Raw genomic sequence first — 288358 nt, forward strand, 5'->3', positions numbered from 1 at the left:
GTTAATCTCATCTGTTACATTTCCGACCAGTTTTAAGTTTCTTTCTTTCATTGTGTTTCTTGATAGAGGAATATATTTGATGCGCTGAATTATTTTACCTGTATTATCAAAATCCTCAAAAAGTGTGGAAGCGCAGGCTAACCAGGCTTCCGTCAAAAATCCGACCTCTTGAAAAGGCTTACTATTCCGATCAATGACATTTGCAGCGGAGTAACTTGCCACCCTCATATGACAATTTTTGCTAACATGTTTCATCATAAACGTTGATTGTTTATTTCTGTCTTTTATTGCACTTGCAGGGAATGGGAATATACACGCCGCGCATCGCGAGCGATCACTCGCTTTTGCTATCAGTTTTCCCCGTGTGCCAGACTATCAGTTTGCCCCCGTCCAGGTTTTGATTCTAGGCTAGCAAGGATAGGCTTCTAGTGCGAAATCATTATGAAAAGGGAATGATGGATTTATCTGAATTCACTGATTTTTATTTTTGATAACACAGGGTTTTTCTTGTCATTATTTTTTTAACTTCATGTTTTAATCTCAGTTTGTTTTATCTTTTAATAAGTAATGCAAATCGGTATGTAATATTTCTGAATCTTAGATCTTTCCTTTTCTTTTTAATATTTTTATTGCGCATCGTTAATGATGCGTAGCAAATGGCAACAATAATCAAAATTGGCATACCAAATTCAGTGAAGTATGTAAAAGATTATCGTTTAATCAATATTTATCGAATAAAGCATGTAATGAAATTGTAGTGAAAAGGGAGAATATTGCTTTCTGATTGAACAGAATATTAAATAAGAAAAGAAATAATAAATGTTTCTAAAAATTATCTTTATGGGGAATATATATATATATATATATATATATATATATATATATATATATATATATATATATATATATCATGTCACGGTGTTTGTGTTCGTACTCCTCCGAAACGGCTCGACCGATTTTTATGAAATTTTTTATGTGTTTTTGTTAGGTATGTGAATAGGTCGTAAAGTATATTTCATAACGCTAGGTAATTTGGGTGTCCCTATCCACGTTCAACGTACACTGATGAGATCAACGCTTGCTTGAAATCATCGCCACTGTGGCGTAATGTTGAAAAAGTCCAGCTAAAAATAAACATGCGCTTCCAACTGCTACAAGATCCATCTGCTGACACATTCTCGGACCAATTGTTAGATATCGGTGATGAAAAAGTTGCTGTCTATGAAAATACTGGATGCATAAAATTGCCCACTCATTTCTGCACTGTCGTTGATTCGCAAAATGCTCTCATTGACCGCATATTTCCTGATGTAAGCACACAATACATAAATTATGCGTGACTGACAGAAGAGCCATTTTGGCAGTTAAAAAATCTGGACGTCGACGATTTAAACTTCAAGATACAATAGTTGTTGCAAGACGATTTGGTATTATACAAATGGATCGATACAGTTTGCGATGCTAACGAAGCTGTAAATTATCCAACAGTTTTTGAACTCACTGGATTTGTCAGGCATGTCAACCACACACTCTATAACTGAAAGTTGGAAAGTTGGATCTTATTTTACTTCGGAATTTGAACCCACCACGGCTGTGCAATGGCACGCGATTGGTCATTAAACAATTGATGAAAAACGTTATCGAAGGCACCATTTTGAATGGCAAATTCCGAGTCGAAAATGTTTTTCTGCCACGAATTCCAATGATTCTCACAGACGTGCCAATTGATTTCAAACGCGTTCAATTTCCTATTAGATTGGCATTCGCAATTACAATCAATAAGTCGCAAGGCCAAACGATGTCTATTTGCGGCTTAGATTTGGGCACACCATGTTTTTCACACGGACAATTATACGTGGCATGTTCTTGTGTGGGCAAACCATCGAGCTTATTTGTATTGCCTAAAGACGGACTGACAAAAAATATCGTACACTCAATTGCTGTTCGAAATGAATATTGATTTTCTTTATTTCATTTTTATACTTTAGAATAAGAAATATATTACTTTTTTCACTTTACGCATAACTTTTAAGAGATCAAACAATGCATATGATCGTTACGTTATGAAATACATTGTATTGAGAAAATGAATGGTTGGTGTTTTTTTTTGTTTTTATCGGCGATCATCGACCACAGCGCTCCATTCCTCTTACTGTCATAGATACCATCTCCACACACTTACAATACATTCGTTATTTTTTAATTCGTTATTTCGTTATTTATTAATAATATATATATATATATATATATATATATATATATATATATATATATATATATATATATATATATATATATATATATATATATATATATATATATATATATATATATATATATATATATATATATATATTTGTTACAGCAACTAGATGCTATTCATTATTTTTTTCGAATTATTATTAATTTTGAAGGATATCAGTAACATTTTCCGTTGAAGGATTATTACGAATTCTAAAATAATAATAATAAAAAAAACTGGCCGTTTGACGACAGCCTGTTTTCGCTCAGACTATTGACTTTTTATCTGTTAAACTATTCATACGAGATGCGTCATTTTTAAATTTCACCTTGCCATTTGTTACTACTGAAAAACGTGAATTCAATTGAATCACTACACTATAAATGACTTTGAGTGCAAATTTAAAGGTGTACATGCAACGAAATAAAAGTCCTTCTTCGGAGTTTAGGTCCAAAGAAAGCAATTTTTTAACTTTTAATTTTAACACTGGCAAAAGCACGAGATGAAGTGTTTTGTTGGATAAGTTTGAACTTCATCATAACATTAAAAAAAGGACTGTGCACCAAATATTATCTAAGAGAAATAACACAGAAATGAAATTAATAAGATAAATTTTTGAACATTAAGATAATTAAAAAACCCATTTTTGTGAGATGATAATGTTTTTTTTTTTGGACTTACAAATATCCGCAGGCAAATCATGGCGATCGCTCATTTAGCGATGTTCAAGTCTGTTTCAGCGCTCGATTCAACTTTATTCGACTCCCATTTCTAAAATTTCAATTTCTTTGGCGTCTCATCACTTCTGACTGGATGGAATTTCTAGTGACATGGCGAGTCCTTCCCGGAGAATTTCTAATAGTATTTTGAAGTCCCAGTAAATGGCTAAGTGAAACTTTATTTAGATGCAGCTGCGGAAAATTTTCAGCGAAGAGTTGACTCACAGATGACGGTGTGTTTACATTTGACAGTTGTCATTCGATAATAAATAATAACAGCAATTTCTGTGCCACGTACATTAGCGTTTTATGTATGTAGATGAAGCTAAACGGAACACTGCGGAGATAAGTATTAGAATTATTGACCATATGAGATTCATATACAGTTTTTGGATTAAAAAAAAACTGGTATAATAAAGAAATAAAATGTAAAAAAAAAACTCTTAATGGGTCAAAACACTCAAGTAATAAGGAACGCATTCTTTCATTTATTAATTTCTCCTATCACAGAGAAAACACTGCAACAAACGAGAAAAAAAAATTATCTCGGAATTTTCTAATACTCCTAGTGTTCAATTAATAACATACTTTTTCAGACATATTTCTGTGGTATGTCTGTCCATGTGTATGTGAACATAATAATTCATAAAATCTATTAGACAGGCTAATTAAATTAGGCCTATTTCAAAACTGTACAGCTTTATATACCAAATCAGTCAACGTGAGATGTACATAATAAATCTTAAATTGCTCTGTATCTCCCAAGAATGAGATGATAGTTCAAATGCCGCTCTTATCTTCTATCTGCACAAAATCCATCTGAAAATAAATCTTGTATATTTTCAAAACAGGATATTAATCTAATGATGCTTAAACTAAACCACCATGGATATGAGATATTATATACTTCAGGAAAGTATATCAGAGGAAACGAAAATCTAGGATGAACCCACTTCTTTCGTTTGTTTCATTAGGATAACTGCAAATTTCAAAACTTTATGACAGCTATTGTATTTTCAGCATTGCTAAGGACGACATCAAAGTAAGCACCTCATTCTTCAACTTTCTATCCTGCACCAGAGAGAACTCCATGAAAACGATTTTAATAGTTATCAAGTCCATTTGCTTTTCCACGGGACCGGATATCGAAACCATGGTCTCTCGACATCAAAGATAAAGCATTTTAAATTTAATTTAGTTATATTAATGTTTCGTTTTAAAGTAACACTAGGGCTATTTTGCGACAGACCTCTTCATTTTGAACCTTGATCAAATGATGAGAACGACACCTGAGCTGGCCTCCCCCCCTCGCTCCAAGCCTCCACACCACCCTGTGCCAGTGGGGGGCCCCCGCCAGATTTGGCGTGCCCCAGACCCACTTCCACAGCGGTACTTTGGATCTCGAGTTTGAGGCTCCCCGGTTCCAAAGCCCTTATCACAAGACCCCTTAAAACCCTTTAAGAATGTTTATACGAAATCCAAAATGCTGGAAAGAGTGATGCAGATTGAAATTCTTCTATTTTTATTTAAAGATAATTAAGATATAAGAAGTTCTTTTTTAATTAAGTAGCTATAATTATATTTCATTTAATTTTAAAAGTAATTAACCCCTTGACATACAAATTTACTTAACTTTCTAATTAGATGACACATCCTATTTGGAACATTTATTATAATTTTAATTTTTATAATATCATAATAACATTTGAAGTATTGAAGCGTCCTTAAGTGATTTTTGCATTTTAAATTACTTAATTTAATTGCAAATTTAAAATTAAAAATTCAATCATTTGATGCGCGAGTCATTGTATGTGAATCAGCGATATGATTCAGAATTTAATATAAATATAAGTGGCATGTTGACAATGATAAATCTAATCAGTGAAGAAAGTAATAGAAAAATACGAGAGAAGAAAGATTTTGTTACTAAACCGTGAAGAAACAATTGCTTTCATATTTCATACGCATTTAATAAATTAAAATATGGATCTTTTATTAGCCAATAAGAGAATCTAAATTCACTTTTTGTCAATAGATGGCAACCTTAAGGCTCTTTTAAAAGCTGACAACTCGATTGCGGAATAAAATTCAAAAATTATTAATACTACATCGCAAAACAAAAATATTGAGTTATAGCATTATCATGATAACTGTCATTTGGACAATTATTAAACAAGAATAATATTTGGACTGTTATTAAGCAAGAATTTAAACATAAGTTTCTATTTGTTGGAAAATGATTTTTGGTTGACATCTTTGAATTTCTTTACCTTCAATTTTATTCCATTTTATGTGTTTTTGCTTTAAAGGTTCTTTAATAATAAAATTCTAGTTCCTAATTAAAATATATCTTTTTCTTTCTTACTTGTCCATACTTTTGATAATTTCGAATCGTTAAGAGAAATTTGGAAAATGCTTTTGTTCGAAATCACGTTAATTTCTTTCATCTATTGACGGAAGCAATCGATTTCTCCGTCATGGCACTATTGTCGTTAGGCATATTTTAAGGAAACTTCACTACTGATGACTTCATGTCGATGCGAAGTAAATAGTGGCGAATTTTGGAACAATTAATCATTTCTCTAGAGTATCGATGGTATTTTCTCGTGCACTACCATTGATAAGAACATTTCAAGTCCAAGTTGGGATAGTTCTCGAATTGAACTGTTGGTCATTTTCTTTTTGCAGCAGTACCAAGGACTGTTCAATGCATTAGAGGGATGGATCCTCTATTGTGACACTGTACTAAAACTGTAATTAAAATTCTACTGTAACTAAAATTCCACAGAGCCCTTTCATGTCGAGTTAAATATTATCCTTTTATTTTAAATAATTTCAATAGTTTAATAATAATTGGATTTCTGATCCGATATAACTAAATTTAAAGAAATAAAGAAGTTTTAATTTCACTCGATAGTTTCGGGCAGCAAGTGGACAAAATGCTGGCATTAAGTGGAGGAGAGAATATTGTAACGGCGAAGGGTGACAGTCGATGCCCATTCAAGCACACACATAATAGTATTATTAGTAGTAGAGATAGAAATGATCTGTTACATCGACGATTTTATAACCCAGCTATTGCGTACACGCATTTGTAACTAAAGTTTTAATTGCTTAATACTTATAAATGTACCCGCATACGTGTACACTTATATAAATAAGTAAATAGCGCCTAAAAACATGCATGAATATACAGGGTGTCCCATAAATATTGAGACACACTTTAAGGGAAGGTAGGGGACATCACAAGTATTCAGATTTGCATAGCAACCGGTGGTCTGAAACGCCTTCATTCAGCGCTACGTGGCGTTTAAGGAAGCAGACCTGCAATCCCTCAGTCATTTGAGCAGCCATCGCCCGCAGAGGAGTATAGAACGTTTTATGTACACGGAGCTAGCATATATGCACCTGATTTATGGATTGGCAGAAGGAAATGCAAGAGCGGCTGAAAGGTTGTGTCGGGAAAGGTACCCACAGAGAGATGCACCATACCGCCAGATGTTCAGTAATTTGCATCACAATTTGTGTGAATATAGATCGTTACGAGGTAATAGACATAGTGAGGGCAGGCCACGAGTGACTTTAACTCCCAGGATGGAAGAAAATGTGTTGGATACCGTTAGAAGGAATCCGAGTGCCAGCGTACGAGCCGTCGCTACTGCCGTTGGAGGATCTCGAATAGTTTCCATCGTGTTTTGCAACGCGAATGCTTACACCCATACCATCTGCAAAGCATACAGTTACTGCTCCCCGCAGATTATCCTCCTCGCGAACGTTTTGCACTGTGGTATCTCGATCAATGTTGCCAAGATGCGAATTTCCCATCCTACGTTTTAATGACAGATGAAGCGTGCTTAATGCGAGATGGGATATTGAACTATCACAATACGCATTTATGGGCTGGCGAGAATCCTCATGGCATAAGACCATATACTGCCCAACATCGCGTTTCAGTGAATGTTTGGGCTGATGTGGTTGGTGACGTCTTAGTCGGACCTTATTTGTTGCCATCGCCACTAACATCTGCACAATATCTCATCTTTTTGAAAGAGGTTCTACCACCATTACTTAACCCTGTGCCACAACATATCAGACGCCATATGTGGTTGTGGGGCATCTCCCCATTATGGCAGATGTGTTCGTGAACATTTAAATCAGGTGTTTGGTCACCGATGGATTGGTCGTGGTGGATCGGTTCCCTGGCCACCACGCTCTCCTGATTTACACAGCATCGATTTCTTTCTTTGGGGAGCACGGAAAAGTGCTGTGTACGCAACACCTATGGATTCAGAAATGGATCTGGTTGCAAGAATCGTCTGTGCTGCTGCTAACATCCAACAAGATCCGGGTGTATTTAAGAAAGTTCGCCAGTCTATGGTCCAACGGTGTAACGCATACATCGCTAACAATGGTGGAAACTTTGAGCATCTTTTGTGACATTTTCAAATATCATGTATCACAGCACTGTAATATCTTTGACCAATAAACATTTCAGATGAACTCAATCTTGTGTCTCTTCATTTCTTGTACCTGTCATACTACTTTCCCGGCACGGGTTGCTATGCAAATCTGAATCTTGTGATGTACCCTACCTCCCCTTAAATTTTGTCCCGATATTTATGGGACACCCTGTATATATAATTCATATGAACAAATACAATAATATTTATAAGCAACTCACATACTGATATAATGCTATTATATATGTAACGCTCATATGTGTATAAACAAAAGTAAGTGTGTAATGTTATATCATGTGCATATATTATACTTGTTCCTAACGGACTGTATACTAAAGTACATATCCATAACTGAGGTCACGAACTTATTTTCTAAATAATTCTAAATTGCTAACAGTAAGATTGATAGAATTTGTATTTTGTATATTTTGAAGAACGAGTAACACTATTTTAACCTTCATTTAGAAAAATAAATTATTTAGCGTTAATTTCTTCAGAACCATTATTAAACCATTTAAAACTGGGACTTGTGACTGCAGTTTTGTGACTATTGCATCAAACAATATAATGATAAGCATAGTGTTTGCAGTGAGAATGAGCTCTCATAATCGTTGGATGATTCTCTGCGAATGAGAGCTGTTGGCAGGCCTGAAGTTGGTCAATCTCAAGCAGCTGGATGGTATCCAGACTTTGGGATCAATTCCAAATAAGAAGTACTGTCACCACAGATCGATAATGTCTGAACGCGCAATCTGACAATGTCGGAATTAAGCGCACGATGACATAGGCTGGCAATGGTTCTTTAGCTGCACCTGTAATAAGAATTTGCAGACAAATAGTATATAAAAGTGTAGCAGAGAGGACCATTTACACTTGACATCCAGTCGTGTGTGTCTCTTTGATTACATCTAATAGGAAAGGTCGGTCGTTGTGGACACATAAAAGAATAGGGATGCATTCTTTTCAGTGATGAGTCACCACAGAGAAGGAGCTCACTACCTGCGTAAAAGAAATCGTCAGATTTGATGGCAAATGAGCATCTGTCCAATTCTTGTTGACTGGCATAATGTTAGGCAGTCGTCTTCGGCGAGGGTGCACAATGGTATAAAGATCAGGTCCTCGAACAGGTTGTTCTTGGGCACTCTTGGCGCATTTTTTATGGACGCGGCCACACTAAGCTCGAATTGTTGGCAATTTCCTTGGAAAAGAATATACGCCGTATGGATTGGGAGTATAGAGGTCTCAGTCCTATTGAACATGTATGGAACGGTTTAGAAAGAGCCACTGCACAAGTATAACCCCTTCCCGAGACCCTCCAGGAGTTAAAAGCCGCGTTTTTAGAAGAATGGGATTTGCTGCCACAAACATTTAACAACACCTTCATAAACTGTAAGAGAGCTCATTGTGCGCAATGGTCACGCTCCTTATTAGATAGACTTTACATTCATATTAGATTAGATACCCATATTATGTGCTTTATCTCTGACTCATGATTTAACACTTTTTGATGTACCCTGTTTCTTAATTCACAATTAAAATCTTTTCCATATTGTTATGTTGTCATATTCAATCAGCACCAAATTTCGTGGCAACACAGTGAATAATTCATCAGTTTTCAAAGATTTTATGTTTGTTACCTTAACTTTGGACATGAAAGAACTATTTATTTATGTATGTAGCATTTCAAATACATAGTGATATATGCTTGCCTTTTTATGTTACTCTCCTGTGAATTCTCATGTATACATGCGCGCTAAGTGTATGCGTGGCTAATGTGTTAAGTAAGCGCATATACTTATGCCGGCACGCAGCCCACTTGTGTCGCATTAGCTAAGTATATAAGAATATAGCAGCTAAGAAGTTACATACATAATTATATAAGCGTACACATACAAGCATATATACGTGTATGTAAATACGTTTGCAGTACATATTACATCTATATATTCGTATACACAAATATTCACACATTAATACATAATATTTTATATATTCATATACACCTAAATACAGAGATGAATTGATTATGTATATATACATCCATAACTATAATTACTTACATCAATGAGTATAAATATATAAGTAATAAATTATCTTTGCAATTCTACCGACAATATTGCTCGAGGAAAAACAATCGACTTTAGAGGACATATAAATAGAATTGAGAGAAAATTATTGATAGTTTGGGAATCTTCCCATTGCACTCTCGATTGATGACGTTTAAGCAAGCAATTTTTCATTCATTAATATAAATAATTATTGTTAGCATATTAAAAACACTTGTAAAATATACAAAAGATAATCCGCAAATATATCAATAGTATTTTCTTATATTATTGATATTTTAATACATCATTTTATAATTTTTCTTCTTCAGAAAATATTATTAACTTAAATAATATTTTCTGAACATTATCATCTGCAAAATATTTGAGTTTTATTTTTGATAAAATTATCATTTGTAAATCGCTTACGTTTGTTTCATTTCAAACAAAATTTCAAGACTTATGACCTGTAAAATTATTGCCTGAATTATATTCATTTTTTTATGTTAGATAATTCAATGCCTGCAAAAAAACTCAAAAATATGTTTTAGGTTCAATGAAGGCTTATAAAGTAGTGAAAAACCGATACTTTGAAATAATATGATCATAAAGGTATTTAGGTTGCCGTTAATAACACATATTGCCATTTGTAAAATATTCTACTATTATTACAACAAATAAAATAGTAATAACTATTCCCATGTCACAAAAAAATATCCATTTTATAAGAACGCTCGCATAAGCTCAATTTATATATTTTTTATCATCAAAAATAAGAAATTTTTTTCTTTCGAAATTTAGTTGTGTATTTGAAAGTGGTATTAAAATCTGGAATTTTCTGTAAATCTTTTGAAACGGTTTAGCAATTATTTTGCTGCACTAAGATTTTTAAATCTGCTATTCTCTGCTATTGAGATGTATGTTCAATTGGCAGCATTTTGCTCTACAAAATCAAGTAAGAAATGGATGGAAATCTTTTTTTTTCTTTTAACTGAAGAAATCATGGATTATTAAATGGGTTGTTTCTTGAATTATGTAAAATCACATCATCTTGGGGATACAAGAGTTGAAATTCAAAACGTCATCAAAATTCACATATTTGCCATTTCCTAAAGAAATGACCCATAAGGCACTTTATTCTGGAAACTGATGTGTGCATATCTACATTTATTCTGGCTGGTAAAGTAAATGACTAAATTATTTCGTACTTTTTTGTTTCTTAAAACACAATGAAGAAAATAAATACATCGAGACAAATCTGGCAGATGTGACTATGTTTGTCTGAGGGTAAATCCGTAAATGAAAGTAATTCGTAAATGTAATAGCTCAGGTTCATTTGGAATTGATTTAGTAATAAAAAATATCGAATGTGCTGTAGAATTAAGTATAACCTTTGATATTTCATGTTTATGAGGAGGATCTTCATTTGAAGCTACGTACTTGAAAGCGATGGAAGAAATAGCAATTTCTCGAAATTTTAAACTGCGGTCAACTGATGATAGTGAAATTTAAGTTGTCCAAAATTTCGTGCCGACCAGATGCTCAAATTTCATTCTTCAAGCGTTATATGGATGGGAGAATGCAGTGGGTTGCCGACTCATCATGATTAAACTCATCTTGCAGCATGATTAAACCAGCGCTAGTGGTCTCCCCGAAAGTGACTCTTGGAAAAATCCCAGAGAATGACTCGCACGACATTCAAAATTTATGAAATATTAACCTTCGGTGCGAGTTGAGCACTTTTACTGAATCCGTCAAGTCATCATTGAAGAATTTTTTGGTACTGAACACTATTCGAAGCTAGAATCTGAACTCGAGACGCGTTTTTTCCAACCGATTGAAACAAAATTTTGAACACAGTACTACATTTTCAGTCACAAAATGACATATTAAATTTGATATATTGAAGTCATTGTGTTTTTGAATGATTGTAATGTTTCGTTATGTTTCTGAAAGCGCGTTGGATTTGACTCAAAATTTGATATTTGATTGAAAATTTGATCCTTCTAGCTAGCTCTCTTTGTTTTGTATAGTTGTCGTGCTAACTTATATTCGAATAACCGGACAAATAGACATTCCTCGGCATTGCTCAAAATTTGATAGAAATCTACACATTTGATGTAAAGAGCATATACAGATTTCATCCATCTAGCTCAAAGAATGTTTGAGTTATCTTTGTCGTAGACATAATGCGAAAAATGTGTTTTTCGTACTCAGGGAGATATAGAGATTCATCAAAATCTCGAGTTCGAATTTTTCGTTCATGACAATACTCTTTCTTTACATCGAATACGAGAAAGTAAAAATGAATAGTTCCTTCTGCATTGAAAAAAGATGCCAATCAAGCCAAATCGCATTGAAAAGCTGAATATTTCAATATTTGTTTGAAAAGTATTCTGAAACTCTCAACGATCATTCTTCAAGTAGCTACCCTCATCTTTTTGTTCTGTAAAAACTTATATGCATCATTTTTTGACGCATGTAAAGCAAACTTAATTTAAAACTATTTGTGGGAGTTCGTGCAGTGGAATGCAGGATGTTATGGACGCTTCCTCTTGACTCGGAATTTCAATTCTTGTACAAGCCATATAATATTAAAATGAATGTTAAAGAAACAAAGAGAATAGAGATGTGGTTTTGTTTGAAATATTTAGAGTGTTTTACGATTTGTGGTCCCGAAATTTAAAATTCATCAGATGAATAACTTCAAATGAATAGATGCTTAAGTACTTGTTAAAAATATTTAATTTTGAGTGTGTATTTCTGGATAGATATTCATCAGATAAATCGGTTTCATCAACATCTATTACAGAGCAACGCTGATATTTGCCAAGAGCATAGATTTTCTCGGCAAGTATTGAAGTTTTTTAATTAGTTCCAATAATAATAAATGGATGGCAAGTATTGAAGTTTTTTAATTAGTTCCAATAATAATAAATGGATGGCAAGTATTGAAATATCTACCGATATTAATAAATGGATTAACAATACTGAAATTTTTGAGATTTTTTTTTTTTGAATTGGTACCAATAATAAAGAACTGATTGGCAAGTACTGAAATATCTGACGTTTTTATAATTGCATCAATAATAATGAACCTATTGCCAAATATTGAAATATCATCTTATATTTTGAATTAGAACCAATAGATGACAAATTGATTGACAAATTTTGAAATATCTGGGTATTTTTTTTTGAATTAGTACTAATAGTATTAAAAACATTTATATTTTTTCAGTGATCTACAATTTTTTTCTTCTAATCTCTATAGTCGGTTATTTAGAATAAAACTTAAACCTCTTACTTCTCGGGAGGGGGGGGGTATCAATCTCTATCTAAACAACTGCCAAGGAGTCCATTTTCATTACAAGAACGCCATTCATGAGTCCCATCTTACAAACGCACGAACGAAAATCGGCTCATGGATGCCTCCGCACAAAGACAGCATTGCTGGTACACAAAAGAGCAAAATGACATCCCACTGAAGAGCTAAAAAGTGAACGGATCTGAAAAACTCAATTGACCCTGATTCCCAGCGTGCCTCGGAAGAATTGACCCACAATCATATGAAGACACCAGACCTTGGCCTTCATATAATCCATAAAGATATCTTGAGTATCGCTTACACTCTATTATACTATCCGTTCCTTTCCAAGGCGTTCCATTCCCATTGTGTGCGGGTGAGATACTAATACCTCCTTTTACAAAGAACATTTAGGGAATGGGGACGCTGAAAGCATCCATCCGGTTGGCGACACAAGAATCGTGAGTTTCGTTTGGAAGAAATTTAGAGACTGAAATGTCGGCAAATGGTGGAATGTATTTTGTTTATTGAGTAGAAGAGGAACGATAATTTATTGTAATGCTCAAGGATTTTTTTGTTTGTTTGTTTTTTGGAAAGAGATTTTTAACTGTGATGATGAGATACATGCGCAAAAGATGATACTAGTGGGAGTGTTTTCCTTTAGAATGTGTCGCATATTCACAGAATACGGCTTTGTTTCGTGTTACAAGTTGGTCATAAAATCTCTGTCTAAATACTGAAAACTATTGAGAAATAATAATCGACCTCTGTAAATAATAACAATATTGTAAAATTGTCTTATTTCCACCAAATATTGCGATTAATGTTGAAATAATTATTTTACATTCATTTTATATCAAAATGGCGTCAACGTAGGGAAAAGTTCATTGTGTCCTATAGTTCCATGAAATAAAATTGGTCAATACTGTTCAGTTTCCGGATTAATTAAATGACAACGCCAGTTGAAAATATTGATTCATTCTAGGTTCACAAATGCTGACAGCCAAAAAGTTGGATAAGAAGTCGGTGGTATTTTTCGGGTCATCGGGGATACTCACATTACTGACATTAATGGTTTTATTAACAACTTTCTTTATAATATTTCGAAATAATTACATGCTAAATTATAATATTTTAAAAAATATAACATTAATTGAGAAAGCCCTTGAATTCTCGCTGCATTTTCGCAATGGGGGTGGGAATCGAGGATGCCTTCTCTGTGATCAGTTTTATTCACATCCCGATGCAATTTAATTTTAATACCAAAAATATTTATCAAATTTAATTTTTCTTGCGTTTTGAACTACCAAATTCACACAAACAGGTAGATTGATAACGAAATAATTGACGAATTCAATCCAAAATACTACACAAATATATAATACAGTAGCCAAATAATATCTATTTTATTAACTTGTTCCAGTTTTTGAGTGACCATGTTTTATTGAACACAAATAGGCTAAATTTGTTTGATGAATTTCGTCTAAAATTGAAAGATAGCCTAAATTCGGACACGATCAAAACTGACTTATTTAATTCATCCAGGTTAATATACCCTGTAGACAGGAAAACAAATGTATCGTTCTTCATCTTAATTATCTTTATCTATCTTTCTTTTTCCTATTATCTTCATTATCTTATATTATCTTTAAAATATTTTTTCCAAGTTTGGAAGATGTAAATATGTAAAAGTTTCTCATAATCGTTGGGTTGTATATTTTACATAGTTTAGATGTTTTGCTTATTCATCATAGCTAGATGTTTTGCTTATTCATAAACTAAAATAAACAACACAAAATTTATTTACAATTTTTTTTGGAAGAAATTGAAAGTGTCGGGAATTTTTTTTTCCTTGGGACCAAATCTTTTGAAAGATCCAATCGATAACAGCAATTCAGCAATTTGGATATCTACCCTCATTGACATAATTATTATGGAAAACACCAAACATTTAAGATTTCTGTAGCGATCATAAAAATTTAGTTATTTTATTATTTCATTTATTTACTATTCCGATTTCCCTACTTAACGCCTTGAAGGTGGCCTACCCATTTTTTTGCTTTACTTCAAAGTAAATGTTTAAAATTGGAAACTCAATTATTTTTGCCCTTCTAACAGCATTAAATGAACAAAGCAGGCTCATATCGCCCCAATCTCTAAAAGATTTCTTTTGTAACAGGTTTCCATGTAATATGAATGCGAACGAAGAAATTGCAGCTCTTATTGAAAGCAATGAACAGTTCCATACAAAATGTGAGATAAATTTAACAAACACTTGTATAGTTGATTTTTTGTTTTGTTTTTGTTTTTGCTTGGAAAAAAATGCATGCACTTATTTGTGCGAAAGAGGATAGCAGTTATAAGAAGAACAACATTTCAAATATTTTAAGGCCTTGTTACAGATTAGAGACATTTTAGATCATGTATTATATTCGTCCAGTGACGCTTACGCCTTATATGGCAATTTCCTGTTAAGTGGAGCTATGTTTTCATGACATTTTATTAGAAATTTCTTGAAAAAACTTCAACATACAAGCAAAAAAAGAGTGTCGATCCAGAATGGAATTCTCTCTGAAACTTCATTTGTATGAATGAATTCAGCTCTTTTTATTTACTTTGTTTTGAATCCCCATGATCAAGTGGCATATTTGAATCTTCGGAACTGTCATCTGCCAAGGATCTATCGTGTCAATGAAATGTATTATCATTGATAAGATCCTCAGATTGTCTGGTCTGGAAATTTGTTGATGGAAAGACACGACTGTCGTCTGACTTCGTTTCGTAATGACGAGATTTATTTTCTATCTGTTAGTATAATTTCAGAGAAACGCTGTGGATTCCCATGACATGATTTACTATCTTTTATACTTCGTAAAATACGAGAGAGGAAAAAATAGTAGAATAGTTAAAATTAAATAAAAAAAAAGTATCAAGCCGTCAAAAAATTTCTCATTTTTTAGAATTTCTGCTTTTTAGACATCTTTACCCCCCCCCCCCTCCCCCCAAAAAACCTTTACATTTTAAAAAAAAATTATGCCTGTCAGTCCGATACGATGAATACGATAACTCAAAAAGACTTTTGAGCTAAATTCATGAAATGCAATCTGTGACCTTAATATGAAATTTTCAGTTTTCTGTTAAATTTGAAGTATAAATATTCGCCGAAAGTCTGTTCTGCTAGAATCTAGGTGAACACGGTAGCTACGAAACGTAAAAGCTAGATGAATAAAGTTTGGTACATAAATTTAGCATCAAGTCTGACTAAAAGTTTACTGTCTGTCTATGTACTTCCGCAAGCAAATAAAAGTGTTAACTCAAAAAGATAATGATTTAAACATATTTGAATCTGGCCGGTGATCTTTATCATAAAATTGCAAATCGAGTGCGTCAAATTTCGGTTTAATTCAGTCATAAAAAACGGCCCTTGTTCAAAATGCATACTTGTTTTTCTCCTCTATACTAAGAAGCACAGAATGTTTATATGTGGGACTCTGAAAATAAAAATCTGAGTACTCTTGGTGCTAGCGACTTTGCTCAAGATTCATGATTTTATGCGAGGTGGTTACATTTTTATTAGGCCACGTGCGAGAAAGGAGGCACTAACCTGACAATATTGCGCAAACATATCGAATACACTAAGAACAATATCTCTAGGTATATTTGAAATTGTTGCCATCTGCAGCTTTTGTTAAATGGCTTTTAAAATCATTGTTCATCACTTATCACTTATCACCATTGTTCATCATTTATCACCAAAGCATAACCCAACAGTGATAATTAGGATATCTCTACCAAATATTTGAATTATTTTATTAATGTAAGGAATAGTAAAACTAGATTGTTGATTTAATTTTAAAAAAGATAATTATCTGCCTGAATAATTATTGCTATTTGTCAATTACCCAGATATTTATTCAGCAATGTCTTTTGCACTAACACTTACCAACATAAAATAATTTTTTTTTTAACATCACCTTTCAAAGTAGAATTGCTCTAATTAATATTTACTACATTTTATCAGTCACATCGAGCTTTGCGAGACTTTTCAAAATGTTAATTTTGAATCACTTCTTGTCCATTACAACAAGAATCGAGTCGCTTCCATTCTTCGGAGTACGAAAAAAATCTCCTTGTTAACTTCGCGATTCTTTCTGCGGTTTGACATTAACGGGTGGTATGTTCAGCCTCAGCAAAAATGCTCATAAGCTAAAAACTCTAAATATTTTATTATTTAAAAAATTAATCCTTTATTCTTTTGATCTTTAAATGCTAGAAATAAACCTAATAAAAGACATTTAAATGAGCGAACGAATGACTCTTCTCAAAAATCGATAAAGCTAATTTAATTACATTTGATATGCGCATCATTTTTGAACCGATATCAAAAAATTAGTTTATCTCAGAATTATCGAACAAATTTACTTCCATTTCAATTACTCTCCTCTGTGCAACGATGATTATTGCACAAGTTTAATGGCCTTCTCTGAAATGCGACAAATCGCATACGGATGGCAGTGAAAGCAAACACGATTTTTTATGCAAAATCAAGAAAAATAAAAAATGCTGGGTTATGAAATATTGCATTTGTCTTTGGAACTCTATTCATTTTAATGCAGAAAAGAATACTAAAAAAATGTGTTTAGAAACAAAGGGAATTTTCTTCATCCAACTTTTTCTTGTATTTGAACGCTAATGCATGTTGTTTCTAACTCTTGTTGTTGTTTCTTATGGCACTTGCCATGGACAAGCCCGCTGTTCTAAGACAGCCGATTTAAGCCTAAGGAGGAGCGCCTATTGTTTTTATCGTAGAGCCAGCTTGGGCCAAAAGTACGACTTGACTACTCACGCATCACTCATTCACTTCCACAACCCCTTTTTACAGGAGGGCACATTCACACATCTCACAGATAGAACAACCATGCCCAAGCCGGGACTCGAACCCGGGACGCACAGATCACGGGGAAGATGCGCTACCCCTATGCCAAGACGCCGGAGTTTTTAAATCTACCTTCTTTTTGATCCAAAATTTAATCTACAATTCGAACAAACTTTAATCTAGTTGAGTTCAAAATTTAATCTATTGATCATTTCAATCCAAAAATCAGTCACTCTGGAGCTTCATCTATTTAATGCGTTGCGCTTTTGAGACGGTGCATTTACAAATGGACGAATAGACAGGCAGTCAGTTTTTGAGTTTTGGAGCAAAATTTGAAACACATCAACATTTCTTGGGATAAGACTACATTCCAAATCTCGTCTTGCACCCATGCGTTCGGTTCACATAGAAACGAACTGAAATGTGGATGAAGTTCCCCTGAACGCAGTGAGTTCAAAATGTGAGGCAAAGAAATACGAAACAATGCATTAACAATGGATACTTTCTACTCAATGAACTGGAATTGCATAGAGAGAGTTAAAATTTCGCTCATAAATTTCCTAAGAAAATAAGAAAGGATGAAAATTCAACTTCCTATGAAAATGAAGTCTTAAATAAATTTCGACATTTTCAAGAAAGCGTTCATTCCACATGAACAGACAAATACTTAAAATGTTTTTGCCTTCTAATGGAAAAAGAAAGAAAAAAAAGTGCAGGATATGCACCATGGAATGGGGTTTGGTTCTTTTTCCATTGAAACCATGGCAAAAGAATTCCACATTCATTTAGGTACCATCATCACGTAGCATTTGTTTGCAGATCCAGATTGTACGGCTAATTACTTTTAGAAATTAAATACCAAAAATAGATTCTTTATGGACGTTTGAAACGGATATCTTGTCGTTCTCAATTCCTATATAACTTGCGCGAGCAATGGAGCGTGGCACTGACATTTCTTTGAAGCAGCCATTGTGTCCAATCCCAACAATGCACAGAATTAAAATCGCATGGATGGCGTGAGTCTGAGACGATGATAACCAATGGATTGGCGGAACTTTCCAATGACAGTAGAGCAGGAGGTTTCATCGATGGTGGTCAAGAGGTTAAGGAGGACAATTCAATGTCTGCCAGAGATTCGATGGGACAAACAGGAGACAAAAAAATTTGAAAGGAGGAAAAACAATTTTAGAAAACAGAGTCCTTCCTATTAAAATGGAAGCATTTTTAAAAACACGTTTTTATTAGTGTGTTGAAATGCGGCAAATAATTTATTTTTATCAAACATCTGGAGTACAAAAACAAAAAGTGTAAAGTCATAGGGCGTTCATAAAAATACTCTAAGCAAGTTTCAATTTTTGTAATATCACCAATATATTATAATTTTCAATGAATATTTAAGAATTGAATTTAGTTGTTGTGATTTTATTATTTGTGTTTTAAGTATCACACTTTTGCGGTTTTTCTTTTGAAATCTGGATGAGGTGATTAAAAAAACATTTTATAATTCTTAATTTGCTAGAAAAATCATTATTTAAAATTTTTTATTCTTACTTTTTTTTCAATATTATTTGCAGAATATTTCATAGATCATTATTTAATTATCATGAAATTTCAGAACCCTTTTTTTTTCTATCGATTGATTTCTTTCATTTCATTTAAAAACTTAACTAAACGTAACTTATTGATGAATTATTAAACTCCTAAAAAATGTTGCTAAAAATGATCAAATAAATGCACAACATTTCAAAGCCAGAGAACATCAAAATAGGAATAAAAAATCCACCTTTTACTCTGAATGAATGCGAAAGACATTTGCAAATAAGGAAGAATAAGTGTGTGAAACGAAAACTTTAACATGTTGTTAAAAGTGTTTAGCAATTTATATTCATAAATAGTTCTACTTTTTCAGAAGCATTTTGAAAATCTGTTTCTATTGAATTTACATAACATTTTTAAATGCTCATTCCTAGTATATGCCATGGTCATTTTTAACTCAGATATGTGTTGGAAAAGAATGAATGGTGATGCATATATGACTATTTCATAAATGAAATTGACCTTTCTTTTGGCACGAACCTGACTAATGATCGCTTAACAAAGGAAAATGGTGCCGGATATAAAGTCGAGCCACGCTAAAGCTTCCTATAGAGAGTATTTGTTTTCACTTTCTAACATACGAGAAAGAAATGTCGAAAAATTCCAACTCGACGGATCTCCTTGTTTCCATTTGAAAAACACATTTTTTTGGCATCGTGTCTGTCCGTCGACTCAAAAACGCCACGAGACAGGCGGATGAAATGAGTCTATGTTCCATTCACCCCATTTGCAAATTTCTATCGAGCAAAATTTATTCAGAGGAAATCTGTCTGTCCAGTGACTCGAATGTCAGCTGACACAATGAAAAGAGCAAGATGGATAAAATTCGGCACATCTACAGTGCAGATGTTGAACTAAATAGAAATGTCAGTCGGTCTATACTTTCAGTAATAGGTAAAAGCGATAGCTTAAAAATTTAAAAATATCAAATTTGTTATGTGATTGCAGTTATAATTCTGTATCCAATGTGTGGTTTCAATCGGTTGGGAATGAACGCGTCTCACTTTTATTGGAGAGTATATGTGAAGAAGACCATTCACGCCGGCGTTTGCGGCCATTCGATTCATGAATCTGAAATCTATTCGTTAATGAAGTGAAAGCCATTTGTCAGAGTGTTAAGCCATTGATGTCTCCGAAATGAGGCTCTTATTGGATTTTAACCGCAATAGAGAGAATCTGTTCTTTAACGGAGAGGCAGGAAAATTCGAACGAGATTTCTTTTATGTTTAAAATGAGCACCATCATTTCATTTTTCAATGACTTAATCATCAACACTCCATTTGAATGGGTTCATTAGCATTTAAGGTTACTTTTTCGGTTGTCGAATAGGGATGATTATGTTTTCACAATTTTGAATATTTTTCTAAAATATCAACTGTTTCATGAATGGCCTGCCATTATTACTTTATTATAGTTCCCTCTGGAGACATGTAAGCCTGAGAAAAAATTTATTTAACATATTTCACATACTTTTATTAAATGACTTCAAATAATTTTGAATTCGTGTTGTGGAATATATATTTAATTATTAAAAGAAGCCAATGGAAAAGAAAATAATACATTGCTAAAGAATTCGATACTTTTTGTACAAAAGTTAGAGCTCATTCGATTGCAGCTCTGGAGATGTCATGTAAATATATCTGACGCTAATTTAAACAGAAACAGAGGGCTAAGCGGGTTGTAGAGCTTGTATGGTGAGCCGTTTATGATTAAACTAGGAAGCTCTTTCATTTTTTTTAGTTGCAGTTTATTGCATCTATTTTGAAATTTTTTCGACTTTGAGTGTATGAAAGAGATTGGAATTTAATCATACAGTAGATCAACCATTTAAAAGACTTTAAAAGAACGAATTTTGGATATCCAGAGGAATATTTAAAATATGTTTCAGTAGCTTTTATACGCAGAGCTTTGTTCCAAGTGGTATTATATCCGCTTCTCTGAAGCACAAATGGAATTAAAAAAAATGAGTGAAGGAGTTGCTTTAAATGGAGACTTTACAAAGCAGAATGTAGTATTAGTTACTTTATTGTCATTAAAATAACATTTGCTATTGTATGTATATTATCCGGAGGCTAACAGCTTGTGTACTCATTAGTTTTTTAAATAGAAGCGGGTGCTTGTTCCACTTTACATGGTCTGATGCACACCTGTTCACTTGAACCAGCGCATTCATTCTGCTTCGCATAAATCCGGCAAAACCTTTCTACTTCATTAAGTCTCCCAAGACAAAGGATCTGATCGGAACCTCTTTTAGAAAACACGAAATGAAACTTGCACAGTTATACACAAACAAAAAGATACGAAAAAAAGTTGTTTTTATGGGGTTTTACATTTTATTCAGGATATCAGTTGTCCGATATTTTATGTGAATTAAATGGAAACATATATGAATAGAAATACAATGTTTTTATTAAAAGGCAGAACTTTCATGAGAGACAATACAATGAAGCCACAAAATAGCAAATCTACCGTTGATGGCTTTGTGGCAGATTCTATTCTATGAAAATCCACCTCGCTTGCGTGTCATCTCGCGACGGTCAATCGCCCTCCAAACAGTGGAGGTTTAGTTGAAGTCATCTGAACATGAATCAAAACCCGAACTGAATGACTTAATATGTATTATTTAATTAACACACTCATTAATTCATTCATATATTAGACTTATCCTATTAATCATATGTGAATCGAACGTCTTAACCAGTGGCACCTGTCAGTGGTGGATTTCCAATTAGGCAACTTCCTAGGGTCGCTTGGTTGATGGAAAATCGCAAACAGATTCATTTTTAAAAAATGATATTAATCTAGTAGCTTCGTAAAAAAATTTGCAAAAATAACAAATAGAAAAATCTAAATACAAATTCTATTGATTAATAGTATTGAAACTTATTCAAGTAGAATGAATCAGTTAACAATTCTATTTCATTCCAATCGCCTAGTTCTGCATTTAATATGATACTGTACTACTGCGCTCACAAATGGATGCCACTCAGCCGTGAGTCAGAATAAATAAATAAAATCGTATGCATTTTTGAGAAGTAAAAGAAATAATAAAAAATAATATTTAGCAGCGAGTATTTTAATTAAGTTGAAACTGCGTTGAAATATGGAGCTCATTTAACCAATGTCTTAAGTAAATGAAATTAATAATAATTCAATTTTAATCATTATGCCAGAAAAAACAATTGAACTCATCATGCGCCTCAAAAGTATCTAAATCCGCGTCTGCGGACCGTGCAGTCAAATTGTAATCCTTCATTATGAGGTATGTTTGAATTACTTACATTTTTAGTCTTTTTACATTAAATTTGAGCTGTTTAATCTTTATTTAATACTAATTTTTGCGAGTATTTTAGTTAATAAGCTTGTCGGCGCTGCCGAGCATTTTTAATTCTTATTTCTCATCAGAAAAATTAATAAGGCAAAGACTGCCCTTTTAGTAAATAAATGTAAACGAAAATAATTGGCATGACACCATATTTAAATTTTTTTGACAACATTTAATTGACGTAGGACGAAATATAACACACAAGAACACTATTACAAAATTTAGTACGTTAACATCATAGAACTTTCGAACATCCAACAACCTTCTCTCGGCCCCGTCTCTCCCACCATCCTCCTTCTCGACACTCTTCCCTTCAGTTCGTTTTCTGGTTCTAATCATCCGCAGCGCCCTCACAAAGCTTTAATACAAAATTTAAGCTCAAAAGTTGTTTTATAATTAATTTTCCTATTTTTCTTTTAGTACATCTATAAACATTCACTCAGCCACTTCTCAACAATAAAATTTCGCTTCACAGCAAGATTGGAATGGCATTAGAAAGAAGAACGCTTCATAATACAAGTTTGAAAAATAAGCATTACTAAACGCTATTTATTAGTATTATGGAAGATAGAGGTGATAGATAAATAGCAATATGTAGTGTGTTGGCAGAGATTTTTAAAATTTTATATTAGACTTTTCGCTCAACATGATTGTTAAGATAGGTTCTATTCCGTCAGCACAGTCAATGCCCCACCGAAAAGAATAGTGAAAATTTGTAAGTGCTCAGTTTTAATTTATAAATGAAAAAAAAAATAGTAAGTTTTGATTTAAGGCAAATTAACTGATTGCTTGAAAATTGTTTCCCCACCCATTTAATTTTATCTGTGCATTAAATTTTAAAATGCTGCTTTAAAGAAGGCACCGACAGACGTCATAGTACGGCCATTTAATTACTTTTTTCGCTGCGTACAGATGCATAATCTTCTGAAAGTGATAAAAAATGAAACTTTGTCTTCTATTTCTGTATTTTCTTGCATTTCACAAGAAAACAGAATAGAACGATTCTCATTACTGTAAGACTGTTGATTGAATTTAAACATTAAACGTTAAATGAAACAAATTAATGATTAAATTTACACAAGCTGCGGTATCGCAGCTCTCGTGCTCGAGCCTTCTCTGAATTTCAGTGTTGCTGTTAAAAATTGAAGAATGATTATGCCATGTCATATACCGTTGTAATTATTTAATCACAATTCCAAATTAATTTTTAAAAAAACTGGCAGTTTAAATGTGCATTTATAAAAAAAAAAATGTTCTTAAATCTATAGTTCAGTGCGCATTTAAAATGGAAAATTGACTATGACGTTTGGACAAAGAAGGGCCCCTAGTTCGGTCCCTGAAGGGAGTCAAGGGGACAAAGCATTTATGCTTTCATGTCATTATTTTTAAAGCCAAATGTGACAATCGTGTAAAAAATACCTTTGGTACTATTTTCCTCTAACACCAGACTGTGAGATAAATAAGTCCCATGGATGTCCCGTTCGCACGTTATGCCACTGGATGTTTACAAATGAATAATTGAATCAAATGAAAAAAATTTCATTTTATTATTGATTAAATAAAATTAGTCTCTGAGGATTCTTTGTTTCTTTTGGATTTCGTAAATGTCTAAATTTTTCGTATGAGAAATTATATATCTGGCTGTAAGACCTCATAAAATCGTTAACCATGGGATAATAAAGTACTATATCAAGACAAAGGTCTCATGATTTTCATCAAATTATAAACGTGTTTTAAAGAATCATTTTAGCATATCGTTGTGCCTTTTGTTCATTGTATATGCAAAACTCAAAAGTATTTTCTTAAATATAATTTTTGGAATATCGCATGCACACCTTAAGAACGCAGTAGAAATTATGAGAAGTTTTAATGATATATTTTCCTCGATTGCATTTCTTCGATATTGTTCCATAAAAAGAAAAAAGAGAAATGTGTTCTGAAACAGATCGAGATTTTTCTTCATTCAGAATTCACAGCGCGCTAGCTTTGAAAATCTAAATATATAATACTATCTGTCATAAAAAAGCAATTCTATAATAATTTTATATTAAAATGTTTGCTTAACAAGATAGTTTTGCTTAAACAGAATTTTTTTCACATATGCATTGACATAAATTAAATTAATGCAAGACATAAATTATTTCTGTATAGTTAGTTTAAATATCACACATTATTTAATATATCCATACACATTTTTAATTTGATTTTACTTTATTAAACTTTAAAAATAAAGAAAATTTGGTCAAGTATTTTTAAATATTTTGAATTCTATATATTTAAATATTTAAAATAAAATTCTTCCTCTCCAGCAACTTTTAGTAAATTGTCGTTTCCAATGATTTAATGCATAATATATTCAAACCTTTTCAATGAAGTTTGCATATTCTATTCAAGAAGCTGCTTCTGTTTTTTTCTAATCTATCAATCTTTCTTTAAATAAATATAAAAAAACAAGATAAATTAAAGCAAACAGCGCCCTGAAAGTGCTTCCATGTGACTTAATAAATCGATTCTGTTTTCTTAGAAACCGAGTGAAGGCTTTTATTCATAAAAATAGGGGCATCAAATCATTCATTATTGATTCTTCAAAAGTGGACGTGAAATTTTCTGCCCTTCACATTTTTAAAGTTACGCATTCTAAAGAAAAATTATTTCATCCCTCTTTCAATTATTTTTCACCGATTCATTCCAGATCAAAGTTGTTCAAAATAGAACAAATTTCAAACACCATTTTCTCTGAAATTATATAAAAAAATTGAAGTAAAAGGCAATTTTTTATAGATTTCAATTATCTACTAATTACAAAATTAAATAAAATAGTTCAGTTTATCAAATTAACTGCAAATTTTGAAAATTGTCATTTTCCCACCGAATACAGAATGGTTTATTCATTATTTCTCTAGAATTATTTGTTTTGAACTGTCCTGCTGTTTAATTTTGCGATCTTAAATATGTATAAATATATGTGAGTCTTCATCAAAAACTGCATAGTGCATACGTAAATTTTAAAAAAAAGTAGACAATTAAGCAAATTAATTATAAAAAAAAAGAAATTCTTTAAAAAAATTTCAATCAAATATGATGCCTCATTTGTAAAAATATTTGTATAATTATGATTCCCTGTCACAAATATCTAACAAATGAATACAGTTATTGCTAGTTTACCATCATTAACTAATACTGCGTAGGAATACAGCTACAATCACAGATAGTTAAACACTTAAAATAAAACTGTTTGTAGCTCATTTTCCTTAACAAAGTGAGGATTGAACATATTTTATTTTGTTTCACTTTACTTCATTTTTGATTTCCGTCACATTTTTTTCCTTTCATTTCAGAAACATTCTTGTAAAATCTTTTTCTGCAACACTGCGTGTTTCCATGAATTGTCTTTCAATTCATTCTTTTCCTGAACTCTTATTTTATTTTTTCCTGTCATTTAGCATAATTTTTTTTTAATTTTTTCCTGTCATTTAGCATAATTTTTTTTTTATTTTTTCCTGTCATTTAGCATAATTTATATTTTTCTAATATTGTATTTAATTTTAACATTTGCTAATATTTAGAATGAAATTACATTTTTCGAACACTCTTATCATTTGTTTATTATAAAATCGAAAAAAAGAAAAAGAATTATATTATTTATAATATAATTCTTTTTCTTTATAATAATAATTAATTATAATAATAATTCTTTATAATTTTAACTCCGAATAAATATTTCTAAAACTAACTGCAATTTTATTCACTAATCTTTAATTAATTTTAAGATTAATTTTATTAATTCATCTTTGCTCAGCGAATTAACCTTTAAAAGTTCGATTTAAAATGTGCGCTCATAATAAAACCAAATTACATTCATCTCATGGTCTTTAGAGAATCATTTATTCATTAATCATCACTCTGATGTAATAATAACTGCCCGCTTTTAAATCATCACCAAGAAAAAAATATTTTTAAGTTCACATCGATAAGTTTGTAATTTGTTCAATTACGCGATTCATTATAAAAATAAGGGAAACGAATGTCATGGTCTTCGTGCTTAAACCAAAAGAGTCCAGACAACATCGGCTGGTTATTCTCCAGGAACGTGACATAGAATTTGCTTTAGAGAGCTTTCAATTATTCGGCTTCCTTATCCGATCCGAATTATCTGCCGAAGCCGGTTTATTGTTTTGCACTTGTGCATGGACACAGCCATGAGTGGGCAGTTCTAACAGACCGTCCGGTTGGGAAGGCGATAAAATCGAACAAACGATGAGTCTTCTAAACCGTATCTATTGAATGATGGCCAAACAATTGGAGTGTTTTAATGGTGATCGGAGCAAACGGCGATTTTGAACTTCTTTTTCAATGTCCTCCCCTCCCGGTGATCAGAGATTTAGCTTTCTGTTTCAAAAGTCAAATCTTTTCTTTTGTTCCAAGATTTCGGGAAGTGGAACTAGCTGAAATGACCTCCAAGTGTCTTTCGCGTAACGAAAAATGTCAAGAAAAACAAAACAAAAATATTTTGTAATAATTTGATGAATGTCTGAAATGTGTACTGGAAACTTGAATGAAATGGGACCAAAGAAATTTTATTTATGGTAACAAAGGAATTTTGTTTTTCTAAAAAAATGCAGTGTCTCAGTTATTTGATTGAATAGTTAACTGTGTGTTTTTATCTAAACATGACGAAAATTCTGTTATTTTATTTTTTTAAATTAACTCCATTCATTTGGATGAACACAGAAATAGGTATTTTATCTGACTGTGAAAATTCTTTTCCTTTATTTTAAAGAAATTAATCAAATTTAGTTTTCGACATTCAATCCAGAAGTTAGTTCAAAGGTCGGTACATTTGATCAATGTTTGATTAACACCTTTATTATCACACTTCAAAGAAGTCAAACATCTCTAAGGTCCGGAAACATTTTGAAGAATTAATTTTAAAAACTTTATGCAAATTCACAAAATAATTCAACTGTGCGAACATACGCATAAAATAAAAAAAAATAACAATTACATATTTAATGCAACAGAGTTAACAATAATTTAACAACAAAATATCTTTCCTTTGTGTGATCATTTTAAAAACAGGCCATAAAATAATAATTGCCAAAAACATTGTTGTTGTTGTTACTTATGGCATTTACCATAGACATGCCTGCGGACGAAGGCAGTGATTGAAGCCGAGTTTCTGCAGTAGCTTCTGAGGGCAAAAGCCTCTAAGCAAACGAGGGCAGAAGCCTGACTTCTAGCTGATATGAAGATTACACTCACCCGCACAACCACTCTTTACATGGGGGGGGGGGGGGGCTCTTTCACACACCTCACAGATAAAACACAGGGTAAAGAACAACCATGCCCAAATGAGGACTAATTATTAGCATCTGTGAAAATCTGTAGGAGATGTTAACTGAATTCAAATTTAATTTTCTTTTAGATGTACTATTTATTAAATCATAACCCAAATCTACTGCTGAAAAATAAGTCAGAATTAAAAAAATGATTTTTACATTAATATATGTATTACATATTCTTCAGATTTTTTTTAAAGATCGTTCTTATATGTAAAATAGAACATAAAAGATAGTGATGAAGGCAGTTCTGGTAATGCACTCTTCAACATCTGTACTTTTATTGTAAATTTTTATTGATCAACCATGCTTTTTTCCATATTTCAAACATTGTAATTATTTCCAAATTCAGAAGAGTTCAGAGCCGTTTTAAACCTTCCAGAGTAACTCTGATAATACAAATCTCGAAGCCGCTTTTCCCACCAAATTTTTAAATCGATTTTAATTAAAATTTTATTCAGCAGTTTTAAGAGCAAATTTTGAAAAAAAATTGCAGTCAATTTCTAAAAAGTCCATTTCAATGTTTCACATATAAAAAAGTGCACAGTTAAAATATAAAATTACTTTAAGAAAAATATTAAAAACAAAAGACAACATTTTTTAACACACTCTAAATAATATTGTAAAAGGAGTGACATTTTTTTGAAACTGAAAAGATCTAAATTTTTTAGAATTATAAAATAGCATAAGGAATAACTTAATATGGTAATATGGTAAATGGTAATTGGGAAATCTTAATGGTAATTAGGTACAAGTGCCGAAATTAATTTAATCAGTACTCGATTTTGACAAATTTGATTGCACGATCCTCTGTCACTAAATGAAAGTATAAAACTAAATAACTTTCTAAAACTGCTAAACATTTTCAAGAGCTGAGGGGCTCCTTGGCAATTGCAAACTTTGCCTATTTAATAATCCTGCCCTCCCCCGATTAGAATTATTTAAATAATCTCTTTGGACTGTTGACTCTCGTACTGTAGATTCAAATCTCTTGGGAATTTAATTAGAAATGGCTTTAAGGGCACGTTTCGATGTACCCGTTGATTCGGACGTTCTTAAACAATTTTTTCCCCCGCGAATAAAATATGAATGTTGCAGACATGGAAAAAGTCTGGTGATCTCATAATGAAATTTCAGCTTGCCCAAGTCCAGTCGAGATCAATATAAGATTTCAAGAGCAAATGAATTTAGAACATTAGTTTCTTTATTAAAAGAAGTAAAGTCAGACTTCTGTTATTACATTACAGGAGAAACTCTTGCTATAACATTAAAGAAGTTTTTGAAGAAATGTTTTATTTCCTCAAAATTATATGAGTGAACATTCCCTTTCAACCATAATACATGAAACCTTGATTACATTTTCAATATATTTCCTTTATAGAAATTCCCAATCGTGTTATTAAAATGAAATAAATCATTTCCTATTAATATATTGTTAATGGTTAATGAAAATTTCAATTGTTTTCACAACAAATCGTTCTTTCAAAAGCCTTACATTGTTTTTATCTTCATTGTGCTTCGCACTTGCCCAATTTTCTATCTTTCTATCTATATTTTATGCACAAAATATTTATTTTTTCAATTATATCTCAGGTAAAAACAGCAATATTTTAAAATGCAGGCATTTAAAAAAAATTTCAACATTGTTTCATTTTGAAGATAAATCTTATTCGTAAATACAAAAATTGTAAAACAATTTATTACAAGCATACCTAATGTTGACACCTACTCAACATGGAAAAATAAGCCTAATCTTCATATTCTGGTTACAATGATAGGAAAAAAGAAATGAAATATTCGTAAAAACAAGACAAAAGACAAGATGAAATACTCATGCGATCGGTTTTGAGTTTCTTTTCAACAATGAAATATATTGTTGCAAAATAAGTTTAAAATATTTCAAAAAATTTATTAAATATAGAAAGAAAAATTATATGTTAAAAATTGGGTATAATTAAAAAGATAATTTTTTGGATTTTAAGATGCTGTAAAAGCTATTTTGCTACTGTAAAATTTTAGGAAGTTATCTCGGAAAAAAGTCAATATTTCACTTAATTTTTAATTAAGTAAAATTCTAATTAAAAATTTTAAAAAATCGCTCTGAAAATCACTTTTTTACCCTCCAAAGTATATATTTGCCTAATTTGATAGGCATAAGTCAGATGGTTTGGTTTCTACAAAGCCAACATATACACACAGAGACAAACAGGTAGAAGCTTTGTACTTATGTTTAAGAACCAAAATTTAGTTAAAATGCCAATATATTTTCTCGCCAAATACTCTTGCCAACCGAAAGATGTGTTTTATCAAACCTAGACTAATCACTCCCTTTTTTCAAAGAGCTAGGTATAATTTATTGGACAGGTACGGAAATGTTCGTACGGATGAGTTCCACTACTCATCACACCGCGAGTATGGTACTAGACAATAATCTTCGGCTGTAGAATGACACACATGTTGTGTAAGCGGACAAGAACTATTGTACTGTTGTTGTGTGAGCGGCCATTAAAATGTTTCAATTACTTATAGAAACCATATGATTGAAAAGAATCCCTCCTAGAAGGCACCATGTCTTATTAGGATCACCGAATATCTGTACGATGATCGTTTGACGGTGAAGTATCAAAAGTTACTTTTTTAAAAGATAGATCGGTCTATTTTTTAAAAATTTAATACGAATAATTTATTCATAAATACAAAATGGTATAGTTTGAGAACATTTTCTGAAGTCTCACTCTCCCATTCAGGTGTATGAAAAACTGGAACGCTTTCTAAGACACTTGGTGACATCAAAACTAATGATATAATGGGGGAAATAATGAAAGAATGTGGTTGAATAGTTAAAAAAATTTAAGATAAATATCAAATTTTTAGATTTAAAATAATGAAATTTTAAATATTTTTATTACATAAGTGCTTTGAATAAAGAAAAAAAAAATCAACTCATTATAGACTAGAAAAAAGTTTTTCATAATATAATCCACAAGAATTTAAAAATAGTAAATTAAAACATTAAAACGTGCAAGAAAGTAAAAACTGATTTGACCATTAGAAATAGTTTGAGAAATAAGATTCAGTTTCTTTAAATCACTGATACTTTTTCCCTGATAGTTGCATCTTATGAATTTTTCGGGTTGTGCCTAATGATATTGGATCCAGATATGCAATTCGAGGATGAAAGCCACATGCTGAATTTTATTCATCCAGCTGTTTGTTTTTTCGAATGATGGCGTTCACATAATTATACGGACGCAGAGGGATCGTTTATTCGTTGAATGCATTTCATACCCTATTTCACATAGGTTTACAATCTGGATTCGAAGATCGCGTACCAGATTCTTGGATTGCATTTAAGAACAATTATTTTCACATATACATACGCGGGAATACGGACACACGCGCTGTTCAAAAATGCATTTTTAGGAGAGTCAGGGAGGGGTGTTTGGTAAACTTTGAAATATCATTGACCGAATGCTTTGAATATTTTGTATTCATGCACAACAAAGCAAAGAATATTTCAGATTACTATAAAGAGCATTTACTTACATTCGAAATTTGCTTTCGTTCATTACTCACATTCATAAAATTTAGATAGAATTGCTCAGAATACTTTCATGTTGTGTTATGACTTATAGCACTTTACAAGCCTGCTGCGAGCTTGGTTGTCAGCTTTTTAAGCCGAGTGAGCGTCTCTTGTTTTTTCAGTACCGCCCAATTGAGCCAAGAGTACGACTTAGGTACTTCATGCGTCATATTTGCTTGCACAACCCCTTTTTGAAAGAGGCACAAACACACACCTCACAGAAGAAGAACCATGCCCGAACCGGGACTCGAATCATGGGGAGGACGTGCTACTCCAATGGCAGGACGCCGACTCGGACAGGAATAACTGTATACGAAATATTATCCGAGCAGTTCGGGGGTGGGGGTGGGAATGGTCTACCCGAAACTATCCCGCATGCTTTGGAATAAAGGCCCACAACCATCGCAAAAAAAAATGACGGACCTTGTATGGCATTGATTCATAGTACTTTCGAAATATTAATCTTTATAAAGAATGGAGCATTTTTGTAGCATGCTATTCTTGACAAGATTTTCAGCAAGGAATCCTTGGCATGCGGTGAACAGTATTCGAAAATCGAATGTGTGCTTCAGAAGCCTTTTTCCCGGCAGAAATTGGACTCAGAACTGCACTTGTAAGACAAGAACCGGATCGGATGCAATGACATCTTTTGAGTGAGCGTTTCTGAAAATGCAGACAGACCCCTCGTGGGGTTAGATCCGAGGTGGCCATACCAAAGACGTTGATTCTGTGAGCAAAATTTTATTCATTTGCTCTCTCGTTTTGTAATGTTCGCATGAGGTTATATTCATGCAGCCGGACAGACAGACTTCCTCCGAACGGATTTTGCTCAACATTGGATAGAAGCCTATCACTTGGGTGCAAAGACCGAATGTCATCCATCGAACTCAAAACATCACATTTTCAGAAAGCAAGATTTCGAACTCACGGGAGAGGTGGGGGGAATATAAAATATGGATATTCGTCAAAATCTCGAGTTAGAACTTTTTAACGGTTACAATACTCTATCGATACTTCACATGCGAGGAGGTATGAATGAGACACATTTCATTAGAGAAAAGATGAAAAGCTGTGCAACGCAATCAATAACATTTTATTTCCTTTTTCTTACTGAAAAATCTTCCTTCGTTCATTACTTCTAACCAGACATATGCTTTGTTTTTGCTACTTTTATATATTTCAATAGATTTCTGACTAGGCAAACTAGTTACAGTACAATAGACATCCTTATAGTGAACAGTTGTAAGTGAATGCTAAAATTAAAAAGAGATGCATTGTTCTATTTTTGATGGAAAGCGCAATCGGTACCCTTTTTTATTTGTCTAAATGTTTCATAATGGCAGTCTCTAGTGAGAATATTTAAAAAGAAAGGGGTTTGGGGAAACACGAGTTGAAAAGGATGTGGTGACCTTCTATTATAATAAGTACATTAACGTAAAGTGTATTTTTTCACATCAGCATAAATAACGTTAGAAAACGCTATGCATACCCTTTGTGATTTATGAAGAAAATTTGGTTTTTAGATACTTGAAACGGTACAGTGTCTAGAAAATGAGATTTGACAAATGTTTGTCACGTTATTAATATGAATGATAATACAAACAGTTTCTTTCACTTTTTCTCAGTAGCACACTATTATTCATTTTCAAAAAATTTTTAGATCCATAAAATATTTGCATATTTTGTAAAAAAATATTACAATTGTTTAATAATTGTTGTCATTGAATACAAATTCTTTATACTGATCCATTTTCAATAACACATCTTTTCTCAGTAAGATTTTAAATTCTATCTCAAAAATTCGAATGGCGAATATAAGCTTTGGACCGTCAGGTATACAATCTGCTTTAAAGATAAGAATGTATTGAAAACATTTTATTGCTTTAAAGGATTCAAAAGTTAGCATTGCCTAAGAGTTGCCCTCGAAATGATGCAGAGTCGGGAATTTTATTCATGAATTCAGTTTTAAAAAGTAATATTGAAATGCTAGTGTAGTGATTGGATTTTGAAGCGTTAGGAAATAAACGTTCATAGATGGCGCTAGACAACTAGCGCGAGTGTAATTAAAAGAGTGATGTCATTCGAGTGTTGGCTCTTGGAGGAGAAGGAGTTACTGAGCAGAGTAACTCGAACGAATCTGAAATAAATCTGTTAAGTTTTCTATTTGCCTATTTATTGAAAGCACTCACGAACCAGCCACGACATTTGGCGCAGTCGAAAAGATTGAAAATCGAGTGCTATTTTTGACGAACTTTATTTGATAAAGGTGTGCTTTCGGTATCGATATGGCCTTCCTAGGCAGTGCGAAAAAGGAAGATTTGAAGTTGTTGGCGGAAGAGCTGGGTGAAACTGTTTCATTAGAGATGAAAATTGTGGACTTAAAAAAATTAATCACTGGAAGTGAAAATAACGAGGAAGAGTTTGTGAAGAAACAAATGATAGTTATCATAGAGGATAGAAAAGAGAGAGAAGATCAAAAACGAAAGCAAGAAGAACGAGAATTTGAAGAAAGAAAAATTAAAGAAGAGTGGGAATTGCAGGAGAAAAAGGCGCAAGAAGAACGAGAATTCGAACTTGAGAAACTGAAGCTGCAATATTCCAGTGTACCCGTGGATGTCGAATTACCAACTCCCAAGATAGAACTCAGGCATGTGATGCAAAAATTCGATGAAAAGAACAGTGATATCAGTTTATATTTGCTGTTGTTCGAGAGGCAAGCCGAGTGGGCTCAAATAAAACGAGAAGATTACGTGTCGCATCTATTAGGATTATTGCCAACGGATATAACCCAACTCATCGCTCGAGAGCCAATCGAGAAAGTTAAGGACTATGACCACGTCAAGAGTTTATTAGTGAAACGATTTAAACTCAGCCCGGAAAAATTCAGGCAAAAGTTTATGACTCAATTTAAAAGACCGGAGACTACCTGGTGCGATTTTACTTACGAACTTAAAAATTATTTCGAGCAATGGATTCAAGGATTGGAAATAACTACTTTTGAAAGTTTGTCGGATTTAATCATAACAGAACAGATAAAGCGAAAAGTACCTACGGATATTAAAGAACATTTTATTGATGTTTGGTCACAATTCACGAATCCAAACGAAACTGCAAGCAAATTAGATGATTATGAAAATGTGCGATCAAACAGTGTGAGGAAAACGAAAGAACTATATCAAGAGAATAACTGTTCTAAACATCAAACCTACGACGAAAGAGAAGATAGACATTTTTCGGAACGGAAATATGTACCCCCGAATCAACGAGAATTCAGAAACAAAAACTTTCATAAAAACGAAACTACAAATTCAAGAAAAGTAACAAGTGACTGTTACGTTTGTGGATTGTCACATTTTGCTAGAGACTGCCCAAATAGACATAAAAAATCGCAGTTGAGAGAATCTGCGGCAGAAAAGAAACGGGAAGACGTTTTAACTGCGGAAATTCAGTCGGAATTAATTAATGGTGAAAAAAGCTTAAATATCAACCCTTTACAATACGTTGATATTTGTGTGGACAATAGAGAACTGAAAACCCTAGTTGACTCAGGTGCTATGATACCAGTTTTAAATTCTAAATATGTGTCAAGTGAACAAAAAGAAAAAGGAAAGATCATTTTAAAAAGTGCATTTGGAGAAAGGATTAACGCTATTCTTTCGAGTTTTCAAATATCATTAAAAGATAAAAACAACGAAGGATTTTCCAGGCCTATTGAGATAGTTGCAGCTGTCACGGATAGAATTCAAGAGCAATTCATCCTCCCCCCCCTCTGTATTAAACTTATTGGGAGAAAGCATAAACCACAGATGCACCCAAAACTTGTCTGGATTAGAGGCGCCGATGGAAGAGAGCTTTGATGAATTTATGATTTGTTGTGGAATTAGTCAGAGCGAAGAAAAACCGAGCGGAAATGAAAGCGATTCTTTGGATAAGAAAAACAAAATTAATGCGTTGAAAGAAGAACAAAGAAAATGTGATACTTTGCAGTCAGTAAGAAAAAATGTATCGCTTGGAAAAGGAAACTTTTTTATGAATGATGAATTAATATTCCACCGGGATAAAATATTAGGCGAAAAAGTGAATCAGTTGGTTTTGCCCAAAAATAAGAGACAGCAAGTTCTTAAATTAGCACATGAATCAATTTTCGGATGTCATATGGGATTAAAAAAAACTAGTGAAAGAATTAAATACAGTTTTTATTGGCCAAATATGACAGATGATATCAAAAACTTTTGTAAATCCTGTAAAGAATGCCAGTTGAGGAGTCCGGAAAAATTGATTGATAAAATTCTAATTACTCCTGTTCTCCGTCCGGAATTGCCATTTGAGATAGTAAATATAGACCTAATAGGACCCATTGAACCCCCTTCTGCTCGTCGGCATAAGTATGTATTATGTCTAATGGACCAGCATTCTCGATGGCCGGAGGCTATCCCTCTACGTTCGTTAACGGCTAAAGCTACGTGTGATGCTTTATTGGAGATATTCATGCGGACTGGAATACCCAATGTTATTGCAAGTGATAAAGTGGAACGAACTTTATTTCTAAGTTAACCCAGGAATTCATGAAAAGATTAGGTTGTGCTCCCAGATTTACGACGCCTAACCATCCAGCTGGGAATGGCCTTATAGAAAGATATAATAGGGTGTTCAAAAATTCACTCCATCACATTATCAGAACTGATCCGAGTAATTGGGATAAATACATTCCATATATGCTTTTTGCGTACAGGGAAGTTCCTAACTGTACGACGGGTGTTTCGCCATTCAAGTTGATGTATGGACGTGAAGCACGAGGACCTCTCGGTGTTCTAAAATCGAGCTGGTGTGGTGATATTGCCATTCCGTTAAACATGGAGAAATCAGTTGTGGATTATTTACAGGAGCAAAAAATAAACTTAGAAAGAGCTGCAGAGGAAGCATCTCTCATCGCTTCTGGTAAACAGCAGGCATATGCAGAATATTTTAACCGCCGAACCGCTTCTAAGGAATTTAAGCCAGGTGACCAAGTTTATTTATTAATACCTGATTCATCGAACAAATTGTATGCCCGTTGGACTGGTCCTGGAGAAGTTATCGAGCATTGCCCTCCACATTCATGTAAAGTAAAACTTAGCGATGGAAAAATTCGGCATTGTCATGCGAATAAAATTCGGAAATACTATCCAAGAATTAATGCTGTAGGCATGATCTTTGAAGATGATGCAGACTTTGGAGAAGTTTATTCATCCCCCAGTTATAAAAATGTATGTTACTGGAAAGAGATATTTGATCAAGTGGATTTGCGACATCTTTCTGAGGAAGTGAAATGTCAAATCCTGAACTTATTGGGGAATCATCGTTCAATATTTACCGGACAAGTTAGAGTTGCAAAGGTTGGTCATCACAAGATAAAATTAGAGGACGATAAAGAAAGGAAAAACCTTACGTGTACAGGATTCCCGAAGCGTTGAAACCTCAAATAGACTCCCAAATCGAAGAACTCCTAAAACTAGATCTAATCGAAGAGAGCTCAGCTGACATTGCTTATCCTATAGTCTGTGTAAACAAGAAGGATGGATCTATAAGGATGTGCGTGGATTATCGAGCTTTGAATGCAGCGGCTAAAACCGACGATTTCCCCATGGAAGACGCAACGGAATTAATATATTCCATAGGACAGGCAAATGTGATTAGTGTGTTAGATCTTTTGAAGGGGTACTATTCGCTTCCCATGGAAGAAGATTCGCGGGATTATACATCTTTTAAGATCCATAGATCACAATATCGTTTTAAGGTAATGCCTTTTGGGCTGAAAAATGCAGCTGCAACTTTTCAAAGGGAAATGAACAAAGCATTGTCGCCATACAGAGAATTTTGCCGTGCTTATATTGATGACATTGCTATATTCTCCAATGATATTCCCTCTCACTTGAAACATCTTCATTTGGTGCTGGATAGATTGGAAGAGCTGCAATTCACTGTTAATCTTTCAAAGTGTGCTTTCGCGAAATCTGAAATTTCATACCTGGGACATATAATTGGCTCAGGAAAGCATCAAGCTGATCCAGCTAAGTTGGAAACGATCTCTCGTTTGCCCGTACCTGAAACCAAGAAACAACTACGTAGTGCTCTTGGTCTGTTCAACTATTATCGTGATTATATTGCGAATTTCGCCGAGATTGCCTTTCCATTAACGGAACTAACAAAGAAAAGAAACCCTGATGTGTTGCCGTGGTGTGAAATGCATAGTGTTGCTTTTGAAAAATTAAAATCAGCATTGTTACACGCTCCTACTCTACACACCCCGAATATGAGCAAACCATTTGTGATTCATTGTGATGCCTCGTCAATCGTGATTGGCTCGTGTTTATCACAGACTGTTGATGGAAAAATGTGCCCTATCGCTTATGCAAGTCAAAAATTAAACAAAAGCCAACAATCTTGGTCGACAATCGGACGGGAAGCATTTGCTATAGTTTGGAGCTTGAAAAAGTTTGAAACCCTTGTGTTTGGATCCGAGATCCACATTTTTACCGATCATAACCCCCTTCCTTATCTGACCAAGTGCGCTCCTCAGTCATCTCGACTACAAAGGTGGGTATTTGCCTTGCAGAGATTCAACATAACATTAAAACATTGCCCTGGTTCTAAAATGCCGCATGCTGATGCTTTGTCACGTTTATTACCAAAATAGACTGAAAAACATTTTTTTAGAACTAATATCATTTTTCTGTTTTATATATCAATATGGGATTAGTGACTATAAAATAATAATAATTTATGCTTGATATTATGTATATTTGTTTTAATGTTTTTTTTTGTTTATCATTTTCTTAATATGTTGAATAATTGGTATTTGCAAGTTTGGTTAAGAGTATAATGTGCAAAACTATTTGAAATAGGATTAGTTACAGGAATATAACTTTTTCTAGTGTTTGTTATAAATTTTCATTCAGCAGTTTTGGTTATATTTGAAATATTATTTGAGTAATGTTTATCAAGTGAAATCCATTCTTAATTATGTATTAATTTTACTAAGTGATTATATTCATTATAAATTTGTGTTTATTAGTTGATAAGTGATTATATAGTTATTAAGTATATGTTAATGTATATTAACTGATAAGTGAGTTTCTGATTATCAAGATGGTATTCATATTCAATTGTGCATTTCTTATTTTACCTCATTGCTTTTTTAAATGTTTGTTAGTAATTAGTTATTCATTTGAGTTAACTTTGCATTTGTGTTTATTTTTATTTGGATAATTTGATGTTATTAGATACGTTTTAAAATCCAATTCATAATTTTAATTCAGAGGTATGTTTATGTTTTCATATAAACACTACTCTTACGTTGGGGGTGTAGTGATTGGATTTGGAAGCGTTAGGAAATAAACGTTCATAGATGGCGCTAGACAACTAGCGCGAGTATAATTAAAAGAGTGATGTCATTCGAGTGTTGGCTCTTGGAGGAGAAGGAGTTACTGAGCAGAGTAACTCGAATGAATCTGAAATAAATCTGTTAAGTTTTCTATTTGCCTATTTATTGAAAGCACTCACGAACCAGCCACGACAGCTAGACTATTTGATAAGTATCATTTCTGTTGATTGTTGTATTGGTATTAACTTAACAATTCCATGGCCATTTGAATTTGAGAAGGGCGTATCTGCTATATTCATTTGACTGATAATAAAACTACTACTGATTTTCCAATACAACAAAGCATTTGGAAGCATTTTTTATATAAATTAATATCCATTTATTTGGCCTTAAAAATCTCAGTGAGTGAAATTTATTTTTGTACCGAATTAGAAAAACTCTTTAATATCAAAGCTGAAGAAGTTGCTGCATTTGCATTTGAACGATGTCATGTACGAGAACGAAAGAGAAACATTTATGAAATGAAATAATTAGATAGTGTTCCAACACGCAACAAAAAATCGATAGTATCATCATAACTATGCGCAGATAAGAAAATTCGTAAATAATTTGAACACTCTTGAGATCCAGACTCCTGGATAGATTTTGTTCACAAAGCGAATGAAGAAAATCAATTCAGTAGTTAACTATTTATGTTTGAAAAGCTTTCTAAGAAACATTATTTCATCATTTATAATGTTGCCATTCCTATTCAGTTAAAATATTGCAGATGCGTTCTATAAAATGAATCCTGTGTCATTCTCAAAAATTGTTAATGATGGTGGAAAAAAATTTGTTTGCATTATATTTAAAAATTGTTTAGTTGAATACTGCCATTTTATGAAATTTTGCCTTTGGAAACTGTTACGGCTTGTAATTGTGCACACACATGCGCACACGCGCACGTACGCACACCAGAATTTGATCATAATGTGATAGAGTCTATCTATAGAATCCACGAATGCTATTGGGTGTCAGTAACTGAGTTAAAGTATCCTCTATAGAACTGTTTGGTTATCTTGAGTTCGGATTTTGAACTCAAGATAACTACTGAAAGCTGAACTACTGAAATGCAAACAAGTCACTTCATTCAATCTTTTGATATTCCTCTACATCTCTTAGATGTTTCTCAAATTTCGATAGAATGAATATTTGTATTGAAATTCTAAGTACTTCATCTAAATTTGGGATAAACTCCTTTAAATTTTAAAATAAGCGTATCTCGGCAAATTTCGTAGATTGAAGCGTGAAACTTGTATGTGGATATATGAATGTAAGAAAAAGTTTTACTAATTTAAAATTGATACATTTTCACAACGTGGGTTGTATAAAAATTTATTATTATAATTATTATTTTACTTTTCAATTTCAATCTTCACAGAAGCCAAGGTAACATGGCTTTTATAATTGCCTGTCTTATTTATTGAAATTTTGTGCATTATTTAGGGGGAAAAGAACCCGCTTGTTACACCTTTTTTGGACATTCGTATGAATAAGAGAATGTATTTCTTTTCGCGCATATTGAATATTTCACTTGATGTTAATACTAAATATATTTTTGCATGTAACTTTACACCATATTACCATCAACAGATGGCTAGCTATACAATAACTAAAAAGAATTTATATTATGAATATTACAAATCTTTTTCCAGAGTACTGCATAAAAAATCGATTTTCGGTGAAATTTTGGAAATGTTTTTTATTGTTTTATTTTAAAGCCTATTCTTTTAAGTCTCCACAATGGTTTTTACTTTGTTTCTATGACACCTAAAAAGAAAATTAGTGTCGAAAGCTTAAAACAAAACCAGAAGTTCCTTTACATTCGATGGAAGTGAAACGATTGGGAAGATATTTTCAATCATATAAATGAACATTCATTTAAAAATTTTTGTTTGTTGTTATTATTTATGTCTGTTAATTATTTTTAAATTTTCTTCATCTGCTTTAAAAACTTTAAATATTAAAGTTTGGGAGGAAAGAGAAATCTCACAAACAATTTTGTAGAAACATGTCAAAATTACTATGGGTGAGTCAAAATAAACAATAAGAGTAACACTAGCTTAAATTCAATGGAAAATTTTGAATAGGCAGCTTTCTTTTATACGTTTGCTCATATAAATTGCCAATGCGTGGACTAAAGGCATTGACAGTAGTGCAAGTAACAATATGTACTTGCAAAAGGGCTTATTGATGCTTGCAATAATCATAAAATTCCCATACTCATGACATGATTTTTCAAATTCTTTCTTTACTATCTTTTCCAAAGCAGGTTGGTAGATTTTCCATATCATTCTATAGCGAATGTCTATAGGGAAAATTGCAATTGCATCGCAATTTTGAATCTTATAGTCCGTTATTGTGTTGACAGATACTAAAAAAATTATATATTCTTCATTTAAAGAAATTATTAAAAAAAATAGTTATTATTTCTTAGTAGAAGGTGGTTATTAACAAAAAATCATGAAAATATTTTTATTCACATATCAAAAAAATTATTAGTACTAGTATATTGCATAATCATCTAGGTAGCAATATTTTTTTCTTTTTCAATAACATCCATGTCCTAAATAAGTGCTGCGGTTGATAAGTCTGCTCATTATATGATCATTTGTAATGAGCCCATTTGGAAAAACAAATATCGTAAACTTATAAGTCCTTTTTAAGTTATTATTTTCTGTAGAATTGATATTTAAGTAAATATCTGAAGGATTTACGGTTAAGTTTAAATCCATACAAGATGTCGTGGAAATAAAAGATTAAACAGACCACTTTTTCCTGAACAATTTCTGTCTAAAGGTTCGTATTTAGTAATGAGCATATTTACAAGGTCCAAATTTTTAAAAATATCCATTGGAACGTACATTCTTAGAATACGCAGAAGTCTTGCTTTCAGACGCTCACTTCATTTAGAAAATTTTTCATCGTTTTAATATGGCAAATCAGAAAAACAAAAATCTTGCGGATTCTCACTGAATCGTGGCCGAGACTTATTTCGATCAGCTTGTTCTGAGCGTTTGAAAAAACATTCTCTTCGAAAGAGCGTGGACGTTCCATTTCATCAGTAATCGGTTTTGGAAAAGATATAAATTGTATTAGATACATTGTATTGGAAAAGGGCTTAGGATTATATATGGAAAGTTATTGTGGGAAAACAACTTTCTTTTGTTAATGGTTGTTGAACTAAATAACTATTTCCCCTTGGTCAAAGATTGCTAAACTTAAAAGTTTTAACAAATGAATCAACTGCTTCGTTTATTATTAAGTATTTTATATCGAAGTCTAAAAAAATAAGGATAGTTGTTTCTGAGAAGTTTATATTTCTTTGCAATACAGTAAATATTGATAAATGATAACAAATTGCAACACCCTTTGAATAGAATTTTCTTTTAATAATTTAAATTGCGTTTAATCTTTTCTCAAAATTTATTTCCTATTTTAAAAGTCTTTATTTTTTTTTAAATCAAAACTCAAACAATTTCAAATAACAGTGGACACATGGTTGGTGTTCAATGTAAATGGTTCCTGTGCAATCATTTACGTTTTGCATTTCTTAAAAATGGAAATTATAAATTTTTAGTGTTTCAAAATATTGAAGCTTTTAATATTTTAGTAGAAATTTAATCATTTATTTTGATTAAATTTATAATTTTATTTTCCTACAAGGCTCTAGTATACATATGTTTCTTATAGTAATAAATACAAAAAATCCCCCCCCCCCCGCCGATAACTAAGCAATTGTAACTGCTTTCGCATTTTTTTTTATATCAGATATATTGTTCTCTATATTTTATGAATTCCTTTTTTGTTTGCGTCTATGAATTTTTTCAAAGTCATTGGAGTTTTATTTTTCCTGTCATATCTAGCACAATTCCTGAAATCTTCATAAACTAGGATTTAAATTTCTTTGGATGTCATATTTCATATTCAAATTAATTTCTAGAAGAGTTTATACTCAAAAGAAAATATTTAAACCCTAAAATTAATCAGTGCAAAAAAATATACTTCTTTAATTTCTTTTTTTTTTTTTCCTTTTTTATTTCCTATTAAATTTTTTATTTTTGAAATTTAGAAAATAAAGAGTTTGTAAAAGTAAACAAGTATTATTTTTTAAAGTAAATACTTAGATAGATATACAGATTTACACACTGCATTTTTCCTTATTACTTTAAATATAATCTTAGAGTATTTGAAGAAAGTTGAGTTAGAACAATAATAAAGGATATTTTGTAAGATGAAAAAATTTATATTTCAGAATAACATTGCTTCATTAAAGAAAGCATAGAAACTTGAAATAAAACATTTACCTATGATAAGATCGCCGATGATTTTTTTATATACAAACATGAATTGTTACTGGACACAATTATAATTGAATTTACTTAAGGTCGATGGCTCTGTTAGAAAATTAAGTTTTAGCGGAAATACGAATTTTTTAAAAAATGTAATACTAAAACACCTCAAGTTTTTTTTATAAAACATCTTGAATTTTGCATCTAAATACATTTTTCAAAAGTTGTATTGATTTTTATATTTGTATTTATATTTACCTTAATGTTATTTTATAACTTTAAATGCTATTTTCAATTTTAATCTTTGGAAAAATGTTCTTACGATAACCTGTTAAATTAAAATCTAATGCTTATTTTGTTTTTGAAATATGCTATAATAGTTTCCCAATATGTTCGTGGTCTAGAAAATAAATAATCTAATATTCATTTAGAAATATTTTATGATTGTTTTAAAGCTTCACAATGACAAAAAAAAATCACGTTATTCATGAGCCGAGCCCAATATTTAAAGAGTGGCAGAGGTAATATCTTTCTTAAGCCATCTGCCGAATTTTCAACAAATCATTGGACAAATCTCCAAATTAAATGATTTTTTGTTTTGTTTTATATTTTGTTTCAGCCAAAAAAAGTCCCAATTTTTAAAAAAGCTCTATATATTTATATATTTTGGTTTCATAAATGTTTTTTCGATCTTTTTTTTTCGTAGAAATTCAAAACTGCAACTGTCGTTACAAATCTTTTGTCACATATTTTAATTTTTTGTATATTCATTTACAATTTCTTGGAACTTTTTCCCATATGGAAATTTGTTTAATATAATATGATAACTAAGTTTACATTAGATATTTCAATTGTAATTATATTATCGCGGGCATTCTGGAAAATCCCTCTGATTCAGCACACTGCTATGTTATAGCTGAACTTACTAATAAAGATTTGCTTCCTGGTTCTTTTCGCCTTTGGGTTTTAATCGGTGTTACACTTTTCCCGGTATGCTGGGGGCTCTCTTTTACAAAACTTTTGGCATGAAACAAAATTAAGGAGCAGGATGTGATAGAAAATATTAAATCACATAGAATGCTTCGCTAATTATCGGTACATTGTACGTTCCATAAACATTTCATTTGACAGATTGGCGTTCCATCTTTGAAGCAGGGTCAAAAATATAATTTAACGAGAATCCTTAAAAACTGTCTGCATTTTACACTGTCATTTTTATATTTCAGCATGCAAATGTAATGAATGAAAAAAGTGTGAGTTATTCTACTTTAGAGAATTGCATATAGTGTGCAACCTTGCGACAGGAATGTTGCTAATTAAAGAAGAAACTACTTTGTTTAAAAGAAATTACTTTTTTTTTCTTTTAATTTCCTGAATGTCAGTTTCTCTTAAATCAAAGTATTTGCTCTTTGCTAAATTGTCATTCAGTCCAAATAGTGTCTCATCGGGACTTTAAATGACGTGAAACAAGCGTTTCGTAAAGAAGCATTCCGGTTGCGAAATCGCTGATGTTTGGTTAATTAGACAAGTTATTGTGTTGTGGGTAGAAATCCTGAGTGCGCTCCGCCAGTTTAAATTTCGCATCTCGTTAAGGATGTATTGTCAAAGCTCGGATTTTTCGCAATACGCGATCGAGTGCTGAACGTCCATACGTCTATGACGAGACAATGATGTGCGAATTGATACCGTTCTCAGTTTTTATTAGAATATTGGGCACTGTAGCAAAGGATGTGATTTTCTTTCGATACTAAAAAAGAAATGTGTGTGTGTGTTTTTTGTCTCAAAACATTTTAAAGCGTGTAATGGATTATTTCGAAACGATTTACTTATATTTTAATGCAAAATTTAAGACAGGGCGATATTTAAACATAGATCATCTTGAACAAGTGGCGAAATAAAATCCGAATATGCAGTTTTCGTTTCGAAATAAAATCTGAATGCAGTCACAGTTCTCGTGCGAATGTTTTACATTACTAATCACTTCTTCTGATTATTAAAAGTATTAAAATATATCAACTAAGAGTATTAAAGTATATCAACTACGAGCTCAAGTGAATACCAAAAACGTCATGAATAATAATAAAAAAATCTATTTAACTTAACGTGAAAAGAGTGAGATGGAGGGGAGCTATAGTGTAACGGACATAACAAAAAAGTTTGATTTTGTGTCAATGAAGAACTTCTTGAAGCATCGTATAATCGCATTGCAGTGCGCGAATCATTATGGGTACCACTCGAAAAACGCTACGGTAAAAGAAAGCCTCTTTGCAAACCGATTTATTTGCAGTTGAGGCAACCCGACGGCAACCTAGGATGGTTCGTATAGATGACGGCTTTGTTTGCGTTTCGGAAGCTGCAAAATATTATTGCCCGCTTGTGCAGGCGACAATACTGTTAGAGCAAAGAATGGAGACGGAGTAAGCACATAAGGGTACTTTTAGTACGTCTTATAATTCCGAACATCGATTGTTATAAAACATAGTGAGAACCAGATTTCATTGTGTTAACACTTGAGAAAGATATTGGTTCGTTGTCCTAAAGTTTTGGTATCAATTGGCATCGATTCAGAACTCAGCATTTTTAATAGAGTACTTGCGAAATCTTTTTTACTTTCTCGTACATAAAATACAGAGAAAATAATGTATTCATCAAACATTACGAACTTGATAAATTTCCTCGATTTAGATCTTCCTGAATTCGAAGAAAACGTTTATGGCGTTATGCCCATCTGTCTGTGACCGCTGTGAGATGGATGGATGACATTTGGTACACTCAAAATGTGTTGATTTCTATGCAATTTCATTCAGAGAAAGTATTTTTATGGCTCAAATATAAACTAGCACAATATCTAGAAAATGAAGAAAATTCGGTGCACTGATTTAACATTTATATTGTATAAACCTTATATTGTATAAAAAAACGCATTTTGAGCCAAATCTAACAGAAGATTGAACGACTGTATCTTGAGAACGCGGTCACTTCGTAAATTTGGTAAGTGATTTTGTGACTACTATTTTAGTTCCCTGTCAAATTTTGATTTCGTTGGAAAAAGCGCACATTCCATTTTCGGATTTCATTTATCGCATGCAAGGATGGATCGTTGAGAAACTTGCCAAAAATCACACGCCATATGCATTAAAAATGCTGAATTCATGCCAAGGGTGAATGTTTCGCAATGCCAATGCCATGGAAGGCATTTTCTACCTTACCCAAGAGTCACCATTTTTTGCTGGGTGTCGGGGGATAACACCTTTATTAGAGAGTATGCGAGAAATTTCGGGCAGACCTCTTCGGCTGCTTTGACCTATTTGCTTTTCGATTTTTTATAGGCAAAAATGCCAGGCGACACTTTGGATGACTACTGGAAAATGAGCTCTCGAAAAGACTAGCAATTAGATTCTCCTGAAATGAAAGTCGTCGATCATTCGATGTGGGGATGATTTTAAAAGAAGCGTTTCTTCAAATTTTTAGATATCATAGTAGTTTCTTAAACAAAGGATTATTGAGGAATTTGTATGTCTAACCCAAACGACTCAATAAATTTATATTTAATAAACAGAATCGATGTCTTGCAGTCACTATAGTTAGGGCAAACAGATTCCATTGAAAGTATTTTTATTTATTTAATTGTTTACTTATTTATTTGTTGTTCTGCAATTTTACCGGATTGTGTGTGTGTGTGTGTATCTGTGAATCCTTTTAGTGTGCACTTCTTTTAATATCATCGTTTTTTGCTTGAATCCTTACAATATATTTGCCTCTATTTTCATCAATATCACATTTTTCTGTAACCATTGTGCTTATAATTAGGTTGCTAAAATGTGATTTTCATTCTTAATAGATGACCTTCTGCGAAATAAAGAATCAAAAACGAATCGGCCCAACTTTGCATGTTAGAATAATAACTTGAATTTGAAAGTGAATAGAATTTTAAAGGTTCTTTGAACATCATTTGTAATCTTGACATTTTTAATTTTCGATTCACTTTTCCATTCAAGAACAGTAAAAAATGAAGCAAAATAAATTCTTCTTAAAAAAGTTTTCTTACTGATGTTCGTTGTAAAATTCGTTTATAGACATTCGTTTTATGTAAAGACAACACAATTTATAAAACAAATTATTCCTAAATATATCCCTTACACGAGTATGTACATGAATTTCTATATTATTTAATATTATTTTTTAAATTCGTTTATAGACATTCATTATTCGCTTTAGACATTCATATTTAGGCAACACAATTTATAAAACAAATTATACCTAAATACATCCCTTACACAAGTATATATATATATATATATATATATATATATATATATATATATATGAATTTCTATCTTATTTAAAACTATTTCTAAAATTCTTTATGCTTTCATAATTTTGAAATTTTATTTCCTAATCTCTAAAAATGTAATTCGAAGAAAAGCGATTTTTTAAAAAAATTTTTGAAACCTAGTTTTTAAAAATTTATTGCTATAAAGATGCCCAAGATGATTGCGTGTCCAACGATTAATTCATTTTCTCCTTTTACAGTTTCTATATAATCTCGGGCATCGAACTTGTATCATAATGAATATGCTCTTTTATCACGAATATATATATAAAACGAAATATGTTTAGATATAAATGGAAAATAAATACATAAATAACTGATGCATAAATCATCATAATTATTTTTGATTTTTTTTTTTTTGAAATTGTAATCGTATACGGTTGGATGGTCAATTTGAATGTTTTGTTTTGAGAAACTTGCGCTGCTTATTTTATCAATTAAAATTATAAATTAATATTTTACCGTTTTATAAATTTTCAAAATGACACGCAATAAAATAAAACAAAAGTGCTGATAAATTATTATGCAGAAGTTAAAATGTTGAATTTTGATGCTATCGTTGTTTTTAATTTTTTTTTTGTTAATCTCACAATTCCTATGCATAAAATTGAACATCAATTTGTTTGTTTGTTTCAGCCTGATACAATTCCACTCGCCTTGATACAATCGAACAAAATTTAGCACTTATGTTCCTTAGCACCTAAAAGGATTAAGTGCTCCGTAAAAAAAATTTCTAAGTCTCACTGAAGATGGTGAAACGGGAGAAGAGAGATTTTATAATTTGCCGGTTCTACTTCAAATGCTTCACTTTGTGCTTCTACAGCAAATGACCCATTTTATTATAGAATGTATTGACAATTTTGTTGTAGAAATGTATCCAAATCTTTTAATTGTGCTATTCATTGGTTTTCGATAAACACTTAAACCAGTCTTCTGGCCGAGTATTTTCCAGTAGATCCAAATCAGCAAACTCGTTTTTTTTTAACGAGGACAAAGCTTCGGGCCTTCCCCTGACATTCCTTTTACTAACCAGATAAAAGAAATATTGACTACAGTTTATGATTCTCCTATTTTAATTGCTCTATTCATTCCTGTTGTAGAAAAAGCTTCAATCCGATCTTTTTCGCGAGCAGATAACTTCTTACTTTTCACAAAAAAAAAAACTCGAAAGAAATGCATGACAAATTGAAGAGTTATACCAGAATCCCGGCGATTGCAATGATACTCAAGTAAATTTTCATTTTAAGAAATTACGGTTTTTACTCGGGCTGAACATACTAATTTTGTATTTCTTGATATTTACAAATCCTATTTCTTGTGTTATTTCTTAGAAACGAACAACAATTAATAATACAATAATACTTACTAAATTTCTTGTGTTTTTTTCCCCAATTTCTCAAATTATTGTACTGGCCTTAAAGATTTTACTCTGGCTAAATTCTTTTACATTTATGTGTTTAAAACTGCCTTGAAATCGCTTATTATGCACTTTTGTTGTTAAAACTTCTTTCCCTTTGACCCCACAAGGAATTTTTAAGCAAATCAAACCGAGATAATTCTTAGTCATTCCTTTTTGACGCTTTGACAGAATCACAAATGATTATTGGTGAAACATTTTCAAAAAAACCTGAATAAAATCCATAATTATTTTTTATTTGACATGCAGATTTGAAGAAATACGGCCACAACTGGGTGAAAGAAAAACTGTTTTACTCTTGAGACTTCCGTATGGAAATCAAGATGTGTTCCCGTTTTAAATAGAATAATTTTAACTTCCTTTTCACTTCAAATATTCCACTTAAAAGATAACTTAATATATTTTAGAGTAAATGATAATTGCAAAGCTTGAATATTGAAACACATATTTATAATTTTTAATCCCTTAAAAAATAAAAGAACAAGATATACTTCTTGATGGAAATATTTGATGAAAGAAAACAGTTTTTAAGTTCCATGCATATATTGGGTTTTATATCACAAGAGGTTAATTTTATTTAACTATAACGAAAACACTTCATCATAGCATTTATACGAGGTTTGTATTATTTTATTTATGCCGATGCTAATAAACTCAATAATAAAACATCTATTATCTAAAAAAAAATCATTTGTCTCAGCGAATAAAAAACAATGTAATAATAAATTATAATTACTGTTCATTTTAAATTACCAACAAGCTTCAATTATTTCCTTTAGCTATTGAATGAAATAAAAAACCACCAGCTGAACTCATGATTCATATCGCAGTCATCGGAAAGCTCGAATCTAGCGTTTAAATAATATCTAAAAACAATTTTTTCATCCCCACTGAAACCGAACTGTACTTTTTCTCGGAAAAAATAACAATTTCACTGGCTCAAGTTGTTGGTTTTCGAAAACTGGCCTCTAAGTTTGTATTCGGAGGTAGGGGAAGAGGACAGAAGTTTTAACGTTGGCTGTGAAAAATTTAAATTGGCTGTGTTGAAAAATTTGAATTTAAAAAAATAGATATTATTCAGACTTATAAAAATTAGTTGTGAAATGTAGTGACAACTTAATTAGTTTCGGAGTAGATTTAAAATGAATAAAAATTTGGATACAGGATTTTCATTTTTATTTTCAGAATGTGAGGGTAATTTTTCAAATTTAACGCATCATAAAACGTAATTATAAAAGAAAATTCAGATGAATGTCAGCATTATTTTTTCGAAAATTCAACTTTATCGTAAAACAGGATCATAGTTAATGCCCATAACTACTTCTTTTTTATTAATCAAAATTTGAGGAAATTGAAAAAAAAAAAAAAAAGAGTTTCGTTTTTAAAATTTATTGATTTTTGTGTATTTTTAGATAATTCGATTAGAATATTAGGTAGACAAAATTGAGCCTTTTTGACATTATTTGCTTCACATGCGTTTTATGCTGTGTTTGAAAAATGAGCGATGCCCCGAAATACCACCCTTCTTAATTATCGGGATTTAAAAATGAAGATGCCGGCGTCCTGGCTAGGGGTAGCGCGTCTTCTCCGTGAGCTGGGCTTCCCGGGTACGAGTGCCGGTTCGGGCATGGTTGTTCTGCGTTCTGTCTGCGAGGTGTGTGAATGTGTCCCCCTGCAAAAAGGGGTTATGCAAGAAGATGTGATGCATGAAGTAGCTAAGTCGTACTCTTGGCCCTAGTTGGCGCTACTGAAAAAACAAGAAACGCTCACTCGGCTGAAATAGCTGACAGATAATTGTCAGCGGGCTTGTAAAGTGCCATAAATCACAACAACAAAAATAAAAACCAACCAACTTGATGAAGTGCGATTCAATTAACTGAATTCGCGATAATAGACTGATTCGATAATTTGAAAAGTTAATAGAAATTTTAAAAAAGAACCATCACATATTAGAATGCTTTATATTCTCTTAGTACATCTTCTCGTGAATCCTACAAAAATTTATTAATCATATAAAATTACAACTCAAGAGGTGAAGCTGACGTAAAATAATAACAGCTACTTAATTGCCTTGAATTTGTGTTTTCAACAAAGTGGTTTGCAATAAAATCAAAATGATTGTAAAGAATTCTAAGTGCTACTTGAAACTGGTTATTTGGTAATTATAAATAGGTGATTTGTGCTCATTTTCCGTGGTTATAACAAAATGCTCATTCAATTTTCTTCACGGGTATTTCAAATACTTCAATAATAATTTCCTATTAAATGTCATCGCATGAAGCCGGTAAATTTCACTCTTTCAGAAGTTAGTGATGCGCCTTTAAAAACCACTGGGAAGGCTTATGCGAGGCATTTGGGAATTGATTATCGCGGCTCCTGCGTTATTGGACTACAAAGAATTGATCTGATGATGAGAATATAATAGTAGAGGAAACAAGTTCCAATTTGGTTGGAGAAACGATGCTATGACGTGGAATTTCTCTGTTAAAGACACTTTATCAAAAATGTTTTTTAAGAACGCCCGCAGGTGCTCCCTTAAAAGCAAATTAACTTTTTCGAACAATTTAAGCAGAGCAATGCGGTTGAGATAAGTAATGGCCGCTATAATTCAGTGTTGCCGCTATTGAAAGTGTTGCCATTCTCCTGGTACAAGAAGTCACGTTTTTTCTTTTTGCTATTTTACTTCGTCAAATTCTATTTTTCCCTATTAGCTTTTATTTCCTTTCCACTGTTTATAAATTATTGCTTATACTGGCACGTTTTTTTATACATTGATCTATTCATTGAAGTAAGATTTTTTATTATTATTTGCCCTTTGAATGGAATTTCGGTTATGCTTCAGTAACTTTTATGAACCATTTGTAGACTAATGAAATAGATTTCTTTCAACTTCGAAACACAACGGACTAAAGGAATAATAGATATGAGGAGCGCATTTCAATGCTGCGAACATAGTTCGTTGATGTTGAAACGTTGTAAAAAAATGAAGAGAAACAATCAGCTTCAACGTGGCCACTTCAAAGTTGTCAGCTTCTTATGAAACTTTATTTTTGAGAAAACAGTTCTTTTCGATGTATTGATGTCGGAAAGCTATTCTGTACATATCATTCCAGAATACGCTTTAGTGAGTTTTTGTAACAGAAATCTAACCCTTAATTGCAGATATTTTTTCTAAAAGCATTTTTAAATAATATCTTTCATTTTTCAAAAATAAAGAAGATACATTTTTAATTCACTGATACACTAATAAAATGACATGAATTTGCAAAGCAGAGGAGACTAAAAACTTGAATTCTCCTCACTATTATTACTGTTGTTTGATAAAAGGACTCAGAAAAAAAGTTAATAAGTTGAAGAAAGGGATTTATCTTAAATAACTGTTTCATAAATATTTCAATGACTTAGCGGTATAGTTAAATGAATTGGTCACGAACTTTGAGAATTGTACTGTAAGTGTTGAAGCACTTGGCTTTGTTTCAAACGCTTTATGCTTTGCCCTGAAAATTAAGGTTCATTTCATTTGCACAAAAATATGATAAAGAAACGATTTGGATCTTATGAAAATTAGACAATTTTTGTTTTAGAAAGGCAGATTGTTTAATGAATGATCATTGATGCATATAAAGATACAAAAGATCGAATTATAAATTGCAGATGAATAGAGTAATACGATTTTAAGTTCGTTTTGGGCTTTGATGAAAGAGTTTAATGTAATTAAGAAACTTTCATATAAATTTTCTTTGTTATCAATTCTGGAGCATAAAATAGCAATGAATGGTATTTAAAAATAAATTTGCACAAATAATTTACTTTATTTTTGATTTCATTAGGACATTCTTTAAGATTACTTTAGTGATACAATTTGTAGATTTCACCGTAGTGTCAGCTTAAACTGTCATGGACTATGCTGCCCTTTTCAAAAAACGCGTTTTTCACTTTTGGTGATCATAGTGGAAGGATATGAGATATTCATTGATATTCATTTGTTGATATTCATTTTCATTTCGTACACTTTCAACTTATTGCACCATAAAAAGCAAACATATTCGTCCTTCAATTTTTATATCCCCCCTATATTGGTGGTAGATGCACAAAATCATGGCGAATTTCTATATCTAAAAATAGAAATTTTCAGCTTCAGCTTCTTTTTACATACTGTATAGAAAAGTGTTGTAATCGTCAAAAAATTCAAACTTCAGAATGGAAAATATGTTAATTGTTACTATTACGTTTGAGGAGTCAAAAGACAAATCGGGGCTGACTGGCGAATTTCGGTGTACGGCTTTCTCTTCAAAATGACAGATCTAATAACTGAATTTAGACTTAAACTGTGAAGGGATACCGCTTACCGTGATGCATACGCAAACACTACAATTCAAAAACACAAAAAGAAAGACAAAAAAATGGACTGTGCGCTCTTGATAACCCAACTGCAGATCAGAATTAAATTGTGAACCCAATGTACGAAGATATTAGAAATGGTTCTCCATCACTCTCGCATACGAAGTGCAGAGAAATTATTTTAATCGTCAAACAATTCGAGTTTTTGACGAATCTCAATGCTTCAAATCTCCCCATCTGTTAATGGGTGACAGAGATGACTCAGAAATGGCTGGAGCTAAATCGGTGAAATTTAGTATATAGTTTTAAGTTAAATTTGTAGATTTCTTTCAAATTTTGAGCAAAATCTATGCAAAAGAAATGTGTTTGTCTGACTATTCGAATATGTTAACAAGACAAATACAAATCGGAGGAAGCTAGATGGATAAAATTCGGTACCAAGAGTTGCCATCTGTAGTGTCGATACCAGTCAAACTTTGAGCCAAATATCCAACAGGGATTTGACTGTCTGTCGATCTGTACTTTCAGAAGCGTATAAACGTGATAATTCTAAAACGTAATGATTTAAGTGTATCAGATTTGGTGGCGTGACTTCAACTGAGTGAATCGATCGAGATCTGAAACAGAAATTGGACTTTTGGATAATATTTACCAAATGCCAGGGATCCATCGCCAAAAAGGACACGATAGAGTCAGCAAATAGGCTGCATTCACATCAAAGGCGAATATCTCATAGCTATTGTAAGTCAATGCCGTTCCCTGCCTTACTCTAGATCCACAACTTTTTTGAGAGAGAGGTAGGGATTATTACAGAATAAGCGAGAAAGTTTTACGGGGATCTCTCTTCCTGGTTTTGAATATAAGTACAAAAGCCCTGTACTGTGCAAATATATATGAAAATATCCAGAAAAGAGCCCTCCAGCTAGTTATATTTTACAAAATGATTAACGAAAGGAAGTAATCGTCTATTTTCTGCGGCAGAAAACTGAAAAATATTTAGGTTTCAGTTTTCAAAAATATGAATGTTATTCTAATAAATCATCGCTGTCAGGTCATGTACTGCATTAGCTATTATTTTTCTACACTTTTATTGTAATAAAAGTACTTGTAAGTTACATTTAGACAGGCAATATTTGGCATACATGTTTTCATAACCGTAAACAAAACTCCGCTTTGTGGGTATCCATTGTAATTCATAATTAGTTACACAAACTTCCGACAAAAGACCCATACAATCGCTTATAACCCTTACCATAAAACCCAGATCAACTTATTCCAAAATAATTAAAAAAAAAAACCTTAAAATATTTCTTTGGTAACATTTGTCATCATTCTCTCATTACGTATCAATTCCTATGCCGACGACACAGCCCGTATATTTGCGCAGTTTGTGACTGAATACGTGTAGCCATCCAAAACAGACCTAATTATTAAAGGTGCAATTAGCAGTCCTATGCGACCTACTTATAGAAAGATGAGTTCCTGTGAGACACGCAGGGAAAGGAAGCTGCGTTTCGATTGGGGCCTCTTCTGCCGGCCTTGATCTTGAAATGGGACCACATTCCGGTTCAGTGAACGCCGAGTTTTGCAATTATTTCTCAGGTTATGCTCACAACCGACGGGAGAGAAGCAAATCAGCGTCTTTTGATCCGACCCTTTCAGTGAATGCGGACCTGAAGAGGGAATATTGATTTCGGGGATTCAACTGAAATACCGAAAGACAGGAAATGTCATCGAAAATGCACTTGAGTGGCAAAAAAAAAAAAAAAAAAATGGTTTCATCATCAAGTTATGATTTTAACAAATTTTTAAAATTTAATTTTGAATAACAAAAGAGATATTTTACGTAATAAAAAATTATAGTGGTTTCCATAGCATATTTCATTTCACTGCCAACAAGATCTTCATTTACTATCGCATTCATTTGTCATTGAATTTGAATTCATTTCGTAGTTCTTCGAGACAAGTGTATGAGATTCAAAGCACCGTTTCCACAGTCCAAATAAGTTAATTATTTAACTGACCCTGTCATTCCATAACAAAAAACTGCGAGCAAAGAGGACAGCATGAGAGGTACATGAAGCATATAATAAATTCAAACCAATACAAACTCTGACCCCCAACTCACTCTTTCTTGAGCCTAAATTTATTTGCTTTCTGAAATCTTGAGAAGGAATTAAGTTTAATTTCAAAATGTACATTTTATAAGATGTTGCTAAAAATAGTCATTTCACAAGTAATATAAAATATGCCCCCCATGCACAACCACGCTATACAGGAGGGCATTCGCAGTCAATTGATATTTATAACTGTCATTTCATTTTTGCAATAAATAAATAATGTGAATGAAATAGTTAAAAGATGCGTAGTAAAAAACACAAAGATTTGAAAAGCATTTAAAAAAAATCATAGCCATGATTCACACACACACACACAAAGAACGTCATTCATTTTAGTAACACGAATTCATTTTATTATTACATTCATTTTATTAATTTAATCATTTAATTTAAAAAAGCATTTTCTTAGTTCTACAAGAGACAAAAATTAAAAAAAAAATTGTTATTATTTTTTATTTTTTTACTCTTCATTTGGTCTCCTCTACAGAAGCATCTAAAATATATTTAAGTAAATTTAAAGGGGTTAAATACTATTAATTAAATTTATTAATTTTATAATATACTAGTTTAATAATAAAGAAAATGAATTTTAAAATAATAATTTGCATTTTAATTATAAATTTTTAAAAATAAATTTGTTCGCTGAAAATATTATTTTTCATTATTTTATATGCAAAAAGCATTATAAATAATGTTATATCGATTTGTTTATTAATGTGTTATAAAATTTTCATATTCGGTTAAAAAAAACCAAAGTGCGAATTTTTTTTTTCTTTTTCTTTTTTTCTTTTATAAAACCCTAAGTACCCTTAGATAAATTTTGAGATCCTTATAAACGACCTTTGTATGTCAAATACTGAAAACTGCATTGTTTTAAAAATTAAAATCAACCAAGTTTAAAGTTTATCTTTAGATTCACTAGATATATCAAAGAAAATAAGGTTTATTCCTTGTTAAAACAGCGATCAAAAAGTGGCTAGTTTTTTATTTAGAAAACAATAAAACTTTCCGCCCGGCAATTATGAAACTCCTTTTCCGATTTCGCTTCTAATGGAACAGCTGCGAACAATTATCGTCATTTGATGAATGGAAACATCTAACGTCGAAGAAGTTGGACACGTGGTTAGCATTGTTAAGGAAATGGGAGCAAATTAATGTCTTATGATGGTTACGTTAGTTCAGAAAGATTTTAGAGACACTTTCTAATCTGACAGATATAAGTCGACAACTTACATTACATAATTCGACATCATTTGAAAATATATTCGAGTTTGATCAAAGGTTTCAGCATAATGACACACTATCTGTCAAGAGCATCATGCCATGTGTATAATGTAATTTTATCGTTTGAAACATTCTACGTAACTTGAACTTCCAAATTTAGCATATAATTTCTCGGTAAAAAATAGATACTCATTAGAAAAGAGTTTATAAAATTTTTGATTCAGTTATTAATCAAAAAATATTCGAAATTTCTATATTTTTTTCAATAACTCCAAAGCATATCATTAAACACAAAATTTATTTATACGCTACTTCAAAAAGTAAGATTTTTAAGAATATCAACGAACTAGAGGCTGGCATCATTTTTAATTAGTTAAACTGATTTCGTTATTTATAATTATAAGTCTCTATTATTGCATTCGAAATATAAATAGTGAAATACAGGGTGATCAAGAAATAACAAGAGGTGTTCGGAGCCCTCTAGCGTGTTATGTATTCGACGATAAATAACAAAATTTGGCCACCATATACAAGAAAATATGCGGTTTCGATTCATAGAGAAAAAAAAGTAGCACTAAAAAACGCCGATAGGGAAAATCCTGGCGCTGCGATTGAAAACTTTATTATGTAATTTGCTTATACGGGTACTTTGTGACACAACATCTAAGATAAAAGGAAGGGTTGCGGGAATTTATATCATTCTGAAAGAACTCGCCCGTAGATGGCGTTGTTACTATGTGAATGAGCCTTATTAGCCAAGCTGTTTTCTCAGCGGGATGAAAATGCCAGAGCTGCTCTTCGTGAATGCCGGCGTTTAAAACAGTTACATAGAGGACCGATGACCATAACTAACTTCTGAAAAATGGTTGAAAGATTTGAAACAGCAGGAATTCTTGATGTGCAACCAGGCTCCGGACGTAGAGTTGTCAAGCAGGAACAAGTTGAAGAAGTTGCAACTTATGTTATGGATCAGGCGATAACTAATAAGCAGTTTATCAGCAGTGCAGTTCAAAATCACGACAAAAAAGATAACCCGTTTTCGATGATGCAGAAGATATTGCGTGAGATCCTGAAATTTTATCTGTATAAGCCTGAATAAGCCCTCTGTGTACCCTTATAAGATAACATAATTTTATCCTTATAAGATTTTTGTCACTAACTGATGACACTGATCTGAGTTTTGGCAATTTCTGGGTATGAGAAATTGCCAAGATTCACTTTAAAGTCGTTGTGTATCAAGGACTTCCTGACATTCCTAATTTAAAAGATCAAATAACGTTACATGTCAGACGAATAAATGCCGATATGCTGTGAGCCACCGTCTGAAACCTCGTGTATCGCATGCAATCATTGGAACATTAGGCTGGTGGTCACCTTGAGTCAAATCTGAGTAGCTACAATAAACGTTTTTCATTGCTATTTGGTATGTTGCTATTTACTGTTTCCATTCGCAATTATGTGTTCTTTCCCCACATATTATGCGCTTGCAGTGCCAGAATTCCTCCTATCGGCATCTTTTGGTACTAATTTTTTTTCTCGATAAATCGAAACCGCATACTTTAATGTGTATGGTGGCCAAATTGTGTTATATTTCGTCGAGTACTTAACATGCTACAGGGCTCCGAACACCTCCTGTTATTTCTTGATCACCCTGTAGAAGGAGCGGAAATATAAGGGCAAAGTGTAATGAGATTGAAAAATGTATTTATACGATAAAAATAAAAGATATTGCAATGGTCAAAAATTCGATTTTGTCTTGATTAATAGTTAGACTTTAGAACATCCACGAGAAAAAACATTTGCAATTGTGTTTATGTACATATGAAAAAAATCGGTAAATAAGAAAGGCTAGAATCTAGATGTATAAAATTTGGTATGTTATCTTAACATCAAAAGTGAATATTTCTCTTAAATTCTGCTTATATTTTTCTTTGTATGCATTAGAAGGTGTCAGTCTCGTCTATTGCGATTTTGAGGTGACTAGATTCATGACATTTAGTTTATAGTTTTTTCGCCAAATCTACAGCAATTATTGAAGTAAATCCGTCAATAAGTTCATTTTCTGTCGGCCTGAATATTCGTTTGACTGTGAATGCTGCATTTAAAAAAGAAACAACCTAGTAAAAGGAAATATGGTAAGTTGTACTATTACAAAAATGAAAATTCAAAATTGCATTAGTATTCAAAAAAGTGGGTCGATTGGTTTTCTCTATCATACTTGGAAGAAGAATTGTTTTTATTCTAATCACGCTGTAAGTATTTTTGAATTCCAAAGATCAGTCGTTAAAAAACCATATTTTATTAAATAGCTTTCTTTAATGCACATCCACAGTAAATAGAGTACAATGCATTAGAGAAATATCTATAGAGAAAAACAGCACAGCATAGAAGGACAATGTTTATGATTGCTTTACAAACAGTCAAAGAGGAAAAATAAATTGTTCTTTGACGGACCGAAGCGGCCTTCTTGAAGTGGCTTGATCGAGAGCAATAGATAGAGATCGCGGAGTTTAATAAATTTAATAACAGTAACATAAAATAAAAGAAAATGTTCATTTGTATTTTGAATTGAAGTCCGAGGAAATGAGTTCGCGGCGTTCGAAAATAACAGCGCAGAAAATGCAGAATGAAAGGAAATGCTCGTTGTCATTATACTGCTCTCATTTTTACCTGCCGCTTCCTGTCTAAAATTTCCTTTTTTAGTCCCATTCGTTGAGAATCTGTGCGAACAGACACGTGCGGATATCATTCACTTCATTAGTGCTTAATTGTTCTCTGGCTGGAGATCAGATATCATCTGAATTAGTGCAGGATGCAGATTCCGATGAAGTAGATAAATTCCATGTTGCCGTCATTTGTGAGGTCATTAATAGTGAATTGCTATTGTTATGTGAGCATTAAAAATACATTTCAGACTTGTTTTCATTCAATGACTTTCAAGAAAAATGATGCAGCAACAGGATAAGTCGCGGCTGAAACAACGGCCTCATTTACACCGTCGCTTTCTAATCGCGAGATTTTTTATTTCACTCCGATGCGGCGCTTTTCATCTATCACTGAAAGAAAGGAATAACGAAGAGGGAAATTTTTGGTTGCACTCCCCAGAGTCCCAAGTGAATGAAGTCGGACAGATGTGCGGTGTTTCTTAATAATGTTTTTTTTAGGGTTCTTTTCTAACGATTCTAAATATTTCGTCTTAAGGCATTTCAGAAATGTTGCAATCCATAGACTTGATGGTGCAAATTCATTGACAGCAATTAATGACAGAAATTTGTTACATTATATGCAGTAATTTAGTTTTACATGAATAACATTTCATTTTGAAGCAATGCAACCATTATTTAGAGAGGATCTTAAAATTATTACATAGTTTAGTTGCTCCCCACAATTTCTACTCCACTCCGTATAGAAATCATCTGGCAATGCTGGAATTTACTAAAGTAACATTTTCTGAATTGTAATACTGTTCTCTCCGGAACTGAAGCATATTATTCAAGAAGTTGGCTTGAGAATAGTGGGTTTGGAGAAACTGCTATAAATAAATAATCAGATGCAATTAATTAAAAAAATTAGAAGAAAAAGCAAAGAAAGTGCAAACAACATTCTTTCTCATTACTTTTTATTTTTTCTTGCAGTATGACTCATTGGTCATATTAAAAAGTCTTTATTTCATGAATCAAAAATAATAAAAAAAAGATAATTCCTAGGGAGCTAATTTTATAAAAAAAGTTAAGCTTTACTAATTATTTCCTAGTGCGAATACATACTTACAAGTGTAAAACACGACAATCCAAATTATTTAATTCGAAACGGCACTCTTGCAAATTGGAAGTTTTATGGTTTTACAAAAAGTCCCTTTTCACTTGAGGTATCTGGTCACCTTATATGAACAGCAAAAGGAAAATTTGTTTTCATTTATTTTTTTTATTTTAAACTAACTACTTAATTAAAATTAATTAAATTATTTTTATATTAATTATTTGCATAAAGAAATGTCATAAAAATAGTATCTAATCCAAAAATTTCATCTCATCTCTTTTCAAGATATATCAGTAAAAATGAGATTTGTGATTTATGTGGTTAGAATAGGAATTTTTATTGAACACGCGCAGTAGATTTTGGTATTCCTCATGCAGATTTATTTAAGAGGACTTGAAAGCCATCAGTCAAATTATGATTAAAAATAAACGTCAAAAAAAGTCATGTAAAAAATTATATTTTATGCTATTAATATTTCAATAATCTATACTACTATTATAAATGCGAAAGTTTGGATGGATGGATGTTTGTTAGTCAATCACGCCTGAACGGCTGAACGGATTTGGATGAAATTTGGCACAGAGATAGATTATAGTATGGAATAGGACATTGGTTACTATTTATTCCGATTAATTGAGCAGTTAGTTTCTTTATTAATTAAAAACTAACTTTCCCGCCAAAAATCTTTTCATTTCCTCACCGCCAAATGAGTAAGATTTCAGGTTTTTTTCCCTACGCTATTGAGGTTAGACTAAACATGTTTTCGACCGATTATTTCAAAGGATTTTGTTTATTTTCTTAGTTTTTAATGCATTTAAAATTAAATATTGTTAATTAATCGACCGTTGGAAATCATTCTGAAGTACTTTTGAATTAAAATAAAACAGAATAAAGGAAATTAAAAATTTCTAATCTGTATTGCGTTGCCTTATTGGAGCCGAAAATTCACGCATGCGCAGTGTGTTCTGATTGTCGACAATTGTATTTTCAACAGATACGGTCTTGCTTTTGTTTTCGCCAAACTAATCAGCAAAACTATAATTCATGTTTTCATATGACATCTTTTGGTGCTGACAGAGTGATTGCAATGCCAGGATTTTCAACGACTTTTACCATTCAAGGTCAAGTGTATCATAGAATTGGGTCTCTACAGCCTACTTCGAATATGCAACCAGAGTTCTTACAAGTCTATTTCATGGGTAACAAAGAAGGCCGAAATTGAGCGACGGTCAAGGCTTATTATAAAAGCTACCATTATTACAGGAGCTGCTAAAGCACAGCGTTTTAATTAACCGCATACCTGTTATTCCAAACATCTTGTCATTTTGTTTCAAAGACGTTGCAATTTCCTTTAAAATTGGTTTTTACAATGACGATCAATAAATCCCAGGGCCAAACCTTAAAAGTGGCAGGCATTCATTTGAGCCTTCCATGTTTCTCACACGGCCAATTATATGTTGGTTGTTCACGTGTTTCAAATGCCCAAAACTTGCATGTGCTGACGTAAAATAATAAGCCATTTAATGTTGCATACAAAACGGTATTGGAATAAAAATAAATTTTGAAATTTTCCCGAACACCTTTCAATGATTTACATGTTTCTTGATTATATCATATCAGACTCTGTTTTCAACAGCACCGTAATGATAAGGTTTGATATCATTTTACATTCTGATCAGACCGTCTGTTCTCACACATAAACATCAAAATTTCCAAGCGTACGAAGTCGCGGGTAAAAGCTAGTTAATAATATTTTATGCTAAAATAAATATTCTGTAGAAAAAATTATGAATTATTTATTCATCAGTCAAATTTAGAAAAAATTCTTGATTCACGAGCAGCAATTTCGCAGAAAAGTTCCATTCACTAAAAATTTATTAGCAATTAGGCTCCGAATATCATTATTACACGAGGAGGGCATTTTCTGTCTTACCCTCATCACAAAACCTTTCTACTAATCCTAAAATATCCTGGCTATGAAACCTTCATATAGGAAGAAGATTTATTAAGCCTCTTATAGAAAAAAACTTTTTTTATATCCAATGGGCAGTTGTCTAAATCATTGGTGAAACATAATTCTGAAAAGAGTACGACAGATGATGTGCCGTATCGCGGTTAGTTCCATTAATGTCCCAGAATTTTTTTTAACCTTTCTTCTTTCTTTTTATGTCTATAGTTAATCCATTTTGCAATTACTATTTTTATAACTTCTAATGTACATATAATTATCTACAAGTAGATCATTTTTATCCTTTACAATAAAATTTTAGGTATTTCTTTATATCTTTTTTAAAGGAATTGTTTCTGTTTCTTTAAACTGACATTACTAAAACTCTGTTGATTATATATAGAAGAACTATCCGTATAAGCAGTTCATATTTACTTTTCTTTATAAATATATATATTTTTTTTATTTTATTCCTCTTTTATAACTGAATATTGAAATTTGATTCTACTTCTTGAAAATTACAATATTCTAAAAAAAAAAATAGTATATGAAATTTTCGCATTCGTGTATATTTATGTGTATTTGGATTTTGTTTCCTCTGTGGCTAAATTTTGAATTTGATGCTTCATTTATAATATTTCAACTAATAACTTTATGATTGCTCTTATACATTTACTAAGTGAGAATCTATTGAATGTGTAAAGATGATTATTAACTGATGTCCAACAACTTAATCAATCAGTATAGCTTACAATATCAGCTGAATTTTATGAACAAGTAATAGTTACCATATTAACGGAGGCGTACTAATTTCTGAATTAGCCTTATTTCTAATTATTACTTCTTATTTTTCGAAGATGAAAAATTGAGAATAGCAGAAAGTAAAAAAAAATATCTACCATTTGATTTGATTGGTGATATTAAAACACCAGAAGTTCAGAAGTTTTTTTGTATAAAATTTCGCTAACGGTAACGACAGAACCATTTTCTGATCCCTTGCAGCAAAATGAATGAATTTTTCATAGAAATTATGAACTTTCTATTAGAAGTATACTTATAGACATAAGCTTTATAACCAGAAGCGTTTCTTCTGAAATAAACCATTAGCTCTAAAAAAAATGATATTTTGTAGAAAATATAGGTTATTGACTTGAAGTCCTTCATATTATTTTCAACATATAATGGCCTTATACATGAAGAGTCTTTTTAAAATTACCTAATGGAAAAAAAAAATTATGCTTCCATGTATTTTGCATTTTTAACAATTTTTTTTTTTAGAATTATGTTTACCTCAATAAAAAAAATTTAATTGAAGTAACAAAAATAGGTCAGGCCTGTGTTTTATCAACCATAAAGAATCCTTCAAGATTTCAAAATATGTTCTTTTTGATTTTCTTAGTCAATAAATTTCACATATATTCACTGAATATTTTACACTAAACATTTTCCAGATTTTTGCATGACCTAATCTCTCACGTCTTCTCATGACCTAATCTCTCTTAAAGTCATATGCACACACATCTGCCAACCTGGTTAATCAGACACTGCAATTCTATTTACGAAAAAAAAATCATGTTGAAAACTTATTATAGCCGGAGAATGTCAGTTTCTCGGGCAAGAATGCACCCGAGATGGGAAACGGAGTAATGACGTACTGGAAACGAACCGAACCTTCGGCATAACTTCCCACAGAGAAGTGGAGGCTGCGAGATTTCTTTTGCTAGCTTCAGTCCTGCTCGAGTGATTCTGGTGTCAGCAACCCTTTCAATCTTTTCTGATAGAGCAATCATTTGCATAACACACATTGGCATTCAGAAACTAATTTATAATCGAATGTATCGATAATCAACCTTTTTTGGATGATAATTGCCAAGGTGCATTACATTGTATGTTTCAATCGTGATGAAACGTATGTTATTATGAAGATAAATGATCTCATCACTGTTGAAAGTGACATATAAAATGTTGATGTCTCTATCTTGATAAAACAAACACTTTTATGGATATTGTATTTATTAGTATAAATTTCTTCTAAATTCGTTAATTGCGATGTAAAATGTATTGAAATCAAAATTGACTCATCATTATGGATAAGCGACCTTTATTTTCGGAAGATAACTGCAAACGTTCATCACATTACATGTTTCAATCTTAATGAAACATATGTTATTATGAAGATAAATTTATCACTATGCAGAGTAGCATATAAAATGTGGATGACTCTATCTTGATAAAACAATCACACATTTATTGATAGTTAATTTCTTCATGCCTCATTAATTGTGATGAAAATGCCTTATAATCAAAATAAAATTTTGTTTTTGATAATGATCCACCAACTAAAAATTCATACTTTAATGGAAAATTTACATAGAAGTATGGTTTATCAACAATCAAGACAAATAAACTAGTTAACATTTATTTATATCAAAACACATATTTTACATTCTAGTTAGACTTGACTTTCTCGAAAGCAAAACAAATCCAGAGGAACTATTGGACTCGAAATATTGATGCGCTTCAATTTTTTTTATATATATTTTGAGTCTCTAACCCCCATTTCAAAATAAGGCTGGGTCTATCTGTCCATTTATATGAATATAATTATATCAGCCTAAATGAACAAGGAGCTTGAAAGGAAATTTGCTGTTCAGTCTTTTTGTCGAAAATGTAAATATCAAAGAAGTCTATATCGAATGTTGCCCTAATCCTTAAATTAAAACACTTTTTTTCAAAGGTTAAATTCATTGAGGGCATTTTTTTTCAAAATACAATTTTAATTCTCTTCATTATTTTATTAAGTTAAATAAAAACAAATAAAGATTCATAAGTGCAAGGAGTTTTTAAAATATTATAATACCAATCGAGGCGAATAAAAATTTTACATATGGCTTTCAATTACTACATTTAACTCTGAGTTACCACTACATGCATTTTTACTTATTCAGTTTATTTACTGTTAGTCATTAAATATCACTTTTTCTGTGTCTATGTACAAACAACTGTACCCATTTATCGAGATTTCTTGGAATTTAGAGAAAAATTAAGTACAACAATCTAAAAATCAACATCTTGGAATAGATAACTGAATTTTAATATATTTTGTAATCTGTTTCTTTTGTATAATTTTCAGTTAATAAGCCGGAATATATCAAAGCTTCAAAATTGTAAAAAAAAAAAAAAAAAAAAAAAAAAAAAAAAAACCTATCACTATGATAAACTATGATAATGGGAAAATATGGTTACTTTTGTAATATTTGTAGTGATGCCAATCGAAAATTTTAAATACAAAATACATAAATCTACTCATTTTTTCCAAGATTATAAGTAATTAATAAACGAATAAAAAGATGAATGATGGCAGAACACTCGTTTTGAAGACTACATATGCAAATATTTTTCTGTAAAATATCAACCGAAAGTCATTAGTTTTTATCATAGTATGATGCTTTTAAATCACAATTTAAATTCACGTAGATTAAAGATCATATCAAGAAACTATAATGCCGCATTTATTTGATGAACAAGGGCAACGAATATGCTCAGCACCTTCTATAAGAAAGGATTAAAAGATGACAGTGTTATAGCAATATTTTTGAAAAAAATAATTTGATGTGACCCATTATTTTAATAAAGAGAGCATTTAAAATTCAAATTAGACGACTCACAAATAAATTCAACTTTCGACCACTCTTTTTACAGTCCACACACATACATGATTTTTAAAAGACAGCATTAGCTATCTCTCCATATACATACTGTTGGAATAAGATTAAAAAAACGAAAACCAGAAGCATTTTCTCATGTTGCATTATATTTCATAGTTTGATTTCATAAAGATTCGGAGCAATGCATCTTAACTAAGGAGAAACTGACATCACTATGAGAGCAATTAAATTTGAAATGGAACTTGACGCATTCTTTAAACAAAATTTACCGGATGTAGCGGCGATAAAAAATGTAACTTATGCGACAGAATGTTTTTCCTGATTACAATTTTGCTTCTAAACCAATAGCCACTGGATAATATCTTTCATTAATAGCAGAGTATTCTGACAATGTTCTCCATAAAGATAATAAGTTCAATCCAGCATTCGATTCCATTGTTTATTTTTAAGTGAACAAACTAGATTAACTGCGATAGACAGTCGAGTTATTCTCATTCAGCATCTAATTGTTGTTCGATTATAATGCCGATTCAAAACCCCATTGTATTGACCTCTAGTCGAATTTCGAGATGACGAATGCAACTTCCTTTTACATTTGAAAATTGGTCCAGAGGCCAATTATGGAAGCAATTTGAGGTTGTTGCTGTGAAACTGAGATCTAGAAAGAATGATGTCAAACAGTTTTGTGATTTAGATCTTGATTCAAGTTTGCGGCTAGGTTTTCTAATGGCAAATATTTCGGTTCGATCTTTTAAACAAAAATTGAAAGATAATTATAACTTATCATTAGCATAATAAAGTATAAAACTTTTAAGTTAAAACGAAGTATAATTTTAAGGAAAGTCAAAACTTTTAATTGAAATCCTTGCCCAAATTTCTTGGTATGTGACAACAGTTGGGATGAGTTTTTTGAAAAACGTTCAAAAATAGTTATATTTCTGTATATATGCATAAAAAAAGATTGAAAAATATCTTTTTTCTGGCTATAAAGAGGTATAAAGCAAAAAATATTTTAGTTTCAAGGTTTTTCAAATTATTTGATGAAATTTTGTTAAATAATTAAAAAAATATATATAATTACATAAATATATTATCTAGTTCCTGAACTAAAAAATAAGTTGTATTTCTATTGTATTCTTTAAATATTGGGTTTCGACTGATAAATAATATCAAAGATTATGATTTGAGAAAATAGCATCTAAAGATGTAAAATAGCATTCAAACGTATGCAAAGGCAAATATAAACTTCTCAAAAATAGACTTAGAAACAAAATTCTAATGACTTCATAAAGAACACTTTAATTTCATAGAAAATAATAATTAAATTCATACCATAATTTTATTTCATATTCTTAATGTTTGTATTCAAACATTAAGAATATGAAATTTAAAAAAAAAATCATAATTTCGCAAAAAATCGACTTTTTAAATTTAGACACCTACCTTAACTAACAATTAAGCAAAAATCTTCTAAGAGATAAAAGAAAATTGAGAAGATTCTTAAACTGTAGGTTTTTCTTTCAGATTCTTCTGCATTTGCAGGTAATAATTTGAGAAAAAGTAAATCCTTACGAAATAGGTATTTTAAATTGAACTTCCTTTGAATTAACCTCATTTGTTACTTTATTTTTTTACAGAAATGGCATTTTGAAAAATAATTTTATTCATAGTCAAGCATCACATCACGGGTTAAAAGTGTTTCAAAAATTTGCTTTATGCAACAGTCTTTACGAGAAGGAATTTAAAGAAATAACATTCAAATACTATTCCCTTTAACTTTGCAATATAATGAATTTTAAGAAGTTAATAGACTGAAATAATTTTTATATCATTGTATTTTTCCTTGGAGATTCTTTTCAATAGGAAATTATATTAATGTTTATTGATTCTGTTTTATAAGTAAAGAGAGGAAGAAGAAACATGATTCTCTTTCTTTTCGAATTTAATTTAGCCCGGGATTTTTTAACATTCCTTTTCCGAATGATGAAATTCATTCATTTCGAAATCTTAACATTGAGATTGACACTAAATTACAATAGAACATTTTATATAAGTTCGGATTAAGTTTTCTCCATTTTGGGAAAGATGGATCCTTTCATCAAATGGGATACATTTTCTATACTTATTTTCTTTATCAAAAATACATCAGGGGTAGAATCTAAAGGAGAAGCATAGCATGTAATAAAAGCAGCAGATATTCAAATTTTGAATTCCAAACTTCGCAAACATTAAGATATTTAACGCTCCTCAGACTTTCTAATTAGCTATTCATAATAAGTTTAGAGTTAATTTATTGCATTTTTTAGGGATTATCAGAATATCAAAACCGAAATCATGGAGCTCATAATGTGAAAGCGGAAAGTCCATGCTTTCATTAATACTGATTGAGCGCACTGTTTTAAAAATGATCCTATTCATGAAAAAACTTGGTTGTTTTGGACAAAACTTTCTCACGATTTGGAATTGAGATATTCGGATTTGGTTACTGGAATGCAACGAACTGCATTTCGTTGCCATTCGTTCCTGAATTTGGTTATTTCAATTGGAAAAAGGGTCACTCTGCTGTAACCAATTCGTGTCATGATCATGAAATCCATTCACTTTCCAAAGTAAAATGTTATTGCCAATAAAATTCAATGATTCGATTTAATAAATTCTTCATTACCAGAAGCACGCATGTTAAGCCTCAGTTTATGTGAATCGATTTCTCTATGATTCAGTTAACACAACGAAAAAAATGCTACGAGTGTTGGGAAAATGTGGCATTGGATGTTTCTTGAAAAGAACATTAAAATTTCCGTTAGGCATTCAAACTCATTTTCATAATGGAGGTCCGAAAAACGGATTTTATCCTTTTTAGTACAGCTTAACAATTAAAGTCCGTACAAACCATTTTCTAATACATATAAATCCTGCGACATTTCTGTTATTTTTTAAACCAAATAATTATAGACTTCAATTGTCTTTTGGAAACTCCTATTGAATTATATTTATTCGTTCCTATGATCGCAAGTCAATAGGAGGTCATTAAGAATCTTATCGAAAATGTATTAACATGGGAATACAATAAAAGAATAAATTTGTCAGTAAGGTAGCAGAAGCAGTTTTTATATACATTCTTTAAATAAAATGATGATCATTTATGTAATTTAGAAAGCAACTATCTAAGTCATGAAACTTACCTCTATAAAGTGATGGTAAACATTTGAATGTAATAAAAAAACAATTCATCCGAAAAGTAAATGATGATTTACTTATTTGATTTTTATTTATATAAATAATTTTAGAATGTGTATTTTGCATCATTCACAGATAAAATTAGAAAGGAACGCTGAAAATTTGCGATGATTCTCGAATGTAACGAAAAAACTGTTTCGCAAATAAATTTGTAGACGATGAAAGCATTCACTTGAAATTAATACTTTTATAGTTATTTCACTCATTTCTATTTTTCTGCTCAGTGAAAAAACAGTCATTGTGACTGAAAAAAAACGAAACCTTTTCGAGCGCATTCACAAATAATTTCAATTTCAATTTGTTTTTATGTTGAAAAATATATAATTTATTTGCATATTGCTTCACAAGTTAAGATATAAATATTCATGTCTTGAAGGCTGGATTGTGTACACACACACACACAAGGCTGGATTGTGTACACACACACACACACATCTATATATTTAAAATAATGAAATCCAATAGCAAAACTTTTGGGGGAAACGGGGAAACTTTGCTTGTAATAAACAAACAATTTCGCAAACGAAATCATATATTAACAAGCGTTTATGTGAGTTTACCTTTGACTTTGACTTCTTGATGAATACTACAGGTTTGGTTTCCAAAATATTTCATTTCACAAACTAGAAACCGGTATGTTTATGAGATGAGATGAGGTCAAGGTAGTCCAGAATTTTCTTTTCTATTTTTTCGCAAAAAAGGAAAACTTGATAACAGGTACACTACATTTCGAATATTTTTTAACAAGATTTAATTTAGATGCCTTTTGATCCAGAAGATAATTTAAAGATCATTCACCGTCTAGAATCCACAATTTTCTTTAATAAATCTTATTATTCCTTAAAAGTAGAACGCAAACAACAAAGAAGTGCAATTATTGCGATTTGTACGCGACAATTTGTTTAATGGGGCTTGACAACTGGGGATAAAAATAGATAGAAAAATCTAAATGATCTTATTTTTTCGTATATTCTTTGCAGAAAAGAGAAACATATATCATGTCATCAGAGATGCTCGATGAACATTTTGCACATTCTCGATCCAAACAGATGGAGGCGAACGGAGGAACAGCGGAAAGGTGGAAATAATTGAGAAACAACGAGAGTGTTCAGCTTTCAAATGTCTGTTATAATTTCCACATAAGGATCCCATTTAATAAGCATATTCTAAAGTAATTTTATCTCATTGTCATAGAGTCAGAGTTTTCTCAATTGGCATTAACGAAGTTTCCTTAAAGCTATTTCTAACTGCATTTTTCAGCGAAAACTTTTGCCTCTGATTTCTGGTTTTGTAATTTAAGCTTTTTTTTGTTTGTTTGTCTAAATTCCAGAAGATGATTATTTTAAAAAATTGGCAATGATTTCCAACTGATTTTTCTGCACACTTCTATTGAACCGAGCGAATCTTTGACAATTCTTAGCGATTCATTTCATCCGAAAATCGAATCTGTGTTTTAAACGCATCGCTTTTTCTAAAGTGAATGTAGCAAAAATCTGAGACGTTGTCACAAAATCACTTTGATACATTTAAACAATTGTGTCTTTAAATTTTCGCGTTCAGGTGATTCTGGAAGCACAGACGGTTAATTCCTTGTTTTATTGGGCGCGAAATTTGATAGGTGTCTACACTATAAATGTTAAATCTGTACACCGAATTTCATCCATATAGCTCTCTTCGTTTTGTATAGTTGTCGTGCCAACTTATATTAGAAGAGCTGGACAGAAAAACTTCCTCTGAATGGACTCAAAATTTGACAAAATCTTCAAATTTGGCATAAAAATTATATACCAATTTTCATCCAGCTAAAGCTCAAATCGTTTTTGATTTATATTTGTCACAAACGGGAAACACAATGCTATTTAATACTATAGCGTGAAAGTGTGAGTGTGAAAAACTAATTTTCTTAAACGTAAGAAGAAAATTTTTAACAAATGAATAAAGCAGTTGTAAACGTACATAAAATTTTGATTAATTGTGAAATCTTAATAGCAAAGCTCACGAAAAAATATTTTTAAGAATTTTTTTCCCTCGTATAATTTATTAAAAATGAAGATAAGAAAGTCATTTCATTTTTTTTTTTTTGAAAATTTTTCTGCAGCTGGGCCTATTTAGTCTCGAATTCAACACATATCTAAAATTTCGGTATATGGACTAAATATCTTATTTCCTTAATGTGGATTATTGCCTTTTTTGATCTTATTTGCGAGCAGATAGACAGACTTAATTCGAAAAGAGAGTTCAGGGTATCTATAGATTCTTCTGTTTTCTTCGAACTCAGTGAGAGTTTAAATTCCCCATAATTTCCAGGACTTACTTTCTTTCTCTCTGTAGATTTGGTACACGAAAAAATTAGAAAAAATCCATTTCTCAACAGGGGAATTTCTCATTTTTGAGAAACATACTTATTCTCAACTGCTAGTGTATATTTTAATAATGAATCGTGAATTTTTTAATTTGTGAGCAATTCTTTCATTGAAAAATGCAATTTTAATTAGGAAATTATAATTTTTGTTCCTTTAAAACTTTTGCAATCTCGTTTACAAATATACAAAGAAAAAGTATTGCAATTCAGAAAATGAATTTCGAGATTTTGAGAAGCTTCTACTCATATATATTTTGAAATTTTTTATACATATGTGAGATTGAAAGACATATTTTTGGAATTATACAACTGCGAAAAAGATAACTAAAAACGCTCTGAGCTAAACAGATAAAATTTTGTATACTATCTTTATACCAAATTTGTAGAATTTTAGCAAAGCTTTAATGAGAACTATTCAGGAGCTGTTCAAACCATTTGTTTGACTGTTCGAATATGAGTTAACATGATATCCACAAAACGAGGAGAGCTAGATTGATAAATTTGGTACACAGATTTAACATCTAAAATACAGGCATGTGTCAAATTCGTAACAAAATCCGGGAAAGGGTTCACCATCTGCCGGTTTGTACTTTCTCAAACATGTAAATACGAAAATAAAAGAATTCAAAAACACTATGAATAAAATATTTGATATTTAGTATTGATTTTGTAACTGCAATTGATCTTGAGTCAAATTTTGGTTTCAAACGGTTAGGGAAAAAACGAACAAATTACACATTCTAATTTCTGGTGCTTGTATATTACTCATATCTCAAGAATTAATTGCCAAAGATCACACGTTCTTTTGCAACAATATTTTTGCCGAGGGTCTGGGTCAGATGTTTACATTTCTTTGAAAATGCGCCGCCAGTTAATCAGTTATTGTCATCTGTTTGTGAACATTGGTTAAATCGGTTGTCGAGCCATTAGCGTCTCTTTAAGTGACAGATACATGTGGCGGGAATTTAGCAGCCTGTGTGCAGTGAAATGGGTTCATCAGACCGCTTCTTTTTCTCGGTTCCGTTATGCACCCATAACATTTGCAGAATGTCAGAAAACGACGAGCAGTCGCTAGTTGCATCTTTCTCAAAAGATGACTCGAAACATCTGGGGACACTATCTGAACTTCACGATTACTATTTTTTTAAATAAATCAATTATGAATAAGTCCTTTATTTTTTTTTTACCAGAGAATATACTCGTATAAGTTTGTTAAGTGTGTATGCTATTTCGTTGTGTTAATCTACGTTTAGTCTCCTACAGAAGAAGTACAACTTTACTATGATTTCGAAGTAATTTTTAAAAAGTGAATAAAATCATTTTTATTTGTTTTATTTGTTCCAATTTTTATTTGTTTTAATATATTTTTAATCGAATACCGAAGTCATATTCTTCGTTTTATTTCAATTTCATCGAACTTTAAATGAAATAGAATATTAATTTCATTTACATGAAAAGCAGAAAAAGCCAAAGATAAAGAGACTACTGATTTTCAGTTTGGCAGTTTTATTAGATCCGACAAATGTATTATCACTCACATTACCTTCATTGTTCACTTACCAGATTCTCATTTCGCCTCTCTCCCCTCACACGCACTGACCACTTCCAAGCTGTTCATTAGCCCTGATCTGAGACTCACATTAATTTGTAATGTAATTTTAAAAAAGTAATTATGAAACATTAAAATTATTTACTTCTAATTTTTTTTATTTGTCGAAATGAGCTTCTGGCAAAAATTGAATTTTTAATCTTCGTCGAACTATAAATAAGGTAGCAGGTCGATATTTTTATCATGAGTGGTAGAGTAAGCCAAAGGTGAACAGACTGTTGATTTTTTTCGAAACACTAAGCTTGCAATTTTATTTGATCCGATTACCTTATAAGTACTCTCTTTCCTCCATAGTCCACTTTTAGATCTTAAAGGAGCAACAATTAGCAAGAACCTTGGTCTTAACTATGTTTATTTTTGGAAAGAATGGACTTGAGTAAGTGCATCAAAGCTGCATCAACGTCCTTTACTTATTGAACAAGAACACCACCACCAAAAAAAAAAAAAAAATGCATCCCAACAGCATAAGCTTTAACCTCCCTTTGGACTTTCCAATGAGCGAGCGTGGAAAGGATGTAAACAAAAACACACAAGGTCCGGAACGCTATTCACCTAGAGGATTAAAAAGAATGTCCATGAGCGAAAGAAGGATGCAACAAGCAGACGGGAAGTAAGTCAAGCAGGTAAAAAGGTGGGTAAAAGAAAGAAAGAAAGAAAACACCGTTATTCCATGCGCTCACTTCGATCTTTATAAAAAGAAACCTGTTGTGCTAATATGACCACAGGGCACCGTTTGTTGAAGAAGGGAGGAAAGCATTGAAAGAAGGGGATTCTACGTCATGGAACTCTTCACCAATCGTTGAAGCCAAGAACTAGAAACGGAGTCACTCACCTGTCCCGCCGAAAACTCATGCAAGTGATCAGAAGTGGTTGAGATTGCGAAGTGCACCCCACGCATTTTGCCATGAGACAGTGGGTTGGCCAGTTTTGATGACATTTTGCGGAGAAAAAAAATAAAGAAGACTGTTTTTTATTTTTATTTTGCGTGTGTCCACTAGACCTTGCTCTGATGGGTGTGTGAAATTTATTAGTGACTATTGCAGACGTTGGACGCACTGTTGTGTTCTTGTAAATATGGGCTATTGGGCTCAATCGAACGTATGGTTGCTTCTGGTCATTGGATTACAGATTGGATTATTGTCGCAGGCAAAGTCTGGTAAGTACTTCAAAGACTGCAAAATGAAGCGTTCATTCTTATGGCATAAATTGATTTAAAATTAACCGGATGCTTATGAGGGGAAACGATGGTAAAATGATGGCAATAAAAACAAAATATTGTTAAGCTAGAAGCCGCTGAATTTTTAAAATATAAATTTATTATTTTGTCTTCCTTGAGGTTAAGAATGAAATAAACAATTTCTCATCCATTTATTAAAATGAATGAAATAGGATAGATGACATTAAATGACAATGAATGATGTTTGACGTTAAATGGTAAAGACAATTTTAACGTCATTGTCAAACAATGTTGATCTCGATATTAAAGAAGAATTTATAAAAGTGCATATACAGTCAAGCTTTTAAAAACTGGTTAGAAGTTTCATTTGTGAGATAATATTTAGTTTTGTCAGAAAAATGAAATTAAAAAAAAAAACTGAATATCGAGGTTTTCGTTTTATTTCTCATGGACAATGTCATTTCAAAAATGAATATCCTTCAAAGTTTCGGTTCAAGCAAACGACGAAACTTGCTTATTCACTGACAGATTTATGTTTGATGGGCCCAATTTAATTTGAATGCAAACTATTTATCAACTCTTAAATTCAGTATGTTATTAAAGTAACTCAAATGAGAAAATATGAAATCTCGATAGAAAAAATGACAGCTTTTTCTGTGATGACGGATGACTTGAAACTTAAAACTTTTATGCTGCTACTTTAGAGACGAACATTAATAATAATTTCACGACTTAAATATCAGCTTCGTGACACATTGTACTTTCAATGCTCCAGTCATCATGTTTCCATATAAATGACATTTCTTAGCAACACGCGACATTTTTGAAATGGATCGTGATAAATTATTTCTAAATAGTGGTTTTTAATATAATGGCCAATATTACATTTTGTGCTGAAAATTAAAATTTTTCTTTACAGAATGATTCTGATGACATCGAGATTTTAATAAAATTTCACTGCGCACGGTTCTTCGATGCGCTTTTATTTCATTTCAAATCTCTACTCATAAAATTTCAATACGGATATCTTTGAGCTGTGCAAGAAAAAAATTTGTTATACATTTTTTTAAATGTTAAAGTATTAAAAGCTAAAAGTAAATGTTAAAGGATTAAATATCCGATATTGGATTCATCTTTTATTATCCCCTTATTTTAATATTTTTAAGAATCCCTGTTAAAAAGATGAGAGGAATTTAAAATAGAGGTTTCACTTATAAGTTAAAAGAAACATCGCTTTGAACAAAAAATTTAGCAATCATAAATTTAACAACAAAAATCAAAAATTAAGTTAAGTAAAGAAATGTTTTTTTTTTCTGTTCTTTTGTCCAATTGGATACCGTATATTGCAATGTTACTTTAGTAAAATGCATTGTTAAAGTACTTTTAAACTCTAAACATACGCATCATTTCTTCACTACCTCTGATGACACGCCTTTCAAAGTTGCAGAATTTTTCTCAAGTCTACACCTTCAGTTGTTATATTTGATAAGCATTATGAATAGGAAAAACTCCATTTATCTATATAACCGATAATAGGTTACATTTTTAAATGTATATTTGTTTGATATGTGTAATAGTTTTATAAAAATAAAACTGATATTATTTTACTGTGTTAATTGCATTATCTTATAAAATATAGTATGAATACAAAACTCGAATGGTTGGAGTTTTTTTTTAAATTTTATTCATAATACTGCTTAAATTACTTTGTTATTCCGATCATTAATTAATTAAAATAATTATTGTTTTTTACAGTTTCCCTTTTTAAACGATGTGACAATAAAATAAAATAATATTTTGCTAGCAGAACAAAAATTTACCAGAATGACTTGAAATTTATTTCATCGCAACAACAACGAATTAAATGTAGCAACATTATGAGATTCGAATTTAAAAAAAAGATTTATTATTTATTAAAATTTTACTAACTGCTCAGAATTTACTTTTAAGAGCATAGCTCCTGACACGCTCTTGTTATCAAGAATTCATTTTTGACAAATGATATGAAAATGATTCTCACGAGTCTGGATCCAATGTATATCTTTATTCGGAACTGGGCTTTAGTTTAATGGTTGACAAGCCACATGGAAACCGTCACGGTTGCGGAGAATAACGGGAGATCCGGCTATATTAAATTCAGAAGATTCTCCCGGCGTGACTTTTGTTGTCAGCAAATTGTGCTATTTCCAGATTATTCACTTAAAGAAGATATAATACTTTTGTTCTATTTTTCAAGAACTTAAAGAGGTTGTGACACGATTTTAATCTAAAGAATCGAAGCAAATATCTGGAAGAAATTTAACTTTTAGTACTTTATAAATATTTTAAGAGTTTCCGGAAATGGAATAAAAACATTTAATATTATATAAAGATGTAATCCTTTTTTTAATTTTCAAGTACGTTAACTTTAAATGGAATCTAATCTCAATCTCAATAAATTATTATTATTATTATTTTTGTTCCTTAACTTTTTTTAAGAATTTAACAAAAATTATTTAGTTTTTAAGAATTAAAAAAAATCTTTTTGATAAACTTAAAATTCAACAAAAAATTTCTGTGAGTTTTCATAAAAGCCTCATGTGCAGACGAATGATCAGTTTTCTTCGTAAATCAAATAGATATTTTCAATATCTAATAGAAATTTCAAATCAGTCAATCACGAAAATTCACGAAAATAGATCAGTTTTCTTCGTAAATTTGCTGACACAAGAAAGAAAGTTGTAAATTCGTTTCTTGATTCCATGGTTCAATGCAAAATTTTTATTGTATTAGTTACATTTTGTTCGGCCTTCAATTCATTAATTATTCTGATAAATAAAATAAGTATTATTTTAGAACTTTATGACGTTGAAAAAAATTGTAAATCTCAAAAATCTGAACGAATTTTTTGTAGGTAAGTCTATAAAGAATATTATATATTAAAATTTTTAAGTATAGGAAATAAAATTGACATTTGGTAAAAAAAATAGTTACATTTTCATTTTGTAAAACTTATGAATTAACTTTTAAAATATTTTTCTGAACGTAACAAAATTTAATTTTTCTGTTAAAATTAAAAATTACAATATATTTGGTCTCGAATTATAATATATACTTGTATATTTGCGAACTGCCTATCGAAGATTTCTAATACATCAGAGTTATCAATTAATCGCCTAAATATTTATGATTATTTCATAAATTTAGATTAAAAACTATTCCGATGAGAAAGTTAACATTTTTATGGGGATTAAATTTAGGTACTTTTAGATATTTAGAGTTTTCTATCGATGCACGTGTTAAGCACAGTTCTTACTCAAATCATTATATTTCAAAAAATTCTAGATTGAGTTCTACTCTGGATTTGCGTTTTGAATTAAAATTTGAGAAACAAAACATAACTATTTGAAGTGAGTATTTCTGATGTGGTCAGGCTATAAATGAAGGCATATAGGTGAGTTGTCTTGAAAATGTTAACTCTAAACTCTCTAAAGTTCCTTTGCAAAAAAGAAAAAAAGAATTTGGTTGCCTAAGTCAGCATTTAAATGATATGCCGATATAAGAGAATAAAATTCTTAAGAATTTATTTTCCATTTTTTTCGGTGTTAGATTTTTAAAAATTCGAGTTGAAAAATTTTTTTATTGCATTTTAAAAATAGTTAAGCTAGAATTAGAATTTTCAAACGTGGAACGATAAAAAAATCAAATAAATCATATTTCTGGAAACAATTTCTTCAGGGAAACCAGACTGTTCGCAAGAATGTCTATAAAAAGGAAACTCGAAAGTTTTTATCTTCAGGTGGAAGCAGGGAACGATTCATGGCCTTTGTCGCTAATAAATTTAGATTTACTGCTTTTTTTTTCATAACAAAATTTAAAGAATGAACTCCTTGAAGTTTTCGTGTTTCATTGTATTCCAGAATTTTAGGTTCAATTGAAATGTTTGTAAAAAAAGAACAATTATTTACCAAATGCTAGAGAGAAAAAAAATACCTCTCGCACAACAACGATACGAGTAATAACCATTGTTTCAACTGAGAAGAAACAAAAAGTTTCCATTGAATCTCTTTTTTTTTCTTCTTTCTTTTATACATACCATTAACATTAAACCTATGTTTTAAGCAGAGAATAACTAAAATAGTAAAAAGGTCGAGATTGAAAAATTCATGCTAAAATTATAACAACTGTTTTAAGCATTTAAATTTGATTTATTTATTTTGATAAATGTATTCGGAAAGACATTTTATTCGGCTGTTAAATATGAAACTCGACTTCCTAGAATTGTTGTTTTATTTCGGTACTAGCTGACTTTGGCGATCACTAATATTAATGATTGCTAAAATTTTCAATTCTATATCTTATGTAACTTGGTCTCTTAATAGCTTTTTCTGCAAAGTATTCTTAAGCTTCATTTTTTGATAGTTGTATAATTCAATCATACGATTATATAGGCCTTAAACAGTTCTATTTATTGTACTACTTTAATTTCCTGTCAGCACCCATAAAGTTTCAACTTTAAATTAGAGTGGAAATGTTAAACTGCAATTAATATAAAAATATTTTTTTTACTGTTCCAACCTTTCCTTAAGAAAAAAAAAAATATTTGAAAATTGAAAGTAGATAGTTTGGCATAGAAGTTGTAAGTGCACTGCAGAATAATTTTCTTAATTTATATAATATCTTAAAGAATTATTCAATAAAAATTGCTCTGATTTATCGTAAAATTCAGTTTTTAGTTTTACTTTCAAAATATTTGAATGATGTAAATAAAAATATTATTTTATTTCAATCAATAAATGTACTTATGAAAAAATTAAGTTTAAATTTTACACAGTCCTTTTATTCTAAGGAATAATATTCTGCAAAATATTCTTGACACTACAACTTTTGAATAAATAAATAAACGTTTCTTTCTTCTGCTATCAAATCTAATCGATTTATGAAGTTTTTATATATCAATTTTAGAACAACCAACATTTTTCAGAATCAATGACTGTCGAGAAACCCTGGCAAAAGATTTGCCGTATCTTCTTTGAGGTGGTCGATAAAGTGATCTAAAATCGCCAGTTTTTACAGAAGAGCGATATTCAAATTTCATAAATTAGTCAGTTTCAGTTAATGATCTAATTGATTGGAGTTCAACAATTTTTTTTGAAAATATTGATGTCTCAAGAATATTTTGTTAAATAGGATTCGAAGGGCAAAGGACCTATGTAAAAATTTAAAATTCATAATTCATTAATAGATTAATTTATAGTTCAAAACATTTGTATCATTGAAACAATTATTTTTTTATCTTCAATATGGAAAAATCAATTTTGTGCTGTAATATTTCCGGAAGTTATCACGAGGAAATTTCGCTTAATTTTTAATTAATTGAAATTCTAATTAGAAATTAAAAAAAAATCTCTCCGAGGTGCTCGGCCTCCAAGGTATACACGTGCCAAATTTGGTAGCTGTAGATCAAACTATAGAGCGCCAACACACACACACGCGCGCGCGGGCACACACACGCACACACATTGAGCTTTATTAATACAGATCATATATATTCAGTATAGAGCAGCAGTAGTTACATTACTCTTGCCTTCTCTCTTGGATACTAGCTGGCGATTCCCATGGGGTATTGCCGTTGTAATTAGAATGAGATGCAGTGCTGTTCTGTTAAGCTGCGCGCGTGAATGTCTTGCCTTTGTGTTTGTGAGTGGAATGTGATCATGAAAGAAATGTTCATACGTCCTGTTGCTTCCTGCATGGATCATAATAATCTACATTCCACCACAATAGTAAATTCTTACAAGAACCTCATAATTTTATTTTTAAAGCCTCTTTCCACATTTTTTCTGTATGATAATGCACCTGCAAGACGTGAAAGCTATTTTCATATGGCATAGTTTTTAATAGGATAGTAATGAATTTATTATAACTTATCCTGATGTTTTTTAAAACACAACTATCAAGAGATATGAAATGTAAAAAATGAAGGCTGGAATTCGTATAAACTAATAAGAAGCATATTTTGCAATAAGGAAAATTATGATTTATTTAACAAATAAATCTAAAACTAAAATAATCTTTATTAGGAAATACCCGAATGGCCATATGAGGATGTTAGGTTTTAAAATTCCAATCGATTTGAACACTTCATATTATTTATATAAATTTTTGCTTCAATTTCGTCACATGCCTTGAAAACTTTCTTTATTAATATTTTCTTTTTTGATTAGAGAACTAAAGCCTGAATATTATTAATTTTTTTATATAAATTTATTTAATATTCAATTTTTAAAAATTTTTAAAGCATAAAAATTAATATTTTTTAATTTAAAATTTTTATATTTCATTTCAATTTAAAAATAAAAATTTAATTTGAAAATATCTATTTTTTCAAATTATTATATGAGAAATCATGAGCACAATTCTGTAAAAATTTTTACATCATTTACCTGAAGTATGTGAAATTTTGACTTTTAATTTTGAACAATTGCCATATAATTTTAAAACATTTTGACTTATACAAAATAACATAACAAAAATATTTTCATTGAATTATTTTCTTCTCTCTAATTTACAAAATGTTCCTTTAAACTACTGAAGTTCCAATGTTTCTTATCGATGTTTTTCTATAAACTTTTCCAAAATGTAATGATTTGATCACAAAATTCAAATAACGAAGCTAGTTTTACACTGACATATTTTCCCTTTGAAATAGAAACTGTTATTCCATATAAATAAGAATGATGAAATAAATAATAAAAAAATAAATTTGAAAACTTACTTAGTGGAAATTATTTAGAAAACTTTATCTATTCAATTAAAAGTTCTTTGTTAAAAAGTTTTCTTGCATCGGAAGAAATAGATGATAACAAAATCATTCTCTTTAATAATTTAGCTATCATGTATTTTTTAAATAATTTATTCTTCACTAATGATTCTTAAATTCACGAAAATGAGTCATTGAGCAGTGAATGTATGCAACGCTGTTGCAGAATTTGCTTCCCTTTAAAGCAATTGCTAAACAATTCCTTGCCATTCTTGTGGGGTACTGAACATACGGAATCGTTTTATAACAAACGGAAACTTCCTTTCAAATATGCCTACTTTTTCTGAGTATCCAAGTTCTTGCTGAAACTTTTTAACAAAATAATTGTGAGGTTCTTATCTTAATTCTCCAATTTGAACTCATCATGTTACTTCTGGCAGCATTATTAGAGAAAATCCGGCTTAAGTAACAAATAATAGGGGGAAAGTAATACGAATCTTAACCCAAGTTATGTTAAAAATAACTAAGTATTTTCTAATTTCAATGTCAAACAAGATTTCTTCTTACTTGAGTTTAAAATATTGAGTTTTTATAATGAATTCAGAAAAAAAGTGCTGTAAAGGTATGAAATGTATTCTTTAACTCTGAACTCAAATATAGAAAGCCTTGATGAAACTTTATTTCAATAATTAACAAAAATAATGAATAAGCATTAATTATATTATAAATCGTACTTAAAAAACCAAGGCCACAAGTGTCTCTCAATAAATGTAAATATTGCTTTATGTTTTCGTATTGTGCAAAATTACTTATTTTGCAATTATTTGCTCGACTTTAATACTTTGTGCAATTTTCTAAACAATTGTTTTCGAATTGTTTTTCTATTTTGAATTCGTTTGAACAAAGTTTCAATAAATATAACATTTTTAATTATTTTACCAAATCAAATATCATCGTCACTATAAATTGAAAATGCATCTCCATTTAAACCGTCCACAAAATATCTTCGAACAACATCAACGTGTTAACTTATGAAGTCGTTGTATTTGCATAAATACACCAAACGAAAGATTTCAGCAAAAGGATAGTCGATGGTTTAATTAGACAAGTTGATTCTTAATTTGCTAGTTTTCTCTAATGTGTGAGATCAGATAGCAGCTTTTTTTTTTATCTAATTCCAAAAGAATTGATGATAAAATTCATAAAAAAATGTAACAGTGGATGATGGGAAAAATATCTTTACATATGAATAAATATATGCTTTAATTCATATCGTATTATTAAATATTTGGCAATAAACGTATAATATTTCATAATAATCAAGAAATTACTTTATTTCCTTTACAAGAGTAAGGCTATTTCAAGAACCATTAGCAAATTGACACATCAGTTTATATCTTTAAATTTAACAAACAAAGAAAGCGATTCAATTTTTCTGACGAACTTGTATTAGAGCTCAATATCTTATTTTGATTTATATATTAAATTTATACATTTAAATTTCTGAGTCTGTAAAATTAATTAACTGTCATGGATAATTTTTTATTAAATTAAGTCAAATGAATCATTTTTTAATATTTTTTCCGGAATTCCAAAGTACCCAAATATGAGCCCTAATTTGCCGTTTGGTGACCTATCATTTTCTTTTGTGCTTTCCAAATGGATGGGATGATTCGCGACGACCCATCTTTTCTGTTTAAGTTTCAGCCTGGTCGGTATTTGGGTCTTGTATATAAACAATTAAATTACGAAATTTTGCACATACGAACTTTCGTCCCAATTAGGAAATATACACTACCTAAATGGGACGAAAATAAATTTTACAATGAATCTTCCGGATATGTTTATTTTTCTGTATTATCCTCCACATTTTTTTTAAATTATCAAGATTTTATGTTAAACTGAACATTCCGAGCGATTAGAAAATAGAAAAGATTGGGTATTCGTTATTGAAGTTTTCATTTCGTGTTAAACTTTCGGGTGTAACTTAAGCTGCTATTTTCATTGGATATTTGCGGAACATCACCTGGAAATTTTATAGCAAGCTCAGAGACTTTCTTAGTAGACTTTTCAAATATTTTACAATTTCCTTCGCAGCCTTTTCCTGAATTTCTTATTTTCTTTCGCGGCCTCTCATTTTCTTCGTGTCTTCAGGCGATAAAGGCCGAGTCGAAAGAGCGAATATAAGCGAAAACTTGCGAATATAAGTGTCTTCCCTGAATGGGAGAGAAAACGGCCGAATTGCAACGGTGTAAAAGAAGATAATTCATTTCGGTCATTACCTTTGCTTATTACTTTGTCATCACTGCTTTAAAACTGCTCCGGCAGTTTTAAACTGTTTCACTGGAACCATAAGGACAAAATCTCCTCCTTTTCCCAGGCCTTCAGTGAAAACAAAAGTCCACTAAGTCGTAGTAAACAAAACAAATCTAACCTTTCTGTACTGGAGCATTGTATGTTAATGGCAAATTCCAATGAGTGCTTAATTGTATCCAACTTTCAATCACTACGAGAATGCGTATACTTAGTGATCGAAAGGAATTTTAATTAATTGAATTAACAATCAACCCTTTATTGTGAGAAGCACAAAGGTCTCAGCCCAACAATCCGGAAAAAGTGTCTGATTTTGCCGATAGCGACCGGTTTGCAGATGGCACGGTTCAACCAGTGAACTGAAGCAGTGTGACCCGCGCCTAAGTGGGTCAGAACAACAGGTTGGGAGCTTTCTTGCCAACATAACCCGCATTCTCTACTTCGTTAGAAAGAGGCAACAAAATGCATGTAGTATTTTACAGGGTATGATATAGCTTGAAGGTTTCGTTTCCAGATGTGAAAGGAGGACAAGTTACTGTGGATAGCCTCGAAAAGGAACTGGAATCATCACGTTTGACACATCTTCTTCTCTGTGTTAAATTTCCACGATCAAGACACAGATGGTCGCGAAAGCTAGGTTTCGTTGGAAGCGGAAATGTTTGGCGATGAGAAAAAGATATGAATGTATGCAAATGTCATACGAATGCATTTTTAGACTGTCCAAGTTTCTTCTAAACTAAATTTCTCTTAAAATCCAAAACATCAAGCATACCGGAAAATGAAAGCAGGAAAATTCGAATAACTGCGAAAGAGGCGTGTCTTTGACTAAAAATAAACTATAAGAAAAAGTTAAAACAGCAAATTTCTTAGTTACCCGAAAATCTAAGAGATTTTTATTAGGAATTCATTCGACAACTTTAAAGATAATTCAGTCAAAAATCTTTAGAAAGTTTTCTAGAAGATAAGCTTTAGTTTGCATTTCCGAACCAGTTAGAAATAACAGTTAAATGTTTGTTAATGTACTTTGTAATGTAAAAAATGCAATGTGCAGCAACATAATGTAATTTTAAAGTATCATGGAATGAATCGGATTTCTGCTTCCCTGTGCATTCTGCTAGTTTGCAGTAAAACAAAGAAGATTCTCGAATCACTACCAGTTAATGTATCAGTTATTAAATGTTGTCTTTCTAACTTTACTGACTTTTAGCAGAACATAGTTTTGGTGCATTCTGGTTTTATATGGTGTAATCTGAATCCTTTTAGGATTGAGAATGCAAAGGTGTGGCATAGAACATCGCAAAATCTTAAACCAAAAAAGTAATAGTTATCGAAGCAAAATGAGAAAAATCACTTAATTTTACTGACAGGAATTTCAAAACAAAGTAGTAAATTGTAAGAGAAAATCAATAGTAGATTGAAATTTTTGACTTATAACTGCTGTAAGCAAAAATATGATGGAATTTTAAAATATATTGCTTACATAAAAACTAAGTTTTTTTAAAAAAAAGAATTACACTGAATAAGTAAACAGAGGAATTAAATCAGTTTTCTAAATAAATATCGCCACCAACAATTTTTATTTCAATTATAAGCCATTTTTATGAATACTGGTCCCATTTGTTGTTCTAAATAGGATTATTTCAGAACCAATTTTATTTTAGGTGCATTAAATTGTTTAGTTAGAGAAAATTTATCGTACTGAACTCATAGTATAGCGTTGCGTGACAGAAAAACGGAATTCAAAACCTGTAAACAGTTATCTTAAAAACAGTAAAAGGCTTTAAAATATCAAAGTCTCCAAAAGCTGTTCCAAATTTATATAAGAAAAAAATATTAATATTCCAAAATTTAGTACACATATTCTTAGGTAAGTTTCACTTATGTTAGATCTGTTCAATTCAGCAAAAGGATAGAGTTGATAATGATAGCTCCATCAATAATTTGGTTGATAAAACAATATGAAGAGATTTCTTCATCTTTGAGATTTCAAACTAATAGCATCAAAAATATTCTGCAGATACGATGAAGATATTAATAAGAAAAAAATATGATCAATCATGAAAAAACGCTTGCTTTTGCCCAATAGCTTGCATTTGAGCACTATTTATTAAATCAATAAATATGTCAATTAAATTGTTATGAAAAAGTTTCCTCTTTCTTTCATTGTACTTTAATCGTTGCTTTCAACTTGGCAGGTGTCCATAGTCATAAATTGCGGTGGCGATCAATAGCGAATTCTTAACTGGTGGTGCAAAAGCTCCCACTGAAAAACGTGATTGCCCTCATTTTTAAATTCATTAGAAAAATAAAAAGGAATCGAACGAGTTTCAGCAACTGTGAGAAATAATCCCCGCCCAAAAAAATTTTGTTTGTTTATTTATTTACCAATGATTTCCTTCTATATTAAAATGGAGCAGTGAGCACATGTGTTTTGAATGAAAATAAAATGAAATCTGGAACCAGTTGACACCTACGCCTTGAATTTCATCGCTTCAACTCCTTTGCCTTGTAGGAATAAATCTTGTTTGACAAGAAAATAACATTAAACATCTTTGAATTTCTTAAGATATCATTTGAGTCAATGAAAGATGTGGTAAGATGAAATTCGAAACACACTATAAATAGACGAATGCAAAGGATATTGAAGGATTTAAATACTTTTTTTCTCGTATTCTCAAGGCTATCGTTCAGAAGTATTTGTCTTTCATTTGAGGAGAAACAATCCATGCAATTAAAATATCCTAGAATCTGATTTATTATTCCGCTATGATTGTGAATTACTTTCGAAGCTTTCTCATTTTGAGTTTTTTAAAAATATTTTTATAATTAAATTGAAACAAATTTGGTCTGTTCTGAATGTAGGAAAAAAATTTAAAGAAATAAATTTTACCTCACGAAAATATGACCATTTCTTTTCATCACGATGGAAACTGCGAATTATAATATTATTTATTACTTAAACTGCGAAATCCGTCCCAAAAGCAATATTTATTGAAATGAGAAATGTTTTCACGCTTATATTAATTTAACATTATTTAAACTGCAATAGATAAATTCATGGAAGGCGTTTGAATTTATTCATGTATGGAATCACCCGCATTTAACAGCTTTAAAAGTAATTCTTCACTAAATTCAATATTTAGTTATTTAAAAAAAACTCATTTCAGTGGTCTTAAAAAAACCAAGCCTTAATAAAACTCTTACTTATACTCTCGCTTAGTAATCTATTAATCCGGGAAAATTTGTTTATTTAGTAAATACCAGTTTCATAATATTTTCCAACAACTAATGATATCATTGATTCTGAGGAAATATGAAATACTTCTCCAAAGAATGGAACTGCGTCAGCTATTGTCAATTTAATAAAGTATGAATTGTTCGAAAGAGAAAGGAACTGATGATTATTGAAGCTTCACGCGCAGATCTAAGCATTTTAAGTATTAATTTTTCATTAATAGGGAAATCAAAGCCGAATTAACCTTAAAAATGTGTATGTACTTTAATCTTTCACGAAACACTCATTTTACAAATATTTTAAAAATAGATTGATTAAATGTGAGTTTTTGGTGATTTAATAAATTCATTCATGCTCACGTGATACACATGAAATGTCCATTATTTTGGAATCCATAGCGGATTTATAAAAAGAAAAAGAAGTTGAAACACAGTTGAAGGAAGTTGCGTTCCTTATACAACTCGGCGTCTCATTCTACTGCAAAGCTGCTTGAAAAGTTCGGATGGAAAAAAAAACTGAATAATTATCATTGTCAAGCTGCAGTGATTTCAGAATGCAGTCAAATCTCTCTGATCTACATTAAATTGTTTTAAAAGCAAAATTTATTGCATGTCACCGTGCCAATACTGATTTACAAGAATAGGAAACCAAATATTCATTATTATGCATAGCATTCGAGTGGAGAGAGACGGAATTTAGGTCATGCAAATAAAGCAGAAAGGATTTATGAATCTTAACCATGCTGCCAGAAGCGAGCATTCGGGAAGTTAAAAACACGTTTTTATCAGATTTTATCTCACTTCCTTCCTAATATTTCACAAATGTTAATTGATTCCTTGTGGTTTTTCAATCACGAGTTGTTGCCATATTTGTTGTGAAAAAAAAATCTTGGTTCGCCATCAGCTAATTTAAAAGACACTGAAAATAATTGCATATATTTATTTAAATGCTACTTTATTCATTTTGTAATTCATAACAAGCATATGCATTGAGATTGTTGCAATGTCATTGTAGGTTTCAGACTTGATCAAATCATTTGAAATCTGATGATATAAAGAAATGCTTCTAAACTTTTAAATATTTAAATATAAACTTTTAAATAGCTTAAATATCTTCTGAACTTTTAAATATTTTAACTCTCTTTTCTTCCTCTGAAGTAATATTCAAAACTTTTGATACAGAAAAAAAAATGAATTTCTAGCTATTTATAATAAAAATCGATTCCATTTAATCGATAAATTAATAAATTGCCATGTTAGCAGGCACGGATTGCAAATTATTCTTAGAATGTAATTAAAAATATTTTAGACTGCCCTGATAGAATTATTTTTTAAATTTCTTGAAACTTACAAGTAATCTTCCGCTTTCATTTATATACGAATTTCTTATTAATCAAATAAATTTATTCATACTTTTATTTATTTCTTAATGAATTCAATTCTTTTTCATTTGATTTACGTGAAATGTATGCAGCATCTTGCTGAGGAAAAATAGGGTATGACATCACAACCCAGCCCATGATAACACTTAGATTATATGCATGTATTCATAATCATTTATTAAATAAGTTGACCCACTGAAATTTGAAATGTCGTTTCTAGCCATTGAGGTATGATTTTTGGTTTCATTGATCCATTTTTCAAGATTAGTATTTTCTGGTAGATCTTTCAAACATACCATTCATGTGCTAGGGAGAATTCAACTTTACGATCTTCTTCTGTAATAAGAGAAAATTTAATGTAACAAAAATATTTTCTATGTTGCGTTCAATAGTACAAGATTAGAGTCTTCAAGTTGAATTGCGTGCATTTTATTCGGTGAAAGGTACGCTTTGAAGTTCGATGCAGCGCAACTCCAGAAATGGTTCTGTGACGTGGAGTGAATCTTTTCCATTTTGCTTGCGGTAATGAATTCCCTCTCATGAAGATGAGTGAGAGTATCGACGGCTTCATTTAATGACAGAGCACCTGACAGACGGTGCTATCGTTCGATCCTTCCCGTTTCCATAAGAACGTTGCAAATAAAGCCTGCATTGATAAAATAACTACAAACACACTCAATCAAAGTTCAAATGGCGAAGAAGCATTAAAAAAAAAAAAAAAAAAAAAAAGAGAAAAGTTTCGATGGACAGATAGAGTCATCTTCCCAAACTCTCTAATAAAGATTTGTGCTTTATACGGATTTTTACCCAACTGATTGAAATTGAACTCTCAACTGCAACTGCAGTCGCAAAATCACGTACCAAATTTGATATATTTCAGTCATTGCGTTTCTGAGCTGTCGGGTTTGCGTGCTTCTTTCTTAAAGAAGAACGACAGATATTCAACCTCCCCGTTGGATTCGACTCAAAATTTTGCAGGGGTTCGTACTCTGTACGTTAAATCAGTCCATTGAATTGTATCCATCCAGCTCTCTTCACTGTCAGTTTTGATTCGAACTTCCTCTGCATAGATTTTGCTGAAAATGGACAGAAATCTACAGATTTGGTATAAAGACTAAATTGGATCCGTTCTAGCTAAATTTAAATCATAGAAATCGTTTTTGTCACAGACAGACAGACATAAAATCAGAAATATATTTTCCGAACTCAGGGAAGTCTAAACCGAGAAGATTCATCAAAATCTCGATTTCGAATCTTTTTGATGATTACAATATTTCCTCTGTGCTTTATATACAGAGAAAGTAATGAACCCATCGCAGTGCTTTTGTATTTGAAATCAGTGCTCGTTTCCCCCCTGTTTTAACGCGACGAGGCATTGCTTGTTTCCCTTCTGATTCATCACGACTGAGTCCTGTTTAGACCGGAAGGGTAGACATTTCAGAATGACCACTCACCAAACGGGTGGAGATGCCCACGCGCTCATAATTAAGTGCATGAGAAATATTTCATCGTTTCCTTTTTAAAAGTCAGTCTCAACCGACCATGTTAGATCGCCAGGTGTATTGAGCACGATGGCCGCTCACTCCATAGAGATGTCATCAGAACGCTTCATTCTGTCTACGTATTTTATAAAAAAATAGATCCACTCATTTGAGTCTCTGGGATTTTTTTTTCTTACAGTTCTGACTGAGAAAATGACCGACAGTTGAGAAACCAGGACGAACTTTCTGAATTGGCGAATCGAATGTATTGTTAAGGGTTTGGAGACAAATCTTAACAATACTCTACCAACATGGAGTTGTCTCTCAAGCGAGTAAATATATATTGACTTCGTCCATGTTTAGAAAACTGTTATAAACAATGTATCGTAAATTTGCGTCATCAATGACTATCACTTTCAATATTTCATCACAACGAAAGGCGTCGCACTGCAAGCAGGACGGCCGTAGTTTCAGTCTCTCTATTCGAGGGGCGGCAGAAAACAACTGGGAATTTTAGAATGCCATTTGCTGTCAAATCTTACAAACGAAATTTTCAATTTTGAGGTTTGGTCATTCCTGATTAAGACATTGGAATTCCGAATTCAACTTTTCCCAAATGATAGCTTTTGGAAGTGGTCTCCTTAAAACTTTCTCGCACACTCAGTAATAGAAGCATTCGCCTTTATTTATCATCCGCAGAAGATCACGGACCCTGAGTAAGGCGCCTTACATGGCATTGGCGGGAAAGTACGAAATATTAACTTTTGGCATAAATTTAGCATTTTTATTGATTCCATCGGGTGATTCTTGGCGAGTGTTTTTGAAGATTCATCCTAGCATGTGGCCAATAGTACCAAAAAATCGAATTTGTGCTTTAGATGCCTGTTTTTCAAACGATTCAATCGGTCATTTGACAACTGTAACCAAAACATGCGCCAAATTTAATTAAATCATTGCCTTTTTGAGTCATCAGTTTCTGAAAGTATGAAAAGACAGCCACTTTTCGGATTTAGCTCAAAATTTGGCAGGTATCTACATGTGAAATTTGTGTACCGAATTTATCGTGTTACCTTCTATAGGAATAGTCGGACGTATAGACTTCATCTGAACGAACTTTGCTAGAGCTAACAGATAACCGAATTTTATCCGTCAAGCTCAAAGCGATTTTGAGTTATCTTAGGCACAAACAGGTAAACATTTTTTTAACTATGTATTTCAAACTCAAGGAAGTCTGAAACGTGAAGATTCGTCAAAATCTCGCGTTTGACTTTTTTGACGAATGCATTCCTCTCTCTGTATTTCTTATACGGGAAAGTGAAAAGACATCTAATTGTGCGACAAGTTATCTCCTTTTCTACATGTTTGTCTTTCTTCTGTAATATTTGGCATTCTTAAGTATTAATAACAGAAAGCCAAATATTCTTTGATACCTTTTTTGAAAAAGGTATCTTCAAAAAAAAAAGTTCCACGAACGAATGATTAGAAAGGATAAGCAAGTACTCCTTATTATAAACATATTGTCAGTGATATAGATGTGCAACAGATAACAGATTTTTGAATAATTGATGTCAATTTAGCTTACACCTATTAGACTGAATTCTCAGCAAAAATGTATTTGTATAAGTTGGTGCTTCTTTGGAGTTGTAACAAATCGTAATATTCATTTATTTTGAAAAACATATCTTAAAGATTTAACTTTTTTTTAAAAAATAACAGTGAGTTATTTCTTTAATGATATAACATTTCTATTCCAACTCCAATGACTACAATTATTCTTTAAAGGTCTAGTTTTAATGAAATGAAGCAAAAACGGTTTCTAAGAATATAGAATGTTTTTAGAAACCAGAAAAAAGGGTTCTAAAATAATAAAATGAATAAACTGCTGCCTATCACTTTTATTAATGCATACGTATTAAAGAATTGTAAGACAAAAAAGTGGTCACTTTTGTTAGATCATTCATTTTTCATTCATTTCATCTTTTTGTTGTATTTCTTTTACCCATGTTTCGAAAAACTTATCCTTTTTAAAAATCATCATTGGTGTTTTAATTCTACCACCAAATATTTTCCATTTACTCATGTTTAACTGATATGCACATTGTGTTTGTATTTTATATTCTCTGTGTCAAAAATTTCGTCAACCGAATTTATCATTTTTTATCAAATTATGAGAGGGATAAAATAAAATTTGAAAAATCGTGGTTTAGATATAGATAGTGAATCGTATTTCATGTTTTCAAATACAAATGAGTAAACTGCTCATTTGTACTTGATTTTGTTACTTTTATGATTTGGTTTCTATTTCATTTAATTTTTTGTTCAAAAACGTTTATTTGTATGGCGGACAGTTCTCAGAATGTTGCTTGCATTACATTCAATTTAAGTATCAATATCTGCTTAATGAAGGAAGGTCATAGTGATCTGAAGTAATGAAACATATAAAAATAAAATATGCCAAATTCAGGAAAAGACAGTTTTGGAAAGAAAATCCTTTTCCTTTTCCTCCATTAAAGATACGAGTAGGTTTAATGAGTTGACTTAAAATGCAATTTAAAAGCAATAGGTGTAATCCTGTATATTTACATACATTTCAAAATGAATAAATGAGTGAATTCTTCGAATTTTTTGGAAATCTTTCAGAGAAAAAATCATGGACAAACAAATTGGGTTTTATTCTTAAGAGCAAAGAAACAAATAATACGGTCATTACGAATTTCAAGACTATGAAAATTTGCGCAGAGCTTTCAATTAAGTTTTCTCATTCGGAAGCTTGTAAAAACAGAATCCGATTCGAATCTCAAAAAATGAATTTGTAACAAAAATGTAGAAAGATTTATTCTCGAATTGCTTTCAGAAATCTACAATATTTTTAATTCACTCCTGATCTTAAATAGAAAAATAAATAATACAAAAGCTTTACATAAGCCTTCTTTTAAAAAAATTAAAAATAATAGCATTTCTATGATTAAAATAAAAATGTCAAAGAATGAATACTTTGCATAAAAATTCTTTTATTAAATGTTGAAACGTAACAATTATTCATAAAAAATCCTCTTCATTTAAATATTTTCTATAACATTTTAAGAAGTTTGTTGCATCAATTTTTATGAACATGAAAACTTTGGCGATGCCGAAACAAGGCCAAATATTTAATATGAGTTGTTCTCAAACTTTTTACCTTTTAAAAGTTTGCTTTTGAAATCCAGATTCCGTATGATCTGAAAACAAAAGCAAAATAGTTGTTTTTGTTTTGAGTCATTTAAAAGTTAGGTTCATGAGTGCGCTATTTAAAAACACATTTCTCACGTTAAATAAAGACATTTTTCTATGTTAACTGTTTCGTCACATTTTTATGCCTAAAGGTATTTATCATCAAGATTCGTGTTTTTTTAAATTGATTTGATTTTAATTTAATTCTTCTTTTATGAATTATTATCTACTAATAATGAATAATAAGCTTTTAAAAACTTTTTTTTTTGTGCTTTTCTTAATCGTAGAAAAAGATAAACTGAGCAGCTAAATTTGATTCGAAGCAATTTATTTTAGCACTTTAATTATAAAATTAAATATAATCGTTTTATTTATTGGAAATAATTTTAATAAAATGTCTACACTCTTTAGCCAACAGTTTTTTTTAATTTAATAGTTCTTAGAAAACTTTGAAGTTTTCCTTAAATAGAGAATACAGATTGCAGTTTTGTAAAAGTACAATGCAAAGGCTTTCTATATCGAAATAACTCATTCTGCAAGTTTCTACTGAAACAATTAAAAAATAGAATTTTAGCAATATTTTGAAAGTAATTTTTTGTACAATTTTGATTTTCACGGTTCCTTAAATCAGACTGATAGAAGATGTTGAAATCGACGTGAGCATCTCACCGTCACTGTAACTGTGTTTCGACCTCTCAGTTTTCGGACAGTCATTTTTTATGCTCAGTCAGTCAAGGCTGACGAACTCCGAACCAGAAATAAATTCGACGCAACGCTCGGCATCATTTGTTGTTACTAACCCTGAAAAAGATGCGTCTATTTTTACTCAAATTAGTTTGATAACGAGCCTATGATATCTTCTTTTTTGGAAATGAAAATCACTTTTTTTCTGCAAATAATTTTTTTGAATTTTTGGAATAAATAAAAAACGTAATTTTCTTTTCAAGAAAATTTTCTCAAGTCCTGTTGTAAACAAAAGCGGGACTTACTTTTCTAAAATAAATAGGAGGGAAATTATTTTTAAACAATTTGATTCATTCTTCTTCATGATAGAGCAAAAGATTCCAGCTTTAGAAACTCTCGGATAAAGTGAAATATTTAAACATTTCTTTTTATATGTTTTATATTTGATATTTAAATAATTCTCAGTTAACAAGGAGCCAGAATGGCACATCCACTAAATCAAAACAGTTATAAAAATAACGGACAATGAGAAAGCACTTATAGAGTTGACATGTTGTCGAGACGGGAATTTTGTAGTAATCTACTTGAGTAAGCATTTATTTTAGTTGCAGCTATTTCACGCACCTTTTTGTTGGACTCAGAGCTCTGAGAAGCGTGAAAATGCTAGATATCTGCGAAACACAAAAGTTAGTTTTAACATGAAAATGCTTAAAAAAATAATTTTCCGAACAAAATGAATTTCCTTATCATATATTAATTTATTTAACATTTATCAGTCAGGATTATTCCCGATATAATATGTGATGAATGGTTGCTTTTGCCAGAGTATCTAGTTAATAAAAATAAATATTCATTCATTTAAAAAAAATTCTTTTACCTTTATTTTAAGAAATCAAGTATTCGTTAGTTCTTTATATGTGTTGCATGATAAGTTTCATGTTCATGTTGCATGATAAGTTTCATGTTCAAGTTCATGCATGTTTACATGCAGCTAATTTTTGTTCAAAAATAAATTTTTGTAAAGGATAAAAATATTTCTGAAAAAAATCAAAATGAATAAAATAACTACTTTTATTTTGTTAAAAAGCTCGCTTTCAAACTTTGATAATGCGTAGAAAAACGATTGTATCATAAACAAATATCCTTCAGATATTAGATCAAAACACGCGGGATATATATACTAAGTATCTTTTTTGTTTGATTGATTGATACACAATATATTTTATTTTAAGTTGAGGGAGCTAACAATAGCAAGAGAGAAAAAGGTTAAAAAACATTAAATAATGTAGAAAGGATACTAAATTTAAATTTATGATGATATTTTCTTGGAAAAGTACAAATAAGCTATTTTTTAACTGAAAATTAAACTGATGAATGACAAGAACGAAAGAGATATATTGTTATTTTCATCGATCTAATCTTTTTATAGACAATTTAATTTAGGAATTAAATTCATTGTTATTTTGATGAATTGCTTAAGATAATTTGCTTGTAATCACATTGTTTTGCTCTTTTTTTTATCAAAGCCTTTATAATTATTTTATATTTTATGAATTATTTCTGATACGCCTCATACAAGCCAGATATACATAAGCTTTGTCTACCTTAATAATTACGCAAAAATTTTAAATTTTTTTTGAACTGATGAATTAATAATGTTATAAAGAAAATTTTAAAAATATAACTAAGAGTTCTCAGATGTAACTGGAAATAAAAGAAAATCGCTTGAATCCCAAAAATAGCCGGATTGGAGCGTGTAATACGTGATCGTTTGTCAGAACAAAATAAAACGAAAGTAAAAAAGTGTAGGGGGAGGGGGAGGCAAGCAGAAAAATGTATTACTGTCCAGATTTTAGTTGAAGCATTCTTCTTAGAAACTGGCTATTGGTTTTCATTCTGTCAAACAACCAAGAAAAAATATTTTGCAATACATTATTTAAAATTCTAACATTTTTGTCTTACTATTTCAAAGTAAAATATTTAATCCTCTAAAAAGTTTTTCTAGCGTCATTTTTTCATTTTAAATTTAGTCATTTTTTTTGTTTTCCGTTCGGATAATATTGATTTACTTCTTTCTTTGAAAAAAAAAATCCCATTCATTTTTGTTTTTCATGTCATTCTCAATATGTACGCACTGACGATAAAGGTCTCGAATCCGTAGTGAAACTGTGTAATTTTAACTGCGTAGATTTCCTATAGCGCGGGAAACAATCCTGCTATAGTTTCAAATAACTTGTAAAAAAAAGGACATGCCAAATTGCTAAATATTTTCATATTCTTGTTCAGCTTTCCAAACAGTATCTTTGAGATATCGTATAGCATCTCGTGTAAAATGGAAACCTTAGCATATCAGCATTCACTTCACTTTACTTTTACTAACTTAGACTTTCTTCAATGTCCGTTCAGAACAGCGAAACAACAGTGCGAATCGACTCTGACCCAAGGAATCATTATTTTCACTCATTGTGAGAGCGGAACAAGCTTTGACTTTCAATCTCCCGGTGGCCAAAGAATAGTAAAAATCGAATTGCCTATGACCTCGTCCGATACTTCTCGTGGCAATTAGCAGTTCGTTAGAGGATCCCGAGGCCATCACGCAGCATTCTCACTCATGAATGGGACATTCGTCCAAGATTCAGAGAGCTGAAAAATGTGACAAGAAAGACGAGATCATATTAATATAAATATCGGACAGGCGAAAGAGTATGCTGTTGTGTTGTTTTTTACTTAAATAGCATATGAGAAAGCATGGAAACTCATCGCTTTTGAATAGTATTTTTTAAGTACTATAAACATGGTTCATTAACTTGTTGAAATTTATTCAGTAAAATAAATAAGCATTGTGGTGAAGCTTTCACATTTAATACTGAGTAACAGGTGAGTAAATTAAATTTTTTTTTTTTTTTTTTTTTTCAAAAAAAGGAAATTTTTACGTCATAAAAATCGAAATTATTATCTTTGTGCAAATACATTATCTCAAATATTCACTTATAATTCGAAATATAAAACTTAGAGAAGTGTTTTAATATAAAGTACCAACACAAAACATCACTCCATAGCAACTGATAGAAAAGTAATGTTTATATTTCTCATTTGCCTGATTTATTTCTCTGAAATTATCAGAATATGTGTCAATGAATGATTAAATTTTTCTACAGTGTTGGTGTATTTTTCTAATCGTTTTATTCCAGTAAGTCTTTGTCAAATGGCATTTATCTTTATTAATTTGAAAAGTATATAATTAAAGCTGAACTGTCAGAATAATTATTTTGTTCAAAGTGCAATCTATAAAGCATATAACAGTTTTTAATTAAAGAGCATTTGGAAATAATTTGCACGTGCATTTTGCTTTGCAGCTATCCATCATCAAAAAAAAAATAGTTTATCTTTTTACAAAATTTCGGATTTTATTTGTATTTCAAGTAAAGGACAAAACGATGATTTTTTTAAAAAAAAGTTTATTTGTTATAATTTCTTTTCATATTAACTAATCTATCTTATCTATAATATACTTCTTATTTATCAAAGATGATTGATTACCACAGCCAATTCACTCTTTCATTTTTTATTCTAATTCACTCTCTAATCGGAGCTTTTATTCAAACTATAAAGTTTCATTTTAAACCGTTGATATTGTATTTCCCGACAAGCATTTAACATTCTGAAACTAGGAATCATTTTGTTTAAAATAAATCTTATAAAACTTTGCGAATAAGCTTTTCATCATAAACAATTCAATGTAATAACAATTTCAATATCATTTCAATCTTTCTTAAAGTAATATAATTTTCTGTTTCTGAATGTATTCGTTGGATATATTCATTGAAATTTTACTTCAAAGTTTTCAGCTTTTTGATAACTTTACTTAAAGCAGAAAGCAGAAAACATTACTCCATACGTAATGTATTCGTTTATGTAAAGCAGAAATGCAAATATATTTTATTTATTTTCGCTTGTATTAAATGTTATTGCATTATTTCTTCTATATATTTCACTTCTAACAATCCAAAGCAATGCGATTTTTTTTTGTTACTTTGAGGGTACAGATTTTCATTCAATAGTGTCTGTAAAATTCGTTTCAGTACGCAACACTTTTATTATACAAGTTTCTAACAAACTCTAAAATAAAAATAATTTTTTATCTAATGTTCTTTACCACATAAAAATAAGTAAACACCCAGTTTTTATTTGCTCCGCGTATAAGCTTGAAACTGCGCAATTAGCTATTAAAATCAAGTGTGCTATAAGTTAGTTTGAACACGCCGCATATTAAACCCTTTTCTTCTTTGGATATTATCGTATCTATATGACATACAAAACATTTACCTGTTGTAAAAAGTTAGTTCACAGAGCACGTTGGTAATTTTTATTTTTAGAACTTCTTATAATAAAAATAACATACAAAGTATGCTTTAGAATCTTGGTCACTAAGCTTCGTTGCGTTACCTACTACTGAAACATAATTCTCAACCGCTCTCAGGTTGTAGGGCATGGCAGCTGATGCCCTGCGGATACATACAAAGTGTGGCGCCAAAGGTGAGATGCAGAGAGACGATTTGCGAAGCGTTTCCTTTCAGGCTCTTGAATGATACGGCAAAGGAAGATGCAGCAACAGGAAGACGGGGAATCTAAATATCCAGATGCTAATGAAGATAGTGAGGTTATTGCGGTGTAGGTTTAAGAAGATTATAAAACGGACTGAACTATCTTTACATTCTTACGCAATTCTCCAAACTTGAATGGATAGGCGCAGTCACAGTGTCTCTGATGGGATGCTTTTGCATTGACTCTGCCTCAGAGTACTTGAAAAGCATGTGCATTTTAATTCATCTGTCCATTAAGATGAGATGGACTTCGTGAGTGAGTATTTGATTTTATGATAGATTTCTGAGAAAGAACCATTTCGATAATTTAATTAGGTTAATGGGATACATGTTTTATTACGCTGCTTGATAAGATGAAGGATAAATAAAAAATTAAAAATACGTTGCATTTTTTTTTTTTTTTTTTTTTTTGCTTACTATCACTGAACATATATGGATTAGTGAAATAAATTTATTTATAAATTGAAACAATGCAATCAGTTTTTATACAACCAATTATAATAATCGTTTTAAAATTTAAATGATTAACATTTTCTTTATGAATAATTTAGACTTTAAAAGGTTAAGCTTTTTTCCACATATTCCGAGGGAATAATAAAATGCTTTAATTCTATCGAATATTTGTTAAGCGACATCAAAGCACAAAACAAAATCACATTTGATGGTTAAATGTGAAAGATAATAAAATTGGTACTATATTGAAGCTTTAATTTAGTATTGCATGAAAATTTGTATTGTATCTGAAGGCAGTTTGAAATCTGTTGTTTCCCTCTCCCCTGCCCCCTTTTTTCCCTCGGGAGAAAAAAAAATCTGGCATTGGTAATTATGTTTCCATTTAAAATCAGAAGAGTTTCAATAAAACACTTTTTCATTCATCGCTTTTATGTTTTGGCACTTAATTTACTCTTAAAGAAAGAAACAATTGCTTTTGATATAATAACAGAGAGCTCAGTTTGCATAATAATTTAATTATGATATAATAACTGTGAGCAGAATTTGCACAGTAATTTAGTTATGATATGATAGCAGAGAGAAGAATTTGAATAATAATTTAATTGCATTGATCATTTTATTTGAAACGGCAGCTTCAATGAAAATTGCATCATGGCCACACAGAAGAATTGCAGCAGATTTACGGAAAACAAATGGAAATGTTTCACGAATCACAGCTTGAAATGATTAAAAAATAAATAAAGATATGTTTTTGTATCAGTTGAAAAGGATATTATATTCTTCGATCACCACTTGAAAATGAATGTTGTGTAAACTATCTCGATTCTCTCCTATCAGCTCCCAAATCTAAACAATAGAGAGTTTTTTATGTTGGGCATTATAAAAGCGATTCTTTAATATTAAAACTTCATTGCTTTACTATACGATAAATTATAACTCCACTTGAACTCAATCGATAAGACTAACTTGATTTCTTTTTAACATAACAAAACATCTGCAGAAAGTATAAAATGTACCTATTTTATAAACTATCCCTTATATGTCACTTAAACTGCATTCAAAAGCCAGAAATCCTTTGTTTGTAAATATTTTGTTAATTCCGTCAGAGTGAACCACGGATCAATAGCTGTTCAGCCAATCACGTGTAGAATTAATTGACTTCGGTTTCGTAAGTCTTTCAAAGTCGGGTGAAAAGCTCTTATCGTTTTGTGTATCATTCCCCGAGTATGTAGGGCATGGGCGAGGTAGAGAGAGACATTGTAACGTTTTTACCGAGATGTTGCTCAATCCGTAACAAAGCCTAATTGGCGGCAGTTGGCGCTCTTTTAGGCGAGGGTGATCCATTGTTCGGATACGTGGCTTGTTGTATCAACGTACACATTCTGCCCATTACGTCGTAACAAAATGGGCTGGAATGAATTTAGGAGTGTAATGAAAGGGTTAGAGAATGGGAACGATGAAAGGGTTGTCGTCGAGATGTTTGCATTGTGGGATTAAGTTGGGAAATTCTTTGTTAATAGTGAGTTACATGATTTGGTTTCTCAGAATGTGTGTGTTTGTAGGGATGCTTTGCTGATATATTGGGACACTACTACAAAATATTGGTAAGGCTTGTTGGAGAACGTTTAAGAAGTTATTGTTTGATGTTTTCAGTGTCATGGCATGAGAAAGTTTTAGTTATTGATCACTCGAATCATGAGAAGAATTGACAATACTTTCATGGAAATTTTGGCATCAAGCAGCAAAAAATAGTAATTATTAACATTTATGAAATCAGATGATCCGTTCTTAAATTTGAAACTCCATCTTTACACTTTTTTTTTTTTTTGAAAATGAGACAGGGGTAAGTAATGAAAATCATAAAACATTTAAAAGAACTGGAATATTTCTACACTACTGCCTGATCAGGGGAAATCAGGCGCGACTCGATTTTATTATCTAACGCATATATATATAAAGATAACAGTTAAAAAACATCAGATCTTCTTTAATTTTGCTAAAAATGGTGTATTCGCTGCTTCCATTTTGCTGTTTTTCAGTTTCAGTTTTTCAGCTTACAAGGCCAGTTTCTAATTTCATATAAAAACCTAATTTCCTAATCACTCGAACCTCGGCTTCACTGTAGCTTTAACTTTTAATGTACACATACCATGATTTTTCCAAGGAACCAAAACGATGTGAGGCAAATTTCTTTCTAAAATTATATAGGTTCAAAACACTTTCACGCGGTCTGTTTTGCTGCTTTTCCCATTCTATTCGACTAGCTGCTCTGCACTCAACATGGAGCATAACAGAAATCTCAGCAAGAGATAAAAATTAGACTATTTCTTTAAATTAGGAAGAATAAAAGTTATTAAAGAGCTCCACTAGATTTTCTTTAAAGAATGTTTAGTGTACATGTATATACAACATTCTTCCTCTCTTTTATGAAATATTCTCTGATAATCTGTTCAGTAAAGCAAACAATGGCAGTTTCAAACTATTTCACTCTGTGTACATAAAAAAAGATATTTGTTTGGTGTAAATAAAGCATTTAATTTTCAATCTCGATATTTCTTAACGTTTTATTATTTGCATAATGTCATCCGAGATCTTTTTTTGATTCCTAAGCCAAAACGAAAATTACTCCTCTTTTTTTTTCCAAACAAAGATTTAAATGCGTCAATAAATATAAGAAGTGAGAAATAGGAGTAAGTTCTAGAATTAGGATTATGATTCCTAGAAACAGGAAATATCGGTAGGAATCACATGTATGTTAATAGGAGAGTTCCGGATTAGTGAGTCTGTGAAAACGGTTATGATACACGGAGCAAAACTACCGTTCCAAGTTCCGTTCTAATGCATTGATACAAGTTTATTATATTTTGATTTGATGCGTTTCCTATCCTTTTACAATTAAGATCTTCAATCAGATTAATTTAAGCTCGCCAATTGAACGTGTGTCAGCCGGCTTTGATCAGATTTTAAAATAAACTTAATGGAGATTGATAAATGATGCCAATGTAAGTACGTAAAAGGAATGCGTATTATTGAATTAGAATGATTTGTGGTGGAAGTAGTGGTAATACATTTATGATGTTCAAATAAATTCATTGAATGGATTTGATGTGCATCAATTAGACTAAAATTATATTTATAATGAGCGTTAATGGAATTTATTTTTATAGTGCAGTCATGTATTTTCCTGTTTAGCCATAGTTGATTTCATATTAAACCTATAAAGAGAAATGCATTGAAGTTTATTTTGACTCTATTATTACCCATGCTGCAATAATCGAGGCTTATTTTGTGATGATCCTTTTAATATAAGAGAATGCCCTTCAAACTTCTACAAGCACCAATACTTGCGGGTTGCTTCTCTGGCCCGGAGAGTAAAGACCTGAAGTACCTAAACCGACTTTTTATTACTAAGAGATACTGGATGAACTCTAAAAATGTATCAATTATCAATAAATCGATACTGGATTACAATAAATAAAATAAATTATGAACTAGCAATTAGTGTTTTCTGACTATGCTTCTAATAACGAACTTCATTATTGAAAAATGTAAGAGTTCCTAAGAAATTTGAGAGAAAGAAACATGTTCATTTTCCAAATGAATAATTTCGAATAAAAAAAAAAGAAATTTTTTACACAAAGTCTTCTTCTGTTAGTTAAAGTAATCAGCAGCAGTTTCCGTGGCAATTAAAGTAGATATCAGATATAGATATTAAATAAGGCTGTAAGTTGCTTTTCAGGAAAACTAGTACTGTCTGGGACAAAATCCCAAGTAAGCTACTACAGCCAGCTATTTGCTCTTACAGCACACATCTACCTATAGGTTTTGAAAAATGCTGGATAAGCGTCTAACCAAAGAATAGAACCCATAATTTTCTTTCTTTGAGGGCCGCGGTGACCTGGTGGTAAAGTCTTGGCTTCGGAACCGGAGGGCTTCCGATTCCAGATTTGATTCCGTCGTGTAGAGCGGTCGATACCTGATCTGGTGTAAGACTGTCTGGTGCACTTTAAATCCATCAGGCTGGTATGGATGTTTGGAGAGGTGGGTGCTCCTCATCATCTGATCACGTTCAAAATGACGAGGTCCGTCTCCAATAGCCCTAGTGTTGCTTGGACGTTAATATAACTAAATTAAACCAAAAGCATCTTTCTTTGATTCACATTTTTCAGACATGCCATATGTTGACTTGTTAGACCGCTGATGGAGTAGGATGTAATTAGTTTGCATATGGCAATAATTTGTAGTTTTTAGTAGAAGAACGTCCTACAGATATTTCCTATGGAAAGGATATTTTCTATTACTTTGTATTTGAGAAGGAAATCCAAGAGTTCAATATGAACAATCCATCTGCTTATTATTTTCCATACTCACATTCATATAATTCATTTCTTCATTAATAAAGAAGGAGTATCTTACCAAATGTCAATTGTATTAGAAAAAGGGAATTCAGAAATGTGTTGTCAGATTTTGATTGGAATTGTTTTATTTGAGCACCATTAAATGATTGAACGCTTAAAATGATGCATGATCAAAAAATACTGTCTATGAATTGGCGCAATCTCTAATCTATGAATTGGCACAAAATCGTTACTTAAGGAGAAAAAAGGACAATAGCTTTGACGATTGCTATAAGACAGCTCTTGGCCATCGGATTCTCTATTATATAAAAGGATGAAATTGAGAAAATGCTTATGACAGTTGAACTCTTAAAGTTCAAAATAAAATTCCAACTGTAAATGTTTAGAAAGAAATTTGCAATTCAGTGAATCTGAAGGCCATCTACCGAGCTATTTGCATGCATGTAGATACTTAGCCACACACCCAATCAGCTAAATACCGATTCCCAAGGTGGTCTGTGAAAAAGGCTCCTGAAGACTTGCAAGAAGCTATTTAAAAACACCTAAGATTAGATTAAACTTCAAACAGGACTTTGCAAAGTTCACTTTGGGTCAGTAGATAATAGTGACAAGTTTGTAAGGTCCCTCGCCAACTACTGGACAGTTTTTGTGCAGTAATTGCCTGCAAATCGGAATGACCAAGATGGACGGCTGACCTACTCATCTCATTTCTAGAATAAAATCCTATTTTAAGGTCGAAGCTGACCTGCAGTGTTTAAGACAATCTCATGCTTTAATTAAATCTGATTAAGTTCGAATTGATGTGTGAATCGAATATAAAATTTTGACGACATTTAATAAATAATGCTGAAGGACCCATTATCCCTTTTCATCTTAATTATTTAAAATTTGTTTAAGAAACAGTTATGACGTCACTGTACACTTTACTCATACTGGAAAAAGTTTGAAATTCTGAGCAGAAGTTATTAGATTCTGCCTGAAAAAAAGGAGAATTTATTGCGTCAAAGCCCATCAAATAAGTGTTAAACCTTTGCGATGTCTAACATTGGTGCAAGCAATAAATAAAAATATGAAATCACATTAATGATTCAATTTTATTCATTGCATTGGATAATTTGGTTCATGAATGAAAATATCCTTCAATTGTATAAATAAAATTAATTTAATAGATGTATATTTTGAAAAACTCTTTTACAATCTTGCCAGATTAAAATATTTTAATAACAATACAAAATTTGCTATTTTATGATTTCATGAAATTATTTTCTTTACTTGCTGAACAATAAAAAATAAATAAAAACCTGACTTGAACTTTAAAAAATAACTAACATATTAATTATAGTGCAAATTATGCTACATCAATTTCAAAAGAATATTTTTTCTACTTGAATTTAATTTGTTATTTATAATTTATGTTCAAAACGCTTTTTGTGGAAACATTAACCTTATTTTCACCCTTTCTTTTCAATTATATTGCTTCATCTCTAAAAAGTAAGGGCGCAGAAGCCTTGTTGCAATATTTCAGTCACCGCCCATTCAATTTGCTCATCTTAATTGAAAAGTCAGTAAATTTTTTAAATCAATTCCTTAAACATTACTGGTCAATTGAAAAAATTATTTTAATAACCTTTAGCTAAAAAAGTAAGGAGTACCATCAACATATTGGAATTAAATTTGAATCCTGCTGGAGGAGGGGAGAATGTCCCTTCAAATGAAAATATGGTTACAGATGTTAAGTGACAGTTATATTTATCATTTGATTGCAACATCGCATAAATTCATCCCATGAAATAAAAATCAGGTATTTAAGACTGACGAATTATTGATTCACATATGAATATTCATTTCTTCATAAGCCTTTTTGTGAAAATAATTCCTGAACTGCAATGAATTTTAATTTGATTGCAATAGCTAAGGAATAAAATTGATTTTTTTGTTTTTTGTTTTTAGCAAATCGAAACTGGAACAAAGGCTATACTTTTTCCTCTTTCTGTATCTTTGAAAGGTGGGAAAACAAGTGTTTTTCATGGGTGGAGTCAGCTGACTTTACTTGCCTGGTGATACTATTTACAATTTAAGCTAGAGGAAAGCTTAAAGATTGTTTTTATTCTCTCAAGCATGAAATCACACTTTAAGAATAGTGTAGTAACCAAAATAGCAAGTGATGTCTGGATTTAGATTGAAAATGAATCGTTGATTTCGCTTCGATATACTTTTATTCCAAGTACACGGCAGCACTGTTTTTATTTAATGATTCCATTATTTGCTCTCAAATAACATGATTGCTGTTTAAGCGATTTTTTTGCTGTGCTGATTTAGTCGATATCTTTTGTGATTTTGGTTAAAAAAGGGAAGTTGAAGATTCTTTCTGTAGATGTTTTTGAATGAAATATATTACATTTTTAGGTAGAAAGCGGTAAATGGAAGATTTAGATCTATATAAAAATATATTATTTCTTTTTTTGTAAACTAATAATAAACATGAAACAATAGCACCGTTTCATTTAAAATTAATGGTACAATATTTTCACCTTTTCGTTCGGTAACAATTTTTTAAAATTGTAATGGGGAACATTTTAGTATTAAATGTAAATCTTTATTAAGCAATGAGAAGAAAAAAGGCTTTTAGTGACGATATGTAACATAAATTGGTTTCACAATTTAAGGATAAAAGCAGCCAGTTGCAATATTATCGATGATTATATCAAAATTCAGTATACATAACTTTTCTGTATAAACTAAAAAGCTGTAAAAATATTAAATTTTACCAAAGTTTTGTCTGTATTGTATTAGTGGAGTTTAATTTCTACTACATTCATGTCCATAAATTAAGGATAATGCAAGTTCAGGAAATGAATGAGTCAGAAGCAAAAAGTGTGACTTATTTGTAAAGCCTATTTATTAAACAAAAGGTAAACAGCAAAAAAGATTCCGTATGTTTCATATCATTAATAAAAATTGCGATTTTTTGCTCACTGAAGCAAATTACAAAAAAAAAAAAAAAAAAAAAAAAAATCCTAATTACAAAAACCAATATTTTATGATGGTTGATGGTTGATGCATAGTATCTTTCCCAGACGATGCAATACAGTCCGAAGAACGCTTAAGCATGCGGAGTATCAGATTATCGATCTGATCTTGGGGAATATTACACCACTCATTAAGCAATGCTTTCCGAAGTTCCGGTAGACATGTAGGAGGTTGTTGACGGGATGCAAATCGTTGGCCAAGCATCCACACATGCTCTACTGGATTAAAGTCCGGTGAGAATGCTGGTCAGTCCAAAAGGGTGATATCCTCCTATCGAAGGCATTCGTTTATGATGTTTGCACGGCGAGGACGAACGTTATCATCAATAAAATGAATTCTGAGCCCATGGTGCCCCGAAACAAATATACATGTTCCAGAAGGACGTCCCGATAGATTTGTCCTGTCATGGTTCCAATTTGAACATGCAGGTCAATTCTGGAACCCAGAATAATTCCTCACAAACGAGAAATCCTGCACCACCGTAACGGTGTCGTACAATGATGTTCTCTTGGTGGTAACGGGTACCTGATGCTCTCCATATGAAATTCCGGTGAGAATCAGACTGCAAGCTAAACCCGGACTCGTCGGGAAACATCCCACAAACCCACTGTTTCGGTGTCCACAATGATATGCTCTCTATTCCAGGCTAACCGCATGCGACTGTGAGTTGCAGTAAGTGGAACATATCTGACAGACCTACGAGCATATAGACCAATCTGTCCTACGCATCTGCACACGGTCTGCCTTGAAACTGTTGTACCAGTGGCTGAAGAGAGCTGACGAGACAGATCTGATGCTGTGCCCCGTCTGTTTCTTTTCACAGTAACTGCCAAATACTGGTCCTCATTCGGCGCTGTAATTCGGGGCGACCTGTGCTGTAACGTCTACTCACATTACCATCGTCTTGGAATCATTGCCAAAGCCTGGAGATGACACTCTGGGCGATTCCAAGTTCCTTGGATACTTCCAGCTGGATACGCCCACATTCCAGACGGCCGATAACTCTACCACGTAAAAAATCATCCAAATGCATCCTTTGTGTCATAATTATTGCACTGAAAGGCTTATAAAGCGCTTGCGAACAATTTTACTTCTTTGCCTGTATTCCTTATAGATCACTCTCTTACACTCTCATCATTGTGACGTACTATTGGTGTAATCTAGTAGCTTCCTGCAATTTACATATGATTTCTGAAGATGTGTGTAGTCATTTTAAGGGTGATATATGTATTTTAGAGTTCGATTTCCGTGTGACTCTGAATTATCCTTAATTTATGGTCATATTAACGGTAAATTAGAGGAAATAAAAGATTTTTTATATACTTGTCGAATATGTTTAATAAAAAAGTTGGTACTTTGTTAATTACATTAACTATTGAAAATAAAATCAAATAACTAAAACTCACACATTCTATTGATTTATCTTAAAAATGAAAAAATTATATCTTATTTGAAAAAAAAAAAAAACAGAATACAGGACTGACTTTACAAAAATCAAATTATAAACAGTATTTGACTGAGGTGAACCCATAAAATTTTGATTTAAAGTTTGCCATCTTGCTTACTTACGATTTTAGATTAAGTGTTTTCTTAAATTTTAAGCTATGCAGACTACTTCTTAATTTTTACCCCATCTTTTTTTATCAGATTCAGTAGCATTTAAACTCAAAAGTGGTTAAGAAAATTGTTTTTGTATAAAGCATTTCAAGAAAATACATATTTTTATTTGTTAAATCATTTTTATATTTATTTCCCAATTTTGTGACCGCAACATCTCTTTTGTTAAAAAAAAAAGTCCTTTAAAAAAGAAAAAAAGGTCACAAGATCTCCCGAATTTTTCGCTAATTTCTTCTGAAACAGTAGAATTTTCAATTCATCTGAAAACATCTAAATGGAGTGAGCTTTTTACTTTCACGTATAGCCAAAGTATTGTAATAGTCAAAAAATTCAAATTCGAGATCTTGACGAATCTCCACTTTTTAGACCTCTTTGAGTTCGAAAAACACTTTTTTGTAAGATGTCTGACTATCAGCCTGTGAAAAAGTTAACTCGAAAATTATTTGAGCTAAACGGATGAAATTTGGTACATGATCTTTATACCATACATGTAAATTCCGGTCAGACATTTGAAGCAAAATCTGTTTACAAGAAGTTTGTCTCTCCAGCTGCTCAAATATAAATTAACACGATATTACGAAACAAAGAGAGCTGGATGGATAAAATTCAGCACATTCTATTCAACATCAATAGTGTAGGCGCTTGTCAAATTTTGAAGCAAGGGTTATTGAATGTCAGTCGATCTGTACTTTCATAGGCATCTAAACGCGAAAATGCAGTGATTTAAATATTTCAAATCTCATATGTGGTTTTGTTGATATGCTATTGCAGTTCTGCGTCAAATTTGTGTTTTCAATCGGTTGGGGGGGGGGCTCGGAAACACAGATTCAGCTTCATTAGAGAGATAATGCGAAACAGTTTCGGGGAGACCACTTCTTTTCAAGTAAATTGGACTTTTCAAAAATATTGATAAGAATAAAATTAAAAAAAAAATTATGTGTGGAGATTTGATCTCATTTATTTTATCTGATTTGTACCTTTTCCCTTTCAGAGCCAGCATGTGATTCCAAAACAGAATTTTCCTGCAGAGGAAACCCACCTGTGTGCATAGCTTTAGCAAGGGTGCGAGACGGATCACCGGACTGTCCAGACGGTTCAGACGAAGGTCAGTACACGAAACTTTTAACTGACTTTATTAGGAAACTAGCAAGACAAGTTTTGTTCCCTATTTGGGAAAAAACGAAATTTACCGACCAGAATGACTGGTTCGGTTTGTAGACAGCTTGGCGGAGATAATCGGAATTCCGGGAAAGTTTATAAATAATAGCTTTTTTATATTTCTACACAATTTCCGAAATTGAATGGATGGGCGTTGATTTAATTTTATTCATGGCCACATATTTGATTAAAACGGGTCATTTTTAAAGAGGAAACATTTTAAAGGTTTTCTTATAGGTTTAAAAAAGATGAAAGTTCATGGAATGACTTTCAAGAAAACAATTAAAATTTATTATTTTAAATTTTAGGATTTGTTACTCGACAGGCAGAAATTTATAACAATTAAAACTTACTTCTAAAATTCCTTTCGTAATTTTTGAGCTTTATCATTTAAAAATTTTACTTTCCGGCGTCCTGGCATAGGGGTAGCGCGTCTTCCCCGTGATCTGGGCGTCCCGGGTTCGAGTCCCGGTTTGGGCATGGTTGTTCTTCTGTTGTTCTATCTGTGAGATGTGTGAATGTGCCCTCCTGCAAAAAGGGGTTGTGCAAGCGAATGAATGATGCGTGAGTGGCAAAGTCGTACTCTTGGCCCTAGTTGGCGCTGCTGTAAAAAATAAGAGACGTTCCCCCTCAGGCTTAAATCGCTGTCTTCGTAACAGCGGGCTTGTCAGTGGCAAGTGCCATAAGAAACAAACAACAAAAATTTTACTTGTTATTTAAGAAATTAAAAAGGATCAAGGATTTTCTGACACATTTTGTGATATATTTTGAATGGGTATAAAACGAATGAGACCAAAAAATGATACAGAAAAACTTGAAAATGTGTAGGGGAAAAAAATGAAACTTTCATTTAAAGGCGATAGGAAAGTTAATTATTTAAAGCATATATTCTTATAATTGGATATTTTACTCTATCATTTATGAATATGTTCCGAATTTTCTGATACACCATCAAAATTTGTCACTCTGAATAACAATACTTTAGGAAGTTGATAAAGGAAACAAAAAACTTTTCCTGAATGTTTTAATACGCAAATGCCTGGTTTTCGAGCAGTGATTATTTCGGATACGGTCGCGTGTTAGCGCATTTCCGGGAGTCAACATTATAAACAATGAATCCGTTTCTTATAAAATGATAGCGACACGGGTATCAATAAGACTTTTCATCGATCATAGCAAACGATAATCGTTATTGATATCACGTCGTGGCATGACCAGTCGCGTGTTTGTCAGAGTTTTACAATGAAACCAGCCGAGGCGGAAATGAGATGTTTAATGGAGCGGACCAGACATACAAATAGAACCGTTTTGGTAGAAAATGTTTACAATGAAAAAGTAAAGGATTTAATTTCTAAGTAGTGTTTGTGTTGAGGAAATGTGGGTTCTTAACGGGTTTGTTGATGGGACATTAAGAGTGGGAGTTATTGGGTTGGATGTGGAAATTTCAGCTCTATTGCAAGGATGAATTTATTTTTATTTTTCCTTCCGAAAACATGCAGAAAATATGTAAAGATGATTTCAAATGCCTCTTTCTAGTAATTTTCTCCACTTCTTTATTTGAAATTGATTTCTTTCGAATGAATGATGCTGGTTCTAAAGCAGAGCATTCAAATATTCAACAGGTACTAATTGAAAATTTAAATAAATACGCAAGCAGCTTTTAAACACATAATAAAAACAGCATATGCAATAAAGAGTTAAAATTTAATTGAAATAATTGAATAATTTTTGAATTTAGAATTTTTTTGTTACATTTAATATTAGATCTAAACGTATGAATTTGAGTATTTTCGCAAATTAAATATATTCGTTTAAGTCAGACGTTTATTCGCTGCTAAAAGGTTAATATCTAAAAAAAAAAAAAAAAAAAAAAACCGTTTTTATTATTTTGCAAGCTTACTTTGAAATAAAACTTTGACGTAAACATTGTCTTAACATAGGGAATAAAAATGTAAACAGTTAATATATTTTTTTATTAAATTATATAGATTGCGATTCTGATGAAAATAATTTATCAGATGGTAATTTTTTAAAAATAATTTATTTGAATAACATTTATTTGCTTTAAATTGCAAGGAATTCTTTTTTTTTTTTTTCTTATGAAAAAAAATCACAATCATTTCAGTTTTTTTTTCTTCTTTTTAAAAAAATCAAATATCAACCTTATATTCTTCACCTTGATTTTAAGAAAATATTTTTTTAATATTTTATGGGGAAAAATGCGTTGTAACTTAAAAATGCTAATGTATTTCCTATGGATGAGCCGCTCAACCCGCATGTGCGAGTCTCCGTGTGGTCTCCACGAGCGTCTCCAATAGAGGTCTTCCTTTGTCTGGACGTAACCAAAGCCTCTGATAAAATGTGGCGTGAAGGGATTTTATTCAAGTGCCTGCGACTTGGATTTTCGGCGCAATTTGTCAAGATTTTATCTATCTCGTACCTATCTTTTCGTAATTTCAGAGTGCGGGTGAACAGTACAACTTCTTCCCCCAGACCAATCCTGAGCGCAAGGAAGTTTGCTCTCTCCAGCGCTTTCTAACATTTATGTTAAGGATCTACCGAGAGTTAGGAATCACCGTTTAGCAATTTTTGCAGACGATACCGTCATTCTCACACAGCATAGGGATCCAAAAACAGTCACTACATAGTTACAGCAGTACATGATCCTTTTTCAGTGCTGGCTCATCGGCTTGAAAATAAAAGTCAACCCGAATAAATGCGCGTACCTCCTGTTTACTAAAAACCTAGTGATGCCCGATCTAATCTCAATCCAAATTTTCCACCAGCCCGTCCCCTTTGTAAAAGAATGCAGACACTTAGGATTAATTTTAGACGCTAAATTAAGCTTTAACAGTCACATTAAAGCGGGACGTTAAACTCAACAGCTTAATTTCTCCATGGAGTAAGCTTTCGATTAGGTACAAACTTCTGTTCTACAAAGCTATTTTAAGACAAACTCTAATAACCGGGTTCCAAATTTGGGGGGGGGGCACCTCTGCCGGAAACTTAAGAAGTTGCAAGTTTTCAAATAAACATCTTATGAGGATTGTTAATGTACCTTGGTACATTAGAAGGAAAATACTTCATGATGACCTCCAAATTGAAACTGTTTCGGAATTTATTAAAAAAAACATCAATTAAGTTCTTTGAAAAATTACCCCAGATTTATAAAGAGTTATTTCAGCTGTCAGCATAGGAAATTCTAGGAAATAACCATTAATTTTCCGTCTGTATAAAGACTGAGAATTTTCTAACTCGGTTTCCAATCTGGTGTAATTAAATCTCGCAAAGTTATTCCTGTTTCACGATGAGCTGCACGCGTGAAATTTCTGGATTTTTTTCAAAATAGTTTATTCAGTCCCCGCAGTAAAAGGCACGTGCTACGCAATTCCATTAACGTTCTCTTTTCCCTCATAAATATTCAAAATTTCATTTTTCTATTAATAATTATATCATAAAAATATTAATTTAACAATTTTACCAAATTTCATGACATTAGAGCTGTATGCGCTCATCCAAACAAGTTTCAAGTAACTTTAATCTTTTCCTAAGCTTATTATAATTTACTACTCCAAATTGTGATGTGGAGGGGCTCGTAACCACTTTGTCACGTCGCGGAGCTTCCGAACCGTTGTCCTTCCTCCGCATAAAGCTGGGTTAGACCTCGAATTCCTTGCATGACTATTTAAGAAATATGTATCTTTGGCGTCCATCTAGCAATTTTATTGGCTGAATTTCTGGCATTTCAGTGAATCCTTCCTGAAAATGTATATTTGTGATTTTCTTTTTTTTTTTGTTGTTGTTGTTGATTGATTGACACAAATGTTTCATTTTGCCACCGCTTTAGAAAATGTAGAGCGAGGGGAGAAGAGGCAGATGATCATAGATGTTGTATCTAAATGTAATCAATTTTCAAATGAAATAAAAAAAACGGATGAAATCAGTAGAATGATTAAGATGCTTCTTCCTTCTATCCTTCAAGAAAAATGTACTGTGAAGAAGTGTTTTGAGATGACCTCGAATACAAGTGATGACGACCATTGATAAAAAAAAATCTAGGGAATCATGAGATTTCATATAACCCTATTGGGCCAATGGTTGGAGTTAAGGGACTGATCATTATAATTATTTTAAATATATGGATGGAAGATGATAGCAACAAGTGTTATTTTCATTGGTTAAGGTAGTTTTTCTTTGCTTACATACAGAAAAAAAAATGTAATGTTCAAGATTTCATAGCCACGAGCGTCCCGGCCCGAGGGATTCGAAGTCATTTAAATGAACAATATTGGAGGGAACTGTGTTTCTGTCATCGCCACAAGGCGGCGAGAATCAACTACTATTTTGGAAGCGCACCGATCATTTCGGGTGGATTGAAATGATAAGAAGGCAAATGAATTTCTTAAAAAAATATATGGATTCTTACAAAAATTTAAAAGGCACATTTTCAATGCAGAATAAATTTATAAATGAGGCAACTTTTGAAATTCTACTTTTTTTATGATTATTTTTAACATTTGACAAAAATTTTGTTTTGACTACACCATTGCGTTTTAAAGGTTTATAAAATTATTTATTCTTCCGTAAACAAATTTTCTTTTCAACAATATTAAGACTTTGATGAACAAATTCCTGTATTGCTTATAACTTAGATTATATAAAGAAATGAAGGGATGAACTGCTTTAATATTGAATAAAGCATTTCAAAAAGCATTTAAGCATAGACAAATTGTTTGATCATCATCTTTCTTTCCAATGAATATTCAATCAAGTTTTGTCCATCAAGGGACAAAACAATTAAAACGATCCAGCTATAGCCTAGGATTTTCAATCAATTTTTTGAAAATAAAAGGCTTCAAATCAAATGAAAAAAGGTGCATTGAGATGCCATAATGACTGTGGATGAGTGAAGATCGAAAACATGTGCGGGGTTTTTTAAAGATATCTTTTTGTCTTATTTTTAGAGTCAACCTTTCTCTTTTTATCCATGAAAGTGAAGAGCACGTTACAGTGGATATAATGAGGCGTTACTTTATCTCAAGAAGAATATGAAATTCTTCTGCCTCCCTTTTTTTTAAGTACTTGTTGCATTTATAATGTAATGACCCTGGTGTTCTATTATTGACTAAAGTTCAGGGTGAGTAAAAAGAGTATCAGTTTACTAGTTCCTCCCTCTTACATAATTATTGTTATCTTCCGGTTTTTCATATTCAAAGGAGGTCATCGTTTTCCACAGCTTCTTTTCATATTCTAACAATAAATTTATCTATGGAACGAATCTCATTTTCCAAAGATAATAAGAGGATTTTTAAATTGGAAGGGTGTGTTGCAATTGAAATTGAATTCCACGGTTAATTTTTTTTTTTTTTTTTTTTTTTTTTTTTTTTTTTTTTTTTGCAGCTACTAAAATTTTGAATGTATTTTTTTTTTCTATCTCAGACATTGAAAGGTATGTTCTTTGCTTTAGAGGTGAATGCCTTCCATACAAAAAGAATGTAAAATAACTCCCACTTTTGTGTAACAATGAATCCGTGAAGAAAAAAAAGGAGGCGAAAAACTTATTTTTGGTGATAAAATTATGAATAGAAAAATACTTAAACTACAATTCATTTAATTGATTCAAAACCAACTTACTCTTCATAATCAAAAAAGTAAAAGTGTACGAAATATTTTACTTTTGTAGGTTATATTTTTGAAAAATATGCAGGCTAATATTCAATAATATATATGTAATGATAATTTATTTTTATGAATATTCTCCGAAAACTCTATAATAATTTTCAGTAATTTAAAAAAAATGAATTATTCTCTTTTATTTAACATGGATTTTAATTATTTTCTTATAAGGGGAAATCTTATAAGGGGGTTGAAATCTAAATTGGGATGAGATTTAGTATATTGATAGTATACATTTAGAATCATCATTCATGAAAATATTAAAACACAATGGCCAGTCAATTTCGAGAAAATGGTCCTCAAACTTTTGGTGAAGCTTATATACTGATAACTTGACTCGCGTTCGGATGATCTCAATGACCTGATTGTCTAGGTAACAGTCTCGTATGCGAAAGGTCACGGTTGGTACCTGGCTGGGATTTTTTTTTTCTTTTTTAATAATTCTTATTCAATTAAAAATTTACAAATACTTTTAATTAATATGTTTTCAATTTTTTTATCCAAAAACAAGTAACTGCTATCGAAATAAATAACAATAAAATGAAAATTTTAAAAGAAAAATTATAAATACAAATACATTTTTCTTAAAAAATAAAATTATTTAAATTAAATTAACGATTTACAGAGAGTTTTAATTAATATGCTACGTATTTTATGCAAGATTAAATGCTCATTCTTTTAATACTTAAATTATAATTTAATGTTTAAAGGAAAAATAATTAAAAACGTAACATTAATAGCTACAGAAAATTTAACTTGCTTGCATCATTTTCAAACAATTAATTTTCAAATTCTTGGATTTTAATAATAATAAATTATCAATTTTAACTCAACAAAGCTGTATTTATATCAAAAATTGAAGGGAGCAGTTGATATTTGTTAAATACGTAAGCAAACGTCTCCAATTGCAGTAATCAAAAGAAATATTAGAGAACAGGTGTTAATTTGTTGAATGGGTAGGCAGATGGTTCAAAGCATATACAAAATTTTTCTTACTTAATCGAACATAATCAAGAAATAAATTCTCGCTAAGATAGTATAAAAATTCAATCAATTGTACACCATCAATTGCCATAACCAATTTTTAATAAGATGATAAGATATGCATGGTACGCTGCCCAACTTTCTGATGAAAGAGAGATATTTTTAAATGTAAATGAAGTTTGTTTGCCCATAGATCTCTTAAAGAAACCTTGCTCTAGTGGACAATAATCATTTATCAGTTGTGCAAGATGTCGAAATATATTTTACTTCCAATGTTTTTACTATAGTTAACATTCTTGTATATAATCTAAAATAAATATATATAGGATAATTTTCTTAGAAATATTGAATATTTTTTACAATGTGATTATTTATAATTAATAATTATCATCATTTAAGTTGTATTTATTACTATTTTTTAAATATTAAATTACAATTTAAGTATTAAAATAATAAACATTTATCCTTGCATAAAAATGAGTAGCATATTAATTAAAACTCTCTGTAAATTGTTAATTAAATTTAAATATTTTTTAAATGTATTTGTATTTATAATTTTTTCTTTTAAAATTTAAATTTTATTATTATATATTTCGATAGTAGTTATTTATTTTTGGATACAAAAAATTAAAACATATTAATTAAATGTATTTGTAAATTTTTTATTGAATACGAATTATTAAAAAAGAAAGAAAAAAAAAACACAGGCAGGTTCGAGCCCTGACTTTCCGCATAAGAAACGGTTACCTAGACAACCAGATCATCGAGACGGGAGTCAAGTTATCAGTATATAAGCTTCACCAAAAGTTTGAGGACCATTTTCTCGAAATTGACTGGCCATTGCGTTTTAATATTTTCATGAATGAACATTCTAAATATATACTATTATTATACTAAATCTCATCTCGAACTCAGATTTCTAACCCCGTGCCCTTCCCTTGTTAGTATTATTATGAAATAAAGATACATTTTACGCATCTGACCTTAAAATTATAGAAATTTCTTTTTAATACTTTATTTACCGTTTTTCTAATTCTTTACAAACGCATTAAAAAAACAGTGTATAATTATAGCACAAATATATTTGCAGAGTATATTAAAGCCTTTGTAAAGATTGAAAATATTGTATCAAACATCTTTTTAAAAACTGATTTCATATAATATTTTATAAGCAATTCATTAATGATTTTCCGTTTTTTGATTCCAAATTAGCCATTGAAATAAGTTAAATACAAATGTAATAAATTTAAGACATTGTCTCTCTTATAATATTATATCAAAAGCAAAATTAAAAAAAGTCTCTGTTTATATTTAATTAATACATCAATAATTCATTTAAATGCTGGAAAATTAGGCTATCAAATACTGCATAAATTGAGTTTTATTCCATTTTTAAAAAAAATTTAGAGTTGAAGAATGGAGCATCAAACATTTAAATGAAACGTTTATTAATATAAAAGTATTTAGCTTAGCGGTATAAGAGAAATGAAATGTTTTTCCGAAAATTCCAGATTCTATAATTTTTTCACATTCTATACTTTAAGTAAATAAATATCGGTTTTTTTCCCACATAGTTGTCATTTTAACTTGACACTCTTTCAGCATCTCGAATAATGGAGCAAAATTTTCCAACAATTTCTCAACCTTTTGTGTTGATATCGTGCCTCATTTCCGTGGTCACGAAAGTTGACAGAAATGTCGCACGATGCTTTTCCAAAATACAGTCAATCGCTACACAGATGCAATCGTATTTGCATACAGGGTTCAGCAGATTCGAAAATTCGAACATCACTTGGTTGCAAAACACAATACAATGATGGCGAGTGGCGAAATGTAAGCGAAAATTTCCTTCGAACAACAGGAAAAGTGTCTCCATTTGCAAAGCATTGCATATAAATAAATCTTCTTAAAGATGCGCACGAGGTCGTAATTAGAAACGCTTCGGCGGGTTTCTCGTGTTGAGATATAATTGCCACCGAAGCTGGTGGATTTGTATCGGTGTTGGAAAACAGGAAGAAAAAAAAAAACTCTTATAAAAGTGAACTTTTCCTCTTGTGTCGAAAACTGAAGTTGAGGTCATGGTTCTGAAGTCGAAGGCACGGTGAATTCGAGGTGAACAGCCTGAGTTTTATTTCATCAATAGTTTGCCAGTATTTGATAAAGAGGTCTTCGTAGGATGGGTTACCAACAGAGATAATAATTATTTTCCTATTTGATTTTCTCCACAGAGGCTTTTTTTTTCAATTTATATTCAAGTAGTCTGTTATACTTTCTAGATGTAAAAAAGATCATTGCATCAGTCTCTTTCACAATTCATCGTGTAAGACGATGATGCAGAGATAAATATCATAAATTACCTTAATTATATCTAGGTCAGATGAAAGCATTCATTTGATTTTTGAATTTGGAAAGTTTGTATCTCAAAACTCCTTTTTCTAATCAATTCTAATTTACTTAATTCAACATTTTAATTAAATTAACACTTTAATGATCACATGTCTGTACACAATCAAACGTCGCCAGGGGCCGACAATATTTTTAAAGAATTAATTAAATAAAAATTTATGTAACTTCACAAACTAATTCAACATGTGCGAATATGCACATAAAACAAAACAACTACGTATTTAACAACAGTTTAATATTTTTCCTTTATTTGATAATCTTAAAAACACGCAATAAAACAATAATGACCAAAAATCAAGGGCATAACGATGACACAAGAAGCCAATAGCAACATCTACATTTATTTTCGTTCATCAATCATCACACAGTGAGTGCGGTACCGGCCAATAATCTTCGAAGGCAGCATCGCATACATGTTGTGTGAGTGGACACTAACAATTGGTCCGGCTACTACACACATGTTGTGTGAGCAGTCATTAACACATTAATAATATACTGTAATAAAATGAAATTTCTTATAAGCTCTTTTCAAAAATATTTGCTCTATTCATCAACTTGAAATTTGCTCGTAAAATGTTCGTAAATGTAAATTATCTATTACTGCATTCTACTAAGGGCTTTTAAAGAAAGTTGCTCTGATTTCTATGTAAAACGAAATGTCTAAATTCTCCGATGTTCTTTTTGTAAAATATTGTGGCATTTTTAAAAAAAAATATATGGCAATGTGTTTTATTTTGTATCTTTATGTGTGCTTTGCATCCTAAAACATTTCACCTTATATTTTAAATAAAAGGAAAATAAGTATTCCAAATTAATAAATTTTTGAAAATAATGCAAAAATTAATAATGCTTTATCATGCCCCGTCGTTTTTATAAACAAATGCAGAAAGTCTCAATATAAAATGTAAATATCTCTTTCTAACTGAAAGTTAACTGCTTCATTCAAATATGCGATAAATTGAGACTGTCTTAAATTACGAAATGAATACTTACTCTTATGGAAATAATTACTTGAGTTATTGCAAGAAAGCAAGACGTAGAAATGAAATTAAAATTCTGAAGCAACATAACAGTAGAAAAATGGCAAAACACGCAGAAGAGTTGCAGCTTATAGATAGGGATGAATGTTCGTAATAAAATAGTAAAAATGGAGCAAACATTTTTATGATGCTACGGCAATATAAATAACCTACACATATCTAACATAGTACACAGCAAGGCAGGAGAGAAACAAAAATCAGCGAGAGTTATCTTCTTTAAAAAAAAAGGTGAATTTGTGTTTTATATGCATGTTCTTAGCTTCATTGAAACTAAGATTTAACATAGAACAACAATCGCAGGCACAAAATCCCATACGAAACTTGATATATTTAAGTCATTGCGTTTTTGAATTATCTCATTTACATGCTTTCGAAAATACAGACCGACAGACAGTCATCCCCTAGTGAGATTTGGCTCAACACTTGATTGGTGTCTGTAGTATAAATATTAAATCTGTGTGTCGTCCATCCGCCTCTCCCCGTTTTGTAATTATTGTGTTCGAATGGCCGGAAGGATAGATCCCTGAATGTATTTGGCAGAAATCTACGAATCTGGCGTCACCAATTTTCATCCGTCTAGATCAAAGCGTTTTTTGAGTTATCTTTGTCAGACAGACAGACATTTTCCTCGAACTCGGGGAGGTCTGAAATCTCGAGTTTGATGATTCTCTGTCACGACATCTTCCCTTGAGAGAGGATCACCTTCGCTTATTGTACTTTGCCGGAGGTCTTACAACTCAGGCGCACTGTACAAAAGGCTTCTTGCGGATCGTCACAGCGGAACTGTCCATGCATGTGTTCCTAAATGATTGTCAACAGAACTTTGCATTCTGTTCAACTGATCCAGATAATGGCATCAACAAAACAGATAAGAAGTTGCTCCTCTCAGCAGGATATTCCCAAAGAAAGGGTTGTATCACGAATAAAAATCGTGAGCGAAATGCTGATTTCTTTGCATGTCGTTTTGGAGTGTATTTTAAGGGCAAGGGTGATTATAGTAATTGTGGGAGTTGATGTTTATTGGACTTAAATTAGAAACAAAGGATCAAAGACCTTATTTAGTCAAGGGCTCTTTGATCTTCTGCACAGAAAATTGTATTGTTTGCGTTTTTATCGGAGAAAAACTGTATGTTTGAATGTTACGGATTATTTAAATTGAATATGAGATTCTAAATATAGTTAAGGAATGACAAAGAAAGCTTTATATACTTTTAACTGTTTCGAAATGTTGAATCATATGTTCATCTTATTTCGTATTCAGTATCCTAAATAAAATTCGTTGTAAAAATTAAATTTTTTTTAAAATGACCTGTCGGAATTAGGTTAAAACAATTTCTGGTGTCTTCTAAATAACCACCTTTGGCGACCAGATGATTCGTCTGTAATAATGATTTTCCTGGCAATTATATTATTCCTATGAAATGCGGTTATTTAGAATTTCTCTGAGTTATTATATGAAGATAAAAAAATGTAAATGAAGTGCAATAAATCGGATACAAAGTATAGAATTTGAAAATAATAAAGTGTATATAATAAGAAATAAAATAGTTATTATTAAAAAGATAATTGATTTGGATTTTAAGGTTGTGTGAAAATCCTTTTTCCGAGAAAATATTTTTGGATAATAAAACTTAATTTTCGATTGAATAAGTACCATGAACATTTAACGGTAACCTTTCCCATGTCTTGCAAGTCTATGAAATTTCATCAAGCAGTAAACGTGTGCATAAAACGGGCAAATAAAATGTGCATAATAATTTGTGCGTAACAGGCTCATTTTTAGGCAGACAGATCACCACTACAGCTGTTTAGTTTAGAAAATTCCGTTAAATAATCAAAACCAGATCGCATGAAAACTGAAAAGAAATGAGATAATACAAATCAAACAACGTTATTAAGTTATTGTTCAAGAGGTTAAAAAATGTAATTTTCATTTATAATATTAAAATTTTAAAATTAATTATTTAAGCAAGTAAATACATATATAGTTAAAAACAATTTTTTTTTTTTTTTTTTATGAAATCAACTTTAAAAAAGTATTTTCTAAGTCAAAACTTTAAGAATAAAATACATTGTATTCGGAACGCTCCAATGTTGCTACATCTAAAATAGAGATTAAATTTATTAAATTATAAATAAGCATTGATTTAAATTGCATAAAATGGAAAAAAAATTTACACGTATGAGCAGGAATTTATTAAATTTGGATTTGTTTTGACTTGGTTTATTTGTAAACTCTTTCAATTAACTTCATATGTTTTGTGTTAGTAAGGATGGAATTTCGCAATGATTTTTTCACACACTTTGTCGTGTACAGGAGCTTTTAAATACGGCAAATTATTCGTATGAAAAGACAATAGTATTTCAACAATTTTAGTGCTCCTAATTACCTGCTAATGCATTAATTAAAATTGATTTCAAAAAGGTGAGCCTATTAATTATAAGATTCCATAGTTTTGTAACCAGGAATTATGAACTATTTTAAAGACTGAAAAATAGAAAGTAAAAAAAAGCAATGAATAAAATTAAAAAAAAACTTTTATCAGTGGATTAAAAAGAATTTTTTTCTATAAAATGTCCAGAACTCAAAATAAGAAATACAAAAACTCCAGTCAGAAAAAATAATCTAAATTAGAATAATAATAATATTTTTAATGTTTTCAAATTTTTTTGTAATAAATACTTTTAAATATATATATATATATATATATATATATATATATATATATATATATGCTTCGTATAACATCCATTATGTTTTCTTACCCTCTCCAATTATTATCTGTTCTTCAAGATTTTGCAAGTTTATTTTCGATTTTTATATCCGATTTGCAATAAAAACGTATAACTCATTTTGATAAAATTAGGGATTGCAATATCGGACCAAAAGTTCAATACCGGTATTCGGTATTTTTTAGATCTTAATACCGGGATACCGGTTTTAATACCGATAGTAGAAATTTTAGAAAAAGAAAGAACCCGGGGCTTTTTTTTTATTTGCCAGTTTTATTAGAGAGTGTAAATATAACAAAAAATGATTTGTAATTTATAAATTATAACAGTACATAAAGAATCACAAAAAGTAGAGGAACGTCTTATTTCTTTAAATCACAAAAAAAAGTGTAAATATCACTATTCAATCTGTGATACTATCATAAATTTTTGAAATGTGATCTTAAAAAACATAATGGATCAATTGTACTGTCATTAAGCCTGGAACGTAATTTTGTACAAAAACTACCTTTCGGTATTTACGCTAGTTGGTGGTACTGTTAGCGATGCGCGATATACTTTTGCCAAGCATTTACCTCTAAATCCCTTATCTTCAAATAAATCGATTTCTCGTCGGATGGTTTGGGATATATCCGATTTCTGTATTGTATTTTAGTTATCTGTTATTTAGTATCTATCTTAGTTAGTTAGTATCTAGTTATTTCTGTATTGAAAGTTTTTTATTTATCGCTAATTCTAATTTTTTTTCAAGAGAATTCTTTTTCACTATCGATATTAGTGTCATCATAATCTTCGATAACTGTACCGAATTCTTCTGAATGTGGATAGGTTTGTGGGTAAAACATTTTAAGAACATTTACTATAAACTTGATAAGATTTGAATTGGTTAGTCTTTTTTCTTCTTTTTCATTTTCATTTTTAAAATCATTATAATTATGTAAATACCGTAAGGTAAATACCGTTAATGTTTATGTCCCTTATATTGAATAAAAATTGCTCTGAAATATTTTATTGTGCACTAGTATTTTTTCCTTCTGTATTACCAATTATCTGTAATGTTTGCGTCTCATAAAACCGAGAGTCTTGATTGTTAAATGTAAACATCATCTCCTTTCATCTTTCCTCTCACCTCTATTTTATCGAAATAAACCCATCCTAACAAATGCGCAAAATCGCGGAGGGTTTTACAATCCGTTGGCAAACGGTACTTTATCTCTTCTCTTGATCGTATGAAGCAACTTTGTATTCACAGTTCTTCTAATTAATTTCGCCCGTTAGGGTGACATAAAAACAAAAACGTAGAATATTTTGCTATGTTGGCGATCCCTGAACATATAGTGGAAGCAATTTAAAACATTTCTAGTAAATACCGAAAAAACGGTATTTTAACTTGTGAATACCGGTATTACAAAACTGTATAAATGGCTCGAAATACCGGTATTCGGTATCTGAGTATACCGGTATTGCAATCCCTAGATACAATAATGAAAATAATTTAAACATAATTTTATATTATTTTAAGATTCAAAGTCCATGAAGTTACGCCATCAAGAAGTCATATTAATGTAAAAGGTTGCAAAAACAATCATTGAAACCAAAACTGACTGAAAAGTTGGAATGCATTTTTAGAAAGAAGGAAAATCTATTTTGAGACAACTAACCGATATTACATTTTAAATATTAATCACGATGTGTTTGCTAATATCAATAAAAATATATTTAAATGTTATCTACTTAAATCTACGAGGATCCAAAAGACAAAAACAGGAAACATTTGTTTTTCCCACGGAGTTAATAAAACAGGAGGAACCAGATTTGGTAATTAAGATGAAAGCTGCAAATCCATGAAGAAGGCCGAATTCTAAATGCATAGCTGAGACGCGTTGGTTGTGTTTTCAACCAGAGAAGGAAATAAGCCTGTCAACAGTACAGTTTCAAAATCAAAATCCCTCTTGCGTTGATCGTAACACACATTTCTCAATAACAGCACTCAAGTTCACAGAGACCCTTCTCAAGGTTTCCTAAAACAATGCACGAACTAGTTTACAAAAATAGGAAGAGAATGGAGGCAACGCAATTATGTTGAATCATTTCTTAGCATTGAATTTGGTTTATTGACATCAGTTGAAGAAGCAAGATTGATTCGATGTAAACTCTGATTCGTATTTTTTTCTATTACAGTTGAAATTATTTATTCCGCTCCATATTTTTAAGAAGACTGCACTCTTCGGCTGTTTGAAATGGTTTGTAGTTACAGTAACTCGGTGTGTATTCTGAAAAAAAAAATAATCTAAATCATTATGCATGTGAATTCAGTCTTCCAGATTATGAAACTCCTATTGACTTCGTTAAAAAATTATTGAAAGTGTAGTTTGGTTCTAAAAGAAATATAGCAGGAACAGTTTTCACAAGAAAAATTATTTGTTAATTTGATTAATAAAAAAATTCTTTCGTTTGTAAGATAACCCCAAGCTAATGCCCTGGAAATACTGTCATTTTGTCTCTTTGTCTTCTCAACTATTTTTTCGCTAATTAACGGATTTCTTTTTTTTTTCTGTCCCTTTTGATTTTCAAGCCAGGATTGTAAGTAAGCTACTTCCGTATCCTATTCTCTTTTACAAATACGTTTTTTGTCTTGGAAAGAATAATAAATGATATTTCCTTCTTTTATTTCACAGAGTTAAAGTCAGTCTACCTTTGTTAAGTTGTTTAGATCATCTTTCTGCTTTTACGTTCCCTAAATGATTAAATAATTTAGATTGATTAATAATATAAACAGCATATTAATTTTTATTGCAATTATCTTTCGAAGTTCAGAAAAAAACTTTGATTTCTAATCTACTACTGTGTCATAATTGTTTTCTAAAAGAAATATAATAGAAACAGCTCTTATAGGAAAAAATATTATTAATCTCATTAATAAAAAAATTAGAGATTAAATTAATAAAAAATTAAAATTAATAAGAATTTAATAAAAAATTTAATTAATAAGAAATGTAGTCCGTAAGCTAATAGAATGGTGGATAAAACGATGAGCATGGAGTTATCGAATGATTCAATGAAAAGGGAATATTAACTTTATATATATATATATATATATATATATTTACAACTGTTTTTTCCACAAATTAACGGATCGACTTTTTTTTCTGTCCCTTTTAATTCATAAGCCAAGATTGTAAATAAATTATTTCTGTCTTCCTATTAAGTCTCTTATGCTCCGCTATCTTTGTTAAGTCTTACATTATAATTATATTTAGGAGATTTCATTTTCATATTTAGGAGATTTCGTCATTATATTTAGGAGATTTCGTCATTATATTTAGGAGATTTCATTAAGAAGTTCCGTGATTTAAGTGGTTGGCTGCGAGAAATTCATCTATTGAATTTTATTTATCTGAAATATTACCTAATTTAGCAAATCTCATTATTTAAAATTACTTCATTTTCGATTTTCACTATTTTAAAAGCTATACAATATCATTAAAGACTGTTTTAAATAAAAAAATGTTTTGTAACACACACACACACACACACACACACACACACACACACACATATATATATATATATATATCGCATATCAGATAAAGTTGTGGAAAGCTTCAATTCATTTAAAGCTTTAATTACACTCATACATTTTTTCTTCAGTTATATTCATATATATTTTATCATTTCATTTCCAATTTATTTCATCTTTATATATTCTTTAAAAGATGAAAATTGGGAAAAATTTTTAAAACTTCATATTATTCTTTTTTAATTTTATTTTAGATATGCTATATTTAATAATTAAAATTGGCAGAGTTATGAATATTTTAATTTAAAAGAAGGTGCAAATCTGAGAAATATCTGAAACCGGTTCATAAAGCGAGAAACTGAACTGTTTTGGCTAAACCGAGCCCTAGTCAGTCATTTCACATTGCTAAATCGGACACTGTGCAAAACAGCTGCAGGTTATTGAAACATTCAGCAAATGATGATCTTGTGGAATCTTCTTTTCTCTAGAAAACAGCAAAAAAAAAAAAAAAAAAAAGTAGAGCAAATTCGAAGGCCCTTGTTAACAAACTGACCTTGGAGAGAAAAAATAATTCCTTGTATTCTTCTATTGGACATTTTAAGCGTCCTTGATCGTATCTTTGGATTGCCTGTTGTGCACGCGGATACACTCTACTTTGGCATTCGGACCCTAACTTCAATGTCACCTTCCTGGCAGCAAGGGCATTGATGTAGAGGGCTTTACAAAATTCCTGGCGTTGATAAGAAAGAGTTATGTTTTAGTCCCCTCCCCCCTCCCCGTTCTTTCTAACAGAAGCTGCAACGCCCGAAAGTCAAAAGTAAAAATAAAATTAATTGACTTCTTCATTTTATGAAAAGAATATTGCGGTTGCGGCTTCGAGGATGGTGCAGGATTTGAATACACAAAAACTTGAGTAACGACATTGATTGAAGATTAAGTGGATAGAATGATGAGCAGTAGTTATTGAGTAATTCTATGAGAAGGGGGGTTTTTTTTGGGGGGGGGGAAGGAATTACATGGAGTTATGCAAATTGGTTAGAAATGCGTTAAACGATATTTGTTAAAGAGATCGGTGTTGACTGACTTCTAAAAAAACAACTTTATTACTTTTAACTCAAGATGTATTTCAATTTTATTTTGCACTTTGAAAGATGATTTTAATAATATTTTTAACTGAAAAAATTTAATTCAGTGCATAATTATGAAAATAAACATTTGTTCAATATAAAATTTAAAAAGCATTTATTCTTTTGAAAATGAATACGTTGAGAATTCAGAAAGAAGAAATATGTTTCGAAATCATAAGAAATTATAATTAGCTCATTTTAGGGGAAGTTTTCATAAAAATAATGCTACCAACTTACTGACAAGTTTTATGACGAAATATATGACACATTCACACAAAGAATAGCACAATGGCATTACACATGATACAAAGCTCATTTATTTTAATAGTTAAATAGTTTTTCAGCATCAAAAATTGAAAGAAACAATTGCCATTGACACGGAAATCATTTCATATCGAGCTATGCCATTTGCCAACCATGTACAAAAAGATTTATATTATTTCAAAACATGGTTTCTCTAGGAAAGATCCTAAACAAGGGAAGGAATGTCTTAGAAAAATGATTCTGGAAACGTTTGAAAATCGCTTCACATCGAGAAATGCACCTCTTTGAGGAAAAAAGACGTTGCTGTTGAGATCGCCACTTCATGAGCGAACTGCAGCGAGGCGTCTTTCATATTATCCATTCCTCTTTCACGTCTAGAATATTGCATTTTTCTTTAAAGAATTCCCTTGAATTTCTTTAAAGAGGTTTCGATAAACCGACGCATTCCCAATGTCATGCTATCGGAAAAATGCTCTATGTAATAATACATTTCTCACTTGGTGCTTTAAGCGTAGTATAATGAAAAGCGTCAACTATCGCCCCATTTTTTTCTTTACAATGGAAAAAAATAATTAGAAATCCAAAATCATTTCCACGAAGATATCATAAGCGGTTTCTTAGTCTTTATTTTAACTAGGGGTTGCAATACCGGGATACCGAATACCGGTATTTCGAACTATTTGTACAATTTTGTAATACCGGTATTCACAAGTTTAAATGCCGTTTTTTCGGTATTTAAACTTCGGTATTATTTTAAAATGTCTCCACTATATGTTCAGGGATCTCCAACATAGCAAAATATGAAACGTTTTTGTTTTTATGTCTCCCTAACGGGCGAAATGAATTAGACTGTGAATACAAAGTGGCATCGTACAATCAAGAGAAAATATGTGAATCACCCAAGGAGGAGGGTCAAACTATCCTATTACAGCTCCGAGCGATATTGATACGCGCAGGATTCGTAGTCTGATGTTCGTATCTGTGAAAACAAGGTTGTAGTTGTGAAGAAAGTGCGTAATATTTCGATATTTTTTAAACGGGTGAGTTTGTTATTCACATTGTATTTGCATATCATACTTTAGGGTTCAAAATATTTTTCAGATTTATTATGTGTGTCAGATTTATTACTCATAAATAATAACCCATAATAATAAGAAATCAGTTGATAATACTTCGGTTCGGTTTCATTATTTATACGATGTAAGAATAGGGTGGCGCAATGTAAAAAAATGTTCAAAATGTGAACGGAGGAAGTACAAGCGGACTCCATACACATTTAAAAACAAAACATGATACATATTTGTTAAAAAAGAAAGAATCTAATGGCGATGAAGATACAAATGTAAGCACCGTTTCTAAGCCTAAGCCAGCAGAAATTTTCGATTATTTTGAAGAAAAAGATAATTTATGGGAAATTATAAGTAAAATGGCAGCATTAGATGGTTTGCCATTTCGAGTGTTTTGCACTTCTACTGAATTAAGAAAATCATTATTCGCCAGAGGTTTTAAAAATCTACCAACATCGATTAACACTATAAGAAGAGCTGTTATAAACTACGGTAACGGTGTTCGCAATTCTTTGAAACACGCGCTGATACAATTAAAAGTAAATGGTGAAAAGTGTATTCTTACGTTTGATGAATGGACAAGTGTAAGAAATACACGCTATTTAAATATAAATATTCATTCAGAAAAAAAAATTGGAATATAGGATTTACACATGTTTCGGGAAGTATGCCAGGCGAAAAATGTGTGGAAGTGCTTAAATCTATCTAAATAAGCGAAACATGGATTATCCCTGAAAGAAGATATTGTATCCATAACGACTGATGGAGCAACAGTAATGAAAAAAGTTGGAAAGTTGATTGGTGCAAATCAGCAATTATGCAATGCCCATGGAATTCAATAAGGAATAATAGATATCAAAAAATATAGAACAGAAGAATTCAAATACTGTGGATATAGAGACTTCGGATTCCGACTTTGAAGAGAGTAAGAGTGATATTGACAATGAAGATAATGACAATATAATTGTTGTAGAAGATATTAATAATGAGGATGAAACGTTAACCCATCTAGAATTGTTTCCTATAATTTATAAAGTTTGAAAATTGTTAAGATATTTAAGCGTTGTAAAATTGCGTATTACAGAAATATATACTAACTGAAAATAAAACAGAATATATGTTAATATTAGATTCTAAAACCCCTTGGAACAGTTTACTCCTAATAATGGAACGGTTTTTGAAATGGAACGGTTTTGAGAAATCCAATCCAAAAAACAATAATCGATTTAAACCTGCAAATAATTTTTCAGATAGTGAATTCGACTTAATATCCAGAACTGTATCAGCTCTACTACCAATAAAACAGGTTGTTGAGGCATTATGAATCTAATTTATTTTTTAACTTATTAACAGCTAATGCAACAATAAATTTCATGTTGCAATCGCTGTAAGGACACATCACTATCTGAAGAATTATATATTACATTGAAAAATCGCACAGAAGAAACGCATACCGAAATAAAAAATGTCTTACGGTATTTACATAATTATAATGATTTTAAAAATGAAAGTGAAAAAAGAAGAAAAGCGACTAACCACTTCAAATCTGATCAAGTTTCTAGTGAATTTTCTTAAAATTTTTTACCCACAAACCTATCCACATTCAGAAGAATTCGGTACAGTTATCGAAGATTATGATAATACTAATGTCGATAGTGAAAAGGAATTGTCTCTTGAACAAAAATTAGAATTAGAGATAAATAAAAAAATTTCAACAAGCCAGAATACAATACAGAAATCAGCTATATCCAAAACCATCCGACGAGAAATCGATTTATTTGAAGATGAGAAATTTAGAGGTAAATACTTGGGAAAAGTATATCGCGCATTGCTAACAGTACCACCAACTAGCGTAGATGCCCAAAGAGTGTTTTCTACAGTTGGTAATTTTTGCACAAAATTACATTTCAGGCTTCATGACATTGATGCATTGTGTTTTTTTAAGATCACATTTTAAAAATTAGTAATAGTACCACAGACTGAATAATGATATTTACACTTTTTTGTGATTTGAATAAATAAGATGTTCCTTTACTTTTTTGTGATTCTTTATATACTCTTATAATTTATAAGTTACACATTATTTTTTGTGATATTTACACTCTCTAATTAAACTGGCAAATAAAACAAAGAAACACCTGCGTTTTCTTTCTTTTTCTAAAATTTCTACAACCGGTATTAAAACCGGTATTCCGGTATTCAGATCTAAAAAATGCCGAATAACGGTATTGAACTTTTGGTCCGATATTGCAATCCCTTATCTTTACCTACTTTCCAAGAGATAAAACACATGAGTTTTTCAGTGCTTTTCACCTCCAAAATGTCAGTCGATCAACTCCGTCGGTATTTCTCAGATTTTTCTTCCTCCTTCCAATCGAGGATTAATTTCATCTTTAATGAAGCGTCACTAAATTTTAGAGTAAATAGGGAACGCTTCCTGGACGTGCTAAATGAACTGGCAGAAGTTGAGGAGAATTCTTTCGCAATGCAGCCTTCTAATTATTAGAGAGTGGGAAAAAAATACATTCACTCCGCTTAAATGGAAGCCAACCATGATTAAATGTAGACCTAAATTATATTTTCTTGGTTGTCTTTGAAACAAATTGCATACTTCGGTATTTTTTCTGAAAGTGACCATTGGTTGAATTGCAGGGGGGGGGGGAGGACCTGATGATTGCTTTATGAAATTTAATCGTTACAAAGAAGAGATAATGAAGGAAATTGTTCATCGTTATCTAAAGTAAAAAGTGAAAATCAACAGTGTGAAAAGTATGCAGCTACAATATAATACTTTTGACTCATTTCCTTCATTATGTTGATTCATTTATTTTTTATTCAGTACGTTCAAATGTTTATGTTGAAAAATAATTAAACTCGGTAATTTAAGGAATAATTTGCAAAAAAACTAGAATTAAACTCCATCTAAATTTCTAATAAAAATCTTAAAGTTACTTTCAGTATATTTGAACGGAGTTTATATTTTCCTTTTATTTTCTTTTTGCAATTAACTTTTTTAATTTTTTTTAGCTCTAAAATTTTTAATTTGTCATTTTTCACAAATAAGCATATTCATATAGAAGGTTATTCTATAGTTCATATTTAAACCTTTTTAGCCTAAAATTCACTATTTTCAAAAATAAGTTACATGGTTATTCGAAAATAATAATCAATTTTTTTTAAATTTCTTTATCATAAAGTAAAGCATTTTTATTTTTTATCAAAAATTTCTTAATGGGATGTATAGAATGGTAAAATAATTTTTCGCCAGTAAGATCTATAGCTTATATTTCTGAGACGAAAAAAAAAAAAAACTTTCAAGAAATGTTGAATTAAATCATTCTAAAATTTAAAGCAAAACGTATTCGTTATCTTTCTATGGAAAACAAATTTCATGCAGTAAGATCTGAGAACACACATTCACAAATTTCATACACCTTTCTCTTGTTGATAAAAACAACTTTCCTAAAGAATTTCTATTAACTTTTCCAGAAATTTGCCTCATATGTTTTATGCATAAAATATGGGTTAGATATTTTCTAAATAATGTGTCATAGATCACAGTATTAAATTTTTCCTACCGAAAATGAAACATTTTTGTAATATAAAAATTCGTTCCGCTTTTTCATTATTGTATGTATGTATATATATATATATATATATATATATATATATATATATATATATATATATATATATATATATATATATATATATATATATATATCGATGAGAAACTTTGGCAGAAGAGCAACATCCTCAAACATCAATTATTCGGACGATTCTCTTTTGAAGAGAGAGATGCCTTCTTTTAACTACCATTTCACCAAACAAAAGCTTCGGCAGCAGAATGGAGTACTCATTCTATCGCTGAGGGAAGAAAAAAAAATGAATAATCGCTATTTCTTTACATAGGTAAATGTCCCTTGTCAACTCAAAGTACGGTATTATCTTAAAGAATTAATACAGGAAGTCTAAAAAAATAATAAAAATAACAGCAACCGAAATAAATAAAAGACCTTATCACATGACCAAGTATTTACGATCTCGTGACGGATAGCAAGCGTAAAATTATAGCCTTCTCTCTGTAATCCGTCGTTTTTAAGTGACAGATCGCTCTTTTTATGAATGCCATTTAGAAACGAATGTGCAAAGTGTAAACTGTTCCTTTTGTATAAGTATGCACAATAATTAAAATTATTGAGGCGTAGGTTGAAAAAATGACTGAAATCAGATACCAGGATTCTGTATTTCTTTTCAAATTTAAAATTCTAGGTCTCTAAATCTTTTAGAAAGATTTCTGAATACACACACTGGAAAAGAAAATTTTGCTTCTTGTTCAAGACATTTCACAACTAATTGTTTAAAAATTATTAATTCTCATTTTTTAATAATGAGCAAATAATCAGAATTAATTATGAAATATCCAAAGACATCCTTCAGAAGTGGCGAAGTAGTCAAAGGAAAATTATATGTAATAATCCAATATTTGAAAAACTTAGACACGAAATGTAACAAACAAATGAATAAACATTGCTGAGAAGTGTATTTGAAATAAGCTTTTCTCTCAAATGTTTAGAGCTGTTGGTTGTTGAAAATATGATTTTTTATGCTTATGTTTGTTTCTTTGTTTTTAAACTGCGGTCTTGAAATGATTTTTCAAAAGAAATATCTTTGATTTCAAGTATTAAAAAAATTTAAAATATGAATTAATATAAATGAATGATTTTTTTAAAAAATTTAAAATATGTGTAGATATTTTTAACTAAAGATCCTAAGAATTGCTTGCTTCTAACCTACACAAGAAATGAATTTGTTATTCAAAAGAGCAGAGGATTCGTTTGCAAAGTAGATTTGTCTTAAAAATTGATTTCTTTTACTAATAATCAAATTTATCGCTTAACAAGCAACACCACCTATTTCAGTTTTCCAAACTTTAACAAGAGGTGAAAAAAAGATGGATTTTTTTACAATAATGATTATGGAAGGATTTTTTTTCATGTTTCATTATTTCGTATACATATATTCGTCTCTATAATATTAATTATATATTTCAAGTTAAGTTATTCATATATTTATCCTTCAGGCTATTATTTTTATATGATCATGAGACAATCATTATTGAATGACATCGGTCAATTTTATGATGATCAATGAGTCATCGGCACAAGACATTTCCTTTTTCTTCATCCAGAAACAGAGTGGATGATATAAAACAAAAAGTGAAGCTAGGATCAATAATATTAACCAAATGGGTTAAATGAGTTACCAGCTGATTCCCAATGCTATTTTTCGTATGTTTGGTTAAAACCAAAGCAATTAATAGTTACTTAATCATATGATCCAATCGATCATTCAATACTTGATTTGAGTGACTGTGTTGTAGTTTTCTCTGAGTGAGGCACATATGTTGACTGGATGATGTCATTTACTTAATCATTGACGCATATCTGAAGGCCGATCCTCCTCCACGGGAAAGGATACCGTCGCAAAGGAAAAGGGACACAGTGATTCGCTTTAACTTGGAGTCTCTTCCCCACGAAAGACGTAACAAACACAGCCGGAGGTACCACGCATGTGTGACATTCTAATTTATGGGAAAGAGGTGATTATCTTGTGTGTATGTGCTTGTGACGTGCCCTTTTGGTATGACTGGCCTTGCCTTCAGGATCTTCGCTGCAAGGCTGTGGTGCAGAGCATTTGATCTACTAACACATTTTTGAAATTCAGGCAAAACAATTATATGGATTACTGAAGCACCTTTCCTTTAAAAAAGTAATTTAAGGAATCTTCAATTCATTTTCAAATACTTATAGAACTCTTTTTCGTCAATTTTGAATTATCTGAAAACTCGACACAGTTCCTAGTTACTAAATTTTCGAGGTATTTGATATCTTTTTTTTAAATTGTTCATAGCACTTATCAGTGTAGTCTGCTGCTGATTCAAATTCTTTATCATTTCTATTTTATTTCAATAAGGAAAACGAAAAAAGTATAAGAAGAATTATTTGAAAGAGGTATACGAAAGATACGAACATTCTGAATAGACACACGAAGGCTGCAGTCACGATTTTTAATTCATTTATAGCGAAATTTTGTTTAGTGATTAGATATGTATGAAAGTCACCGATATTTTTTAAATAATTTTTACTTTTCAAAATGAAAAATTTTGAGACAGAACAGAAAGTTATGAAACAGTTTCCATCCATTCAATTTCTTGATAAATAATCTCAGTTCAAAGTTTTTTTAACACTTTTCAAAGCTAACTCCTTTAAAATTAATAAAGAGAATTGATAATAAAATATTATGATGATGACTTATCAATGAAGTGCATATCATGAAATGGTAAGAGCGTAATAGAAATAAATTATATTAAATGTAAAATAAAGAAAATAATAATAATAAAGTCTAATTTATTATAAAATGAAGAATTCTGCGATTCTAAGAAAACGTTTAAAAAGGAAAATATTTTATAATTTTTCTGGGCGGCCTCTTTTAAAAGGAATCAGAAATTGACTGTCCCGAAAACTATTCGTTTTTTAATCATTGCATTTTGAGAAACTGTCGTCGGAAAGGAAGTTTTGTTTTAACAGAGAGGACTGAGAAGCGTAGCATGAATGAATTCTAATGTCGTATTTCTCATTTCATTTTAACATACGATACTTTGGGATGTCTTATTTAACCAAAAATCAGAATAGGCATTAACTAGATTATTATTTGCTCTGAAAAAGAAATTTTTATTAGTAATATATACGAGTGTGTGTGTGTTAAAAAAAGGCTATCTCTATGAAAATTTTAAATATATTCAAAAATAAAATGAAAATATTGTTATTATTTAATATTTAGTGTTTCGAGTAAGTAATCTTTTTACGTCAAAAGATGTACCCTGCTGAAACATTACAGCAATGAAATCTAAGCACGTACGAAGAGTTGAGATCACTTTTCTTATTAGAGTAGAAAAAATTGGGCCTCATGTTATTTAGATGGACACTTACCTACTATTTTGTAACATATTTCGGATATTTGGCCTAATTTTAGAGGTTTTAACTTTAAAAGGAAACTTACGGAAACTTGGTCAGTGATTGATTAGAGGTCATTTTGGTTTTAGAAAACAAATCCCTTTTCCAGTTTTGCTCTTGATTCATTTTTTGTACTCTGGATTACTTTCATAACCTAATTTAAAAATATAGAATAATACTCTTAATTAAAAAAATTATAAACAGACATTTTTATTATACTAACGGCAGAGTTTTTGTTTTTGTTTGTTTTGTTATATTATCTTTTAAACTTATCCATCATCACACATTCGTCATCGAATGTCATCGACGATGCCCGATGAAAATTGAGCTTAATCACCTTACCCAAATAATATTCAGTTATCGAAAATACGTAAACAAAATTTCAATCATCTAGCGGAGAAGAGATGAATAAAAAATTACAAATTCAAAAGAAAAAAAAATCATTTTTACAAATATGAAGTAGGCCATGACAATTAAAATTGTTTAGAAATAGAAAAAAAAATAAATCAAAATAATTAATTGTATGTATTCTATTAAATTGAGAATTGAAGTTAAAACATGATTAAAAAATTACATTATTTACTATTATAAATAATTCAGGTTCATCTTCTTGAAAATTAGTGAAAGTGGGGCATTCGAATGTAGCAAGGAATTCATTACATTCACAGTATATAATAGCAGTCTAAATACACTTGATATAATCAGTTCTGTTTGATGTTTAAACAAATATTTTGTAATTTTAAAAAGCATAATTCAACACAAAGCTTGGTAAAATAATTTTAAAAAAAATCATTTCAATGAAAAGCTGTTATTTATTATACGTATAGATGCACTCAGAAATCATTTAAAAATATTCTTCCTTAAGCAATTTGAAGCTATGTCTTTGTAAGCATCTAAAACATGTAATTTATATTTTATATAAGTGCTAAAATTAATAATAAAAAGCAATATTAATTACTTATTCCCTTCAAAGAAGAAAAAAATTAACTTTTCTTTATATAACTGATACATTTTCTTATTCTCATAATGATGGTTTTTAGAGAAATCAATAGCAATGAAACATAGGAATGTATTCTGTTTAATATGCTTTTACGCGAGCACTAAATGCATATTCAGGAATGAATAATTTCTTCAAATTTGTTAACCTGTATTCTCATCAAAATGTTCTTCATGCATGATATGTTTTATTAACAACAAGTTTTATTAATTTATAATTTTGAACATTATTTGCTATTGATTCGTCGATAAATTTACTTGTTTTAGGAAGGCGCCTTAAACTTTTAACAGAAAGCAAGAAAATTTATTGTCTATTTAAAAATTTCTTCAAATTTTGATAAACTTAATGAAATTTTTAAAAAATTAATATAACTAAAAGTTGATAAAAAAGGAATTTCAAGTGAAACGTAAACTTTAATGTTTCTAACATTGAATAAAATATTTTTCGAGATTTGTGCTTTTTCTTGAATATTATTATGTAAAAGTAACACTTTTTGGTTTCATTTAATGTGTTAGTAAACAAATATTCGAAAGTCCTCGCACTAATTACTTTCAGAAACACGTCAAAATGAATCATACACCTATGCAATTTTACCCTTCTATTCAACGTAATCATCAAGGCTACCGTGGGTTGTCTCTGGCAAGGACGTTACAAAAAAGTTTGTCTTATGATCTGAATTCCGTTTCAACCAAGATCTGAATATTGAACTAACAAAAACAAAATAATAATTCCTCAATGGCCTTCTACTATTTTAAATTGTGATTAAATAAAAATAAGAGAAATAAAAACAAACTTTTCTGCCAACTTTAATGGCAACGACGAATATTTGTAGTTTTCAAGAAATAAAACTTTACCTTAATCAGAATTCAATTAAAGAAACGATAAAGCAGATGCATATTTTGTATAGTAATGCTGTAGGAAAATAAATCAAAATCGAAAACCTATTTATGTTAGAAGAAAAAAGTTCCTTTCAATTTTTTAATGAAATCAGAAGTAAATTTAATGAGTGAAAAAAAAATGATACAAGAAATTTATTTAAGGAACGAATTGATCAATTCCTTTATTTAAGAATTATTTATAATAGAAATTCGAAATTTCATTTTTCGAATACCAACGTTCTCTTCATTTTTTATCAGTAATTTGATTCAAATTGTGAAGTATTGGATGGAAATAAAAAATTATTAAAAATGTTCTCTCAATGATTTGTCTAAATCTCAAAATTGATTTAAAAAATAAAAAAGAATTTTTTCCAAACATTTTTGTTGAGAAAAAGTTCTTTTAGTTAGTCATTTAATCCAGAATTGATTAATTTTATTTACTTTATTTCAATAAAATAAAATGTACTTAATTCCGAATTATAACTGCTTTGGCATTTCTTTAATGATCCTAATGATTACAAACATATAAAAAAATCAGTGAAATGTGATCATTTTTTCTCTCGAAAAGCTGATTAGCAAGAAAGTGCGTTAATTTATAGTTGAAATATTAGAGGATCGCTTTTCTAACTTTTGAGGATCATAAAAAAGTGTAGAGAACAAAATGAATTTACTCTCCTGAGTTGGATCCAAACATGATTGATATAAGATGGGGTTTAACGTTCCAGTCACTCCTGATTAGTGTGGAAGTTCTCTTTTAAGGATATACCCAGAATGACTCTCCTTCCAAAGCTGCAATTTGAGCCAGATGGTCATTACCTGGATCAATTCTTTGAACAAGAGCTGAAGCCTTCTCTTATTCCTAGAGAAGGCGACCGAGTGATTTTCCGCTCCGTCCTTAATTGAAGAATTGTTTAAGGAAACAAAATTATAATTTCAGACAAATGAAGAACTGTTAGAGTTACTAACCTCATATCAAAGGCAGCAAAGTTTTTCGAATAAGAGATAGGCTTGAATTTTCACAATTACGTAAAAAAGTAACCGTGATAGTCGATTGTATATAACACTTGGGAATAAATTTGTTTTGTGCTCTAGTCTAGCTTTCCATTTAACTCACTATTCATGCATAGTTTAGCATACTCTTTCTATGGAATCTTATGAATGCTAAAATGAAGACTTAATTCCATCGAATAAAATGTATGTTTTCTTTTATTAAATCTTTTTATATATAAATTCAAACTTTTACTAGAAAAACATGGATGCAATTATGGTTATTACGTATAAAAAGAGAGGTGAAATTTAATTTGATGTACTTCACTAATTCTTAAATAAAATAAGAATGTTATTATTTTATTTTCAATGTTTTTTTTTTTGTATAAATAAATTTGTGTAACAATGAATTTTAGAAAAAAATCAAGAAAATTTGCTTTTAAAGGTAATTGCATTTTTTCAACATTAAAAAATTTCTGAGATTAATTAAAAATTGTAAGTCACCCGGCGCTTATGAGATTTTCATTTTAAAAAGAGAATTTCTTAACGGAAAATGCATAAATTCTTGCAATTTTAAACAAGTTATGTTCACACACATCAATTATTTTTAAATACTTATGACTATAATGATATATCTGATATATCCCATCATTCTTGGCATTGTCAACTTTAGTTATCCCGAACAACTAATTAAACAGTTGCTGAAGCTTCAGCATTATGTCGAATGATTCTGATTGTTTAATTCTATTATTTCTTGAAAATAGCATAAACCAAGAAGAAATTTAGACTTTTTTTAAAAACAAAAATGTCATAACCATAAAATGGATTTGGGAATTTTTTAACTTTCGAAAGAAATCTGCTTCTTTAACAACTACTGGACGAAATCCCTCAATCTTCATTTGGAAAAAAAATATTATTGCAATAAAATCTTCTCTGAATATAGTTGCTATTGTTTTAGTCTAGACCTTTAAATACAAAGTAAACGCAGAGCTAAAAGGTTCACGTTGTCACTGTTGAAAACTGTTCATCCGAATATAATAAGATTATTCACCGTCTCGAAGTTCTGCGCGTTGATACTGCCATACCATTTCATTCACAAAAATGTTCAGAGGAAGAATGTGGAACTTTGTAAAGCATTTCGGTTTGGAATGTTTGGCGTTTATTGTGGAAATGTACCTTAAAATCTACTTTTATAACTGTTCGGTTTGTCCGATATGTAAAGGCTTAGACTAAGGTGTGGTTCAGTCATTACTTCGAAATAACCTTTGGATATAAAATTTAGATTGAATAGCCACTGCAATATGAATTGTAAAAATGCTTTTATTTATTGGAATAAAATCCACACTCTTGCCATTTACTTCACTTTTATAAAATTCCATTTCTTGATTTAATTGTTTCCAAATTATATCAGTTTTCCACAAAAGGAATTTAAATTGCCTCTGTGATGATGAAACAAAGGAACTATTTTCTTTTATCTGCACAAGATAATGAATATATTTTGAATCTTACGCATAACATTGCTATTGGATATCTTTCTTCTAATTGGGCATAATTATGTAGTAGAAAATGAACTGCTAAACGGTCACTTTGAATATAGTTATTTTTACAAACATTATAGAAATCATTCTAATTCTGCATTTTTTCATAACTCATTTCTGTACTTAAGTTATCTTGAATTTTTTTTTCTTAATCACTACTACAATAAGCACTGAAAGTAGCATACTAGAGTAACAGGTGCAATAGAATGGTGCATTGTAAGTTGTTGAAATAAACAATGATAAAATAGTGGTTATAATAATTATTTTGTTGCATATAAGGTCAATAATAACAATGACGCTTTGTAAACTGCATCTCGTTCGGGCGCGGTTTCAGACTCGGAATTCAAGCCACATCGCAGAAAATGATTATTTTATCAATGAATATAAATGCAGTTTTCAAAAAGTAAGCAAAATTATTATCTTCGGTTTAAATGAATAAAAATATCCCGGGGCTTTGATAACTATGTTCTAGAGCTGGAGATAATCCATAAAAATGAAAAGTAAGAATAAATTTTAAATAATTTTGAAAAATGACTTTTACAATTTCCTTATATATTGATTTCAATTAGTAAATGATTTAAATGATAAGACATAATTATATATTATTGTATTCAGTATTTCATTGACATAGATTGCATTTCATTTATGAATGATTTCATTCAAAATTTTATCGTATAAATGTCAATTTTAAAACAATTCAGTCATCATAATTTTTTTAGTTTGGATATTTAATATATATATAAAGAATCTCCTTAACCGATAAAAAAAAATATTAATTTGACACCAAGCATTCCAGAATCAAGAACTCCCTTGTCAAATCATTTTGTAAAAAGTATTCATCTCTTTAAAAATGGATATGCTATCTTTTAAAACTTGAATAAACTTAGAAATATCATTGGTCCTTTGATTGACCAATGAAAAGAAAGCTAATATGAACGCAGTTGAATGAGTCAAACTCTTTCTTTCTTTGAAGTGAATAAAATAAAGTGTAGGGGTAGAGGATAAATAAAGAGTAGCTAATCGGAACAGATAGAATAAAAAGAAAGATGTCCTTTTCATTAAATAAAAACCGTGGAACGCAACACTGAATGGAATCAAAATTATCTAAAATAATAATACATCTCTGAACAACAAGCAAATCGTTGCGAAACGCAGCACCTCAACGGTTAGCATGACTTAAATCATGTGCTGTCTTATCGAAATAATACGGAAACTTAACACAAGGTCATCTTAGATTCCTTCGATCAACAAAGCCAGGGAAGCATTTTTGATGGATTTTTTTTCTCCCTACCATAGCGAGCCACTTTTAGAAAAGCTGCGAGCTTGAAAGATGCGCATTGCCATGGTCGATCCTTTTCAGAAACGGACTCAGATCTGCGGGTGAGATAACGGGTTGCATGCGCCGTAATTCCTGCGGCTCGTCAGCGGACCTCCTTGGCCTAGTTGGAGTCTCCTTTTGGAAAGTTCTGTCAGCAAAAAACAAGTTATTTTCGCTCCGAGGTGTATGTGGATGATGAATTTCATATGAGAGGTGGAACCAGTATTCGAGATTTTTCCCATTAAACCTGGCCAATTCAGTCCAAACGTGGAGATTAGGCATTGGAAAAGTCAGCTGGGTAAATGTTCTTTTCCACATTCAAGTTGAGGTTCACTGAAGGGATGTTTGGTTTGTTATTGGCGTCAACACTATTGACACGATTTTTAAAAATTGTTCTTTGTTGTCTCATAAATTCCCGAAAGACCTTCAGAGATCTCAAACTAACCATTACTTTTTCCATATTATTATTAAGCTTAAAAGAATATTTGGATCACAACCTATTATTGATATAAAATATGCCAATCTGTTGACTCATATTTTTCAAATTGCCCTTTATAGTTTCTGAAATATCTGATTTATTTTCTCGGATCTATCAAAACTGACATTCAGATTTTTTTTTTTTAAATGTAATGTAATGTTTTTTTTTTTTTTTTGTAATGTAAGATTTGCTTTATTACGGAAATTATTTGCAAAATAGACTGAAAAATAAAACCAGGAAGTTTTCGAATAGCTACAGGTATTGCGTGAAAGATTATAAATGCAATATGTATTTCAATAATAAAGTAATATTTCCTGCTTCAAAGGAGTAAATACGTAAAACAATGCCTAATAATTTTTTTATAAATAAAGATTAATAAATGTTGAGTTTAAGCGTTTCCTTTACAAAGCGCACTTTCCCAAAATAAACATATTTTGTTTAATCAAAAACTTCCAGCTTTCATTAAATTTCTTTTTTTTTTAACTTTTATAAATTTTTTTTTAGAATATAAAATCTTGCAGTTTAATTTCGAGCATTATATTTTAGAAGGATTTATTATTCAGAAATTAATATCATTAAATACAAAACAATTCGCAAAACAGTTAAATCCAAAAAAAAAAAAGTTATTTTAAAAAAATCCATCAGGGAAAATGTTACAAAACTAGATAAATAATCTAAAATGTATCGAATCGTCTTTCCTTTGCAATTTGAATTTGTGTACAAGAAGAAAGAAACTTTTGCTGCTCTAATCTAAATCACTTTAAAAATACTGCAAAATTTTGATGTCCAAGAATTACCAAAAGAGAAATCGTTATAAAATTCGTATATGTTAGTGCCATAAATAAACTAATTCAACTTCGAAATTATTCTGGAGAAAGTCTTAAGACGCTTTTCCTTTACTGAGAAATTTATTTTCCGCTAAAATGTTTATAATGGAATTTTGCTGATGTGCAAAATCGACCGGTTGCATCATATATTATCTTTAAAATAAGCACAGTTTTATTTTTTATTTTTCAATTTTTTTTTCTTGAAGCATTTCTGATAATATTTCACTTCATATTGTTCCTGTTGAAATAATGCCATAATGCCTCCACAATTATTTTGAGATTGATATTCCTTATGGTATTTTGATATTGTAAAACACATTTCAAAATGCTTTCTGTTAAATGTTTTAAGTTATTTATTTATTTAAAAAACTTCTTTTTATTCTTTTTCTTTTCTCTTTTTATTTTTTATTCGTTTCCTTTTTTCAAAAAGTAAAATTAAAAAGCTATTTGAGTTGCATCCTATTTCCAATCTTTCTGTGTAATATTTTTCATGTATTTATCTCTCATAATAGTCTTTTATTTTCATATTTATATTTTGAAGAAATTCTTTCTTTTGAACTTTCTTTTCCCAATTATCTTAATCACATTTCTATTCCAATGTTTGAGCAATTTTTTTTTGCTAAAATGGGACACCATCATTGTATATTATTTTGTATGCAGATAAAACTAAAACTGTATTGCTTAACTTTCTTTTTGTCATTGAAAATGACTTCAGGGCGATGCAGACAATTAATTATTCTAATAATAGGCAGTTATTGGATGACATCGAAATAAATTGAAACAAAAAAAATGTGCATTTCGCTGGGTTGTATTTAAATATATGCTTATACGTCCTAATCTAGAGCACCATTTATAAACAAGAACGTGATATATGACTCAAAAATGGAAATATAATTAAGAAATGTGATTTTAACAGCATTGAATTAAAAAGAAAATTCGTCTTGAGTAGCGCAGATTGAATGTCACTCTGTATTAATTGGAAATGTGTTTGAAAACAGTCATTAATGTGTTTGTTAGAGACATGAAAAACGTTACTCGTATATTTGATGTAATAAATATTCAAAGCCGACACTGTTTTAAGAGCATTACTGTTATTTCAAGAAAATTAATCTGCAATGAATATGTTCTTCTCATTTTCTGAAAGGGAATAATTTTGTTATATTCGTCATTTTATTTTATGTTTCTTTTCTTTCATTCAACTGATACACGTTCATTTACTACTTGTCTTACGTTTTAAAAGAAATTCAGAAAACGGAAATCACGTGGCATTGGCCAAACATGCTGTACTAATTAAATTTCAAAATCATTTGTCCGTTCGTCGTACTGGAAGGAAAAGATCGTGACATCTCAGAATAAAAGGTAATTTGCGCCATTACTGCTATAACACGATTAACATCACGTAATGCATCTCCATGCAACAAAAAAAAAATATTTTTACAACAAGGCTCCAATTATTTAAAAAAAAAAAAAACTTCTTTTATTACTGAATTCTGAAGTTGAAAGGGAAATTTGAATCAACAATAGCTCTAAAAGTATTTAATTCATATGAAAAATTAATATATTGTAAAAATAATATTCTTTTATATCATGTTCCTTTCTTTTAACAATCTCTTTTGTTTTTGTTTTTTCTCTGTTCTTAAATTTTTTTGATTGCATTTTTTTAAGTAAGAAAAAAAACTGTAATATATTTTTGATAGTTGGTATTTTTTTAAATAAAAATGATTTTAATGTCATTCGATCTTTCACTTTGTTGATAGTCACACTGTTTCTTTTTTTATATTTATAAAATAATAAGAACCTTTTACGTGAATTTTTATTTTGAAAACGTTTTTGTTTTCAATTGGCTTTTATAAAAAAATGAATATCTAATTTTCAAACATATTTCTTAAGAACAACATTTCTTCTTCTTACAATCCTTTTCATGACACCATTAACAGCCAGCTGGCATTCCAATTGAAACGGGCGCACGATTCCACCTTAAAGAACCAACACATTGAATAAATACTTTTTTAAAAATGTCCAAAAATGGAAAGCGACAAATATTTCGCTATGCACTGAATGTGACGGTTGTCACTTTTTTGGCCACTTTGCCGGATTCATCCAGATCGTCACGCTTGCGTACATCGTAAACCGATCTCAAAAAACTCACGGAGAATGTTAATCGTGTACTCCTCACGACCCAAAAGTGTTTGCTTTGCCAAGCATCCATGCCAATTTGCTTGAACCGTAAACTATAACAAAAGTGGATGAAATTTAGGTCAAGGGAGCATGCGCTTACAAAGAGTTAAGCCTGTTCTTAAAAACTCGATTTCAATAAAAAGAGTTGAAGGATTTCGGCAGTATCAGACATATTTCATTGGCAATCAAGTGAAGGTCAGTGATATAATGAAATCGTTCACTGTAAAATTTTGTTTTCATTAAAAAAGAATTTATGAAAGGGTGTATTTTTGTTGCATTAACCTCTAAATGAAAAAAAAAGGGGCACTTAAATATAATTATATTTGAATAAAATTCCGATATTCAGTGTAAAATGAAAAACTTTTAAAAAATGAAGCATTCATTTTAGAAATAGTTTGGACAGAAACATGAAACTTTTTTTTGTCTTATGATACGAAATTTAAATTCAAAAAGAAGCAGAAAGTATATGGTTACCGTCATAACATTCGACCTCGAGATTCACGTTTTATCTCCCTGGGTCTGAAAATTCATTTTTCGAATTGTGATATGTTAACTCGAAAGAACATGGAATAAGAGGATGAAATTTAGAATGCGGTTTTTTTACAAAATGTGCAAATGTTTGTGAAATGAAAGACGAAAACAGACAAAAGGAAATTTTTCTCCCTGTGGATCTGAACATGATAACTTATAAATTCCCAGAAATTTGATACAAATTTTATCACAATAAATGTAAGCGTTTTTTAATTTTTGATTAAAATCATCCACTAGATGGCCGTCTGTTTATTAGTACATATGTGAACGCAAAATCCGAAGGACGTAGATTTACAGTGGGTAGAGTAAAATTTGAATGCGATCGATCGAAAGGATGGCGTCCAAAATACAAATTCAATTTTATTTACTAAAATGTAAAATACGGAACGCTACGTATTGAGTCACAGCACAAATGGGGGGGGGGGCTTGCTTTTGTGGGATTGAGCCGGGACCTTAGAGGATTTGCTACCTTCCTCCATCTCAGAAAGACGATTCTTATATTGACTCTATTAAAATCGAATGGAAAACTCTCGTGCTGGTTCGCAATGACAACTTATCAAAGAAATGTCTCAAAGTGTAGGACAAATAGGAGCGGATAACAAAGAAAGCCAAATAGCTCTGCCATTGGAAGACAAAATGACATTATAAAATGCAAATAATAAGTCAAGTACGTCTATTTAACGTCGTTTTATTTATTGATTTTTTGCAAATGTTTTCATACGTTTTGGAATGAGTTTTTTTTCTTCGCCTTCAATGAATGAAAATATTCGAAAATGAGCTGCGATAAAACCTCCATTTGGCTTGGTATTTACATCATTCGCCTTTACATTGGCGAGAAAATGACAGCCGTCTTTTTATATTAAAACGTGTTTTAGATTATTTATTCATTATCCAAAAATAGATAAAGATTGTTCTGATTTTTGGTTTGAAATTTATTTTTATAGATTTATAAATTTGTTATATATTATAACTTTGGTTCACAGCCAAAAATAAATAAAAATTGACTTTTAAAAAAAAATAATAATGAAATGGTCACTTGTTGCAGGCGAGCCTTTTTCCTCTCATTCAGCAAGTCAAACTGCTTGATGACATTTTTACATCTTTAAAATGAGTCGAGTAGCATTTCCAAAAATGGCCGAATCGAAATGAGAAATGGTTCATTCCTGGCATCTGAGATGAAGGCAAATCGACAGGCGATTGAAAAGCAACAAAAGAAATACTTGCCGAATTCATAAAATAACATTTAAATTTTGCAGTTTCAGTAACGTTAGTGAAAGATAAATAAAAGTTTGAATTCTAATCTTGCAAATAAATAGTTACGTTATAACTGTTTCCGTATTTAATAAAATTCGTATTTCATAAAAATGATCCTTTACGTGCCTAGTTTTGTATGCTTTAATTAAAAATAAGTATGAATTATATTAAAAAAATCCTTTTTGCTATAAGAAATAAATACTGTTACAATAAATATAGTTTTCTTTCGGAACTCGGCATTTCTTCCATCTCGAAAAAACAAAAAAACAAACAAACAAGGTGGTTATAAATAAACTTTGCGGATCCATCAAAAGTGAACTAGCCTTCGGTACAGGACAGTCCGGTACAGGGAATAAAAGATACAAATGTGAGGTTTAAATTCAATGCGGTTATTCCAGTAATAGGGGATATCGATACCTCATCTCGCCATTTTTTTTTATCCTCCACGCTTGGTGTAAAGCTTAGAAAAGATGCAGATATGCGTGTATTTTGATTCTTTTTCCTGGGTCTACATCAAACAGCACACGTTTGATGCCACCTCATGCCTTTGATAAACCGAAGACGTGCCTATTTGCAGGCGTCGCAATAGAGATGGTGAAAAAAAAAAGTATGGGATGAGATACCGCACCGCCTTGATATCGTTTGTATCGATGGAGGGGCATAGAATGAACACTTATTACTATGTTGAATTTAAACTTTCAATTGCTATTTGTAATTTCTGATGAATAGAAAAGTGACGTTTTGTTTTATTTTCTTTTAACAGCCCTATAAAGTTGGAATATCCATTTATAATCAATCACCTGTAAAATAATGCTTGGTAGCTGTTGCAGTGTTCAATACAAAAAACAAAATTCCTGGAAAAGAAAAAAGAATTTTGCTATATTCTGATAAAATGTGTAAACATAAAATGCAATGATTATCAAAAATATTTGTAAATACATGCAGATGACTGCGATTCCTTAATCCCACCGCTGAAGCCCACAAAAGCTGTTAAACACAAACAGTGCAGATAGTTGCATGATTAAACAACTTATTCTTCCACATTTGTTCCATAAATGTAGGAATAAGATCTTTCCTCTTCCTTATAGACTAGCATTTTCCCAAGATTTCAACAAAACACGTCCTTTAGTCCTCGAACCAACGCTTCATTGTTGCACGATTTCGAAGAAACCAAGAGTGGTTTCCCCCCTCCCACATCCGGCTGCTCTTTTTGCGTCTTAAAAGATGCTCTTTTTTTAATTTCCGCCCATCAGTCTGATCGGAACGAAGGTGTTGTCTGTGCATCGCACCTTAAAATCTGTCTCATAAATTTAGATGCGTGGGTTTTTCCAACTTGCAAACAGCGATTTTTATGGCGCTTTTTTTTTTTTTTTAAATTTTTTTCTTTCTATTCTTTTCTTTTTGGCGCCAAGTACTTTCAGTGGTGCATGATTGAAATTCAATGAAGGTTTTGTATGCCGAAAAAATTTAGTCCAGTGTTACGCGTCAATAAATTCCACTCAGTGATTTTACACAGCCAAGAGTTTACTAAGCTATGATTTGATTCCTTCGACGGAAGGGAATCCAATTTTATTCGTGGCCGCAACGAATTATATTAATTACAACTGAAATTATATGAATGATAAAAATGGGCCTCATAATGATATCAAAGATGACATATTCCTTTGATTAAGTCTTCTATTTGAAATTAGATTTGATTTTAAAATTATAAAAGTAATTATACCCATCAATGATGATAAAATAAAGAGGTAGATATTTCATATAGATAACCAGTGGTTTTACTGTTTGTTAAATTGGTTAGTATTTTTAAGAACTTTGAGTTATTCACATTATGATATTCCAAGGCTTCTAAAATATTTCTTAGGCCTTTAGACATTGGCAAATATTATATTTTTCATTATTTTTATGTTGCTGGAACAACTTTAATTTCACTTATATCCAAGAATGGGAAAAATAATAGCTTAAATCTTAGTTGTCTTTAGAGTTGTTTAAAAGTGCATAATTTAAGTTTCAATATAGTATTTCAATTTCTTGTAATAAAATCAAATTTGGTACTTTTGATAAATAAATGTAAATAAAAAAATTTAATTTCTTTGACGTAAGAAAATATATTTTAGAACTATAAAAGAAATGCATTTATTGAAAACTTCAATTAAAATCTTTTAAAAATCCTTTAGTATCCTTTATTTTCTAATTTTTTAATAAAATTATTTACTTTTATTTATTGCTTACAATTTCAGAATTTAAGGAAATAAAACCTCATAGAGAATTTTTTGAAGAATTTTAAAAAAGAAAAATTGACACTAAAAAACTCATTTGAATTCCTTTCATTGTGTTTCATTAATAGAGCAGAAAATAAAGAATAAACATTTTAGTTAATTTCTAATTATTAATGAAGATTTTAAGATTTAGGGACGGACGCGTTCACACGCTGATTTCTTATTCGCACGGCTGTGACAACTAAATATTAATTACATAATTACATTTTCAATTTCCATTACTTAGCAAAAGAAGGTAATTCAGCTGAAATAAAAAAAAGAAAGTGGAACATCGTACGTTCTATAATCCTTAATTTATGTAAAATGTTTACAATCTTGGAAAAGAAAAAAACAAAAAAACAGATTTATTACTGTCGAACATAATATTACTTTTAAATTATTTTGATACTATCAATTTTAAGAATGCAAGTATAACATAATGGACATTTATGCATTTATTTTGCATTATTCATTTTTATTTATTTAAAAACGCTCACTATATAGATGACTCCGTTTAAGAATGTACGAGCAAAACACATAGGGAGCCACAAAGCACACGTAAAAAAAGAATAGCAGAGAAAAAACTGAAAATATTGAAATTGATATTCTTTAAGAATGTTTTTTTTTTATTTCGTACAGTAAACAGAGCGGGGTAGAAAATTAGTTTTTCTCACGGATTTAAGAAATCATCTTCATAATGCCATCTCTTCAAAGTATCGTTAAATGAATTTTATTTAACGTTAATGCTGTTTCTTTAACTGCTATTTAATAAAAACTGTAGATATTTTTATTTTCTTTCCGCAAGTAAAAATATATTTACTCTGATGAAAGTATCCATTAACATCACATTTCAGTTACCAAGAAGAACAAACATAAAAAAAAAAGCTTTTAGAAACACAATTATTTTCAATTCTGATTTTGAAAATGGCTCATCCTTCCCAGCACATATTTTCTGTTCCATTTATTTGTAGTTGAAAAGATTTTCAATTAGAAGCTCTGCAGTTGAAGATGTCGCGAAGTACTTTAAAAAAAGATCATTTACATGGGTTGCTGAGCGTAATGATGACTGGCTTAGGTAAGAGTATCTCAAACGGAGAATTCATTAGAACTTATGCTAGTCGTTTCATTTTTTCATTAGATTCTTTTTCTATTTCCCTTTTTTCTTTAATGGTATCTTGGAACAGAATTCTTTCCTATTTTTCTTAATAATATGTTGCCAATATTATTTGCAGCACAATTTTAACTATGATATTTTCTTCAGGAAAGAAACTCAAAATTTATATTCATATTTGTTCATCCGTTTAACGGTTTTATATTTTTAAAAAAGTTTAAATATTCTAATATCTTTATTAATGTCATGTAACATCATAATCACTTAAGAAACATAAATGCATTTTGCCTAACTCTTCTTTGTTATATCAGATTCTTTTTCTTCTGCGTAGAGCTCCAATAGAGTGATTTCAATATTTTTACGAGAACTTTTTAAATTGTTACTTTTTTTTCGGACCCTTATGAACAATTCCAAAATGTATCTATGTACAAAAAATGCAGTTTTTAATGTCAATATGAAGTAAAATGAGAAAATTAAATGGCATATTTTTAAAAAAAAAAATCGTGAATAATTTCAAAACTATGAAGCTTCCGAAGAAAGCAAAAGAAAATTAAGAGGTTTAAACAAATTTCGCAAACACATTTCTCTTCTGAATATAATAATTAACTTTAAAACATTAAATTTGTTACAAGTAAATAGTTTTTATTTAATGAATATCTACTGAACCATTTCTCAACATACCCCTTTGAACATGAATATGTTATAATTTCATATTGAATCAAAAGTGCAGCAACTTTAATTTTTAATGATATGAGCGGAATCTAATACTAACACAAATTATTTAAATTTCATAGAAATATTGTGAACAGCATATTTACATATGTCCATATAAACAATGCGCTTGCATTTAATTTTATTTTGATATTTTTCAGTGATCAAAATAAATGTTTAAGATGCTTTAAGCAATTTGATATCTGAATAAATTAACGACTATAAATTATGATATGTTTTATATTCTATACTTTGTTTTAAATTTGTGTATAAACAAACAATATATATGCAATTTCTAATAAAACATTTCTAAGATTTTTAGTTTGGATTTTTAGATATCACCTTTCCTTCTCAATCAATGCTTACACATTTTCTAAATCCGAAACTCGTTTTAGCCGTTTGCCCTTGATATGCTTGAAAAAAGCGCAAAACCCGTCATTTGCTAAAACAACCGAAATTCTGATCCATTTACAGCGCTATGCAACAAGCATAATTTCAGAACTGGTTTTAGAAATAGTTACTCACTGTAACTGGTGAACTGTTTCATCTTTTCTGAGACACTTGAACAGTCAGTTTGCAGAATCCATCAGCTATCCAAAGAAATGTATCAGTCTCTTTAATATTAATCATATGAAAACCTTAAACAGAAAACAGCAGTTGAAATGCAACTCTCGATTAAACAGTGTGAGTAAACTCAACCTGCATTCGTGTCATATCTTTTTTATTTCATCTCTTTCATTAATTCTCGATATGAATTCATTATGTTCCACCAAAATAGGGCAGCCATTGTTTGCTTCGCTGAACGAAGCCTCAAATCATGCGAGGAGCGTCTACTGATTGCAGAAATCGCCATTAAAATTGCGCTTGCTTATGAGACACAAAAGGTGAAGGAGAATTTAAAGATAATCGTGTCTTCATCGTCTCCTCATTTATTATCTTATAATACTCTTTTATTACAATCAAAGTAATGGTTATGAAAGATCGGAAAATGAAAAATGAAAGCTGTATATGGTGTCAATACATTAAGAACTTATCAAGTCTCTATCACAGCATTCCAATGCAATTATTTAATACTTTCATTATTATTTCCGTACTGAAATAACTATAAAAATATTAATAAGGTTATTCGCATATCTTGGGAAATGCTTTGATATAAATTTGATACCTGTCGTCATTTTTTTTTCTGTAAAAGGAAGAGAACTGTTTATGAAAACGCAGGCGGCAGAGAATTTAAAAAAAAAAATGCATTTCTAAAATTCTTCACTTAAAATACCTAGATATTTTTTGAAATTTAAGTAACAAAAATGTTTAAAAAAGGAAAATTATTTAATAACTAAACAAAAAAAATTAACGAATGTGACAAAGATTATTCCTAGCGTTTTTAGATAAATTAAAAAAGAAAAAAAAAATGATAGTCATGACAGAGGAATCTAATTTACAGAATAATTCACTATCACAGAATTTTAATCATTAATCTCACTTTATGATAATTTAAAGCGATTAGTAATTTAATTGTGATTAAGTAATTAATGTAAAGTTGTGTTTAAATTAAAGTAATTAAAGTAAAATTAAATTAAAGTTGTGATTAGTAATTTTGTGTAGAATCCTATTTCTTTTATAAAATTCTAAACTGAGAACAGATGTAAAACATTCAAATGCCTATAGCTTGTGATAAATTTCTCCATTAAATATGATTTATTATAGTTTTATTGCTGCTGCTTATAGTTTGCTTGACTATATTGCTTATAGTTTTATTTATTAAAGTGATCTCCATCTGCTCGCAATGGTTTGCTTTCAAAAATTGGACGCATGTCATTATCCTTGAAGAGGGATGGAGACTGTTAGTGCGAATCGGCAGATCAAATGTCTCTTCCTGAGAGATGCCGGACTGAATATGAAACTGTTTCGCCGCTGTGATTCGCCATTTGGCGTGCATGAATTGACATCATTATGCGAAATAGAATAATTTGACATTGGAAAAAAAAAGCATTCGGCTTTTATAAATAATGATGTCCAGATTACCAGCATAAATGCGTATTTCATTAAATACAATTCTAGCAGTAAATTCCTAAAGTGGCTCACCAACATTAATGCTTCCATTCGAGGCAGAAAAAAAAACCGTTACTGTCTTGCTACTTTTTATCAAACGGTATGCCGTGCGCTCTACTAAATATCTCGTTGCGAATGTTCATACGAATTATTGCAACATAAAGGCAAGGTGAAATGCCGATTTCTCGTACATTGCGTCACAAGTCCAGAACCTTCCAAATTCTTCATAAATCTTTCCAATGAGGTTGAAAATTTCAAGAAAATTAACGACAGTCATTCTAAAACATAGCGAGAATTTACAAAGGAAAAAAAAAAGAGTGTAAAGTAGAGCCGATTCCATTGCAAGTTAGCAAAACGTAGAAAAGCGTTTAATCTTTATAACGTGGGGATTTGCATTTGAGAAAAAAGACACGTTCGAACAGGAAACATCTGAATGTTTCTGAAATTTTTAATTGGCTAAGAATTTGATGGACTAAAATTTCTAGAACTGACGATATCCTATGTTCTCCTAGGAATTGATAACTGTAACTGTAAGTTTAAAAAAAATTGTATTTTTGTTTTATTTTTTAATTTAAAAGAGAAAATAATTTTTTTAAGTATTTTCTTTGCAGTAAGGGGGAATTCGTTTATTCTACACTACATATTTGTCGAAATTTAATTTTTTTTTGCATCATAAAATCATTTTCCCTTGCTTTATTAAAGATATATTTTATAAATTTAGAATAAATAGAAATAAAAAATTGTTTAAAAAAAGTTTTCAGCATTTTAAAGTAGCTTAAGAACTCGTTATTTTAAGCCAACACTGAGCATGCGCACACCTGTTTTCAAAATTTCCTTTCTGAGATAATTAGTAAGTCTGACTGATGACTGAGCCCGGTTTCTCTTTCAGTGTTGCAGAAAGTCTGTAACTTACATAGATTATTGCATCTCTTTGCATCCTATCTGGCTTCTTCTTTGGAAATTAAAGTGCAATTTTGTTTGTGAACTGATTATGAGCACAGTACGTGAAAAAAAAACATCTGAATGTTTTTAATACTGCGGATTTAAAATTTCGATAGTGATATTTGTTCAAATTCTGAAAGGAAATATGAATAAATCTTTGAAAAATAAACTCTTTTTTTAATTATAATTTTGGAATGAAGATCTTAAAATAAATTTTTGGAATAATTAAATTTATTACCTGGAACCAATTAAATATCATTTATTGGTTCCAATTACTTCAATAATTTCAATAAAAATTCACATTTCGTTATAATATTCAAACTGTCGCGTGTATATATCTAATTATAAGAACAGAATGTATGAGGTATGGTCAGGGATAAAACATAGTATTAAGCAAAAGCAAGTCTGTGAAAGAAGAAGAAAAATTCTGAGATAACTTTAAGCAATTTCTATCGAAGAATTTTATCACCTCAAATGCTTGAAACTACATGCTTAAAAACTTTTTTGAAATATAATGCGCGTCAAATAAAATCTCAAAGACTACTAATTCCTAGGTAGTCTGGACTTATCTATGATTTTTCTATCGCATTTTAAATAGAGCAATGTTCATAGAAACTATCAGCATTTACAAATCTACTTAAATTGGATTCAGTGGCACGAATGTATGATCCATTACGTTATACACTTCAAATGTAATTGGATTTTAATATGGTTTATCTCTATTAAGTCTTTCTGCCTCATTGAGATCTGTAATCATTAGCAATATTTGGATAAAGAACAGTTTTGTAAATCATTAGTACAATTACTAGTTTTGTTAAAATGTAGGTCTCAGTTTGTTTATTTTTTGAAGAATTTTTTTCATAATGCGTTGTATATGAAGGTACTCAAGGCCATTTTGACAATTATTTTATAATCTCGAAAGATAAGTGATTAAATTTCATTGAGGATATATGAATACATTTAAAATAACATGTCATTGTTTTCCTCTTAAAGTGATGTTTATTCACTTGATTTCGACTATCAATCGACTATCGATTCAAATTCAATGCTGTTAAAAATACGGTACTAAAATAGTAGTTTTAATTTAATTTGCTTACAATAACATTCCGTTTCGAAGCTATGCGTGGCATGAAATTCTGAGCCAGTGTCAGATAACGAGAATGACATACAAACCGGCATTCTATCTCCATAAATACTTTTATGGAAGGCAGTTTAAAAACCATGACTACTTATACCATGACTCTCACGCGATTGGCACTGGAATCGCAATTAGACGTGGTTGATCCCGAAATCGGGTTTGTTTACAAATCTACCATTGATTTTCTCAAGTCCCATTGATTTTCGAAAGTAGGAAAAGAATATATGAATTTCTAATAAAACCAATTCTTTAATATTTTCCTGAAACTCATTTTAATATTTCTAAATAATTATCATAAGAATACAAAAAAAAAAAAAAATATTCGCCTGGAGTGCGCTATTTTTAAAAACATTAACTAATAAAAACGATTAAAAATCTCGTTGAGCTGCCTTTGTAAGCAAAGCGTTGTAAATTATTATTGAGCAAAGAGGATTAATATCGACATATTTAAAACGAGTACGGAACGAAGCCTCTATGGAATCAGATTTCGAACCCGTGATTTTCCAGTTCCAAACAGAGAAATTTGACATTGAATTACAGCGGTTCAATCGCGTCATTAATAAACATAGACAAGCGTTCATTCATGGGTTGTTGATACATTTGTCATGAGTTTTGACATCATTCCAAAATTTTAAAGTGCGAAGGGGTTTCAACTGCTTCAGTCTTGCTGTATAACTCCACATTTTAATTTGAAGTACATAAATTTTTATATAAACGTAGTATTTATGAGGTCATTTCAAAAAATTGACATACATAAAATGCATATTTAACATATAAGTTTTTTTTCCACTCAAAATGCAGTTTACCTTTTGTTTTATGCTTTGATATACATAAATTGCATTTCCTGCTGACAATGAATGTAATTTAATTTTTTTGTAAACATAATTTTATTTGAATAATTAAGTGTCACAATTAATTACTGCTTATTGGCAACAGAGCAATGAAGAAAACTGACGATTGTGAATCATTATAATGAAATTTTGACATTTTAGCAGCGTATTGATTAAGAATGAACGGAGGTTTCATTTAAGCTATATTCTTTGCTTTAATTTTTTTATTTATGTTTGTAAAACTAGACATTGATAACTTAATGAATGATGAGCGGACTATAGTTGAGTAATAAAACGGTTTATTTTTATCACTGTAACACTCATACAACGTTCTCATTCACATAATTAAAACTAATTCAAATTTATTATTACAGATTATAGTCATTAGAGACATATCTGTTTTATTAAGAATACTTTTCTTCGTTTCAACAATTTTAAATTAAAAATAAGAATGAAATCTAAGAACAATTAATAAAGATTCTAAAACGATTACTAAACCTAATGTGAAGTTTTTATTAACAACTATACGATAAAAACTTATTTTGATCAACTGATAATCAGGATATGGATGCATAATTTTTTAACCCATTTAAAAAATTGCAAAAACATCCAGTGATGCGAAATTTTAATTTGATTTTCATGATGAACAACAATAATCTATTAAGCTTTAAAAACTGTAAACGACTTTTACATTCTCAACAAACCATTGCAGAAACCAACATAATTACATTTAATTCAGTTATATTGGAAGATTTCAGCTCAGTATCAATGAAATCGCGTCTCTTAGCACGGTGATACACATTATGAACCGATGTTCTATTTCATTCCTCCGGACAAATCACAATAGTTTGCAGTCGACACCATCGATGCGTTCAGAGGAACTCGCGAACAATGGCTTGTATCAGTTTGCACGGAAACAAAAGAATCGCCCAATTCTGCGGCAGCCGACACTTTGAGTGACACGCGATACTATCGAAGAGTACATTGTCCTCGTCCACACTACTGATTTATTCTTCTTTTTATTGGTCATACATCGCGAGATGAGATAGAGATATTTTGTTTCTGAAAAATAAATTTTCAAAAAATGCGGAATCAACTATTAAATGTTGATTTTCTATAGTAAGACGGAAGTGGATTGATACAAATGTATGCTTTATTTTGAACCTTTGGAACTTATGCAAATTACTTAAAACAACTGCTTGATGAACCGTTTAAACCTTTATTAGAAATTGAATTTTTATTCTCTTCTCTAGAATATTTGAATTTCAAATAAACGAATATCAAATCATCTCTTATATGGTACATGCATTTATCATCTTATTTTTGAACGTTACATTCGTTTTCTGTTCAAACAGATCACATATTTTTAAATTTTAATTTCAACGATTTTTATTCAAGTTTGTTGCCTTTATTTTAGGGCGTTCGTATTTTGGCATTTATCATTTAATCAGCTCTTATGGGATAGCATCTCATATGGAAAAACAAATTACTATTGTTTATAATTAAATTTGCCTTCAGAATTAGAAAAAAAATATTTTTATTATTTAAATTATACGATGGGGTTTATTTTAAATTTTTTTATTACATATACTTTATATTCTAATAAGAATACATTAATAAATAAATTCAAACTAAAACTGAAATTACAATAACATAATAATTCATTTTCTAGTTTTCAATATATTAAAAAAAGCTGGATATATATGTGTTTGTTCTTTCCATTGAGGAAGGTAATATAAACTTCGATTCTTTAGTGTTTTGTTGCCAATTTGCAACACTTATAATCACACCAAATTTAAAACGTGGATCAAACCATGGACGTGAATCACGTCTTTTCAGGTTATTCAATAACATTGCCACAAATATCAAAACATATTCCAGCGAACTGAATAATCCTCTACGCATCGCTCACTTTCAGAGGGTTATTTTTCCCTACCTTTCTACGAGTATAACATGAATGTGTCACCCTTGGAATGTTTTCCTGAAAGGCATCAGCCTACTTTTTAGTTTCTTGTACACGAAGTACAGAGAGAGTATTCCAATCGTCTAAAAGTCAGAACGCGAGATTTTGACGAATCTAAACGTTTCCGACCTCAAGAAACACATTTTTGGCACTGTGTCTGTCTACACGGCCGTCCGTGAAGAAGACGACCCCTTTGGGATGAAATTAGATGCAAAATCTTTACATTCCAATGTGTAGGATTCTATCCAATTTTGAGCAAATTCCATTCAAAGAAAGTCCGCCTGTTCCAATGTGAGCTGGCACTACACCTATACAAAACGAAGGGAACTGAACGGATAAAATTCTGTACACCGATTTAACATCCGTAGTGCAGACACCGTCCAGTTTTGAATCAAATCCAACAAACCGTTGACCGTCTGGGGATCTGTACTTCCAGAAGCGTGTAAACGTGATAGCCCGAGAAACGCAGTGATTTCAATAAGTCAGATTTGGCGTGACTGCCATTGTGTCGGATGGTGGTTGGCGTCTAGAATATGAGTTCGATTTTCGGATATCATTCATCGTTAAAAAAAACCAACATGTGGCGAGTCCGATTAAGATCCACCAAAAATGCCAGATTCGCGACAAAGGGCCGCTGCTTCGTATCTATTACGCGCTGATGCCGTGTAGAAGCGCTCTCCGTCTTACCCAAGCTCCACAGTTTCTGCAGGGAGTAGAAGACAACACTTTTATTAGAATATGCGAGAAAGTTCTAGGGAAACCACTCTTGATGGTTTTGGGAGTAGGACGGCTCATCGACTAGTAAATGATTTTAAAACGATCTACTTACTCAGCCTTTTCATTTCAAAAAAATGAAATCAGAAAAGTTAAATTATTCCATTCAATTCATTCAGTTTAGGGAAATCACTAAAAATATATATCTCTTCAACACCGATCTTTATCAAAAAAAATATCAAAGAAAAGATTCCTATTTTTAAAGGAACAACTCAGTGAATGATTGGCTTGATATTGAAGTTCATAAAAATGTCAATGTGTTTTCCAGCTTCAATGGTATCCATAAATTTTAAATGAACTGTTAACATGAAAGAATTCCTATCCACATGATGGGTATGTTCTGCTTATTTGTTTTTCCATTTTCGATATTTTTGTAAATGGATTCTTTTCTATAACTAATGCATTAGTTTTAGTCGTGTTTTCCTTTTCTTTGCAGAGTGCAATACGCAAGAAGAATTTCCATGTCAAACGATACACCAGTGCATACCCAAGGAGAGGTATCACGATGGATGGCCTGACTGCGATGACGGATCTGACGAAGGTAGGCTCGCCTTTCATGTCGGGAGTCATATTCTACGGAATAACAAGATTAAACTTCATGCTAAGCGTCTCATTTATAATAATATGTTAGAGGAAATAAATTGTAAGTTTTGTGAAATAGCGGAAAGAAATAAAGTTTCGTTATTCGTTTTTCTCAAATATAGATAGGAATTCCTTTTAAACTGCGGGAAGAATACTGTTTTTGGGTGACATCTCTTTTCCCAATATCATGCGAATATCAATCCTTTTATGAAAATAAATACTATGGCGATACATTGCTCCACATCATTGCCATGTTGCTTTAGTAGAATTTTGTGTAAAGAACTGTTAAAATATGATTTAAGATTAAAGATATTTACATTAAAAAAGTTCAATGATTCAAAAAAACGTTTAGACTTTTATTTTCATTCGCATATTACAAGCAAAAATTCATTGACATTTTACAGTTTTTTCAAATATAATAATGCGAGAATATCTTTAAAATTATGTATATTTCTCAGAAAATAGGTTTTAAAATAGAATAATAGATTATTTTGTCATCCCATTTTCCACATCTCACACTTTATTAAATGAGAGAATTTATAAAAGATTTTAATTCTAATGCGAAATGGTGATTAAAAATTGTTACTGTTAGTTGCTGCTTAACAAGCCCTAAACTTTTTTTATTATACTCAGCTAGAAGTATTTTGATGATATGAACAAACAGACAAGCATTCTAAGAATTGATTTCGTTGAAATTTTAACAGAAATCTACAAATTTGGCATTAAATCCGTATTCCAAATTTCATTCTTGTAACGCAAGGCGTGTTTGAATTATCATTTTCGTAGACAGACAGACTTGATAAATGCTTTTCTCGGACTCGTGGTGGTCTGGAACGCGGAGATTCGCAATAGCCTCTCATTCCAATTCTCCCCCCTCCCCCTTCCTTATAATTCAGATAAAAGTACGCAAAAAGTTGAAAATAATTAAAATAAAAGTTTCTTTCTGGATGCTAAAAAGAGTATATTTAAAAATTTATTTTTAAATTATCTTTCTTACCAATAAATTTGTTTCCTCAAAAATTATCAGAATCTATCGAGAAATTATATATATATATATATATATATATATATATATATATATACACATCTTGATACTATATTTTCGTATTTATTGCAAAAACAATTTGCAAATAAATACGAAAATTTACAGTGTGAACTAATATGTTTATTTAATTTATATAATAAATTTTTTTTGACAAATATCCCCTTACTAATTCTAAAATCCTCTTTATTATTTGAAGCTGAATTCATCAATGCTTTATATATAAACTTACAAAAGCTCACTAAATCTCCGCTTACAATTAGGATCGTATTCATGATCTCTTCATTAAATGTCACGAACTCCACAGCCATTTTATTATCCTGCGGCATTCCAGGAAGAATTATAAATTCAAATTTTCCCTGTTATTAATTTCCGAAGCAACAAAATGGATGTAAGCGACTGTGCAGAGCGTGCATCCATCTTAATATATTTTAGTTTTCATTTCCTCAACGAATAAATAATAACACTCATGTTGTTTGTTCCATTTTTTTCTAGAATGTAGCCGAGGCCAGCACCGGTGTCGGTGTGGCTTGCCGCATTGTATCGACAGCCATAAGATTAAGGATGGAGTCAGGGACTGCGAAGACGGGTCTGACGAAGGTGAGTTACAACTGTTACTTGTTTTAAAAAGTCATAAGGTATGCGTTTCAGCTGTCTGAAAAATAATGTGAAGGATTGTAATGCAACAAAAGTTGGATGAGTGAATTTACTTAATAATATGTTTTAAACGGACGATTGGTCCTGCAATGCCACAACTACAATTGATATTTCATAAATAATTAAATGATTTATTTCCTGCCGGTGAAGTCCAATACACAGCCTTCCTTAAGCATCATCTTCAAAAGGGATAGTTTATGCATAGCTGAAAATGAATGTGAACACGACGGAATCCCTTTGGAACACATTGTCTTCTTCACTTTGGAATTTCTATTCTTTTTGCTTCACTCTGAGAGTCCGGGAAAAAGTGTCATCGATTCAGGTGTTTATTCGTGTTAGCCGCCTCTCAGGATTTCCAATGAAACCTTTTTTGCGGAACTGTCCAGTAGTTTCGACCCTGAGATCGGTACTCGTGAACGTTCTCACCCGGCACTCAAAGCGGAAAGTGAGTTTTAAATGGCATCATCCCAGAATTTAAAGAAAAGAGTTTTCCAAACAAGAAAATATTAGCTATTTATATTTTCTACAATAAAAACTTTCATTTAACTTGACTTGTTCATGAAGTCAATGAAAATGAAATGAATGAATGATGAAAATATAACGTTCGTTGAAAAGAAACCTTGTCATGTCTCTTTCACTCTGTCGCTTTCTAAGGGGTTAGAGCTTTCAAGTTTTATAGGCGCGTGTGTTCTCTATGACGATGCGGTATTTTAGTACTTTCAGAGCTTCAGTGCCGATTCATTATTTATTCATTTCAATGGATTTTGTGGTTAAAAGTTTCAGGAGCCACCGATTTGAAGATTTCAATCTGGGAAATAATATGTTACGGCCAAAGCCCGAAGTACGGCCAGTTCGCGAATTGGCTGGCCAATTCGCGAACTGGCCAAGAGGTTTGGCCAAAGTCCGAAATACTTGCAATTAATATTGTATTTTCTACTTTGGCTGGCCATTTCGCGAAGTGACCGGGAATCCTTGGCCAAAGCCCGATGTGATAATCTGTACTTATAAATAAAACTCAACGTATGTTTGTGCGTGCGCGAGCGCGCGCGCGCGTGTGTGTGTGTGTTGGCGCTCTACAGTCCAAACCGTTTGACATACAGTTATCAAATTTGGCATATATATACTTTGGAGGTAGAGAATTTGCACCGTAGAGCGATTTTTTAAAATTTTTAATTAGAATTTTAATTAAAAATTAAGCGTAATTTCGGCGTTTTGTGGCTATAACCAGAAAATATTACAGCACAAAATCGAATTTTTGCATCAAATTAAAGCTTTTTTTAATTAAAGCTTAAAATTTAATTTATAAATTATACTTATATTAAACTATGCTAAAATTTAATCTGCACGAACACGTCAAATTAAAAAAAATAGTTTTTATCAACGTGTTGCCATTACATTGATAGAAGTTTAAATTAAAAAATAAATCAACTATTATTGCAAATTTAATAAACAAAATTGTAATTTTCGGCAGGTGTCTGTATAAAATGATTAAATTTTTACATAGGTCCTCTGCCCTTTGAATCATATTTAACAAAATATTCTTGAAACACCAATATTTTTAATTAAAATTATTGAACTCCAACCAACTAAATCAATCACTTAAACTGACTAATTTATGAAATTTCATTATCACTCTTCTATAAAAACTGGCGATTTTAGACTACTTCACCGACTGTCTCAATGAAGATACGCTAATCCTCTGCAGGGTTTCTCGACAGTGTTACAGCCTGTTGTTATAAAATGTTGATTGTTCTGACACTGATGCATAAAAACTTCATAAATCGGTCAGATTCATCGCAGAAGATAAGGACGTTTATTTATTTATTTAAAAGTTGGAGTCAAGAGTATTTCGCAGAATATGATTCCTTAGGACCAAAAGATTGTGTAACATTTAAAATTCGTAATTTTTTCATAAGTTCATTTATTGACTGAAGTAAAATAAAATATTTTTATTTGCATCGTCCTTTTGAAAGTAAAAAATTAATTTTCCGATGAATCAGAGAAATTTTTGTTGAATAATTCTTTGAGATATTATATAAGTTATTCTGCAGTGCACATATAATTTCAATGCCGAACTACTCTGATTTCAATTTTCATATTTAAAAAAAGACATCGTTAGCTTAAATATAAAAAGCTTTTATATTGATTGCAGTTAAACATTTCCACTTTAATTTAAAGTAGGAATTTTATGGATACTGACAGAACATTAGAGAAAGTAGTACAATGAAACAGAACTGTTTAAGGCCTACATAAAAGTACGACTGAATCATATAACTACCAAAACATGAAGCTCAAAAATATTTTGCAGAAGAAGCTACTAAGAGAACAAGTTACATTAATTGAAAATTTTAACGATCATTAATACTGGTGAACCGGCTGGTCGCCAAAGGCGACTAGTGGTAAATAAATATAATGACATTCATGTATAAAATATAAATAAGGACATGTTGTACGTAAAATTCGACAGATGGCACCAACAAAGAAATGTTTTTAAATGATATTAATAAGAAAACTATTTGTCCTTCATATTTGTTTTAATTAGCCCTTATTTTTGCTATTTGCCTTTGCAAAAAATTTCATATTTTTTAAAGCGATATTTCGGGAGACAATGTGATCTGGGATCTTTAACATTATGTCCATGGATCAGATAACGACTAAGGATCACCCTTAAAGGTAATTGAAAACTAAATACTCAATTTGCCTTTGTATTCGTACACGATACGCAACGCCTTTGCTCAAGATATAATTTGTTTATTTTGAAGGGCGCAAATCTAATCTTCACGCTATCACGTTGTTACAGTATATACGTTTACTGAATAATTTCTATTATGACTTTAATATGAGAACAGAATAACACGAGATCATATTTTTATATATTACAAGCTTATTTTTAACTCAGAAGTGTCACTTATATTTGAAATCGTTTCTGAAACAATTGTACTTAAAAAAAAAAAAAACAGTACACAGAAGTATTTATTTTTAAATACTTCATTTTTAACAGGGTGTAAAGCAATCTGCTCTTGATTCCTTTCTTCCTACTTTGGCCGATCGTTCCAAGCCAATGGCCGGTCAAAGCCCGAAATCAAGAAAAGATCGGACATTGGCCGGTAAGTTTACAGCAACGTTGGCCAAATCGCGAATTGGCCTGCCAATTCGCGAACTGGCCGATTTCGGGCTTTGGCCGTAACAAATATAAAGAAAACCTGCCGTCATTTTAGTACGCATACAATAGTGAGTTTCTAAAAACTGTTTTAGAATCAGATTCATTGAAAAGTGAAGAAGCTCTTAAAAATATTCAATCATTGCAAAACATCATTTTTTGGAATTTCGAAATAGTCCCAGCAAGTGTCATTTGCATAATTTATCTTATTTTTTAAAAAACTTTCACTTCATTATTTTGCAGAAGATCTTCAAAATTCGACGGCGCGATGCCCAGATGAAAGTCGTCTTCAAGATTTAATGGCTGTTGAGAAGAGGAGAAGGAAAAGACAAATCCGTAAGTACCTCTCGAAATTCGCTTTTTATTAATAATGTGATTTATAAATATTAAATGCTTTTTAGTTCTATCGCATATCGGTTTAGCCATTTCATACTATCTAAATTAAAAATGAATATCAAAATACAGCCTAAATATGTAATAAACAAAAAATAACATTTAAGATTTGTTGAAAGTTATTATTTTTGACTTGAATGTGGGAGCGACATGGAGTAAAAATTTTTAAGAAAATAAAACTGCTTTTGAAATCATAATTTTTATTCCACTTATTACTGCTTTTCGTCATTAGTAAATGATTGCATTGACAAGAAAAAAAATAATAAAATAAGATTTTCATTTTCATTTTCCGTGAGAATGCCATTTTTAGAAATTAAATAGTATATTCGGGAAAGTCAGGGCTTGAGATTTCAGTGCCATAAATTTTTAAAATTAAAATAGTTTAACTGAAATTGAATTTTAGTTATTTACTAAATATGATTTTGGATTGTTTTTTTGTTGATAAAATTTTTTAAAAAGTACCAAAACAGTCAGTCGAATTGTAACGAAACATAAGATATTTCAAATGTTGTTCTCAATAGATAAAAAAAAATTAAGCAATAAATTAAAAACCTTTTTTGAAGTGCAGGCAAGGCGGAATACAAACTTTTGAACTAATTCGTTCTGATGAATGTCAGTAAAATAAAATTTCGTAGGGACAAAAAATGTGTGCTGTTTTATATTAACGCGGTAAACCTTTTCAAATTAAAAAAAATAGTGCACATTTCTTTACTGGAGTAATTAAAATCTTGACTAATAATATTTTTTGGGGATGAAAAACAGAAATAGAAATAAAGACATCCTTAATCATTTTGAAAGCTTCAAAAATATACTTTTTCTATTAGTTAAATTTAGTTTTAATTTTAATTCATTTCTGAATATTTTTCTTTTATTACAAAAATAACTTATTGCTGTCGTTTTATATAATTTTCAGAAACTCAGACATCCAATTCAATCGTTCAAAAACATTCTTTAAATATCCTTAACGATTTCTACTAGAACACAAACATTATTTCTTTTAGCTCCATTTATATATATTTAAGGTTTCAAGAATTAAGTCATTATTTTAAAGAATGCACTAAAATTTTATGTCTTTTCTTAAAATTCTGCATTTATTATCAAAACAGCTGAATGCATTCTTCTTACATAATTTTAAAAATCTCGCATATCCGCCGGAATCATTTGAAAACAATCTTTAGATTTCGATCATGAACACCAGCATGCATCGAAACATTTTTATTTCATTTATCCGTTTAAAATAATCTATTTCATAGGCTTTTTTCTTTCTCAAAGATTCGGAAATGGTATATCGCCTGAAAGGAAGTTCCAATTATGTGAACTAAGTATTAGGAGCATGGGTTTTATTATTATTTTCTTTCTTTTAAGCTGCTTATTCACAGACGTGATTTGCATATTTTTCCACTGACACTCTTTTCCCAAGTGTCTGAGCCCAGAAGCATCGTTTCTACTCAATGTTTCCTTCAAGAAGTAGATCAAAGTGGATTTCGAAAAATCGCCAGTTAATGAAAAATTCGTTTTATTTGAAGTGAAGTGTTTTACTTCATTCGAAATAGAGTGCTTAAATTCTTATCAAAATGAGATCCGCAATTCAACATGTAACTTTGTTCGTAAGAGTAACTTTGTTTGTGAGAGTATAATAATTTCGCATTTAAAAAATGCAATCAAATGATGATCTCAATTTGTACATCTAAAGTTTGAAAAAGTTTTTCTATTAATATCTGAACACATTACATTACACACAATTGTATTATTAAATGAGTAATATATACATTACTGATTCATTAGCAAATCGATATTTCGGCTGATTAATTTAAAACGAAGTGTATTATTCCGCCTATAGCATTTGAATCAATGAAACAAGATCATTCCCCGAATAAGGCTAAAAATAACAAAAGTTCGTTTTGGTATTTGACAGGAATTTTAGAAAAATATGCCCATCTTTTGCATATTCCTCAGGAAGGGAGGGGCTATTGAAAAAAGCGAAGCAAATATGTTTGAAGCGAAGCATATTTCATTTCATGCATCACCTTTCGATATTGGAAGTAAGGCCATTTAAAGAAAATACATTCGCCGTGAAACATGAAGTACCATTTATTTGAAGGCGTGCTCATTGAGACGGGAAGAGACCAAGTTTAAATTCTTCCAAACCGTGATCGGGACATTCGAGTTTCTGGCTCTCGGAAAATATTTGGCGTGTTTCTTCTTTGAAATGTTTAACAGACACGGGATGCGGTAAATCGGCTTCAGACTGTTAAAGTTACGGTAGAAAACAGAAATGGATTTTGAAATTACATTATTTGATTTTCAACGTAATTTTTTTTTTAAAAGTGGTAAAAATTACAGCTATTAATTTGTTATAACAGATAACATTCTTGTAATTTCTAAAAAGAAGGTTTTTTTTTTTTTTTTTCGAAAATTAGATATGTTTTCCTTGCAACATTTCCCTATTCAAGTTTTTTTTATATATATATATAATTATTGTAAAAAATTTGGGAATTTTTATTTTAATAATGTATAAAATAATTCAAAAGAATATCTCAATTCTGCTTTGCAAAATCTTTTCTTAATTAAAAAAAGTAAGATTTTTTTCCAAATTCTAACGTTTTTAGAATTAAGACTCGAGCTATTATTTTCAAAAATCTGTCTTTCGTATAAATATTTCGAACTCAAAAATATTTTAATCGATGCACAAGTTATCTGCATTAAATTGTGAGTGACAATTTACAAAATAACATTTTTTTTTTTTTTTGAAATTCTGAAACCATTTCTCTCGCTCTTTAAATTATAATTTAAAGGATGAAAAGAAGTTTTTCATCAGTAATAATACCAATTATTACAATTATTTTTTAACTGAAAAAGCAGGGATGGTCTCCCGAAACTTTCTGGCGTACTCTTCAACAAAGGTCACGCTATCCTCTTCCACAGGGAAACTGCATCTTGGCAAAAGCTCCCTCGCTCGGCATTCGCGAGCAATAGTTGCGAAATGTAGATCTCTGATGTGGGTTTAGCATTTCTACTGTCTCTTCAGTGCGCATATGTGTTTTGGATTTCTTACCGATTAAAGCTGAAATTGAATACAGAATTACAGTTACAGTCACAAAATCACACACCGAATTCCATTGATTTAAATCATTGCGTTCACATGCACGCAATAAAGTACAGACCCTCAAAATTTTGCCAGATTCTGCCTGAAATTTAATAAGAGTGCTCAATCCGCACACAAAAGGTCAACTTCCCACTTTTTTGTGTTTTGAAGTTGTCGAGTTCATTTGTTCTCGGACTGGCAGCGTTCCTTTCCATAGACTTTATTAAAAACTTGATAGAAATTTACAAATTTGGCCGCAATTCCGTATATCAAATTTTTATCCATCTAGCTCAAAGCATTTTTAAATTATCTTTGTCACAGGCAGAAGTTTTCCGAAAATATACTTCTCGAACTCAGTGACATTTGAAATGTGGACATCCATCAAAATCTCGAGCTCGCATTTTTTTTTTTTTTTTTGACGATAGCAAAACTTTTTGTACGCTTTCGTACACGAGAAAATAAAAAGAAACGAGTATACATGAAAGATAAGAATTCCTCAGTGACAAGGTGTGACTCTGCAAACAATTTGGCATTAAGTGTTGTGGCGTCATCTGTATCTCGAAAGAAAAAAAAGAATTGCGCAAATTTCCGAGATACTAAATTTTCTATACGAAAAGAAATTATTCGCTGAATTTTCATTTTTTTATTATTTATTAATGCTTTTAGTTTTTATTCTTCATTTATTTTAGGTTTGTTGGTGGTAAATAAATTTATTTGGAATTTTGAGAGGCGCGTGCCTCGTTGTTTTTTTACTGTGACCCGATCGGAATAAAATTGAGATGAAATCTCGCGCGCACTCATCAACGCTCAATTTTTTTGCTATAGCAAATCAGTAGGAGTGATAAAGGAGAGATACAGTGAGTGATATAATCCGTTCTGATGCATCTTTCATTTATAAACATTCCACTTTTTAAGGGAGAAAATAAAAGCAAATGGAAAGAATAAAATAAATAAGAGTAAATAAAATATAATGAATAAGTATATTAAAAAATTATGTCAGATATTACTTTATATAAGATGAGATGTCATTGCATTGATTTTTACCAATGATTTGAAAAGCAGTATATTTCGTCATAAGAGTGACAAAAAAACATTAGAGGTTCCATGTACTGATTAATTTCAAAATCTGTATTTTTCTTTTTTGTGTCAATTTATTATATGAACAAATTTCTCAATATTAGATAATATTCAAAAATTTTAAATAATTCTGTTTCTTGTATGTCATTTTCTGTATCTTTCTTGAATATTCATGTTTTCTAACAATCTTAAGTGTTAATAGCTTACTTTTTATTATAATGTGTGCTTTAATGCGTGTTGATTTCGCTCTGTGTGCTCAATTAGGCTTGCAGCTAATGCTTGAAATTGCCATGTAGTGCTTAGCTAAGAAACCAGTATATTTCTAAAAAATCACACTTACATTGAAATGATTTTTATCCATTTTTTAAAAATATCATCAACCTTCACATTTTAAAGGCAATTACCGAAATTGAACTCATTTCAATCCAATCATTATTGTACTATCGATTTGATTTTTATAATCTGATGATACTCATATACAAATTCAAAAAAGAAGTTATACAAAAATCACTCATAATCAAATATTTTATTCATTTTCACAAGGACATGTTTCTTTTTTATAATGTGTTCTGAAACTTACCCATATTTAAGAGGTGTTTTATTTCTTTTACACTTAAAAAAAATGTACACTTTTCTTCGAGTGGCAGATTCATGTACTAGACGAGAAATTGTGTCTGTTTTCACATTTCATTATCGTATCACTTTAAAATTATAATATTTCAACAATAAACAATGGGATTTTGAAACTGTTCAAGAAAAATTCAAGAAAGGCATGGAATGGAAAAACTGCGAAATCTTCAAACAGTTGTAATCGAAATTGAAATAAAACTCAAAAACAGACTTACAACAACAAGTGGACTGGAAGTTCACATCACTGTAAAGAATTACATATAACTACAGCTTATAAAACTGTGCTATGAAGCAATTGCTTACACGCTTTTGACTAATCAATGCTTTAAACTGATACTCTGCTGGTGAACGTTAATCGTCGCCTCTTTGAAGCTACAAGGCAGCCTTGAAATGCTTATAGACAGCAGCAAGCTTACTTTTATGCCTTTCAACGTACTTATATAGTATTTTCATCTTATTGAGTGTAGATCAGTTTGGAACAGAGAGGAGAAAGGTCGAAAAAATGGATGACCTTGAAAATGTTCGCCATCATGAACCACTGTACTTGCATTCTTCTATGGCACGAAAAGTTCCTAACAACTTTCAGTATAGTTACACCAAGTTCCTTAGTGATAGACAAAGTTCGTTAGAAAAAAATTACTTCAGCGAAGGTTTTCCAGAATTTAAAAATACATATGAAAGAACTGAATTCTCAGAGACTCAGAAGATTTCACCAACTCAGACACAAAGGAAGTATAAAATAGGCACGGAAACTGAACAGTACGGATCATTGAATTCTGGAAAAATATATCAAACAGCAGTAAGTGAACCAGTGTCTGTCATCCCAACAGCGGATTACACAATAATAAAATTTGACCATGAGCTCCCAAGTAAAAACGTCTTATTGAAAAAACCTGAAGATCCGCCAAAAAAATCTTACATTACAAAACAACCAAAGAGAATCGGCGATTTGATGCAAAAAATTGCTGCTCTGTTTACAAATAATTCAGGCATAAAAAATCAGGCCCAAGATCAAACGAAGAGCTTTAACAGTCAAAAACCCAATGAGAGGGCTAATGACGACAGATATAGCAAAAGAAAACTTTTGTCATTTTTAGATAAAGATGATTTATTTCAAGTTTCCGATGAAAAACTAATTAGGAAGAAACGTTTTGAGGACGATGCTCCGGAAGAAGGAGTCAGTCACCTACCTTTAATCCTAACACCGACTATACCTTACATGCCACAAAGTTGTATACACACAACGGGAGTTATTACATCAACAACTGGTACTGATATTATCAATGGTCGGACAACCGAATGGACCACAATTGTTGAGGGTACATATATTGATGGAACTTATGCTCATGTAGTACAAAGTACTTCTCGCATATTTTATACTGTGAGCAAAGAGGATAAATCTACAAGATCTGAAACACCTATTTCAATAGAATCTTCAGAAATTATTGATATGAATTCTCGTATTCAAAAAGCTGCAAAAGAGATTATACTTGAAACATCGTCGATTTTTAAAAATGAACCACTGGACAAAACTGACGCTGCAAGTAATTCCTTTGCACTTGTGGGGGCTATTCACAATTTGGAAGATTTCATAGGAATTTTAACCGATTCAGCTGATGAGAATAAACTATCCATCACACCAACTCCCGTAACGCCGACTGAATTGACAAATCCTTCAGAAGAGAAAATATCTCTCTCCTCCTCAAATCAGCTCGAGGCTTCGGACATTTTGACGACAACAGACGCCGATTCAGAAACGACGTCTGAGCCGGACATGAATAAAAGTGTCGGTGACTCAGAAGATTTGTTGTACCTGAATATCGTCGGGAGAATGGCCGGCGTGGACGATTCAGTCAATGCTTCTGCTGCAAACACGCGATCCACCAGTGAAACTAATTCGGTGAGTTCGACGGAAAAAGCAGTCACTGAATTTGGCATCAAGGAGGAGATGGAATCTTCATCACCGACAGAAAAGGAAGACGTACCATCAATTCATGCATCACCAGTCTTAAGTATTTCTCCGATGTTCGATGAGCCAAATCAAGATAGTCCTGTTTTTATTAATGAAGGAAGTATTTCTTCAGATGGTGAAAAAGAATTAGTAAAGATAGAAACTAGCTTGAAAATTCCTGAATTAACTGATTTATTGCCCCATTTCACATCACTGTCGGATACAAGTTCTGTTATAACCGCAAATGCTGAAATGAGCACTTCCATTATGATCACAATCAATCAACCTGAAATCCAAACTTCTAACGTTGAATCTGTAAACTCAAAGAGTAGCATACTTACTGGAACAATAGATGAAATTGTTAGTTCTTCAATTTCTTTGCTATCTGACACTGAAATTTCCACTGAAGAACTTCCATCGAATATTGACAATGGAATTACTTTGATATCTGAACATCTTTCTAGCCCCACAATTAAAATAAGTACGGAAAATTTGAAAAAACAGCTTTCCGAAGATATTTATTCAATTACGACAGAGACAGGTATTCATTCTTTGAATATATTAGGCAGTACTTCGATAAAACCGGATAATATTGAAAACTTGCATGTGCTTGATACAGAGACAGATGTTACTAAAGAAGAGGATTCAGAAAGTATAGATGTATCTCCTGAAATTTCTAGTCAAGTTATGGTATTCTTTGGAATAGCAAGTACTTTGCCTCAATACCCATCTAAGGATGAAGTAGTATCATCCGTTGTTCTGTATAATGATGGAGCATCTCCAAGGAAAAGTGACATTCTTTCAAGCACATTTATAACTTCATCCTTTCCTGACCTACCTAATTCAAATATACCTTCAGTATTAAATATCGAAGAATCAAAATCTTATTCAGATAAAATGGATATCGATAAATTTACTTCAATCCCATCGATGGAGAATCTCCCTGATATGACAGTATTATTACTCCCCAGTTTAAATTTGGATGAGCTTAAGACATTCGTAGGATCTGCTAAAGCAACTTCTTTTACACCATCGCCAAAACTAGACCCATCAAAAGTTGAAGGAAATGTTTCTTCGCATTCTTCTGAGAATAAAGTTGAAACCATTCAAAGGAAAAAACGACAGCTTGAAGATTCAATTACTGTATTAAGGGATGGTCGAATCATTTCCACTGATGCGCGAGCATATTTAACACCAACTACTCACTATACAACATATACTTACTTTACAACAATTTTACTGCCAGGTGGTGGTACTCGAGTTCAAAGCAGTCTTCATGTAGATTCTGTAATAGTTCAACCAACAGACAGAGCCGTTTATGGACTAGGAGAATGTTCTATTTGTGATGAAGCTGTACGCCATACACTGGCTGATGACTCATACAGAACCTTGGAGACAGTAAGAAGACCTGTAGATGATGCACATTACCATATAGAGACTGTACCGTATGATGTTGGAAGAGCAAGTGAGATAACTCATAGGACAACATTTACTTACTACACAACACGTTTTAGACCAGGTACATCCTTTATAGAAACTAGAAAAGAAACTAAAACAAACGTCACACCGATACTTACGGGAAGATATTCAATTCATGAAATTGGAACCTATTATGATCCACTTCACACAGAAATACCCCATTATCATACTGAAGCTCCATATATTAGTGGATCCATTCGAACACAATATAGACCAGGACAGATTTATACTAACACTGTGCGTACTATACTACCAACTCATTCACAACGTATTGATCCTAATTTATATAGACCAAATAGTGTAACCCACAGAACTACTTACACTTATCATACAACAAGATTTAGAGATGGTGTCACGATAGTAAATACAAGAGAAGAAACAGAAACCAATGCCACTCCTATCCCTACTTACAGTAGACCAAGGCACACAATTAGACGTACCCAAGATCGAATAATTCCAACAAGAGTTTTGGAGAGGCCAACAGACAGAACCTCTGTGTACGATCGACAACCACACAGGGGATCTGATCCTTACGTTAAGCACAGAACCACTTTTACGTACTACACTACAAGGATATTAGGAGGAGATGTGCATGTGGACACGAGATATGTAACAGAAACAAATGTAAGCCCGAATCCTTCGCTTCCTTATGTCAGAGGTACGGTTCCTGCTCAACCTAATTATGACGGTTATGAAACTGAATGTCCAGTATGCAGAGAGGCACAACGAGGAACACCAATTAGATATATTCCTAATACGAGAGCCCCACAAAATGTAGTCAGAGGACGAGCTCCTGATCAAAGGTCAGAAGGGGTGCAACCGAGTACTGCAACCCATTATTCCACATACACATATGCTACTACGACATTGGCACGAGGTGGAACTCCTGTTGTCAGAACCAGGCAACACACTGTGACTGAAGTCCTTTCGGATGTTGTGTTACCAACTCTCAGATTTGGAGATAGAATTCGCTCCAAAAGATCTGCTGCACCTGAAGAAAGTTCTTCTTTAAGCAGCCAAACAAGAGAAAGAAGCTTGTTGAGACATACTTTCGCTAGAGGAAGCAGTTACGCTGATGGTAGACAGGGAAGGCGAATTTCTGATTACGGTTCAAGTAGACAAAATAATGGTGAAGTATACCAAAGGAACAGATTAGGCAATTACAATTCAAGAACCAAACCAAAAGAGAACATTCAAACAGCTGGAAATAGATATCCAAATCATGATGCATATGCAGATAGGGATATAAAGCCTACCAGCGTAACGTATTATTCCACGTACACATATTTCACAACCGAATTAGGCGATGGAACTCCAGTGATTAAGACAAGGGAACACACAGTGACTGAAATTTTAACAGATGTTATAGTTCCTACAGTTTCACGTGCTAGGAAACTTATTCAGAATACTAAGACAGAAACTTTTCCACCATTAAATAGACGAATAAGAGAAGCCGAAATTGCTTCCGTAGAAAAAATCGTATGGCACAGAAAACTGCTAAGTGTTTCCGATGCAGATAGTCAAAATGGTACAATTGTTTCCTCACTTTCTACCCTGACACCTCCATTACCTTTTCTGTTACAGGGAAGATCAGATCTTACACCTGAGGGTCTTGAAGAGAATTATCATGCTAACGAAACTATATCGCTAAATGAGACTTCCGAGTCTTTAGTAAATAAGGTAGGATCACAAAAAACTATGCAGCCTGAAAATGTCATAGAAAAAACTTTGTCAAGTAAAGTAGAAAACAAAATACCTCCATCGTCTACTTCGGAAGTGAACATTAATAGTCGCAGTTTATTAAGTGAGAATGGCGACATTTCATTTGTTCCAAACAATACTTCGATTTCACAAAATATGGAAAAATCTTTATTAAACTACACAAAATCCTTTCAGGAAGACAAAAATTATAATAAGACAGAAAATCCTATATACTCCATAACTGAAGACGATAAAACAATCCCAAAAAATATTGAAACACTTCATAAAAAGAATAACATAACTATTTTTCCGGAGGAGAAACTTGATGGAAAAGCTCATTCCAGGTTTGAAACAAATGAAAAAACAGTGACTACAGTAGAAGGAGGAAAGAATTCATCTGTTAAACTTGATGAAAAAGGACTTTTATTGACTTCAAATAAAGACAGTAATACAGAGCAATTATCAAATCAAGCAACCTCTGAACAATTCAGAGCATCTGTAAATCCTTCTAAAGTTATTCTTACTACTTTATTAACTTCACTTTCTACTTCTGCAAGCGATTCAAATGAAAAGGACTCAGTTCTTCTTGAAAGCAGCTTGCCGTATTATAATTCGCATAAATTCACACAACCTAGTTTTCTTATTGCACCGACTGAACATCATGCAATTTTGAGTACTCGACAAACTCCTTCAATTGATAATGCCCTTACCATTTCGAAATCATCTTCAGACTTGAAATACACTGTGAGTGCATCCGATGTGCTAGATTTGTTTGAAAGTGTTGATTTAATTGCCGAAGGTGCAGAACATAGACATGCAGTGGCAGCAACTCCCGTGACACACTTCACAACTTACACTTATTTTACTACAGTTCTGAAACCAGGCGGAAAAAGAATTGTTGAAACAAGTACCAAAGTTCTTGCTGCAACCTACAATCCATATTCACCATCCACTGAAGCCTATTATCCCAGGGGTGAGAGATATACAGACAGAAGAAATGTTTTTCAAGATAATCCTTACGATCCCAGAGGGCCAAAGAAATGCTGCGACAATTCAAGATCATACATCAGAACAACTAGAAGATATGAGCTAGTACCAGAGAGAGCCGCACCTCATACCTATTCAGTCTATCCTCATGCACATAACCATCCTTATAGGCCATCATTCGCTACCAAAGTTCGTGGTCCATTTTACCAAACTGAGGCTAGTCCTAAGAATGTATGCCCTACTTGCTTGAGGGATTCAGGTAGGCACAATTATCAAGATGTAAGAGACTACAAAGATAATAGTTACAAAAAAGCAGTAGGGAGGAACTCTTATCTCACAAGTATCCCTGTTATTAGATCGTCTACTTATAGAAGAAAATTATCAGAAAGAGTTTACAATACGATTTATGAGCGTGATCCAGAAATAAAACCAACTCGCGTGACTTATTATTCTACTTACACTTACTTCACAACAGAATTATTGGATGGCTCACCTACTGTGAGAAGTAGAGAGCATACAGTAACTGAGATTTTAACCGATGTGATCTTGCCAACAGTCACTTCTTTGCATAGTCAAGGTTCAACTCGAGCACCATCTTATCAAAGAGGTAAAAGGCAAGCGGGTTTTGAACCCGATTCCAATTACTCGAATAAGTTTCAGCCCTATTTTAAGAGAGGATTGTTAAGTAGCGATAACCTTGACGATCATTTTTTAGTGAATAATGACTGGGATGCAAAAGTGCATTCCAGTCGAATGCCAACGAAATCTTTTTCCTCCTCTCACCCTGGCAAAAGGAATCTCAGAGAAGATGCAGAAAAAGGAAACCATGAAATACTATCGTCATTTAATGCGTACAGAAGTGATTACACAAATATCAACGATGATTTATCCTTGGAGGCTGCGGAGCATTTGATGCACATAAATCATAAGACCATTGAAGCGGCACCAGTGACTCATTATACTACGAACACTTACTACTCGACAGTTTTAAAGCCTGGAAATAGAAGAGAAGTTCAAACAAGCACGAAAATATTATCATCAATTTACTATCCACATACAAAAGCGTATGTTCGTGACGCAGATCAATTTGCTTCTTCGTCAAATAATTATAAACAACCGAAGGACCAAGAGACATGCCATTCATGCGGGCAGCAAGTCTCAAGATATCAAAAACCTTATTATCTTCCATCAAATATAGATGAAAGAAAGAAAGCAAGTGGAAACGCTAGGTATGGACATGTGAAACCAAATATTCATCAAAATGCCGTTAAACACTTGCCGTCAGTGCAACCATCACGCGTCACATTTTATTCAACTTACACATATTTCACAACAGAGTTCGGAGGTGCAACACCTATAATAAAAAGCCGGAAACATACAGTAACCGAAATTCTAAGCGATGTGATTGTCCCGACAGTACTAAAATCAAGATCCCGGAGAACGGTGATTTCAATCACACCCACCTTAATGACAGATGCCAATTTTGTCACGAATTTGCCCCAATTCAGTTTTAGAAAACTCTTGGCAGTCGATGATCTAGCCGAAGCTGTTATTTTCTCAAGTCGTACTGATTCTGAAAGTAAAAATGTGAAGCGGGAGATTGATAATGTCCAAAAATTTGTTGGTCGAAACAAGAATGAAAAATCTCATGATACAGATGTATTAGCCAGTTCTTCCACTATGAATGATATTTCCGTTCCGGTTGATTTTATGAATATAACTTATACAAATGAGGAGACAGGAGATGCTTTTTTAAGTGATTCTCAATTTAGCAAGGCTTACGCTGCATATCTAGATTTTTTAAAGTCTGCTGATCCACGTTTGCCAGCCTCAGAAGTTCAAGTATTTCCCTATAATAAAAGTTTTACCAGTGAAACAGAAATATTTAATGTGAAAACTCCACAACCATCAAAATATGTAATTCCAAAAGTAACCGCAACTGTTAGCATACCTGTGTCAAAATCAGAGACAAAGAATATGATATCTGTTATAACTTCGAATTCTACGAGAAATGGTCGCATGACAAAATTCACTACAACGATTTATGGAACTTACATAAATGGTGTTTACGCTCAGAGAGCCGAATCCCAGTCTGAAATTATTCCTCTAACAGAGACTAACATGGCTATGGTAGCAACTCCTCTTTTATTCAGTCCGTCTCGTTTGCCCGGCTTGGTTCGAAGCATCGTGTCCCGCAAAATTCGAGGTCCTGTTGCAGTGCACCTTACCACGGAAATTCATGGGATGTACGTTGGGGGTGCATATGCGCAAACTGCAAGAGTTTTTACCAGTTCACAGCCTTTGTCATCTACAAGAGAATCTTTTCGCCACAGAATAGCTTCTCAAACTACAGTCCCCGCTACTCTTACGGGAAGTAGAAAAACTGGACTTCTTTCTTCAAGAGTACTGAGAAGTAAAGTTCAGGGTTCTACAACATTACTATTTGTTTCAGAAATTTATGGAACCCATATAGGTGGTGCATATGCTCATTTAGGAACATATACTACAAGAACCATAATTAAAACTACCGGCACTACAGAACTTCCAGAGATAACTTCAATTGGGCCAGTTGAACCTTTGCAGCTTTTATCAACCATTTATATGCAAGATTTAAAAATAGGCCTGGTGACAGCATCAGTAAGTGATAAAACGGTTGATTATTCTACTATTCGTTATTACTATGAAGTTTATGGCACATATTTGGATGGAACGTATGCTCACGTTCCAAGTATATCAACAGAAACAATTCTTCCCACAACTACTTTATTATCCTTATCAATGATAGATATAGAAACTAAATATTCTTCCAACACAGATTCTATTTCAACTTTAAGCCCTATTTTGTCTTATGAATCCTCAGTTATTCATTTGGAAAGTAAAAAAGTTGGCCTCATTGAAGCATCAACAAGGGAGCATGTAGAAAATGGTACAACTACGAGACATATCTTTGAAGTACATGGAACTTACCTTGATGGAATGTATGCTCATGTTCCAAGTGTTACTATCAAAACAATTGAGCCTTCCAATACCTATAAGCCTTTAGAACATTTTACTGAAGAACTTATAACGTCTTCCTACCTAGATGAACTTAAAATGATAGATTTTACAGATTTAGAAAATGAAGCCCCTGAACCTGAATTTGAAATTCTAACCATATTCTCGAAGGCTACTAACACTGATTCTTCTACTGATGGATGGTCGGATGCTAAAACGATAACTGTTGGAGATACAAAGGACTTGTATGAAATTACTGTTGACAGTAAGTCAGATAAAAATGTTAAAGTGAGTCTAGAAAGTTTAGTTTCAGATGCGCTGAAAATTTCTATTGGTGAGATAGTGGAAGAAGATTTTACAACAAATTCTGCAAACCAACAATCGACATTCGCCCCTATTTTGTTACCTGAAGCATTGAGGACATCCTTTACACACGGTGCAAGAAAGTTTAGAATAAAAAGAAATGAACCGATCCAAATATACCTTAGAAGTTCGTTTACAGACAGCACAAATAATCTACAGAAAACGAAAGAACTTTCACTAGTGGCAAATACTACGCCATTACCACCATCAGCACTGGAAGAACTTTCTCTGGATGCAATAACAAGTGCGAAAACATGGAAAAAATCGATAACAAAGAAAAGTGACCAAGAAAGCAGTAATTCCTTTTCCAAAAGCAATTTAAGAGCTTTGAAGCGTGCTTCAAAATATAATTTAAATCAAAAGACTAGCATCCTATTGAAAAGATCCAAGAGGGCAACAGCTCCCAGGACCACATATGGCAACAAGAGATTCAGTGGACCCACCAATAGCGCAAGGAAGTTTGGTTCTTCTCCATCATCGAAGATTCGTGATGGGACATCTTCGAATAGAGGTTTTAGATCTTATAGTAGTAATAGACAAATTTCAGTTCAATCTTCTAAACCATATTCTGCTTACAATACTCAGCCAAAGAGCGTTCCTAATTTCCTTTCCAGGAATCAAAGACCAAAATTAGGTCTGACGATAAGCACACATTCTACAGCTGCTAGTGTCAGACCTACTTCATTGAGCAAACACAACATTTTACCAAGTAGAGCTAGAAAGTTTGGAAGGAAAGAAGACGAATCTAAACCTGAAGAAGAATTTGAAGCTAGTGAAGCAATAGTTGAATCGGTTACTGAACAAACCTTTGTGTCATCAACAACGCCAGCATCACGCTTAAGGCGTCCAGCTAAATTACTTAAATTGAATTCGCGTTCGACACCTTCAAGATTTATAGCCACAAAATCTTCACTTCAGCCTCTGAAAACGTCATCTATTGGCTCAATTAGAAGATCGAGACCTACTCTTAAAAGTTCAAGTTTGAGAAATAAACAGAAAAATACTCGCAGAGAACGCACAGAGAATGTTGAAGCAACATTGACAGAGCAGACAGAGTCTAGTTCGACAAAAAGGCGTTTTACTTTGACAACCACGTTTTCTTTAAGTATAAAACCAACGGCGAGCTTGATGGATGATACAGAAAATTCAAACAATCTCCAAGAAGATACTGTTAGGTCTAAAAGAAAGAACAAAAGCAGAAACCCTAGTTCACGAAATCGCCAAGGAAATTCTTATCAACCAGTGTTTGACAACGATGATAATGAATTAATTGTAGATAAGCCTAAAGCATTGCCACTTCCCGTTTTTGGTCGAAGCAGAGGTACAAAAAGACCACCCAAATTCGATCCAAGAACAATACGATCCAGTAGTACAACTCCAATAACCTATTTAACAGGCGAAACAACTGTGTTGGCTGATGATAAGGATACTGAAGAAATGAACAGTGATTTAACTGGGCCAATTACAATTACCGATATTTTCACAACAACCAAAACATTGCCTGTACATTTAGGTTTACGTACATCATTTGCTACCATTACAACAACCGCTTATTCAACAAGCACCGTCCAGAGAGAAGATTTAACGACTATTACATTGGGGGGCCTCACAAAAACTTTAGTTTCTGCAATTACTGGTTTACCAGACGCAGATTCACCTCCTGATAAACAGTTTACTGTAGTTACAGAAGTTCTTTTGGCTAGTACGGAAATTGAAACTTCATCTTTAGTAGCAATCAAAGTAGGGTATGGAACAAGAACAGATACTGTTATAAAAAAGCAAATCATGACAACTTTAAAAACTGAAACAAATACCATTTTCGAGCAAAACTCTGCAGCAGCCCAGATTCCTCAACAATATCCATATTATCCTAATCCGTTTATTCCACCTATGCCTTTGCAGAATACAGAATTTTCTCTCTCTGTTTCAGAAAATTCCTTTGTTTCCACTCAAACACTCACATCAACAAAAGTTTTACCAATATTTTTGAATGGTAAAACCATTTTTACAACTCTAACGAGTACGACATTGAATGAGGAAACAGTAGTAAAGACCACCACCGTAAAAGTTCCTGTAGCTCCCACGGCTCATCCATTTATTTTCCCACAACCTGTTTTTATAATGCCTTCTGTAACGACAGAAGTGACTATTCAATTCACTGCTCACAACGGTGAGGTATTTAAAGTCGTAACCATGATCACAGTTCCTCTAGCTTTGAATGCCCATACAAGATTTCGTCGTGATATAACAGAAATTGTGCCAAGTTCAACTTATGCTTCCAATCAAATGGGTCCTACTCAAAATATACAGACACTTCCATTCTTAAATTATCACATAAAAGACAAAAATCTTAATGATGTTTCTGATGGCAATTTACCTACCAATCTGAATTTACAGAGTAGCTTTTCAAGTCATTCCGATTGCGTTTATAATTCAAACACACAAATATCTACAGAAAACATAAATGATTCTCTTAATATTGTTGATGAAAGTGATACAATTTCATTTGATTCGAAAAACATAAAACAACATAACACTAAAAAACAACCATTAGTATTAAATGCCATCACAAAACATCTTCAAAATAAAAATAATGACGAAACAAACATTTTTAAGTCTAGAAAGTTATTGCAAATCGAAAATAATGATGACGACAGTTTTATTGGTCTAAGAACTCAACTTATACCAGGTGGAATATTAGGCGATGATGTGCGCACACAGAATGAAAATCAACATGGAACTTTTAATAATATTCATAACATTGATGCAATTCATTTATTAGGTGGAGGAATAAACGACGATTCGTCAGAAAGGCCTATACCCTCAATACGAGTGATTCCTACCCGAAGGGCCTATATTCGGCGAATCAGACCTGAGGGACCACAGAAATTTACATCTGAAGATATAGGAGATGAATACAGTTTTAGAACTAATCCTCAAAGTTTCCCATCAAATAACCCGAACCCAAATTTCTTCCAAATGGGACCAGGAAGAATTAGAAATGAAAATTTTGGAATCACTAGAAATGCCCAAAACTTCGGCACCATACCTCTTATTCCACAGGAATTTCCTGGTGATAATTTTGGACCCGTAAGAGGAGTTCAGTATTTTTCACCTAATAGACCAGGCTTTGCTTCTGAATCTCCTATTAGTGATATTGGAAGAATTCGCGGCCCTCAAAGTTTTGGCATAACTAGAATAAATCGTCCACCTGAAAGGTTCGAACCTGCAAGAAATATGCTAAACAGCTTTCCTGAAAGAGGAATCCCTACCAGTGAAAACGAAGGTTACGATGCTATTCGAAATTTACCACTCTATTCTCCAACTCGTCATAACATTTCTCCTCCTTTATCTAACAATGACAAAGGAGTTATAACTAATCAACCAGAAGAAGAGTCTCGACGTACACATGCAAGACAAAAGCCAACTTCAACTACGGCTGCACCTCGTCGAGTTATTAGACTGAGACGACCTGTATCACCACAAGTTGGATCTGAAGTAACGGGACAATTATTTGATAGAAAGCCAATTATCAATGCTTTACCAGACGTGGATGATTACAGAGAAGAAGACATTCAACCTGTTAGAGCTAGAGGTCCCGCCATTGTGTCCAATACAGCTGCTGCTCAAGAATTCAGAAGACCCAATAAAATAAGAGGGAATAATGATAATAACGTGAATAATGACGTAGAGAAAGTGACTCAACCGAATGCCGCAGTTATTCCATTGACCTATTACACCACTTTTACTTACATGACAACTTTCTTGAATGGTCCCTCAACAGCCTATTCCACCCGAGAAGCAATAGTATCAAATATTGCAACAGAGACCCTCAATCCCAGAATAATGGATCTTATAAAATCAAGAGGCGGATTCACAACACAGAACGGTGTCCAGACGGCTGTACCGCTTGGCTCTCGTGCTCAAGGAGCGACAACCACCATCGTAAATCTGGCCTCTCGCGTTCAGTTATATAATAGCGATGTTTATTATGGCCGTTCCAACACAGATATATTACCTGCTATGAAAGTCGATGATATTACCCCTACGAAGTCAACTTTGTCTACTGTTCACATAACTGATATTGCTAAATTACCCAAAACTTATTACACTTTGTTCACTTATTACTATACACTAAGAGACGGCGATAAGAGCACACATTCCCAAAGATCTGAAACTATAACCAACGTGAATACTGAAACAGAACCTTTTCTTAAGCAAGATTTTGCAAGCACCGTAGACAGCAACGGCCTCCTCACCATCAAACCCAACGAACAGTTAATAAATGTGGGTCTGAGGACAGCTTCTGGTACGACCACGGAAGTAAATCTTCAATTAAAGACGCTGGTCCATTTTGACGGCATCAAAAATGCTGTAATAGATAGAAATGGCATAACCCCCACGTTGATTGAGGTAGTGCCATCTGAGACAGATAGCATCTATAATAACTACCTTGAACCTGATGATGCAGAGGTACAAGACCAGCAAACCTATCCCCAAACAGTCCCGATAGAGCCATCTTTTGCTTCAGAAACAGGATCTAATTTCAATCGAGCATCTTCTGCCAACAGAGAAGCAACACCAGAAATACCTGATAACAACCGCATCGTCAGAACACAAGCCCAGCGAGGAACCTTGAGAATAACTACTACTATTGTTCAACGTCCAGGTGGCATAAGAAGTGGGGTTTTTGCACCAAGGCCAGGAGTCCGTGTGAGAGTGCGCCCAATTTCAACAAGAACAGTATCAATTGAGACAAAGACAGAATTTGAAGAGATGCAGCCAGTTTCTAGTTCTTTGTTGGCAAGCTTTGAATCATCTCGGAACAACAACGAAGAGCCACCAGTTGCGGAGTCTTCAGAAGAGGTGGAAAATGAGTTCCCTGAAAACAACGAAGATGATAATGAGACTCCTGAAGACGATGAAACAACAGAGCCAACAAATCAAGGTAAATAACCTCCTTATTGATTTTTTTTATCTTTCACTTTTTAATTAAAATCATAATGTAATATTAATTTTGGAAAAAAAATTGTAATTGGTGCAAGAATTCATTAATTCAAAATTTCTATTATATAAACAGTGTAAATAATGAATTGTAATTTAATTTTTACTATTTGTAATTCAAGATTCATTACTTTTTTTTACTTTCTTACATTCAAATCATACCAATTCTTATGTAAATTATTTTTAAGCTAGATCTTAAAAAATATTCTAAGTATTTTCATTATTTTAATGAAAATATAGTTGCAATAATTTTCTTTGTTTATAAAATTTCTGTTTACTTTTAATAGCAAAACTCTGTTTAAATTGAATGTTAGTTCATGTACAATTTTTAAATATCAAGAATAATAAAAATTATTTAAATTTCACATTCAACAAAACATTTTATGTACATTTGAGTTTAATATTTAGAAAGGGGTTATTTCAGTTTCTGTTTCAAATATTTTTCAAACCTTGAAGAATTCAAATAACTTCCACTTTGATTCTTTGACTTTAAATTTTTCAAATAAATTATATGTATTTAAAATCATTCGTAGCGATAAGTTTTTGATTTAAAATAATTAATAATTGCTGCCATTTGTCTGTTAGTTTTATTACAAGGTTTTATGTAACAAGAAGTTAAAAAGAAATATGTGTTACTTTCAAATTAATCTACAAAATTTTTTTTAAATTCTTTTTTTAAAAAAAGGAGCATTTTCATCATTGTAAAACAATACAGTAAATTATTTTTAAAATATTAAATTTTGTCTTCTTATTATGATGAGGTCCGCTTTTAACATAGCCACTTCATTCTTTTTATCGACTTTGAGGATTTTTCTTTACTTGACGAATTTCTATATTAATTCTTATGGCTGTTAAGATTTTAGCTTAACAAAATTTAAAAGTATGGTTCCTTGAACTTTGCAACCGGTTCTTTTTACAGTTGTGAATAACATATTTCCTTTCTTTTCGGTACATTTTTCACCCATTCCGTTGTTGGTGTTGTTGTACCTAACTTATGGCATTTAGACAAGCTATTTAAGCCGAGTTTGTGCAGTAGCTTCTGAGGGTAAAGGCACCTGAGTACCCGAGGGCAGAAGTCTGACTTCTAGTTCATGTGATGAAGATGACATTCACACATTCGCTTGTACAACCCCTTTTTACAGGGGGGGGGAGCGTTTTCACGCACCTCACAGATAGAACACAAGGTAAAGAACACTAGACTCGAACCGAAGGTAAAGAACCCAAGCCCGAACTAGACTCGAACCTCAGGTCACGGGGAAGACGCGTCACCCCAAGGCCAGGATGCTGGCTCATCCATTCTAAAAAAATACTTTAAAGTTTTCCGTCATCATACTACATCCTGAAATAAAAGTTAGTTGCTTTGTGTAGTTTAAAATTGCATTGCTTTTAGTATTTGATATACTTTAAATTCAATTGTTCGTGAATTGAGTTATTTCATCATTTGAAAATTAATATCGACAACATTGTCGTCGAATCACAATAATGCTATTCGATACTGCTTATATTATTCAAACTAAAAATTCTAAATGAATCTTCTGTTCACAGATGGTCCACCTGGTCGAAAACGACTGAAAGTAACAATTCGTCGATCTCCCGGAGTTTCGGCATCTAGATCCATTTCTAGAGTAATTCGACCTTCCAGAACTCGCCCACGATTCTACGTGGTGACCAGAACAGCATCACCAGACGGTGTATCACCCCGAGCTCCAAAACGACCTGTATCTGTAAAAGTCAGCCGCCGACCGAAACCGTCCGTGGAACCTGAATATGAGACATACACGAAAATGACATCTGTGCCCGTAGTGTTTGGCCTCAGCACAACCTATAGGAATGCTTTGGTCACATCATCCTCATTGGTCACAAGGAATGATGTTGAACCCAGCAAGACCATCGTTCTAACTTATTTCACAACGACGACATACACTGTTCCTTACACTGTAGATGGCACAGCAACGTTTACTACAATTGAAGAAACAAATTCAAGGGTGGCCACTGAAACACTCGGTAAGTTCATATTATAAATTTTCTTTCAGAAATAAAGCACACTTTTTGATCTAAAAAATTAATGTGAAAGCTAATAGTCCTAAAAAAATTTCAAAAAAGTATTTTAAACTATTAGTTATAATTATATAATTTATATTAAACTATAGCTATTTTTAAACTATTTTTTCAAATTACTCAAAATAACATCATAATTGAAAGCTTTCAATTGAATTCAAAATGCCTCTTAAACATTATTTGGATAAATTGAACATTAACATATTTAAAAATAATGTTCTAAGTTATAAATGTTATTGAGAATATTTAATTGCTTTTTGAAATCTAAAAGAAAAAACACCGAGGAAATAGTTAAATTATTATTAAGTGTTTAATTAGAATATATTTATTAAGAAAGATTATTCAAATTTTTAAAAAAAGGAGCTAAAATTTTTGAGGTGCAAATGCATAAGATTCTGTTCCTGAATAATCAAAGATCAAAATCAACTTGTAAAAGTTTATAAGTTTTAAGTTTCTTAATTGCAAAACGAGAAAAGAAGCATTTATTTGTTATGAAGGTAAATAAATGTCTTAAAAATTCATTATTATTTAAATATGATTAAAATGTATAATACTATTGTATAAATATTTAAGAAAACATTGTCAGTCAAGGTTTACTTGAAAATTTGCAAAAGTGTAAACACTTGAGATAAGAAAATGTCGTTTAAATTACTTTATCATCTTTTATGGTTAATACGTTTTCTTTAAAATATCTAATAAATTTTTCTTTCATAATCGATTTTTTCTGTTGTATCAAAAATAATACCTCATACTTTACAGAACATGAAAAGTATACAATAATATATAGAAAAAAATATTCAAAACCAAATGTTGACAAAATTAACTTTTCATTCATTCATTAGATCCTGAGGCAGATTTGTCATTTGTTTCTACCACAACTGTTGATTATTCTGACATGATTTCTCCTTCTTATAGTCCAGGTAAGATTGTCAAAGAGGATTCCATTAAAATTTGTCGTTTTAAATTTATTTTGAATTTTAAGATTAGTCAAGTAAATGTACAGAAAACTTTTTGTTCTAAATAATTAATCGGTTTTTATTTTTCAGTTTCCCCTGTGGCTGATACACGACAAACTGCACAAACGCTTAGACCTCAAGTAATTAATAATCAACTTAGTGTAGGACCAAGGGTAAATCTTATCACTAAAGTTTCAAAAGGAGTTTCCTTAATTATGGCCTCAGATGGAGATTCAGATTCACTGCTTCAGTTATCACAACCAACACTCACTTTGCGTCCAACCATGGTTACAGACGCTTTGTTAATGATGAACAAAGATGTTACCACCTTCTATGAGCCAAGAACTTTCTTCACAACATTCACATTTTTTACTACTTTCTTTTCTGAAGGTACACCATCAATTTCTACTTCAGAACAGGTTGTCACAAACGTATATTCCGTACCAGTAACGCAAACATTAGCTACAAACGTACCAATTACTGTTACAGAAACAAGCGAAAATTTGGTCAGCACAACGCTTTACACTACTCATACATTCTTTGCAACTCTTTTCAACGGATCTGAAAGCATTGTGACGCCTCTAGAAGAACTGCATTCGTCAGTTATTACTTCTACAGAAACTTACACTATAACAAAGACTATCACGCCAACACCGGCAGCAACTTTAACATCTGAAGTGAAGACAACAGAAATACCATTGCCAGAAGTCCCAGCTATCCAAGTATCAGCTCCACAAGTCCCAGAGCCGTCGTCAACGACTTCTGTCACATCCGTATACAGAACAATCACGAATCAGATTACTCTTTTCAGAGGAACTGAATCAATAGTCTCACCCTTGGAAGAAGTTGTCACCGACATTATAACCATGACTATCGGCAATAATCAAGATTCGCCTCAAGACACTTATACCACCAGAACCATTCAAGCGACGAATACACATTATGTTACTTTATTCAGTAATGACATATCTGTACTATCATTAATTACGGAAGTCGCTCCAAGTGTCGTAACAGAATTAGTTAAACAGCCACAAGATCCGACTACAGCAACGTTCATCTCTCCAAGTAGAACAACTTTTACAGAAACTTTAACAAGTTCATCTGCCAGTGTTGAGCCTACTTTCCAAGATCTGGTGCCCTCTATTCGAACACAATATACTACTTTGACGTATTTTACAACTCTGTTTACTGACTCCAGCACAATACTGTCAAGCAGAGAAGAAATTGCAACTTCATATATCACTCTGTTTGTTCCTGCTCCTGTGCCAGGTGCAACAACGTCCCATCCAAGTGATCTGTTTACTCAACAAGGTACATCTCAAACTCAGATTATTGATACAAAATCAGTTGAGGAACCAAGACCTACACCTAAACCAGGCAGTGAAATTCTGACATTCTACACGACGTACACTTATTATACTACCCTTTTCAGAGGAACAGAAACAATCATTAGTGATAGCGAGACCGTTGTTACACAGTATGTAACAATTGAATCTACGCCAACAGATAGTGTGTCTCGACAAACTACGTCTTCGCCACCCACATTCCCTAGGTCTACATCTTCAGATTCCTTTGAAATTAGAATAGAACCTACATCAACCATTAGCTCAACCTTCAGTGCCACAGAGACACCAGAATTAAATACAAATGATAGTGATAAATCTGAAACTGAAACTAATTCTGATGAAGATGTAAAGATAATTGGAGTGAGTACTAAGGTAGAGAGTTCAGAAGACAAACCATCTGTTCTTACTGGAACGCCAACGATTGACTCAAATGGAGCGACTCATATTCTTTTCACTGATTTTATTGTTCCAACAACTAGCGAACCTGTTTCTCCATCTTCAGATCTGAATTCAGAATTGGCGACACCATCTTTACCAAGCACTGTGTCTTCCAGAAGGTTTAGACCTTATTCTCCTTCTTCTCGCTCCTCAATTTCAACAAGTGTTTCTCGGATAACTTTATTCCCACGTGAAACATCAACACCGTCATCTGCAAGAGATTCAGCTTCTGATTTAGCTACAACTAGATTAACTGATGCTAATGTAGCAACACATCATCTGGCTCTTCGTCCAACAACGACGTACCAGTCAGGATCTTCTCAGACTCTTGGAATAAAACCAGGTGCTGTCATTGACCTTTCAGATGTTTTGACAAATACAAACTTGGTCGGTAATCTGGGAGAAACCATTAAAGACATTGTTAACCTATTCGCTGCCAATGGTAACCGTGCAAAAAATAGTTCATCCAATCCCGTGGATGCAACAAATGAACCTCCTCCCAAGCCACCAAGTGGAGGGATCACAGTCAGTAATTCTGAAGAACCGGTGTATATACCTATTGGTGCAATTGGTCGCACTACTAAATCTTCGGTCGCCCCATCTAATATCAGACCAGGAGGAATTTTACAACCTAGCACAATTCTTACTGGATTTATACCAATGTACAAGGAAGAAGAAAAAGGCAAGTATTCAGAGGAAAGCAGTAAGGGTGATACAACTTCTGATAAAGATAATATTTCTGATACTACACTCACGAGTGTTGTATTTGGTTCTAATACAATATTCATTCAACCTAGTGGCACCGAAAATGGAGCACCACCTACAATTCATATTTCGGAAAATGATGGTAGGTTCCATAGTTCTTTCGATGAGCCACCATTACAAGGGAGTGTATCAAATCAGGAAAACAATCAAAATCAACAAGCTACACCAGGCATTACTCTTACTGAAAGTACATCTTTGATTACTGGCTTAGAAACTATCTTTTTCGGATTTCCTGATGCTCGTCAACCTCCTCCACTTACAACGAAACATATTCAAGGATCAATCAGTACTTCATCGATTGTTGGAATAGAAACAATATTTTTCGATTCTCCGGAAGACTTCTTTACACCTGGCACAAATCAAATAAATATTTCTGGAGCTACAACAATTTTTGGAACATTCCCAGCAACATCTAAATCAAGTACCACCAATACCCCTTTCACATCTTCTACAAGCAGCTCTTCAGGAGAAACTACCATATTCTTCCCAGCTCCAGGAGAAAATAACAGCCAACCTTCAAGCCCTGGTACACGATATGTCACAAGTGTGGAAAGTGTCACATTGACATTGACCTTAACAACAAGTAGCGTATATCAAACAGAAGGTGCCCCTGTCACAGTGACATCAGTCCTGACAACTACCATTCCACCGAGGACATTCGTTTCAACAATTATTGGATCAAGAACTATCTTGGGAACGCAACCGGAACCCACGGAAGCGGTGCAAGTGATTCCGTCTCTGCAACCATCGGAATCGACTACTACGGTGACAACAACGACACTAATCTTCAACTCTATAGCAACAACAGTGGTTAGGACATTGGTAATTCCAACTAATGCTCTTCAGCCTACGAGAGTTTCGACGACCTCTGCGACTGAAGATCCAAAACTCGGATTAGGAGGTAAAATTTTTAATTTATGACTTAATTTGTACTCGACACTGATCTTAGCAATGAAGAATTTCAGTACTACAATACTACAGGAATTTGCGTCTCAAAAATCTGTTTGCAATTTGAAACTTGAGTATAATAGAATTAATTTTGCGGAATTAAAATTTAGAGGGCATTTATAATTTTTTATAAAACCAAATGATTTGCTATTATGCTTATTTTATATTTAGAATCTGTAATTGTCCGTTTCGATCATCTTTAAAGAATCACCGAATTTTTCCTAAATCTTCTATGAAGCTTATATAAAAAAATATTTGAAGTTAAAAATGGAAAACAAAATTCTTTTAATAGCGTTTTATGTAATAATTATTAGATACTCGCATGTATTTTGATCATGTTTTTACTCTAAAAAGGCTTTTATTGACAAAAATTTGTACAATATACATCAATCAAAATATTTTCCGCCTTTTTTTTTTTTGCAACTTTTCCCCATTTTCGTCCAATAAGTCTTCAATTGATTGTATTCGAATTTTTTTGATTCTCCAGGCCTTATTTGTCATTGACATCGAAATCACCACTCTTAAATCGTTGAAACCAAAACCAGCAACTGGGATATGACAGAGCAGCATCACCATAAGTTTCTAAAAGTGTCTTATATGGCTTCATCAGCAGATTTCTTCAAATCAAACAAAAAAAAGCAATGCATGTCAAAAATTCAATTTGGAGCTTTCCATGATTGGGGTCTTTATACACTGAATAACTAAGTAATACCAAATGGAAAACTTTCAAAATGATAACAATAAAGTAATAGTAAGTTAGTAAAACCTCAAATCATTGTCGTTTATATAGATACTTCGCATGTTTACCAATTGATGTAGCTTTTTAAAATACATGAAAGCACCTAATAGATAGGAAATAAATATAATTAACTGAAAATCCAGAATATATGTATATTTCTGTTTTCTTCATATTTTGATATTTTATTTAGAAACGAAATTCAGCATTTTTTTTATTTTCTTAATTTGATTAACATTTCACATGCATATAAAATTTTTATAGGAATTGTTGCACCTCCTAGTCAGAAACCCAAGACCACTACAACAAGGAAACCTATACAGCTTTTCAAATCCGGTAATAGACCAACCGAAGCTACCACTCCCAAACCAGTTCGAACTGGACCACCATTAAAATTGTTCCCAACTAAACCTCCAACAACAACCCCTAAACCAACACCTCCTCGACCATCATCTACAAAGAAGACATTCAGGAAACCGGGCAAAACGCTGGTTCCGATTACAGATGGATGCCCAAGAGAATGTAATTTGAAGAACAAAGAGGTTTGCAAACAGAATCCAGACAGATCATGGTCTTGTCAATGCAGACCCGGATTCTTTAAGACCGAGGGATCTGAAGAATGCAGAGGTGAGTATTCGATCTTTGGCACCTTTACTTTCTCTACAGAACTAATAATCCACAATGCTTTCTACTTTGTAATTAATAAAATGAAATAAAATATTTTTTACCTTTTTCAGATGTGAAGTCTTATGTTGTCGTGGTGCGTGTTTTGAAGATGGGTGGAAACGATATTATTTACCAACCGGAACTCAGTAACTATCTGTCTGATGAGTATAAAAATTTAACAACAACTGCAAGAAAAGCTGTAAGTTCTTACAATAATTCAGGATAAATTTTATCTTTGAATTTAAATGTTCAATAAAATGTAATATTTTTCATTCATTTTTAAAAATAGTTCATTTATCCTTAAACTAATACTTACAGTGAATGTATAACTAATATTTTAATGAATATTAAGTGCACTATTTGGTTATGAAAAATTAAAATACAAATCTGTTGAATGCAGTTATAAGTTATTTGCAGAAATGTGATAATAAATTTAGCTTTGTAGATTACAGCTAGTTTGGTGATTTTGAAATATATATAACCTTTTACATTTTGTTTTATTCTGCTTGAACTCATGGTATAAAAAGAGAAATGATAATAACGCTTAATTCTGTTTAAAATATTATAGAGTTCTAAAAAAAATTTGGAACTCTGTTCTCACTAAAAATTTTTACTAGGATGTGTTTGCTTGAAAATAAATATTTATATTCAAGGTGCAATTCTACAGAAAATTCTTAGTACAGGCAAAATTACCTTTCTATTCAAACCGATAGAGTCTTTTTTTTTTTTTTTGTCTTAAATAGAACTTTTATATGAGAAAAAAAGTCAATTCCGAATAAAAACAAGATAAATCGTCGGACAATGACATAAAACATATTATTATGCAAGAGTTTTTGTCTTAAACTAAAGTACTGCAAACTTGATTGATTAAGATGTCGAAAAAATTTTGGTAAATATTTCACATAATGTGAATTAATTCCTTTTCTTCCATGCTCTGCAGGTGGACGATGCTTATAAGACATCCAGCGTCGGTGATGATTACGTGAGCACCAATGTCATCGGTGTGCACGAAGGTCGTGGATTCGGACGAGAGGGTGTTCTGGTGAATCTCACAGTTCAGCTTCGCGGAGAAAAGGCTGCCAATGAAGAATTCTTGAAAGAGGAACTCGCCCAATCTCTGGAGGCAGCAGCATCGGAGCTGGATTTTGCAAATACGACGCTGGTTAGCCCGATCATACAGAGAGTAGAGGATGTTCAAGGTATTATTGATCAGCATAACATTATACATCAGAACATATCCAAACCAACGTATGAAGGATTTGCTTTTGTTTTTGTAGAAGTTATAGTAACTATATAAAACATTATTTTCCATACAAATAAATTTGCTATACAGATACGGTTTTACATCATTTATATACATTTTCGTCATATGAATTACTAAAAAATAGCTAAGTTTTAAAAATTCCAATAAAAAATAAAATTCAATCTATTTTTTATTAAAATATTAGTAGTAATTATATTTATATCATAGAATTAAGAATATGTTAATTATAGTTTTTGTATTATTAAAATTAATTTAAATATTAGTATAGTAAAATATTCGGAATCATGAAAAAAAATATACATTAGTTTATAGCGACAATTTTATCATATGAAAATTTTAGTTATTCGTAAACCGCAGAAGTAACTTTGAAATATTAGAATCTCTATAAAATAAAACGGAATAGAAAATATTTTGAAAAATATGATGCGTATTATAAATGAACTCATTTAACGTTTCTGCTCAAGTTATGATATGCAAGCAATACCCTCCCTAGCCAGAGGCCATGTGGTAAACTTGATGAGGCCGCCAAAGAGCAAACCCACCTAGCACGAAGGAACACTTCATGATATCGGACACTTGCAAACAGCAAAGGACCTTCTAGAAAAAACGCGTATTAATCCAGAAAAAAATAACCAATTTATGATATATTTGTATCATAATTTTTTTTTCCTTTATTATATGAGAAATAGATAGAATACTTACAAATTACAAATACATTCGCAATAACAAATTTTCGATATTTTGCATGTAATTTTAAAGAGAAATCATAATAAAACCATAAAGTAAATTAATATATTTTACAAAAAAAAATGAAATTTAACATTTTTTCTAATGTGCTTTCTAATATTCAATGCATACGCTTATTTGCTTTCGTAGATTTCGATGAATGCTTTGATGACACTTTCAACGATTGCTCCCGAAGTGCTCTTTGCATAAATCTGCCTGGATCTTACACGTGCGAATGCAAAGATGGATATCAAGATCTCGAACCACTTCTGCCTGGAAGAATTTGTTCAGGTATTCTTCATAAGTATTTCATTTGAGCTTTGATATAAAACATTAAAAATCGTCAATTATTTTTTAAAAAAAAAATGCGGCATTGCATTAAATAAAAAAAGAGCTTCCAACTGGCTAAGTAACTAGTTGAATTTGAATAAAATATTTTATTTTCATAAACTATCTGGTACAGTGAAGATGCATAAATTGATTAATTCCATAAATAGTTGATTGAAAAACCAATTTAAAATCAGAAAAGATTTAAAGCCTTGGTATTTATTTTTATTACATATTATGTAGATTTGCTCTTTGTTTCATAAAACAGCAATGATATACTTGAAGAGAATGATTCAATTAAGCATAAACAAATTATTAAGAATTATAAACTTGTGGCATAAGATTTTAATATAAATTTTATATCTACTAAAAAAATCTAGTAATAACAGATGCCATAAGGGTTATTAAAAATCTAAATGACACCTATGGCATGTTCTGACACTGATACTCGTATTTCGAAAAATAAATGTTTCTATACTTTACACATTATACACTTTAGGATCACATTCATCATTAAATTTGACATGATTTCTAAACGCAATTTCATCTCAAAATTCGACTCATTAAAAATATTACTTTGCTCTTTCATTTCTTCTCTATTATTTCAATTGTTAATATGAAATTGGATTCATTCCGTATTTCTTTTGATCAAAATCATTCTAACGCTTAACTGAATGGAAGGACCACTATGCAAAGCAATATATTTTACCATATACTCTATAAAGTAGTCAATATAAATTCATTTCAAAAGAAATGATTTTCTTTCGAATAAATTCACAAGTTTTTTATCATCTGTTTCATGGATGCAATTTATCTTGGTGAGTGTAAAAAAAAATCATATTTAGGATGAGGAGTTTACATATTCAAATAAATAGTTATCTCTGTCCATTTGAAAAATAGAATTATTATTTCAAGCTTGCTTATTTTGAAAAAAGTGATAATATGTTAATAATGTAATAATACTGTTTCTTACAGGCGAAGTCAAAGATTGTGATTATTGCAATAATCGTGGCGTTTGTATAATGACTGAAGATGATAACAAATTCTGCAGGTAAAAACATGATCATTTGCTGTTTAAGTTTTCAGTCTTTAGTTCTTGTGTTGTTTCGAATGCTTATGCGAAATTTTTCTTTCCAAATATAGGTGTTACAGAATGTATCTCGGAAAACAATGTGAAATAAATGGTTTGGGTAAGATACTTTAGTTTTCAACTAGGAAATAAGTGCGACGCAATGAAAGATAATCAGTACTCACTAATACGAACCAATCGGTTGCTATGCATACACATAAATTGAAACTTTTTCCCTAAGAATAAATGATTAATATTCCTTAAAATACATTTAAAATTTCAACAAAAGTTTGGCAAAATTCCCTTTTGCAACTTATCGTATACTTTATCATCTAAATTAGATCCCAAGAATATATGTGCAGTTTAAATAATTATTAAATTACGAATGAAAACATGCAGCTTATCAGTCATGCTTTTATCAGTTATCAAATCTGTCTGTCCCTGGTAATAATTTCGATCCATATAATTAAAAGAATATATATATATATATATATATATATATATATATATATATATATATATTAGCACACTCTCTTTCCTTAATCGATCTGAATTTGCGAATTGCCGATTTGTATTTTTTGGAACTTAGATACTTTTCATTAATAATTTATATAACACTAATTCAAAGTGTGCATCCATATTTTGGGTCATCATATAGATATACCCCATTTTCCATACATCCTTATTTCGCTTTATATTAATATAATAAAAAATGACACACTTTTATCTCTATTATGCAATTACAAGGAAAGCATTGTAATGGCGACCGACACTCTATCATTAAAAAGCCTCTTTGTGTTTTTCAGTACTGGCCATCGCTCTTCCCATTGCCCTAGCTCTACTGATTTTGACCATGTTCTGTCTGCTGTGCGGGTGTCGCAAATTAAGACAAAAGCGGGCCCAGAAACCGAAGCCCAACAACGTGTTCAAGGGCATGGTGCCCCCTATGGCTGGGACACTGGACAGAAAAGCCATGATAATGGATTCAAGCAGTGAGAGCAGTGGGGAGCACAGACCACCCGCGCACGCGTACGACGGCTTCGGGGTGAGAGAAACAATTCTTTCTCTACTTTTATAAACGATCTGATTCGGTTTTAAAGCTTCAAATGGCTCGTCTCTTAAATTCGACTTTTGAATAAATCTGTACGAAAAGAGGGGCAGAGCAATTAATTTAATAAGATTTTCTGAAATTTTTTAACGTTATATTATTGTAAACCCTGTTAGAATTTTAGTGATGGTTCATGATTATGTTTCCTATTTTTAATTTTAAAGTCTTATTTTAGAGAGCAGAAAGTTGATTTTTAGCATTTCATACGTTCAGTATGAGATTAAAAATAACAGTATAATAAATTATTTCAAATTATTTTTAGTAATTATTCATCACAGGAAAAACGTAGTTATCTAATTTTCTTTGTTCTTGTTCAAGGGGGTAAAATGTAATTTTTTTTTAATCTAAGAAAAGATTTGCAATTCCTTTCAAACAGTGCGCTTACGAATACAAATATATATCTCTAAAAATAAAACAAAAGTATTAAAATCAAGTTAATAGGAAAATAAAAAAAAAACAAATAAAAAAATATAAAAAAGAATCCGGTCCTGAAGACTTTTTCTCTAAAATTAAACATGTATATCATTTTAAACGCGATATAATAGACATTTCATGCTCATAAGATATTACTTTAATTGTAATTACTTTAAACTGTAATGCTCATAAGATATTACTTTAATTGTAATTACTTTAAACTGTAATGCTCATAAGATATTACTTTAAATTTTTTGAAAATGAGAATTAATTCAAGTAAATCATAATTTTTCGAAACTATTTACTTTAATCAGACTTATACATCCATATATTTATTTCTGAGGATGCATTTTTTTTTCGTGTCTTTAAAGTTAATATTGTTTATTGAAAAAAAAAAGCAAAATAAGAATTTTATAGACTTGATGAAATATTTCTCTTTTAATTTCCTTTTAATCGACATGATGTTACATTATCCATTAAATGACAAACTCGAATACAATAAAAAAAATCTTGATAAATTTAAAATTTCTGAATTCAAAATAATTTTTTTGCATTTTTTTTATAAACTATTATTGCTGTAATAAATTCTATGAAAATTGTCTTAAAATATCTTTTTATTGCACAGGATCTTTAATTTTTTTTTTCAATGCTTTTCTTTTAGTTCATTACAGTACTATACTACAGAAACCGAAAGTAACTTCTAACAGAAAATGAGTGAAAAATTAATCAAAGCATTTTCACATTTATAAACATGAAACAAGTGAAGTTCAGTAATAAGCTCGCAAAAATTAAATATCACTGCAAACCAATTGAAACTATTTTCCTTCATAGTGTTAATATGAAAAAGTTGTCCTCGTATGGCAGATGATGAATGTTTTAGGATTCGTTGATAAAAATTGCCCTTGTCAAAATTCGGAAACTTGATCTAGATCAAATGACTTAAGAGTCCGCGGATTCCCTATCTGAAGGGCAATAATGGGTGAATTTATTTTCCAGGACGATCATGCCAATTCAACGATGAAACGAAGCCGCCGTAACGACAGCATTGATGATCACATTTCAGCTGACTTCCAAGTGCCGACGGTGCTCATACCCAGGGCAAAGCACAGTCATCCAAATAAGGTAAACGCACCCTATCCTAACTACAGGATGCCTCCAGAAATGGACCGGTGGTGACCATTAGGACGTTAAATATTCATCCTCGTTCATTACACAAAACGCCAAGCGTTCCATCTGGGACTGTTTTCATCCGCCTTCAGATGAAAAGTTTCATTCAATGGCGAATGTTTGAGATGTTATGTGACTCTCATAATGTAGGCGAATGAATATTTCTGTGGAAAATGACGCGCCAAAGAGATGCCAATGTTTACGAAATCGGTTTCTTAAACTATGAATACGTATTTCTTAAATGTAAATATTCTGTTAAGTATATTTAGACGCAAAAAGCGATTATTTTGGCATTTTTTTTAAGTATGCATTTTTGTTAAGTTTTTCTAAATAGTTTAATGACGTAAAAGTCGAAGTTCAAATAGTTAAACTATATTGCACTGTTTTCAGAACTTTGACAAAAAGGAACTCTTGAAATGAGCGAAATTTTAATGATCGAGAAGTTTAAACATACATGTCATTTTTTTAGAGATAGATTGGTTATACACTTAAGCAAATTATATAACATTAAGCATGATATAAAATTTCACATGAAAAATAATTATTAATCTTTTTATTATTGTTATATTTGCTGGAATTCTTCAGGTAATTTATACATTTCGGCTAGCTATAAATAATTCATATAAACATAATTCCCAAAATATTTTAACAATATCTTAATCTGCACCATCATTCTGAAGTTGTTTGAATACTTATTTACACAGAAAGGGAACTATTGTATGGATACTATGCAGCTGAATCTTCATAACCAATACATAAGATTTAGACCTAGTTTTATCACTGAGAGATAAACTATCATAGCTGCTTCAACGCAAATATTTTGTACTTACATTCAATTCTCAGGTTTACACATTGTGTTAGTACGTGCTTGAAATTATTTAGTGTAATTTAAGTACTAAGTGGAGTCGAGTGAATCAATGCAAAAAGTGGTCTGTATCTGAGCTGTTATTGCAAGGACACTACGCAAGTATTTAAAATAATAAAATCAGTTACTGAATGACCTGTAGCTGTTGAAAATGGCATGCTGAATTTTTGAATTTGTATGCTGAGTTTATTTTGAAACTCAAACTATATCTGAAAAGGTTATGTAAAAAGCCATTGTTTTAGAATTAATAAATTCTGTTATTATTGGTATGTGGATGCTCTTTTCTTTCAAATGTTCTCCCCTATTTTCATGAAATTGTGGCGTTGGTGGATGTCTGTTATTGACGTTCACAAAATGTGTAGCTTGATGAGGTGTATAGATCGAAATTATCATTTTATTTATTTTACTATTAGTCCTGATTTGTAAATGGAGTCCATGGAGAATTTTTTTTCTTCTGTTCAAATGTGAAGGTGAAAAAAATAAATTAAAATAGACGTAATTTGCTATAGATTTCCTAATTTGTTATGTATTTTCGAAATGCTAAGTATTTTCTAATGAATCCAAGGAATTAATGACACTAAATCGCGTATTATTTTTAATGCACTATATTAATATTTAATGGGTGTGGTTTCTATCATTCAGATCAAAGTTATAATAAAAGTCAAGTAACTTGATACGACTAATGCATGAAATAGTTGATACTTTTGACGAAACTCAATACAAAATCTATAATTTTCATTTTAAAAGTCTTTTTTTTAATATATATTCCCAAGCTTGAAATAGAGAAACTTGAAATCTTCAATTTATATTACCGTATCGTAATAATACACCTAAAGTTTTTATCTTCGAATACTCGGGCAGAGTGAAATAAATGGACTTTTGTCGATACTTCAAAATTTTAAAACCAGATAAATGTTATTAATATATAAAACAATAATAAATATTAAAATCATTGTCTTTTTTATTTTTATCTGAAAAAGAATTATATTTAAATCATTGATCATTTTTTTTTTATTTCTGAAGTGTCAGGAAGGTATAATAAATCATTGTAATATAATTCACATATTTTTAATGCTTCTGAATTATGTTTGAAGCTGAAAGCCCAAAGTTAGAAGAAAGCTGAGTTGGCGTATGCATAATTTTTATAATGTTTTTGCAAAATATGACAGTTATAATTTTAATTTGAACATTTTTTCCAGTTATATATTTCAATTTTATTATTAACTCTAATTTATCCATCTGTTGAAAACAATTTGAACGACGTATGAACTATTTAAAGTAATTTCATGTTTACGAGAATCAACTGAATTCAATGTATTGTGCTTTGGTCTACGTGATATGTAGTTTCGTTTACTTCGGACAGGTTCACGCGGTTATTCGGAGAGCAGATTAGATATTGCTATGATTTCGATTAAATCATGATATTTGTTAGCTTTTAAAGTATGATATGAAATTAAACTATAATGTTAACTATAAGTAAAAATTATAGTGCTTAGGAAAAAATATTCTACGTTGTTTCCACTATACAAGGTTATTCAAAAAGATGAGCCCAATTTAATTCATTTGCATCTAATGATTATAAATTGGACAAGAACAATTTAAATGCCATTGTAAAGAGGAAGCTTCAACTTATTTAAAAACGCGTTATGAATGTTCAATGTGTCCCTTCGCCTTTGTTGTACGATAACAACCAGCTAAGCTGTAAACACACGCGCCGAAAAGCGTTTGTTACTGAGTACACCGTAGTAGTGACATGGTTTTGCAGGCTGGCCAGGGGGACGTAAGCAACCTCTTTAACACGTCCCGCGGCATGATATCAAGAAATCTCGGCGACCAGAAGAGTAGAACCAAGTCCTGATTCCCCATACGACCATTCCATTGACGCCTATTGGCGCTAGTACCCTAGCCCATTTACGCAACAATCACTGCCCAGGAGGTGATAAACAAATCATTGGACCTTCCTTTTTCCTTTGGCATGTAGACTGTTCAAACAGTTTATATTTCGTGAAATATAAATTAATTAAATTGAGTCCATATTTTTGAATAACTTTGTATAATGGAAACAGAGTAGAATCCTTTTTCCTGAGCAGTATTTTTACTATTCTACATTCTAAATGCTCCTATGATGCATGCTATGTGAATGATGTAACGGATATGGTGACGGAAATAACTGATATATCGGGTGATTGGACGATTTGGAAGGTGATGGCATAACTTCAGCGCACCAATCGGGTGATGGCACTTTTCTTGCACTCAACTCTACCAAGGGAAAAGTATGTGGACTGGTATCGTGGTGGAGGATGTTCGACTCTTTTAATCGACTGGTTACTGGAGGTAAATATTTCTACATCATTTACATATTCACCTTTTAAAAAGACTTCTCGATTTACAGAGAAAAAATCAGCCACTTAACAAAACAAAAAAATTACTTTCTAAAAAGGTTCGAGTGCAGTGCTGTCGAAATCAAAAACTCATCATCTCAATATTTTTAATCCAAAAGATATTTGTGTGCTACCGTTAACGTTATTAAACCAGTGATTGTGTGTAATCGCCGGTGATTATTCGTAATGTCACAAATAATTCCTTATGCATAATCATTGGTTCAATCACACTTACCTCTCTCTCATATTATATATATATATATATATATATATATATATATATATATATATATATATATATATATATATATATAACTTAGAAAATAAAAAAATTAAGAAAATATATTTGTTTGTTCTGATTAAATTTATTATATTTAAAAATCCTATTAATTTGCCTTAAAATGTCATTTAAAAATTTAAATTTCTCAGTATTTAATGTTAAAAAATTATCCACATATGGAAATACAGGAAATTATTGCGGTAACATATTCAGGTTTCAGTAGTTAAAGTGTATGTATGTAGCAACAATCTTCAATGCATGTAACAAATATGTCAAATTTCTTTAACATATTTTATTTTCTTAATTTATCTTTATTCTCAATTGTGAATTGATAATTTAAGTATGATGTCATTTAGAAGAAATGCAAAAATTACTTTTTACATACTCAAAGTATTTAGAAAATTATTTTGATGTTCTATGATTAACATAATAGAGATATAAAATTCATAAGTGTTTATTAAATGGTAAATATTATATTACCAATAAAAAATAGAAATTAAAAAATTGAAATTAGACTATTGTTTTAATGCTAACAGGATCTCAACTAACAGGATTAAAAGTATACTTATTATAATAACGGTATATTGTTCATTTCTTGTTTTAATTTATTAAAATTTTCCTTGCATTTCTCTGATCTAATTTTCCAATCCGTAGATGATATTCGACTGCAGTAGAGAAGGTGGAAGAGAAGTGTGTTCCACATTCTCTACCCTTCCAGGAAGAAGAATGAGTACTCAGTCATTGATTTGCGAAGCTTCCTCTTTGTATCCCAGTGTGCCTAGACGCCAAGGCAGCCTCTGTCATTTGGATCAGATGCCTTACGACACCTGCACCACTCAGGTAAAAGCAAACCACTTTTTTTATAGTTATTTATTCTGCTTTTTAAAAAACTGCTTTTATTACATTTGACTCAAATATAATATTACAACAACAGAGGAACAAATCAGTTTGATTTCATTCAATTAAATCTTCCTTATATCTTAATAAACAGAAAGAACGAGTGATTCACAGCATGCAGGAGAAAATTCCGCGTGCTTGGTGACTGACGCGCGTTAAATCTGTTGTGGTCACAAAGTCCTCCATGTCGAAAGTAATACCATTGGGGGTACTGGATCAGGGGTGATCGTTCTCTGATTCAGGTCTAAATTACGATCTGTGGTTGAGTGAATGAAGTCCACCCCGTAAAAAGGGTTGTGACGTGTGTGTAGCTAAGTCGTACTCTTGGCCCTAGATGGCGCTACTATTGAAACAAGAGGATTTCCCCTTGAGGCTTAAATCGGCTGTCTTCGACAGCGGGCTTGTCCATGGCAAGTGCCATTAGAAACAACAACAACAACAAGGAGAAAATTGGAATTGTTAAATGAAATTTCTCAATGGCTTCATCAAATTTAATGTATTCCTGTTCTACATGAGGAAGCAATAAAGTACAGTATTTTATAAAATTGATAGATAATTTATTAAATATAATTTCAATTGATAAAAAAGCTACTGGATCAAGAAATCAAAATTTATCAAATCATCGCCTGAACACAAGCATTGAAAATACTGATTCTGTGAACTTTTTGATTGAAGTATTCAAACTAAAAGAAGACGCAGAGATAATTTTCTAACCTTGACAAAACAAGTTAAACCAGTTTTTTTTTTGTGTGTGTGTGTGTGGACCCATTTTTTAATTTGTATTTATTTAGGTAATGTCATTCTTTAATTTGCATTTATTATGTATTCATTATTTAATTAATATCATGATAAATGATGAACAACGTTGATAATGAATGTATGCAGCGCAGGCAGCAAAATATTATTTATTTTCTTTAAACAAAAATGCTTATGAAGTTTAGAAATCAGAAATGACGATTAAATTCCAATGATCAAGATTTTATGGAAACTATGTGAAAATCTTGTATTATCCATGATATCTTACCGAAATTTCTATTTACTTTTATCTTCTTGTTTTCAGTTCCTTTTCAATATCTGCTGATTTGAATATTTCAACAAGCATTTTAGATTTTAAAGAAGTACAGGAAGCGTTAAATGAAAAGCCATTAGTTTGATCAAACTGAACCTTCATTTATTGGCTTAAGAAATGTAAACACAACAACTCTCAAAGTTGCCTGTCTTCCCAAACATAGTCTAAATTTAGCATTTATTTAAAAAATATTGAGGAAACAAAATGCTGAGTTACAATCTGAAATGATGCAGCAAATTATTATTTTCAAAATTGTGGTTTTTTTCTTCAATGAATGAAATTGCTTGAAAATATGAACATCACAAAATTATTAAAATCCAGGCTCATTAACAAAATATATACATTGATTTATTTTTTTCAAAATTGTTCCGTTTGCCTCACTAATGAAACTGTTTTAAATCGTGCATCACATTCGTATTCTGATCTATCATTGGATCATATTGGATTTTTACTTTGCTCTAGTTTTGAAGATGGTATCACAATGCCCTCTATGCGATTCTTTTGTTTTTAAAGTTTTGATTTATTCTTTAAATTTGAAATCATTTTTATTATTGAAAGATTTTTATAATCAAAAAAGTTTCCGCACTTTAAGAAATCAATTAAAAACTTTTTTGGTAATGGATCACTCATTTTTATATTATTATTTATATGAGGTGTAACATACATAATTTTGAATATTCCGCGAATAAATATTGAATACTGAAATAAGAGAAATCAAATAACTTCAAATAATTTTAGAAGAAAGCATGTGGACTTCTATCGCTGAGAATTAATCGTATACCATGACGAAAAAAATCAAGCATTTATAAATAAAATTAAAATTAAAAAATTACTTTTTTTTTTTTTGCAAATTATTCAGATAATAACGAGAATTAACCGTCAAGACCATTAATTATGAATTGTTTAAAATATGATTTTTAATACTTAAACAGCATGCCATATGATGAATGTGATTTTTAAATACTTTGACAAAGTATTCAATTAAGTCCAAGATAAGACGAATTTTTTTTAAAGTTGTCTGTAAGTTATAGGAAAACATTCCTCCCACAATTTGATAGAAGATAAGATTTGCTACCTAGTTTAAACATCTAGATATACCATACTAGGTATTACCACTTAGTTTAACCATCTAGGTCCATTGTTAACAATAAAATTAGCATCTCTTAAAGAAAGACGAGAGAGCGAAACTTTCTTCAACGTGATTAATAGACTACAGATTTTCAATGGGAAAGAATAAGAAATGGCAGGACTTCAATGGCACAGCAGTTACTCTAGCTCAGGTGGTAAAGAAAGCAATCAACTTGTCAGCGTATCACCCCGAAAGAAAAATGACTCGAAATGAAATAAAATCATTCCAAGAATAAGGAGTTGCAATCATTCATTAGCCTAAAAAATTCTACAAAGAATCAGTTTGATTCATATGGAAATCTCGACTAGGATTCCAATTAAGTAGGTGTAATAGGAGTATAAAACATAAAACCTGTAACGGGACTAGAATTGCACCAGAAAACTGTAGAGCAAAACTAAAGATCCCCAATTTTTTCGTGCAGTCTTGAGGCATTATGCAATGCTGCAATGCTATAGTGACTAAAGACATCACGTAATAACAGCACGTACTGCTTAACACGCTTAATCATACAGTTTAACATGTAATAACTTCCCATACTGCTTAACACCCTTAATCATAGTTTAAAGTTGTTTTGCGCGATTTTAACTGTTTATTTATTTTCTTACAGTTGGCTGAATTGAGAGACGCACGATTGCCACCGCCAGCTAGGAGTACAGGAACTGGTCGCAACCGTCGTCTGTCTGCAGCCAGCAGTCAGGGTTCCAGAGCAGCTCATGCTGGCAGCGGACACGAATATTTGAGTGAGAGAGCCAGTCGATGCCACAGTGCTTTGGACCGATTTAGCTTGGAGCCGGAGTTGTGGATGTCAACGAATAGAAGTAGTGCTGCACACAGTACACTGCTGAACGAAGTCAGCATGGCACCTTCGTCTACCATAGCGAGACACGGGTTAGTTTAGGGTTGTAATCTCTTGCTCATTCTTTATGTGTAACTTGTTTAATAAACTAATCGCCTTTGGTGACCAGATTGTTTGCTCAAATTATTGATGCTTTGAGTTGTTAAATATCAATTTAAAATGCATGTTTCTTAACTTTTACCTTGTTATTTGATATGAATTTAATTGAAAAATTCAAAACAAATTATAAGGCATTCAACAAAATAAAAATGGAAGCGAAAATAGGAATTAGGGTCCAAGAAAGAATTCTTAGTTTTATTTTTAAAACTGGCAGAAGCAATCAATCGAATATTTTGATGTATGAGTCTGAATTTCGTAACATTAAGAATTATTACAAATTGTGCGCTACATTTAAAATTAAAAGAACATAGTACATAAATAAAATTAATGTAATTAAAAAAAGCACATTTTTTTTAGTTTAAGATGTAACACGCACACACACACACAAAAAAAAACATTTATATGAGATGGTAATTTCGGAAGACATTTTCTCAGTTTCTGCAAGCAAAAGCGATTATTCATCTGAAATAGTTAATTCTATTCTCGTGCCCGTTTAAACTCTGATGCCTGGTGTTTTTATTATTATTATTATTATTTATTTATTTATTTCTTCTACATCTTTCTTCCTCTGAGTGAATAAATTTTTGGTGGGCCTTATCCAAAGCATTTCTAACATTATTTTTCAGATCCATTAGTTAGCTGTAACAACGTTCAGTGAAGTAGTCTGAAATGTTTGTATACGTCTGTCTAATTTGTTTGCATCATCTTTTCGTATACTTCGTTCTAATTTATTTACATTTGACTGTTTTCATTTGATAATATATAATAAGGGTGATTGCTGTGCCACGTACGTTAGCATTTTGTACATATATATCCGATATTCAAGTGGGGTAGATAGCGGAAATTGTCGAGTCTATCATGAGGATTTCTGCAATTGGAAGCATAGATTTTTAAATATCAAATAAGTTTAATCTAAAGCTTTAGTTAAAAATTTTATAGAGTTTTATATGTCGTCGCAATGATTTGAGGGTTTTAAGGCAATGCATCATATGATATTAATATCTGAATAATTGAGATTTCTGATTTTTTGATGAATACGTGCATATGGTAGACAATGGTTACCTGGGGGGCGGCAATGCTTACGCTGCGTTTTGTAGGTGTTGCCCAAAATAATGGAAAATCTATACAGTGTTTTGCTTCTAATATGGTGTGGGTACACCTTTGGCAGTTAAAGCAGCTTGCATCCTTCTTGAAATGGATATATACAAGCTCTGTATGATGGTAAGTGGGATATTGTACCATTCCTCATATAGAAACTTTTCTTACTGCCGGAGAGAAGCAGGAGGAGAATAAAGGGATCTCATTTTATCTTCCAAAACAGACCGCAGGGACTCTGTGATGTTCAATTCCGGTGAGTGAGCAGGCTATGGAAGGTGTGTGACTGAATCCTTATGTTCCCGATGATTGAACAGTTCGACTACGTTGAATCTTGATAGGTGCAATCTCTAGACGGAAACAGTGTCTCCGACGTAGAATGTAGTTGCTCAGTCAAAAGAGTGACACAATGATAGTAACCTGTCCGTGTGAGGAGGAGACCTACTCCAAACCCCAACATGAGGCCCCAAATCTTAAGGAACCCTCCCCATGCTTCAGTGTAAGAAGGAAGTAGTCTGAGTTGTATTCTTCTGTGAGGGCTCGCCATACGTAAACCCGCATCGTGGTGGGGAATAGGGAGAAACTGAATTCATCAGAAAATAAGACATGTTTCCATTGATCTGCAGTTCAGGTTTTATAGTCTTTGCACTACTGCACTCGCTGTTTCAATTTACGTCTGTCACAAGGGGTTTTGTGATTGCAGCTGTGCTCCAAATATTTTGTTTATGCAATTCCCTTCGAAATGTATGGGTAACACTGAGTTCTGTAGATATTCATTCAGTTCAGCAATGACTTTTTCTGCTGTGGTCTTCCTTCTGGCGGTCATAATCCTCCTTAATGCAAAGCTGTCTTACGCAATGAGTTTGATTTTTCTTCCACAGTTTGTTCTAGCAGATGTCGTTTTGCTATAATCATTATATATTATCATGACCTTCGACACTGTGCCTATTGATACCCGTAACGGCTGTGTCACTGTAGTTGCCGATGCACCAACCATCTACCCTCTGTAGATTTCTGACAAGACTCTCATTTTAGCTTCACCCGAAACGAAATCAAGCAGAAAATGATTTACACTAACTCGCATACACCTTTGAGACTATAAGCAACAATGCAGTACAACAATGCTCGTAGTTACGCATTTAATTTTTTTTTATACTATCACATATGGAAGTCACTGTTTTCAGCGAGGCTTTTCCATTATCGTGTACAACCCCTGTCTCAAATCGTATCAATATTTGTGTAATAGCGTCAATAAATGATGACAATAGATGCAGAAAGCGTGATCTGCAAGCTCCTTGAAGTAGGGTACCAAATCAGTGAGTAAGCAGGAGTTTATCATGGCATCTGATCGGTAATTTACATCGAAGTAATTGGAGATTATTATGCATATATAATAAAAAATAATCACTATGCTGCGTTCTGATGCTAGTTCATTAATTACACTTGGCATACTGCCTTGGTTACGATTACAGTCAACTACAGATCAATATCGTCGTAAGCAAAAATCTATCACTGCAATTTGTTACGCTCTATAGAACTAGTCAAAGAATTTCTCGGTACACTTTCTAAAATATTTTGATAAAATGTTGCCTTTAAAATATTAGCTTAATAAATACAAATAATACCATTTATGTTTATAAAGACTTACCAGTCTTTAATTTGTCGATAGTTGTATTTAAAATGGCACCAAAGAAGTGTTTGGCAAATTATTCACATCTGAAACATTTTCTTAGTTACCAAATTAACACTTTAATGACTACACGTCTACGCAATCGAATGTTTTCAGGAACCGACAAATTTTTCAAGAATAATTTTTAAAACTTGTTTAAGTTCATCCATTATCACACAGAATGTGTAGTACTGGCCAATAACCTTCGGCAGTAGTATCACACACACATATTGTGTGAATGGACACTAACTATGGCTATGAAATACATGTTCCGCTATGAAATACACGTGAGCGGCCATTAAAGTGTTAATACCTACATTATTTATATATTTTTAGAATTTGGTCTGAAACTGGACGATCTTGCGATGAAACGACAATTCGTGCTTCCTTGCGCAACTATCCAGTATCCTCTGATTATCTCATTCCTGGATCAAGACAGGCTTCGACTCGAAGACTCACCAGTGATGTAAGACTTAGTCAAACTACTATTATGTCTTATGCATTAGCTGAGATTATACATTCGGACAGATGGTAAAACACTATGCGCATGTTGTCCATTTAAAGTTAACCAAGATTAAATGTTACCAATGTTAAATCTACCAAATTTAAATAATATATCTTTTTATTGCAATATTATAAAGTAAATAATACAAAATTAGACATTTATTCGAAAAGCTTATAAGGCAAGCTATCTTAACGTGTTAGAAAATAGAGAAAGCCACCTTAAACTACGTTTTTTATTTATGTAAATATCTTTATGACTATGCAATATACCTTTTATCAATTTATAAATAAGAGATTGCCACATATTTTTTTGAAATTTATTTTGACCATTTGCGTAGCAACCCAAAGAGGATTAAAGTTGTCTCATAGAATTAATTTAATTTTGTCTCGTTTTCAGCGCATTTCTTTCATTAATAAAATATAATATTAATAATATTCATATCAATGCAGTCAATCCCTCTGGATTGCTTTTCCGATGATATCTTCATCTGTATTGCTTTTCCGCTGGTTTTATGAGGAAGTTTCCTTGGGTCCATCTCAGCAGGCATGCAAATAGTATCCCCTGCTCATCACGTTCCTCGTGATTAATAATACAAGTTTCCTTTAAACGCTTATATAGCTCATCATCGTTGCCACTCTCCGTCTAACTCAATACCATTATAACTACATCTCACGACTTTTCTTTTTAAAAATTATTCATACCTTTTGGCTCATCTTTGAAGAATCAGTCAAAAATAGTTCTGACAATAGTATTCAGACCGAAAAAGTTCAGCTCTCTGCTTGAGAGTTTAATCTTCAGTTCAACAGTCGCCACTGCCGCATCATTTATTTCGGAGCCAACATTAGAAAACAATGAAATAGTTCGAGTTTGGCGTGTTTCTGTTTTATCGATGTCACAATTTTCATGCGTCATGGTTTTTGTGAGGGGGGGGGTCCAAATTCATTTTAGTTTCTTCTTGATTCAACACCAAAAAAAAAATCTCTATAAAAGCATTTACTTACTTTCAAAATGATTGTTTTTATTTTTCTCATTTAGTCCCAATCAATAGCCGAAGCGGAAGACTTGATGAGCATGAGCTTCAGCGAGACCTTGCTTCACAATACTTCTTTTAGGAGCTACGAAGTAAGTACGATATATTTCATTTGTAACTCAGACGGATATTTTAAATAAAAATTTTATTTTAAATAAAGATGAAAAATAAAATTTTCGATACATTAAAAAATGTTTATAAGCTCTCCCAGAATTATCGTTAACAAACTTTAAAAGCAGTTTGGGCACAAAGAGACGAGTCATTTTTGGAATAAAACATGGAACCGGAAACGCTACCCAGAGCTCTTAGGAAGTAAAAGAAGAAAATGCATAAAAAAATGTGCCTTACGGATTTAACAGATACTACTTTACCATATTACATACATTAACTTGCATGAATAACTATATTACAAGACTTATCGTAATCAATCCGACTACAGAAAATAGAACTGCAAACGTTTGAAGAGCTTAAATAAAGTGTTCAAAGACCAAAGTTTTATGAAGATATTCACGTTCTGTTTGGGCAACAGAATTATTTTTAATTAATAAATTCGATTAAATCTGCGTCGTGCATTTAATCCTTTTCTTACACTTACGTCAATGCCGGATAGCCTCCTCGGAAGTTGAGTTTCTGCTCCCATATTCAACTGCAACGATGTAAAATTTCTGTATGTGTGGCTTGCTCTTTAAATTTGCAGATTTCTTTTCGAGATACTCTGCATATGTTTCAGTATTTAGTTTGATAAGCATTTTATAGTGTAAATAAAATATGAGAATCAAATCACAATATTTTAACAAAAAATGCGTGATAAAGCTTTATTACAATTTTCTGAATATAATTACTTAATTGAATTATAAATAATTACTTAGATATTTTACCATTTTTATATTAACGGGAAGTTTCATTTGCTGAATTCCGTAATTTTAGTTTGAAATGTTTCAGTGAATGGTCCGAAATTCAGTAAATTTCGTTTCAGCATGAGATAAATTTATTTCTGGTGTTTTAAAAATCAATTTGCATACCGGAAATTAGAGGAAGAAGTAAAATCGAAATGAAAATTTTAGTTCATTTTCAGTTTTTGTTACTTACCCAATGACAACTAAAAATAAGAAGAACTAAATTAAATTAAAAATAAGAAGTTTTGCGACAGAAAAATATGCAGGAATCAATAGAAAAATAACAAAAATGAATGTGATGAAATATGCTCTGATTCTCTATAATATAAATACAGGAAAGTGGTCGAAGGTGGTCGATGAACATACATTATACAGTTCCACAATTCTTTCTCATGTGTTTAGCTAACAGTTCTGTTTCCACAGCGAATGGACATTTAAAAGCGGCAGACATTAAATTGCAGCTGATACAACGCAGCACTTTCTTGAAACTTTTAAAGTTTTTTTTTTTAATAGTCGGCAGAGTGAGTTATGTACAGCTGTTTCAAAACATGAAATACTATCAGTTTTGTTGCTAATTTGGATGAATCGAACAAACCCTTCCGGTGAATTTTGGCTGTAATGATACAAAATAGTTCTTTCTGAATTAAAACATTTCTACATTTCGATTTGGGGGAGATTCGTTCATCGCAATCCACTTTTTCTTCAAAATGTGCGCAACTTCAGACCACTGACCAACGCATAACGCTTTACCGTAGATTTAGATTTGGGGCACGAATCCGTTTATTGGTCGGAATCGGAACGAAACGGCGGTCTACTAAATTTCAATATCTGTATTTGGATTAGTTTTTGCAAAAATCAAATTGAGTCATTTAACGACATTTTAAGATCATGAAAACTGTGACTTTTTCTATTTTGTGATTTTTTTAATAGCAGAAGTACAATGTCTCTTCTAACGAAATTTTCAAATAATTTCAAAGCAGAAAATTAATAGAAATGAACTGAATGCATTTTTTATCAGTAGTTATAAAAAAATGAAATCATGTAATACTGTTAAGATATTTCATGAAAATTTATCTTTTTTTATATTTATGATTTAGTCAAACAGTAGCATTTTTATACTTATGATTTTATTTTATAAAATATTGCAAATTATTTTTCACTTGCGTGAAAATTACACGCATGGCGATTAAAGCGAATTTTTCAGACAAAGCGAAGATTGCAAATTTTCTTATGGAAAATCCCATTTTTTTGTGGCGGATTAAAATAAAATCGTGAAAAAAAAGCCTTACTCGCTCTATACCCAGATCTTATTTCTTACTTCTAACAGCTATCCATGTAAGGAGTTATTACCTATAGTATTCATATATACACAAATATATTCCTCTTCGAGGCCATAAATCTGTCCATATAAAGCATCTTCCCCGGAATGATTTATGTCAGCAATTATGATGGTGTCAGCATATTCTTTTTGTGAAGATGCTGACATGATCGATGAGTGGTCAGACGAATGAACACTCCTTGACCTCGTGTAGTTATTCGGAATTATTCTTCGGAACATAATTTATACTTCTCTGGTGCATAACACTTGTCCCGCAACTTGAGGTGACGACGTTTCTTTGCTTCACTACATTACGAGTTTTGTTGGTCGCCAAAAATCTCATTTCTAAAGAGCTGCTGAAGGTAGAAAATGAAATTCAAACAATAGTAAAACATGATGAAGGGCAAAAATGGAACAATATATTATCTATAATCCTTTATATAAAGCTGTAAAGTTCTTTAGATAAATAAAATAACCAATTTTTTTAACTCTCATTCGAAAAGAAAAAGAGCCCAGAGGAATTTTGAAAGTTAAAGCAATTATTTACCCTTGAATTCATCATGTGTCGATCTAAAATTCGAAAAGGTCGTTTGATGGAGGTTGATATATTGAACAAAACCTTAAAAATGTATAAGATTTTTTTTTGTCTATTCAAAAATTATAACAGGAATATGTTTTTAAGAAAATGTAAGGATGAAAGAAGCATTTTGATTTTTGTTAGAGCAATTCAGCATCTCTTAAAATATTAGCGTATCTGTATTTGGAAACAGTGACTCGAAAATGTTGTCAGCCGGGCAAATCATAAGTCAGCGTGCGGATCGGTATCGACTTCAAACTTGGCAGAGAAAGATCCTAAGTTTCCATTGCCATATGACAAGACGAAAATGAAGAAGAAAACTTTACGAAAAAAAAAGGGGAGGGAAAATTTTCTGCTGATTCATATCTGCTTTAAAGCATTTTTTCTAATCTGATCGATTGCTATAAATAACGAAAGCTTTTATCTTACAGTCATTAGAAATGGATCGGACAAAATGTTAATGCAAAATTCTTTCTAATCAGATATCTTTCTTTTTAATGAAGTGTTCTTGGTTTTCATATTAAGAAGAAAATTTATTAATTTATTTTTAAAAAATCATGACTTTAATATTGTATTTGTTAACTATTAAAAAATATAAATATAATCAAAAGAATGAGATGGAAACAAGATTTTCTTTTTTAATGTTAAAGGTTACAATTATTTCGATTATCACTGTAATTACTTGTTATTCAAGTCTTGATCAATATAAATTACTAGGTGCACGAAATAGCTATCATGCGCACAAATGCAGTGTAACGAATTATTTCAGTTTTATGCGAATAAAGATTCACGATTAAACCGATTAAGGCCGCGAAAATGAATATTCTTCACCGTTCCATCAGGAACCATTCTGTTGGATATAGAGCAAAAAAGTCAATGCGAACAGCAGCTAAAATTTGTGATAAGGGAAATAATTCAATCGACAGCAAAATATTTAGACAAAAAGATAGAAAAAAAATTCAATGTTTTTATAAATAAAGTTATAAGAAATGAGATTACATATTTTGTTATCAAAGAAATATTACAGTTGCAAATGAGCTGATCATTTTGTGTTAAAAACTTTCGAAGACGTGAACTGTATTTCTTAACGATTTTTCATCCTTTCTTTATCAGAAACTCGCCTCTCGAAAGGAAAAAAAGCGTCGAGCGCAGAGAGGATACCATTGCTATGACAACCCATCTAGTCTTGATGATGAGTGCAATGAAAGATGATTGGAACTGATGAGAAACTCAAAACTGGAAGAAGTGTGCCAATGGAGCTCTGAGTGGTTGCTGATGCTTTTCTTACGCTTGAATGGTTGTTTGCTTCGAAGCAGAGAAGGTTTCAATAATATATTATATCGTCAACGAATTAACAAACTATTTTTGGCAATGTGTTGAAAATGTTGCGTGCTAAGAAATGATTATCTATTGCTAAGCAAAAATGACAGTTACGGTTTCAGGACACTTCTCAAGGCAAAAATTGAATTAGTGGATGGCTTTAACAATTAGGTAGTATAACATAGATGTCTGATCTGCTGATTATTCAAACTGGAATCGACCTTGCAACGAATATCTTTATAGGTTCACAAAAAATTTAAGCGACTAAACAATTCAAATTTTTATATTCATTTTAAAATAATTTCTTGCTATTTTTATGCCAAATGAGTGATAATTAGATTCTATATATATATATATATATATATATATATATATTTGTGTGTGTGTGTGTTTTCGATGAAAAATGTTTTTAGAAACAATTTGCTTGTTTGTTTAGAAATTTTTTTTGGAACTTTTCGTTAGTTTCATTTTAAGTGAATAGAAACTATTTCTATACGTGAATTTCATTATTTAATTCACTTTTATTGTTTCAATTCGACAAAGCTTTTGTTTATTTATAGAAAGTATTTCCGAAATATATTGTAAACAAAACATTTTAGTCTCATTTGATTTTAAATATTTGATAAAATCACATTATCAACATTAATATAAAAGGAATACGGTGCTTTTTGATTAAAAACGATAACACTCAATTTTTTAACATATTTTTTCACAACTTGTTATCCCTTGTTTTCCAAGTGTTTGTGTAATATAAATGATTGTATCATTTTATGAATTTTGTAGAAATAAATACGTTTATTTTATACTTACACATATTTTTTTATTTAATGATAACAAATTCTTTTATTTTACACTGCGATTTAATTAAACCGTTGTTACACGATAACACTGAAAATTTCTGTCAAAATATTAGACAGTAATTAATTCTGCCCTTTATGATTTTCTTTCCACATTATTGAAAATAAAAAATCCTTACATAGCCTTGAACATCTAATGTTTTAAAATTAAATGTTTACGAAGAGTAAGTCGAATTTTCCACAATTTTGAATCAACACATTTTGCTATAATAGGACTGAATATAATCATATTTTTAATTGATGAAGAATATGTCTAAAAACCATATTAAAATAAAACTTTTAAATTACTTACTTTTTGACAAAGAACTTTGGCTTTTATATTCATGATTATAAACAGTGAAGCGCCATTTATGCGCCTCGCAAAAGGACTGGCTTATAAAGAAAAAGCATAGATTCGAAATTTTTAAAAAGATTTTAAATTTTAATTAACTTAAATTTGTGATAATTTAATTCTAATAAGGCAAATTCATTTAAAAGTTAAAATCTTAAGATGAAATTGCCTTAATTTTTTTTACATCACAACATAGTATTGAAAACTAGAATCTATATATTTAAAAAAAAACATAAAATTGAAGCAATATTTATGAAATTTACTTAAAAGGTAAATAGTTCCTGAGTCAACAAAATGAAGATGTATTGTGTTTAGAGCACGCCAGTATTTAGTAGTAGTAGCGCGCTAGTATATTAGTGTTTAGAGCGCGCAAGAGCATATTTTAGTTCTTACTACTACTACTAAAACATAAAAGAACTTAACTAAATTTGAAATAAATAATCTAAATTCCAAAAAATTAATTAAATGGAATAAAAAGAAGGAAATGATGAATCCGGCCTGAGGACTTTATCAAGGGTCCCCCTCAGGCATGGATTGAAACCAGGGCTTTTTGTTTCTGTGAGGGCTCTGACTTTCCGCCCAAGGGACCCTAGAATCCCAAAAGAATGAAATTTTTGAAAACACGATTTATTATCAATAGAGCAATTGCATGAAAATTAGACAATGATATTCATAATACTATTTCAAAATTGGAATCTAAAAAAAAAAAAAATTCCAAGAAAATGAAACTTTTGAAGACAAAATTTATTATAAATAAAGCAATTGCATCAAAATTAGACATATTCATAATACTATTTTAAAATTCAAATCTAAACGAAACCCCAAAAACCACAAGAAAATGTGATTTTTGAAGAAAAAATCTACTATAAATAAATCATTTGCATCAAAATTAGACAATGATATTCATAATACTATTTGAAAATTCAAATCTAAACAAAAAACCGAAAATGCCAAGAAAATGAGATTTTTCAAGAACAAATTTATTATAAATAAAGCAATTGCATCAAAATTAGACAATGATATTCACAATACTATTTAAAATTTCGAATCTAAACAAAACCTCGAAAATCCCAATAAAAGGAGACTTTTGAAGACAAAATTTATTATAAATAAAGAAAATGCATCAAAATTAGACAATGATATTCATAATACTATTTCAAAATTGGAATCTAAACAAAACCTCAAAAATCCCAATAAAATGAGACTTTTGAAGACAAAATTTATTATAAATAAAGAAAATGCATCAAAATTATACAAGGATATTCATAATACTATTTGAATATTCAAATCTAAACAAAACCCCAAAAATCCAAAGAAAATGAGATTATTGAAAAAAAAATTTATTATAAATTAAGCAATTGCATCAAAATTAGACGATGATATTCATAAAAAAATTTCAAATTTCGAATCTAAACAAACCCCCGAAAATTCCAAAAAAATGAGATTTTTGAAGACAAAATTTATTAAAAATAAAGCAATTGCATCAATATTAGACAATGATATTCATAACATTATTTCAAAATTTGAATCTTAAAAAAAAAAACGAAAATCTCAAGAAAATGATATTTTGGAATAGAAATTTATTATGAATAAAGCAATTGCATAAAATTAGACAATGATATTTATAATACTGTTTCTTATTTCGAATCTAAACAAAACCTCGAAAATCCCAAAAGAATGACATATTTAAAGACAAAATATATTATAAATAAAGCAATTGCATAAAAATTTTATTCACAATACTATTTCAAAATTCGAATCGAAACAAAACCCCGAAAATACCAAGAAAATGAGATTTTTGAAGACAAAATTTATTATAAATAAAGCAATTTCATCACAATTATACAATGATATTCATAATACTATTTCAAAATTCGAATCTGAACGAAACCCCGAAATTCCCAAGCAAATGAGACTTTTAAACACAAAATCTTTTTATCAATATAGCAATTGCATCTAAATAAGACAATGATATTCATAATACTATTTCTAATTTCGAATCTAAACAAAACCTCATAAATCGTAAAAGAATGAGATATTTGATGACAAAATTTATTATAAATAAACCAATTGCATCAAAATTAGACAATGATATTCATAATACTATTTCAAATTTCGAATTTTAAAAATCCCGAAAATCTCAAGAAAATTTAGATTTTGGAATAGAAATTTATTATGAATAAAGCAATTGCATCAAAATTAGAGAATGATATTCATAATACTATTTCAAAATTCGAATCTAAACATAACCCCGGAATTCCGAAGAAAATGATATTTTTAAACACAATTTCTTTTTTATCAATATAGCAATTGCATCAAAATAAGAATATGATATTCATAATAATAATTCTAATTTCGAATCTAAACAAAACCTCGAAAATCCCAAAAGATGGAGATTTTTGAAGACAAAATATATTATAAATAAAGCAATTGCATCAAAATAAGACAATGATATTCATAATAATATTTCTAATTTCGAATCTAAACAAAACCTCAAAAATCCCAAAAGAATGAGATTTTTGAAGACAAAATATATTATAAACAAAGCAATTGCATCAAAACTAGACAATGTTATTTATAATACTATTTCAAAATTCGAATCTAAACATAACTCTGAAAATACCAAGAAAATGAGACTTTTAAACAAAAAATCTTTTTATCAATATAGCAATTGCATCAAAATAAGACAATGATATTCATAATACTATTTCAAATTTCGAATCTAAACAAAATCTCGAAAATCCCAATAAAAGGACACTTTTGAAGACAAAATTTATTATAAATAAAGCAATTGCATCAAAATTAGACATTTTCATTATACTATTTGAAAATTCAAATCTAAACAAAACCTTGATAATGCCAAGAAAATGAGATTTTTGAAGAAAGAAATTATTATAAATAAAGCAATTGCATCAAAATTAGACAATGATATTCACAATTATATTTCAAAATTTGAATCTAAAAAAAATCCGAAAATACTAAAAAAATGAAATTTTTGAAGACAAAATTTATTATAAATAAAGAAAATGCATCAAAATTAGACAATGATATTCATAATACTATTTCAAAATTCGAATATAAACAAAACCTCGAAAATCCCAATAAAATGAGACTTTTGAAGACAAAATTTATTAAAAATAAAGCAATTGCATCAAAATTAGACATTTTCATAATATTATTTGAAAATTCAAATCTAAAGAAAACCCCGAAAATCCCAAGAAAATGAGATTTTTGAAGAAAAAATTTACTATAAATAAAGCAATTGCATCAAAATTAGACAATGATATTCATAATACTATTTCAAAATTAGAATCCTAACAAAAAGCCGGAAAGAATGATCCCAAAAGAATGAGATTTTTAAACAATTCCAAAAGAATGAGATTTTTGAAGACAAAATATATTATAAATAATGCAATTGCATCAAAATAAGACAATGATATTCATAATACTATTTCTAATTTCGAATCTAAACAAAACCTCTTAAATCGTAAAAGAATGAGATATTTGATGACAAAATTTATTATAAATAAACCAATTGCATCAAAATTAGACAATGGTATTCATAATACTATTTCTAATTTCGAATCTAAACAAAACCTGGTAAATCTTAAAAGAATGAGATATTTGATGACAAAGTTTATTATAAATAAACCAATTGCATCACAATTAGACAATGGTATTCACAATACTATTTCTAATTTCGAATATAAACAAAACCTGGTAAATCATAAAAGAATGAGATATTTGATGACAAAATTTATTATAAATAAAGCAATTGCATAAAAATTAGACAATGGTATTCATAATACTATTTCTAATTCCGAATCTAAACAAAACCTCGTAAATCTTAAAAGAATGAGATATTTGATGACAAATTTTTTTATAAATAAAGCAATTGCATAAAAATTAGACATTTTCATAATACTATTTGAAAATTCAAATCTAAACAAAACCCAGAAAATGCCAAGAAAATGGGATTTTTGAAGAAATAATTTATTATAAATAAAGCAATTGCATCAAAATTAGACAATGATATTCATAATAATATTTCAAAATTAGAATCCTAACAAAAAGCCGGAAAGAATGATCCCAAAAGAATCAGATTTTTAAACAATTCCAAAAGAATGAGATTTTTGAAGACAAAATATATTATAAATAATGCAATTGCATCAAAATAAGACAATTATATTCATAATACTATTTCAAATTTCGAATATAAGCAAAACCCCGAAAATCCCAATAAATGAGATTTTTGAAGAAAAAATTTATTAGAAATAAAGCAATTGCATCAAAATTAGACAATGATATTCATGATATTATTTCAAAATTTGAATCTTAAAAATCCCGAAAATCTCAAGAAAATGAGATTTTGGAATAGAATTTTATTATGAATAAAGCAATTGCATCAAAATTAGAGAATGATATTCATAATACTATTTCAAAATTCGAATCTAAACATAAAACCGGAATTCCGAAGAAAATGAGATTTTTAAACAGAACTTTTTTTTATCAATAAAGCAATTGCATCAAAATAAGACAATGATATTCATAATAATATTTCTAATTTCGAATCTAAACAAAACCTCATAAATCATAAAAGAATGAGTTATTTGATGACAAAATTTATTATAAATAAAGCAATTGCAACAAAATTAGACAATGATATTCAAAATAATATTTCAAAATTAGAATCCTAACAATAAGCCGGAAAGAATGATCCCAAAAGAATGAGATTTTTGAAGACAAAATATATTATAAATAAAGCAATTGCATTAAAATTAGACAATGATATTTATAATACTATTTCAAATTTCGAATCTAAACAAAATCTCGAAAATCCCAATAAAAGGAGACTTTTGAAGACAAAATTTATTGTAAATAAAGCAATTGCATCAAAATTAGACATTTTCATAATACTATTTGAAAATTCAAATCTAAAGAAAACCCCGAAAATTCCAAGAAAATGTGATTTTTGAAGACAAAATTTATTATAAATAAAGCAATTGAATCAAAATTAGACAATGATATTCACAATTATATTTCAAAATTTGAATCTAAAAAAAATCCGAAAATCCTAAGAAAATGAGATTTTTAAAGACAAAATTTATTATAAATAAATCAATTGCATCAAAATTAGACCATGATATTCATAATAATATTTCAAAATTAGAATCTAAACCAAACCCCGAAAATACCAAGAAAATGAGTTTTTTGAAGAAAAAATTTATTATAAATAAAGCAATTTCATCAAAATTATACAATGATATTCATAATACTATTTCAAAATTCGAATCTGAACAAAACACCGAAATTCCCAAGAAAATGAGATTTTTAAACACAAAATCTTTTTACAATATAGCAATTGCATCAAAATAAGACAATGATATTCATAATAATATTTCTAATTTCGAATCTAAACAAAACCTCGTAAATCATAAAAGAATGAGATATTTGATGACAAAATTTATTATAAATAAAGCAATTGCATAAAAATTAGACAATGGTATTCATAATACTATTTCTAATTTCGAATCTAAACAAAACCTCGTAAATCATAAAAGAATGAGATATTTGATGACAAAATTTATTATAAATAAAGCAATTGCATAAAAATTAGACAATGATATTCATAATACTATTTCAAAATTAGAATCGTAACAAAAAGCAGGAAAGAATGATCCCAAAAGAATGAGAATTTTAGACAATTCCAAAAGAATGAGATTTTTGAAGACAAAATATATATCATAAACAAAGCAATTGCATCAAAATAAGACAATGATATTCATAATAATATTTCAAAATTAGAATCTAAACCAAACCCCGAAAATACCAAGAAAATGAGTTTTTTGAAGAAAAAATTTTTATAAATAAAGCAATTGCATCAAAATTATACAATGATATTCATAATACTATTTCAAAATTCGAATCTGAACAAAATCCCGAAATTCCCTAGAAAATCAGATTTTTAAAGACAAAAATTTTATCAATATAGCAATTTCTTCAAAATTAGACAATGATATTTTTAATACTATTTCGAAATTCGAATCTAATCAAAAACCGCAAGTCCCAAGAAAATGTGATTTTTGAAGACAAAATTTATTATAAATAAAGCAATTGCATCAAAATTAGACAATGATATTCACAATAATATTTCAAAATTTAAATCTAAAAAAAAACCGAAAATCCCAAGAAAATGAGATTTTTGAAGACAAAAATTATTATAAATAAAGCAATTGCATCAAAATTAGACAATGATATTCAGAATTCTGATTGAAAATTGAAATCTAAACAAAACCCCGAAAATCAAAAGAAAATGTTATTTTTGAAGACAAAATTTATTATAAATAAAGCAATTGCATCAAAATTAGACAATGATATTCACAATAATATTTCAAAAAATGAATCCAAAAAAAAAACCGTAAATCCCAAGAAAATGAGATTTTTAAAGACAAATTTTATTATAAATAAAGCAATTGCATCAAATATATAATGACATTCTTAATACTATTCCAAAATTTGAATCTAAATAAAACCTCGAAAATCTCATGAAAATGAGATTTTTGAAGACAAAATTTATTATATATAAAGCAATTGTATCAAAATTAGACAATGATATTCATAATACTATTTCAAAATTCGAATCTAAACAAAATCACAGCAAACTTAAATCAAATTAAATTAAAATTGAACCAATGTATAAAACGAAAAATCACCAATCAAGAGTAATAATAGAAAATATAAATAGAAATGTAAATATAATAGAAATCTTTTTGCGTAGAAAACTAAACTTATTTCGGCAGACAAATATACTTATCTAAATTAAACTTTCCCGCTCCAAATTGAAAATCCTACAAGGCTTGGTCAAAGTCTCTCGTCATCAAATAAAATAAATTGAGTGATCTTAGTTTTATCTTTTGCGTTGAAATAAAACCAAAAATAAGAAACTAGAAAGTATATCCCCAGTTGTGAAAATATCAGAATGTAGGTTGCAAAATAATGGGATATATGTTAGAAAATAGATAAACCTTCCCTTATTAAAACTTCTATATAGCAATAGTTTTTGGAAAATCATTAAAAGTTAAATTTTTTAATAAGTTTGTTGCCTCAATATAAGAAATTTTCTTATAACATTTTTTTTCATCTTGTTAAATTGTGACAAAATCAAATTATTGATAACTTTAGAGTATAAATTAGAATGGCAATTACTAAGATTAATTACTTTGAAGTTAAACTCGTCACTTTTATCTTAAATACCTAACAATGGTATTTCCATTAGAAATTTCTATTTTTAAATACAAATAAGCAGATTTTCGTTCATTTCAGTTAAATTTAATTCTTTTGGATAACAATCAATAACAACATTTGCAATTATGTTTAACAAAAGTAAATCATCAATATATCTAATTATTTATTAGATTGTATTTTATTATTTTTTTTCTCATAATAATGTAGGAAAATATTAGTTAAAGCATTTGAAAAAGTCGTTCCCATTGAAATCCCTTGTTTATAAAAATTAATCACATTGAAAAATTAATCAATTTTCGAAAATATTAAATTTACTTAATTCAAGTCAGTTAATTTTTGTAATTAACATACTTATTTAAATATACTTCATATATAAAAATATAAACATCTAATAATTTCTCGAGTAATAAATTTTTGTACAAATTTTCAAAATGATAAATATTAAACTTATTAATATTATTATCTTTTAGAACTTCTTTGTTACTATTAATTATCCTAATTTTGAAATGTGTTCAGGCTAATTGAAGAAAAGTGTTTTCCCACATAATAGTTACAATTACAGGTCACGAATCTAAAATTTAAAGTTTTTCTTTCTTTTTACGGAATTTGACTGTTGGGAATAAATAAGGATAGTTTAAAGAACAAATCTTTATCTTAGTAATAAATTATTCAAATAATTTGCATCAAATAATTTGTTCAACTCTTTTTTCCCGGTTTTATTTTAAATATATGTTGAATTACAATTATATTTGTTAATTAATAGTTCTTTATAGTAATATTTACAAATGAAACAAATTATTTGATGCTTTATCTACTACAGAAATATTTTTATTTCTTTTTTTCAACGATTTGTTAATTATAAATTCTTTATTGTTTGAATCTGCCACTATTAGAGTCTTAGTTTTTATTTCCTCTAAAATTTTCACCTTCTATTCTCTGAACACCTCTGATGGCCAATGGTATTTTCTAGATGATTTGGAGATAAAAATATCCAAATCTTGTCTAATAAAAAATTAAGATTTTTTAATATTCAACTTTTATTTCGATCTAAATTTTGTTCCCATTTCCACCATCAATGATTTCCTCGTTGTTTTCCATCAGCAACTGTAAAATCTTTATAATCTTTAATAGTTACAGGTTCAATTTTCTTTATTTATCATACCTACATTTTTTTGCTATAGTGAATCAATTTAATTCATTTTTTGCAATTTAAACTATATATTTAAAGTTTAAAAAATTAACCAGCCATTCAGCTATATCCATCAATTGAATTTCATCAACTTTATGTTCATATGAAATCTCATGATCTCTATATATGTCATGGAGTATAACAGGAGAAATAGAAAACACAAAACTGCACTGCATCTTCTTTAAGAAACTTTGCGCTAAAGTTCACTAGCCCAACCATAAATCACTGAAACGATTTCGAAAATTTTCATTTCATATGAAGCTTATGACTCCTTGATATGTCATCAAGTATTGCTTGTCTCTAAACGAATTTTCTGGGGGAAAAGAAATCACTGCATATTCTTAACAGATAAATCCCACGACAGTGCTTCCAACGACAACTATTGTACTGATTTTTGAAAATTTTGGTTTCATTTGAATGTTTATGACCCTTTAATACATCATAAATGGTCGCTTCCGCTCCATTTTGAGGAATCTTGCAAAATAAAACTTTGAAATGCTCTTCAACTTCAACAACTGAGACTTTTCATTAATTTTCGTTGCCAACATCGCAACGTTGCCACTTTGAAGTCAGCTAACCAGTCAGAATACACATTGTTTTGGAACTCATATCATTGTAATTGTACTTTTATTATTTTTCTGTCGAGATAAGATGTTTAAAAGTTGAATCAAAAAGTTCAAATTAAAGTTGAATTTCTAACTATTTCTTATTAATACTATACATCTTTAATGGGCAGGTTTATGATAATAATATAGTCATGTCAACAAATTTTAATAAAATGCAAGTAAAAATTGTAACAATTGTAAGCAGTTAAATTGCAAAAATTAAAGCAGTTAAATTGTAACAACATAATTATGATGGATAAATAATAATGATAATAATTATGTGACGGAAATTGGCGGAATTTGCTCACATGCTGCGGCTGGGGGCTCTTTCTAAATTTTATTTTGCAATATTAAATATTCCACAATATTATGCATAATTCTGTTATGTAGCATTATATGCATTACATTCTATAATGTCGTTTATAATTTTGAAGATGGAAAAAATAGAAGACTCTTGATCTAGGAGTTGTGACCTTTCATATGGAATAAAAATTGGCAAAATCGGAAACATTAGGGGTTTCATTTAGCGATTATGATATACGCTAGCAAGGTTTCTTCCGACGGAGAATGTACTGTGACGTAAAGTTTTTGAAATATCTCTCAGAACAATTTTTTAATGGCTCTTCAGTTTTGCCAGTTATTTTAGATGTATAGATAATGATCAAATAGCTGACGGATGAAGATTGCTGATTAAATTTTAAAATTTGTCATGAAAGTAAAAAATAATACCTTCATTGCATGCTATGTACTAGTTATATATATTTTTTTATTTTCTATAGTTAATGTGCATGAAAATAAGTTAATAATTTTAAAGAAATATTTAGTCATTGTCTAACATTTTTATTGTCATTAAAGATCCGATCGCATGCAAACAACAAGAGCAACGCAAAAATTGAATCAAGTTCATTGATGTCTTTCTTCACAGGCTTTGGGCAATGAAAATATTTTCTTTATTAAAACGTTCGGGAAATGTGAAGCCGATTTCTTCGAACCGAACTTTTCTGTAAACTGCTGTTCTATATCCGATTTTTTTCTATAATAAACGATAGTTTTCAATGTTAAAACTGGAACATCCCTTTTATTTGGTAATCTTATTTTTGTTAATTCTGCTCTCTTCTCTCCTTAAAAATTTCAATTGTTTAGGCCTTTACAACAACTCAGAAGAAACCTGGGGTTCAAAAACACGGAAATTTGAGAATGATATTTTTATTAGAGAGGCAATGCCGATGAAGAAATCTTTCCATTACCGATTCTCAACTTTCTAGTCATGGAATTTTCCTTCTCTCTGCTCTTCTTCCCTCGAAAGGAAGAGGGAATTTAGAAAGCAAGAAAATGTCATATGGCCGAAGTTTTACATCCTCTTTATTATATTAATGAAGTACAAGTTAAGACTGAAAAAAAACTGGAATGAAATGGTGTGTAAAGGAATCTTTAAATGTTTTTTTTTTTTTTTTTTTTTTTTTTTTTTTTTAACGTATAGAGCGGCAAATTGTTTGAAAAGAAAAATTATATGTAATCTGCTATTCATTTTGAATGTTTTATTTCCTGTATTTTCCATTAGAAATGTCATAAATTATTTCTTTTTTCATTCTTTTTACAAACTTTGGAAATCTAATTGTTTTTAATAATTAAAATACTGCATATAAAAGAAAATGAAATCAATTTATAACCGTCTCTAAACTATAATCATATTCACATTATGGAACTTTATCATAACAAGTTGGAATTTATTTTAAAAAGGACATATATTTTCTTCCATTGTACATACATTATTCAGTGTATATTTTTGTTGAAAATGTGCATAATATGCTAGTTAAGTTTTAACTTTTTTTTTGATTTCTCAACTATCGTAAATTATCATACTTCTAATTTTATTATGATTACATGAAGAGTAATGACAATTCATTAATAATTCATTGCTGAAGATAAACATCAATATTTTTATCTTCAGAAAATCTCCAATATCTGCATTAGCTTAGTGAAAAAATTGTCTTGCAAACTTTAGACGCCAGTTAAGATGTCTGAAAGAAGCCTTTCTACATTGATGCATTCCTTGATTTTGTTAGATCGTTTGCATAGAATTTGCAAACTGTTAAAATCGGATGGTTTGAATATTAAATTTATTGAAATTGTATATTTTACGATTCTAGTGTAATTAATCAAAATCTCACCTTTGATTTTACAAATTACGAGTATAGGAATGATTTCTCAAATCGTTGTAATCATTTTCTTTGAATTTGCAAATGAGTAAAATTTTATCCCTGAATTTTCAAACCATCAAAATCACGGTTCTGAATAAATGAAATTCGTGGAAATCATAACTAATCAATATGAAAAATTCGCTAAAATCGTAACAATCGGATGCATGGCAATAATTGAAATCGTATCCTTTCTTCAAGGAACATTGTTACTGACAGTCTCATTTGATTCCTTACTGACAAAAAAATTATTAATATATATTAATTATGGGCCACTTCAATTATTTATTTGAGTTAATATTGCTTTGTAATCGTATTTCTTATACACCACCGAGAAAGATCAAAGCAATTGTAAGGACCGGCGTTAGTACGAGGAGCGCTTATTTTGAATCTCAGCTCAGTGGAAAAACCACAGAAAATAGTTAAATTTTTGGACAAAACTAATTTGTACCATGGTTATTAACTGAATTTATATAACAAAGTTGAACGAACCTATCCCTTAAATATATACATTTTATTCATTACAGGATTTAATAGTTCAAGCTTGAGTTTGTAGCTCAGTTATTAGCTTGAATTCGTACAATAAGATTGAATGCAAATATCTTTGAATATAAACACTTTATTCGCTATATGATATCCTAGCTCAAACTTGAATTCCTGTTTAAGAACTATTTTATAAATTTTTAAATGATATGATATATTCCGCATAAAATGAATCGATGTTAAGGAGATACACTACAATTTTTATTGCTACTCTATTACTAATTCTCATGTTATCATCATGGAAAATGGTTTGGACACTTTTAATTTTGATCTCTCAATATTAGCTTGACTTGATTATCGGCGCAGCAGAGTATAATTTTAATATTAAATCGTTTATAATTTAACTTTGCTTCTACTTTTTCATGTTTTTTCTAAATATAATAGAATTTTGCAATAAATTTCTTTATTGTTGTTGTTACCTATGGCACTTGTCATAGACAAGCCCGCTGACGAAAAAGTTAGTCATCTAAGTCAGCGATTTTAAGCCGAGTTTAAGCGTCTCTTGTTTCAGTAGCGCGATCTAAGGCCAAGAGTACGTCTTAGTTACTTATGCACCACAGCCCCATTTTACGGGGTGGATTTCATTCATACATTTCATTCATCCATCCACATATCGTAATTTAGACCCGAGCCAGAGAACGATCACCTCTAATTCAGTACCCTCAGTAGCATTGTTTCCACTTGGAGGATTTTGTGGCTACAACAGATTTATATGTGCACCCTCCACCATATACACGGAGAGTCTTCGACCGCCGGGGTTCGAACTCACAACCAAAAGATGCGAATCCAACGCCCTCCCAACCTATCCGGGCCCCTAAGTTTCTTTATAAAATTCATTATCAGAAGGAGATTCGAGTGTATAATAATTTAATTAAAGATAATCAGTTAATTGATAAATAAACTCTAACCAGAAAAAACATCGGGGAACAACACTTGTATTAACTTCGAAGAAACAACCAAATGCACACAATTTCAAAATTGTAAATGATCGGAGTGTGAGTGAATATCAATTACAATATTCCATCGTTAATGGTATGAAGTTAAATAAAAGTTTGTAAAGTCGAAAAATATCTCCAGTTTGTTTCTATGTGTTAAAAAAGCGAATTAAAGAGCCTCACGCAATAAAATTTCATAAGACTATTTTAATACATGTATGAATATTCCATTTACAAATCCTGAAATTGTTCTTTCCAGCGAATGTCGGATTACTATGAACGTTTTCAATATATTTCATTTTCATTTTATTTTCAGCTATGGAAGCAGTGAGTTCTATTTCGACGGATCAAACAAGAACCTGCAAAAAAAAAGCTGTAATTAGAAGAAATAATTATTTTAGCTCAATGCTTTCAAATTAAAACTCAACTCATCATTATATGAATATTTCAATGATTAATAATTTAATTATTATTTTTTCACCTGTAATTTAATCTCCTTGAAAGGAGAAAATTTGTTCCTCATAATTATGTCCATCAGGATTATTTTCAAAATAAATTATTCGCCTTTTAATAAATTTATTAAATAAAAAACAGTTATCTTTACAAGAAAAAGATTGCTTATTGAAGAAAGCATTGTTAAATTATCAGTAAACTATCATTAAATTCCTTTTGTTATAAATACTCAATTTGTAAAGCGATAAAATCATAATGATAATAAACATTAAATTTAATAATTTATGTAATTAATATAAACACACAGGATTCAGAAATTTATAAAAATAAATTTCTGGTTAAAGAGTTTTGTAGCTTTTTATTTTTCTATTAGGAATATAATTATTAGTAATTCAATTTCAAATGCAAAAATATAATTTGCGTCCTTTAAGACTTTGCTCTAAAAGGAGACAACCTTCACATTTTTTTTTTTTTTTAATCTTTCATATAAATGTAATAACGGTGACACTTCGAATTTGGAAATTGAAATTCTGAAAAAGAAGTAATGAATCATTATGATAATGATATGCATTTGGCACAAATCTGTATAAAAAGAAAACATTCAGTTATGTATATGTATATATATATATATATATATATATATATATATATATACACAGGGGTGAGGGGCTAATAGTGATAAGACCCCTACCACTTTGTAAGTTGATAAGAAAATATTAACAAATTACCCCTTTCCTTTCCGAAATGATTTTAATGACCGTCATTACGACAGTATAATCGGAAACTGAGAGTAAAAAAAATATATCGGTTACAACCAAACACAGACCCTATTCACGACTACAGTCCATCCTACCCCATAGGAAGTCATTGGAGATGAGGAATCCAACCCCACAGCCGTCGGGGGCGACAGAACCTGCTTAGTTATACAGCAACTTCTCACCGAATGGCCGCCTGTGCATACAGCAAAAAGGAAAATCATGAAGAATGATTGTTATTTCGCTATTGCATACCTTATAAGCACCAATTAAATAATTTTTATTTCAGATATTTGAATGATAAAAATCACAAAGAAAACCCAAAACAATCCAACAATAGCACTCCTCAGTTTTACATTTTTAAAAGAAATGAATACAGCAACAAAAAATATTTTTAAAAAATGGTTGCGTATTTATTTTAATTTGAATACTTAGATTAGATTATCGTATCTTCCAACAATTAAAAAGATTGTGTCACACAGTTAAATAGCGATTTTCTCACAAGGCGGGCTAGACAGCGGTTTAGTCAGAAATCCACCAGTGAACTGGAAGGAGAGGCGGGGAGAGGGGGGGTCGATAATAAATTTGTAAATAAATAAATAAATTTGTAAAAAAAAACAAAATAATCTATGAAATACAAAATATTAAGATTATATAATATTAAGATTAGGATTTCAATGTGTCCTTAGGTAGACATATTAAAATTATTTTCAATTCAATTAAAATATAATGAATTACTCATTATATTTATCTCGGACATGTATATATATATATATATATATATATATATATATATATATATATATATATATATATATATATGAGAGAGATTATAAAATAATAATAATAATATATATATATATATATTCGTCAACCAGCTACAAATCTATCAGAAAAATACCACTGATTCGGTAATACTAAATAACTTTAATTAATGAACTATAAATTGGATAACTCTTATCACTACAAATGAGAACCGCTATTTTAAATTAAATTCAACCAATAAGGCCTATTTTAAATTAAAATAAACCAATAAGCATAGAGTATATTCATTTGTTAGGTTGGTTGGATTTTATTGGTGTAAGAGCCAATTTTTGGCTAAGCTGCCCCATATTGATTTGATAGTTATGTTTGAAAATTATTGAAATTAATTGGCGAAATCCCTCTAAGACTTGAGACGGGAGGCTCTGTCATAATTATTTTTTCAATGTCTCTTGAAAATGGAAAATCGGAGGGAGGGTGATAGTGACCACTGATGACTTATATAAATGTCACAAATTTACAAATGAAATAAAAATTGACAAAATTAATACAGTGATTAAGATGGGAAGACTGTTGGGGAATTTCCTTACTCATTACAAATACTGTTGTTTTTAATGGCACTTGCCATAGACAAGCTCGCTGACGAAGTCAGCGATTTTAAGCCAAGAGAGCGTCTCATATTTTTAGTAGAGCCAATTACGGCCAAGAGTCTTAGTTACGCACGCATCACATTCGCTTACTCGACCCCTTTTTAAGGGGGGTGGAGTACATTGACACATCTCACAGACAGAACAGATAAAGAACAATCATGCCCGAGCCTGGACTCGAACCCAGGACGCCCAGATCACGGGAAAGACGCTCTACCCCTATGCTAGGAGGCCGGCATCCATAGTAAATGTACAGTGAAGTAGTGCTTTTTTTATATAACTTTCTCTTGTACTAAGTACAAAGGAAGTATTGTAATCGTTAAGAAATTCGAGATCCAGATTTTAACTAATATTTAATTTTCTGACTTCCTTGAGTCCGAAAAACATATTTTTGGCTTTATGCTCCTGTCTGTCTGTCGTTCAGTCAGTCAATCTGTCTGTGAACACAATAAAAAACATTTTGAACTGTATGACTGAAATTTGGTACACGAAATTAGGACCAAATTTATAAATTTCTATTGAATTTTGAAAGAAATCTCTTCACAAGAAGTCTGTCTGGCTGTTCGACTGGTGAACTCGATAAATACAAAACGCAAAGTGTTAAGTAAATAAAAGCTGATACTCAGATTTAATATTTAAAATATGGCTATTTATCAAATTTATCCGAATTAAATCTTTCAAACGATGACCGTCTGTCGGTCTCTACTTACGTGTGCATGCAAACGCAGTCATTTAACTCAATGAAATTTGGTATGTTTTGTATAGCTGTAGTTTTGCGTCAATTTGGTCTCAATCGACCTCCCCAAAAAAGACGTTAAAAATACACATTCTCTCGACCGATTCAGTAAAAATGCCCGATTCACTCCAAAGATGTATTTCGTCACTTTTTTTTCAGCAGTGCCGTGCAAGGTATTTGTGCAGGAGAATAGGACTCGCATCTGAGAGCATGCGAGAAAGTTCCAAGGAGGCCACTCCCACTGGTTATTTCTTATGAAAACAGAGTGACTGATGACGTTTCTAAGGCTCATAAGCTTTTATAGGAAGCAATATTTGGTGAACTCGGATTTCTGCTGAGGCTGGAAGACTATTTCTTTGGTTTATCCTAATAATTCTAAATCTACAGATGAATGAATGCTTTAATTTGTAAGCATTGTATTCATTATTTAATAATTATGCTAAGTTTTCAAGAATTTCATTATTTTAAATAATTTTTTTGTGTTTTGCATATTAAAAAATAAATAAAAGCATATATACTTTCACAACATTATTAAAATAAAAAAATAAATAAACCACATTGTCCATTGGGTTAACAGTTCCTATAGCATCAGGATTCCTTTCTGACAGAAGATCAAAAAACTTTCAGAAAGAAAGAGAGAATAGAAAAACAAGAAGAAAAAAAGAGAGAGAAAGATAAAAAAAAAAGAAAAGAAAAACAGAAAGTGAGACATGAGTAAAGCTGTAAATGGACTTTAAATAATTCTTGTTACAGATTGACATCTCTGAATTCTAATTGAAATAGTCCTATCGCATATTGATGCCAGAAGAAGAATGAGTATCCTATACTGAAGTAAAAAGTTCCCTGAATCTGAAGAAAGGCACTTAGCAACAGAAAAGAGACATGCAGCTATTGTTTAGGCCTTTCGGAAATTGCATTGCTATTTACTGGTCATGACTGTAAATCATTTGTGTGGTTAAGCTCAAATGCTGGAGAAAAAAATCCTCCTTTGACATGGTAAGCATATATTTTCGGAGCTGCCCAAACGGTGTGCGGCATAAAAAAAATGCAGATTTATAAAGTCGCATTCTTTGAAGAATACGACTTTATAAATATGCATTTTGGGGTGTTGAAATTTTATATACTAAGGGTGATCAAAAAAAAAAAAAACTTAGAAGGCAAAAGGAAAATGCTTTATCAACAATAGACACGGGATACAAATGGTAACTAAGAGACATATGTGGCGGTCACTTCTCTACATAATCACCAAACCTGTTGAGGCATTTATCACTACCCTGGAGCAATTTGTTTAACCCATCTTGGCTATAATCAGGTCCCTGGTACCTTTTTGAACATCACCAGTTCTCGGAACCTTTTTGAACATCACCAGTTCTCGGAACCTTTTTGAACATCTCCGTCTGATATGAACCTTGTTTCGAATAAGTGTTTCTTCAATGCCAGGAAAAGGAAATAGTCACTGGAGGCCAAATCGGGGCTGTATGGGGGTGGCTCCAGATCTCCCACCTAAACGTTTCCTGCAATCTCTCTGCCCGCTTCAAAAGAACGACACCATTTCGCCACTTGTTCTCTACTCATTGCTTCGCCCTCGTACACTTTAACGATTCGTCTGAGAATGTCCGATGGGGACACATTCTTGGCCCATAGAAATCATATCACGGCTCACACCTCTGTGCGAGACCACTTCTCTAGTCGTCTTGCCATTACTGTCGCTGTTTCAGGTCTCAGTACTAACACTATCTGCTCGAACGACCGGTCTAAGACAACTAAGGACATCTGTCCCCACTCTGGGTAACAATATTCCCATCCACAATTTCTACTTTCCAAATGTTGCTGCTTGTAAACTTCTTTTTTCGATCACCCCTCGTACTAAAATAGTAATATTAGTTGAATTTCTGTGAATATGCTTATGAATTATATAAAAAGAATTTACGAATGTTTTTAGATCTTGGTATTCTGTTTTTTAATACTATATTTCATATAAGGTTTTTGATATATTGTAATACTAGCATTTCATTTAATTTGGAAATTTTGATGACTTTTCTTTTGATAAATAGTTATTCACAGAAATTATTGCATCATTAATAAAGGGCACAAATATTAGTATTTTACTGACAATTTTCACATAAAGGAATGATTTTGAATTTTGGTATGCTTTCTATGTTTCAAGGATCGTGATATTATGAAAGAATTTTTTTTTCCTAATTTACTTCTGTTATGTAATTGAAATGTTAATGTATGTTTAATACATTAATTGTAATTATATGTATAATTGGCGCTTTATACATATAATTACAATTAATGGAAAGTTTTCTCTTACACCTTTTATGAAATTTTATTTTATATTAAACTAGATTTCAGCACTTTTTATGCACTGCGATTCGTTATATAAGAAAGGTAATATGGCACATGAAAGCTTAATTTTACTTATTTTAAATCACTGAAATTCATAAGTAATTGTAATGCACTTAGAATCTCCGAAGAAGTTACTGCGCATGTGCTTAGCTCTTTGCCTCTATATTCTTTTTTTAAACATATTTTTGTTTAAGCATTTTAATTCAGAATAAACATTTTATTCGTATATGTATATTCGTATTCGTATAAATATTCATAACTGATAATTATGAATATTTATTTTGAATTTTTAAAATAATGAATTGTTAAAAAAAAGTGAATTTTAGTGAATTGCTAGTTATATTAAACTAGCACATACAATTATTTTGTTATCAATTATCCACTTTTTACTATTAGTGCTCTAATGTATACTTTTATTTTAAATATGAGTAACCATATAAAATATTTAGGAACAATCGAATTCAAAGTGCGTGAATGCTGTACATAATTTAAATTTAGGCTAGTGCTGGTAGACTGATTGCAGTTAGCATTTGGAGAATATTTCAAAGTGAATTTCTGGAAATGAAAGACTTTTTATTCCTTTTTTTCGTGTGAGTAATAATTTTTATTGATTGCTGTAATAAGAACACTTTCTTTAAGATAATATGATCAAGTATGTTTAGTCATGTTTCTATGAGTCTCATTACGCTCACTTAATTACTAGTATATTAAAAAATAAAGAATCTCTGTTTTAGTAATGATGTATACAAACATGAAACCTGGTTACTCATGAATCATAATATATAAATAAAAACAAATGCGTTTTTATAATGTTAATTAAATAAAAAGTTTATCTTAAAACAAATAATTAATTCATCATTCCTTATTGTCAAAAATATGTTGAATGTTGAAATATTAAATTGAAATGACGCTGCTCCTTGTTCCACTTCTTTCTCATTACAATTTTTAAACTCGCATCTTTTTTCCATCATCTTTTTGTCTCATTTTGCTTTGGACGCGAGTACCAAATGGTTGAACCACTTTTGCCTTGAATCTACAATTTTTTGGTTTCATTAAGTCCCAGGAGACGATGCGCATTTATCCGAATAATCTCCAAATTTTGTTAAGTAATATGAAAAATGAAACAACCATCCTCCCTTTAATGGAAGGAATAGGTTTGTCTGCAGATGAATAGGAATTTTCGCTCGCAAGGACAGCAAATTAAAGTGATTTTCGCACTTTAATTGTAGCATAGGCATTCATTTAAGTCAAGAAGAACAGAAGCCCAACAGAATGTTGTGTTCAAATTTTCAGTAATATAGGAATTGCACTAGTCGTGTTAACATAATTCTTTTCATGTTAAGGGTAATTTTTTCTTGTTCGATTCCCTTAGGATGTTAAAGTCAATACTCTAAGGTTGAGTTTTGTGTCGTATTTATTTTGTGCTCAAATTCAGACGGATTTTCTGAATTTGAGCAATCTATTTTTCACAATGGATTTTTGAGAAATTATCCTCCGTCAGGTTAAATACTAGTGTTCCTTATTTTCACTATAAATTGTAGCAGACGCGAGAATGGGGATAAAGTCTATTTAAAAAGTCTAAGAACAGTGAAAAGGTGCGCTATTTTAATCTAAGTTATTGTTTCACTTTTCTAGAAATCTCATACATCTCAGATAGATTTTGAAGTGTTCGAACTGACGCTGCGTTCATGGTATTTCAATTTGATTACGAAAAAGGCTTTGCGGAGATGTCTGTTTCAATTAACTATAAAATAAATAGTAATTAATTTTTTTTGCATTATTTAAGGCATTAAATATTAAAATTTACCACAAATGCTAATCAACAACGGGATGTAAACATATAAAATTCTCAGCTTACTTGAAAATTCACGGGGTTTCCAAAAGCGTCGGGCATACTAGGCTTGGCGAGCCCCAGTCCATTAAGAGATCGAAGCTTACTGTCACAGAGTTCTCGAACCTCCCACTAGACACGAGACGAACAGCAGAATTTCCGCACGCTACATCCACAGAACTTCGCCCTGGAAAATAATTTACATTCACTATGCATAATGTTGCATTATTTACACAATATTTCAAGCTATTCACAAAACTGATGTTATGTCATCCTGTGTTGTTGTTTTCGAAGTTTACACCCACCGTCATTTCTTCTGAAGACATCCTTAATGACTTAAGTGAGTCATCTGGTATAGTCTGTAGCTTAAAGAATTTTCCCTTTATGATGTCATTGCAAATGAAATAATCGAAGAAGAGTAATAATTGGTGCCCATATCCCCTGAATCAAAATTCGATGAGATGCTATTTGAACTATGCAGTACTCACTATGAAAGGGGGCGGAGTACATTTCGAAAACACTGTCAAGAGTTTCCAATTGCTTTTGAATGATTGATACAGGTATAGAAAACAATAATAGGAACACATATGAAAAAAAAACCTGAAACTTTTTATCAGTAAGGAATTGGGCTACCTTCAGTCCAAATAACAGCTTGTCTCCGAGATGGCGCTGACCGTTTACAAAGTCCAAGGTAACCCGTTAGTCACTTCTCGTACCTTTTAATTTAGACTGTGTGCCTGAAAGAGAAAATCGTGTACGGAATTTATTCTCTTAAAAAAACCTCTCAAATACCCAATAACGTTGAGATAACGATCCGGACAATACTATGTGACATGCTCTACTTCATCATTTTGCTTTTCTAACCAGGTTTGAAGACACCGAGTCGTACTCATAAAACCTGTCTTTTTAGAATGGAGGACGTTTCCCAAAGATGATGCATGGGCTGTAATTTATCAGCAATAATGCTCGGTAATAATCTTCCCTCTCAGTACTTAGGGCGATCCCAATCCTCGCCAAGATGTCGCCATCACAAAGCCCTCTCTATGCTTCACGATAGAAATTAGATATCAACCTGAACTGGTAATGCTCGGAAGTGATATTCCCTCTCAGTACTTAGGGTGATCCCAATCCACGCCAAGATGTCGCCATCACAAAGCCCTCTCTATGCTTCACGATAGAAATTAGATATCAGTCTGAACTGGTAATGCTCGGTAGTGATCTTCCCTCTCAGTACTTAGGGTGATCGCAATCCACGCCAAGATGTCGCCATCACAAAGCCCTCTCTATGCGTCACGATAGAAATTAGATATCAGCCTGAACTGGTAATGCTGATGTTCAAAACACCGGTTGTCTGAAATAAGGTAAATGACAATTTATCGCACCAGCTTGCTTGTTTCTATCGCTGTCGTGCCAGGTATTGGCTTCATTCTGGGGATGACATTCTGCCTTAAATATTGCAGCATGCACCTCCTGCTGTAATAGTTTTTTTGTAAGTACGAGGTTCTAAAAATTGGTATTCGTCTTGGAGATTATCTGTTTAGTATTGCGTTTTTGGACAACTACTTTCACCAACATTCGGCTATTTCGATCAATCAGTCTCAAATTTTACTCCTTACTGTGCTTTGCAGAGGACACTTTTTTCGTGTAGGCTATCAGTATCCTCCATATAGTGGCCGTTGAAATACCGGCACGTTTGGTTATTCCAGACGTAGATAGTCTCTCCAGGATTCGAGCAAGTTCCTCTCATTGTACGTCGGACATAATGATATTTTGATGGAATAAATTTTCTAATTCAGTGGAAATTTTGAGAGGGCTTCGAATGTATTTTCGAAGTAACTTTATTTAATGTGTTTAAAATGAGTTAAAAGCAAAATGTAAAGGGAATAAATGCAAAGTAAGCTAAACTTCTAAAATAATTTATGTGTGCTCACAGCTTTATTTTTTCCCAGCTTTATGGAGAAAAATTAATTAATTCTTCTTTCTGATTACATTTATCATTAAATTAAAAAAATCTGATTAATGTTTCGCCGTAGAAATTAGTTTTTGAGACTCAAAGGATTTTCGAAAGTAGATGAATTTGTATCGACTTACTATTTGTTTATTTTCATACTAAATTTTAATTAATTAATTCGGTCTTAGAAATAACTCCAGTGCAAGATTTCTTTACTCTCACATAGAAACATAATAAAAAAAACATAATTTGAAAAAACAAAGTCGAAAACCTCGCTCGAAAATTCACATTTTTACAACTTTGAGAACCCGCACCTCGCGAATTACTCGGAGTAGAAACGCAAAACTCGTACTGTTACGTGGTTTTCGGAGAGCACTATCCAACGATATAAACAAATGCAATGTAACTCAAATTTGTAAATTTCGAGACCCGATCTCGGATCCTATCGAGACCAGAGTTTCGGTAAAAATGTCATTCGACTCTATTTATTATGACGAGTGTTTAGACGAGTCGCACTCGTCTCTACGTTGCATAGAATCGGAGATGTAACAACTTCCTGTATGACCGGAAGTTGATGTCATCGACTCCCGAGACCCATAGGAACTCTATGGTATCGATACGATATTGATTTGACCGATATTAAGCAAAATCTGTACTGCGCATGCGCAATAGATCCAACATTGTGGAAGTTTAGAGAACCCCTGGGGGGTACTTCTAAGTGAAAACCCCATGTCTCTAACATATGTAGTTTACGAGATATAACGAAAACCATCTGCGCATGCATGGGGGTCTTCCATAGCCCCGTAGGATTACTATGGTGAAAACCCCATGTCTCTAACAGCAGGTCAACCTTTTAAAAACGCATCTGCTTTCAAAGAAGCATACATAATAATAATTCAATACTGGTAAAAGCAGGTGAAGCAGATGAAAATGAATATTGCCATTTTATGCTTTATTCATTGCCTACGCGATTTCGAGCTTCAATTATTCGTTGCCTTCAATTATTCAAAACCCCGTATCGAAAACAACATCATGTTCTTACATGATAATACAAAAGTTACTTCGATTTAATAAAAGTCACGAATGTTAGAAAATATTTTGAAATTCGATAAATTAGGAACAAAATTTTAAAATGTTAGCGAGATTAAATGTCATTTCTTGCTAATGATAACCATGCAGATTTTAGAAATATTCAAAATATATAAATAAAAAAGCAATCAGCTATTAACCAGAAAATTTAACGAACGTTTCTAATCAAATTTATTTGTAGTATATCCGCAGAAATAAGATATATTTACTCCACTGCTGACAAAAAGTAAAACCAATAACCAGTGAAAAAAAAAGAAAAACTATGAATCCCTGCTAACATGTGTGACGCAGGCACTGAAAAGATCAAAAGTAAAAAGTTTCATATCAAAAATATAAAAAGCAGAGATTTTGCGGTTACATTTTTATTTGTCTACTTTAAGACATGTTTCTTTTTTGAAGAATTGAAAGAAACGATGTCATTTAAAGAAAGTAAGCAAACGACTCAAAATGGGAATGTTATATTTCTTGAAGTAGTCAGACGATAAGTGTTTTGAGAAACAATTCATGAAGGATTATTATTATTTATTTATTTTTTTGAAATGTAAAACTGCCCTCACGAACAAAATATACTGCCAAAAGGCATCACATTAATTGAAAAAGAATTTAATATTTTACAAGATTGCATGCTTTTATTTTTATTATTTTTATTTTTACTGATTTTTAAGTATTTTCAGATCAATTAAAATATAAAATTTTTTCAATTGAGCATATTTTGGTTGCCATTTCTTTTCTTATTTAAACGAGATATTAAAATTTACTTCAAATTTTTATGAAATGAGGGGTTTTTGTTGAAAATTTAAAACTGATTTAAAAAAACACAAACAGATTATTGCAAAACGTATTTCTATTGGTACCCAAAATAAAAGAAAATCGAAGGAAAAAATGAGTGCATGAGTTTATATATTGATTTAAAAGAAAATAAGATGTAAGCAGATTATTTTTACATCGATGGCCTTTTAGTTATTTGTTAAACATTATGTAAAATAAACTCACTTTTTGTGTGAAAATTGTTTAGAAAATTTTAATTCAATTTCCAATGTTTATTTTAAAATTTTATTCAAAGACATGCTTTAATCAGCACTTGTTTCAAAGATATGCTTTTTATGCAATTAATATTATAAATAATTCCCAAGTTCGAAATGACCTTTAATAACTCCACTCATTAATAACTTGAAACTCTACTATTCACTTGAGGTTATTTAGATTCAATTTGTAAGATTTTATTTAAATTGTGGAAATTAAACCAAAGTTTTCATACTTTAATTTTTAAAAGGGTCAATTAGAAAATATTTCAAAAGTAAGATGTTTTATTTAATTTTCGAGTTACATGTTATTAGAGTAGAATTGCTAATTTTTTAGCCTATTAGTTATTACTTGCTATGCTGATATAAAAAAACCCATATGAACATTAACAATATCATATTTGTAGTTTTCAGCATTTTATATTCGATTACATATGTGGAAAAAGGGTTGGTCTTTGCATCTACCCATGATATACCATCCGATAAATGAATACTTTTTAGAAATTTTTTAGAAATCTAGAAGATATTACATGGATGATAGAGGTTTCCTCTAAGACACTGGAACAGCAGCAGTGAGGAACTATGTGACAAGTCTCGGATCAGTCTACATTTCCCGCATCTTTTTGCATCCACGTATCCCAATCTCTAAAGTTTCAACTGAGGGGCGAGGTCTGTTTGGTGTTATGTAACATCCTACTGTTATCGATGATTGTCTTATCGTAAACAGTATTTCAATTCAGCCACTATTATTTTCCGACCATGGGCTGCCACTTAGTTGTAGGCCTATGGCTCAGCTCATCCTATGTCAAATGGTCCCTATTATAATTGTGAGGTGACCTAACTGAAACATATATAACCGATTGCCTATCATATAGATCTTCCCCGATACAATAAATTAGAAAAAATCCTTTACGTGCCTGCAAGAAAATATTTATATTGGATTGTATATGAGGCTTTAGAGCTTCTTGAGCATAGTTGCAAATACCACTCGATATATCTCTCAACTAGTCTAGACAGAATCCAAGGAATTCCATTGAAACCAGTGGATTTCGGCAATTCGGCTTTGAAGATAATTCTCGAAATTTGACCCACTCGGAGAATGACCGTGATAGCAGTGACAGGAACTGAGGCTGAGTCCGGAAGGCCATAACGGTACAAACCTTCCCGTATAAAACATGTACCGCCATCGTCAGTTAGAGCAGAAAGAGTGACCCCGCTCTGTTTCTGTACCCACCGGGTGGAAAGCTTCTCATTCTCGGAGGATAGTAGAGAGAACACATTCTCTTGGGTTGTTTTTTTAAATTAACTGCGTGCATCTAGACAGAAATTATAATAAATAAAAAATGAACAAGAATGATAAAATTAAAATAATAAGGATTATTAGAATTTCTATTTTGAAACATAGAAATATAATAACGTTTTCAGCACTTACTAACCAAAAAGTAGCTATATGTCCAATTTGATAGATCTAGGCCCAATGGTTTGCTTTGATCATTTTTTGCGCGATTCGCAGATAGTGTGTCAGTTGATAAAGATTATCGAATTAAAATGAAGCGAATTACCTGGAACTGAATCCATCCCACAGAAATCTTCAGCGACAGTCATCATACTTGGATCCAATCCATCGCCTCCTCTCACTTCTACGTAATCTTCGGACCCCAGTTTCTTGCACTGCAAAAATATATCACTCATTTATCATTTCTAATTTTTTTATTGGAAGTTAAAATTTACGGAAGCAGTAAACACAACATCCAATTTCGCACAGGTTGAAGTAGCATACAGCTTTATTCATTTGAGTTTTAAATGACACTTAGCTTATGATAAAAGTGATCTGGCCTCAACGATCTGATATCAAATCATTAGAGACACACATCACACTTAATTTAGAAAGTCATCAATTTGCGTTGAATTTAGAAGCATTTATATCATTCTCATTTGTCCAGTTTGCAATGGTTTCCAAAATGCATGCAATGGTTTCCAAAATGCATGCAATGGTTTCCAAAATGCATGCAATGGTTTCCAAAATGCATGCAATGGTTTTCAAAATGCATGCAATGGTGGTGGCTTGTGGAAGTATCAGGAGCGGTGCAAGAGTATATATTTTGTTTACATTTTCAAATCAATTTCATGGGTTTTTTAAATATTTTTTTTTGCTGAAAACCCACCCCAGCTTATCGTCGGATTAAGAACCACACTCCTGTAAAGATTACAATTGCGTGTGATTAAAAGTCCGCCTCTTCCTTCGCTTCTGCAAAGGAAAATAATTTGATGGAATGTCCTGAAACTTTTCCTTAAAATAGCATTTAGATGAATATCTTCCGATTATTCAAAAGATTCAACTTTTAAGTGCTTGCTAAATCTTTTAAGTACTAACTTCCACTCTTAAGTGCCAAACCTGAGATAATTATAATCCATTTCTTTAATATTATTTATGACAAATAGAGTTTTCATAGTTGCTGTCATAAGGTTCGTTTAATTTAGTTTAATTTGAAAAAAAAATGTTAGTGTTCAACAGCACTATATTATTCATGCCACCGATTTCCTAAATAAAATCATTTTATATGATTTAAATTAATCCTATTTATTTCTATTTCAATTATACAAAATTGTGTGATTATTTTACATAAAGTGATGTGCGTTAAATATTAAGACACAGAAAAAAATTCGTTGACTATCGAAACATTTTTTGATTCACTTACTTGCCTGTAGGTTGGGAATGTTGGCAATACATATATTGGATTCATCTTCTCTTTGTTAGGATTCCTTCGAGTAATTTGAAACAGCAAATCTATCAGACAGATGCTGTGAAAAAAGGCCAAGTGGAATTCCAGTATATATAAAATTCTTTTTGTGAATCCAATTGTTATATATTGGATTCACAAATTGGATATCCGAATGAAACACACACTCGCCAACTTTGCAATTACTTCACGGACAACGTTAATAACTGAATTCACCTTTTCTAAATTCTCTCTAAATCCTGTCATTCCTATATCCCTTTTTACGTTCTTAATGGAAAGTTATATACATATCCCACACCTTTCAATCCACATTTCGAGAATTTAATATAAGATATGAGGCGTATAACATATTTTAATGAACGGCCATATTACCTTCTTCACTATTCCAGTCTCCACGTCCATGGTACGACCAGTAACAGGCATAGATTGGGTTCCGACGCTGCTGGCCAATATCTGGAAAGTTTCTGGAAAGATGATGGACATGGTACAATTGACCCTTTGTCCGTAATTCCTCAAAGTGTACACACCAGAAGGCTGTTGTAATACTGCATTGCAGGCTAAATTGAGAAAATATTAACATTGCATTTTACATGCTCTTTTTGAAAGGAATACGCGTGCTTTTGAAGAAATATTAGGAAAAACACTCGCTTGAAAATGTTTTCTCGGATTAAAAAACCTAAGATTACTCACAAAAAATCATTCACTCGACTGAAATTTAAATGAATATTTTTAGAACAAATAAGTTGCTACATGATATGGCTACATAATCAGGTGAATTAGGAAGGAAACTGAAGCAATTTTTTTTTTTTTTTTTTTTTTTTTTTTTTTTTTTGTATTTCCAAACTTTTCATTGCATCTGTGCAAATTTCTAGGTACTGCAGATTTTCGATAACAATATTTCTAAAACAGGAAAATTTAGCACAAAAATTTGCAAACATTTAGCAAGACATATTTCTTTTCCATAAAACAATTATAGGCTAGGTTAATTCATGCAAGAAAAAAATAAATTAATAAGAAGTTTATTTATATTATAATTCATGTTATTATATTTTGCATGCAATCAGTATTAAGTTAGTGTAAATTTTTTAAATAATTTGTAATTTTAATGAAATGTTAAAACAACTTTCTTTTCTTGCTGTAGCTTATTCAATATGAAAAATTTAAATCTCTTGCTCGAAACATCGTAGTAGGAAATTTACTTGATTACATTAGATGTTTGTATTTTATGCACTTAGATTTTTTTTTTCATGTAAAACAAATTCAAGATATATATGTAACACAGTTTTGCAGATGAGTGGCCCGAAAGGAGACAAATATGGCATTTACTTCAATTTATTTTTCCATCGGGGGGGGGGTGATTTATACATGGGAACAAAGGTGGAACAAGTCGCACCAGAACACCAGAGTGAAAATGTGAGAAATCTTTTTCCTAAATGCTTTTTACCGAGAGATTTCTTTGACGCGTATCGACTTAGGGAAGGGAATCTCAAATATCTTTAGTGTAAATGCCCAGGACATTAGGAATTTTTATTTCTTCGCTTACAGAGTGGATATTAGAGTCAGCCATTTTTTTAGAGCTCGAGCTAGAAATAGTTAAATAAAAATGTAGAATTTGGAACAAGAAATAAGAGAAAATTTTTAAAAAGTAGTATTTTGTTAAGATAAAAGGCAGAAATGAATTAATATTTAAATTAGATTAAGAAGTATCTTTACATATACATATAACAAACTGTTCTATGCTTCAAACTTTTCTTTCATAGTAGATTTTATGGTATTAAATTAAATACTGACGTTCTGAGGAAATAATGCAGCTTTGAGTCACCAAAAATTGTCACTAGTAAAATTTTGTGAATGACAAAAGACATGTATGAATATTTTTAGTCCCTTCAATATAATATATAACTGACATAATTTTATGATAATTTCGAAAAATTTTCTTCTAGGTTTTTTCATCGGCATTCAAAGAAACTGCCTCATTAGACAGATTTTTGAAAATTTACTAAATTTCTTTTAAATACAATATGAGAATGAATGTCAAAAATGGCGTGGCATTCCTGAAAATTGCAAAATTCTCACGTCACGAGTGAGAAGAGAAGAATAAAATAAATAAAGAAAGAATGAATCATCGGACAGTATTTGTCTCCGATTTAGTAGTTCTAATTTAGAATAATTTTAAAAGAATTGAAATGAGCAGAATATCATGCATAGACATATTTCTACTAAATATCCACCACATGGGCAATTTATTTCATTCTCGAAAGTCATCACACTGATGTGGGATCGAATATCAGAAAAGGGCGAGTGTGTACCAGCTAAAGTATTATTTTGGTTTTGCATTACAGAAAAAAGATTCAAATATGAATTTTTAGTCTCTTATCTTTTATCAATTGAATCTAAAATTTGATTAAGAATTATTCGGCATACGGATCATTTATTAATTTTCACTTATCTAGATTCATCCATTAGGAATTTTTTTATTGCTGGGGCATGCGTACGTGCGGGTAGGCATTAGAAGATTTCAACAGAATTTGGAGCAAAGACGACATTTCAGTCATTTAGTTCATTGCAGGCATCATGTTCGTTAATAGAAATTTAAATCCCCCCCCCCCAAAAAAAAAATATTGGAAGCTAAACGAATGTAAAACGGGAAGGTTCATCGTAGTCTAGATGCAAACATTATATAAAGTTGAAATATTTTTTATGTATGAGAGAAAGCAAAAATGCAGTATCATACACTGAATCAAAAAATGACAGACTTGTTTGTTCACTTCGATGCAAATAATCAAGTGAAATGTTCTTGGACACATTCCCTTTTTCTGTGTGGTGAGCGATTTTAATTGTCGCATGCGTCACTTCAGCTAATGAAGAAATTCAAGAACTTTGCTAAATGATAATACTAATTATCTCCCAAGATATTCTGAATTTCATTTTAATTTTCCATTAATCAGTATAGCATTCATGACCAGATATGACTGGTCATTAGCATAATTTGATCATGTCATTTTCTGTCTTTCATTTAGAATTAATGAAAAATTTCTTGCGCAAGCAGCTGTGTACTACTAGAGCTTGGAATCAGCAAGTTGAGTCATCCCGAAAAATTAAAGCACTGTTTCTTGATACTTCACTTCGTTTCATGCAGAATAGTTAAAAATTTAAGCTTGCTTCAAGGGATTGGAATTTCCCCGCAGTCGTGAGATTTAAAAACTGTCATTCTTTGGAAACTTATGAAATCATGATTAATGATTCTGCAAAGATTTAAGGAAGCGTGTGTTTCACATGCAGAATAGAAATACTTATTAAAACGGGTTGCTTTCGGAATACATTAATTATTTTAATTTTTAATGATCGCATAAAGAATTGTACATTTTTTTAAAAAGATTAAAAACTGCGTTTAAAAAAATGGGCGAATTTTTTGCTATTAAGAAATTAATTTCTACCTCGCCAATAACTTAGCTGGTTAAGGCATAGATTAGAATGGCATAGCTGAGTCAAGGAGAGAAGATTATAGGTTCTGTCCTACGGATATGTTTATTAGCTGCCACTGTTCAAAAACTGGTTGCCTGATATGAGCAAACCCTTACCGCTTTAATTGTACTTAAAAAATTACATGCTGTTGTTGTAATTGATGCTCTCAAAATTGATGTTTTTATAAACATATGCCAATATTTCAATGAATTGAAAGTAAAGCTTCAAGGCGAAAATAAAACAATTATCGTCATGACGGATCTCATTCGTGCTTTTGACGCTGGGCTGCATGTTTTCAGGAACGATATTATTACAAGAAACTACAAGTACTTCCTAAATTTGAAAAAAATATATACGTATATCAAAGATTTAGATGTACATGACAAACCAGACGAAGGAAAAGTTATTGAAGAATTTATTTCCGAAATTGATTCTTCAAGCAAGGAATTTTCAGCGAGATTTTCTTAGTTCAAAGAATTATCGGAAACGCTCAAGTTTATTATATACCCTGATGTAACTTCATTTGATAAATTGAATTAGTCCCAATTCGATTAGTTGAAAATTAAAGAATTTGAGATGCAGCTGATTGATTTCCAGTCTAGTTCAATATAGATTCAAAAAATTATTGAAACTAGGAAAAGGAATTGATTGAAACAAAAAGATTAACATGCAATATAAGTAGAAATGACAGTAACTAAATTTTGGAAACATGAAATTCAATTCCAGACACATTTAACTGTTTTGAAGAAGCTGGCCCATGCTATTTTAACCCTATTTTCATCTTCCTATGCCTGCGAGTCATTATTTTCAGAGATGAGCAACACTAAAGACTCTCTTAGAAACCGTCTGGCAGATGACAGCGTGCCTTCCGCTAAAAGCAACACCTTACAGCAGCGATTCTCAACCTGTGGGGGGCAAGAATATCCAAGATAAAATATTATTTAAAAAAATTGATCAATTGGCAGAAAGGAAAGTACACATACACATAGAAAACAAAATACATTTCGACATATTTAATAAATTATTAAAGTAAAGCAACTTACTAAATCAAAATTTACTTAATTAAAACATACTAAATTAAAAAGAAATTTAATAATTATTAGTGACTTCCTTGGACCTGTCTTTCAGAGCAAAACTTTTCGAAGGAAGGCTTAATATAAGAAATAGCCAATCTCAGTTTTGTTTCTATATTTAGCCGAGATCTGTATTTTGTCTTCAAAGACGCCACAGCATCCAGACGCCACAAAATCCAGTTTCACACAGGTAGGATGTTGAAAATGGTAATAGAATACGAAATGCCTTTGTTTTTAGTGCAGAAAAATCATCTTCTAATCCTGCCCAAAATTCAAATAGTAATTTATTACTAGATTGTCTTTTAATTTCGGCACTTGTAGTGAAGTCTATGAATTTTTCTTCCTCATCAATTGAGAGTCCTTCGGGAGTCTTATGAAATGAATCCCTAACCCACTCGTAACTTACTATTAGTTTGTCGCTAACAAGAAAATGCCTTTTAAAATTCTTTGCCAGCATGGCTAAATGATTTTCAATGATCACAAAAACAACTTTTACATGTTCTTCTTCAACCTTTTAAGTTTCAGTACAATCATCCCTATTTGCAAAAATTGTTAGATTTTTTTTACTTTAAATTTCTGTTCCACAATTCCAATTTTCTACAAAAAGCATTAACTTTATCACTCGTATCCAACATATGTCTATTTGCTCCTTGGAGTTGAAGATTAAAGTTATTTAATTTCTCGAATATGTCGACCCAGTAGTTCAATTTCATCACAAATAAACCATCGCGAAAATTCTCGGCCTCCGGTCTGTTTTCTTTTTCTAGGAAAATGGCGAATTCTTCTCTTAATTCATAAACACGTTGCAAAAATTTCCCACGCGATAACCATCTTGCCTCGCAATAAAATAGTAACGCTGAATGTACTAAACCCATGTCTTTACAAAGTGCGGAAAAGATTCTCGATTTCAGGGGTCTCATTTTTATACAATTTACTTAACACAATATTCAGACCAGGACTTATTTCTTCCGAAACCAAAGCTTCTCTGTGGGTCATACAATGTATCCAGACCCACTGATCCGATTTTTGTTTTACAAGTGCTTGTATACCTTGGAATCTTCTGAACATTGAACTAGCACCATCGGTGCATATTCTGGTGCAATGTATTGGTGCAATTTTTCCATTCTATGTTTGCCTCATTCATAAAATCATTTAAAATAGCAAATAATGCGAGCGCTGTTGTTTTGAGTTCTATTGGTTTGCAGAAAAGTAGTTCTACTACTGACATATTATCACGAAATCGAACGTAGGCAATTAAATGAGCATCTTTATTACTATCAGTTGCTTCATCAAGCTGTACTGAAAACAATTTGTCCCGCAACTTCGAGAAAAGCTGACACTGTGCATCTTCAGTTATATCACCAATTCGACGAGCAACAGTATCATTTGAAAGAGGTATGGACTTGCAATTGTTTTGAAAAATTATCGCCAAATGCAGTTTCTGAAATCTCAATTGCTGCTGGCGAAATAAGCTCTTCACCAATGGTGGGAGGGTTTTTACATCTGGCTATTTTATATTAAATTTTGTAAGATGCAATTAAAGCTCTTTTATTCACAAAGTTTCTTTAAAAATTAATTTTTGCTTTTTATATGATTTTAATTTTAATTCGAAGAATTATCTGTGTTTGTTGTACTCACTATCAAGCGTTTCCAAATGTCGTCGTTCAAGTTTATTAGGTTTCATGCTATCTGCGGCCAACATTTTTGAGCAAATTATATACATGGGCCTTTCTTCTTCATTTACTTCAGTACTGATAAACCCAAAATTTAAGTATTCTTGAGAATATTTTCTTGGTTTTATTTTCGGAACCACGCTCGTCTGTGTATTTGTTGGTGCTTGACTGTCGTCTAATGCTCGCTTACTTCCGCATAAAAATTTATCCACGAGTCTGCATAAATCTACTGCCGTGAATATTTAATAATGCAATTAACATGAAAACATATAACATACACATTCACGATAGATTCGATAGCGATAGAAGGATCGATTCGAATGAGACTGGCAGGAATTGAAACTTGCGTTATCGAACATTTTCCTTCTTTCTATGTGAAAACATTTGCTCTGCGCCTGCTCGAGACGGCATCGGTCGTGTGGATTCCCTTCCACAAACATTGCTTATTTTTTTCACTTTTGTTTTGTCATGCTTCTGTTTTATTTCTTTTATTGTTCGAAAAAATGTATTCCCGTTTTCTAAATTTAGCTCACCCCGTCTAGGTTAACTTTCATTAACGAATTTTTCTACTTTCATATTCTTTTAATGTTATCTCCCTCTTTGGCTTTCATTTCAAATATAATATTTAAATTTTCCCCGCTTTCATTCGCTTCATCTGTTCACCATCCGCTTGGCAAAATGCAAAATGTGGTTTCTCGCCAACGTTGGCTCGCTTTTACTCTTGTTTTGGCATTCAGTTAAAAATAATTTAAAAATCAGAATAAAATATACTCAGTATGCATTATTGTTGTATACATTTTATTGTAAGCGGGGGGGGGGGGGGGCACGATGAAAATTATAATTGAAAACTGGGCCGCGAATACTGAAAGGTTGAGAAACGCTGCCTTACAATCCTAATATAAGATATTTGTCATCTAATCTGCAACAACAGAAGTGACACTAATGTTACCTTAATTTGAATTGCATGCATAACTAAAACATTTACTACTATTCAGTGCAAGATGTATTTTTTCGTAATAAATAAAGAATTTTGAGTTGTTAGTATTTAGTTTTATTACTTTTTTCAATAATGACGAGTCAAAATTATTTAACTCGTCAAAATTATTAAAAATAATTAAAAAATTTTAAAAAAATAGCACGTCGATCCATAAAGTTTCGCCACCCCTGGGCTATGGGAATGTATCTGACGACTGCTCTTTGCATCGCAAGGAGACATAAGATGACGACGAATTGCTTCATTACGTGTATGCACGTACTTTAACCAAAAGAATTCAAATGAATTTTCTTACGACTTGCGACCTTTATTTCTGTAATTTATAACCATAAACTTACTCATTCTGTTGATCTAATTAAAATATTGCAGAAATATATAAATATATTTCTACAATAATAATATTATAAATATATTTCTTCTAATTAAAAAAATTTTTATTTGAATTTTAAAATGTCGTAAAAATAGTATTTGAGCTAAAATATGCTCCAGAATTGGCGAAGTTTTAATTAAATTGCCCATTTTTTAAAAATTTATATTAATTTTTAAAAGATTAATAATAGAATTAAAATTTATAAAACGCTTTCTTCGTAAGCACCTAGTACTCAAGAAATAACTAACTGCCAAATTTGGTGCTCTAGATCCAAGGCAATTTTCAGATTGTATAGCAGCATTTGTAAAACGCTGCCAAATTAAAAAATACTTTGCTTCATTTCAAATAATTGTATTGGCTAATTAATATTTAATTTTATTATTATTAAAATGATACAAAACAATAATTAACAATAATAATCATTATTTAGTTAAATTTGAAATTTTATTCATATTTTAATATACAAAGTGCGGCAGAAAAATCCGGACAAACAATTTGTAATATAACTTGATTAAAATAAATAAATAAACAAAATATAATAAATAATAATAAAAGTAGACTTCTACTAATAAATAAATTTAATTTGTTTCAAAGTGGCAGTGATTCAGAGGCGCAAACGCTCATTTAAGTTTTCAGCAAGGAGGCGCAAGTCTCCTACATTTAATCTATCCTATTCCCATCGAAGCCATTACTTTAGAGAGTCCAAACTTGTATATCGTATAGTGCAAGCCCCATACTCCAAAATGGACCTTACACTATAATCATGAGACTGAGATTCGGCGAGTATTGCGCCCATTCTCCAGATGATACCACGTCAGAAAAATGCGCCTTGCACCATTCTTCTTATTATTAGCCTCGTGAGCTGGAGCGGAGTCTTGTTGAAACTCCCACTTTACATTGCCGAAGTGCCCACAGAAATATAACAGCTTCTAGAATATCCCTTTGATACACTTTTTGATTTATTTTAACGCCCTCATCCACAAAAACCAGAGATGCTTTTGCCGTTTGTGCAAATTACCATGACCAACTTTGGATTTTTGGGATGTTCAACAATTGCTGAAGACTACAGACTACAGGAGTTATGAGCTTTTGGACTGTATAGAACTTCTCATTTGAGAAAACGAAGCTCTCTCAGAGCTAACTTGCGACCCGTCTCAAAAGTTTTCGGCATATTTGGAGATGCACGAGTTTGTTTTCTTCAATCAGAAGCTGAACTTTTTGGAATTTGTAAGGTTCAGTCCAAGCTTTGTTTTTGCCCTTCGCCGCATTAATCGGTCAGTTATTCTCATTTCACGAGCCATCTTTCTCATGCTAACTTATGCATTTCGTTAAATTTGCTTTTTGATTACAATTATTGGAAGTGTTTATCATACGTTTTCGTGCACTTCCTGGAAATGGACCATCATTGCCAAGCTCTTTGAAACGACAGATTACATCAGACACTGTTTCCCGAGGTACATTAGACAAACTAACGACTCGTTTTTCTTGCTTAAACAATTCTAAAATTGCAGATCGTTTGCTTGACTTTATAAAAAGGCCAAAAAACAATACGTAAACTAAAAGGTACATTATAAAATATGTTATAATTTAAGTCGTAGACAAAATGAACAGAAGTTAAAATGAAATTAATTAACTTCTATTCCATGATGTAATAAATTTGTCCATGTTTTTTTTTGTCGCATCCTGTATTATTAAAATAAAATAATAGTAATTTAATATCTTATTTTTTCAATTGTTTAACCCTTCCGATAATGCTCCGTCTCAATCGGCCATGCAAATTATACAATGATGGTCCAGTTTCAGTTTCAGACTAGGAGTTCAGGATGTAAAACGAGCTATCATCAAGGATGTCCTTGCTTTACATCTTGCACCCCTGACCTTAACCAGAAACCGGTAAGACTTTATAAAATTTGTGCGACCTGTTGAACCGGATTAGTAGTGAGAAGAAATTATTCAAGACAATTTTTTTTTACTATTAAAAACTTAAACTAACGTTTCGGATTCGGCTGAAATTCTATTGAGACTGTGAACCCTTCTCCTTTGACTGGTATTCTGAATTCTAGCAGGCCAACATTCTGTGAGGTGACTTGAGTTTTCCAGGGACGATTTTCTCCGCAGTACTCAGCGAATCTTTTCTCCGCTGGCTTAGGATGGTCTTCAGTGCCGGGGAAGAACTGACCATTCAGCTCCCAGCCATCAACCACCTGTTAAGATAAATAATAGAGAAAATCATTAGTAAACAGCATCTTTTTTCTTTTATTTACTTTTTATTTTTTTCGCATACAACGATGCATCTGTATTGAAATATTTCAAAAATAAAATCAGTATTTTTCATTTATTTCTTGAAGTGATTTTTTATATACATTTTATACATTTGTGATTTCTCACTGACAATGTATTATTTGAATATTTTTAGAACTTATTTATTGATTATTAACTTAACCAAATTTCAATTTATTACTAGTAGTGACACCTGTAGTAAATTTGAGAAACAATAGTTTTCAACTAGTAACAAAAATTTATTAAATTAAAAATTCTTTATTTGGTGTAATTTTAGTTCCAGTGTCCCTTTCTGTAATAAAAATGATTTCTTAAGTTTTATGTTATACATTTGTAGGGCATGAAGAATGGCTGTTGTTAAATTATGAATAAATAAATAACAGAAATATATTCTCAAAATTGTATTTTTAAGTAAATTCATTAATATTTAATCACAGTAAAAACTAATTTAAAAGAGAATAAACATTCTTGCTGGTATGCTTTATTTTTATATAAGTTAAAAGGTTACACATTAGTCAACTGATATTAAGCCTCCATTTGCCGTTGATTTGATAAAAGTAGACCTTCGTAGTTCAGTGTAACCAATTTCGTCGTTTCATATGAAGAAAATGAACACTGATGTGCAGGAAATGCAAAATAGTCATCACCAGTCCATTGCCAGATTTCGTCTTAACAAAGGTACATCTCGTCGTCAGCGATGACATCGTCGAATTTACTGCATGCCGGGTAGCAAGACCCTGTACATTGAAAGTCCTACAATTCATCTACGTATACCTGAAAAAAAGTACGCGATTCAAACTACTCAGAATGAAAGATAAAGATGGTGCTCAAAGGAACAGATGGATCACCGCCAATGAACTCACTTTACAGGGAGCCACCAAAGAAGCAGGCCACAAGAGCTCAAAACGAAGACTGGAAGTTAGTTCTTTCAAATTAAGGTCTACGTGATGCCAGCCGAAAAATCTATTTCTACCACCAGCTACCAAAAATTCATCAAAACCACGATATTTCAGAACCCTTTTGTTAAACTTATTCGTATGTAATTGTAATAAATAAAAGAAATACATTTAGATAACATACAAGCCATTATGAAACGGTTAAAAAATAAAGACATATGCGGTATTTTAAGGGAAAAAAAGTAAATTTAAAGAAAGAAGAGCACATAGGAAATACAAATTATGGCCCGTGGTTGATCTTATTTCAGTTTCTTCCAGTTCTTTAGTCTATAGTTTCTCAGCAATTAGTTGTTCCTAAAAGTTTTAGCTTCATTTTAAGTTTTAGTTACATTTTCTTGCAACAAATTTGTTTGATATTTGTAAACCTCCGTCCGATTTCAGTTTTAAATGTCATCATCGTTTCTACTGACGAACTTCCGCATATTTAATGAAATCCCATTAACAGCTTCAGTAAGAGATGGTCAAATTATTCAAATTTATTATTTAATTTGATTGATTCTCGTGATTAATATCAGCAGTGGTGTAATAAATAAAAATATATAATACACGTCATTCGTAAGATATAGACGTCAAGGCTGTATAAATTTAAAAGAAAATATATATTGACATATTAAATGATCTTTCAGAAATTTCAATATTCAAATTGACCTTTAGAAATTTTTCTGAATTATATTTTGTATTTTTGGTTTTTGCTCGTCTACATCCATTTACAAAGGGTTTATCAAAAAAATTTTTAGAACTCAACACGTGCTGAATTAAAAAAAAAATGTTTTCGAAGGATTGAAATATTTAACACATTAGTTATTTCTAAATTCTCGTAAATTTAAGAGAAAAAAAATGAGATTCTCAAAAAATAAATTAAATAGTTCTGTTTAGTTAAAAACATTTTTGATAAAATAATCGTTAAGGCCGTTTCCTTGCCGGTGATGCCATTTGACATCACTCTAGTAATTTGTTTTTCTGTACATTTCTACTTTTAATTCAAATTCGAAAAAGTTTGATAGATGACATTATAAAATATTTAGCTATATTTAATAAGGAAATATTTAATCCATAAGTGAAACATGCTAAATATGAAGCTGTCGATATAAAAAAATTTTTTTTCACTTCCGAAAAAAATTTTCAGAAGTGGATTTTAATTCGACACTAAAAATAGAACAAATAATTTATAAATTGTAAGAATGTCATTTGTAGTAAACCCAAGTGTTGCAACATGTTGAAACATTTTGGAAGATTCTGAATGCTTTTAAGAATATTTGCTTACTTCGAGACTTACAGAAGTTAGATAAATATTTATGTGGTAATATGAAAACAAACCCCGACTTATGCATTAAGCTCTCTCATTCCGAGATCAATGATTTTAATTGAAAGATTTTGCATGAATGAAGGGGCTTTAATGTCAGTGTAATTGACGAAAGAATTCTTCAATATTTCAACATTCGCTAAATGGGAATACTAATTAGTTTCTGAGAATTTCTAATTCCGTATTAATTTTCCATTAACAGCGAATAGCATTTTCGACATTTGCGTAATATTTCCCATTTCTCAATTGAATTTCCTGACGCTGTGCTCCACTCTCGAAAAGTTCAAATTGAATCAGCATCAAACGTCAGCAACTCGATAATCGTACATTAAGAGTAATTGGAAACAAACTTAAAGGAACACCGGAGCTGCTTTTTTACTTTTACGTATATGAAAGTCACCTAACTGAAAAGTACCGGCGTCGAGGTCGAAGGATTCCAGGTTCGAAACACCTTTAAGACTCGCCATGTGTGGAGATCTGGTGGACATCAAATCCGTTACAATGGGCTAAAAGCCGATTTTTATATGGTGGGAAGTTTGAAGAAGGGGCTGCCAGCTCGGGTCAGAATAGCAATGCTGTCTCAAACTATCTCTTTCGTTGCTATAAAATGGGCAGTAACTATAATTAAAAAATTTTTAAGGAAAGAAAAAAAAAACCAGCAATCAACGAAAACTTCGACATCAAGATTTGGATGAATCTTCATATTTCAGATGTTACTGGTACTAAAAATGCATTTTCGGACTTACGCCTACCTGACTGCGAATAAATGCCGCAAAAATCCATTGTACTAGACGAATGAAATTTGTCTTTAAATTTATAGATTTTTATCAATAATGTATAAATATTATTGATAAAAATCTATGGGTTGGGATATATCTAGAGGAAATATACGTATATATGTCTATGAATTTATATGCCTCTATAAGTATATCTGAACACGATATCTAAAAAACGGAAAAACCTTGATAAATAATTTCAGCCATTAGAATTGAAGATCTGCATCAAATTAAAATTGTAAATTTCGGACTAAACATGTTAACTGGTGTACCATTTACATTCGTCAATAAGCAATGACATAAACAGATGAAATCTCATGTGTAACCAGATTTCTCTCGAATTTCTATTTCAAAAAGAAGCTGTCCGGAATGCATATTTGGTTTCCTTAATCATTATCCGATTTCCAACTGTAATCGCACAATGCAAAGAGTCATGCAGCAGCACATTCTAAGTTTGAAGACACACCTCTTTACTTTCCCCTCGGGGGATGACAAACAAAAATTTCACAAAGCGAAATCCAAAATGCAGAAACTGCAAAGAGTATCGCAAAAAAAAAAAAAAAAAAAAAAAAAAAAAAATATTATGATTCGAACGGATCCTATTGCAACATCGGAGCATTGCCCTGTGTTTATCAGGGAGAGATATCAGTTGATTAAACAGACGAATTATGAATAATAAGCCTTTCACTAATAATTCTAGGCGTGTTATTCAACATAATATAGGTCGGGGTAAATATGAGACAAAGGGACTCCCAAATTTCTTTGGGGACAATATTCCAGATGTTTACTTGTTACAAGAACCATATACAATGGAAGGAAAAATAATAGGACTTTCCCTAGAATGGAGAATAATTGCTCACCCTTACGGGAAGGCGATAATAGCAGTAAGAAACCAAGATATTTCTGTTTTGACAAGATTTACTAGCGAAAACATAGTAGCAGCCAATTTGTCAGTGGAAAATAGCGAAATTACTGTGGTATCAGCCTACTTCCCACCAACTCACAATAAAGAAGAAATCTGCAGAGAACTTGGAAATCTGTTTGAACAGTTGGGGACATCATCCATACTTATTGGAGGAGATTTCAATCTTCATAGTCGTCTGTGGGGAAATGAAATTCCCGATCATAGACCATAAGATGAAGCTGGCTCGTTTATGGATTCATTTTTAAGAAGAACCTTGTTATTTGGAATGATCCAAACTCATTGCCCAAACTCAAACACGTTTCAATCTGCACGTGGTAGAAGCTGGATTGATGTCACCTTATCAACTAAAGACCTGCATGACAGAGAAATGGGCTGGAAGGTAATCCAAAGTACTCTGAGTGGCTTTTTGGATTTTCAAATTAATATGGGTGGCAACGTTTTTTCAGCAGAAAGATTTAAATTAAGCAAGTGGAAAATTCGAAAAATTAGTTCTCGAGTGGCTGAAAAATATGCTAATATAAGATAAACAATGCAAAGGATAAAAATTAAAAAAGATTTAGAAGTATGGGTAAAAGATTTTACAGAATTTATTCAAGGAATCAGCCAAAGATCAAACAGTAAAGAGGCAAATCATCAAAGAGGCAACGGAAATATTAACTAAATTTCAAATAAGAACTACTAGTATTAAAAATAGGGGAAAAAATGCTTCAGCAAAAAAGATTATGAGATGTATTTTGACAAATTCGAACATCATCCTGCAGAATGGTTTATTCATGGTTTTCAAATTAAAATCCCAGATATGGATGGAATAGAAATTTTTACAGATGGTTCAAAAGATGAAAATAAGGTAGGAGTTGCAATAGTAGTATACTACTATGGGAAAGAGATCGATAAAAGTCTTGTGAAATTATCGAACCATGCCACAAGTTTCCAGGCAGAAGTGCAAGCTTTAAAGATGGCCATTGAATATTGTGAAAGGGTGGAAGACGGACAGAAGTACTCAATTTTTTAAGATTCTTTGTCAGTTCTACAAGCCATACAATCATTTCACAATTGTAATAAGGAAATATGGACGATAAAAGAAAAGATAAAAAGTGTAAAACTAACAAGTGGATAGAGTTGTTTTGGATTAAGGCCCATAGTGGGATATATGGTAATGAAAAGGCGGATCGGTGTGCAGACATGGCGGCACATAAAGAGAGTGTTGATATGGTTGTACTCAAATCAAATGGTGTCTTAAAGTGGGAATTAAGAGAAGAAATAAAGCTACAATGGTTTGACAGATGGTATATGTCCATAAAATGAAAAGTAACTTATGACTATGTTCCTAACTCAGAAATAAGAATAAGAAAATACCATCCACTGATAATCCAAGTTATATCAGGACACGGGAGATTTCCCGCATATTTCCAGAATTCAGGAAAATAAATGCATTTGTGGAGGAATCGGTACTACTGTTTACCACTATTTAAAGGAATATATTGAAATCTCGGAGTTAACAAAAAATCTGAAAATTATAAATAATGACTTAAGTACAGTACTGATAGTACCAGGTAATCTTAAAACTCTGAAGCACATGATGTCAAAAATTGTAAGTTTATAACAACTATTTGAGAGTTTGTAGATTAGGAAGAAGGACAGTAATTGACCAATTTGTGACCATTTACCTTGAAGAGAATGTCAGTTTGGCAAACAGGTCAATGCAAGGATGGACAATGCTAAAAATAGCAGTCGGCCACAACAAATCCTGTCGATACTGCTACTTTCATTGGTGGCAGGGTGGTCGGCTGTACGCAAGAAGAAGGGGGATGACAAACAGTTTAGGAGAAAGTCGATGGCAGATCACTACCACTGATTTTAAAAATTGGGCTTTTTTTTTTTTAATAATAATTTTGCTGAATAAAGAGAAATAGTTTTGAAAATATTAATTCAATTATATTTCAGTTAAGAGTTTATAAAAACTTGTTGTTTTCGAGTTGTTTTTTTTTTTACAGTTCATGTTCTTCTGAAGTGTTTCTACAGTTTTAGAAAGAACTGTATATATTTGAAGAAAGTTATCTTATATACTTGGGCATATTTAGAGTATGGTACATAGACATATTATAACAAGCATATTTATTAAAAACTAAATATTTACCTTACATGAAATGAGCGTAACTCGGCTGCAAAGTTTTCAAATTTTGTAATATATAATACCATTCCATGCGCATAAGGCAGGAATAAATTAAATTCATTAAAATTTAAATGGGCGAAGTGTAGAAGAAGGAAGTGGAAAAAAGGCAATCGAATTGAAATACAAGTGCATATGTCACTAAAACACAGATGTATAAAATTGGAAATATCTATGAGAAATGAACGCCAAAGTATATAACCAAATAATTAATAAATTGATCATTGATCATTCAACCAAAAGCAAATAAGGTCAGAATAAATGCGTGAAATAACAGCACAAAAAGAATATATAGTATTTTTAAATGTAAAAATTTCCGAAACAAATAAGGAAAGAGAATAAAAGAATATCAATAAAATAGTGACGTTAAAAAATTACCGATTGAATGAAAATAATTCCTCTTGGCAAGTTGGAGGGGATTCCTTTTCATTTCACTTCTATCTTTGGATCCTTGCACGAAAACGAATGGGGATGGTCTCTCCGAAACATTCTCGCATACCATCGAATTCACTTTCTCTTCGCATCAAATGGCAGACCACGAACACCTCCCCCTCCCCTGAACGCCATGCAAAATATTGACAGATCCGGTTATCGTTACAAGTTACCTCTTTTACCTTGCCGTGAATCTTTCCGTTTTTGCTGAATCCTGTGCATGTTTCGGATGCATTTTTGCAGACCGATTCGCACCGAAAGTTGAAACAACTGCAGCGACTTCAGTCATGAATTTCATTCATTGAATGAATTCATTTCATTCCATTTGTCGAATTCCTTTTCATGAATCATCGCGTTCACGTGCACGAGAATGCGCGAACCGAAACGGTTGAGAGATCTGCTTCAAAATTCGATGCGAATCTCTCTTTCAGACACTAAACCTAAGCACCGAATTTCACACAGCTCCTTGCGTTTTGTCATGATTTGCGTTCAAGCAACTGGACTTCCTCTGACCGTTTCATAGAAATCTACACATTGGGTGAAAAAAACCGTCCTTTTCTATCCAAAGCATTTCGAGTTACTTTTGTCACAGACAAACAGATTAACAGACAGACACAACGCCAAAAGTATGTTTTTTGGACTCGGGGAATTCCGAAACGAAAAATTGAATCTAAATTTCTAGTTTTTTTTTTTTTTTTTTTTTTTTTTTTGCAAAATAAATATTACCAAAGTACAAATATTGTAAAAAATAATATACAAATCTAGGCTTGTAGCAAAGTTTATATTATATAAAAGCTCCAAAGTTTCTAGAAAGTACCAAAAGTTTGTATGAGTTGGCAAGAACTAGAAACTAATCTCTGCATTTTAAACCGATTTGAAGAAATGAACTATCGGTTGCAAATATTCTTCTTCCAATGAAGGGCAAACAATAGCATTTGATAAATAACAGAAAGTACGAATGGATCGTTCGATTTTTCATTTATATTGGATGGAAAAGAATCGTCTGCATTTCTTCATTCATATGACTGCTGAGATTTTATCTGCTGCGTATGTAAATACTTCATTTATAACTATTCATTGGCGTGAAAGGAATTGTACCATCAGCTTTTTTTAAAAAATATTTTTTGGCACTTGTGCCTTCATGGAGTGCCATTGGGAAATGTTTGGCTTCACCGCATGTCAATGGCGAACATAGTCAATAGACTCACTAGCATGATATTTTTGCCGATCATTTTCTTAAAGATCAATCATTATGAGTCGGTTAATAGAAGTATCCGTTAAAGCTAGGATGGCTAACTTTTATTATTGCAGTATACAGTAACTCTCAATAATGCGGTAGATATCAAATCGAAGGACCATCAAGTTAACAAAAGATCCGGAATAATGAGGTTTGTTTAAAAAATGTATACATAAAGACTTAAGAAACACACAACTTCTGGAAATGGAATAAGCTGATCATTTTTACATAACGTTGCCATTAAATATTTCTCCTCCTTTGCTTTACTTAGTTCGTTTTATTCCAGTTTTTTACCTTTATTCCACGTCCATTTAAACGCTTTCAAACTATGGGAAAAAAAGTTTTATTTAATGTTTTCTTTTTCAAAACTGTTAACATAAATTTTTGATGTTAGAAACAGTCAAAATGAGGGGCTTGAAAATCCCTTTTAACTTCGAAGCAATTGCAGCTATCGAAAAACTTTAAATACAAAAGTGATTCATCTTAATGAGGCGATAATTTGGCTAATACGACTTATTTTTATTTCTGCAATATTAAAGAAGTTGCAGCAAAATGAAAAGTTCAACCCCCAACCATTTTCATTTCCTTTGGGCTAGATGGCCTGTCTACGGACTTATCCTTCTTACAACATATTCGTAAAGTTTTTATATATGTCTGTGTGCGTGTGTGTCTGTATGTGTGTGCGTGCGTGCGTGTGCGTGTGTGCGTGCGTGTAGTATGTTGCAATCGAGAACCTACAACTGTATTGAATTTCTTTATTTCAGCACATCAGGAAGTGAATGTAAAATCAATTACAAAATTTGATTTTTACAAGCATCAAGCAAGTCATGTTAGCTACAAATGTGTAAAAAACTAAATTAAAAATTATTTTTAAAAAGTATGCTTTTATTGATACTCTAAAAGTAGAATTCCTTTTATTTCTTTCCAAAATTTTAATTTCTAATTTACAAGTATTACAAAATAATCATAATCAGTTTCATTCATATTCAGTGTGACATGACGTCACTTGTATACATTCAAAATTTAAATTAATCGATTAATATGCAGAAAATTATGAAATATCGTCATCAATCTCTAATACATGAGAAAGAGAATGAATGAAAAGTCGATTACACAACTTATCAACATTAAACAAATCGAATCATAGTGTTTAAAGAAGACTAGTGCATATCAGCCATCAGATTATGGATGAACAATATCTCAAATATCTTTTTTAATATTCTGCTTTGATGAAGGCTTTTCCAACTTTTAAAATCCTTAGGAGACGGATTTTGTCTCTAGATTTTCAAGGTTTATATAATTTATTTTTCTTATGTCCCTTCATTAGAAATATATGTAATTGTCATACATGATACAGTAGGACTATAATGTGAAATTTTTTGTGAGTTGATTTGAAATGTGGCAGGTAAGCAAAGGGAGGATAGACAATATCGAATAACTTAATGGTATAGAACAAGGGGAGTGCAATGGAATTATTTATGTGATGATTAGGTAGCCGACGGATTAATAATAGAGTTAAAGATTTTTTAAGGAAATAAGTGATACGATTGCTTAAGTATCACTTTATTTCTGTATTGCTTTTTATGAAAGTGAAAAAAATTCTGTACTGTTAAGAAAAATTCAGAATCTATTTAGATAGCTTTTGTCTTTTGCTGCTTCGAAAGAGAATTTTCCATGTCGTTCTTCTCACCAAACACCAGCTTGAATTTTCATCCCTAAATAACTCTCGAATGATCTTGAACTCAAAGTTAAAGCAAGAAATAAATCGCTCAAAATTCTTTGAATAAATTTTTAAAAAAAGGAAGCATAACATCCAGCTTTGAGTTAGATTAGATTAGATTTTCATCCAATGTCTAATTTTGATGATAAGAGAATTGTGACAAACCTGGGTTTTTTAAGGCGTGGTCAAATAACAAGAACTCTTCCTGAATTGTACTCTTTCTTCAAATCTCCATGCAAAATATTAGGGAAAACTATCTTCAGCACATGACTCTAAAAAGGGGTGACTTAACTAAAACTTTCAGAAACTTTAAGCAATTGACTTTTCTTCGGATACATCAAGCAATCATGTCGGATAATAGAATAAACTCATTACGAAATTTTAACATTTGGAGATGAGCAACAACTTCTAGTTCTGATTATAATCCTGAAGAAATCAAACTGACCTACCATAATTCTACAAAAGAAACCAAACTAAATTAATAAAATACATAATAAATCTAAATTTACAGCTTACAATTAAAAATCATCGAAATTATTTATTTAATGATGGAATGAATAATGAAATCATATACCAGGTGTACAACTTTGCTTCTGCCATTTTTTCCAAAATTTGAAGCTTTGTTCTTCAAAAGTATTTCCCGTTTTGTGATTTAGATTATTGTCCAACACTAGCTGCTACTCCCCCCCCCTTTTTTTTTTCTTTTTGTCGAATACCAGCTCGAAAAAACGATGTCTTTTGAGACGACCCAAGAATTTTTCCATTTTTGGACTTCTTCATAGAAGTGAAAATGCCGATGAACCAGGTCGATCGGAATAAATGGAAGGAGCAATGTCTTAAGAGGCAATATCTCCCGTTTCTCGTAAGATGCTGCCTAAAATGCTGGAGGAGGATCATTCGTCGTCTTCATTTCGGTACCGTCGCTAAAAATGCGCTCGCTTCAAACCCCTCCGTCTCGCTTGATGGCGATTCCCCGTGGAGCTTTCATAACACATTCGCGTCGAGCTGATTCCGCCAAATAACCATGTAATGCTGATTCGGTCTGAAGCGTTGAAACGATTCATTCATTCAATGAGAGCGTTCAAGATGTCTCCCCCGCATTTCCTTCAGATGGATACAGAACTTCCCCCAAACGGCGAGCTATCGTCATTTTGACAGGTATCCAAGCTAATTGGTCTGCTTATTTCTCTGCTACCGCTACAGCCATCCATCTAAATACAGCAGAAGCAAAGTTGAGCATCTAACTGGATATCAAAAGTGGCTGATCATTTTTGACCGCCTTTCTTCTCTATTTATTTACAAAACTATGTCTTTTAATTTTTTTCATTCTTAAATTCTCCTGTATTGCAAAATGATGCATCAAATAAAGCTCTATCTCTTTCTGTTTACTGTAATAAAACAGAATTCATGAAACATTGTGATCAGAAGTTATTTATGTGTATGCACTTTTCTCAGATTTTTTCAGTTAACAGTTTCACAAAGGGGAGAGGTGAAGTTTTAGAGCATTTTGAAATGTTCCAGCTCTAACCGAGAATCGTATTATTCTTTTCTTGGACCATCCAGAGTAGTGATATATTGTATGTAAATTGAAATGCTACTGCCGGTGAGATTTAGCAAAAATGAAATAAGGAAATTCATCAAAAAAAAGAACGTAAAATGGTATCGTAAAAGCTTTTTTATGGCAAAATCGCCATAAAACTTTCTTGTTGTATTTGATTCCTAACACAATAACAATTTTAAAGATAGTGAAATTTGTTTCTTACTATTTGATAGACCCAACATTAAGTAAGACGAACTCATCTTCCTGTTTTTTACAGAGGAAAAAATCTTCATCAAAATGCCAAAATTGAATCTTTTCTTATGCTTCAGTATATCAAATCAAAATTTGAAGTGCTTATGAAATAACAAATAAGTATTTATAGCAAAAGTTCAAGTTATCACTATCAAATCAGCATATATATAATTTTAAATAAATCATATAATTTTAAAAATAATCATAAATAAATCGTATAATTTTAAAACATAAAAAAATTTTATAAAAATATATAATGTGAAAAATCTTACTTATTGTTTAAAACTTAATTTTAATTAAATTTATAAATTCTGCGTTCAGTTTCTAACAAAAAGAGCCAGAGAGCTAAGCTTCGCCATAAATTTTTGTATAGAATAATACGAAACTTAACTAAAGACAACTCAGATAAATGTTTCTACCTCAGAACTTGAAGACGATGAGCAGCAAAGCAGTGAGGTTCAATCTCCCTGACCAATGTACAGTCAAATTTTGCATCCACTTTTAAGTTCCCCAAAGCACAGGACGTCTCAAATAATTTTTAAATTAAAAAAAGACTAATACTATTAAAATAAAACAAATCTTTTTTAAATATCTCTCTTCCGCATGCTTTGGTTATTTTAAATCCAGTTTATATTATTGTGCAAAACTGCAATTTTCCGAATTTTGCTGTCATTTTGTAAAAAATAAATTTTGAATTCATATCACAGAGACATAATTTAGTAATTAAAAAAGGAAGTAGAAAAAAAACTATGCAGAACGTTACATTAGGGAACGAAGCAGAAAAAGATTTTATATCCATATCGAAGGTGGTAAAATACAATGTCTAGATGAGGAAAGGGAGCAACAAATATGGTATGTCCCTTAATAAGAGATATAATCTCTCCTAACTACAAGAGTTGCGTGCCATCATCTGTTCACTCTCAAAATAACATTATTTCGAAGTTCTTGAAACAAGGATCCCGATGTTTCTCCAGAGAATACGGTCGGCTCCAGATATCACCCAAAAGCATCCCAAATAGGGTTCAATTGGCAATCCATTCGATGCATATTTCCACATTTTAGAAACTGTTGAACAGCAATGGAGCTTTTTGATCGTTCATTATTGTCCGCAAACCCAAAATCGGAACACAAGCATAAGGGGATGAATCATCACAGTAATGATTTCTGGAACCTCGTTTCTGTCAGAAATGTGGAGCTTCGTTCTTCCATTCATCTTTATGTCTTTCCACACTAGGATCATACCAGCAGTCCATTTCCCGGATATTAGTGGAATGAAAACGCATCTCTATTTTTCGCTATGTCAAAAGACATAGAAAGTCGCTTGTAAGATTAAAACAACTCTCATGGGTGAGGAGGATATGACTCCGTTGAAGATTCTTTTTATTCGTTACACAGCAGCAGCGCACTAGGATACCGGATGCAGAACGAATAGCACTTCTACGCCATTATCTGGCCACAGTAAACAGAGATACTCGTCATCCGATTCCCGCACCACAAGTATTGAGTAATGTTGTCTGGTTTCAGTCACTTTTTGCTAGCATGGCGATGGTCACCTTTTGCCTTTGCTTTCCTAAAAAGTCCACCACCAAGCTTTCTTGTAAATGTACCCGCACTCTAGAACCCTTCCCTAGCCCTCCTGACTCAACGGCTACACAAACTGCCCCCATCTTCCCGTCTTCCTATCATTTTGACTAGTGTAAAATCATCTTGATGATTGCTTGTAACCTTTTCGAAACCTTTTCCTGTAACCTTTTTAATGACTTTCATTAGCAGCGAATATCTAAAAATGCGAATTTACTCCTCTTTCTTAAGTTGCCTTGCCCTGTGTGCTCTGACTCCACGTTTTGCGAGCATTTGTGGTCTTGATATTTGCACTCGCATCAACCATGCACTGAGTTGACTTTTCACTGCGACAGTCAGAAGCATCGCTTCCCACAGTTTCACTGCAACATATTTAAATGCTATTTTGTTGCTTAACTTGTGAGCACTAAACAAGTTTTGGAAATAGCCTTGATTTCTGTTTGCACAGTATCGTATATGCTTTGCATTAATAATCAATAATGCAAACTATTGATTTTTGTTATACTCAAAATAATAATGCAAGGTTATTTAAACTGTTATTTGTATTGTTTAATTTAAGCGACGATTGTAAAACGGAAAAAAAAAGAGTATTTTACTCTTAAAAGTGTCGAGAAATATTTTTACTTAATCAAACAATTATCGCAATATTTATTTAAATTTCCTTAAAAATTGCATGAGGCGAAAGTGCCAACTTTTAATAAAATTTCTAAAGCTTTTTCAATAGTAACCAATTCTTTACAAAATGTATAAACTGAAGTAAGGTAAGGAAACTAAAGGATGAATCTATGTAATATCAGAAAGAAAACATCCTTGATTAATGACGCTTCTTAATGATAAAAAAGAAAGCACAATGCAACATATTCCGATATCACATTATTTCGTCACCAATCTCTTTAGTAAATATTTTTTTACATATTCCTTTAATAATTCTTTATTTCATAGATATATTTTTTTACATTTCTTTTGTATTTTTTTTATATTTCATTATTTCAAAAATAGGGGTGTAATGTAGCAGGCCTCCACGCGATGCACCCTGGTTCACACCAAATCTGCTATGGCTTTGCCTCCTTCCTTGTGTCTCATATTGGAAGGTTTGAGATCTAATGGCGTCTTAGCCAACCTTCTGGGCGTTTGTAATAAATAAATTTCAGAAATACATTTTTTATATTTCCTTATTTTATGAATATATTTTTGTATTTATTTATTTTATCAATATGTCGTTTATAAATACATATAATAATACATACTTTTATTAGGAGTAGAAGTCAACCGATTATGGTTTCTTATTTATTAATAATGCTTTCCATTTTCCATTATACTTTGTCCCCCTTCAGAAAGAGCTTTATAAATAAATTCTTCAGATCTAAAAATAAACGTCGACAACAATATTTCATTTTTCTAATTTTATCTATTTCCTACGGTTTTATTCTTCATATGCTTACTGATATTAGTATTCATTAAAGCGAATTATTCCGAAGTCATACAGTGATAAATTTACATTATCAAGTTGCTGTTATAGTTTACTCATTATAAATGAAGATAAAATAACAAGCGTTTCTAATCCGTCAATACTTTTGGATCGATTGAAGAATGTAGGAAAAATTGTTTTCATTCCCTTTCAAAAAGAAATTTTGAATTAAAACATTATTTTGTTACATTTGAATCAGAAAGTATAATGAAGTGTTAATTTTTTTATTTAATCGTTTATTAAAATATTCCAACATTGTTTCGCATATGGTAAAAAGCAAATGCTGTCGAAAAATGATTATATCCCATTGAAAGCACCGACATTAATTGAATGTCAGTCTAAAAAAATCAATTCTAATTAATTCAATTACTTTTAATATTCTTTCAACAATTACTGAATTGGAAATTGAAAATTTTATCACAAATGTCGATTTTGAAGTCGAACGTCAAACGTCATGAAGTCGTTTATCACATCATTTTTAAGTCGTTTTTTTATTCCTTCTCATTGCAATTGCGATAGGTATGTGAAAGATAAATAAACAATAAGCTTCTAGAAGAAATATTCTTTAAGAATTCTTTTATAACATGATTTAATCTTTAAAAAATAGTCTAATAATTAAAAAATTAAATTTACATATAAACATAGCAGTCGCTAATAATTCGATATGCAGATGTCAAAATATGAAGATACAGAAAGCGAAAAAGGAGAGAGAGGAAGAATTGTAATTTTCGCCCTATTATTTGAAAATAATTTTTTTAAATTGGAATAAAGATCTATACAAAGTTAGAAGAGCAGTAGTACCTTCAGTTTTATTTGAACTTCTGAAATAAAAAAATAGGAATAGAAACATGTATAAAAATGATAATTTTTCTGTCCCCTCTATACTTTTAAAACTGCTATTATATTTCTATTTTCACAGTTTTAAACAAAGTAATTTTTTTTTTTATTTCAAGACCGATCTCTTTATTTATTTAGAGATTTCTGAAAAATATCGTCCAGTGAATGTAGAGCAAATGTATTCAGGCAAGCTGGATGATGGAGAACAATGAATTATTGCACAAATTTTCCAGAAAATAAAAGCACGTCTTCAAAATTCATTCATTTTTTTTTCAAATAAAAACCGTATTAATATTTAATTAACCAAGGATTTCTGCTTACCTTTTCAAGTATGTATTTTCTAGACTGTCTGAATAGATGACTGCTATTTTGATTTTGGAAAGATGCCATTGAACACATTTATATATATGAATGATGCCATTTTATATATATGAATAAATAAATTTATTTATTTGAATTATATAAGATATACAGAGTGATCAATAAATAGCAACAGTCCTGTAGCGTGTTATATACTGGACGAAATATAACCAAAATTCGGCCTCCATACACATTAAAGTATACGGTTTCGATTTATCAAGAAAAAAAAAATAGTACAAAAAATGCCAATAGGGGAAATCCTGGGCTTCAAGCGCATAATGTGGGAAGGAAGAATACATAACTGTCAATGGAAACAGTAAATAGCAACACACCAAATATCAATGAAAAATGTTATTGTAGCAATTTACAAATTTGGCTCAAGACGACCATCAGCTTGATGTTCCAATGATTGCATGCGATACACGAGGTTTTCGACAGTGGCTCGCAGTAAAGACATTTATTCATCTGACATGTAACGTTATTTGATCTTTTAAAGTAGGAATATCAGGAACATGTACTTGGTACACAACGCCTTTGAAGGGAACCAGAACCCCCTCACAACCAGAAATTGCCAAGATTCAGATCAACTTCGAGAACGGGTTATCTTTTTTGTCGTGATTTTGAACTGCACTGCTGATAACCTGCTTATTAGCTATCGCCTGATCCATAACGGCGGTTGCAACTTCTTCAACTTGTTCCTGCTTGATAACTCTACGTCCGCAGCCTAGTTGCACATCAAGAATTCCTGTTGTTTCAAATCTTCCAACCATTTTTCAGAAGTTAGTAATGGTCATCGGTCCTCTATGTAACTGTTTTAACCTCCGGCATTCACGAAGAGCAGCTCTGGCGTTTTCATCCCGCTGAGAAAACAGCTTGGCTAATAATGCTCATTCACATAGTAACAACGCCATCTACGGGCGAATTCTTTCAGAATGACATAAATTCCCGCAACCCTTCCTTTTATCTTCGATGTTACGTCACAAAGTACCCGTATATTACATAATAATATTCTCGATCGCTGCGCCAGGATTTCCCTTATCGGCATTTTTTGTAACTAATTTTTTTTCCTTGATAAATCGAAACCGCATACTTTGGTGTGTATGGTGGCCAAATTTTGTTATATTTCGTCCAGTACATAACACGCTACAGGGCTCCAAACGCCTCCTGTTATTTCTTGATCACCCTCTATATAATTCAATAAATACATCAATTCCATGGAGGACTTGAGATATTTACGAATTCCAGTAATTTATTTATAAATTTACATTTTTATCTGTTAACGGTTTATTTTTGACAATAATTAAATAATATGGTAATTCGATACATGAGCATAATGTTTGCAACTAAATATTCAAAGATCAATAATTCAAAATTTTAATTAAATTTGTAAACATTTTAAATTTAAAACTGAAAAGTTTTATCGCATTTTAAACTAAGATTTTTTTTATTAAATTATTAATATTTTTCTAAGGATGCCCTCGGTAGTACAATTCTGAATCAAACGCATTGTTTTGAAACATTAAACGCGTATTACCATTATTGTTACATCAATATAAAAGAGGCTAGAAAATGGTCAAATTATACTTTTTTTTATTTTATCGTGGTTAAAACAGATAAAATCAACTAAGTAAGCTCATTTCATTTTATTAGCAATTTTTAGTGAAGTAACAAATGATATTATTAAAAGTTTTGAATTTAAAACGTCAAAATCCCAATGCACGGAACTAAATTTGTTACTAAATGTATTATTATCCGAAAGTCTCTTTGCGGGATAATTTTTATTCTTGAAACAATCATTCCACAATACATGCGCCATTATAACTGCTTAAAAGTGCTGCTGTAACGTTGATTTTCTTATCTGATACGTGATGAAACCCAATTTGGTGGATAAAGTGATAATGTAATGTGATAAATAGGTTTAAGTAAGTGCGAACGTAGTGGCTTACTTAAATGCAATTTGCGTACAAGAGTTTTCGCTGTTTGTTGCAACGGATGAAATTCACAATGTGGATTAAAAAAGAAATACTATTAATGTGCTGTCTCGTTTTCTAATACAGCTAAACCAAAGACATCAGAATACATGTGCCTTTTTTTATTATTATTTTTATTGAAATTCAAGCTACGTTTCCGTTGCCAATTTCGATTCAGGTGACGGCAGTAAGCACGTTTTTGAAAGTATTTTTTTAATGTAATTTAATTTCAGGAATTTATTACTTTCTTTTTTGAGTCAATATTCATAAATCAATATCCAGATAATGCCAATTAAATGTGGAAAAGCTTTTTCAACAAAAAGGAAAAAACTAATCACTAAAAGTCTGCAGCTCAGCTCTTAGAAGAAGCATTCATGCTTTTTAAACAAATGAGACATTCATCAATTATTTATGTCCAATTATTTCGGAAAGATCTTCAAGTTGGAAAAATACTCGACATATATTTTGAAAAATGGATCGAAAATAAGACGGCTTGGTGATTTATAGTGGATGGCCTTCATTAAAATTTCGCAACTTCGACTGATGCATTAAGATAAGTGAAGAAACTTTTAATTTATATTAAAAAGAACGGCATTTGTTAATTTAATTGCCACGGTGAAAAATGAAACAATCTTCCTTCGAGCATTTGTACTTCAGGTAATTATTGAGAACTAGATCGCAAGGATTGGTTAATTAGAACATTGTCTGGATTGCACTTACGAAATATTATATATTTCTATTGAAGCAAAAGATTTTAATAAATATCCGAAAAAAACTAGCTCGAATAAAATGTAGATTTTTTTAATGCTGAATTGAACCTGAAGAATATATGATATTTCTGATGCAAATTATGTAGTAAATCTATTACACTTTAATTATAGATAGTTTTTTTACTAAAAAAAAAAAAAGTTGGCGTCCTAGCATAGGGGTAGCGCGTCTTTCCCATGATCTGGGCGTCCTGTGTTCGAGTTCCGGTTTGGGCATGGTTGTTCTTCCGTTGTTCTATCTGTGATATGCGTGAATGTGCCCTCCTGTAAAAGGGGGTTGTGCAAGATGTGATATGCGTGCAAGATGTGATATGCGTAGCAAAGTCGTACTCTTTGCACTACTATAAAAACAAGAGACGCTCCCCCACCGGCTTAAATCGCTGTCTTCGTGACAGCGGGCTTGTCCATGGCAAGTGCCGTAAGAAACAACAACGACGAAAAAAAAAAAACTATTTTCGAACTACTTTAAGAAAATTATATTTAAAAATTATGGATATTTTTGCGACTATGAACTTTTTTAAATAAAATAATCTAATAATTTCATATATATCATAAAAGAATCATATGCGTTATATACTTTAATCCGTCAATTTCGTGTTACTTTTTTAAAGATTTTAAAGTTTTAAGATTTTCTATAATTTTTTGAAGATGATAGAAGTAGGCCTTTTTTCCTACAGTGAATATTTTAATCAAATCATTTCTTTTAATTTTTTATTAGTAAATCCTATTTTTTCTAAATAATTTTTTTTAAAATTGTAGAGATTGCTGGGTTTTTTTTTTTTTTTTTTCTTTTTTTTCTGTATTTTTGTTTATTACGGTTCATTCTAAAATAATTATTCAGTTCCTAGAAAAACAAAATGTTTATTAAATAACAAAGTTTTAAAAACTTTCTTCTAAAGCTGGCATTACATTTTTTTTTATGAAGAGACGAATATAGCATCTCGCCGCGTGCGCGAGTGCATGTGAGCGGCGTAGACATATCTGGGAGTAAATTATAATCATTAAACTCTAAAAATCTTTTATTCTCAGGTTTTCTTATTTTTATGATCGGTATAAAATTTTCAAAGAATATTTTAAATGATGGCCATTGTTCAAATACGGCGTGGAATTGAACCAGCAGCCCCGACATGTTCTCAAATAAAGGCGTCACTTTCCCGACCGATTGATTTTGACATCAAACTACAATCGCAGTCATTGCGATTTTGAGTTATTTTGTTTACATGCTTCTGAATAGATAAATAAAAATGAAACGGTCAACCCTTTGTTCACTGTTTTTTGACTAACCGGCAGATGGCCAACTTGTTGAAAGTGGCTGAAAATTTGAAAAGTGTTTACACCATAGATGTTAAATCTAAATTCGTGAAATTCTATTCGAAAAAAATATTTCTGAATTTAATTATTGCATTCTGTGACCTTCTGATGCTTTTAAGATAAATAAATCATTTAAACGTATATTCTAGCTAATTAATGACGCCATCTCTCTAAAAAAAGCTACGTGGAAATTTTTCAGATAGTACTAAAATATTAAATAGTATAGTATATAAAGTCACTTCATTAAATATTCAAATTTTTATTAAAAGTCATGTCACATTTCGCCATATCTCACTCTTGTAAATAATGTTGTAACCTATTCCAGTAGAAATTCTTATCCATAATAATAGTGGTTTCAAAAGATTATAGACTGACAATTTTATGATCGGTACAGAAATGTCCCCTTCGGAGATGTCATACGCCCCGAGGCGGTCGACGTGAATCAGCGATTATCACACTCTTTTCATGTCGTATCTTTGGCACATGCGGTCAATCTTGAAATTCCTGTCTTGGAGCTTAACTCTGGTCTCTTAACACATTTTTCGACTCTAATCTATAAAACAATAGTCCGATAACATCTATTTCTTAGTGAAAGTACATTTTGTTTGATGATTTAATTCTTGCCTTAAAAAAAACTTAGCCTTTGTAATGAAAAATGAAATTTTATACGCTCTTAAATTTTAATACTGGTATGCAGCGACTTTTTAACAGCGGTCACTTGACCTTGCAAATCTGTCATAAATAAAATTAGTTTTTTATTTGGATCAATGACTGAAAGACTCTTAAATATATTTTTAAAGTTATACTTTTAAATGATAACATTCAAAGCAGACATCTACCAGTTTTATGAAATATCTGTTTATTTAAACCTAAAATGAAATCATTTTAAATCTGTATCCGAAATGAACAATGCATTTGAAATATTAACTAAAAAAGCTTTTGATTTAAAATATATTACAATTTCAATAAAAAGAGCTGGAATATACTATTTTATAATATCTAAAATCTCAGGATTCTCCATTTTTCTCGGATGAAAATAGCCTTCAGAAGATTTTTAAATTTTTAAGATGCCATGAATCCAAGTCATAAAAAACAATTTCATGCCAAATATTTTTATTCTTTAAGTTCCCACAAGAATAAATTAAATGCTCTAGAAATTGACAGCGTAGAAAAACAATAATAAAATGGAACATAACTGCAAAAAAAATTCACGAAGGAATGCATTACTACAGAAATTAAACTCTAAGGAAATGTTTTAAAAACATTCTAAGAAATAGTTTTAAAATTGCAGGAGAGGAACATCTCACTACACCAAAACTATTTAAACAGATCGTTCATTCATGGAGTTTGAGAAGCGAGAAATTCCTGAAATATTCAATGAGGTGCTCTCGAAACGAACTTGCATCCGAGGGTGATGAGAGTAATAAAAGGATTTCGTTCGAATGAGCAAGAAAGCTTTCTTACCGACAACAGCCCTCCTTTCTCACAAGAAATTCGGAATGCGTGGAATGTGAAGTGAACTGTGTGCTGAGGATCAGCAATGACGTAGAAGCCGCACACCTGGGCGGATCCAGGCGATGTAAACATATAAACTCCTTCTTCTGATTTTACATAAATGCATTCTGAAATAGTAAAAAGTTAATTATTCAATTGAAATATCGTCATTTTCTTATTTTATAATAACTGCATTCTGCAAGATGATGATTAAATAAACTCAATTGGCCATTTTTAATTTTCTGATGTAATCTTATAATCTGATGTATAACTTAATAGTGTCAGATTTCATATAAACTATATCTAGAAGGAAAAAAAGCATTGAATGCATTGATCTAAATAATAATTTTTAAACCTTTTATCTTGGTTTCTCATGAATTCATAGCAAAATATAAATATGAAGCTCGACAAAGGAAGACGCACGTGAACCATAAATAAATGCGTAAAGCAGAAAAAAAATCTAAATGAATTTATTCGACACGTTTTATCATCTAATGAGTTTTTTTTAATAATGTTGAAATTAATTCACATTTATCTTTTATTTTACAAAATAAAATGTCTTAATTATATGGAAGTTTCAAAATTGTTAACATTTATGCAATTGAGTATTTTAATAATCAACGATTATTCATATAAATGCATGCGCAATAAGTTATTCCTTAAATTTGAAGATAGCAGTTTTGATTTACCATCATAGTAAAAATAATATGAAGTCAGACACTATAGGATGATTCTATGACAATGATATCAGAGCAAGTTGATCCAATTTTTTTTTTATATATACATTTTTGAAATGTATGAAATGTGAGTAATTCTAGCAGAAACCTTTTTAAAAACTAATTCAAAGTCTTTCTCATAAAGTGAAAATCGCCTTTGGAGCAAACTGTAGTCTCATTCCATAACAGAAATGGGCGCATCTATATAATAAGTGAAGTAGAAATGCATCTGGCTGTCTTCGCATCAAAAAGTAGTTCCTGTTGCAAATGGGCTTTTCTGCAAGATAAGTTGAGCACTAAGGTATCAGGGTTCTTTTTAACTACACAGGTAATTAATATTGTATAATATTACAATCTGTATGTTTATGCCCACATTCCGAACAGCATAATAAATTATACTATTATTTTATAATGCCGAATTTATTTCAGTACAACTTATAAGAATGTAGTAACGGGCATGTTTTCTATTATTTGACAATTCAATTAAACTGTCTTGAAATTCAAGTTTAAATAAAAAGTTGTGAGGAATCTTCCCTTCTCTGAGAGAGCAGTTGAAAATCTGCAAGTGATCCTGCTGATATTTTTCTGAATCTTAACGATATTCAAATGGAATTTTAAATAAATATGCGATAATTCGCACATGCGCAGTTAAAAATTATTAAGACAAATACTCATTTCTCCTCCGATATTCAAAGCATTTATTGCAAATATTGCTACGCTGGCAAATTGTACAAGTTCTGTATAATGCTTTTGAAATCTGCGTATTCAATATCTTCTTAAATATATATGTTATTACAATTAACATGGCGAATGCAACTACTGACGAGTTTCTGAGAGGTGTGAGTTTTTTGTTAAGTGAATTCAAATCTTTTTTTTTTCCTTAATTAATTTCAAGCCAGTACTCTAATTAGCTCAAGACCGAACCTATGCTGAAAAATGTTTAAGCAGGGTTGATGTTAGAGGACCATTTGTTTGGCCATTCTGGAAAAATTATGAAAAATGTGTCAATAGAAAAGTGTCCGGTTGCTTTTGATCATATTGTGTAGTTTATAATGTACAATTAATTAAATTTGTCAATAATTATAGAGCCCCCAGTCAGATGCTCGAATTGCGGTAATGTATTAAGGTTGATTGCAATCACCTATTTTTTTTTTTTTTCAATTGGTCGATTGAGAAATTATATTAGAGTTGTTTGCGATCATTCGTTCAATTTAAATCAACTAGAAACCAAATCGTGGAAAAAAGACTTCTGAAACTGTGTGGACTTCCAGACTTCTGTGTGTGTGTAAATATTTTATTTTTTCGAAAGACATATTCCTTGTCTTCACGTCGGTCGATTTCAGTATAGAGTTTTTCATTTTTACTTAAATCACTGGCAATATTTAGCAAAAAAAATTATAATAGAGATATACAAAGCAGCACTGTTAAAGTAATTTATTTCACCATATTAATGTCAGACATCAACATATTACAGAAAAAAAAACTCTTAAACGTGATTTAAATTTTGAGTAAATCATTAACATAATTTTAGTCTCCCAACTCAGGCTTCGTTTGCACCATTCACAGTTGCGTCGTAAGAAGTGGTAAGCCTACGTGGCGCTGAAAAAATACATTTGTTTTACTCTGTATCTGCTTTGTAAATTGTGAAAATACAATCCATCCTATAGTTTGCTATCACATAAATAAAAAATATAATTTACTTATTAAAGTTTTTTCACTAAAGAATAAATAAGTATCAATAAAAATTCAAACAACGGCAATTATTTTCACAATAAAACTATATCTCTTTTTATTAATTTGTCGCATTTGCTGTTCGTCCAGTAAAGTTTGAAACCGATTAAAAAAGAATCTTCGCAAAATACTTTTGAAAATCCTGAGAAAATATCCCGCGTAATGCAAGAGATCTCCGAAGATGTAAAGAAAACCAAATATGTTTGAGTGCAGAAGTAAAATAGTTTCAGATAAAAAAATAATATAGTTTCACTTCAAGTTGAATATTTAAATTTTTATAAAACTCTGTGAGAAATCAATTAGTTGTTGTGATAAGTTGCAATAATTTCCGAGTTCAGAGCAGATCTAAATATGTACGTAGCAAAAACTAAACTGCTGGCAATATTGACACAAATGACGAGATTCCAAAAAAGAAATTTGAAGTTTAAAATATTTTTATTTGTAAATATTTATTTAAACATTATTTTGTCAATGAATGCTCATTAAAAGGAGCTTTTTCATCTGAACATTTTATTTTAACTCGAATCTAACGCAATTTTGCTTACTTGACTATTAGTTATCTCGTACTTCTAATGTTTAAATATTAGTTGTATCATACTTCAAATGTCCTGGGAAACTGTACTTTCGGAAATCTACATATGATTGAACCAAAAATTTTCTTACTTCCAGTTTCATCATACTCCAGTGGAATGACAGCATTTTGTTGACTTGAAAATCGCTTCTTTTGAGACTGAGCAACCTGGAGGAACATCAAATTGTCAATTTCATTGAACATGGCGGATTCATCATGATTTCAGATGGAATAAATTACATAGAAAATAATAATTACGAGGTAGAAAAAAAAGTTCTCTTAATTAAAAACCTTATGTTATTAAAATTGCGGCTTCAAATTTTGAATGTAATCACAGAATGATTCTTGCAAAATGAATAAGATTTTAAAATAAGTTTCACTTCTCAATCAATGCATATGCTGCATCCAGGTTTTGCTTTCATTGACGAATGCTAATTCTTCAGCCGCATGCAGATTGAGAGAAATGCAATCCCTCAACCCATCGGAATAATGTAGCGATTCGGGATTGAGCCATTTTAAAGGAGACACAAATTCGTCTTTTTTACTTACAGTCAATCATATTTAATTTTTTTTAAAAACATTATAAGAATAATTTAAATCTTGCCTATTAACTTATTTAAAAAAATACAGTTTAAACATTTCTAAAGATGACTCCAGGTTTGTATATTTCAAAAATTTATCTATCAAAGAATCGGATTAAGACTTTCAAACACTGCTAAAATTCGTTTTTATCTACCTACATCGACGATTATTTCCAGCTTTCAAGGTCACTGACTCATCTTCGAGAGTCATTCAAATTTCCCAAATCTCAAAGAGAGAAGTGCACCCTTCAAAGATCATTGGCTTATTTCCCTGACGAGAATTCAAACTGAAGAAACTTGCAAATTTTATTTGGAAGCATCTATATGAACTAGATCTCTGGTTGGCCCACCTCCTCTAAAGGGAATCAAAGACACAAAATCAATAAGTCTATTCCTCCCGTGTAAGGAGGACGACTGAATGCATTAAAACCTATTCATTTTTTTTTTCAATGTAAATTTTTAAAAAACACTCATCGTCTGCCAGACTGAACAGTCTTTCACTTCCTTCCTTATTTTTTTCCCTTTCCTCTTATCAATGTCACTCTTCTTGCTACCATGGAAAGAATATGAAAATGCATTCACGCATGCGAATGAGTCTTTGTATCATGGTGAGAAGATATCTCCTGACTCGAATCCTTTTGAGGTAATTGAAAATGAAGACCTTCTTCCTTTGTGCGAGGCGCCATTAGTTTCGTTATAGAGTTTCAATGTGAATTTTTGAATTTCTTTTTTAATATTTTTGTTTTCGTTCTATTTCTGAAACGTTGGTTTCAGCGCATTACAATGACTTTTTCTCATTGTTTTTGAACTCTGTATGACAGCTAGATGGATTGCCAATTGGTGGTGGTGAGGGGGAGGGGTATATGTAAGGTGTAAATATGTACCTCCAAAGGTTGTCGAGAAAATTCACTAGTTTTGTCATTCAGCAAAAAAAGTGACAGTATTTTTTCGTTTTTTCTATCATTTTTTTTTTATTTAACAATTTTTTTTGCCCTCAACTTTATCGTATTTAATCTATGGTGCATTTTCGATTTTATTTCGGCACATAATAAAAAGAGTCGAGTGGGATTTTTTTTATCCTTTCTTTCTGATTGAATTCAATATTTGACGTAAATTTGCAATGAAAGTGACAAAACTGCATTCAGAATTTCATTAATCTAACTTGATGCTGTTTTGAATAATCTCTTTCAAATGTAAATAAATAAATATGACAATTGTATGTCGAATTTGCTTCATTAGGTTTTTATAGTGTCTTGTCTACTTGCAGCCAAATCAAAAGAGATACAAATTACCTTCAAAAATTATTTAATTTATAAGATATTATTAAGATATAAATTTTTTACGTTAAGACTGAAATGTGTTGTTTTATAAAATTATGTTACCATTCTATCACTTTGGCATAATACATTAACTTGTAAAAAACAAAATACTCCTTCCGGAATAGTTAACAAATGATTCCATATCGCAGATTCCCACGAGTATTTTTTGAAAATGAAAATGAATCTAACATAACTATTTCATTTTGAAGGCAAGCAGAATCTGTTTGTTAAATTTCAGTAAGATCATTCAAGAAAGTTTCACTATCAGTTCTTCAAATTTAAACTTGAATTCATTTAAATAAACTGAGAATTCAATATTCCTTCACCTTGAAAAATGGGGTATTTCTAATGTCATATTTCTGTGTTCTGCATTACAAGTGCAGTGCCAGTCAAAGCTTTATTTTGAATATTTTATGTCAGTAGTAATTATTGCATCATAATGGCCAGAATGATAATGCATTGCCAATTATTTGGTTTTGCAAAGCAAGCTACTCGCATTTTGGAAAAAAATTCTTCAAATTGTGGTTGCTTCACAAAAAAAAAATTGCATTTAAATTTTTTACACTTGTTTACGTTCATTTAAGTTCTTTAAATACACTGCAATTGAAATCATGGTGGACCAGCAGGAGTCATCATTTCAAAACTTCCTCTCCTTTTCTCTAGAAAAGATGTTATCATCTAAAAAGCGGAGATTCGTCAAAAATGTTTTGAGATTACAATACCTTCTCCGTATTTCGTATACTAGAAAGTAAAAACAAAGAAAATTATTTTATTATGCAAACTTTTCATTCAAAAGGCATTTGATTTCTTTTTCCTTAAATTGAGTATAAAATTCCCTAAAATTTCTGTATCAGTATTGTTGTAATCACACGACAATCAGTTACAGTTATTCTAGTTTCTCGTTACGATACACAGTAGTGAATTACATTTTTTCCTGTCATCTATCGTTTATTCTCTAAAACTAAATTGTCATCAAGCTCCTTTAATCTGAGAACATATTTTTCAAAGTGGAGGCTCTATACTAATTTTCATTCACTTAATTTACAATTTCATTTCCAAAGGTTAATTGCACGATTGTCTTCCTACAAAAGTGACACCTAATCCTTTTATAAAAGACAATCTTTAAGAATAAATCGCTTCAAATAATTCTTTTAATTATGCAAATTGAAAATCCTTAACAGTAAAAGAAACATAATGTTTCAGATTTAAGATTTAACACAAGGATAAAAATAAGATTTACCACGCCACTTTTAATTAAACAGTCAATAGTGAGATGGAATCCATGCTGTTGCCAATAAAGTCGATTTATTTCTATACTTTTAATTAAAACGTCGAACTTGTTTTCTAGCTTATTTATTTCCTGCTTAATTTAATCGTTTGCTTTTCAACGAAAGATTTAAATTAAGTGTCACGAAGTGTTTATGTGGTCAACGGAATTTCTTATTCAGCGTTTATGTTCACATTCTTGATAATTGAAAGAAATTGAAGAAATCTCGTAAAAACATTTTAATCACTGTTTATAGAATTAGAATATAAAAAGTGATGTTGCTTTGCAACATCTTATAATATTAGTAGTAGAAGTTTTTATCCATGGAAGAAGCAAAATAAAATTCAAGGGAGTTCAAATTCTGTAATAAGAGGAACTAATAAGAATACGAATTCTCAAAACAAGAACACATAAGTATTCTATGTAATAAATAACTCGCCACTTTTTATTAGAATTGATAATAATAACCAATGTAACAATGCATGTTATGCATGCTTCCTGCAAAGTTTGAGTTCCAGCATTCTATAGAAGGCCAAAAATGGGTCGGCAGTGCACGATATGATTAATATTGACATATTTCCTAGGCAATCTATAAAACGTAAAAATGACAAAACAGCAAATTATGAAATACATCTCCGATTCGAAAATAAAATTGCAGACATTGGGAAGATTTTGGGATTCTATTGAGGTCTAGAAATAATCTTAATTAGGTCTTATCCTTAGAAATAAATAGTTATTATGCCGACAGTACTCGAAATTTTAATAACAAATACATAAATATATGAAAAGTATTTATGAAAGCTCTATCATAATTAATTAATTGGTTAATTATTCATTAGTTCATCCCGAACAACGCTTGACGAATGAATTAGTATGTGATAAAATATCTACAAATACTGTTCCAAAATGCATTCTCACAAATTCATACTATGGAGATTGTAGTTGAAATTCCAAATTGCTTATTAATTTCCCATGGAAACCAAACAAGCTTGTTGTGTACGGCTGATATATTTTTGATAAAAATATTTGTCATTAAAAGTAACAAAATTTTTTCCAAAAGATATTTACATTTCTTAAACTTTTCAAAAACATTTTCTAATTGGATGTGTGTTTACTGCTTAACTGCTTTTCTTTGATAGTTGTAAATCAAACTGGATATTATACTGTAATATAGAGTAAACATTTCTTTTAAAACCGTAATGATTATAAGAATTTTTCAAAAGGATCTGTTAGTATCATAATAATACATCATTTACACAAGAAATATTTTACTATGAGATTAAAATGAAAATGCAGTGACCATAAGTTTCAAATTGGAATGGAGGAAATCTATTTAGTTATTTGCAATTCAATTTGATCCGCATATTGACTCGATTATGACATTTTTATTCATGGGAAAAGAAATTTTAAATTTCGCCGCCAACTTCAAGTACTCATACCGTTAGCTTAGTTAATTAGTAGAAATTATTCAACAATTTTTTTCTTAGAGTAACCAATTCATATGGTTCATTAAAAACGTTTTAAATCTCTATTCGAGTTGCATCCTACATTGGCGGATACAGCATTTTCATGATGATCTGTCGAACTGGCAGAGTAAAACTATTAATCCGAGTGATATGGGTTTTCGCCATTGCAAAAATTGTCAGTTTCCCCAATGCAAAGCAAACTATTTCGATGACCCCACGACCCAATCTCTCAGGAATGAGAATGCAGTGGCGACATGCAAAGGCATGCACGGCTGATTACCTTTTTTTTATCAGGAAAGCATTGTTATAGAATTTGTTGAACCCAATCCGAGTAGGTGAATCATTTCTTATAAAGATTGCAGACACCCTGCACTGAGTGAAAATCATTGAATTAGATCCACCAATAGCCCCAAAAGGAAATTTGGAAAGGAAACCAGAATTTATTGTCTTGGATCACTTTTGCGACATTGCCATACTGCAATAAAATCACATAGCAGCATAAAATTTCCTTTGGTCAACATTCATGTCATAATATTATGACTTCATTGCAATATGATCACATTACTAAATTTCCTTTGGCCACATGAGCAGCATGCATGACTTCATTGCGATGTAGCCAAAGACTTTTTTTGGTCACGTGGCCAATATTCATGTAGCAATTGTATGGATTAATTGCAAGAGGGTCATAATTACAATCTAAGATTTCTTATGTTCACACGGACAGCGGCTGTGCAGTAATCGATATAATGTCAAATCGTGCGAAACATTTTCGAGCCTTTGATTACATTCCATAGCGCATACGTGATCTCCATGTGGCCATCTGTTTTAGAAACATTTCAATGTCAACACTTTGTTTAACGAAAACAGGAAACGAACCGAAGGTAAGGAATTGAAGATTCACATGTCAATGAAATTGACCTCCACATGTATGTTGTTCTTGTGACCAAGAGAAGTTGCATAGAATAATTATTATGTACACAAACCAAATTTAAAGAATGTTTCTGTATTGTGTTCAAACTGTTTTCTTTTTTTAGTAGTTCACAAGAAACTTATAGTCATTTGCAATAGGTGTAATTCTTTAAATTAATCCTAATAAATTAAATAATGCAGCTCTAAACTTGGATAAATTACAGAACAACACAAAAAATTATTTTCGAAGATAATAAAATGAATGCAATGCTGAATAAAATAAGGAGGATAGTCTCTTCGTAAAAATTCACACAATCCTGAATTATTATTATATTGAAATTCATTTTGACAGTTATAATTATAATATTTTGAATTAATACGTAAATTTTTATTAACTGGAGCAAATTACAGGTTACAATGTGTTAAAATTATTATCAAATAATTTTGTTGCGAAAATCATTTTTAATTTTATATATTCATTCCTTAATTTTGAAAATTTAACGTTAGTTGACATCTGTGATTTAAGAATGGTCATCTCAATAAAATTCATCTTGGATGAATTAAATCTGACACGCAGTTCATTATATTAATTAGGCTCTCTCTTTTGACACACCTGAATATACTTGTATTCTTTGAACACGAGATAAGAATAGGAAATATAGTAATAATCGGAAAATTCGAAAATTCGATGTCAACATTTTGGTGAATTTCCACTTTTTAAACTTTTAGACTTCGGATAAAACAGATCTTTTTTTTTGGGGGGGGGGGGAGAATCTGTCACTCTGTATTTGTAGATGTTTCATGACTCAAAAATGAAAAAGGCAAAAAAAAAAAAAAAACCTGCCGAGTAGTTATTACACCGAAATTTCAGATTTGTATTAAATTTTCGAAAAATTCAGAAAATAGTATTTCTTATCCATATACCTATAATCATGGTTATTTTCAAAGATAATGAAATAAATGCTATACTGAACAAAACAAGGAGGTTAGTCCCTTAGTAAAAATTCTCACAATGCTGAACTAAGTAGGTGAAATTTGACATAATACGTAATTACTAAAGATGTGTCCAATTTTCGGAGAAATATGTCAAAAAATATTATTTACTTATCCGCAGGCCTGTAATCCTATTTAACTCAAACATCCTACAAACTAGGAAGATAAAATTTGGTATTATATACTAGTACTAGAAAGAAATACGTCAACGAACGTCTGTTGGTCTTTCAGTTGGCTTTCATGTAAAGAAAAAAGATATATAAATAAAATGCTGCCAAATAACAACACCAAAATCATATATGTTTTGGGAATTTGCATCTTATCGGTTACAGCTAAGAATTATAAATTGTATACTCGGTCTGTTTCTATGCAACGGAGCTCAAACACAAAATTCACCCTATTTGGGAAGCATGAAAAAACGTTGAGAAAATATTCCCATTGATTCCATCTATTCGTTTCCATTCTCACCACCGACACGATTTGAAATATATTTCATATTAAAACGGGGAATGAAAGCAAATATTGACAAAAGAAAATGTAAACTCTAGTAGGGATGTCAAAATGCCGTTAGACGCTACAACACGCCCTTTATTGATAACACCATTTTGAGTTTCTCCATCTGCTCTCTATCTAAAATGACACCCTTTTTTTCATGACGGAAACGCCTGAATGAAGTAAAATAATTCCATTTCAAACTTTGACGAACCAGAAGCTTTTTAGAGCAACAGATGTTAAAAAAACAGTAGATTAAGAGATAGGAATAATGTTCCCACCAAGAACTTTTCGCATACCACACATTCAAGATGTCATCTCCAGTACAACACAGAGACCGACAAAAGTAATACATTTTTACTGCCCTCGGTAACGAAGTCTGCAACAAAAAAATCGGAGACAGTGAACCATCCAACATTTTCTCGCATGCTCTCTAATGAAATTTTTATTTCTCAACCTCCACAAATTAAAATAGAGAACGACTTACTTTACATTTTTATTAAATCTGTCGTGTGGTCCTTGGCGAGTGTTACAGCTATGGTGTGCGGTGAATGGTATCCAAAAGGCGAATTCCTGTTTTCGGTGCGTTTTCCCGAACTGATTCAGACAAACATTTAGCGCAGATATCAAATCTTTGTCCAAGACATGCCAAATTTGATATACTTAAATCCTTACGTTTTTTGAGTTTACGTACTTCCGGATCGGCAACACTTTGCTAGACCTGGCTCACAACTGATAGGTTATGGAGGCTAAATCTGAGTACGGAATTTTATCAATCCGTTTTGTAATTATCGTTTCAACTTATACACGAACATCCGGACAGACTTCTTCTTAATGGATTTTGCTCAAAATCTGACAGAAATCTACAAATTCTGGTATAAAGACAACATTTCAGTCGTCCGACTCACAAGTCATCTTTTTCACAGACATAATGACAAAAATGTTGGTTTTTTAACTCGGATCGGGGGTATAAAACTTAGGGGTTCGTCGAAATGTCGAGTTCGAATGTTTCGATGATTAAATTATTTTCTTTGTGCATCGTATAAGAGAAAGTAAAAAAGAGTTTTCAAAGCGAGGAAATAAAAAGATAACGACAACCCAACTGTGCTCATCTCTTTAGTTCACCCTCACAATTCCGAATGTTGCTGATCGTGAGGCAATAGGATGCGTTTTCGACTTCAAAGAATATCAAGTACGATTTCAGAGCCAAATGTTACCTCACACGATATAAAAATCTGATAGCGATTTAAGAGTTTGCTAATAAGACGAAGGACTCCATTTTATTTCTCTGAATCGTTTCATTTCCGTGTTATCGGCGGATATACATGCAGGCGAATGACGGACTCGGCACCTCATTGCATACCTATCTATAATACCGATAATAATACTGTTACTAATAATCCTATAGGAATGAATGAATGACAGATTTCTTGCCTATTTGAGTCTAAAATGGGATAGCAATCAGCAAATAAGCATAGATGATTCAGGGAAACCAGAGGCTAGCTGAAACAATCGAATGCAAAAAAACCATCGACCAGGCACCCTAGATGCATCATATATGATATCCCAAATGGGATCGCAGATGTAGAGGTGTTGGAAGTACTGGAACTTACCATCGAAGCTCCTAAAAAATTCTCTGAAGCCGAGCTTTAGAATCAAGGGAAGAGGGAACTGCAGTCACCTGGTAATCTCAGGAAGGCCGGAATATATCAAAAGTTTACTTAACCAGAAGAAGGTTCTCATAAATTGGAAAACACACTCCATTAAAGAACACTTCAGCGTTCGGAGGTGCTTCAAGTGCCAACGCTATGGACACATCCAGACAAAATATTTGTCATCGAAGCATTACTGCACTCATTGTGGCCATGAGCATCAAACTAAGTACTGCAGAAACAACTTGGAATCATGCATTAACTGCCATGAAGAAAATACGCAGAAAGGTGCACGATTCAACATCGACCATTCAGCCTCACATAATAGATGTCCCACATATTTGAAAGAAATAGCAAGGTATCGAATGACCCTACAGTATGAATAACAACAGCTGCTCCAACTCAAGTTCTACGCCATTTACATCACAACAGCCTTTTCTTCACTCCTTCACCAGTTTCAACTGGCCTTCTAAGTCTTCATCCTACCCTAGTCTAACCATCCTTCAAATCAACTTAGCCAAATCAAAAACAGCTACTTCCATCCTGGCTAAAACGGTCATGGCCCATCTTCCAGATATAATACTAGTTCAAGAACCTTACATAAATGAGGGGAAAATCACAGGAATTCCCTCTTCATGGAATCAATGGCTTTCCAACAACCAAAAAGCAGGTTTGATCACCCTTCCTTCCTGCCGAAGCCCAGTTTTTCTTCATTCTACGGATAACTCCACATCAATTAAAATACAAATGGATAAAGGTCCACTGACAATAATTTCCTCCTATTCTTTGCCACATTCAAACATTTCAGAAACTTTACAAGACCTTGATGTTCTTCTCAAGAGCATCGGAACGGAAATGGCTCTCATCGGGGCAGACCTTAATTCTCACAATAGAATCTGAGGAATACAGAGATTAAAATGCCAGAGGATCTTTAGTGGAAGATCTCATTGCAGCAAATCATTTGTTTCTCCTAAACGACAAAAATTCTCCCCCTACTTTTGAAACTAACAATGGAAACCTTTCAATCGTCAAAGTAGCATACCTCGCCTCGATCAGTAATCGGGAAGTCTTCAAAGATTACTCTCTAAGTGATCATAAATACATCAAAATTCATATCTCCTCTCAACGCAAAGGCTCAAGCTACTACCATTTTAAAACAGCATATGGCGGTCACAGTAAAATGATTCAACAACTCAGCACAAAAATCCCAAAGCTTCTCAACTCAATAGCCTACTCTCATAATCATGAAGATCTCTCGGCAGCCAAATTTAATTTACAACTTGAAATCTTCAAGGCATACGATATACCATATAAAGCATGCATCAAAAACGCCCAACCACCTTCAGAACTCTTCAAGCTCTTGGGGAACTCCAACGTAGGGGAAGCGAACACATTCACCCAAGAAATCCTCAAGGCTCTTTACCCTCCAGCCCAAGATACTGCACTGCAAATCCCAAATAGTCCTTTCATTCCAGAACCACCATTTTCAAAAAACGAAATAAAACAAGTCCTTCATAAAGCCCCGCCTAAAAAAGCACCAGGTTTTGACTCTATAGACAATATAATATTGAAAGAAATTAACAAGAACTTCCCGGATATTCTCCACACCCTCTTCAATAAGTGCCTCCAACTGCAATGCTTCCCTATTCCACTCAAAAAAGGAATGATAATACTGTTTCACAATAAGGGCAAGAACAAAACAGACATCAGCTCTTATCGCCCCATCTCTCTTCTTCCCACCATTGGCAAAACTCTTGAGAAACTCCTCTTGCAGAGACTTAATCATCGCCTCAGGGTAAATGACTTGCTCCATCCAAACCAATTTGGTTTTAGGGACGGAAAATCCACAGATCACGCAATACAGCAATTAACGGAAAAAATTCATAATTTCAAACAGCAAAACGAACACACCCTGGTAATTTTTTTAGACATCCAAAGAGCTTTCGATAATCTGCAATTCTCTTCCATCCGCAATAGCCTCGATAAACTTAAATTCAATTCAAAAACTACAGAAACACTTAAAGATGTCCTAGAAAACAGAGAAGTCCTTCTTCAAACATCTCAAGGCACTGCCGCCTGGTCACAGCAGAAAGGCTGCACGCAAGGATCTTGTTCTGGACCAGTTTTTTGGAATCTTGTCGCAAACGAAATTCTTTCTGAAAAATGGCCACCTAACATTCTCCTCCAGGCATTTGCAGATGACTTTGTTTTTGTAGTAGCCGAATCAACCAGAGCAAAATTGAAATCCGCCGCCCAGGATGCTCTCACAATCTTCAAATGCTGGACCGACAAGCATCACCTTCAAATCTCCGTAGAAAAATCATGCAATATCTTGATAAGCAAATTAGTGAACGTACCAACAATTAAATGGAATAACGTAACAATAAAAAGGCAACAATCTTTAAAATATCTCGGTGTTATCGACAATAAGCGTAACTGGATTCCTCCCCTCCTTAACACCAAAACGAAGGCAACTCTCTTATACCAAAATCTCAGCAGAATTGCTGGCTCCACATGGGGTCTGAAAAAAGAATTCAGGCGTCATCTCTACTTCACCGTTGCTGAGAGAATGATCCTACATGGAGCATCAGCTTGGGCCTATCCTCTCTCATTCCGACAACAAAGAATCCTAATCTCAATACAGAGAAAATTCCTCCTGAGTATTTCCGGAGCATTCCGAACAACATCCACGGCAGCACTACAAGTTATCGAAGGGATTCTTCCACTTCACATCAAAGCGCAAGCAGAAGCAACCTATATAAGAGTAAGTCGTCTTCAATTACCTAGCCATTTTCAGAATATATCATTCCATCCTGAGAACTTCGAGATGAAATGCTCTCACACAAAAATCTTCCCCTCAGACTTTCTTCTTGAGGACAGAATTTCCCTCAAACAATAATTCCAACCTACAAACAAGACGGATATTTATACAGATGGGTCCAAAATCGAGGGAAAAACCGGCTTTGCCTATTGCGTATTCAAAAACGAACAAATTACTCATCAGTGGCTCGGCAAACTGAATGAAAAGAACTCTGTCTTTCAGGCAGAGCTGCTGGCCATTAAGGAAACATATAAATGGGCTAGCAAATTCGATCATAACGCTAAAATATGGAGTGATAGCGAGTCCAGCTTAAAAGTGATCAGCTCATTTTCCAGCTCAAGCCCAATTGTTCAGGAAATTCAAGCCATTCTGCTCCCCCAACCTTCTATTAAGTTAGGATGGGTTAAAGCACATGTGGGACACAACGGAAACGAGGTTGCAGATTCCCTAGCCAAACAAGCCATTTCTGAAGGTACGCCCTTTCAATACCCAGCTCCTAAAAGCCATCTGAAAAATATTCTAAATGAATTGAGCCTACAGCAATGGCAAGAAGAATGGGACAATGGCTCAACTGGCAGAAACATCCATCAAATCATCTCGAAAGTGTCCTTTAACCCATCATCATTGAAATAGGCTTGACATTATCTTTGCAACTGGCCATGGCCCTTTCCCTTCATATTTCAAGAGATTCCATATTAAAGGATCTGATCAATGTGGCTGCGGCGAAGTAGGCGATCCCCTTCATTATGCCACTAGCTGCCCTCTCGCCACATCTTTTCATCTCAAAAAACCCACCCACGACCTAGAAAATATCTGGTGGACCAACGTTATGAGAAACAAGATGCCCAAGGTTAAAATTAGAAATCTCGTTCTCTTGCAGTGGTTCCTACAAGAGAACGAGGAATTGATTTCTCCAGACCCAAGCCCAGTATAAATTTTCGCTTCTTTTCTCAATCGAGCTCTTCTCCGGAATACATTAACTTCAATAGATTTCATCTATTCATACTCCCCACCGAACACCTCCTTCATCATTATAATATTGTATAAAGTTACTTTTTAAGTGTATTGATGATATTATGTCTTTTTATGTGTATTGATGATATTTTATGTCTTTTTAAGTGTATATTGATATTTTATGTCTTTTTAAGTGTATATTGATATTTTATGTCTTTTTTTGTGTATTTTTTTTATCTTAATAAATACTTCCACGTATATCCTTTCAACCGACAGGGAATCCTAGAGATTCCAAGTTCGGGGATATTCTGTGGCGAAAGAAAGAAAGCAAATGAGCATAACGACTACGAACCAAATTTCATATATCTAGCTCAAAATGTTTCAGAGTTATCCTATTCAAAGACAAACAAACAAAATATCTAACATGTGTTTTCCGGATTGAGGAATGCCTAGATTTATCAAAGTGTTGAGGTCGAAACCAATAACAATGGCAATACTTTCTCCTATATATTTTGTACTTTTCGCCTCAGGCGACCAGTGAGTTCACCAGGAATATTGTTTATATTTGTTTCCAGAAAAATCGGTTGAATATAATTTCATGACTGTGATTCTGCTAAATCTTTTGATATTAAAACTGTGTTATTTTAATCGTTTTACACAAACTGTTTTACTTACTCTGTATATTAAGTAAAGGAACCTTTTTAATGCAGATAGCCCCAAAAAGTCAAAGCGCTTTCATTCACTAAATTTCGTTGTATTGTAACTTCATTTTTATATTCGTCTTGTAAGTTGCATAGATATTAAACATAAACCATCTTCTTTTGGTTCCATCAATGAAACACAATCACGGGTTAAAATATTTGATGAAACAATGAAAACGGTTGGAATTTTTGAACAACAAAGTAATCTATTGTTGGAAATGAAACAAAAGAAATATTTTTAAAAAAATTGGTAAAATTCAGTAAACTTTTGCCCAATTATTAATTTTGGTGTAATTAAAAGGACAATTTTTTAAAGTTTTCAAATGATATAAAACTCATTTTTGTTTCGTAATATTTTCGGAAAATCCATATTATCTTTTATGTATTTAAAATTCTAATTAAAAGTGCAAAAAAATCCCTCAGGAGTACACATTCCAACTCCTCAAGGTGGTAGCTGTAGATCAAACGGTCTGACATGTACAGCGCCAACACACACGCACTATTCTCTATTGTGATTAGGTTTGGTTTGGATATATTAACGTCCCGTTTGAAGTAACTCTGGGGCTATTTTGGGACGGACCTCGTCATTTTGAACCACGGTCAGATGACGAGGACGACACCTGAGCTGTGATTAGGAGAACGTAAGACAGAATGAAAATAAAATTGTTAAA

The 288358-nt window shown here is 31.4% G+C and overlaps 3 protein-coding genes across 3 annotated transcripts in view; 2 read left to right on the forward strand and 1 right to left on the reverse strand.

The window, feature by feature from the left end:
• The first annotated feature begins 36054 nt into the window (after positions 1 to 36054).
• LOC129981408 (uncharacterized) lies at positions 36055 to 36942 on the forward strand. Its single transcript, XM_056092241.1, has 2 exons — positions 36055 to 36427; positions 36674 to 36942. The coding sequence occupies exons 1-2, from the start codon at positions 36055 to 36057 to the stop codon at positions 36940 to 36942; spliced, it is 642 nt and encodes a 213-aa protein (XP_055948216.1).
• Positions 36943 to 74076: 37134 nt separating this feature from the next.
• LOC129980923 (uncharacterized) lies at positions 74077 to 212852 on the forward strand. Its single transcript, XM_056091411.1, has 22 exons — positions 74077 to 74357; positions 108478 to 108591; positions 157676 to 157780; positions 159359 to 159463; positions 162924 to 163016; positions 168333 to 182288; positions 183890 to 184348; positions 185245 to 185322; positions 185449 to 188808; positions 189856 to 190218; positions 190329 to 190456; positions 191198 to 191456; positions 192398 to 192538; positions 193550 to 193625; positions 193718 to 193764; positions 194450 to 194688; positions 196162 to 196287; positions 200513 to 200698; positions 203561 to 203841; positions 207009 to 207138; positions 208213 to 208299; positions 212112 to 212852. Exons 1-22 carry the CDS (start codon positions 74276 to 74278, stop codon positions 212208 to 212210), a joined length of 20514 nt encoding a protein of 6837 aa, XP_055947386.1. The 5' UTR covers positions 74077 to 74275; the 3' UTR covers positions 212211 to 212852.
• Positions 212853 to 226410: 13558 nt separating this feature from the next.
• Positions 226411 to 288358, reverse strand: part of LOC129981623 (corticotropin-releasing factor-binding protein-like) — a 91318-nt gene continuing 29370 nt past the window's right edge. The window contains exons 2-8 of the mRNA XM_056092537.1: positions 274625 to 274700; positions 271485 to 271642; positions 250129 to 250339; positions 240933 to 241117; positions 239382 to 239490; positions 233785 to 233944; positions 226411 to 226580 (exon numbers count right to left, since the gene is read on the reverse strand). Coding sequence (XP_055948512.1) covers positions 233793 to 233944; positions 239382 to 239490; positions 240933 to 241117; positions 250129 to 250339; positions 271485 to 271642; positions 274625 to 274700 — 891 coding nt within the window. The 3' untranslated portion in view covers positions 226411 to 226580; positions 233785 to 233792. The remainder of the gene's footprint in view (positions 226581 to 233784; positions 233945 to 239381; positions 239491 to 240932; positions 241118 to 250128; positions 250340 to 271484; positions 271643 to 274624; positions 274701 to 288358) is intronic.

This window comes from Argiope bruennichi, chromosome 8, assembly GCF_947563725.1.
Source record: "Argiope bruennichi chromosome 8, qqArgBrue1.1, whole genome shotgun sequence".
NCBI lineage: Eukaryota > Metazoa > Arthropoda > Arachnida > Araneae > Araneidae > Argiope > Argiope bruennichi.

Bases quoted from the DNA above. Each gene is read 5' to 3' on its own strand.
- LOC129981408 (XM_056092241.1), top strand. From the start codon at position 36,055: ATGAAAAGATTAGGTTGTGCTCCCAGATTTACGACGCCTAACCATCCA. The intron at 36,428-36,673 runs GTAAACAGCAGG...TTAATGCTGTAG, and splicing joins AGCATCTCTCATCGCTTCTG to GCATGATCTTTGAAGATGAT.
- LOC129980923 (XM_056091411.1), top strand. From the start codon at position 74,276: ATGGGCTATTGGGCTCAATCGAACGTATGGTTGCTTCTGGTCATTGGA. The intron at 163,017-168,332 runs GTAAGTACCTCT...TATTGAGTGTAG, and splicing joins GAGAAGGAAAAGACAAATCC to ATCAGTTTGGAACAGAGAGG. The intron at 190,457-191,197 runs GTAAGTTCTTAC...CATGCTCTGCAG, and splicing joins CAACAACTGCAAGAAAAGCT to GTGGACGATGCTTATAAGAC.